We start from the raw sequence: 288,358 nt of genomic DNA, 5'->3' as shown, positions 1-288,358 counted from the left end.
ACAGTGGCAGCACTTCTGAGGTGTTTGCCATAGTTACGCTGTCAGGAGCGATGAGAACAGAAAAACTAATATATTGAGGTGAAAAATATGTATTGAAGTGACCGGAATTCCACTGGAATAGGGACCACATATCTAACATACAGGAACAGGAAAGGTAGTTAAAAAATAAGTCACTTTGCAGCCTAGTTCTAAAGGACTTGCTAGAGAAAGCATATGATAGGGGGAAGAAGTGTAGAGAAATGAGCCTCTTCTGTTAAACTATCACAACAGGAGAATTTTCAAAATCCAAAGGGGAAATATGGAAAACACGATACATTTAGTTTACTGAATATTGTATTCAATATCAGGCTACTGATATTGAAAGAATAACTGCTTTTGTATCAAACCCATGGTATCATGAATATTCAGGGACCAATGGCAGTGGGTTTTTTGGTTTTTAACTTCTCTTAGTTACCCCTAGCCACTTTGAACATCCACCCAACCTATTTCTGTAATGAACAATTTACCTCTTGGCTTGGTTTTGCAATAAGTATTTATTAACCTTGGTTAAGACCTGATTCTAATAGCATGGTATGGATATACTCCATGCCCAGCCCCCAAACTCTATTTGAAGCAATTGCCATCTGTTTGTAGAATATATCTTTCAAAACATGTTTTCAGTTTTAAACATGAACTAACCACATGCAAAAAACCAATACCTAAACTAAATGATAATTTTTCCATTGACAATTGTTTATATTGTATTCTTTGCAAAATATTCTTATTCAGTCTGGTGAGTTTTAGTTACAAACTAAGTATTTTGCTGTAAAAATGGACAAACAGACTGTGCACAAATAACTTATAAGTTAAGAGGAGAATTCCCTATTAAAATGTGCCAATTCCCTCTCATTCCCTGGCAAAAAAATTGCTGAGGCACAAAGCATATCCATTTGATTTTTAGTAGAACTCATACATATTGTGACATTGAGTAGCAAGAATCATGTTTGCAAACTCCATCGCTCATATGACACTTATCAAAAAGATTAACAAGGCTAAAAATGCAACATAAGCAAATTCTTCCCTTCACCTCAGTTTTGCCATTAACCTTCACCCTCAACACTACAAACCAGTAAGCTGCTGTGTCCAAACAGAAACACTAGAGGGCAAAGTATACACGTTCATTGAACTGCTATACACATAGCAGACAAAAGGAAAAGAAACTATGCCCTCACACCACCATATCCCTCCACACAGCAGTAAACCAGTTGCTCCCTTAGAAAAAGAAGTAAAATTCATCCCAAAACCGACAAGAGGAACATGTGAAAACAATTTTAAAAAAGAACAAAAGGGTAAAGAAAATGTGTCAATCTATCTGATCAATTTTTTTCCCCCAAGATGAGATCTCCCCTTCAGGGAGATAGGTAAGACTCGCTTAGAAAGAACTTGGTTCTTTACTATTTTTCCCTTTGACATACAGGAATACTCACCTGCGAAATGGTGGAAATCCACATAACAGTATGTATGTGATCACACCTGCAGCCCAGATATCCACCTTTAAGCCATATCTGAGAAAACAAGACTGCGTTACTTGTGCTGGATTAAAAAAAAGTCATTCCAATCAAATGATTACATTTACATGAATATATATTGTTACATGTATATATATTGAATATATATATATGTTCTAAGCTACTTGCTGATGATGTGGAAATGTATTTTATACCTAAGCATCATTTTACTTAGCATCCTTCACAGTCTTTAGGAAACCATGATAACATCATTTTTCATTGATTTCCACCCCCCCCTCCCCCCCCCCCCCGCATAAGCCTCAAGGCTCTCCAGGGTCTTCTGAATACAGATTCAATTCAGTATCAAGGTTTCCCAATCCAGAATCACTAATGATAAAAGACAAGGATGTGCTTTCTCAGTTCCCATATTGGAGTAACTATCTCTAAGGTTATCATATGTTGCTAAGCAACAAGAAAGATACCAATTCTCCAGTCTCTTGAGTGAGTAACAGAGGGAAAAAGAACTGCACTTTTCTTTTAAAGCACAGAAATTAAAACACTAGAGGTCAAAAAGAGGCCTTTCCCATTCTTTTCTATCCAGCAGATTCAGTTTGTCAAGACGTAAAACATGCAGATGAAGTGCCCTTTGATGTTTGAGCTCACTGCAGCTGTGAAATATTTCTCCATATGACAAATGCACTGAACAATGCTTGAAACAATACAACAAACCTCCCTCCATTATGAAGACCAAATTCAGAATGGTCACAGGTATGTCAAGAGTCAGCTAGCATGGAATGGATGTCTAATAGGTCTAAAAGGAAAGACGACTTGTGAAATTCTACCATTTTACCAAATTATTTTGTATTTATACAACCATGTGTTAAATTCAGGAAAATGGGGTTGTTTAATAAACCAACAGTTATCAAATAGCATGTGTCACCCAAACAGGATCACTTGAATCAACGTGATCTAATTAGACCTGCTCTGAGAACAGGTTTAGACTAGGTGACCTCTAGAGTCTCTTCCAATATAAATTATTCCGTTTCTAACAAACATGAACACTGTGTTTTGCTTGTCTGTTCTGCCCCAGGCAGCTGCCACAGCTGGTACAATGGGCACTGAATGGTGAGGTGAGGCAGGGAACATAAACCAAGAAACTCTACTGTGCCAGCGCTGATCCTAGGGAGATGGTAAGGAGACAAAGGTGAATTCTGGGAGTAGGGTGAGCAAGGAAGCTGGCCTCTTCAAGGAACTGAATGATGCCTGTTTTCTCATAGATGGTTTGGTTACAAAAATACGGCGGACCATCCTATTAGAGCATTCTAGTTCTTACAACAGTTAGGAGCTACCTGCCAAAAATAACTGGTTACAAGACTTATGTCTTAGTCATCCTCACCCTGTCTCTGCAATGATTTCTGGAGCCACATATGTGGGTGTACCACAGACGGTATATAAAGGTCCTTCAACCACAGTTGCCAGTCCAAAGTCTCCTAACTTCAAAGACTTGGTTCCATCTGGATATTCACATACCTAGAATCAGCAAAATAAAAACAGAATGAGGAGGAGAACATCTGCATTTTTTAGATGCTTTAATTTGTTTGGAAAATAATAATCATCGCACCAAGAAGATGGGAAAAAGAGGTAACTTCCACAGCCCTGTAGGGAAAGAAGAGAAAAATGGTATGACCATTGATTGCCACAGTGTGGCTGGAGCTAGTGTTCAACCGAGCTGTCTGGTAGCTATGTAGGTCAGACCATGATATAGCCTCAAGCAACTAGAGAGGGAAAAGAAAACCCAATCCTAGAATGCTGAGAAGTTTTAAATGTATTAAGAAAAATATAATACTATGCTTCCATTTGATGAGTTTAAAATGGGATTGGCAGCTACAGATTTGTTTAACATCTCTCACTAACTTAGCATAAATTTAGTCAGTTAGCGTATTGGATATTTCATTGGCAAATGTCTTCCCTAAGCTTAGTCTAGGCAAGTTCAGTACAAGAGTGAGAAATCTGACTGAGAAGTGTTTAGGTTTCTGTGCAGATCCAAGTGGATCTTACCAAAAGCCCCATAAAGAATCTAGCACATCTTGTTCTGAGTCATTTTGTTGATGAAAGAAGCTAAATTTTTAACAGAAACAAAAGTGTTATATGACAGTGATAGCAAGAGTAAATCAAACCAGACCAACACCAAAGGAAACATCCCTAATAAATTAATCTGTTTTGTTCTTAAAGTAAAATGTTTATGTCAACATGATTTCAATGGGATCTAGTTTCTAGAATGTAGGACTCCAGAATCTCCAAAATGGCTGAATTTATTTGGTTTCCTCAAACAACTGAATACTGCCAAGGCAGCAATATCTTCCTTCATTCCCATGTGTAATTCATATCATTAATGGAAACACTTGTTCTCCTTGATATAACACCTTCATATCTTCTATTACTCTTAGTGTTTGTATTTTTAAAAGCATGGCTAGTGAAGACAATGTAATTCAGACAGCTGGATGACCCTGTGCAAAAGAACTAACTACTTGCAATTATAGGTAGCAACTGACAGGAATTATTTGCATTCAATACCAGTATGTTATCTTAACATTCTGCCACTGTCAATCACAGTGAATAAGATTTGCATCGCTTTAGGCTTTCTAGGCAGAAAGGACATTTGTGCCTATTTATAATTGATTCAATCACTAATGAGAGCTTAAAATTTCTTTGGACTGGCTGTGTTTGAAGATGCACCTACTAGTAGTAAGTAAGACTTCCACCTTCATTTTCTTTCTCTTAAGTGCCATGTTGGTGTGACTACATTTTCCAGGAGAAGCCCCCCGCCCTGCTTCCTTTTGCTAAACAATCTCATTTATTTGAGGCCTTATTTAAATTGCTAAACACTGTCAGTAGAATTAGTTGGGAAAGAATTGACTATTAATTGGAAAATATTTTCAGCTTATAGCCCTATCCTTGTAATAGTTCAAAATCCGGCCTGGGATAAGCCATGACTCCTACTCTAGATGCAAGCTCATTAAACAGGATTGAGAAACGCCTACCAAGTGTTAATGAAAGCTACTAGCATTCCTGACTACAGTAGCTCAGGCAGGGGACATTATGGCCCTGTTTGTTCAGTGCACAACACGTAATATCTAATACCCAATATGTAATATGTAAGTATAACCTCTGTGTATAAGCAAGATAGCATGCTGTTCCCATTCTGTGAACTGTAGTCTAAGCAGTTCCCAAAGCAGACTTCATGGTAATTCTTGTCAACACAGCTATTTTATGTCTGTGCTGAAAACAAAAGTAGTCAGTCCCCTAGGACAAAATAAATGTATGTACAGAGTTAATTCATGGCTAGAATAGTGGTAAATCGTCAGAAAGATGCTCCTACTATGACAGTGAAAGAAAAAGAAAAAAAAATTGCTTGAGATAACCATATGATCATTCAAAGAAATGGCACTCAGCCCACCTTTTCTCCCACTTGCAAACTATAATAAATAATTCATCAACATAGCTTTAAAATTCATTGTTTTGTGAGACAATACTCCTGCTTATCCAAATGGCAGCCAATCAAAATGTAAATAAAGATAGGTCTAAGGACAGGTTTGAGCACAGCTCACTTGGGTTATGGTGATTGCTATCTCATGGCAGAAGATTTATTTCATACATACTTACTCTAAATTAATATTCCTGCTGTTCTCTGCTCAGCTCCTTGACATTTATATACAAGCATTTGCATTAATGAGAACAAAGTAAGATAAAATATTAGAAAATAAATGGAACATACCAGGAGATTTTCTGGCTTGATGTCTCTGTGCACAATGTTGAGACCATGAAGGTATTTCAGTGCACTGGCTAGATTGTAAACCATTGCACTCCCATCTCGCTCTGTGTATTTTGTAGAAGAAGTGATAGCATCGAATAGATCTCCTCCCTAAAGTAATGGAAAGATAATAGATCACTACATGAAAAATAATTAAGATGACTGTATTTATTTCATAAAAAAAACCGTGTAAAATCTTCCTGTACGAAAGGCATGCTCAAATGCTTATTAAACAGTAAAAAAATTATTTTGCTGAAAGATGATCTTGTCACGAAGATACCAGACTGGGACTTGGGTCATCTACATTAAATTTTCAACTGTACTCCAGGCTTCTGGTGTCTGAGTTTGGGCAAATACAGCTCTTCTCTGTCTTGATTTCATTCTGTTGATCTTCCTACCTTTGTTCACTCATTTATATTACCTACAGGTACAGGCATACAGTTTCCCTTTTCTTCATCTAATCAATATAATACCTTTACATAGCAAAAAACAGCCCTGATTTTGAGAAAAGCCTAAAGGAATGTGAATTAGCCTAATAATAAAAAGCTTAATGTAAAAAATATTCAGCAATTGTAATGAACTGCAAATTGGAATTTCTGTAGATATTGCAGAAATATCAAATAAATATAGCTGAAGAGGACAAACAACATAAGCATGATCTTTTCCAACCTAAATGATTTTATGATTCTATGACACACCTAGAGTGCAGAACCTACAGGTGATTTCTGAAGTGCCAGTTGTGCAGTCTGATTATAGACGCTCTATTCCTCTTAGAATACATAACAATATGTAAGTGTGTTACTGATGCAGCATTTCCAGTCATTGACACAAATTTTATGTGGGTGTCTCTATGATGGTTACCCTGGATACATCTGTAGGAGTGGGTGGCATTCCAAGCAAGGCAGCAATTCAGGAAATACAGGCCAAGATGGTGGTGTATTAAAATATAAAAAAAATAGTGTCTTAAAACCAAAAAAGCTTCTACTATATAAAAATAACTTCTAGCAAGGAAAAGACATGGATAGGCTACAGAAATTATGAATTCAACAACTACAGACTTTCTTCAGAGTTTCCCAGTCTGGCAACCATTCTAGAAGGGACTCTTGAATCTAGCAATGTTTCAGACAGAAATAAAAAGTCATGATGATGATATATATTATTTGTATCTGACATGCCAATCAAGCTCATGTACAGTGTTGCTGTGTATGTACAGAACACAGACAAGAGAGTGCATAACTAAAACTTGATGCAACTTGTGTTTTTGGCTCACAGGGTGACAGCAAAATGAAGATTTTTGTTTTCTCTATACATGTATGAAAGCAGCATCTATTTTCTGGTGCATTGGAAATAAGATGAGTGAATGTTTGATATAAGCAAAACACGTGAGATTTTTTGAGTTTTATTTTGCTGGACCATAAACACTTGAGTTTAAACTATTTGTTATATCTATTGTCTACTAAGATAAATTAATTAAAAAGAATTTGTTTCTTTAAAGCAAATTATTAAATAAAGATATTAGTGAAATAAATGCAGGTGTTCTGTCAGTAAATGCATATCGCTATTACCCCCACATATTGTAAACATGAGATAAAAACCATTATCCACTTCTCTCTAGACTGCACATATTGCAAAATTACCTCAGATCTGTGTAAGTAGTCTAATTACAACTGAAGAGATGTAAATTCCATTAATATAACTGAGGGACAAGAGTATTTGCATGATTAAAAATGCAGGTTGCCACTGAAATCTTATCTCAGTTATCACTGATTATGTCTCCCAAGATTTTAAAGTTCCTAGATACTTCTCAATTTCACACCAACACAGAGAATTTAAAAAAAAAAAAAAAAAAGTCTCCTTAGTCTTACCTTGACCAGTTCCATCACCAGGTAGAGTTCTGTTGGGGTGTCCATTTCCTCTATAAGCATAATGATATTTGGATGCTTCACTCGACGCAGAATAGACACTTCATTTTCAATCAGGTGTTCCTGTTCAGAAAAGAGGACGGAAGTTTATCTGAATAGACGTGAAATTGCCAATTCACTTTTCCTTTGATCAGCTGACCACTGATCACTTGATCAGTGATCACCCTTTTTGCTGTTTAATTTATATAGTAGAGGGTTGTTGTCAAATGCTGGTTTTTAACTTGCATTTTAGCCCAACTGTACATCATCATTGACCATGTTTAATTTAAAATTAAATTAAAATACCATATTTCATACACATAACCAATGAGATAGCTCTGAAAAAAGACCCCAGAACATGACAGCAAATCAGGAAGTGCAGATTATATTCTTATGTGGGTATTATGAGGTAAAATTAAGTTCAGAACCCCACCGCCCCGAGCTGGATCTTTGTAACCTCCCACCCCCAATCAATAGTTATCATGTTCTTGATCCTCTCCAGCCTTCACCTCTCATTTAGTGTAGGTTACTCAAGGACAGATTACCTAGGATTTATGTTCAAGGACTTTATTTTTTAAAAAAGTTGTGGATTATAGAGATGAAAAATATTATAACTGCTTTGGTTATGGATTTCAGTTCATTTTATAGGTATGTTCACATTTACAGTCTGCAAACTATGTAATAGCTCAGCTAAGTCTTTGTAGCTCCAACAGTTTAACAGCACACAGATTGAGTTTAATTTCCCCTTCCCCATACTTCTGAGGAAGTAATGGGTTTCAGGAACAAATTAGTTCCAGAATGTTTTGTTTTCTAGAACATCTTAGCATTTGGTTAACATGGAGAGCGAAGAAAATTACATGCCCCTTTCATGTGAAGAATGATTTGCATTTTCCTTTATAAATATTGGAATACAGATATTGTATTTAGCTTCACTGCAAAATAAGTAACAATGCTTGCATAAAATACTAGTTTCCTTACACTTTGGCAGATAACAAATCTTGTCACTGGACTTGGAACTTATTCATGTTTAATGCACTGATTAGTAGCATGCACTTCATGCATCTGTGAGCAGAGCACTAGAAGTAGCTGTGATCTGCTGTGCATAGGCAGTTTTGCCAAAGCTTTATGTGGCTATGTAACTCAGAAACCACATGCCATTTGTGCATCTCATTTCGTGAGAATATGGTGCGGCATATACGGGTTAAACAGTCACACCTTTGAAATTCAGTTTGAAAGAGCATCAATTGTCATTCTGAACAAACATATGTCTGATCCAAGCAAAGTGCTCTGGAGAAAAAAAACAAACAAACACGAAGCAATTTTGTTAAACACAATGCTGAATCTCATCAACAGACAAAAGTGAACAGCCACAGCATACTAAGACTTATGGATGGAAGCCTATAAATTCAAAACTAGCATTAAGAGTCCAAGCAAAAACTAGAATCTTATTATAGCTTTTTCCACCTAAATGACAGATAACATATTAAATTTATTATATCCATTAATTACAACTAAGGCACAATAGCTTTACCTGTGCTTTCTTTATTTCACTTGACTAAATTGTTAATTGATTTAAATAAAGCTCAGGTATAAGTAATGTTTATTTAAAATAAACAGTAATAATATTTTTTTAAAAAGGCTCCAAAATGTTGTTGAGCTACTGTTTTAATACCTGTCCTCAAAATGCTGACTAATATATATAGTTAGTTATTTTCAACCACCCCACTGTTTTTGCTATATTTTGTCATGTAAAAAAATAGTAATTCTCAAACTTGTTGTAATGTTCCCCTAGATAGTGAAATATAGATTTCAGTCTACATTAATATGATTTATTTACAGAGAAATTATTGTATAACTAACATTTAAGCTGCTTGTGGAAAATACACTAATCAATTGGATTCAAGTTTCAGGACATCCAAGATAAACGGCTAAAGAGCAGTGAGCAACATGGAAGTCACGCATATGGCTTGATGGGCCAGATGGGTGATTTTAAGGCAGGGCTTAAAAACATGTGAAACGGAGTAAGGAAGGAGTAAGCTGTAGCAAAATTTAATTATTTTCTTTGTTGGAATTCTTCCTGGACAGTTCTGCCACTGCCCTAACAGGTATAAACATCTTCATAACAACAGTCCTCTGCTTGTACATACACATACATCTGTAAGTAGCTATACAGACACAGGTCCTTTCAAAACTGACAAGTATGCATCCATGGGGTTGATTTTTTTTATTATTTGTTTGTTTTAAAGCAGTGAGAACGATAAATAGAAAATATGTTTAAACTCTGCTGTATAAAATGGATTGTCTATCTCTAGACCATTCTAATTTATGATACCTAAGCAGCTGACTTAGACAAGTAATAAAACACATCTAAAGTTGCAAGCTGTACACATCACCCAAAAGTTTCCTTTTGCAGTGAAACACACTGGGTCACCCTTTCCACAGCCAAAGAAATGGCAACATTTTAATCTCAAAAAGGTAATTCTAGCACTTTTTCTTGTGATTATACATTTTTAAGATTCCTTTCTAACTTTTCCCTTAAATAACATAGAGAATATGAGATAAAGTGATGGGGAGGTGGGAACACTCATCTCCCAGCACCTCATACACAGTTTAAACTCTACATAGATAAAACATTTCTGTTTGAGGACCTCTACTTAAAGCAAGTCATCACAGCAGGTAATGCATTAGTGTACAGTAATATACAGCTCCTCACCACACAAAGAATGTAGGAAAATGTAACAAATCTGTATGACAAGGTCACATTCAGCATTTGGAGCTCTGAATTACACTTCAGAGCAGTTACTTATTGTAATTGACAAAAAGGGTACCTTTGAATTAAAACCCTGACTTGGTTGCAAAGTCACCTCCAGAATCATTTCAGTGCAATCATTTACATAAAAAAATAAGGTGTTTGCATCAAAAAGTCCATCTTTTCGGTCATCCTTGAGAGAATGGCATATTTCCTACTCTCAAAGAGACTTTAATCCAGAGTTTGATTGCTAATTAATACTGTGCCCTCAGTGTTCTTTTAGCTAACATTAAACAATAATCCATTCGATTCATAAGTTCCTCAAGAGCTCTTTTTTTTTAAGGTATTGCAAGCAGTGAAAATAGAAGTATTTTATTTGTTGTTATCTGTTCCAATATTTAGTTTACATTCTTGGCTGTAGGTTGGAGGATTTTTCTTCCTTTTTTAAAATCTCTGTACTTGGGAGGAAGGTGAAGAAGAGGTCTGACACTTTCAGATACTTGCTTTGATTATGTAATGTAACATGAACATCCAGCTGGTCTGCTAGAGAGACAATTTTGGCCTTTTTTTTTTTAGCTTGAATTAAAAAGGCAGTTTAAGGAACCCTTTTGTTAAGAGCCTTTGTTATACAGGATGGTGAAACTACATAAACACAAAGAAATGGTTGAGAAAATTTTTTTCAAATCCATGTTCTGCATATAAAAGGAGCATGTACAGCCATGAAAAGATAAAAATAAGAGGCAGAGAGGGATGGGAATTACATAAATACACATATAGCTGCAAATTCCCTCTCATATTTTACAGATCAAAATCTTTCTAATATACTTTGGACACATATTGGCATTTTCGTTGTTAGTCTAATAAAACAGAAGACTGTTTTTTACTCTATTATCTAGTAGACTAACACTCACTACTTTTATTATTTGCTTCTTGCATACATTATCATCCTGTTAAACAGATATTCTGAAAATAGTCAGAAAACCCAAACACACCCACCATTTATGACTAATGAGCAGCTGCTAGTGCTGTTTCTGCTATTTTTCTTATACATGCAAATTGTTGTACGCTACCTTTCCACAGCATTTAGCCTTGTCTATGATCTTCAGTGCAAACTCCTTTCCTGTGGATCTAGCAAGAAAAATATGAGAACCATTAATTAGAAACTGGTCAACAAATTGTGGCATCATCTGTAAGAATACACATCATCATAACAGAAAGCCTTGACCCATGGAGGTTGCTGGCAGAAAATTCACGGAACCAACTTGATTTTGTTTTTTGTTTTCTCAGCGGCATTTGTACCTTCTGTTTCCCTGACTACCACAACCTAGCTCACTTTGTGTATTAATCCCAGGCTCCAGCTGCAGTTCATTCTTCTGTGACCTGGCACAATTCTCTGTCACTTCTCTAAGGCAACATGCAAAATTTGTCTTGAGCCTTCCGCTTAGTTTTGTTCAACTGGTAGGCTTTAAAGATAAAATCATACACATTTATGTGTAAGTGAGCAGAAGAAAGATTGATACCCTAGTGGAAAAATTCAGTAGGATTCAGCAGAGCTAAAAACCTATAGTTAATTATGGACTAGTCTAAAATCCCACAGAATATATTAGGCACTAATTTTAACCTTTTGTATTTCATTCATTCTTTACTTTTTTTTAGTATTCTATAGAATTCTATAACAGTCATCTAAAGTCCCATGACATTTAAGAGGGTGGTTATATACAAAGTAAAAAGGATTACTGTTTTCAGTAAATACTCTCACAGAAAGGAGCTCTTATTTGCCTTTTGTCTCCAAGAAGGGGAGAAAATGAGAGAAAAAAGCAACACAAATGAATTATCTTTTTTTTTTATCAAAGACAACATTACTACTTGTATTAATGATTAATTAAAAATCACAAGAAAATGCCATAAGACCCTGTTGCTACTATTTTGTGTTGTTTCAGTACCTACAGACTCCATGTGCATCAGAAGACCACTGGCATGTACGGTAAAAAACACTGGAGGCAGTTAAAAAAGCAAAAGTCAGGCATGTTTTTAAACTTCCAGGTTAATTTTCACTATACTTTTGGCATTAGATATAACTAGTCAAAATTAGTACCTTACAAAAAAAGGAACTGAATTAATGATGTCTCGCGTTCCATTTATCCATCAGTGAAAAAATGCAGTAGAGAATCTCTGCTCTGAAAGTGCAGCTGTATCCGCGAGGTTGTCATAGTTACAACCTGATCTGGTCTTTAGATAGAAGTGTTATCTAAATGGTATCTGTGAAATGCCATCCTCTTATATTATAGACCGGATGCAAAATCTACTACAAATACAGTGTGTACACTGATTCAGAATCACAGTTTATGCATTATACTAAATTAAGTGCATTATCTGAAAGCCTGCAACAACTGATCTGCAAAACCCACTTGGTAAACCTTTCGCACTTATGCTATGTAGAAAGAGGAGTTAACATTCACAAAGCCAATTCATCAACCAACTTCAAATCCCTCTTGCAAATGTCCCTTACTATAGCACCCTAGAAAAAACCCTGGATATCATCCACATAATTTGTGTGCTACTACCACTGCCTATCATACATGAGTATTGTCTGACAGGTTTCTGGTACTCTTCTGTCTAGCTGTCAGTGTCCATCTGTTGACTCATGTCTTCATATAAAGACATATAGGTACCCTTTACCCAAAGAGACCATCTTATTCTTTTTGTAGAACAGCTGGTATAATAGGATCCTGGCTCCACAACTAAGGCTTCTAAGCACAACATGATTAGAAATGAAGTATAATAATTAATAGGAATTAAAAGACAAGCATTTATAGTCGGCATCTCCTCTCTCGTTATTATTAGCAACTATTGTATATTTATTTTATATAAAATTCATTTAATAATACTTCACTAAACATAAAGATTGGATCACATACAAAACTAGATTTTTAAGTTTAATTTTGCTTTTTTTTTTTTTTAAATAATTGGAAGGTTGTTTTTCTAGTCCAGTTCCCTCGTTCCAAAAACCACAGATGACATTCTGAAACCCAAGTGACTTAGCAGCCCTTGTCCCATATTCAGTAGAACTTAAGTGATTTCCAAAATGCACGGTCGATATTCCTGAAAATAATAAATTATGTTATCTTATGCTTTCAACCTGTTATTTTTCATGAATGTTGTTCACTCTATAGATAACAAAGGATCTGTGGCCAGTTTCAGGACGCATGGCAAAACACTGAAGCATCATTCAATTTGGTGCCTGTGCCAAAACTTTGGGTTTTTAAACCATGGAAGAGCCTTTGAGAGACAAGGTATGCTGAGGCCTGATGGGATCCATCTGTCCTGATGGGGAAAACGCATCTCTGGGCAAAAGCTGGTGGGGCTGATCAAGAGAGCTTTAAACTAGAATTGATGGGGGAAGGAGATACCAACAGGATTGCAGTAGGTAAGCTAAAGGTTGGCATGGCATTGCCTGAGGATGGCAATGCTAGTGGGAACATTTACACTGCTCCTGGGAGCACAGAGAGCTCAGGAGCATATCTGAAATGCTTGAACACCAACGTACACAGTATGAGAAACAAAGAGGAAGTGTTGGTCAGCTCTCAGAGCTACAATATCATTGGTATTAGTAAGACTTGGTGGAATGAGTCCCACAGCTGCGTGCTGGGATGGAGGGCTACAGGCTGTCTAGGAGGGATAGGCAGGGCAGGTGAGGTGGAGGTGTTGTACTACATGTAAGGGAGAGGTTTGATTGTACAGCCCTTGCAGTTAGTGATGATGTAGCTGACAGCCTCTGGGTGAGGATTAGGGGGACATGTCAAAAAGGTGATTATCCTTCTGTATTCAGCATTGGTGCAGCCTCACCTTGAGTACTGTGTGCAGTTCTGGGCCCCACCATTTAAGAAGGATGTGAAGTTGCTTGAATGCTTCCAGAGGAAGGCAACAAAGCTGGTGGAAGGGCTGGAAGGCATGTCCTATGAAGAGCGACTAAGGACTCTGGGCTTGTCTAGTTTGGAGAAAAGGAGGCTGAGGGGTGACCTTATTGCTCTCTACAGCTTCCTGAGGAGGGGAAGTGGAGAGGGAGCTGCTGATCTCTTCTCCCTGGGATCCAGTGACAGGACACGTGGGAATGGTTCAAAGCTGCATCAGGGGAGGTTTAGACTGGACATGAGGAAACATTTCTTTACTGAGAGGGTGGTCAAACACTGGAACAGGCTTCCTAAAGAGGTGGTCAATGCCCAAAGCCTGTCAGTGTTTAAGAGGCATTTGTACAATGCCCTTAATAACATACTTTAACTTTTGGTCAGCCCTGAAGTGGTAAGGCAGTTGGACTAGATGATCATTGTAGGTCCCTTCCAACTGAAATATTCTATTCTATACAGTTTGACTCAAGCCTCTTATGTGTAGCTTCTTGCCAAATGAAATGGACAGAAATCCAGTTGCAACTCAGCTGGCTATATTGCCTTCTCACAGTTTTTGTAACAGACCTGCAGTCTTTAAAGCAGTAGGGACATGATTACACACTGATGTAATGCTTGTCAGGAACCAGAGTTTGTTGGCAGAAACTGTTCAAAAAGAAATAAAAAAAAATCAAGACCTTGGAGTCTAGATGTTAACACTGATGAGAAGCATTATCTTAAACCTGCACATGCAACAGGAACTTTTTTGGAGTAGTAATTGTAGCATCCTGAGATCACATTTAGCCATTTTTTTCTTTATCAGCAAGCACTGTACTCAGCTAATATCTCTAAGAGCTGCCACCTCAGTCTTTATTCCTTACTCTATAAACCTTGCATGCTTGTACATCACTTTCTCAAAAAAGTATTAAAAATAACAATTGTCATGTGCTGCTATAAACCAGAAGGGCATATTAGACATTGTGTTACATACCACTTGCCAATATTATTCTCAGTAATGGAGAGAAATAATGCAGATACAGTATGAAGAAACAATTCTCTTGAGAAAAAGCAGTAATGGCTGCAGAAAGTTATGGATTATAAGATCCATTCACCTATATTTCAGTAGAGGAGGCCCCAGGTTCAGCCTCAGTACCCAACCCTTTTGGCCCATTTGGATGACTCAGCAAAAGTATCTATGCATCTATGATGTGCTAAGACTGGAATGAGATGTTTCCATTCATAATTATCTTTCTTTTCATTTAAATAAAACCAGCAGATGAGGACCAAATAATAGAAACTGTTTCTGTAACCTTTATGGTTTTCACAGGCATTTGCTGTATTTGCGTACAAGTTGGAGATTCCTCATAATATTTAAGAAGCTGACATAACTCTGAGATTGATGAAGACAGCAGACGGTGGTTCTAAAAAATACACTAAGAAAGTGACAGTCAAATCATCTGTTATGTTTGCACTAGCAGCAAAGTGTGACACAAAGCTTGCAGAGGAAGGGCAGTAACACAGCACAGGTCTGTAAAGGTATCCTGTCTACCCCATGGGAAATCAGGCCCAAGAATATTTCAGAGTCTGGAATATTGAAAGGTTGATTTGAAAAGTCTCTGGCTGCTCACCACACTACCTCACAGAAGAAGCAAGCACTAGGGAGTCAGCAGCACAGGCTAGCAGCCACCAACTGCATGCCTTTAAGAATACTTTGCCCACAGTATACTGAAAGCTGTGAAAAATCATTTAAGCAGCAGGCAGTAGGGACACTACAGCAGCAGAATTGCTGAGGCAGAAGGGGGGGTGTCTCAAAGACTGTTGAGATGCCACATACAGTTTCCTGCCATCCACAACAGTCTGTTGTGTGAGTGGGTTTCTGAAGATCTGAGGGATTTCCTTAAGAGCCTCGATTAGAAGGTGATACCTCCTTTAGTTTTTGGGATAAGAAGACATGTTCCTCTGCTGGTCTCATATCTCTTTGCTGGAATAATACATAGGAAGCTCTGTGTGTTTTGCTATGCCTAGTTCTCCTGAAGTGCAGGCACATCTTTGCAACTGCTCTTTGCTTTCATCTCATCACATTTTCTATGAAATTATCCTAATGCACAGAGCTTTATCCAGTAAAATAAACAGCAGTACTGGACAGTTTACTTGCTCACCGTTCTACGCACTCCTTTACAACAGCAAAATTGCCATCACCAATCACCTTCCCCACTTTATACTTCTCAAGAATGGTAGATGACCCTGAGCACTTGTTTCCGTTCACACCTGCAAAAAAGGAAGGTCAATGATGCAAGCTGAAGAAAAGCGTCAGCAGGATGTAATAAATCCCCAATGGGTTCCACAGATACAGAACAGTCACAAATGCAAAACAAAACTTAAAAGTAAGCTGTTTTCTTCACAGCTTATTCCTTTGTTTTTATCTCAATCTAAGAAAGAACAAGCTAAGACTAATCAGAGTTGTTTGACCTTTTAACACACAAATCAAATATTACTATGTTTTTGTGCGGACATATTCTAGAAGTAATGAATGCAGTTAGAAGTCCTTAGCCTAAATATTTTGTGAACTCAAAATACTTTTTTTGAAGTATCTTTTTGCACACTCAAAGCAAAAATGCAAATAAGATTAATCTACAATGCATGTAAAAGAACCAATCTGCTGAATTCCTTCAAGTTCCCTTAGCTGTTGCTGAAACATCCAAAATGCAAATAAGTTTGATAGCTGCTTATTTCAGTATTTTTAAATTAAAAAATTGATTCTAAAATGAAATTTTAAAATAATAAAAAAACCAACATTGCTTTAAAGAGATAAGGAATGAAAGGTTAAGTTTAGCTAAGGTCAGTTGATGGGCTAGTGGTTCTACCTGAAGCACAATGTGCTGTTTTGAGGAGGGCTCCACTTTCAATCCAGCCACAAACACATTTCTGGTGATATTCTGCAGGTTGTGTTCAAAATCACTCAAATTCCTAATAGTGACTATTGAAGAGCAGGGTCCACTAATATGCTACCACTTGACAAAAAAAAAAAGAACAAAATTTATTTCCTAGCTTTACTGCCTTGATGTAGAAAACGCAATAACAATTTTTCCAAAATAAAGTTGTCGACAAGGTATCAAACATCTCGGAACAAAAAATGATTTGGAGTCATCAGAAACCACCTAAAGGTGCTAAACCAACTGTTACCTACAACAAAATTGTTGCAATGATTGTTAGCAATTATCGGTGTCCTACCTTCAGGACTCTGGCAATGGATTGATTCAGGTACACCATTCACATTGGAAGAAGATCCACCATGTGGAGGGATCTATGGAAGTACATAAGAACTTATTATTTCTGATGGTAAGTAATCACAAGAAGGAGCCAGACAAAAAAACCCACCCTAAAAACACCTATACAGAGTCAGTTTACTTTTCTACTCCCATCTTATTTTTATTCTTGCTTTCTTACAGTTCATCGTTGTAATACATCATTGACACTTGCACCAGTTTAAGATTCAGCCCTGATATTCCTATTTAGATAAGTAGTTGAACAGATTTCAGTAAACAGCAAAGCAAATTGCCTCCAGCTGCACCAAGTTCCATCTAAATACTGTAGAGCCAGTGTGTGTGGAGGCAACGTTCCCTCCTCGTTCTACACATGATCATTACAATACACTCTGCGTACATTTTCACATAAACCAGAGACAGCCATCTCCAGACAACTATTCAGTGGCCAGTGCAGCTAGCGCATGCTCTCATGCTGTAGTCTAACACATCTCCTCATAGCTGGCACTGTCTGAGGTTTCCCTAAGTGAACTCTGTCAATACATACTCTCTTTAGATTGGCACTGAAGCATGCTGGGAAAGTAATGTAGAAATGGTTGCATGGCCCTACTTGTTTTCATTTAAAGAAGAGACTTTTGGCATAGGTGGCCGGGTACATCTACAATAGTCGGATTTGCTAGGTAATCTAGAGGTCTATATTTTAGGTTATTATGGATGTGATGTTTTATGACATCTACAAGCATTTCAAGTTAGATGTCTGATACGCATCCAGACATAGATCCTGGTTTAGTAACTGTGACACTGTGTGAAAAACAAGTATCTAAATGATTATGAAGGATGAAGGATGACGAAAACTACTTTTGCTGCACTAACAACTTGTTACTCGATCTGAATCTTCACAATTCTACCTAAAGTCATCCTGTCATACTGCTCAGGGCCATACACAACAATCAATTATTCTTTTTTAAAGGGGTAGAAGCATAGGAATGAATGCCATAAATAGTAAAATGTACTGGATGTGTTCTATGCACACTGTTTTATAAGCTCTCCCATTACAGTTAAGTATAAGGATGCTCTATGAAATTAAAACATATTTTTGATCATTCCCCCTCCTCTACATAACATTTCTTGCTGTTCTGTGAAGTTCCATATCTTGTTTTCTTCATGGGCTATTATAGTAATTCTCACCACTCACCACAAAAAGGATTAAAATGCTTCTCTGCCTTAAGCTCAGTGTCTGTTGAAATGGCTTTGCATGACACCAGGAATGCAAATGCAGCATTTTCCGTTTTAGCTGACATTGTCTGGTTACACTGCTGAATATTTTAAATCATTAACACTATTGTCAGTGAAAGAACTGAACTGACAGATAGGGATATTGTCTAAAGGCTCATGAAATGCTAATGAATGCTTAAGTTTCTAGTGGCAGCTGAGCTGCCAAATCAGCTAAAGGTACAGTAACTAGAAGCTGTACAACTTAATTTTGCAGATCCTCTAAAACAATGATGTTTACTAGCATTTGGCATAGAAGTAGCGTCAAACAGCAACCAGTCAGCTACTACTCTGTTCCTTGCTAATAACTTAAAACCAGGCTATGTTAATGCTGCTGTCTTTCTGAGTTATCTATTTATTTAACAAGGATCAGGAACAAGGACATTTGGGTTAAATGACATTTGTGCAAAATCATGAGTCAGTCTCTTAACCAGTCAATCACATTTTCTTCAAGCATGGAGCATAGATAACAGAACAGATCACTGCAAAGCATTAGTCATCAGCCAAAAATATTAGTAATCTATTCGGGGTTTTCAGTGAGTGGCAATACATGGGAATATCTAGCCCACATTTCCAACTTCCTTCATCCTTGTAATCAGGTCAGAGCATGACTGGGCACATTCCTTCTTACCACAGTATTTACAAGAAGGAAGTGAACAGCAACACAAGAAAAAGCTAAAAGGAATAAAAGGAAAAAAAAAATCTAATGCTGCTGTTGTGGCTGAAATGCTAGATCAGAATCTGAAATGGCAGGTTTAACCTTAGCTCTGCCACTAATTTGCCTCACAGCTCTAGATATGAGGGCAAACTCACCCTACAACAAACATTGCCTTTAATTTGAATGCTGTAGGTCTGTGTCTCAGTTCGTCAGGAGCAAAATCAGTCTAGCCTTTCCCTACTGTGTCAGAGCACAGTAGAAATAAACTCTTAAGATATCTGCGAGGTGCTTGACTAGCCAGAAAAGGTGGGGAGGAGGTAGGAATTGACAATAAGAGACACAGAATAAAGTGATTTTTATTATTAAAGTAATTTTCTAATCATTTAACTACCCAGTAACATGTAATATTTAGAATATCTTGTACTGCTGGTATCCTAACAGCTTCAGGTATTTTGAAGGTGAAGTAAAGATTTTGGATGTGCAAGTAGACTTCACTGGTTCACTAGCCATTCCTGAAGTAGCAAGGAGAAAAGGATGCATGTTGCTTTGATACTACAGTAGTGAATATGGATGGCATCTACAATCACACTGCAGATTAGGTTTTGCAACAATTCCTCCTCCTGTATTCTAGTCCACACAGCACTACTGCCCTCTTCCAATACTGTTTCCCTTAGACATGATAAATTCAGAGTGTGCAGGTCTTAAATCCACCCTCTCACACACACACAGTCCTAGAAAACTCAGACCTGAGGCAGAATTTGATTCTTTGTTTTTAAAAGCTCACAGAGTAATTTAGAGCAGCAATGGCTATCCAGCCCTTCGAATAAAACAATCACCTCAGAATGTGGATGCTACTGGCCAAGAACAGCCTAGACCAACAGTTACTCCTGTTGTATTTAAACATTATGCAATACAGAATATAACAATTATTGCTTTTACTTCCCTCAAGTTGTCTCTCTGCAGGTAATTTGTGTTTTAACAGCTCATCCAGAGCCAAATGCACAATACAACATAGTTGTTAGAGATACTGAGAATATCTTGGTGAACACACAGTTCTCAAAACTGGCATATCATTTTACAGATTAATTAAAGATACTGTAAAAAGTTACAAAAGGTACTGAGCTGAAAAAAAACCTGCCCAACTGTTTTGTTTTCTTCACATGCTGAACTATTTTCTGTGGTAGAACCATTTTTCCAGGTTCACAAAAATATCTAAACACATTTATCTATATTTTATATTATTTTGTATTATTTTATAGAGACTGACTGTGACTTAAGTCACCAGGTTTATCAACATGACACGTGGTTTTGTGAGAAACACTCACATTAGATCTGTCATATCCATAAGCTTAACACACCTACTTTAGTACCCAACGTGCTTATTACACCTCAACATAATAACTAAATAACAGGTATTTAGCATTCTTACTTTCACCCCTACTAATATCCAACCCATTAAAAACTCCATTTTATACTTTGCACTGTAGGATTATTTTATTTTTTTTTCCTATCTGAAGTATCCAATGCACAATGTGCCAGACAGCTGCATCCTGCCAGATACTGTGTGTATCAGGTTTTCTACTTTTAAGTTAAAGATAAGAAATTGAAAGCACACCCCCCCCCCCCCAACAAACCAAACCCACCCACTAAACAAAAAAGATAAAAGCCTTTAAACCATCATAGAGTCCAAGAGCATGAACTGAAATGGGTATGCAAATGCAAGGTGATGTATAAGTGGCAGGGAGGGACTGGCCCAAGATTCCCTTAAAATCTGGATCAGAGCGTAAGTCAGTGATGTGGGAATGAAAAAGCAGCAGCTTGACAGTCATTTTAATCAAGCTACATCTACTGGTCCAGTAGCAAAGATTTTTAATAAATCTTTTGAGTCAAAATGCTACCATATACCTGAAAAAAATGTAAACATAGTGCTTGTATGTAAAATAGAAATGTGCAGGGATATAACAAAGTAATCCCAGATAACTACACACCTGGTAGGATTTTTTTTTTTTTTTGTCTCATGAGAGCGTGAGGAAGGATCCACAGATATAAACCCATATTCTCTTGAAGTGGAATGATACCTTAGTTGACAAACCTTTGCACTCAGGATTAGATTAATTGCCCATGACACAAATGTTTGTGGAAACATTTGGGGCTTTTTTTCATATTGAAGGAAATACCTAACTTCTTGGCAGCTATATGGGATGGTGCCTTCTAGAACATCTATCTAAAGGTTTCCTTTGTCTGTCCTTCTTGCCTGTCTGGATAGAAATGAAGGACCTTTGCCATCAGGTTGCTAGGCTTACAAAGGTCCTGCGTACACTGTCCTGTACACATATATGCAAGTGCTTCTTTGACTTCAGATCTCCTATGGTTGCTCAACGTCTTCATAGTATGTCTAAGACACACTAAATGTGTTGTCCTTGGTCTTCAGCACATTCATAATGTGCTCAAGAGACTCTGAACTGCATGGTACACATGTACATGTATGTACGCACACCCACACCCTTGTGGCTGGAAAATTCCAGACAGAAATATGGGACCCCTACACCAACATTATTGTTACTATTTTGAGCCTGTGATATGCTCAAACTGCATCTAGCCAAACTTAGAAAAAGTATGTCTAACATTGTTAACTTTTCCTTGAGTTCTGATCTGGCATTGCTGTGGTAATCTTTCATCTGAAGGCTAAGAAGAGAATGTAAACTCTCATACCTTTATAAAAACTCCATGAGATTCCCAAAGAAGCTTTCTCTGTCTTTATGAAAACATTCAAATTGGTGATGAATCTAACTGTAGACTGTGAATATTTTAGTGAAATTGTGAACTGTTTGCAGAAGTATTCTCTGAAATCTGGGGACACTTTTATAGTGTCACTGTAATTCATCCTGAAAGGCTGCAGTAAGAAAGGGCTAAAAGATACTCCAAACATAAATGAAATGTTATTTATATAATCAGTGTTTCCAGTGAGATGTTGTTAGTATTTATTATAATGCTTAATAGTAACATAATCTGTAAAACAGAAACACTGCTAGTAACCCAAATATACTGAGAAGCTACTTGTAACAATACAATAGCCAATTAGAATGTAGTGATTTTGCTACTGTTAATTTGAGCATACATGGTCATGCATTTTGTTGCACTGCTCTGGAAACACTGAAGAACCACATAAAGATTTACCCTTTTTCTAAAGAGAGTTTGAGTTGCATCACATTATGTAAAGCATTTAGCAAACTGATGACAATGGTGAATGGACTCAACACTTAAGTGCAATACCTCAGTTTCCCTACCAGCACAAATTAGCCAACACTTTATCCACTGTATGAGCAAGAAAGATGCTGAATTGTAAATTCAACAAAGGCAGCAGTTAAAGACTTTCTCTAAGAACTGCTATTGCACCTGTGTCACTAGGTTGGATAATTGCATGTAAATATTCATAACATTTAACTGCTAATAGAAGCACATGTACAAAACTGAAGAGATTAAAACCTTGATTAAGATAGGCACTAATCCTTCAAATCACTTAAGCACATGTTTAACTTTAAGTACATTATCATCTTCATTGAAGTAAAAGGGACTACTCAAAAGCTTAAAGTTAAGCAAGTACTTAAGTTATTTGTTGGATCACGTTTTAATGCCCTTTCACTTTGGTCAATCAATTGAAAAAGTAATACTGAGACAAATTCAAACACAATGCTATTTAGCATAATTGGGATTCTAAGAAAGGCCTCAGCAGTAAAGCTTCTTTATTTGTACAATTTTATTTTCTTTTTAAAAAGATGACAAGACTTTGTGGTACTTAATTTCAAGACGGGACAATAAAACACATCCAAGTAAGCATAAGGAAGTTATGACACCACTTTCCAAAATCTCATATTTAATCTAGACTCTGGATGATTTTTATGGTACAAAGTGAGCATAGTAACAGATGTACTGGAAGAGCTAAGAGTCAAAGTACCCCTAGCAGCATTGCATATCTGGGTGTCTATAAATGCACATTTAGAACCAAAGAAAAAGGTTAAACCTTTCAATTGCCACCTGCCTACAGAACAGCAAAAGGACTCCTCTCGTCAGTTGTCCTGTGCCACCTAATGCACTATTACCATTATTTCTTATTCCATGCACTAGTTTTAATCTCTATGGAAAAGTTAGTAGAAAAACAAGAAACACAGCACATTTGCTTAAAAAAGAATACCATACAGAGCAGTCATTTACTTCATGCCCATACTTGTTAACTTTTATATCTAAATCTTTACCTTGAAACAAACCCTCTGCAAAGTGAAATGCTTAGCTACGGGCTAAAATTGTGACGTTAAAAATAAACAACTTTAATAAGAATACAGACTAGCATGCAATTGGGTGCACGGTATCCATATTTGCCACTTACTGAAATAAAGGCATTTGTTTGGGGTTGTGGGAAAATTCTGTAGTGTTTACTATTATTAAGCCATAGCATAAACTCCTTACTTGAATATAATTTCAGGCTCCAGTACAGTTTTTTTAAAACGCTTCTGCAAGACTGGGATGTTGGACAGCAAACGGGCTTACTGTATGTACTGAACAATTAATAGCACAAGAGCACTCTGGTTGGAAGACCTAAAAAGGACGTATGGAAAGCCCTTCTCCTTAAAGATAAGCTGTTCACAAGAAGTGTTTCCTGCAAGGAGTTTTCTGTGCCTGAGCATACCACTTCTGCTTATAAAGTGTTGTAAAGCAGAAGGAATCCTTGGGGACTGAAGAGACTTCACTATAAAGGAAAAGTGGCATTCAGAGAATATGATGTAAGACTCAGTGTCTGACACTGAGGAAAAAATTGGTGTTGCAATCAGTATCTTTTGCAAGTTTACTGCCTTGATGACTAGCATTACCACTTAAGCTCTACGTTGATCATCAAACTTAGAAAAGCTTAGCCAGGTTCTAACCTGTAGTCAAATATTTTATTTTGCTCTGGCTTTCCAACCAACACAGTTTTTAAAGTACAGTTCATGTGCAGCTGCTCTGATGGTCTGCTCTTTACAGGAAATAGAAACATCAACCCTGACTTCTTCCCTTTTCCTGCTGCCCCAAGCTCATATAAAATCATTATTAAGTATTGCTGTTTTGTGCTCTACAAAAATAAACATATGATTTCCACACAACAAATCAGCCAAAATATTGCATTTCCAAAGCTAGAAAACTCAGAAATATACTTTATCCTTTCACTGTCTGCCATAGTATTTATATCTACATTTTCATTCAGCTGTAGTCATGGCACCTTCTTTATACAAGTGCAGGAAGCCAGACTGCTTGTCTGCTCAGCTATGCAGTCTTAGCAACAAGGAATTATTTAACAATAGGGGAAAACAGTAATCCTAGAATTGGTCCCTGCTTTCCCTCTGTTCTCCTCATCAGACTAGCCAAGATCAATCCTATAAAAATAATAACAGGTTTCTTAAAAGAATCTGGTTTAGCATAAAACCATGCCTCCCTGTTACTGGTTTTATGTTGATACTTCACCAAAACAGTCATTACTATTAGAACATAATCAAGAAAAAAGAGTCACTGCACAGTGTACTTTATCCTTTTGGACTTTATTCTGAGATTCACCAGATAACTTTCCCTATCTTTAGTCTCAGGAGCACAGCTGGGATCCTCCTACTGAACAGATGCATCCTAATAGGATAAAAAAAGAGGTACTCACTACTTCAGTAACACATCAGGTCTGAGATGATTAATTCGTTTTTGCTGTTTTCTTTGGTCATATAGGGATGAATTATCTGACACGAAAACCCATTAGTATCCAGCATCAATTAAATTCCCAAATGAAAAAGCACAACAGCCTACTTCAGTGCAATTGACAGTTAGGGGAAAGAGGACATGTCCACTTTACTGAAAATTGCTTGTTACTATCAGAATTATCTTTATCTTAATGGAGCTTTAATCAGCTAAAAGCAGACAGGACAGCATGGGAAAAAAAATGAACCAAATTATCTAGTTTCTAAACTTGTAATTTCATTAAAGACAGACAAAAGAGCATTTGTTAAATATAGTGCAGACCAGCTGAGAACCTCAAGTCCAATAATTTTGGTGTCCTCTACTGCAAGCTCTATAGCAGAGCTGTCCAGACAAATTTTAAGACACATAGTTCTAATTTTCAGTGTCAGAACTATTACTGCTCTTGCAAATGCTTTATAGGGGAAAGGCCAACCTATGTTGCTTTGGACAAAGAGAAGTTATGGGATGGTACAGCTCAACAACATAAAGGCAGAGATCAACACTAAATTGTCTCAATGAACCAAGCAACTAAAAACATATTAGAATTAAACAAATAAATCAACATCTTTTCTCGGAATTATCACAGAAGCCTGGCAGAAACCAGTGCCATACTCCTTGCAACACAGACAAAGACTTGGTAACAATTAGCACGTCAAAACCCAAATCTAAATACTATTCAAATCACGTCCTTTAGCCAGTCTCTTAATTGAGAAAACAGTTTTCTACACAATTATGCAGCCTCTTCACAACTGTTGTGTTCACCAATGGGAGCTGTTACTTGATCAGAATAATCAGTGCGAACCATCCAGTGTGCTTCCAGAAAGGCTGCAATTGATGATTTCATAAGAAAATTCTACTTGAAAGGTCAGCTGCAAAATGCAGCAGTAAGATGCTCAGCTGTGCTCCAGACTGTTCCTTTTATTTTACCAAGCAAAAGGCACAGAGCAGCTCTAAGAACTGTAAATGCTACCAATTTTTAAGTGGGAGAGGAAAAGAATTCTCTTGGTGCAACACAGAGAAAAATCTTTCAGAGATCAGGCTGCTCCCAAAGGAACCCCTCACAAGCTTTCAGGCAGGAGACTGCATTAAGGGGTGAAATTGTGTGCCATGGATGAAGAAGCGTGCTGCAGATGAAATTTTGGGCAATGCTACAAGACTATAATGTATCGAAAAGAGGATACTACGTTTATATAGGCTGAGGGAATATGAATTACTTGGGGGGGGTTCTGCAGTCCACAAAACAATGGAAAATTTGGAGGGCAAACTGGCATATTCAAGCCACCATCACCCTCCACCTTTCCTAAGCTGAGAGTTCCATCCTGCCAACCAAAGACAAAATACAAAATACCTCAGACAAATACAAAATACTTCAGATCTCTTCTCCACTTCAACTCAAAAATCCTACTAGCAAAGCTACTCTATAGAATTATAACTCTTTTTTTTTTCCTTTTTCTTTTTTTCTTCTTCAGCATCACTGTAATACATCAGTCAACAAATAAGGGAATTTAACGTTTTTGATGGTTCTTGCACTTACCTTGAGTCCACGAAAGCTGCCTGGGCTTGTTGGTGAAGAACTGGAGGACTTTGTAGATTTTGGGGTGGATAATTGACTGCTTGGGGTTCCATTAACTGGCCAAAGCAATAAAAGCAAACAAATGAAAGAAAAGATGAATAACAGTCAAAAACCCTAACTTGCTTTTAAACATAACATATCTCTCTGACAAGTTATCACTCAAGTTCGCATACAAAGACCAAAACAGATGCCTCAGCATTTAGGACTAAATTATACACTTGCATGCCACACAACTGCGCCCCCAAAACTCATGAGCCTGGATATGGGATCAAGAAGACACACAAATATTGCATTGTCATTCTAGAGATTAAAAAGGCCTATTCTGTCTTTGCCAGTGCAAGAGCTTTGGGCAAGTAATAGCCACAGCCTTTTAAAATTATATCATTTATTGTGATATCACACAATAAAATTTGGAGACAGAAAGTGTTCATAAAGACATTTGACCCTCCATCTCTCCTTTTTGGATCAACACCTAAGTTTCTAGGTAGAATGTTTCACAGAACACAAGTTGTTTTGTTTGGGGTTTTTTCCCAAGAAAAACAAACAAAGAAGAAGTATGAGCTGTTTGGGTGATAAAGAACTTACGCAGTAGTTCAGAAAAATACTGATTTAAGGGGAAAAAAAAAAAACCATCATGGGGTAAAAGCTAGTAGGTTATTTCTGAACTTCTGAGAAGTTCAAGTGTCTGCGAAAACATACAATATCCTCCCTCTTGACTTCAAGAGTTAATTCATTTTAAGTCCAGTTTTCCAGAGAGGCCTGATACAACATCTGTTATATCTCTGGTGACTTGACTATAACTTAGGTCAGTCCTTGTATTTTTCTGAAAAAAACCCTGATGAATTTCATTATGCAGACAGAATAGCATGCTGTTCATCATACACAAATATAATGCAACATTATATGATACGACATTATTTCCTCTCTAGCTGAACCTCATTTTTCCTGGGAGAGGAAAATACCAGGCAGAAATTTAAGAGCTAAAAAGGTTTCATAGCTGATTCATGGCAAAGAATTATTTTTTCAGAAAGAAAAAAGCAACCTTGGCAAATAGAAACTTAGCTTCAAAGTAAATAACAGTTACACCTGCACATACCCTTTACACATTCAGAGGTCTTTCATGGGTTATGCATCACTTAACCAGTGCTATTGGGTTTATTTTACAAGTGCCTATTAACCTATTACCCTAACATTCTGTGAGTGGTGAAGATGCCTTCCAAATACTATTTTTACAACCTGGGCAATCTATCTGCCAGTAGGCCAGGGTGACTGCACTGCAACTTCCACAAATCGCTGTTTTTCACAAAAACCTCTTTCTCTGATGTGTGATGTTAAGATATAACTAATTAGCATTTAGCTACAGAATAAGTCTATATTGAAGTCTGATAACTTGGATTTACAGTCCCAGATCTGTTACAGGACTAAGACCGTAGTCTTTTCTACTAAAAGCATTCAGTATGTTTAGGATATTTTTGTCTTGACTTTAACAAGGGTTACCTGTAAGAACAATAGGTGAATTATTTAAGTGGCTTTTTAAGAATCTAAAAGTATTTAGGCATATATGGCCCTCCTGCAGACTTCTTTTCATGACTTTGTTTTAGATAATCTTCTTGAAACCCGGCATATCAATGCATCCTTGGTTTATTGAGAATTTGCAAGTATGATGATGAAAAGGGCTAGTGGAATGCTATCTTACTGTTTTCTGCTTCTTGCATAAACAATTTGCTCTAGCCATTAGAAAAAATGCTGTAAAGTTCATGACCAAAAATGAGATACTTCAGTAGACTTTGCTTCCAAATGACCAACTATTGCTGCAGGAGGAAAAAAAATTTTGTTTATTCACAAATTCTTTTTATACAGGTCACAGAAAGGTCACTATTTCCTGAACATGACCACTGAGGCCTACACTATAACACACCCTTATCTGTCTCTAAGTCACTACCATCCTTTTACGCATCGACAGAACCACTAAACTGTACCAGTGAAATTGGCTGGTTAACATAATCTTCTTCCCTCTCATAACTAAGGAAGAACAGCCCAGCCTACGCTGACAGTAGTCTAGCTCTTTGCTATTATCTTACATATGCTTGGTGGACAAGGGTGGTGTTCTGAGCCAGGGGTGTGACTAGATGATGTCCAGAGGTCCCTTCCAACTTTTGTCCTTCCATGATTCTACAACACATGGTACGTTCTGCTGAGGATCTTATTTAAAAGAGCTGTCTGTAGCTATAGCTTTGCCAATGTCTTCTGAGATCCACTGCATGTGAGTTGGTACACAGCTGCAACAACAGTAAAAGCTGGAATTGGCCCTGTGTAGATATAAAAATTTTGCATCTACAGGGAATCAGCCAACTGCTTGTGCTGGTTTTGGCTGGGATAGAGTTAATTTTCTTCATAGCAGCTAGTATGGGGCTATGTTTTGGATTTGTGCTTGAAACAGTGTTGATAATACAGGAATGTTTTTGTTATTGCTGAGCAGTGCTTACACAGAGTCAAGACCTTTTCTGCTCCTCACACCAGCCCACCAGTGAGTAGGCTGGGGGTGCACAAAAAGTTGGGAGGAGACACAGCTGGGACAGCTGACCCCAACTGACCAAAGGGATATTCCAGACCATATGACGTCATGCTCAGCTTATAAAGCTGGGGGAAGGTTGGCAGGAGGGTCACTGCTCAGGGTCTGGCTGGGCATCAGTTGGTTGGTGGTGAGCAATTGTTTTCATTTGCATCACTTGTCTTTCTTGGGTTCTATTTCTCTCTCTTTGTTACTTTCCTTTTCATTACATTATTTTTATTATTTCAATTATTAAACTGTTTTTGTCTCAACCTACAAGTTTTCTCACTTTTACCCTTCCACTCCTCTTCCCCCATCCTGCTGTGGGGGGAGGGATTGAGCGAGTAGCTGTGTGGTGCTTAGTTGCCAGCTGGGGTTAAACCACAACACTGATATTTTAGACAGCAGTATTTTATCTTTTTTTTTTAACTCAAAAAACACACAAGCAATCTGTATTAATTTTTGCCACAAACTTGTCTGCTGCTATTGATTTGCTGGTTATTTCATGTATATGCAAAACTTACCTTGCTTATCTATTTTCTAAGTATAAGTGCTTTTAAGGTTTCTTTCGACATGTATAGCAGCCTGAATATACAGAAAAAAAAATTCTTCTCTGTTGTTCTTTAAGTAGTATGTATTAGGCTACAATTCTTTAGCATATTGGAATGTTGAAAACTGAAAAACCTATTAATACCTTTTAAATTGTTAACTTCTAGTATGGTCCAAAGTCTCAACTTATTTGCTAATCAAAATGCAATTTACTTGTTCTAGAGATACTTTCACTTTGAACTGAAGGTTCAAGGAGGTTTCTCATTGTTTTAGAACTTTGGTTGAAATAACACAAGAAAACAAAAGAAGGTAAGAAAGTACAAATAAAATTAAGAACTGACACGTGTTTTTCACTGCCTTTTTCACCAACTCTTAGCCCTGTCTTTTTGCACTGTCCGAAATTTTCTATTATAATATGCTTTAGAATACACATACAAATGTATTGCTCCTCAGAATGCTCCTCTCCTTGTAGTCAAATTACACCTTTACAAATTTAACTTTGACACCATTAGCAGATGTCCAACAACTATAAAGCATCATTTATATTATTTTACTCAAATGATCTACTTCAACAAAAAACCTACCCCCATTAAGTCTCTGGTTCACCAAATGCAAAACATGTGTTTCAAGCTTGAAAATATTCACAAATACAGCAAAAAGAATACAGGTAAATGGAGAGGGAGGAGACACACTAGTGATATACAGCCATAATAGTAATGGCTCACCTGGGGATTTTGCTGAAGAATAAGCACTGGAGTAGTGGCCACCCCTCTTTACTGTACTCATATATTTGACACAAAGGAAAAAGACATTAAGGAAAGAAGTTATTAAACAGCTCTGAACATGCATGAAAGGAAGAAGGCTAAATAAAGATAAAAAAAGACTACATGAGAAAAAATGGCAAGTAAATAGAAGGATAAATACCAGACAGTTTGGATAAACTTTTCACATTAACCTAACCGAAGGGGTGTCCAAGTAGAAATAAGTAAGGAAATGACAGCACTGATTTCTAAATACTTTGCATAAAATTCACTGTTGATAGATATCCCATGCGATCTCATTGAAGTTAACAGGATTGCATGAAATGTCAATCAGTTGTGAAACTTGCCCTTCATGCTACATTTTTCTTTGCCGTTACCATGATCCTTTCAAGCTTTTCAGTTAAATATTCAACTTTTATAAACAGATGATAAATATTCTACTTTGAAAGAACCCAAAGACATAAAATTACTTTAACCAGCATCAATTAAGCAAAACAAATATTGATATGAAAATGAGAATATGGAATACTTTGCAGTTTTGAATACACGCACAGGAGCTTACATGTATAGTTACATTCAGAACAGAGCATCGTATATTTACATATTCAGTGGTTTGATTTCAGGGCTACTTCTCCAGGTCTGAAGGAAAAAAATTAATTAAGTTTTATTGTATTTAGAAATTAAATGCAGAGGTAAAAAAAGGAACACATCAAGTTTCTCCCTTCTACTTATTTGCATAAAAGACTCAATGGTTGGAATATATGGTGTTCAGCCAGACTGCTGGCAAAAACACAATGTGAACCTTTCTTTGAAATTACAGGAAGTACAAGAAGAAAAAAAATTTCTCTGTTGATGGGCAATAACTTTCCAGAACATCTCCTAAAATTACTTGAAACAGCAAAATCCTGTATTTCCAACAATATTTGGCTTATATAGGAGAAACCTTTCAAATTCAAAACACTTAAGGGTATGCTCTAGTTCAATGAACATGAATTTAACCACATAAGCATCCTATAGCTAATAGTCTTCAAGAAAATCAAGTGCCATGCTGAAAACATATCCCAAGTGTACAATTAGCACAAATTATTCCAATGTTCATAAACTGAAACTTTTTGTGCCTGTTAATTAAAAAAATAGAAACCATATTTCTTCTCATGATTCAAAAATAAATGTAAATTTTATTATAAGTTAGTATTAAAGCTATGAGACAAACTGAAAAAACATTTTTTCCCCTCAGGGAACAAAGCATGGCACTTCTATCTGAGACAGAGCCAACAGTTTTTTCACCCCATGAAGCAAATTCTAACTTCATGTATTTAACATGTTCAGTTCTTTCCTAGAAGTAGTACCTGAGGCAGGTGATTTGCTTCGACGTGAAGGTCCTGGACTTTTGGACCCAGTATGCCTCATGCCAGATGATCGGGAATAAGAGGACTTCATAACACGGCATTCTACAAAGCAAGCAGATAGAGTTTTGACAACAGTTCGATGTACAGGCTTCCTCCGAACACTACTGTTGCTGTTTATTATCCAGAAAATGAACTTCAGTATTTTCTAAACATGCTTGCCCAACTGAATGAAACAAATTTAAAAGAGCATCTCAGAACTTTAACCTACATACCATAAAACCTATTTGAGCTACTCAAATGCCATATGTAACATTCTGCATGTAATATTTCTTTATGTCTTAAAGCTGGATTATTACTATAATTCAAGTTTGTATGTACGCACAGCTGAACAAGTAAAGAAGTCAGCTGATGCCAAGGTTCTGAAATTTAGTAAACCCTGCAAGCTGTAATGGCAGCTTCATATTGTACAACTGCACAGCATTTACCTTCTTTTGCGAGTAACTTATGTTGTGACCAATTTTTAAAGAGGTAAAAAATGTATTGTTTCCCAAAGGCTGAGGCAATAGATTACTGCCATTTACCATCAGCTATATATCATTAAATAAAAGACAACCTAAATGGGAAAAGAATCAATAGGCATACATGCATTGACATTTTGGAAGCAGTTTAATTCCTACAGTTAGCATCCACTGCAAATCACTCCATAAATTTCCCTCTCAATTTTGTCCCTGTTATTCAACACTACAATGTCAATGCAATCATTATGATGCTACATCACCATCAAAAATAGTAAGCAGAGCTGCATGCCCTGCCATTCAAGTCATGGTCCACCCTGTACCTAACCTGCTTTTCTCCATTAAGACCTCCAGAGTTATTAGAGGAAGGAGGGACCACCAAAGCTGAAGAGACAAAGGGAGAAAAAAAACCCCCTCCATCACTGGGTTCTCCAAAAGGGAATGAGCCCAATTAGTCTGTGCATGGTGTAATGGGAAGAGCAAACTTACAGCCTTTAAATCTGCAAGGGAAATTATAATTTTGCCCAGACTGGGATTTGCAGTGTGAGTTAATAGAACCATGCTCTTTTCCTGCATAAGAATAAAATCTTATCTTAGCTAGTCCAAAACTATGTTAAAAAAAATATCCTTCTTGTCACCTCCATACTAGCTGAATCAACATAATCAAGCAGTTCTGGAAAAGCAGCATGCTGGCAGTAACAATAGAATGGGAGCCAGCTGAATCCTCCATCCAAACATATGGAGCAGTGGTTGGATATATACCTATACTTCTTGAGGTAACTCAAGATTTTGTAATGAAATTATGGCATTTGTAAAAATTAGAAAAACAGCAGGTGCTTTTGTTTTCAGTTACCTGAGAGCAAGGCAACCCTCCCCCCGCCTCCCCTATTCACAACCTGAAGCTCTCTTCAAATAATCTGATGATTCTTGCCAGGGCAAGTTTTCTTTACCACAGATTAATTTTTTCATAACAGAAGATCAGGGTGATTCTACAGCTGAAACAATAGACAGAAAAAACATGTCTAGTAGGGCCTGTAGAGATAGGACAAGGGGTAATGGTTTTAAACTGAAAAAAAGGCTAGATTCAGACTAGATATAAGGAAGAAAATTTTTTATGATGTGGGTGGTGAAACACTGGAACATGTTGCCCAAAGAGGTTGTAGATGTCCCATCCCAGAAACATTCAAGGTCAGGTTGGACGGAGCACTGAGCAATGTGATCTAGTTGAGGATGTCCCTGCTCATTGCAGAAGGGTTGGACTAAATGACCTTTAATGGTCCCTTCCAACCCAAACCATTCTATCATTCTATGAACATGGAGAAAAAAACAACCTATATTTGATATGATATTCGAAGCCAATTCTAAAACTCCCTGGCTGAGGAGAGAGCCTTTTCCTTGAACTTACATTATAAATTTTCTCTTTAGAGATAAACAACTTCTGTAAACAAGTTAAATTCATGATCTGTCAATGCCAGACAGCATGGGCACAAAGTCCCAGTTTGTCTCATCTCCTTCCCCACCCAAATCCCTCCTATAACCTCACAACATAAACAGGCTCAACACTTCGTCTATAGCAGACAAGACTGGAATGTGTGAATTGTCCTGCAGGACAATTCAAGACCTGAAATGAGCGTGGTTACATATGTCATTTTTCAAAAATCTCATGAAGACAGCACTACGGAAATCTTACAGTCACAGATTTCAAAAGCAAACATTTTTAACAGATTTTAGATCCATTAGATCCATGACTGAACCTTTTAAAATTCCGTACTGTTTTTCATGTAACTTTAGGGACAGGGTCTGTTTTCCAAGAAAATAGGTCAGGTTTGTTAGTGCATTTTAATAGATTTACAGAATCCAGATGATGGTTTGGAAAAACTTTTTAATCCATAGAAAAATATATTCCCATGTATATTTTCCTAAATCACACAACTCTTGAGGACTGAATAGGGGGATGGTGTGGGGAGGGGGAAGAGTTCTTAATGAAATTGACTATTTCAGTGGGTTTAGGATGTACAGTCTTACCACTGTGATCCAACACGAAGTCATCCTGAGCATACCGGTATTTCTCAGGCCCACATGCAATGAAGACATCATCATCTCCAAAGAAGTCCTGCAAGCATGTCACCTTGACAGCAAAATAGACAAAACAAAATCAACAAATGCAGTACTTTCAAATACCAAATCTTCAGTTAGTCAGCAACAATTAGTAAGTTTGTGTTTTCCTTTTCATAGTGATACCATAATGTTCTTTTACAATGAGAAACACTCCAGTTCTCAAGTACTTCAGCTCTCCCAGTACCGCAGGAAACCTCAGAGTCAAGAATGTAAAATACGACTGCCCCTCACCTCCAAACACCTTCTCTTACATCTAACGCCTGTATTTTTGCCTAGAACTACACATACATGCTGATGACTTTGACAAGTAAACACTACCCAAATATCAAAGCTTCTTGTATTCTTACATTAATTGCTTATGGGAAAATCTGTCAAGTTAAAATGATTGCATCTACAAATTTATTTTTTTATGCTCTGAGGCATTTAATTTCCATGTTTTAATGTCCTGTTAAAAAAAAATAATTCCCCCTTTTATTAAAAGGTATTCCATATTCAAGAAAAAAGAAGTAGAGAGTCCCTTCCATGCCCTTTGCAGCTCTGTTTCTTCTTAATTCTCCCAGTAAGGATGTTACAATGTATTTCCAGAAGGATGGGGATATCAGAAAGAAAAATGTTTTAGACATTCTTTAAAAACACAAAACCCAAGACCTTGAAAAACCCTCACTTCTCAAAAGTCAATAAAAGTCAGCTTGTGCAGGAGCAAGTGTCTGCTTTAAAAACAATTAAAACCAAAAATGCCACAACAAGAAATCCCACCGAACTCATTCTAACTTGTAAGAAAAAAAGTGTTTGCAGGTAGCAAGCTATTTTTAAAATGTAAACGGATTAAAATTTTACCGTATAATTGTTTCCCTATTCTTTTTAACATTGCACACCCAAATGAGATCTGGGAATAAAAGCTATGTAGAGGCTAAGAAAGTTAGAACCATTTGGTAAACCCATGTAATTAAAGAGGTAAAACAAAAAACTGCTTTTAGGGAAACTAGCTTTTTTCTTTCCCAGATACCTGTCAACACCATTTGCATATTTTACCCACTGTGATAATAGTAAACATTGGCAGAACTACAGGAAGGGGTGTCTACTGCCTGCAGTATTCTGAGAAACACTCAGAATATCAATGACCCTGAGCTCTCTCCAAGCACACCCACACAGGGCATTCACCAGCAGCACAGTTGTCATGGCAGCTAACCCAGGAATAACAGCTGGTGCCCTTACAGCAAAATCCTCACTACAGTGCCACATGCAGTACCCAGCATTTGTGTCACTGTGTTACGCAGCCAAAGGACTCCAGCCATCACCAAAATTCTTTTATTGTTATCTTACCATTACAATGACAATCTGCTCTCATGGACGAGAGTCATTTTCAGCTGTACTTGAAACCGCTGCTTCTAGTTAACCGAAGAGGCAGTAATAAATAGATTCAAAAGGCCATACAAATTTAAGAGAAGTTTTGCTAACATAGGATTTATTCCTCTCTACTTAATAACTCCCTCTACTAATAAGAGGACTCATTATCATTTCCACAGCTTTCAGGAATCCAGCAACCAACCCAAACCCACCACTACAGGAAAAGCTGTGAGAAAGCTTTCACAACACTTATCCCAGTAGCACTGCTGGGCACAGGCAGAGATGTTCTGTGAGGCACAAGTTCACATGCAAAGCCCCCAAAACCGGGTGCCATTTCCACAAGCTCCACCTACCATCACTGCTCTACTCATGCCCCCAATGCCCTTGCAGTGCTGTTTTGAGCAGGTTAGAGTTAAATGCTGTGGTTTAGCAGAGCCTAAAATTAATCTTTCTGTTCTGATTCAAAGCCTCCCCCTCACCCCTTATCCTATCCAGTCTAACATCTGAGCTGAGTAAGAGAGAGAATGACAGGTCTTATGTCAGACTCTGAGAAATACACAGGGATACAACTGCATGCAGCATCATCCTTTTGTTGTCTGCAGAGCAATTCTACAAAGGAAGGGTCAGATCTGTGCACAAAAGATGACAGGAGTACCCTTAGCAATGCACCTTAAAATCTTTTGTAAATGGCTATTGGGGAGGGGAATAAAGAACTTTAAGAAAGGTATTAATTTCCATACGAGCTTTCCCACATGTTCATATCTATACAGTTTCCCCAGGCAAGAATACACAGGAGTAATCATGATCAAATAAACTGCTGGAGATAGAGCAATGGCACCTCCATCTTGGAGCTCAGGCTAATGCCAGCCTCTCTGTCTGCTTGCACACTGTATATCTGACCTGTGTGACTTCCACCTGTCAGTCACAAACCAAGACCCACTTTAGCTTACTGTAAAAGATACTAAACTACACTTATAACTGAAAGCCAGATAAATGCAAGTATGAGGAAGATTTACGTAGAAGCTCACTATATTCCTGCAGTGAATACTGAAGTCCTCCTTCTCCCTACAAATAGTCTGGACTGGCTACACATAAAATATACAAGAAGAAAAAAAATATTGAAAAACTGTATTCGACAAGGAATAAAGATCTGCTAGAACTTACCAATCCCAAATAACCACACATTAGGAGGTGAGTGAAGTATTTTTATAACCAAGTTCATGGAAATCTTCTGTTCTCCTACAAGTACAATCTAATGGTTATTTTTCTAGGCTTTTATCGTAATAAAGTCAAAGGAGCAGCTCCCAAGGTGCAAACAGATGCTAAATAAACAGTCTTCATTTCCTACAGAATTAAAATTAATGTATATGCTGCAATTAATGATAAAATGTTTTTGCTAACTTAGTGTGCAAAAACTATTAAGGGAAAGCTGAAATGAATAAATTGTTGGCATGGGATTTTGAATGCTGCACGTCCATGACGGTCTAACTTGCAAATTACACAATTCTGCTCCAAAGGATATCTCTACTTATATCATATAGCAATTTTTTATAGCTTTGAGCAGGATTCAATCAGTTTAGAAATTTCAAAACAAAAGTATTTTGAACACTTATTATTTTTTTTCAGAATTTCATTAGCAGTAGAACTTGTGCATATGAATAGCATGTCAGTCATTCCAGTAAGTTAGGGATCACAATTTGGTTTGTCAAACTAGTATATGACAAATGCTGATTCTCTTTCCACTAAGTGTCTATACTCTGTCTTAACCATTCTTTGTTTTGCTGCACTTGGTGATAAAAGAACTGTTCAGTTCTTCAAAATATTTCCTAAAATGCCTTTCAAAGGAAGATGGTTTTAGCAAAGCTGCATCTAAGTGTACCATAGCAAAACCAGACAAATATGTAGTCATTCATTCAAGTAACAACTCTCTTGCTAGTCCTGATGCTGTGAGTTTCCATGCATGAAGTTGAAAATGTGAAAAGCTTTAGACACCTTGAAGAGGTTAAGCACCAAAATGAGATCTGATTTTCAATAGTGTTGAGAGCTTTTTTAAAATTACAATAATTAGGTCATTTTTAAGATTCCGATCTGGCCACTTCCCAGTTTACATCCACAAAAGCTCTATAGAAGTACTTAGAATGCACGCTTTCCATCAGTAGCCTTGCAGAATGCTCAGTCAGAATCTATCTTTCCTGTCTGTGGCTTTAATTACCGCAGATAACACTCCTTTAAAAGAACAAAATGAACACGATTTGTTTGTCCATGGGGAAAAAAAAATTTTTTAAATGTTTGGATATATTTTTTTTTATGGAAGGCATATACAGAGGTGCATAAGGAAGTTTTTTAGGGTTTATCATTATAGCCAACACTACAAAGACTTACACCAAAGGAGTTTCAGGCTTCCTTGAATTCTCCGCCCCCCCCACCCCCCCCCCCCCCGAAAAGTGAAATATATTTTGGAAAACTGCTCTAGGAACACTTTAGAAAAATGTTATCTTGTTAACTCTGGAAATTGCATTGCTTTTGTTCAAAACATGTCACTATACACAGCAGAGTAGTGCATATTTGGATAGAACTGGATTGAAATTGTACTCAGTCCTTTAAAAATACTTCTAATGGCTTAGAATTACAAGCAGGAATACAAGGGAATAGGGAAAAGCAAAAATGTTATGCGAGAAGTCTCAGACTAAATATAACTGGAAGTCAATGTTACATTTTCTTTTTTAGTAGGGTCACCCACAGCATTATTGTGTGTCTGTTTCAACCGAATCCGTCCACTTGCATTCTCACCATAGCTTTCTGAGATGATGTGCAAATGACTCTGGGCATCGCTGCTTCCTGATGGGCTCAAAAAGGCTGTGCTCACCATTAGACTAAAGATCAGGGGACAACAGAATTCAAGTGGCAGCATCAGGAGAATTAAATTGTAACTGGCTTCAATTGCAAGAACCCCAAACAAGTAAGCAAGAGGCTCAATGATCCAAAACTTGAATTGCTTGTTACAAAAAAAGCAGTCTTTTCTCATAAAACTTCACCCCCCCGCCAAATGGAGGAAATCTTGGGACACTGAATGGATGAAGTTTTTTTGAAAAACACAAAGACCTTTCTAATAGAGGTACATATTACTAAATATGCATTAGGTTTCAGAAGTGGCATGACTAACAGTAGTTTGCAAGACCATTAATGGTAAAAGCACTTCAAAATCACACAGCTGAAAGCACAAAAACGTGGTTTACAAGCAGAAGAAAATGAAGCACAAACTCACAGGAATGGGCAACACCACAAGTCAAAATGTGAAAACGGGGTGTTGAAAGGGAAGGGAGTGAAACACATCTATTTGAAAAATCAATTTCCTGATCTCCTGCTGTCTACTAGTGCAGTGTTTTAATGTCACATACACCCATCACATTTACCTTTTAAAATAGGTTTGTATTTCTGACAAATATTTATTACCAAAGAAGTTTGCTCTTTCTAAAGAAATATTTCAGTCAGATCAAGCTACTGGACTAGAATATACAAACTGTGATCCACACAGAAATCCCTTTCCCATTACCATCACACAGGCCTAGAAATGTAATTTACATCAACCCCTACTCCCACCTTTGAATCTAACAAGCAGAAGATACATTCCCACCAGAAGAAACACGAATAACGATCGATCTTTTATAGACAGAATTCAAGAGGTGTTTAATAATTGTCCTTTATGATGAAGTTACAACAAAAAAACCTGAATTATATAGATGAACCTTCATCCACAAGATAGTTGTCCTCCAACCTCCAGAGGAAAAAAAAATTACTAAAAAAATTTTGCAATACTGACACCATGGAGATTTTATAAACACCTGAAAAATTATTAAATAATTCAATTCCTCTCAAATCTTTAGCACTTATGAGAGTTCTGTAACCATAGACTAACAACCTCCAGCCGAAGCTCACTGGATAAATTGTATTTATTCCAGCTCTACAAATATGCTTCATTCTCAATGTAGAAGGAAGAGCCGTAAAGACAAATTTTGGCTCAACTTAGTATGGCTGATTCAATTTAAGTAAGCAGCAACAGGACTGTACAGTTTGTCTGAAGAACCACACCCTGTGTCTGGGGAAAGCTTCTCTGGATAACAAATTCTTTACATCAGCTGAAAATGGAACTAAAACAAGGAAACTGGAAAAGATATGCAAGATTGTATGTATTTGTTTTAACAATGCAAGAAATATTTATATCTACTGACTTCAGGAAAACAGGATATGGTGTAAATATTTAAAAAAGGAAGCATGTAACATACTAGGCAAAACAAAAACTGGCATGCACAGTAACAGCTGGATTTGTGTGTGTGTTTTCAGCTCAGCAGCAGTGACAGGCATTTGAGGCTGAAATTATTAACGAAATGCAGCAGGGTTTTTTCCATGAATTGCTGAAAAAAAATGCGAATAATTTGTTAAATGTCAGCGTGACAAGTCTAGATACAACCTCCCTGCTACTGCCTTCAGTGTGAGGGGTCTCCACATTTCTGCTGTGAAATGCTACTCCCCTTTGACTGGGACAGATTGCAGCTATGCTGTCCTGATGGTTTTCCCCTTTGTCCCTTGCATCAATCTTTATTTCCGAGCAAGCAAAAGTCAAATATTTGTCTATTTTGCCAGTCAGGTCATATTTGTAATCATCATTTTTGTTTCCCCTTTCCAAATAATGTTAGCACTGCCACTTCCTCTTCACTGCCATACAGTGTCATTAGAATTCCTGCAGTGTTTTTGAAGCTGTCAGGCTTACAGTTCAAGGGTTTATGCATGTCCTAAATTGCAAAACGCAAGGAAAGCACTCCTGCAGAAACAGGCCAGTTGTCTGTTTTCTATTTCAGTTCCATCACCAATAGGGGCAGACTTAACTTTCAAAAGGAAGAGTTTCCTTTAGGCAGCCTCAGGAACTCAAAAAGGAAGGTGAAAAGGGCATTCCCACCCTTTCCTACTGAGTACTGTGATTTCAACACAGATTTTTCTTACCTTGGAACTTCCCCTTGGTCTCTGCACTTTCACAGAAAAACTTGACCAAGGGAAAGGGGGGGTATGTGTTTAACCAATATTCTTAACTACTCACTAAGCCATCAATATCCTTCATGACTGAAACCAAGACTGGCACAAAAGAGGTTCAGTACTAGCTTAAGGCAGCTATTTGCCTGGTTATACTGAGTCACATTTCCTGACATGTCTTCAGTAAACAGCGAGAGAATAGCCAGATGGTTAGCTAGAATACACCCAGGAAGTAGAAATACAGAGAAAAGTCAAACCAATGAGCCCATGACATGACCTTAAAAAAAATACTGTAATTGCCAGTATTCTTTTTTTAATTAACAACCTATTCATTTGGTAGAAATGACACTGTCGAAGGCAACTATAATAATTGATTTGGAAGCAGGCAAAAAAGAAACTGTTTAAGAGCCAGGCAAGTATGGAAGCCCCCAGCGTACACAACAATAGCAAAAAACCCCTTGCTATATCAGATACATAGTAAACCTGGAAAATCAGGTCAAGTGGTAAGATTCCTGCTGGTAGAGAGAAGCAGCACTTGACACTTGCAAAAACTTCTGTTCCTCACCAGCTTATGCTCTCTGTGACAGCTCTACTACAGAAAGTCTCTGGGAATTCCCAAATTAAACAAAATGACACAACACCAAAGGAAGGGTAAGCAAGCTACTAACTTCTGATGCAATGCTTGAAAGAGCTTAAACGCTACTAAGACTGGGCACGTGCTTCTGCCTAAAACAACTATGGGGTAGGCTGGGGAGTCCTAAAGCTTGAGGACATATAACCATGAGCTTGATAGACTCTAGACGACACCTCTCCTACTGACTGTAGCTATGAGGATTATGCAATGCATCATAGTAACTTCCCCAACAGCCGACTTCCATAAGGTCATTAGCAGACCAGGACAAAAAAACCCCCTCATTTGTTCTCTAAAAATATTTGGAATTAGGTCAAATACCTCTTAATTTCTGAGGCTCAAATGCACAGCCATTTTGTCTGCAACTAAAACGTGAAATACAGTAACAGAGATCAGATCATGCAGAAAGAATGCAAAAGTATCAACTGTGTTACAAAAGTTAAAAAATTCATTACCTGATCCCCTGTTATATGGCTCTGCATCTTGACCAGCAAATTTACTTCAGATTTTAAAGCTGTGATTTTCCTTTATATTGATCTCCTATATTTGTTGACAAAATAAACTTTTCAAAAGTGGGGGTTTTTTTGTTTGTTTGTTTGCAATTTACTCAGAGGCTCTAAGACCTTTCTAACAGTCTCAGTTAATCTGTTTGTGAAAACATGTTGATGGTCCTTTTTCTCAATAGCTAATTCAAGTAATTCACATGGTTTTTGGTCTCACTCTATAAAGTCCCATTTTAACCCATGCAGTTGGTTGGCTTTAGGCTTGAGAGCAGTTCTGCTGCAGTCAATGGAATTATTTACATTCATGAAGCCAGGCACAACCACAGCTTGTGAAAGGTCTGAGGGTCTCCCCAGCTCTGCTGGACACTGCAATAAAACTATATAAAAAATCTGATTTCTAGGTCAGAACTTCCACAAGACATTGTCTGATTTACCATTTAAGGTTTGGCATCTGGTACCCTTTAGTCTCTTCCTTTAAGTTTATTAAATTCAATAAACAGTGAGAGAAAAACTAAGTTTTCTGTTTTTAAAAATTTGTAAATGTTCAATTTGCCTGCCTTGGATAAAGGCAGCTTTTTAACCTAGTTAGGAAAACAGAAAAAAGAAAAAAACCCCACCAATATTGAAACAAAGGCCATAATGAGAGTAATTCTTCTAGGCCAGCTTCCTAAATGACTATTTAATCAATGGCTATATCACATTATTACAATCATCATTAAAAATGAACCTCCTTTCACTGATACTCCGTGATAAGGAACAGCAGTGAAAAAGGAGGAGACAACCCTTCTGTCCCACAGGGAATCTAAGGAGTAAGAAAGAAAACAGAAATGTTAAATCTTTGCCTGCTGCCTTGTAAACAGAAAAAGCCTGGCAGTAAGCCCAGGAAACGCCTAATACAGTATGACAATGCAGAAAGACCGCATAAACAGACTGGTCAGGTCACCACAACTCATACAGCCAAACAGCTATTGGGAACAGATGACCGAACAGAACACATATCACATTTTAGTTTTATTTCAATTTGAAACAGATTTTTGCATTTTTTTTTTAACATCTTGAAGTTTAATTCAGAAAATGAACACACGTGGAAATGGAAGATTGCATTTGAGTGTGATTCAAATAGATCATCCTCACTGCAATGGAAATGACAATAAGAAAAATAAGCTGTAGAAATATGCACAAGTTAAAGTGAGTTTCTACACGTACATATTTCTTAAAGCCTTCCAGTACTGTAGGGCTTTCTGGCAAGGTCCATTCACCACTTTTTCCAAAGGGCAAAACTGATCTCTTTCTGCAAAATCATATTTCAAGTATTGCACTGATTATGTGCAGCTATTTAGATATGGGATAATTACAGTTGAAAAGGATTAAAAATCTGGAAATTTTGAATCATTTTGAATCACACTGTACAACTCATCTATCTGTCTCTGTAACAAAAAACACCCCAGAACAACCCTTCCCGCAGTATTATCCACTACTTCAACAAGAGTCAATCATTTCAGTATATTAAACAGTGGAATTTAATGTCATGCTTCTCAATTTCAAGAGTTACACAAAGAAACAACAGCCTTACTAAACATGGAATAAGTAGAAATTGGAAACAGATAATTAACAAATGCAGCTCAGGATATGACCATAATCCAGTTTGTCTGAAGAGAAAAAAAAACCAAACCAGTATTTTCAGTTACAAGACAAGGATTATACCTTTGCCCACAGGTGCATAAATCACTGCAGCTCAAAAGTCAGCGTAACAGATTCTTTGCTTAAGTGGCATCACTGGGAAGCCTAATACAGAACCAAAAATAGCACCTGACTTCACACAGCTAACCTTCCATCTTACCACTGAGTAGCTAGTCTAAAAATAAAAGCTACTTGTATTATGAAAGAACATTAAAAGAAAAAGTGTACATATAAGGACAGATAGCTGGCTCATCCAATTCAGTAAAGTCTTACAGATTTAATGACACCCTGTTCCACAATACAAATGCAGTTAAAATATAAGTTATACCATTTTTTTTTCCGCATAAAATTACCCCTTTTGCACTGTTATAGAAATCACTGCCATTAGCTAATCACCCTAACTTGAAAAACATGGCATTCACATACCATGGAGAACTTAAAAAAATGAAATTGGATGGCCAAATATTCAATGTACTTTAATCTCTCCAATTCTTTAGATGAGAAGAGTTGCTATGGCATGTAGCAATAATCTACTGCAATCCAAGGTTTCCACTGTTCATGGGCAGACACTATTTCCTGGAGAGGTTGCAGAAGCAGCAGTTCTTTAAATGAGAACTATTTTTCCATAGACCAATAAGAAATTCAAACTCTGTTTGTGGCCAGTGCAGAAAGAATAAAAGAAAAGGTAAAAATCTGGAAAGGTCCTTTGATGAAGGATGTATTGGCTTTGTGTGGCAAGGTTTTGATAGCAGGGGGGGTTACAGGGGTGGCTTCTGTAAGAAGCTGCTGGAAGCTTCCCCTGTGTTCGAGAGAGCCCATACCAGCCAGCTCTAAGACGGACCTGCCGCCGGCCAAGGCTGAGCCAATCAGCGGTAGTGGTAACGCCTCTGTGATAACATTTTTAAGAAGGAAAAAAAAAGTTGGGACAGACAAAAACGGCAGCCGGAGAGAGGAGTGAGAACATGTAAGAGAAACAACCCTGCGGACACCAAGGTCAGTGAAGAAGGAGGGGGAGGAGATGCTCCAGGCACCAGAGCAGAGATTCCCCTGCAGCCCGTGGTGAAGACCATGGTGAGGCAGGCTGTCCCCCTGCAGTCCATGGAGGTCCACGGTGGAGCAGATATCCACCTGCAGCCCGTGGAGGACCCCACGCCGGAGCAGGTGGGTTCCCGAAGGAGGCTGTGACCCTGTGGGAACCCCGCGCTGGAGCAGGCTCCTGGCAGGACCTGCAGATCTGTGGAGAGAGGAGCCCACGGAGCAGGTTTTCTGGCAGGACTTGTGACCCCGTGGGGGACCCACGCTGGAGCAGTCTGTGCCTGAAGGACTGCACACCGTGAAAAGGACCCATGCTGGAGCAGTTCGTGAAGAACTGCAGCCCGTGGGAAGGACCCACGTTGGAGAAGTTCGTGGAGGACTGTCTCCTGTGGGTGGGACCCCACGCTGGAGCAGGGGAAGAGTGTGATGACTCCTCCCCCTGAGGAGGATGAAGCGGCAGAAAATAATGTGTGATGAACTGACCGTAAACCCCATCCCCATCCCCCTGTGCCGCTGGGGGGGTTGGTAGAGAATCCGGGAGTGAAGTTGTGCCCGGGAAGAAGGGAGGGGTGGAGGGAAGGTGTTCTAAGATTTGGTTTTATTTCTCATTACCCTACTCTGGTTGATTTGTAATAAATTGAGTTAATTTTCCCCAAACTGAGTCTGTTTTGCCCGTGACGGTAATTGGTGAGTGATCTCTCCTATCCTTATCTCGACCCACAAGCTCTTTGTTATATTTTCTCTCCCCTGTCCAGCTGAGAAGGAGGGGGAGTGATAGAACGGCTCCGGTGGGCACCTGGCGTCCAGCCAGGGTTAACCCATCACAAAGGGTACAAATAATTTTTCATGAATGTCTAAGCTTTAAATGGAAGTTTTACAGTTTTACACTGGAACAGGTTGCCCAGAGAGGTTGTAGATGCCCCATCCCTGGAAACAATTCAAGGTCAGGTTGGACAGGGCTCTGAGCAACCTGATCTAGTTGAAGATGTCCCTGCTCATTGCAGGAGGGTTGGACTAGATGACCTTTAAAGGTCTGTCATGGTTTAACCCCAGCCAGCAACTAAGCACCACGCAGCTGCTCACTCACTCCCCCCCCACACCCAGTGGGATGGGGGAGAAAATTGGGAAAAGAAGTAAAACTCATGGATTGAGATAAGAATGGTTTAATAGAACAGAAAAGAATAAACTAATAATGATAATGATAACACTAATAAAATGACAACAGCAATAATGAAAGGATTGGAATGTACAAATGATGTGCAGTGCAATTGCTCACCACCTGCCGATCGACACCCAGCTAGTCCCCAAGCGGCGATCCCCCGCCCCCACTCCCCCCAGTTTATATACTAGATGTGACGTCCCATGGTATGGAATACCCCGTTGGCCAGTTTGGGTCAGCTGCGCTGGCTGTGTCCTGTGCCAACTTCTTGTGCACCTCCAGCTTTCTCGCTGGCTGGGCATGAGAAGCTGAAAAATCCTTGACTTTAAACACTACTTAGCAACAACTGAAAACATCAGCTTTATCAACATTCTTCGCATACTGAACTCAAAACATAGTACCGTACCAGCTACTAGGAAGACAATTAACTCTATCCCAGCTGAAACCAGGACAAGGTCCCTTCCAACCCAAACCATTGTATGATTCTGTGGTTTTCCTATGGCATGAATTGTTCATGTAGTAGCTGCTAAAGTCAGGTTTCTGTTCCAATTCTACTAAAAAAAACAAATTAAGTAACTTTAAGATTCAAAATATTAGTCTAAACACATGACTCACTGCAATTTAATGTTGTTATGTAGAGATATAAAAATCTACTGTTTTCTGAAACCTGTCAGGGTTTCAATCTTGTATTCATTCAAATCTGTTTCTCAGACCACTGTAATAGGAGGAGAAAAAGTTTAGGTACCCCATAAATTCAGATCAATCTCTCTCAGTTCTGCCCCCTTCATAGATACCATTTCACATAACAAGAAGTCTTGCTAAAATTCATCGAGCTCCTTACAGACTAGAAGGATGCTTTTCACATGTATTTTAAGTTTTGGTCATTTGACATTTTTAACCCTTAAGTTGCTTCATCTAATCAGCATTCTATCTGTTTCAGTACAACAACAACTGCATTTCCAACTAACCTTGCAGTTCTATTTTTAAAATTCTAGCTTGTAAGTTTTGCAATGCTAATTGCTTGCCATACATTCAAACAGCAAGCACACCTTTCAAAGGCATTTGATTCTGGAAATTCTCCTCACTTAATTGCAAACTGGAAATACAGAAACAAAATTAAGCTTATGGGTGCTCTCTAGTCACCATTTCAAACAATGACAGTTCACAGATGAAATAACGGAAATTCAGTCTAAAAATACTACCATATATATTGTGAAGGTATTTGGTGCTCAGGAAATTAGCTTCCATGCTTACTCTGCTTTGCCTGTCATGACCTATTGAGGTCTGTAGAACTTGTATGCAACACCTGAACAGTTATGCTGGGCTAGAGGCATCAAGTAAAAACAATGAGGATATAACTGATTAACCAAAAGATTAGATGCTCAGAAATGTGAGAAAAATTACAGTAATACAGGAAACAGAAACTGTACTTTGTAACTGGCTTTCAGAGATCCAATTCAATTCCACCAGCTCCCAACTTCAACCAATATTATTTCTAAGTCTGTTGCTGCTGCTTCTGAATTGCTTTACTAAGCAGATAAACAGTTGTAAAACACATTTGAAGATGTAGAAACATCTTTGATTTCATGTTCAGACAACAAATGGATTACAAAGACAGCAGAAAAGTAACATTTTTAGGCACTGACAAATAGATGTATCAATACCATTATACCAGAAGTCCTGCCAGAAAAAACGGTGTCTCCATCAGTTTCTCCTTAAAACCAAAACCCAACAAAATCTCACACGTTTCTTCCTTCATGTTTGAAAATGTCAGTTCTTCCTTCAAACATCCACAAGTTTCAGAAAAAAACCAAAGTGGACACCTGCTCCAAAGCACAGAACAAAACCAAACCCACTCCCCAAAACTCTCCAGACCATGTAACAGTAAAGAAATGAATTGCTAAGACCCATTTCTCAGTCAGTTGAATTTTGTGGCATCTGCTATAAGGCTTGGGTGAAGTATTTTAGATATCCTATTTTAAAATCACATTATATTACATTTTTATTGCTGTATTGCTATTAGCAGCTTGGAACTTGACTTTGGTGAGCTAGGCTGAGGATTTAGGTGACTCAGTACTTTTTTTGGTTTAAAAGCTGACTGAATCTGTTGGGGTTTTTTTAGGTAACGTGTGAAAAAATTGGAAGGTGAGAAAGATGCATATAGGGTCATAATTCAGCAATAAACAACTAAATATTAAAAAACCCTGAAGAGGTTTGGATAACTGTTTCTGCTGAGCAGAGACACTGCTGAACATAAGAAGCGCTTGGTAACATCTTGGTTTGTGGACCTCTGTATCAATTATATGATAGGTGCTTTTGAAATGCATGGAAAGATCATCCTGTTTCAAATTAATTAGTTCAGAATTCATTACTGGTATCGGGAAATATATTTTCAGAGAGCAGGAACAATGCATCATAGATTGTTACTGAAGATCCATTTCCAAACCACAGACTTTAAAAACACATTCCAGGCCTCCTCCTACAAGATACTGAACTATGAAGTGTAAAATGGAGCAAGCACAACCTTCAAATCATAACATCAACCACAGTGAAACTCAGCACTGAAGGCCAGTCACTGAAGGCTCTGCTACCCTCGGAAAACCATGTCGGTACTTTAAAAGAATTTTTCACTTTCTTGCACTTATATTGGGCAATATTTGAATCAGTAATTTCTTCTGAACTCCTACCACTCATTGAAGTTCAAATAAAAGCCGTATTTATTCCTGTAATACAAACCTCTTCTGACTTTAGAATTACATAAAGCTAATTTACATAGTGGAAGGCCCAATGCAAAATTTAGATTTGTATAATCTTGAGATTTTGGTTGACCAAATCTTTTCAGTGGTTTGGCTTAATCTATTTTTCCAAAATTTTACTTGAGATAACTGCTGCTAAACTGACACTCTCCCAAGTTTGTGTTTTTCCCATAATAAGGTCAGAGTTCACTAAACACATTATTTTATCCAAGGGCTGTTTTTTCCAAATAACCCTTTTCCATCTATGTAAAAACTACTTAGAAGCATTAATACATTACTAAAAGCCATTTAAATACAATGAGAAATGTGAATTGGGATACATTTGTTAATTTCAAGTTGTTGGTTTTTTTTAAATCACCAGTTCATCAAGCATTTTATCATACTTTGCCTTCATGATGCTTAAGACCTCACATATCAGACCTCATTATTTTCACTGCATTGATCACATTTTTTCACATACAGAAAACCAGTAAGTGCAGCAGTAGAATCCCTTCATGTTCCTAGTCGTATTGTATACAAAGCTAGCCAGTCTGGAAATCACTAATCACCTATTTCTGGTTAAATAAACAAACACACAAACAACAAGCAAAACCCAGTCTGCTTCAAGCTAAAACTAAGCCCAGGCTATGGAACTGGAAGCAAGAGTTATATATGGAGATACCATCATTTTTTTCTCATTAATCGCATATCAGCAAGAGCAGTTATGAGATAGTTTTGTGTCTGCCAGTGCCACTGTGTATTATAAACAATACTGCTTCATCATTCTGTGGGGTTTTTTCCATTTAATTAGTTTTCTTTAGCATTTGTATACATTTATCATACCTGTTTTCAACTTTGATGAAAGAGGATTTTTTAAAAACATTACTTAAACTGCAAATATAGATAAAAATGTAAACTATGTTACGGTTTACAACAAAACTGGGAACAGATGAGGGTTCCCAGCTATAATACATACACAGCTAGTGACATGGAGATCACCTCCAACGACAGAGGATGCTCCCCGTGTTCCTGATCCCAAGCTACTCTGAGGCAGCTAAGAACAGCAAATGCAGCCCCAGCAGGTGAATTGCCACATTATTCTGCACAGAACTGGAAGCTACTGTAGCTGCAATGCCTCTCTGGCATCTCTCATGATGTTCCCATCACAGGTCCCAACAAGTGGAATTAATCAAGCTCAGTCTGGCTGAATCTAAGCTGCAGCACTGATGCCTTTGCCCTATGCTCCATATTCCAGTTTAAAGAGAATGGTATCAAGATGTTCAGTCGGGCTCAAAATGTACCTATTGTTGCAGCTGATGGAAATACCTATGCAAATAATTTGGGAATCTCTGGATTACAGTTTTTTTCCATCACCATTATCAGGATTAATTTGCAAAACAGAAAAAAACTTCCAAGTTCCCTCCTCTTCCTTTTCCTAAAAAACAAAGCAATGTCCTCACCAAGACTAAGCAGACATAAGATCATGGCATCAAGAGCTGAAAAGTGTATTTACAATAGGTTTTTAATTTATTCTGTAATAAGATAATAACAATGTTGAGGTTGGAGATGATAGTATCTGCATCTGCATACAAGTTCAAAACTCGACTCTGCCAATATGGAGTCCATCTCACACAGACAAACCCAGGGTAGCTTTAATCTAGCCATATTCAATACTAACAGTGGCAATGCTCCAGCATAAAACTTCGCAAAAGGCAGTCTGGCATCCTGGGTACCAATACCAGCAGCTGAGGCCTGGGCTGCTGCCACTGCACTGCTGTTTGTATCAGAGCCTACTTAAAGCCACGCTGCAGTTGCACCTATTCACTCTCAAGTGATCCTTCTGGAGCTGAAATGTATTATAAACTCACCCGTGCTCCATGCAGAAGGGAGGTTTGTAGTACAGACAGCTCCACAGCCTGAATCTGGGTACGTAACTGCACAGAAATGCACACTGTACACTAGAGTCTGCTTCCAATACAATAGAATAAAAGGACTATGGGCAGTCTCTTAATATCACAAACATACCTTTCAACTAGCAGCAGCACCAGGGAGTGCTATTTAGCAGCACATCAGGAACAGATACTGGATCTGCTCAGAACTGAAGGCTTTGAAGCAAACACTGCAGCAGGTTGTCATTGTCACATGCTTCTGATTACACATAGAACAACATGGCACCAATTCTGTTCCTCCAGTTTTCTGCAGTCAGGTCAAGACTTTATTTTTTCCGTCTCCAAAAAGTATACAATGTCTGGAGAAACGTCCTAATTTAAGAAGCACGGTGCAATTTGTCTTTTTTCTTCCTGCTAACTTCCATTACATGTACAGTTCAATATACAGTTAGTTGTCTGATCCTGAACAAGTAGATTTAAAAAAAAAAAAAAATCTCATTTGACTAATATTTTGTATGTACCTTGTGTCAGAAACAGAAACACCTGAATTTTTGTCATTCTCTTCCTCCTTAGACCACAAGAATCTTATACTCCCCAAGAGCAGAAAATGCTTCCTCAGGCATGATTTCTGACGGTCTCTTCAAATGCTGAAGTATCACCACAGGCTTGCGATAATACAGACCATAAAAGGGTAAAGCAGGCACTTAAACAAAAATGCATCAGGATATCATTATTGAATCTCACATATCAGTTATAGTAACAGATTCACTTTACACCTCCTGCTCTTGCAATTCCTCCCATTGAGAGAATTTCTGTCTATACTGGAGTCCTGGTTAGAATTTCAACCGCTCCTACACTTGTTTACAGCAGTATTAGCCTTAATCCATTTAGTCACTATTGCTAAAGCAGGAGTATAGTTCTGGTGACTACTCCTTCATTATGAGGTTATTGGTGTCCTTATTTCTACTCTCACAGTCTAAGGCTTTTGCAGATATTCCCCAGTGCTTAAAGAGCTTCCTAAGCAGCTTCTGGGAACATATGTTGTTTTTACTAGCTCTGGGTAGAGTTTCACTATGTGTGCCAAGCAGATCTCCGTGGGGCCCTGTTAGTGATCAACTGATTTAGTGTTCAAAATTAGAACCCAAGCCCAGCTACTTTTGGCAGATTCACTTCAAGAGTCTTAATTCTTATCTGCATTCAGCCTATCCAGTCATAGTTACCTGATTTTACTTACCCTGACATTTTCTCTACTTGCACATTAAAATGGACTGGCAGTACAGTGCACTCTGTACAGTGCATTAAAATGGGCTGGCAGATACCTGACTTGCAAAGCCTTCCCCAAACAAGAAGCTCTCTTAGAAGCTGCCGTAAAGAAAATGCCTAGAGATATGATTTGTGGCGATACAAACTGTCTATTCAACATTAACAATAGTCTTTTTTAATTCAGTTGCAAGTGGAAAGTCTGAGGGATAATAGGCAACATGGCTCATTTATTCCCCCAATAAGGTCGTAATGCTAAAAGGTTTTCTAGTAAGCATATACTGGATCAGTGGAATTGTTATTTTTCCTCCTTTTCTAAGCCTCCTCAGAAATATTTCTAGTGGAGATGCAGATCCCCAAGAAGGGAATTTAAAATTATCAGCTATTACTTTACTATTCCTAATTAGCTTTTAGAAACCATCTGTTTTCTATGAACACCATGTTGAAACTGCTGCTTAGAATACCATATGGAAAAGTTAACTGCAACTCCAGGAATCCATGGTTCACACTGCATCTGCTAAGTATTCTATAGATGTTTCCCTGACAGGCTTTTCTTCTGTGGAAAGGGGACTGTAGCAATATTTTTTGTTATAAAATTCTTTGCTTACTAGTCTAAAAAAAATCCTTTGAAATTGTTATACAAATATTTACATGCAATACATGGCAGTTACCTAATGGTGCCTTTAAAGGAGTGAGAACTATTAATAAACACGGAGGAACTCAGTCATCCTGAAATCTGTTTATGTGCAAGGATTGAACACAGCTTTCTGCAGAGCTGTATTAAAGTCTAAAATTTATTTTTATGATTCCGTTATGACATTTAAGACCCAGATCAAACAAACATGACAGCTCAGAGCCCGCAAGTGAGGAATGGTCAGATTCTTTGGACTTGTGCTGATTTTTCTCAACTCAGTAACCACCGGTACAGATATTCCTGAAAGTCTATCTGGAGAACGCTCTAAAAGATACAATATGAAGTCCCTGCAGAACAACAACCAAGTTCAGTGAAAGTTCTTAGTCCTTCTGGGAAGATTATTTTCTCTGATTTGGTTGACTTATTTGTAATACTTAGGATAACTTTAAAACCTGTAGGTTTAAAAAAAAACCCCCACACTTAAATCTGCAGAAGTGCAATCTCCCCCTACACACAGTTTCTCTTAATATGCTTCATGTTTAATTAAGTACTGTCAACCCAAATTTAAGTTTATAAACAGACCCCAGAAATGTTCAAGTATTGCCCTGTGCATCAGCAAGTTAACTCCTGTGAGAAGCATATGCAGGGAAGTAAAAAGCAGTGAGACTCAGCAAGAATACAAAAGCAGTAAAATTTAAGAATATAAGTTATGAAAATAACAGTATTTAAAACACGTACATGTTTCATCTCCCTCCAAGCTTATATTAGAGATGAGAATAGCAAAAGTTTAAAACATTTTTATAAAGAGATGAGGTATTTTATGGCTTTTTAGCAAGTATAGAAGTTAGAAAAGTAAATCATATTAATGTTAATGCCTCATAGGCTATATGCAAATGTATCTACTCTCAGTCTCTAACTGTGCTACCCTCTTGGCCATGCGCTTTAGAAGTTATTCCAGCCATTTGCCAACTCAGAGATTTCACGGTAAATATTGACTTTTTCTCTCAAAATTTGCAAATTTCACAGATATTTTTGCTTTTAACATGAAGTCTTTTAAAGTGAAGGGTTTTACTTCCATCTGCTTCAGTGAAGTAGATGGAAGTAAAAGCCATGCTTATTGTGTGTCATTGTAAACTCCTTATATCCAAGGCAAATCAATACAGAAATCCTCTACGTGGATTTATTGTCTGCCAGTATGACGTGGCAGATGCTGCATCAGCTTTTTCTAAAACTGTCAGGTAACTTTTTTTTTAAAGAAACACCACAAAAGTGCATTTCATTTACTTCATGATGGCCCCTCCAATCTCCACTTCACAATTCCTGGGAAACACAATTACTCATTTTTTACTAACATTAAGTTTGTGACAAATTCAGCCAAAGGAAAGTAAAATTTTAACCCACTGAATTGAGTTCAATTAAAAGAATAGTCTTCATTTGATAAAATTCCTAAAAAAATAGTCTTCATTTGGCAGAATTTTCTTCACACGTAGTGAGATCATATTTACCTAATTTGAGTGTTTCAAAGCATATTTCATCAATTAAAAACCAAGAAATAATTTTCATCAAGTTGCAAGATTCCTACTTCTTTCAATACAGTGTTTTAAATAACTTTTACAGCCAAAAATTCATAGTGGTTTTCTGATAGATTTGCCATTAAAAGATTTTATAATTACTCAATACTTTGTTATAACAACAACAGCAACAAAACCAAAACGAAACAAAAAACCAGCCTTATTGATATCACTAAATTACAATGTCCATTTTTTACTAAAATCCATTCCACATTAGAGGAAAGATTACAAAAGAGGGAGGAGAAAAAGCAAGTGAAAATTCACAGTCAAGTAATTTTGCTATTATTTATAAAAAGCCCATACTATCACTCTAAATACAGTCACAACACTCTATTATAACAGAGAGTCAGCATTTATGGTTACAGTGATGCAGTTTGAGAATTACTGAAATGTTATGCCTGTCTTTCAGTAGAAACTGTATATCATCACCAGCAACCAAACAAAGAACATTCCTAAAGTAAATAGTTTACACCAAATATACAAAAAAAAAAAATTAAAAGTAGTGGACACTCTCAATCCTTTTCAGTTAGAAAGATGGCAAAGAGAGTAAGCGTGTAAGCAGGTAAGTTTATCCCTCAACTTGTATGTACAAGTTTGTACAACTAACACCTTGCCCAAAGATGCATTCATTTACATACCTTCCCTAGCACATGCTAACATTACTGATGGGGGGGGGGGAAGTGTGCCATATTTAGACTGAAATCACTTGACAGATTTCCAAAGCTATCTTAATACAACACAACAGTAGAAGCAAAACAAGCAAAACAAATGTAAATCAAATCCCATCAGAGAGGTGATAGAAAAGGGTCACAGTCAATTAGAGGAAGGCAGACATCAAGTTTCTGCTAAAGAAGTGATGCAGAGCAAGTAATTTGCAACCAGCAATTTTATAATTACAGTTTTACAAATGAATAGCTTGTCAAGTGCTACATACTTCAGTCATATCTATGCACTAGTGAAAACATGCAGGTATTTTGGAAAATTAATTTCTCAGAACTCGGATATTGACCTCAGAACTTAATTTTTAAAATAGCTGGAAATGTGTTCATGAGTTTGGAGATTTGAAGTATAACCTAATATAGCAAATTCTAAGAACTGACAGCCAGATTTAACCATCAAAGAATCTAGTGTAGCTGAATATTAAAAGTGAACAATCTGTTTAAACTATACTTTCTATTAAAAAAAATCAGATTTGCTGTTGTTTTGAGGATACAAATTCTGAAAACAATTTTATTTCTGTATTTTACAAAATGCACAAACTCTATATATATAGTAAAGAACGCTACTGATAAAAGTCACTTTTCTCACTGAAACCTGGTAATACAATATTAGAGAGTTTCCTTGTTAATATTCCATTTCACAAACACCTGTACTTTCTATTACAGCAAATCACAATTAAAAGAGAACTTTTATAGAATAAGAAGTTATAACTTGGTCCCTGCCAACTGAGGACAGTTTACAGATAAGGTCCTCTCACAAACATCCAGGTGTCATACACAAAATATCTAGCCCTTAGCTAAAAATAAAATTTTTCAAGTATGCTAGTCAGACTAAAAATGACTCACACTATGAGGGAAGATGAATCATCTAAAACATTTTGAGATTAATTATATATGGATATATAAAACACTGAGAAAAAACTAAGGTCACAAAGAGCCTCTAACTTCAGACTCATCCCTAACAAAGTCAATTTACACAAGAGGTATTAATATTTATTTTTCATGTCACACATAGCTTTTTTAGTTCAGTCCCAAGTCAATTTTGAACTTCACAGAACCCTTTTTTTCCATCACACAAAAGAGGAAGTGTTGTAATTCTTACTAGTGTACTACAAAGGATTCATAGTTGGGTCTGCATGTGAAGATACTGGACCCTAACTCTCCCCTCTGTCCTTCCCCAATATTTACAGCAACAAAGATTTTTTGTTCAGAGCAGTGAGAATTTCAGCAATAGGTCCTGTTGCCAGGATCTGTATCAATTCCCACTGGCTTTGAAGAGAAGGAGAAAACACAGAGATTACAATTTGGGAAAAAATTTGGGAAAAGATTCCATTTAAAAGATAGATTCACTTCTAACTCTGAGGCAAACAAGCCAGAAGACAGGCATATTTTGCCTCTAATGCACATGTGATCTCAAGAGAATTTCCCCAATAAACTCAGCTACAGATGAAGGTAAAAAAATGAAACACAAACCACATGAAAAGATTTGGAAGTCACTTCACATATATGCTGCAAACTTGAGAGCAGTGAAACACTGGGGAGTCATATTTAGCAGAAACATGCAAAGTGCTATTCTCACAGTTTTTGCATTATCCAGAAAATATACCCCAATGTGTATTGAGCATTTGTGTCCAAACACTTGAGAACAGCCACAGCAGGTACACATCTCATTTTCCTTAGCTTACCTGTTTCTTTTTTTTTTTATTATTATTATTTATCTTTTGTAACTAGAAGAATAAGTAGAAAATGGCTTGTACATGACAGCAACGTTCTCCAGAGGATAGTACCATGGCCTATCCATGTTTCATCTCTTAATGGAGACTTTTGATAAACAAATGATGCCCTCCACTCCCAACTGTCAAGTGAAGACCCTGGTGACAGGGCTAATGCAATGAAAGCTGCTTTATTACTTAGTTAAGAATCCTTATTTAAGCAAGATGGATAAACTGAGGTTTTCAATTTCAGATAAGCATTTAGGCACCAGGCTTGCATCTACCTCCCAACAGATGAACAAAGAAGGTCTAGGATGTGACACAAGGATCTGCCCCACAGTGTAAGCATGGAGTAGAAATCTTGGAGGCCAAGCTATTACTAGGTTTGGAGTCCCTCTTCATTCTGCAAGCCTGCTCAGTTCCAAGTTGATAAAAATTCCTGTAGAGTTTTTTTGCCACTAATATGCAAGCAGTGGAGTAGTTTTGCACATCTTGACTTAGCAATACTTAGCCAAGGAGTGCATTAGACTAAGGAGGATTAAGGAGAACTAAAGCAAAGAAATGTAGCAGGACGGCCCTGTGCTCTGGCTGTTCCTTCTCTAATCAGAGGTAGCTCAGTAAAAGTCCAAATAGCTGTAAGTCCATCCTTTATTTCTGTAATGAGTATGGGAGTAACGAATGAAAACCCCACACTCTAACATGGATGTCCAACACAATTTCAGAACTCCCCCCCCCCCCCCCAAAAAATGGAGATACAACTGAACATTGAGTTTATAAAGTACCTTACTGTTCTACTTGTTCTCACTAGGAAACTACATTCATTAAATCAGGTTATCAGAGACTGAAGGGTTTAAGTATTGTGAACTGGCCTTATAGACTCTATTTGGCTAATCATATTTTAATAGCTTTAAAACTAGAGGTTCTTTTTTCTTAAACAGCAATCAGGCTGAATTTTCAGACAGACCCTCCCCCCATACTTGATAACTTATACTAGTGTTTACCTCCAAAAACTCCATATAATTGTTGTTTCTTACTAAGGACTGGGACAGAGACTTCTTGAAAGCCTCAGGTAAGACTAAGAAAGATGCTAAACTCCTAATCATTTTTAGACATACATAATGTCTTGGTGCTTCTGATAATTGTCTGTTCATGTCTTTTGATCTGTATTGGAACAAATAAAATATTTGTTAAATCTCTTATTTCCATTAATATATGTGTAGTGTCAATCATGCTTTGTTACATAGATCTTAAAAGAAGATGAAAAACTTATAAAGAAAGAGAGATAAAAATGTTCATCCACCTAATCTGCACTTCTCTTCATGCAGATTTTGGCAAAAAAACCCTGTTACACAATATTACTACCAGTGAACCCTCCTAATATTAGCATTTATTTTATATCTCCTATATATTAAGATACATATATATGGAAGATGGAGTTACTGCCACAGTAAATAAAGTTCCAAAATAGAAGTCCAAGGAATAGAAACTTTCCCCTCACACTGATTGTTGCCAAAATTCATGAGCAAGCCATGATAGTTACTTTGGAAATTCCAGCCAAGTGTCTGCAATTCATAAGAAGTAATATCAAACACCTTCATTCCCCCTCTTACTATAATACTGTTCTAAATTTCATACATTTAGTGACATATATATGGGAAGAAAAAGAAGTTGTTTAGATATAAGTATCATAAATACATTTTTTAAAGTCTAATATTTGAGAAGAAGAAGACAGGAAAAAAATAATGTGCAAAAGATGAAGTGCACTGAAAAAAATCAAAATGTGTTCATGTGTCAAAACCAAGCACATCTGTGTAATAATTACTAGTTCAAAGAGTATTTTAAGCCCTCTCAGATCCTAAAAACTTCTCAAAAAACACCTTTGCATCTTGGACTGCACCTTCTCTCATGAGCTTCTTGATAATGTGTGACAGAAGACAATGATGACGTTCTCACACATCCAATTACCTATGTCCATCCAAAAGCAAGAGCAAATCCCTTTCAGTAAAGAAGGATTAGTGATTGAACTAGAAGTGTGTTCTTAAGCAGGCATCAGACTTCAGGAACTGCAGGTAATAACAAATCCATTGTCTATACCAACAGCCACTCTGATACTAAAACTGCAGGAAATGTTATTGTTTGTGTATGAAAACAAAGAACAAAATACAGAGCTTTGTGATTCAGATTTAATCATTTGTTCATCATCTTCCTCTTAGACTTCACGAGCTTACAATATCAATTTTACTGTATGCTTTAAGTAAAAATAAAGTATTACCTATTATAAAAATTACAAGTATATATTAACATAAATATTACAACTATGCTCTAATACATAATTTTTTACACACTAATCTGCTGTACCGGAGTTTGCATGGGTACCTGCAGAAGACAGATTTCCCTGCTTAACCCCTTAGCTCCAGGGAAGTGCAGAGAATACTTTTCTCTTTCAGGCAAAAAAATCAGCCACAATGAGAACTGGCCAGAATACTTAAGTCTACCAGGGACCTTCACTGTGCCATGTTTCCTCCTATGCTCATATAAAGCCAAATGTGGTATATGGATTTTGTTTGCAGAGATGTCTTTTTGAGTCAGATGTCAAGTACACCAGTGTGTTCTCTTTGCTAAGAAAGCCAGAACACTGTCCAATTTCTAGAATTATTTTCAAATAGCCCATCTAAAATTACTTGGCAGTGTAGAGGCTGAGGTTATAAAGAACATTTTTCATCTCTCCCTTTCTTTCTCTGTAATACACAAACATCAAAGTCCTGAGGTTTCGTGGATTAGCAATCTTCAGTTTGATACAGGTCCTGGGGATGGATTCGTGACAAGCAGTGTATAGGAGAAGGACACAGTGGACATTCTTGTGAACTATTCTGGACATAAACCATACGAGATTGCCAATGCCAATTGGTAATTGGATATTCTCAGCCATGCTGTCCCTTCCAGTCCTACATCTCAACAGGCTGTTTACTTCTGCTACTCCTAAAGCAATTATATGAAGGATTCTAGCTAATAGTTTTAAATGTACCTTGGCTGGATTACTATTCCCAGTTTTAACATGATTGCAGGAAAGAACTTGTATCTAAATGCATCTGAAAACTGCCCCGTGTTCTAGGAAAGCCTAGTAACCAAATATGCAGAATACTTTCTGTTTATAGCACAGTATATGCTAGAAACATAATATATAGATTAGAAATATACAGAAATAGAATATTAGAAATATACTAGTACAGCTAATCCAGAAAAGTCAGTCATACAGCCATGATGTCTCATTTTCAATATGAATAGAACCCCCAACTGCTCCATCAAAAGCCCTTCATCAAAGTCACTCTTCATTTCTGCAGGAAAAGGAGAAACAAAAATCTGAAACTTGGTAATAAAGCAAATATGTCAGAGGAAAAAATACTAATTTTACAAGCTTTTTGTTACTGTCTGACACATTGGAAGGGGGGCCTATAAGAAAAGAAAGAATGGGAAAATCAATTGCTTCTCTACTACCCCCATGGAGGTGTGGTAAAACCAAACTATTACCAAGCACACTTATTATAGTCCGATTCTCTTTGCAATAGAAACAATACTTCCTACCTCAAAAAGCATTATATACTTGACTGGGTAAGAATACATCTACCCACCTGATAGCAACTAGATACAACATCAATCAGTCTGCAGTCTGATCAGACATAAGAACACCTCCAGGTCCGTAAGTTACAAGGATCAAAGCTAGCTGGTGTCAGATGTCTGTCTATACAACCACATAGGCATATTCTAAGTGTCTGTATTATTGGGTCCCTTGCAAAATATAGGTAGAATAAGGCAAATACTCTTTAACTAGGATTCAACTCCACATTTATCTATGCTTGAATATCTCTTATTCAATTTTATTCAGATTTGAATCAACCAGACCCTTGATTTCTTTAAAAGAAAAACTGAAAGTTTTCCACATGCAAGAAAATGACACCTTCAGAAAGCACTTACAAAGACGATTCTGGCTGTCTGGTACTCAACCATCTTCATTTCTCTTAACTAATTGGCCTATTTTCCAATAATTTTATCCAGACTGGAATTCCCTAACTAAACACTAGTTGAGTTGGAGGTTAGAGGTAAGAAGGGCAAAGCCAGAAATGCTGAACCTACTAGCCCAAAAAGATCTAACTTGCTATTTAGTTTATGAGTTATGTTCTATTTATTTTGCTTTCTTCTGAAATATTTTAGTTTCTTCAAAAAGCCTTCCATGATTGCAGAGATACCCTGTGCCATATATCAATAAATAAAACACCAAATAAATATGAACAAAATAAATATTTAAGAATATGGCATAGATTGCATATTTGCACAACAGAGGAAAATGATTGTTGACTATGTAAACAAGAGAAGTGCTACAATAACATTGACTTTCACTGCCTACAGTGAAAACACTGAGTATCCTTCCTTCCTATGCAAAGCTTACGAACTTCAAGCCACAAACAGGGTCACTGTTCCATTTAAGTGCTGGGAAGCTCTTTGCTTTTAAAAGTTGGCTTGTGTTGCTATTACTTCAAAATTACTTTCCCTTCAGAGTCTTCAGACTACTGTGTTTAAAGGTTCATGCAAATTAATCAGCTAGCAATATTTTAAACATTAAAGATGAATATTCCCTTTCGTCTCTCTGACAAACTGTTTCATGTTTCCTGGCATTAATTTATTATGGAAGAGAATGCCATTTTTCTTAATAACTGGTACAAATCTAGAAGAAAAGTTCATATTTTAAGATTTCCATATTTTTGCTTCAGTAGACTTAAGAGACGCTCACAATCTGATTACAACTAACCAAAAGCTACTGGAACAGATCCGTCAACCTGACAACCTGAAAGACAAATCTTAAAACTAGAAGGTCTGCTTATAGACTGTGTTATGAACAGGAATGGAGAAAATTCAACCTTGAAACCCTTTCATACGTGGTTGGTAAATAGCTTTACACTGTACGGTGTAACAGGCTTCCTAAAGAAAAGTTTGCATGTTTAAATGTGATAATGCAAGAACTGTTTACTGAAGTAACATAGGGTAATTTAATTACAGGAAAAAAATTTCCGAGATCTCAAAGTAATGAGGAACCTGTGACACAAATCCTAATCTGGCATATGACAGCTGCAGAATGAATTCAAAAGATTTTTTACCAGACTAATTATCTGTTAATGGCCAGACTCAGCGGGACACAACAAATTCCCAAGGTTTAGTTTCCAAGTCATGTGATTCAATCTTTAGCGTGGCAGATGGCAGACAATGACTGCATACCGCTCTTTTATTCCAAGAGCTACACACACCATTTCTGTAACCCAGCACTAAAATTATTGTAATCATACATCAACAAAGATACAATGTTATCACTGGTGACACTACTATTTTTGCAGTGATTGTTTCCCACACTGTGCAGCATGTCATTTTTATTAAGTGCTGTCAGCTCTTAGTGTGCACAGACAAAAACTGAAAACCCAGTAGGATTTATCCTCTCTATAGATCCACAAAGACTCCATGAAGTTGGATGTCACTTTCAACGGGACACACATGCTTGCTTTTAGCTAAAATATCAGCAATTTTTTTCAGTTGCCACGCTCTAATTTAAAAGTGCTGACTTTGCATCAGGCTCTGATTTTGTGTTCACTTTTAGAAATACTCTATTATTTTAACATCCCACTTCACCAACCTGTTAGTTCGACGGCAGTGGGTATTACTAATTACATATGTAAATGTTACCTCACTGAAAAAGACTAAATTCACACTCAGTGGACCACAGCCATTACATTCTCAGTAAAGTTACACCACGTCCCCAAAGCTAGAATTATGTAAACCTGTGGGGAGGAAAGAGATACAGGTTCTGTATTTTACCTGTGCTTATTTGTTTAAAAGTAGCAAAATTATGATGCTTAAGGCGCTACAGGAAAAGTATTAAGAAAGAAACAGAAAAAATAATACACAGAGGTTCCCCCCCGCCCCCGCAACAAATTCTAAAGACCTTTGTTCCAGGGAGCCGAGTTTTCCAGTGCTAGACTGTGGCTATTTCACATGGCATGACCTTTATTTTTTGCACCTGCAACAAAGCTGAAGAGCTTCCTCAGCATTATTGTTCATTTCCAGTTTAAGACACTCTTCTTGAGATGACTCACTAGATGTTCAAGGTTCTGTTTCTTTCTTAATACTTTTCCTGTAGCACCTTAAGCATCATAATTTTGTTACTTTTTGCATTTTCTTTTTTCCTCAAAATGGTAATTGGACTGGTAATATGATCCTCTGACAACTGTGATAAAAATTGTAAATACTTTCTAGGGTAAATCCTAAACCACACATTACCTGTCTGTGTCCTTTTCACCACTGCATGTAATGAAAATGCTTTAGAAAGTGTTCCATGACAAGATTTGTAGCTGGAAAAAGATGTCTGTATTTTCATATATAGGGTATTTTTCAGATCCCTGCATCTATGACAGGGCACAGTTAATTTCAGGTTAGTTTCAGATAACACTTCCTTCCATAAATAACTACAGATGGGAATATTTCTATGTCCATGGACAGAGGCCAAAATTATCTCCTCTGCTTGAGTACACTATTTCCTCCTTTCTTCCAGCAATAAATAACCACAGCTTCCAGTTCTGAGCATACCAATTGAAAGTCTGAACAAAAATATCATGTAGCAGTGCCCATGGTTGAATTTCCCGTTCTACAGACTTCAAGATTAGGGCCACTCTAATTCTTTTATTTTCCTTGGACTTGCAACATTTGTATCCCACACTGACTAAACAGACATCTCTCCACAGTTGTTCTCTGAAACAATTCTAGCCTCTAGTACAAGCCCAACTTCCCCTAAATCATGTTTCATATCAAATATTAGAAGACATTTGCTAGCATTAGGATAAAACTTACTCTAACTGTAAATCCTGCTGTATGAATTCTCTGTGGGATGCAGGTGTGTATGCACGCACATTTTAATGTTAACTGGCATTCAGGTTTTTGTTATTTTATCTCTAGCTCAACAGCTCTTCCAAAGTTGTAGATAGCCTTTAGTTACCAACAAAACTCAAAACCAAACAAGGTTTCAGAAACCTCAGAGACTGTTAGACACCATTTATCTGCTCCAACAAAAATCACCTCTTCATTAATCTTAATTTTACAGTGACTATTTACCACTGAGTCCCACTGGATCTGATTAACTTTAAGCCTATTATTTCTTTTCCTATACACGGGGAAGACACAGAAGTCATTTCCTTTTTCTTTGCTTCTAGGTTTTTTTTGTCCATCCCCCCCCCCAAAAACACTTGTTGATGATCTTTCTCTACTCTAAGCAATCCCATTTCCTTCAATCTTTCTTCATAGGACATGTTTTCTTAATTCATTTTACTCTTCTCTGGGTTTTCCATAATAAAGCTATCTCTTAATGCTATCATTGCATTAACTGAGCAGAGCAGAATGGCCACCGGACATGTACATCAGAAAAAAGATGATTGACTGTAACTTCTGTATGGATGTTGGCTTTCCTCTCTTATGCACAACCATTGACACCATTAATTAATCTTCAGCTGTGATCCTTTACCACTTCAAACAGAACTACTTGCCTTTTCCTACCTGCATTGTTAATAACCAGTGAGTCTAAGATTACTCAACCTGCTTTATCCTAAGCTATTTCTGCAGTTTGTCAAGATTATTCTAATTTTCTGTTGTCCAGGTAGCTTATCTGTTTAGTGTGTTCTTTATTAAGCATATCCTCCATTCCATCTTCCAGGTCATTTACAGTGACTAGTGTAAACACACATTCATTGACTCCTACTCAATACAAAATTCCAGTTTGGCAGTGAATCATCAGTAATCATTCAGAACCACAGTATTCCAACTGTGTATCCAATAAGTAGTGCATCTTTTCTAGACTGTGCTTCCCTAGCCGATGGATGTGAAAAGACAGTGTCAAAAAGCTTACTTCAGACACAAGGAAGTAGCCACTACTGTTTTCTTCCCCTTGTCTCTCTCCCCAGCCAAGTCATTGTTTCATAACTCTTCATTGTTAAAAACCCAACAACAACCACCCCCCCCCAAAACTCCCCAAACCCCACATCATACAGTGTGTTGAAGCATTTTGTGTCCTAAGCTGAACCCAAACCAGCAGGCTCCCTGAACAGACAGGTGCTATGTCAGAGCCCTTCTAGCCTATAACACAAAGGTGGCTGTACCAAATAATGTGGAACTTTTCAACTTCCAGGTAACAGAGATGTTCTACTGCTACATATTTACTCATAAAAGGGGAAAAGGATCCAGCCAAACATCAGCACGTGATTCACAGTATTGCCTCCTCAATTTTTTTCCCCATAAGTTTCAGAGTGAAGTTTATTTACCTCAACCTTAGGGACACTCATGTCATCCAATGAACATCAGCTGTAAGATGATTAGACTCTTCCAGGACTCCTCTATACTCTTTTTTAGGGTTTCCCTCTGTCTTGGAAAGTAACCTTTAGCTTTCCCACATTGGTTTTGTCTCATGTCCATCCAGTTTCCAGAGAAACATGGCTCTTGACAACATCTGGTATGAGTTTTTCTTTTCCTCCTCTGTACTGTAAGTGTGTATCTTTTCTGATTTAACTTCCCAGGCCACTTAGTTCCTATTCTTAGAAGGTTTCTCTCTTGGAAGTTATATTCTCTCTCTTTTTAAGGACAATCTAAATACTACTTCTGGTTGCATCTCCATCAATATATTTTACTGTTTCTCACACAATCTTAGTTTGTGGACTCATGTCAGCTAAAAAAACCCAAACCCCCAAACAAAAAACCCCAATATAGATGCCTCTTTCAAGTTGATATTCTGCAACTCTTATGTTGCAGCACTATCCACTGCTGCACCAAGAGGTCTCGGAGGTAATGGTCCTGTTCCCATTCTCTCATATGATGTTGCACACACTCTGCTGATATTTAAGTCTTATAAACCAATATAAAGACTGCAGTCATTTCCGCCCTCCCCTTCCCCGAGTAGACATAACTCTCATTTGTGTAATTTGCCACATACTAAGCAGATTAACGTGTTTTTTGCTTGTGAACATCAACCATGAATTTTGAAAATCCTTTCTATCCAACATATCTGCTCTTTCAGTAGTTATATTGTCAATCATATCCATAGTGTCAAATCACCAAGTTTGTTTGGCAAATTTTAAATTGCTTTCTAAAAGTTGACTCTACCTCTTCTAACCCTCAGCCTTTAAGATGAATGCTGGGACTATTGTTACTGTTCAAAGTCTTGAAGCTAGGTGAGGAAAGACTCCTTGCTCACAAATGCCAAACTTCTGTGGGATCTGCATTGCAGAGAATTACTCCCTTTGCAGCTGCCACTGACATTCCTCTATAACAATACATAAACCTTTTTAAGACTTGTGAAGAATGAAAGGGCTTAAGGATTTTTTCCCCTCATGCTTGCAGGTTAATGCAACATTTCAGCTCAAAGTGCTGTTTTAAATTTCAGCAGAACTAGAACTGCAAAAAAGTTGGAGCTTTCTATGTTCTTGCAAAATTGCCTGTAGCAGAAATTCAAATCTGTGCTATTTCCAATACATTTATGAAAGTGCCTATACTAGGTTAGAGCCTGAGACATAAGATAAAGACTTCTTTTGGCTTCAGTAGCTTTCAACTACACATAATGCCTGCTAACATGGAAGCAAGTTTCTATTACAGTTGTTTCTTGGCCTGCAATGAGATATCAAACAGTGATGTAACACTATAATTAAATGACACTTAAAAAAAAAAAAGTACACCTAAGTCTTAGGGCCTGGTTCCTTAAAAAAAAAAAAAAAGTGTACTGCTGATGAATAAGATACAGTTGAAAACCAAGTAGCCTTTCCACTGTCATTAGGTAGAAGAGAATTGAACTAAAGGTTAATATTTGCTAAAACTACTCAGTTAACTGCAGTAAAATTATTAAAAAAAACCCTCATCCAAGTATGACTTTGCATACAAAACTGGAAAACTGAGAAGGACAAAGTCCATATGTTCCAAAAGTTCTCAGTACTAAATAGTCAGCTCTCACTGAGGTAAGTACTATATTAATGAAGATTTTCAAATCTGAATGACAGAAGCCTACGTGCCAAAAGAACTGAAAAAAGAATATGGGGAATATCAGTTGTACTAATAAATGTCTCCTGCTCATCCCTTGTTTTTGTTTCTGCCCTCTATGGTGAGTACATTAACAGCTCCAGTTGGTCTCCTTAGTACTTCCACTACCAACCAAATACAAAATTCAGTATACAAAAGCTATCATGTCTACTAAGAATTTTCAAATCTGTCACTGGAAAATAAACAATTACTGAGAGGAGAGCATGATGAGTCTGTAATATCTGTTTTCTTCAGTTATCCATTCACTTTTAATGAGCACCTTATAAAAAACTTCATTAACAGAAAATTAGGGAGCTTTTGGTTTCAGAGATACCCACCAACATACCTGTGGCCCATCAAAAAAGACCTTTAAAATAAGGCTTATTTGTGGTACATTGTCACTATTTTGGGAATGAAGTATAGAAAAGGTGCTTCATCCACCTTTTCAATCCCATTATGGATATTAATCCATGAAACTGCAACACAATGCAAGCTTAAAAAGTTACTATCTTCCTGGAGTGAAGATTTAATTTTCTTTTGGGTCGAATAATACATGCTTCAGAGTTCTGTATGGCTTTTTGTGAGTTTCTCACAGGAAATTCCCCCCGCAACCCCTCTATACATTATATTCTTTTAAACAATTAGTGCAGGTAATTTACCATTAACTTGCTACCCTACACTTTGCAATGACTGAAGCTTGAAGCTTGTTCAGCAAGACAGAAGCCCTCCATTCTCTTCGAGATAACGAAGAGTTAACTTCCCAACTGGAGAAGTTTCAGTCTGACTGTCCTTGCTTCACAGTAGAATAGTGACAGATTCCAGGAAAAATGCAGCCAAGTAAGGAAAACACTTTGGTCAAGCAAATATATTAGGCAAACCTCAATGTCAGAAGCACAAAGACTGGAATAGCAGAAGCCTGCACTGCAAAGTTAAAGCCTAGTTATTTTTACAGGAATATTTTCTCTCACATAGAAACCATCACAAAAGTCTTGGGGAGGTAAAAAAAAGTTGGTTGCTCAACAACTTAAAAGTGAAAAAGTCAGCCTTGCATCAATGTAGTTAAGAAATTCTGTACTTGAGGGTACAAAGCACTAATATGCTGTTACAGCACCCATATTGAAACTGAAGATAAAAGGAAACCTAGTAAATGTTAGAAAATCTTACAGTTAAAAGCTAGATAATTGTCTGTCTTCATACACAATAATCAAGGAAAATATCTGACATGGATGTTATTCTCTGTGTTACCATTATCATCAAGATGTTGCTACAGTCAAGATTAATGAATTCAGAAGAGTAAAAAACTATTTTGAAGACATCCTTTCTGTTGTACTGCTCAAAATTAAGAAGATTTCTTCATAGATCACTGGTTTGATGATCATTTCTTACTACACGTGTTAAATTGTTCTATTGGAAAACAAAATCACCCCATAAATTAACAGAACAACACATTCCTTAATAAAAGGATACAAGTTTTATACATGCATGTTTTAAACACCTGAATTTCAGCATCAATTCCATATTAAACAGAAAATACAACCTAAACCTATTCACTCACAAAAACCACAAAAAACCTTGTATTTCCTCAGAGATAAAATTATGAAGGAACAGGGAAAAGAAAAAAACCAAAACCCTGAGAAACACAAGAGCTACATTTATAGGAACATAGCCATTTACAAAATGTCTTTTTTTTTTAATGGTTGCCTTTCAAGCTGTGCCAACACTACAATGAACATAAAAGATCTGCCTCCCTAGCAGATTTAGAAGAATAAGCAATTACTACATTAGAGAAAATGGGCTCAGAAATTTCCACCAATTGGTAATTGGCAGCAAAGCAACTCTTTATTTGCCAAACCCCACAAAGCCCTTGGGCACCAACCTCTACATATAGCAGCAATGAACAAACAAAGTAAAAAAAAAAATCCCTACTGCCTCAACACTGGGGTCAGCCCTTCACTTTGGGGAAAAAGAAACAAACAAACAAAAACCCCAGAAGTCTCTATCTTCCTAGATAAGCAGGAGGCAGCTTTTATTATCAGAGTGCTTAAAGCCACAGGTCTTCTATCTGAGGCACCATACCCCATGCCCACTTAAATCACGATTACACTATAATTGTGCAAGCAAAGGCTCCTTGCAAAGTCTATGGAAAAGCAAACTGCCTTTCTTCCAAATAGAAGGGAGGTCTCCACATTTATGCACTACTAATGCTGAAACAGTTTACACAGAGAGGCTATTGTTGTAAGGAGCAGCTATTTGCAGGCTGTTAGCACTGAGAACTAGGGATTTCTCAATCCTGCTTGAGAACACCTACATCTACATCTGCAGTCCAAGTTTGATTATTGCCTTTACCATAAAAGGGCAGGAGGAGGTACTGCAGCAATTAGAAATCTTATACTTATCTTGGAGCATTACCAATGATTGGTCATCCTCACTGTGGACTGAAGACAGCCATCATCCAAAATGGGTGACAATAACGTGCAAGCAATATATGTGAGATTTAATGTTAATTAATTTTATTGATCCCTGATGGACTACTGCATCTTCCACATCAATGCAGGCCTGTGAGTTTCTACTGTATTAATGATGCAGTAGAAGAGGTGAATCTGAACCAAGAATCCTAGTTTTTGCAGTTTCCTTTCTATCTACTTGCTTGAGAAGATTAAAATCATCTTATCTGAGACAGTAACAAAAGACTGCATGGACAGAAGAGACTAATTACGGTATAATAAGTATCCTCAAAGCTATTTTATTATGAATTTAAACATGACTAAATCACATTTCGGATGTTCCTAGAAAGGATTCTTTCTTAACAAATCATGTTAACAAATCTCATTAAAAATCAAACCTATTAGAAGAACTAAAGAGCACATTATAGTGCCACCAAATACCAAAGAATCAAGAGTTTGTGATGCATTTGCCCCGCTATATTTAATACCAAAGAACAGAACAAGTTCTTTTCAAGTACTTAATTATAAAGAGTGTATCCACAGCATGCACAACATAACCAGAGACAGACCTCATATCGAGACAAACTAAGTGTACTTGTTCTGCAATACATTGCTACCAACTTTCAACACAAAAAGGTGCTTTTTAAGTAGTCTATAGGATTACAACCATTATATAAAGCTTGACGATAAAAATTCCCACATCTGTTTGAACACAGTTGCAACTTTTACAAGTAGTTCATGCAAATATATAGGTATGCAGGTGTGCAAAAACACCTGTTGAATGAGCAAGGACCATAATATTTAGTCAACAATACAATAGTTCTGGTACCTGATACTAAACGTGATCTACTTTGCAACCTGTGTTGCTCTGTATTACTGAAGTCACAATGCTGTCAAAGTTCCACGTCAGTGTCAAATAAAAGTATCAAGTATCAAAGTCCTGTTCCCATAAAGGGCTGAGTCATTAACCTGACTGATCAACAGCAAATGTATTCCTGACACTTAAACCTGGTGCAGCAAAACATTCTGTGGGCCACTCCTTTGTATTTCTGAGTGAGAATAAAAGACCTACCACATCATTAATCCTGGCAGCATGTTTTTGCAGTGGTAAAACTAAAAGCAAAAGCAAGTTGCAAAGATATGACCACCCCCCCAATTATTCATTTCAGATAAAATTCTTGACCTTAGATCATGTCAGTTACTACCTCCAGAAAAACTTTTCAGTCCTTTTGCTACTTAAGTAGCAATCTGTGGAACTGAAATGGAAGGAGGCAGCAACATTTTTCTTATACCACTCAGCACTATGTAGTAGTCTGAAAACATGACTCTGCTTCTGAAAACACATATGTATTTTAACAAGTTTGCTTTCAAATGTTTCAAATAAACTGTATTACTTAATCAACAGGTACCTTTTTTTAGTAATGTAATAGAGTTAGTATACAAAAACCATATTTTAACATTTTTAAAAATTTTTTTTTGTACTTAGAATGTAAAGTGGTCAACTTCTTTTGCATTATATACAATTTTAATTTTTTGTAGATATTAATAAAAATTTTAAAGGCTGCCATTTATTAAACCGTCCTTATTCAGAAGCAGGTTAAAGCATATACAGTAACAAGAATTCAAATTATGAAAACAAAGAAGATTAGATTAACTTATCATTATTAGATGGTCACAGCAATTTATTCTCCTACCTGCTTTCCATCCAGTGTACAAAGCCTCTTGACTACACCCGAATCTAACTTAATGGCTTCTGTGATGTCAGTCAAGACCTGTTCGAAGGAGTGAGCAGTCTTCTTATTCAGCAGAATTCTCACAGCTTTCCGCGGTTTTACTCCACTCCTAATAACAGTCACTAATTTGGGTTTAATGAAATCTTTACTCTCCTTCACTTCACTCTTTGTGGATGTCAAAGATGTCAAGGATCGAGTGGACCCAGTCCTTATGTTCACACACCAGTTTGGATTGACATTCTTGGTGTAATCAACTTTGCGATATGGTTCATTGGATGCACATACATAACTTTCACCTGAAAAGAAGATGACATTTTCATAATTTAAGGGGGTTTGCAGCTTTTTTTGTCAATTTTTAAAAAAATGACAAGTTTTTCAGAGGAGTGATTTGCCTGTATTTCAACCGCAGGCCGTTTGAAATGGAGGACTATAAATTATCAGAGCTTTCTACCCAAACAATATTCTCACAGAATGGTTTCAACAGGTTTCAAAAGGCCTCTGGTTAATTAAAAAGAACCAAAAAAAACCCCCAAAACAGTAAAGGGTAATGAGGGAGCTGAAGATATTTCCCATTTCTTTTGGATTGTAAGTTCTGACTGCGGTCATTTTGCAAGTGCTTAAATTATTTGAGATCACAATACATGACATTAAGAGCATTCTCCTACAGCAAACATCCAGGTCCTTCCCTATATATTTCTCAGGTATATTCTTCAAGATGTGTACACATATACCTATGTTTAATAATGAATTATTTTAAAAGGAGGAAGTTTTAACAGAATAAAATTCAAGCATCTCAAGATCCTTGCCCTGAAGGACACATGAATTTACCAGGAGTTATTGCCTTTCTACCAAGGATACACTGTTGAAACGTATTCACTTCAACATCTTTTAGACCAACAAGCACCTTTTGAGGCCACAAATGAGACTTCGAGACTGCAGGAATATGAGAAGACATTGACGCTTCCCCATTTTAATTTCTTTCCTAATTCAAAGCCTGCACTGCTGATATCTCCTGAAGTCATGAAAGGGAGGTCAGAGGACAAAAAGTGTTATCACAGGCTAGTAATACATACCTTTACATCAAATTCTTTAAAGTGGCACTAGCCATGATGCAGACCTAAGGAATTTGTTACTTTTCTCCATTCCCTGACATAATGCAAGGCTGGAGACTAACTGGCTTTTTTTTTTAGAAGAGGACAGTTTTCTCTTCAAACTGCTGTTTGTTGTTCACCACAACTCTTAATGTCTGACAGCAATATTCAAGATGCAGATCATGACAAGGGACATCTTTAACTCTGGGTTATTTCTGTAACCCACATCCTTGGGGTCTCACAAGATGACATCCGAAGACTTTTTCTAAGAGGCAGAGTATTGCCAGAAGGATGAAAGGGAAGCATTCCAAACTGATGTTAACACATCATTCCTCCAGGCAGAAGAGCTACCTGTATCTTAAAAAGCTTAGCCTGTTCTAAGATTAAAGCTACACGCTCAAGGTCACTGGTGGAACTAACCAAACTCACCTCTTATATACACAGGAAGAGGAGTAAAGAGTACATGTACATCTATTGGACAGTATTGTAGAAGTTACAAAATGTATACATATGTTTAGATACACACTAGAAAACTTTTAAACAATACTTTTACTTTCTGAACTCTAGTTTGGAGAGCTGATTTAGCTTAGAAGTTGTATAGCTTATTCTAAAAGCAAGATAGTAAACTATTTTCAAACCCCTGAAGAATTACTGTGAGCTGAAAGACTTTTTCATGTTTCTTTCCCATACCAATTACACTGCTTTCTAATTTATCTTGTATTTAGACCTTGTTGAAAGTTTACTTGCTGTATTTGAAACAGAACAGATTATAGTTAAGTCAAAAATGATTTTGTTTGGGAAAGTTTGGCAGCCAGTTCTGCCTCCACAAACATCACTGGGACTGTACTCCACTGAGGTGCAAAGAAACGATTTGGTGTGAGGTTTTATGGATGCCACTGCCTTGCCTGTATTCTTTCTCTTCACTCATCCCCATCATTCCTCCTCATATTCATAGACCAAGTGGTGCACAAACCAGAAACCAATACAGACAAAACCAGACTCTTCCTCTTTCCCCGAAAAAAGAGCAAAGAAAAATGAGCTGGTTTCAGCCCATAAACTCCTTGAATGGGATTTGCACACAGCTGCATGCATACTAGCACTAATCTACAGGTAGGGGAAAAAAAAAAACCCACACAGTTTAGGAAGAACTGTGGTGGCCTAGATGCTTATGCTGCCCCAGAACTACATGCTAAGTTTCAGCAAGTCTCCAAGCAATCTGATTTAATCAGACCTGCTTCGAGCAAGGCATTGGATGAGATGATCTCAGAAGGTCTCTTCCTAACTAAATTATCCTATGATTCTAAATAGGCAGACAGTTCTCTTCCAACAGCTGTTTTCAGAAACCTTTCACTCATCTATCCTGTTATTGTGAAATAGCATGAGATATTCAAGTTTCATTACAGCAGCTCAGCTGCAACAGAAAGCAAAGGCTTCCCCCTCTACGTCCTCTAATACTAGATTCAAAGGACTATGCTTATTTTCTGAACAATTTCTAATAAGCCGTGAAGCTGTCTGTCTCTAAACACAGTGCTGCCAAATAAGAAGCATCTCAAAGAAACTGGTAGTTCTAATTCATACCAATAGATTTACTAACATTATAACTGCTGATATTTTGTTATTCTCCCCTCTACAACTAGTTTACTGTGTGACATAGAACCCTGGCATGGTTTAACCCAGCCGGCAACTAAGCACCACACAGCCGCTTGCTCACTCCGTCCTGGTGGGATGGGGAAGAGAAAATCAGAAGGACAAAAGCAAGAAAACTTGTGGGTTGAGATAAAGACAGTTTAATAGGTAAAGCAAAAGCTGTGCACACAAGCAAAGCAAAACAAGGGATTCATTCACCACTTCCCATCGGCAGGCAGGTGTTCAGCCATCTCCAGGAAAGCAGGGCTCCATCACACGTAATGATTACCTGGGAAGACAAACGCCATCATCCTGAATGTCCCCCCCCTTCCTTCTTCTTCTTCCCCAAGCTTTATATGCTGAGTATGATGTCATATGGTCTGGAATATCCCTTTGGTCAGTTGGGGTCAGCTGTCCCAGCTGTGTCCCCTCCCAACTTCTTGTGCACCCCCAGCCTACTTGCTGGTGGGGTGGTGCGAGAAGCAGAAAAGGCCTTGACTCTGTGTGAGCACTGCTCAGCAATAACCAAAACATCCCTGTGTTAACAACAGTGTTTTCAGCACAAATCCAAAAGACAGCTCCATACTAGCTACTATGAAGACAAGTAATTCTATCCCAGCCAAAATCAGCACACTTAGGACAATTTTTTCCATGATTACATGCTAAATTTTTTATGGATGCACCTAGCAAGTGACTTTGTTTTTTGTGTGTGCATGTTGGTTAAGAATGCTAATTATTATTTCCTCCTACAAAAAATGAACAGAAGGTAATTTAGTCATTATTCTGGGTGCATAATATTAGGCATTCAACTTTGGAAAGTCCTTGACCACTTGCTTTGAAGTTTACTGATCTGCATAAGACTTTGGTAATGTTCAATCATCCTCTGATAATAATTTATATATAAATAAACTTGACAGCATCCTGCACATGAGAATACATTTCTAAACACACTGAGTGCCCTAGCATCTCAAAGATTTTACATAAGCTTCAATACATGAAGTTACCTATCACTTCAGAGTAACCTCTTCAATGCAGCCTGTCCAGCTGCGTGCAAGAGTTAAATTCTAGCAATCAGCACTACAAGGTACCTCAAAACTCACCATCATTAAGCATCTTCAGAATTATCCTTTCAAAATCAAAAAGAATGCACTTCCTAGACCATTAAAAAAAACAACAAATGCACACAAGACAATTCAAAGTTACACCTTAGGGCCGAAGCTTAAATTAATAAAGTTAAAAAAAACCAAACAAACAACACAAAACCCCCTCAAAATTAAGACTATTTCAAAACAGACTCTCCAACTTGAAATAAATTAATTGCTTTATATAAAGAAGATAGAGAACAAAAGGTCCCTTTGCTACAGGATTTACCATAGAAGAATCTCAATATGGTATGCTAGCTTTGTCTTTTACAGACACATATCATAACAGACTATCTTCTTTATACTATCATGAAATGTGATATACTGTGAGAGCAGTACTACAACACCATTTAGGACAGCAGAAATTGTCCTGTTATAAAATTTTCAGTCAGTATTAATCCAAAAGGATCTTTATTTCTTTAAAATAGTAGTGTAAAACTCTTTGCCTTCTACTAGTTCCCTTGCTCGATTAATGAATAAAATAATTTCTTGATTATCTGAATAGGTTGCAATACCCGTTTACTACAGATTTCTTCTTATTATTTCTTTTCCTTTATGCAGAGGTCTTAGTTTTCTTTTTCTGATGAAAAAAATAGGAAGTGCTTTCAACTTAAAACAACATAATACCTGTAAAGAATGAATTTCAAATAACTTGTTTCAACTGCATGTAGCCAAGCCTTAAGTTGAAGCACAAACTATTTTAGCTTTAAAAAAAAAAAAGTATCTGGCAAAACTGATTGCAAAATTTCCTATAACTGGCAGATATAGGAATGACTAATTAATTTAAAACGGTAGTATATTACAGATTGTTTAGTAAGTGTTTTAAATTCCATGCCTGCTTTCTTATACCAGTCACATAAACTAAACTTAGTAACACAGGTTCTACACGGAAAACAGATTTTACAACTACACCTGCAAGGCAGGCACATATGGCAGGATTAGAGCAAGGACTGTAAGTGAGAAAACACACGCACCAAGTGATTTGCTTGGTTCATGACTTAAAAGTCAAAGGCCAAAGTTTTTACTCTATTGAAATTACTACTTCAACTGATGATGATTTCACCACAGCCAGGACTTCACCCACAGTTTCCAAGTTCTATTGAGAACCTTGCAAAATACCAAAAAAAATGCTAGAAACAAATATAATTAGGAAACCAATTGTTGCTTTCTGCATAAAGAATGATTTTCTAGGAATGAGTTAAACATTGATTTGTTTGGTTTAACAGAGATATAGGACTGATTATTCAACAGAAGAAAATATTTAAGAAAAAAAATGGCAGGGTAAGTTAAATCACACCTATAAAGTTCACTACAGGAAACTTTCCTACAGAATGGTGTAATGAAAAAGCATACCTAACCTTCATGAGCAGGCATTAATTTTTTAACACTGTGCTATTGTTTAATTTGTTACTTTAGCCATCCTCCTAAGTAGAAAATGCATTTGTGTATGTCTGTCTGGAAAAAACATCAAGTCATTTGTAAGAGTATTCTCTCTCTTTTATGTTACATTTTGTAGGTAAAAACCTGACAGTGTAATGTTATACATAATATTTGCTCACAGCTTTAACTTATGACCTGATTTTGAATCTGCTCAGGATTAATTAATGTATAAATACACACTTCTGATAATCTCCACACTCTCCCAGAAAACCAGTATTTGTGAAATGTAACATACAGCACTTCATTTTTGGGGGGTTTAAACCAGTCAAATTGATGTCAAACATTGTTAACAAAGTAACAGATAACTTTACAGTTAAAATTACATACATAAATAAGCCTGGCTGTTTCACTAAATGCCTTGAATGAGTGTCTAACCTAAATACATATCATCTCAATTACTAAGAAAATCTTTTCTGAGACTTCAGTGGCATTTTGATCAGGCTGTAGCTCAGGCTGTAGCTTTTTTTGTCATTTGTACATCTACCAGCCCTAGAAAGTTGACACAACTTCACAAACAGGCATAAACAATACTTCAAATATTTACATTGCTGAATTTGATATGGTCAATTTTACGGTTTGAAGGCCCGCTTTCCATTTATAGTCTTGAAAGATTTTAAAGCTAATGCATACTAGCCTTAACTGGCACATAGTCATAGCAGTTACATTACTGGAAAAAAAAGACCATGTTTTTAGCTTACATTAGCATTAACATGAATCAGCTCCCTAGTTTTTAGACCAGATCATGAAGTTAGTCACTAACATTACATTGAGATTTGTAGGTAAAGTAGTAAACTATAGACTAATGAAGTAGAAAAATCTATTAAGCAACACTTCCTTCTTTTTTTTTTTTAATGCAGAAAAAAAGCAAGAATTACAGACGTAGATTACAGCTGGGACTCTGAATGCAGCCAGACTATTCTACAGCAGAAAGTTTAACAAGGCTGCAGAGCGGTTTTGACAGAAGTATAAAACATCCTTATAAGTTGGCATTGTAATTTCAACAGAGCATATGTGTCATCCATCCGATGCTTCATGACAGTACCCAGAGCAATCTAAAAGTGTCAGTTCTTTCACAAAGAAAACCTGCTACCACCAAAAATTCCTCAAATGGGGCATATGCTCACTTCAAAGGAGTAACATCTGCTGATATTTTGGGTCACAACACAAACAAATGGAGTAAGTTTACTTCTGAAGTTCTATGTCTTATTAACATCAGAAAAACAACTAGAAGACATGAAACATTGCCTACTCACAAGAAAACATTACCTGCCTTTAAATAATTTACCTGTACTGCATTAATAACCAGATGCACTATCCATGAAGCAAGACCTGTGTGTGTGCTGTGCATATACAGTTTAAGCACACTATAGCATTCCAGTTTCATAGAGCTAACAGTCGAAACATGCATGATACTCGCCATTCCCTCACAACAGTAAAATACAGATGAACACAGAGAATGGATAAAAGAGAAAATAAGACTACATTGGTCAATTTGACTGATAAATAGCCATAGACCACCAGTAGTCTAAATGCTGGTTTGCTTACTTAAAAACTCATCTACAAAGGTTTTCTTTTGCCATCTGTTTCTTCAATGCTGTTATTCACAGGAAACATGTCTAGCTCACCTTTCAAGATATAAATGCAACGATAAAGAGAGTAGGGTGTATGTGAACTCTCAAAAATTCAGCCAATTTGAGGTACTGATAGGAAAAGAAGGATGTATCTTGTCCTTTTGTATCACAAGTGTACATCACTTGCAACTATGTGCAGTTTTGAGGAAACACAGCTGCCTGACAACTTGGGGTTCTTCACAGCACAAGTTTTGTGAGCTGAAGCCCACTGCTAGGCATTTAACCTAGAAACATTCAGACTTTTTGCCCTTAAAAACAGACTACTGAAGAAAGACTTGTAGATATTGCACTTTCCTTAGCATTAGGTTAAAAAACAACTGTGGATACGCCATGTAGTAGGTAATGCAAGGAAGCAATTAAGTGTACAACACTCAAAAATCCCAAGTTGGGATATTTGAAACAAAAGTCTTTGAACAAGGTTTTCTGGCTTGCTTTTTGCAAGTTGTTAACAAGCACTAACTACTATCTCCTAAGAATCACATAAAGCATCACGTTTTTAAATGACATGCTGCATAACAGAGAATGATATAGCTGACACAGGTAAAAACATCCCTACAGAAAGAAAACCGTTAGTCTCCATATTTTTTAAGCTTGTGCTCCCAGGAAGCACATAGGACAGGGCAGGTTTCTAGGTACATTTCATCTATCCATCTCATGTTCCTCAGCTTCTTTTGGTGGAACTCATTAGTTTCAAGGGTGCCAAAAGCTGCTTATTCAGCATAGCACAGTAGTTATTAGGGCTACTAACCTACTCACTTTAGGAATCACAGGAGAGTACCCTTTTTGTGTTCTGTAACACAAAGCCAAGCAGATTTCCAGAACAGTATATTTACAGCATGTATAAAAGGACTGATCTAAAAATAAAACAACCCCTTTTATGAAGGATTAGGTTATTTAGATCTCTCTTTCCTTCCTTTCATAGAACTTCCTTCCTCGTCAGTTTCTTATGATTCCTTCACTTTCACGTCACCTCCAATAACCCTGTATAAGTCACGATCTTCATCTACAGCATTTAAGTTCCCCATGCACTTTTTAAAACCTGGGATGACAACCAGGATTTTAGCAGAAGACTAATTGCTCCTAGTTTTCTTTTGACTTTATTTAGTCAGGAAGTTCAGGTGACAGCTTCCTACAAGCTTTCACAGAACAGTTGAGGTTGGAAAGGACCTCTGGAGGTCATCTGGTCCAACCACCTGCTCAGGCAGAGTAAAAGCTTTCTTTCAGAAGACAGTTAAGGCCACCCTGTATCAAACTCACCCAATGCCACATGCCTCCTCCACAGTAAGTAAGTAACTCTTTTTGGGTAAATTACATTTCTCCCATCCCTGAAACTAAGAGATGCACAGTGGTGGAACTATTTTATTTTGCTTGGATGGGAAGTTAACTAACAATTACATCCATATTTCACATCCACACCCCACTGCTCCAGGATTGTGTAACTATTTGAACATATATTTGTGATTTGAACATGTATTTGGAAGCATATGCTCTTAACGTTTTTTAATCCTTCTTTTATCCTTGCTTTTTACCCTTTGTTAAACCCGCTACATTTGCCTCTTTTTAAAGCATTACAGCTTTTGGCTTTAGCGCAGGAAGGTAATCATACCTTCTGGAAAAAGCAAAAATACAAACTGCCTACTTGGTGTTACCATCTGCTTGCCCTGACAAAAGATATTCTTGACCTAATATAACAGCGTGCATTGACTAGAATCACAGATACTTAAGCAGGATTAAAATGCAATATGCAGTAACAATAACAATGATCTAAGGCAGAAAATACTTGGATTGTTCAATACCTCATTTCAAAAACATTCTTTTACTCTGTATTAGTGCGGCAGAGCCCATTTCCTCAAAGCAGATGTTGTCCTGTGCTACATGTCTTAGCCATGCATAAGGACTGCCCTGCTCAGAACCTTCCCACCTCCTGCTCAAAGACTTCCCTACAGGTGCCTGTTGATTGTCTGCTCAACTGTGCAGACAGAACTACTGACATTTTATAAAGGACTGTATTAATTAAGCATTGTAGTTGAAAGAATGAAGACTCTTAGCAATGCTTCCTACCTAGGGAACTAGAGAAATTCCCTATCACATGCCAAATCAACATAACTTTTCTTGCCAGGAATAGTCTACGCTTGGTTTCCTCTCCCAAAATCCAACAGTATCTCCCAGCTCTGCAGGAGACCTTAACAATCAGGATCCTCCATGTCTTTGACTACCAAGACAATGAAAGCACAGAATAGCAAGACAGACCATGACTGACATCAATGTAAAACACAAACCTCAGCACTAAAGAACTGCATAGTTCTTACTATTACCATCATGCTATGCTTTAGGAAGCTTACATTTTTAAAGAAAACTGAAGGATTTAGACAAACACTTAATTAGTTAACTTTGGCAGAGAATAAAAATGAAACTATTATTCCATTATTGCTATTGAAGGGAAAATATAAAATTACACATGGAATCTCCTATTCAAAACTAAACAGTAGTGTAATGTCTGATAGTAAAGTTGAAAGAAAGAAAACTATAAGAAAGTCGTAATATTCCCAACCCCCATCTCCTCTCTGGATCTGTCTGCTCAAACAAGATCAGGAGTAGACAATGAAATTCTTCACTCCTCCCATTCCAAGAAAGCAATGAAAACTGTCAAACTCATAAGCCATCATGTTCCCTAATCTACAGGAGCTGGGAATATAAATGATATTTGCCTAAGGCTGGTCCAGCAGAGCATGCTTTTTTGACTGTCATATCCAGTTAAGAAAAGCAATATGCTTAAAATGCAGCTTGCCAATTTTTGACTAACAAATGTGATCTGGTCAAATTTTTAACTAACTCAACCTGTAACAGTAATACTTGAAATCTACAGTATGTTTGTGCATTAGCTATTTTCCTCTTAAAATGATAAACAGTAAAACAGATTGCCAAATACGGCCAAACCCCAAAAAGCATTCATCAGTGAGTCAATTCAGCTAGTTTGGACTATTATGATACAGAATTTGATATTGCCAGCTTTTACACCCCAGAAAGATATTAACCCAATAAATGGCAAACAGTCCTTAAAGAGCTTGCCTGCACTGGTGCATGTCAATGTCCAAGAGCTACGCACACAGGCTCGAGTTTAGGGAGGCTTAATGCAGATCTTGCTGGCTTGGCAAAGGTGGCTGAGCACTCACCTTCTGCTCGCTTCATAGAGCTGCTACTACTGAACCTGAACTGGTGCAATTCCATGTACCAGTTCAACAACACTGATGAGGAGATAGTTAGTGGCCTACTACACCATCTGGACACTCACAAATCTATGGGACCAGATGGGATCCATCCAAGAGTACTGAGGGAACTGGCGGAGGTGCTTGCCAAGCCACTCTCCATCATCTATCAGCAATCCTGGTCAACAGGGAGGTCCCAGAGGACTGGAGGCTTGCCAACGTGACGCCCATTTACAAGAAGGGTCAGAGGGAGGATCCGGGGAACTACAGGCCTGTCAGCCTGACCTCGGTACCGGGGAAGATTATGGAACGGTTTGTCTTGAGAGCACTCACATGGCAAGTCCAGGACAAGCAGGGGATCGGGCTCAGTCAGCATGGGTTTACGAAAGGCAGATCCTGCTTGACCAACCCGATCTCCTTCTATGACCAGGTGACCCGCCTAGTGGATGAGGGAAAGGCTGTGGATGTTATCCACCTTGACTTCAGCAAGGCCTTTGACACTGTCTCTCATGGCATACGCCTTGAGAAGCTGGCATCTCATGGCTTGGACAAGTGTACTCTTCGCTGGGTGAAAAACTGGATGGATGGATGAGCCCAGAGGGTTGTGGTGAATGGGGTTAAATCCAGTTGGCGGCGGGTCACAAGTGGTGTTCCCCAGGGCTCGGTGTTGGGCCCTGTTCTGTTTAATATCTTTATCAATGACCTGGACGAGGGGATTGAGTGCACCCTCAGCAAGTCTGCAGATGACACCAAGTTGGGAGGCAGGGTCGATCTGCTTGAGGGTAGGAAGGCTCTACAGAGAGACCTGGACAGGCTGGATCAATGGGCTGAGGCCAATCGTATGAGGTTCAACAAGGCCAAGTGCCGGGTCCTGCACTTGGGTCACAACAACACCATGCAGCGCTACAGGCTTGGGGAAGAGTGGCTGGAAACCTGCCCGGCAGAAAAAGACCTGGGGGTGCTGGTTGACAGACAGCTGAACATAAGCCAGCAGTGTGCCCAGCTGGCCAAGGCAGCCAATGGCATCCTGGCCTGTATCAGAAATAGTGTGGCCAGCAGGAGCAGGGAGCTGATTGTTCCCCTGTACTCAGCACTGGTGAGGCCACACCTCAAGTGCTGTGTTCGGTTTTGGGCCCCTCACTACAGGAAAGATATTGAGGTGCTGGAACATGTCCAGAGAAGGGCAACCAAGTTGGTGAGGGGCCTGGAGCGCAAGTCTCGTGAGGAGCAGCTGAGGAAGCTGGGGCTGTTTAGTCTGGAGGAGAGGAGGCTGAGGGGAGACCTTATCACTCTCTACAACTACCTGAAGGGGGTTGTAGTGAGGTGGGTGCTGGTCTCTTCTGCCAGGTGGCTGGAGATAGGATGAGAGGAAATGGCCTCAAGGTGTAGCAAGGGAGATTTAGGTTGGATATTAGGAAAAATTCTTTACTGAGAGGGTTGTCAGACATTGGAATAGGCTGCCCAGGGAAGTGCTGGAGTCACCATCCCTGGAGGTATTCAAAAAGTGCGTAGACAAGGTACTCCAGAACATGGTTTAGTGGACATGGATGATGGTTGGACTCAATGATCTTTAAGATCTTTTCCAACCTAAATGATTCTATGATGTGCAGACTAGTCAATTAGGTAATACATCAAATAGCCATGTTCGGTCTGGTGTTCAGCCTATAGCTGGCATACACAACAGCACTTTATTTTCCTTTCTGAAAACTAAAAAGCAATACAACAAAACACCATTCAAAACTAACTCTGGTGCTATTGCAGTTCAAACTTGAGAATATCACCAATGTTCAAGTATTTATTCTAGAGCAGAAATTCAACTTTGCTGTGCTGGAACTACAAGAAATAAAGAAAATAAAATCAAATCAGATCCTCTTCTAGCATCTCAAGAACAAAACAGCTGGCAAAAAGTTCAGATAATTTCAAGGAATGATGTAATTGCTACTTGTTTGCTTTCTTCCCGCCCCTGTATATGCTTTCCTTTCTCTGTATAGTGATTAGACTTACACTGGTAAAGTTTTTGGCATGCTAATTGGAGAACATACTAATTCAATTATGATGCTACAGCATTTTCTTAAGATTCCCAAGAGTTGTATTGGTCATGGATAGATGACCAAGTAATTGGGACTCTCTTTTTCCACTTTTATTTTACTGAGAAAGCAGGGAAGTGGCATTTCAGTGGTGACATTTGTTTTGCTTTATTCTTCCAGTAAAGAGCAATGACAAAGGTCATTCTTTGTATTTGACCAGACAGGAAGTAAGTTTTTATTTTAAAGTTAATAACTGAAAGCAGAGTTGTGAGAGTATACACTGCATTTATACTGTTGGCCAGCAAGTCATTTTGTCTTTGTTTTAAGCCATAAAAGCTTAAGATCATTCCTTCTGCAACATTTCAAAAGTCACCCCAAGTAATCATTAGTTTATCCAATTTTTGTTTTGTCTCCTTTCCCTACCATCCCCACTCCAGCATCTCTTTTTTTTTTTTTAGCTATCTCTAAATTAATCACCAAATCATATAAAAGTCTTTGGTTGATTTCCCATTTATTTTATTACCACAGAGTTGGCATTTGACTCTACAATCATTTCACATTTCCTCTGTTTTGACTATGGAACAGCCTTATTGTAGATCACATGATAGGGAAAGCCCTCAGACACTATGTTACTATTATGAAGTGCATTTTCATGCATACCTTTTTTAAGTGAGACCCCCTTGATACAACAAATGTTGTAGCCTCTCCCTTCCTCTTGCATGTTCTGGAGTGGCTGGTCCCTAACACCCAGTGCCTTTACTGGTGGATTATATAAAGGTCTTCAGGTTCCCTTTCTCATCAAGTTCTCCAGGTGTGATTCAGCATTGCTTTGAAAAGGCAAGTTTCCAAATCAAAGCTTAAAGGACTCACAGCTGAAAGCCTAAAAACGATGAGGCATTAGAAGACCTACAAATCCTACTACTTCATTAATGCAAATCAGCTACATGTGGCATATAGAGTAACTGGGTGGAGGACTGCTGTGGTTGATTTATTAGATAACTGAGAAGCATCAAGTGTAAATTGATTATGAACCTCACAGCATGCACAACATAACCAATACATTAGAAAGGCTGATTCGTGTAATGCTGAGTTTAAACTGCATTTTAAGACATCATGTGAGAACACAGGTGACTTCTGCTCCTTGTCCTGGTAATTATCATTCCCTACAAAAAAAGAGGCATATGTTTCATTCAGAAAAAAGTATATCTGGCCCCATTTTGAGATGTAGTCAAGCGCTGCTCTGCTCAGATTTGCAAGGTCTACATAACCTTAGCAGCTAAGTCCCATTATCAAAAGCTACTTAGGGACAATTCTGAAAAGCATTTGATTCTATAAAATGCTTTTGGAAGCCAGACAAGGTAGATAATTCCCTCTATGACTCTGATCATATTTGAAAATAGGACTTTACACCAATCTGTTTTAGTGGTAGGGTATAATATCCCTTTTCACAGCACAGGGGCTTTCTCTCTGAAAGCTTAAGCCACAGCAAGGCATCAATGACTGTTAGAGAACTAAATTACAGCATTTCCCTCTCTTACAAATGGAGATGACCGAAAGGTAGCCAAGAACTTTGCTATGGTTCTTGTAGGTGAAAAGAGTACCTGCTGCTTAACTACCATTAGAGTCAACCCCCACACATACAGACAGCACTTGTCTGGGTGATGGGAGAAGTGGATGGTCCACACTGGGAAAATGAGGCCTACTGCACCTCACAGCGGCAGGCAACCCCTGCCCACTTGACCTCAGGGGCTCCCATGGCTGCCAATTTTCAGCAAGGTGACCTCTCTCAGCTTTGAACAGGGCAGTGAGAGGAAAGCCCACCCCAGGGAGAGCCTGCAACCCACCATCAGGCCCCACGCCACCTCTTGCTGGACCTCGACATGCCAGGGCAGAGCTGCCCGCAGCCTGCGCCCTACTTGCCCCCGGCCCGGTAGAGCCCCCTCACCTTCCACCAGCTCATCCAGGCTGGTGAGCTTCTTGCTGCCATCGATGGTGTAGATGGTGCGGACACCCTGGGGCAGGTTCACGTTGTCCGAGAGGGACCGGGTGAGCTCAACGAGGAGGGCGTCGAAGGAGCGGAAGCGGTCGGTGGAGATGGCATACACTAAGCCCTTGAAGTACCTGTCCCCGTTGCGGTAGAAGCGGGCTTTCCGGGCTTTCTTCTCCGAGCTGAGCGCCTGCAGGGTCCGCGTCCGGTAGAGGCTGCAGTGGGCGCTGTGCGCCGGGCTGGGGATCAGCCCGTTGCCCCGCGGCGCCGCGCCGCCGCCGCTGCCGGAGCCGGTGCCGCCGCGGCGCGGCCCGGCGCGCTGCTGCCTCTTGTCCCGCTCCTCGAAGTGCTCCAGCTCGATGCTCCGGCTGCTCGCCATGGGGAGCTGCCTGCCCGCCCTCCCAGCTCCGCTGGGACCCAGGCCGGCTACGGGCTGCTGAGCCTGCCCCCACGCTTGCAAAGACTCCGGTCGCTTAATTCAGCATCGCGCCCGGCCTCTCTCGCCGGGAGGGCTGCGGGTGACCGCGGCGTCCGACCTGCCCCGCAATCGCGGCTCCGGCTGCCGCTAGCTCCGCCGTTACCCGCTGCTCCGCCCGCAGGCGAGCACAAAAGCATCCCTCATGCCTTAACTCGGCGCCTCGCGGCTACAGGCGATGCCGGGGAGGGTGCGAGCGCACGGCCGGGAAGCGGGAGGCTCGGGGAAGCCCCACGGCCGCGCCCCCGCGCCGTGCCCATGCAGGCTCGCACAATGCGGAGGACGCGGTGCGCGCAGGTCCCCTCCTCAGCCTCTTCTCTGCTGACTCCGCGGGAGAGAGGTGGTGGGGACGCAGTGCCTGTTCCGCCAGCTGCCGGCTGGCTCCGGATCTGGCTCTGGTCCCGGCGCGGGGGCACCAGGACCCCTGCGGCGCCGACGGCCGCCAGTCAGCGTGAGGAGCGGCGCAACCTCCCGGGTCCTCCGCGGGCAAGGGCGCTGCTAGCGCCCGCCTCAGAAAGAAAACAACCGCAGCGGATCCGGCGGGACGAGCGAGAGCTGCGGCCCGGCCGCTGGCGGTGAAGCGGCCGGCGGGCGGGGCTGCTGCCAGGCCCTAGAGCCGGGCGGGCGGCGCAGCCTTCGGCGGGGACGCGCGGCCGCTGTGAGGGCGGGCGCGAGGAGGGGCGGGCGGGGGCGGCGCCATCGCGGCTCCAGGCGGGCGCCGTGGCGCCGCTGTCCCCAACGGCGGCGGGGACGGGCGTTGAGCGGGGCGAGAGCCGCGTTGGTGACGCGGCCGGCTTCTCGGCGGGCCTCAGGTGATGAAGCGAGAGGGGAAGGGGGTCTTTCTAGGAAAGGAGAAGGATTCGGGGGAAGCAGCTTTCCCGCAGGGGCCGCGCTGTCCCTCTCGCGGCGGTTCTGACAGGACTTGTCCATCGAACCCCCGCCCCCTCAGGCGTACCAGTGGAGCTGTCTGCTAGCCCTCTCCTGGCCTTACTTTGACCCAGTTACTCGATTAAAATGCTAAAAATGCCTCTAGGGCTCCTTTCTATGTGGCCTTCTCCCTAAAATACATCTCCCAGAACAGAAAACTACGCATCCCTGTCATTTCCCTTTTTCATTTGTGAACGCCACTGCCACGGAGCTCCCCACCCTCTCTGAGGAACCAAATAAGCCCAACTCCCGTTCCCACAGTCTTAACCTCCTGAACGTGCTTTAGCCCACGGTTCACAGATTCCCCAGGTAGTTTCTCAATGCTCCCTAGGCCGCTCAAGTCAAAGTAACTTTTGGCAGATGCGTTGAAATAGATGCGATTTCAACTTTTTTTCAACTTATTTTCAACTACTACAGAATATATTTTCTTTTCTTGATGTAATGAGTACATTAAAAATGTAAAAGGCATTTACAACTAGGTACAGGTCTTCACTTTTTTTTTTTCAGGTCTCTTGCTTTGGGAGATTCCAGTTGTGTTACATCATTACAGGGAGTCACAGTTTCTGCTCTTTTGTGCTGGGCCCATAAGAACCTTTGCCCATCCTTCTCCACACCACTTACTCGGTGTCAGGAGGTGGCACTCAGGTTGATCCTCTGCATTGCAAGTGTAACTGTTGCAGGGGGAGCTTCTTTATATGAAAATCAAATTAGTAACTGAAAGACACATACAGGAGACGATAGGTTTGTGAAAGTCCTTTTCACACTTAGGACAGAACTCTGTTCACTAGAGATGTTCTACAAAGCTTAGGAGATATGTTTTCTGTCTATTTGTACATACTGGGAAAGGGAAGAGATTTGGCTAAGAAGTTTTATCTATGTTTGGTTTTATGTTTCAGCAGTTTTTGAAAATATTGTTTGCCACGCTTTCTATGGATTTATTATTTTTCACTTTTTGTGTTTCAAAATACCAATAAAGTCAAGCATTATCTTATCATTATTACTGGGTTTATTACAAAGTAGATTAAAAATCTAGCTACAATATTCCTAAAGACAATACATGGAAAACATCAGTGAATTTCACTCTTTCCTAAAGTGTCAACTTCTGTGATGCCTGGAAACCTCCACAAGCAAAAGGAAGTGATAAACCATGGAGCTGGATTATCTCCTCTGGTGGTAAAATCAATAGAAGGAACTGAACAAGGGAGTTTTGTTACAGCTGGGGCATGAATACACCTATTAAGACTAGACATGCAGGTCTTGCCTAGGAACTAGGACCTAGAAGCTACAAAACAGTAGGTAACAACTTTCTAGGCTGGTTTTGATGTGTAGTTTCTAGTCCTGTTTACAGGCAAAATTACACAGGTGAAGTTCAAACTCACCTGTGTAACTTTGCTCCAAAGTGGATTGGTCTCAGCTGTGAGGCTGTATTTTTCCCAAATGGTACCACATTGCATGGGCCTAGTCTTTGCAGAACAAGTCAAATTACTTAGTTTAAACAGCTGAAGATTATTTGGCCTAATCTTTTTCAATTTGCTCAGAAGCAGACCATAAAACCTCAGGGAAGTTTAGTCTTCCCCTCATACACACCTACCTCCTCCCAGCTGTTAACTATTGCCTACGATCCACAGTATAGTGTTCAACTATGCGTAGAGGACTCATGCAGATGAACGTGTAAAATATATATATGAATTTAATATATTAACTGTGTCTATGACTGAATTTAGGTTGGAGAATTCAGTGTCAGGGTAGACATTTTATTGGTTTCAAGTTGTTTTGTCGGGTGGTAGGATATGTCATGTGTAGGACTTGCTCTGACTTCTGAAGTCTCTAGCTAGAGATGGGATGGGGGGAAAGGAATTTTATACAACCCCTACAGTAAAGTGAAACTAAAAGGGAATTCTCACGCTTTTGACCAGGAAAATTCTCTCTCCGCTTCAAAGGGAATCCCCACTACAGAGAGTTTTTGAAGTCTGCACAGCCACAGTGTTTTACAGAGCATATAAACATGAAATTGACTTCTGGCCTGTAAAACTAAACTACTTCTATATTAAGAGGCTATTTACAGAGAGGTTGCAATTAGACCAGCATGTGTAACTGCCAAGCAAATTCCTAGTGACACCTCAAACATGTTCCCACAACTTGTGCTCTTCCTTTTTGCTTCTCTTCAGATGTTGTTTGTATTTTTAAAAAGCTCTGTAAGCACCCATTGGGAAGGGTTCACACTGCTTCTATCTGTACGTGTGCTTTGCCTTTTCCTTGCCACCTTATTTCCCCTAGCGAGTTACCTGTAGTCAAACAGAGATGTTTTGAAAGACTTTCAAAGATGAGGAATACAACCCCAAAACAAACCCCGTATGCAGTTGAACTACATTTGCTGCCACACATGAGAAAATTAGTGTGCTTGATATGCAGTTCTGTATGGAACTTAGCTATGCAATCCCATTATCTTCTTTCCACTTCATCTTTACAAATAGGGTTGATAAATTAGCATTTCGCTTAACAGCAAGCAATGTTACATGCGTAAATGATACTTTGCTTATTAACCTAAATCTCCTGATACCATGAAAATGTTATTATAATTCATTCTTGGGATATTCTTATTCTATAAATATACATTTCCTATTTCAAAAGAAAAGAACTTCCAGTTTTCATGTCCATCTAATTAATTCAGTTCTCCCTCCTGTCTTTGCTTTGTTTTTTTAAATCTGCTTTATTGTGGTAGGCATAATGAATTCTTGGTTTAAATCTCTTCCTGCATCTAGAAGACCTCCTATGTGTTTTGTTTTTTGATTTTGTTTTGGTCCATTGGTTTGGGGTTTTTTTGTAACAAGCAACCCTCCAAGAAAATTCTAAAAGGAAACCAAGAAAACTTTACCACCAGATACAATGTCTCTTCTTCTGTTACCTGAACTCCTTACCTTCCTGATTGGAATCAATGGAATTCAAGTCATTTAGCACATTTAAAGGGTTGATAGGCAAAATAAACCAAAGTTTAAGCAACTTGCTAGAGTAGCAGAGAAGTCAGACTGGAACCAACAACCTTCTCTTCAACCGTATTCTTTTCATCCACTCAGCAGTTTCTCCATGAATCCCATGTAGAATATAGTATTGCTTTTAAAATAGCAAATGTGAATGTAGATAACTATACAGAAACAAAACATACAAAGAAATACATCGGCATAGGTGTATGCCACATAGGTGGCATAGGAAAGATGCTTTAGCCTTCAGTCAGGCATAATCTCCTTATGCTGCATGTTCTTGTCACATTAACGCTTGCCGATTAGTGGGAATGTGAGTCTGAGGCTCATTGAATATTGAATTATCTTAGTACATCTTAATGTATCACAGTTAGAGAAAGGTCTGAATCCAGTATCTGTGATAAGCCATTGTAAATGTGTATTCAAAATACCTCAGAATTATTCACCTGTTTCAATAGACTAGATGAAAATGCCATACAGAGGTTCAGTTACTTGTTAAAAGACTTTGTACACTTCCCAAAGGATTCCTTTTTAGGAATTTAAGAGTTCTGAAGTAGTAAAAAACAGTAGGAATAAAAGCCTTATAAAGCCAATGTGGAATCTGAAACACAAAAATGTAGAGATGGAAAGATCCTCACAGTATGGTCTATTTCAATTTGCTGTACCAAGGAAGACTCAAATATACCAAAACCATTCCCAGCAAGGGCCTGGTTTTAAAGCCTCTTTGTGGGTGAGATTTCATATCAGCCAGTAGTTTGCTCAAAGGAATGGTTTTCTTAAGGTCCAGTTATTTTTTCTTCCAGATTAGCATCTTCCTGTAGAACTTCTCTAGCACATTGTTGTTATTCAACAGAATCACTTTTGTCCCATTTTGCTGTCCCTGATGTGGGAATGGATGAGAGGAGTGGGATGCTACCACCATCCAGAGCAGCATGAATGAAGTTGTAAAATATTCTGAAAAGAAGTAAATAATTCACATAAACCTAGCTTTTGTGATATAGTGAACATCTTGGAAGAGCTAGGATACCCTCCCAATAGGCTCCTCCTGAAGCCAACTGAGACCTCAGTCTTTTTTTGCACTCCAGTAAAAACCAGTTCCTAGTTATCACTGATTGCTCAATGACATGAGGTCATGGTCCTCCCCCATTCAAATTTGAACAGAGATTGCCACATTAAATAAATTGAATATGTGTGTCTGATATAAATAAATACCTAACTCCCAGTGCCTTTAGTGGTAGATTATGTAAAGGTCTTCAGGTTCCCTTTCTCATCAAGTTCTCCAGGTGTGATTCAGCATTGCTTTGAAAAGGCAAGTTTCCAAATCAAAGCTTAAAGGACTCACAGCTGAAAGCCTAAAAAGGAGGAGGCATTAGAAGACCTACAAATTATACTTCTTCATGAATGAATCTACATTGCAAGATATTTGTGAATTTTGTTTTTGCCAACTGTTTAAGATGGTTACATTAATTTGTATGACTCATTTAGGCTTTGCATATGGCAAACCCAAGAAGGTATATCAGAGGAATTCCAACTATCCAATACCACTGTAACTGGATAAAAATAGAAATAAATTATTATTCTTATAGAACAGTACAGCATTTGTTATCAGATTATATATTCTGTAACACCTGAGAAGTTTCATTTCTACTGGTAAATTGTTGTATTGCGCTTACCAATCTAACAATTCAGTTTCTATAATTCAAAAAAATATTAAAGGCATTTTGCATATGGGAGTCAACAAGACTGCTTGATATGTTTAATATGAATTAACCACATGTTTCCTATTCTACGATTAGGATGTCAGCATAATTTTATCTGTAAAAAACAACAAAATGGATAACCTGAAGAGGAAAAAGGCATGATTTACAGACAAAGAAATGCTTCTTTTACTCATCTTTTTTTTTTTTCTAGCCCATTTAGAAAGAAGTCATTGGGGTTTTTAAAACATGTCTATTACCTTTTTGCTGTTAACCCTATCATCATTTTTGTATAATCATTAATAATTTTAATTCCATCTGTTGCTGTTTCAATACAAGATATCAAAGTTCTGTATTTTCAGTAAAAATGGCAGTCTGGATAGTTGCTATGAGCCTGGTTGAACAATCCATGATCCAGGATTAAATGGATCATTTCATCTCTTGTCTTACTTAAAAGTATGATTAGTCACACAGTCTTAAAAATAGGAAGCATGTAGGATCTTGAAAAAAACCCTGAAGAATTATGTTATTTCAGAGGTTAAATAATTAATAAGAAGATTCAAATAAGTCTTTCAAAGATCATTGCCAACAGTTATTTGTTATAGTGAATTACCAATATACTTAAGAATGAAAAATTAATTGTGTTTTCTGAGATAGCTACTTCAGCAAAGAGGTCTAAAGTTCACTGACAACCCATACCTGATGAAATACGGAAAATAGAGATGAAAACAACAATGAAACAGTAAGTATTTTGAAACAAATGAACTGCTCAAGGAATTTTTTTAAAGTGTAATTTTATAATGTGGTAGTTACTGAAACCAAGCCAACTACATAGAATTCTCCCATCTACACTCTTGTTCCTAGAAGTTTTTTCCCACCCAGCTGGGCTTGCTGCCCTTGTTTGTGCTGGTAGAAATATCTTGGGAATGATCTTGGTTGAATATTAACCCTCACTTCCAAAAATGGAATAGGGAGAATGGTATGATAGCATATTTAGCTAGCTTTGAGAATAAAGCCATTATACAGCATAGCTATATGCCAAGAGCATCAACTTTGTAGGCCTATGAAGAAACAGGCAATAGAACAACTGCAGAGAATGAAATGAGTAGTAATTTTCCCAGTTGCTTTCTTCCAGTGTCATAATTGACTTCACTGGCTTCAGGGGTATTTTCATCCAAGGAATGATTTTTTGTAAAAAAAGGGAGAGTGTACAAGTGACATCTTTTGATAATACCACCAAGCTGCAAGAAAAGGTGAGGTAACACCTTGCATCAGAGCAGTTAATACAGCTGTTAGAAAAAGGACAAGCTTTTAAGCACACAAACCTCTTTCACATCCGAAAAGAACCAATATATTTAGTACCATTTAGAAACAATTTTGCTCTAAGCAAAATTAATTAAGTTATTAACTATGTTATTCAAATTTGAGATCGTAGTGGCATATTAGCAAGAGAAAAAGTAGCAAGTTTACTAGCCTTGTGATACAGAGAGTAAAATAGGTGATTATTGCCTGTGGGAGGTAGACCCATAACAAGGAACTGCCTATAAGAAAAACATTATGTGTAAAAAAACTCCCAACTTTCATTGAATCTATGAATTTTAATACCTAGTAGAAATAGGAATTTTACTTCTTAAGTTTACTTTCTGGAGGAATCTTGTAACCCTCTTGAGTATTTTGAAAACCATAATTAATGCAGCAGAGAATGACGATGCTTTACAGAAATACCTTGAACACTGGAGGAGTAGAATGAAATGTAGAAGTAAAAGTATAAAGTCATGTACTTAGGGATTAATTTCTACTCCAAGGTGGAGACTCACCACTTGGAAACAACAGAAGGAAAGAAAGAGGGGAATGAACTGTTTTCTCTAAGCTGCAAGAAAGGCAAATGTAGCCTTTCACCACCTTCTTCAACTGAACTATATCAGGTGCAGTATTTAATGAAAAAATGGTGCAGGGAGCCTCTTTCTGAATGAGCAATGGCTGAATGTAACCTATATTCTTATAAAGATGAATTAAATTTTAATTCTTTGCAGAGAGGAAGGAAGCTATCATTGCTGGTATGTGTTGCTATGTCTGGGGTGAGCATGGTCATGTCTGTGGGTGCATATCTTGCTTTGGAAGCCTGTGTATGGGCCTTACCCTTGTTGCTACTTGGCTGTGGAAGTCCTGGGTCATGGTGCTATTCACAGTAATAGACTTCATGAAGTGTCAGAGCCTTTTTTTTGTTTTGTACTGTACCAATACAGCAATGGACATGATCAAGAAGGGATGCACAAATTGCTGATGAGAATTTTATAGCATTATTTAAAGGTCTGTTACCCAGCCAGCTACTGAGGGGGACTGAGTTGTATCCCCTTAGAGTGATTTCACCCTTTTTGTGCTGATGTATGCTCTGCGCACATTACTGGAGACTGGTTTCAGTTTAGAGCTCTAGTAACTTTTGTTAGAGAATTCTTGCATCTAAAGATAAGTGTTCCTGTGGAACTGAGGGACCAAACCCAGTCCTGGCCTTCTAGGTTTTTGTGACTGCTCTAATAATTCTGGTGTGAATATTTTTGTGTATGTTGTCAGATTTACTAGAGAATGGCATCCTGCTGTTTTGTTCTTAATTACAAGCAAAGGTTTTAGTTAACTTTAGCAAAATTATTTCGTCTGTTCATAGGCACAATACAAAATTAAGTTCAGTCAATAGGGTCAGCTCCCGTACAGAAAAGAGAAAGCAGTCATTTGGCTTTCATGTGAGAAGAATCTTGCTTTAATTTTTAAAAGGAAATCAGATACAGGTTTGTGAAATATTCTTTAATCTTCCTATGTTTTGTCTGTATCAGTCATACTTTAGCTTGCATGTTTCAGTACTCCTTGTATCTTTGACAAGAAATCTATGCATTTGACTGCTTGCTGCCAGCAAAACCATTTACATTAGCAGCAGAACAATGTCTTTCAACTACTACAGCCAGCATGGTCAAAGCTTGTGCTGGAACATTGCCAAATTGAACTTTTGGCCTTAATAAAATAGTAAAGTGCTGCTTTGGGGCTTAATTACTGGCTGTAAAGTTGTGAATATCACATTTCTTCTCTACAGATGACTTAGATTGGGACTATTGCTACCTCATGACTTCTTATTTTACTGTTTCCTTTAGGATCACTCAACCTGACAGGTCTGGGAGGAGGAAAAGAATCTGATTTATCAATAAATAAAGAAATCATGAGAGGTAAGTGGAGGAAATCTGGTGAGTTTCTCAGGGCCTGGTATTGTGTATGGGCTAGAAAACGAACAATTTGCTGCAAAACCAGTCCTGTTTCTTCCAGAAGGCATAGTGGTCTGTGCTGTTTTGTAAAGAGCTGGAAATAATACAGAACTAAGGTATTTTCATAGAGATCATCAAGTGTAGCCAACTATTGTCCCTGAGAAGGCAAAACCTAAACCTAAATAATTTCAAGGTCAGTTGTGACTCAATTAGCAATAACTCTCAGTTATACTTCTAGCTGAGGGGCACAGGAGATCATGAAAAGCTAGCTGCTGACAAAAGAACAAGTATGGCTATAGGCACAAAGTAACCTTGGGCTGTTCCAGAGTCTTCAATATATTTGCTGAGGCCTGAGTTTGGAATGAAAGTAATAATTCTGATTCTTTTTTTCCTTGTAGAAAAGTCAGATGCTAGGGTTTAATTCTAAATCAAGCCTTCTCAGAGAACTCAAGGAGTCTGAATCTATTCTCATGATGAATTTCCTCAAATCTCAGAAATGGGAGATTTTAAATGCAATATAACCCTTTTGTCCTGTAGAAGTAAGGAGAAGGAAACTGTGCCTGAAATACTCAGTTTTATCCCTTCCTTATTTCTTTCCATAATGACAATGGGCTAAGCGCCATATGTACACTGAAAGGACTTAGTCCTAAACTCATAGAGGTTACAGTCCAAAGTTCTTATCTTGAAAGGGTGTGCATGCAAATGGTAAATCATTGACTTTAAAAACTGCTCCATGTGTTTGCAGAACAGGAACCGAAATATGAAAATTGTGACAGACACAAGAGTTGCAATAAAGTGTCCTGGGAAGGGTCTTCTCCTTACCATTAGATGTTTGGATTTTTGGTTGGGGTTTTTTTGTTTGTTTCTTTTTCCAGATTAGAGAGTTCTTTAGTCACTCCTATGTTCTTCTCCTGCCATATACAGAAAATATTAAATGACTCGAGTACAGCGAAAGCAAAAAAAATCCACTGCTACTCAGTTTTTTCAGTTACATACACACAGATGTTCTATGTCTCTTCTTTCCCTCAGTGGTCTAAAAGTCATTACGTTTAGGCTATTTTGTACAAGTCAGTGGTGAATTTTAAAGGTGAGAAAAATCTATGGAAGAAACCTTTCTAGGAACTTCTACTATCCTCTAGTAGAGAGTCTTACAGCTCTTACAGGTTTTTATAAAAAACTGAAAGTTTTATGGATATATATTTATATATATACACACTTACAGTTTCAGCATGTGTACTACTTTATAGGACAGAAAACTGTAACACCTGGAAACTAGTAGCTAGCCAGAGCAGATAACAGGGAATTAGGCTATTAATCTGCTTAACAAGGACATATGCCACAGTAGTTTAAATTGTGCTAGTTTGTAATTCTATTCTTATGTAAGAGGAATTCAAATTTAGCAAGACATGCAGGGGTAAAAAGAGTGTAAGCATAATAGTTCATTCAAAGTCCAAATCCAAGTGCAGTAACTGTCCTATTTCAGTGTTTCAGCCATTAATACACAGGCTTATGGTTCAATGCAAGCTCGGTTTACACCAGCTGGGATGGTATATACGTGATTGGTATATGCAAACCTACATATTTCAACAGGTATTCCATCTGGTTTTCTGTTCTGTTGTCTGATCCTTTACTGGCAAATTAGTCACGAGAGTCTGCTGTTATCATACTATGAAAATACTTCTAGTCTGAGTTTTTTATTATTTTTTTTTTAAATTGGACACTTGTGTTGCCCACTGCCATTTTTGTTTTGAATAGCAAGAAAACAACTGTGCTGTGAACATGGTAGAACTTTTGCCACTCTGCTGATTTTTACTGTAGAGCAGGAAATTCTCAGTGACTTAGTAACCTCTGCAATTGTAGTTCAATATTGTTTGGCCTTGGAACATCTATTGCAAGAAAATGCTTTGGATTAAACCAGGAGAATAAGGGATTAATATTTAGTTTGTAAAGTATTTCTTATGTGAAAACTTTTGCAGATAAAAGGTCATAATCTTGTTATTACTTGATTGATACTGGATTTATTTTAATTTTTTTTTTCCCCCCAAAGGAAGATTTTTAAATTGGGGAAAAAAAAATGGTGGCACCAACTTTTCATTAGATTGGAGATACGTAGGTAGGCAATGAAAGAAAGGCAGACTGGTGCTAGTTTCACGATAGCAGAAATAAGCTCCATGTCTTGCTCCTTTCTCGAAAACAATGATAGTTTCTTCCTTTTCAGGTAAAACATGATTTAATCTGGACATTGAAAATCTGTGCAGCTAAATGAAAATATAACTGTAGGCCATGCAGGTGTTCTGTATGAATTTAATCTTGTTTGCATGAGCAACAACAGCAAAATAGATGAAAACTAAGGGCGTGTGAGGAATTTATACTATAGTTGACAGTATATGCTGTTTTGTATTCACAATTATTGTTCACTGCAATAGCTATATCAAACTAGTACACACATGCACAATCATGCCTTTATTTTGCTGCACAGGAATACACAGGACGGTATTTGATTATTATGATTTGTCACCAGTCTGAACTAAGCTGTTGAGTGGGTCTTGGATAGCTAGCCAGCTGGCTGGAGGGGATAAACTGACCAATTTAGCAGCCCTTGCATTACCCTTTGTACTAGAGGTGAAGCCTATAATTATTATTATTTTTTTAGAAGATTCGGAGGCCCGTACATTCACAGAAGAATCAACCCTAAGCAACCTCCTCCAATCTGGCTGTCAGTTGTTACCCTGTAGAATTCATTATTATAGCACGTTAAATACTGCTCAGCCAGTTGCTGAATGGTGAGGGTTTTGTCTGCATATGAGTAAAATAACATCTTCTGACAGCTGTATGTGTAGTCAGGGAAAGATAGGTTGTCCTGATAATTGGTTTGGTCAGATTACTCTGTATGGTGGCAGCACTGCCATCTTGTGGATAATTCGAGGAGGTGGAGAATTTTTGCTTCTTTATTTTAGAAATAGAGGGTTTATATTTGTGTAGGTTAATATATGCAGGAAAAAAATTCTGGTATTGTTATAAGCAAGGAAAAAATGATAAAAGAACATAATTTCCAAATGCATATTGGTTCTTCAGCTAATCATGTGTTTGTATCCTATTACACAGCTTAGTTTTTTCTTCTGTTTTCATTGCTTTTCTTAAGGAATTTATTTGCTACCTATGGCATTTAACAGTAACAAAAAGGGAAACTTAAATCTCATTTTCTGGAGTACAATTCTTTGTCTATTAGAAAAAAACACACAAACAAAAACCTCAGAAAAAAACCAGAACAAACAAAAGAACCCCTATTGTCTTAAAGATTCCTTTTAGAACAGATTGCTTGACTGTTGTATCTTTGTGTCTCTGTCACTAGGAGTACTGTGTGACCTATTGCTGTCATGCTCGTCTTCAGTCCTGTTGTGGATTAGATTGGTTCACAACAAATTATTGGGCATTTCTTAACTGAGAGCTAGGAAGGGTTGCGAGAAGAGTTTATGCACGACTGTAGAAATCTCTAGCTCACAAATTTGATCTAGCTAGCCTTATCTCAGACTGTGTGCTGTTATGTACTGAAAATAAATAGGTGTTTTGTGTTGTGTATGTCTCTGGTCCAAAGAAAAAAAAGCATGGGGAAAGGCTATTTGGGGATATAGACATCAACATAACTTACTAAACTTGATTAATCTAGACCTATTTCTTTGTGCAAGTCTGAAAACTAACATTTGGAAGATGTCAGACGACTTCTTGTTGCCTTACTGCTATTGCACAAGTATGCTGGCTCTAGCTGAGAGTAATGAGCTGTAAGAGGCTCTCTCCAAACATATAGAGTCATAGAATAGTTTGGGTTGGAAGGGACCTTTAAAGGTCATCTAGTCCAAACCCCCCGCAATGAGTAGGGACATATTCAACTAAATCAGGTATGTACATATATATATATATATAATATATAATATATATATATATATAATGATGCATAGTACCCAAAGAGTTTACCTTTAGAGCAGGCCAGACAGAAGAAGGGAGGAAGAAAGGGCATCTTATCTTCCCTTTAGAAAAGGGAATGAGTACAGCAATAATGTGTGGTCAGACTCATAGAGCTAGAACTCATATCTCCTTTTTCCTTGACCCCTTTCATCTTCACAGTTTTACATATTGTGAGCTATTTACAATGGCAGCAGACCAACAGGAAAATAAAACAAGTGAGTTGATCCTTATTTAGAATTCATATCACATACAGCAAGTTAAGTGAACATCTGAATGGAAATAATAGTTAAGCATTGCTAGAAACTAAGTTAGCGATTCGCACCATTGAGGAGAGGGCTATGTGTCAAGATGAAGCTCTCTCTGAGAGGACTGAAAAGTGGTATGAAGTCATTAGAGTACAGCTATTTTACGGGTGAAGCTGAAGAATGTGTTGATGTTTTTACGGTATTTTGTGAATACTGTGTGCCAAAATATAACAACAACATATATTTTGAGACTGGATGGTACACTGTGAAGAATGGGGACCATAAACTTCGCACGTCTTAAGTACTAATACTTTGCTGTAGGTGTCAAGTCCCTCAGGGTGTTTCTGTTGAACATACCAGAAGGCTTAGTTGGAACCCAGACAGGAAAACAGAACAAAATGCTTGGGGTGATCTAAAGGATAGTCCTGAAAAGCAGAAAAGAATAAGGTAGAAATGGCATCAGAGTACATCCTATAGCCCCCAGAATTTGAAATACCTGGGATGAGATAAGGCTGTAAGTAAAAAAGATGAGCATAAATCTTTCATTTAATTGAAAACAGTTTTGCCTTGGTTATGATTTGTTCCTGCTGTTTCTATTTAAATGTGACTCTCTTTTGGGAAAAAAAAAAAACCCAAAACCAAACCAGAAACCAAAAAACCAAAACCTAACAAACAAACCCACAAAGCAAAACCGAAAAAACAGACACCCCCCCCCCCCCCCCCCAAAATCCCACATCAAAACCCAGCCTAATGTGAATCACTATGTTCAATTTTGGTCACAGTTCTCAAAGTGAAAACTTGCAGCCTAGCCCAGTCCAGTCAGTCAAGTCAGCCCAGTACTGAATGACTGCAGTAGATATTCTGGGTGTCCCATGTCTATTCCCTCTGTTCACGGAGCAACTAGTTCAGGGAAGGGTGCCCTCATTTGGCTGTGAGTATCCACAGAGAGAGATTTCATAGGTACTACAGACAACTTGTTTCCACAATACTTTTTCTGGTTAATTTACCCATGTGGATGAACCCTAAGAATAAAAGAATTGAAAGCTATTATTTGGAAGGGTAAAAAAGGAGCTCTGGAGTTCAGTTAAAATAAAAAAACCCCCAAACCTTGCTCTGACAGCTGAAGCTAGCAAACATGCAGACTGACCCTTGCAGGCTATTGCTCCTTGGACAGCTTTTTCTCTGGTGGAAAGCAGAGGGCAAATAAGTATTTAAAAAAAAAATGCACAAAGGATGTTTATAGTTTCTTTTGAGTGAGGCCCTAGAGGCAGTGGCACAAGGTAGCTGCTTCTGCGAAGGAGCCAGGGGTATGTTGCCGGAGAAACTTCCCTGTGTCCCTTGTTCCGCTTCTCAAAGGAAACAGAGCTTGCGTGTGTTTTTTAAAAACATACAAAGGCTCTGACAGGTTCTGTCAGTTTTACCTCTGGTGCTTTAAGCTGCTACTTCCTCATCTGTCTTTGTCTCTGAAGAAGGTTACTTTTCCTGTCAGCTCTTCAGCTCCCTCTGTTCCCTACCTAAGGTACTAGCTGTGGTATCGTGTTTGCTGGTGAATTAATCAGCTACAGCAGACTCTGAACTGTGACATTTGAGTAGTTTTACAGATTTGCTTTTCTTGATCGTTATGGGGGAATAGCTTGTCATAGAAGGGAAAACTGTAGGTGACGGTAACTGTTTAATCAAGTGCACCCAAGTTTGAAAGATCATTCGTTAAAAGGCATGATGACCTGTAACTGATTTTTAGCTGTAAATGGGGAAGTACTCCACAGATCCCAAACTTCTTTTTCCTCTTATCAAAAGTGGGTTTTGTGGTTTGGTTTTGTGGCTTAGTTTTGTGGTTAAATAGTTTGTTGAACCTCTAAGAGAAAATAAATTTGGAAGAAACAAGCAGTACTGAAATAGGCTAAAAAAGGTAAAGGACCAAAAGAATTAAAGAAATTACTATCTGGTTCTTAGGTAATTGTACTGTAGTTAGCATGCAAAAATGACAATTTACATTAACTTTTCTAAAAATGGATTTGGAAGAAGGTTAAAATTAAAATAATTAAAATAACTTTAAAAATGTAGCTGCAAGGATTTAAGAATCTCTTGCAAATGTTGCAGAGAAAGCAGCGACAAAACAAGAATGTTGATGCTAGAGCATGGTCAGCAAAACCCCTGGCATTAGACAAATAGAAGATTTGTTGTCCTTGCTAAAAGGCAAATGAGATAATTATGAAAACACAGCTACATCAACAAAAATCAGACGACTTGCAAGGTAACTGGTTGGAGTTGGTTTTAAAGAAAAAAAAGTCATAATTTTAAAGAGCTGCAATAAAAACCAGTTACTCAGAGCAATGTGATCTCAAAAAGGCATTGGTATCAGCCACCCTGTGTACTGATTTGCAAAGTATTAGTTGAATTAAAAGTAATTTTATTTTTGAATTTTTATAATGTTGCTGGTTGCCTAACAAGGTATTCAGCTCCTTTTTACAGCTCTTTCAGTCAAGCTACAAGGTCATCTGCCTCTTTGCTTTAAAATATATCCATTCTATCCTGCTTCTCAACTAATATTTTCTATGCTTTCAAATTGTTTTCCCAGAGGAGAGAAAACAAACCACTTTGACAGAATGCTGACAGACATCCAAACAAAACTGCAGCACAGGAGAGATCTCCCCCTTTCAGTACTAGTGGAGAAATCTAGAATTCTTTTATGAAACTGATATTTTAAAACTAGATTTGTGATCTTTTTTGCTGAACATGTCTTGTTCTTTACAAATAAGATACCCTTATTTACATTTAGTGAGGGGGTGCTTTCTTCTAGCTGAGAACAGCTGGGTGCTCTGTGCAGTGGAGGATGATGATGTGCTATGTGCTAGCACTTATTTTAAAACTTGTAATGATATTCAATTGTCATTCCACAGATACTATGAAGCTCAAATACTAAGGAGCAGATTTTGCTATTTAAAATTCTATGTCCTACTAGGTTCCTGATTAAGCACTGACTTTGCACAGAGCCTAGCAATATGTTGTATCTGGGGTCTGAAGTCTGCACAGTGATTTGTATGTTCAGGCTGGAAAGCTGAAAGGTACAAAGCAAACTAGAATCACAGAATACCACTAGATTGGAAGAGATGTCTGGAGGTCATTTTGTCCAACCTCCCATTCAAAGCAGGACCAGCTTCAAAGTTAGATCCAACTTTGTCAAGATCATGAAGCAGAGAATTACACAGCCAGAATTAGAGTTCTGACATTCCTTTGATGTAAAGCTGCTAAACAAGTCACCAGAATCTGTTTCACATACTCCATCTGTGAAGCAGAGATAATTCTTGCATAAATACCTGTAAAGTATTTTGCTCTCTCTGGGTAAAATAAAAGCTCTAGACAGGAGTGGTTCTCTTCAGTACTAGGGTAAAATGATTTTTTTTTTTCCCCTGTTCTTGAAGATGTGGAGGAAGTAAAAAAGAAATCTTACATTTCCTGTCAGTATCAATGAGGATTATAAGTACTACTAATACCCTTTTCACTGAGTAAATAGGTCAGATTTGCCTTTGCTAGCATTCTTGCTATTCAGAGGTTGAATTGCCCTTTTTGCTGTTTAGCCACTTAGGGGAGATGCTGTGTTTGTGACCAATAGTTCTGAAAGCTTCTATTTCTGTTCAGTTCATGAAACTATTCACATCAGGGAGAGCAGAAATACGATCTCATGACATTATTTATATGAACTGAGACAAAAAGGTCGTATTCTAACTGCGCTGATTTTAGTCTTCTCCCTGAACACTGATGAATAAATAAGGAGACTTGAATAGTGCATGTTAGTGACAATGGTTGAACAGACAGCTAAATCTAAACAAGAATCCCCATGCTGAAAGCAGAGTTGCATGTACTGACTGGGCAAAAGGCTACAGTTTTCTGGGTTTCTATAGGACTGCTAACACAAGGTTTAAGTCTTCTACATGTAGCAATTAATTCTCAAAACACTGTCTGAAAGCCCTTCTTGTTTTACTAGCCCTCAGTCCTGTTGCAAACGTGAGGAAATCCATAGAATGTAATTTGACTCAGATTATAATGTCAGTCAATGACAAGAATGGAGAAATATTGTTATACCCTCTGTCTTGTTCTAACTCACATTTCACCCTTCTAGAGTAGATTGGCAGAGCAAGGCCAGGGCAGGCATATCATCTGGCACAAAATATGGGGGCTAGGTATGAAACGTATGTAAGGGATTTTGAAAAGCAGAGTTAGGGCAAAGGATGCCTGAAGGATTGATGAGGGAACACCTTTAATATCTGCTACTCACCTCTTCAGTGTTCTCAGCAAAAATTTTGCCATGATTTGGCCATAACATATCAGAGTTCTGAAAGATAGTTTAAATTTCCTTTCAGGATTTTTCAGTTTCTTCCTCCTGCCCCTGAGCTATTTGTCTTCTGCCTTGCTATTTTGTTCTTTCTGGTATTTGCAATATTTCCTAATTTATTTTCTTCTGGAAATTTAATTGTTATGCTGTTTTACTTCCCTGCCAACTCATTAATGGCAAGACATGTAGAGTAAGTCACATTTGTCAGGAATAAGTCTGGTTTATGTTTCCTATAATTAGGAAAAAATTTAAGTGTAGATGTAATGCTTGCATTTCCTGATATACCTCCTCAGCTCAATAAACAGAAGTGTAATCAATATTCTTTATTTGCTTTCCAGTGATTGACTTTCAAAAGGTGAAACAGTTCAGGCAAATCCCTAATGAATGTGGCCATTAGTCTTTTTCTTTCCCTCATCTGGATTTTTGTTTTCTGGTGATTTAACACAATACTATCATGCACATGCAAATTGAAACCCCAGAAGATTCTATTAAATAATTTTCAAAAATTCTATTTCCTATTGCCCCCCCCCCCCCTTTTTTTTTCTTTTAAAGATATGTTTAAAATGATGATTGGGTACAGTTTATAACCCATGATGTTTCTAGATCACAGCTCACTTACCTCCTGCACAGGAAATGGTTTAGTTTCATTATTTGGCCAGTAACTGGAGCTGAATTTACTGACAATAATCACAAGATTTTTTTTTATTTGTTAAAATACCATATTTGCCTTTTTTTTTTTTTTTTCTCCTATAGCTTGGTATCTCTCAAGGCATGCATGCCTTGAAAAAGAAATACCTCTCTCCTGAGTTCAGAAGTTCTTAGGTACATATGGTCATGTTTAAAAGTCCTCTCTTACCTACAGTCAATACAATGCATTACATATCTCTACCACTTGATGACTTGCCAGTTCTGTTCTCAACTTGCCTCACAGAAGGCACGTTTTTATAAAGCAGTGCAATATCTCAACTGTTTGATGTGCCTCATTAATTTCAGCAGCCTCCTCATTTATTAAAAGTTCTTTGTTGTCTCCAGTTTTATTCTTTTCATGATTTGTTATAACCCATCCAATTTTCTCTTAAATGATTTGACTGCACTAATTCATTCTGCATTTTGGCTGCCCTTCTCTTTGCCGCAATAACACACTCTGTATATTTGTATTCTGTTGCTTCCATTACTCAATTTTCTTTTAGTCTTAGAGTCACAATTAGTCCCTGGTTGCTTCCTATTCCTTGTATTCTTTTCCAGAAATTTTTCTATACAGCTGATAATATGCCTGCTTGCAAAGGAGTGTTCACAAAACGTTCCATTTCATTTTTCTCAAACTTAAATGAGAAATTACAGAAATAACAATTTTTTGACAAGTCAATGGGAGTCAATAATTCCAAATGGCTAGCACTCTGATTAGAGGTTACTCTAGTTAGTCTAAATGGAGGTTACTAATGTCACTGTTTTTTGTTTAAAAATCAAATGAAATAGAAAGATACTGGTAATTGACTGTCTAGCTGTGGCATGGCTAGTCTATTATTATGAGACTGTATTGTGCTTTCCTTGAAATGCATTCCAGTGTATTTGCCATTTGTAATAATAGCTTGCTGCTTTTTGTACCAGGTGTTAAATTAGGTGAGCTTTACACTGCCTGGTACTGAATAGCTTTAATGTTGTATGCTGCTGAAACGTAGAGGGTGTTAACAGCAGATGGACAGCTACTCTGCTGCAAGTGCTCACCCCAGGAGAGGACAAAAGGTTAAGAATCTACTGCAATCCTTGCATGTGTTTTATAATTTAGGAGAGCTGTTTACACTCCACCTGGGCTTTAATAGGAGCTCTTCAGACCAAGACTCCCTGCCTATGGGAAGAATGAGTTTTTTCTTTGGATGAACTGTCTATGCTGTGCTAACTATTGGAGCTGGGAACAACTTGTCCCCAGCTGATCCTAAAACCTAACAGGAGTTGTGGGTTGACTTCTACTGAATTAACAGAGCAACTGTTTATCATCAGACACCTATTGCCAAACCTCTATCAGCTGAATGCTGTTGAATCTGCCTCTTCTATTCTATATTCAATTTCTTCCATATTTTCCTTCCTTCCTTCCTCCTCCATCTCCTTTCTCTCCTACAGGTAGTAGTGCTATGGTCAGGCAAGCAGGGATTATAAATTTCTTTAGCTGCAGGAAAAGCATAGCGACTGGCTGGAAGACCTGTTTGCTCATGCTGCTCAAGTTAGCTTTCAAACTGAGCAGATTAGACATTAGCGTTGTATCAGCCAGTGCTAAGGTAAGACAAGTCAGGACTGTGTGATGATAGGAGAGGTGTGATCATTATTACATATTACAATTTCAAATTTGTCATACCGGTGTTCTGGACAGGGTTATGTAAAACTTGGTGGGGAGGGACTAAACCATTGCAAAACTGCAGGGAGAGGGACTATCCCAAGGAAATGAGTCAACAATTCAGGAAAGCCTCTCATAGAAAGCTGGTATGCTTGGGGGAGTGCATTACAGAATGAGCACCATTAACAGAGCACTTTGTTGTAATACAGAGAATACCAAGATCCTCGTGAAGATCTTCTGCATAGCATTGATGTTTGCCCTGGTTAGGCACTTGGATTACATTGTGAACCACTCTGCTAGGTTTATTTTGACGTCTGTCTTCCTTTTTGCTTTCTGAGAGGATTGTGCTCAATGGAAAAGGTCTTGAATTTAGAGTTTAGGAAACTTTGTGATGACAAATAGCAACTTGAAAGGGTTGATACATTTTCTTTTCTCTTTTTTTTCTTTTTCCCCAAATAATGAACTGTTCGCATGTTTGAGGAGTGAAATAAATTCTATGCAAATTAGCAGAATAGATGAAAAATGAGTCTCTTTAGATTCTAGCCAAATAAACATTAAGCCTAAGTTTCCTTTTGTTTCATTTCACAAAACTTCCAATTAAATGGGACACTGTCAGCACCAATTTACTATTTTAAAGGTATGTGTTTTAGCATCTCTGCCCTGTAAACAGTTTACTTTTTCTTTATTGTGTCTGGAAATTTGCAGGCAAAAGGAGATAGCTAGCTGTAAGTAAATATCCCAGGAAAGGGGATTTGGTTGCATGTTACCTGCTGGATATTCAGAAGTCTGCACTGCATTGTTCAGCTATATATCAGAGGAACATGACAGATGGGACTCTGAGAGACTTTACCTTAGGGATTCCTTTCTAAACAGGTTCAATTTATGTTCCTAGCATTTCTACAGAAAAGGGCACAATACCTCAAAAATGACTTAATTCTGAAAAAGCTTGTGTCACTGTCTTCTCACACCATTGTGTGTTGATGAGTGGGAGGCTGGAAAGAGGTGGCTGGAGTATACAGCAGATTCAGCTCATTTAACCGGGGGCGTTCAAGTTAGGGAGATACCTGTCAAATCCTAAACTTCTAAGTTAGGCACCAAATTTGATACCAAAAAGTGTGAATAGTCTGCTTTGTGGAGTCCCCTTTGATGACTTACCTTCATTGTCATCCATGACTCATTAAAAAATCACTGAATATTGAATATTTGCCCTATACAAAAAGCCAATAGATTTGAATAAAGATGAAAGCAATGTGGTACTATAGTTATTCTAGTTCTTATACCATTTATAAGAACAGACTTTATATTGTTGTTTATAACTAAGATAAAATTTTCTATAATACTTTATACAATTATTCATTAAAATCCCTACAGGAGATTTCTTTGTATTATAATCTTATATAAATAGCCTGGGTTAATAAAACTGTTTTTTGAATCTGTGTGAACAATTTTATCATTTAAAGTGTGCTCATGCAGTTTTTAGACTCTCAGTCAAACTAGTTTAATTTAATCCAGTTACTAATTTATGTATTCTGTAAATCAGTCTTCTTCCCTGGGTATCTTTGCTCTGCAAGTGGAAGAGAAGACATCATCTTAGATATGCTTCTAAAATTGGCTTTAACTCCTGTACTACTCCGCATGAAAAGTCAGACTTCTTTAATACCATAATTTTACTGATTCTCTAAACGTCTCTGAACGTAGTTGCTGCACACAACACACATCATATTTTGGTGTCCAGGTACTTGGAAGCCAAAGTAAGAAGGTAGTTTGTAAATAAGATGCTCACAGTAAGGAAGGAAATGGCTTTCTTAGACTGGTGGAAGGAAAACTTTCCATCTTCCAGATGTAGTGCAATTCTCATCTCCTTTCACCAGAACACTGTTAAATTGTGATCTGTCACTGGTCTCGTATTGGGTTGCATCAGTTATATACCTTGGAGAACTAGATTTGGGAGGAAGCCTGCAGAGAGGGAAGTTGGAAACACTTCATTGGCAAGCTGTGTAGATCAGACTGTTAGAAGAAGACAGAGAAGAGATGGGTTAGTTACATAAGGGGGTAAAACATGCATAAGAATTCAATGAGCTACATGGATACCACCTTCATTTGTTTATAGCAAATGCCAAACTTACCATTTCACTAGGATACACAGCAGCTTATATCTCTACTTACTTTTTTTTTAAAACTGCTACGTTGTCTTTAAGATCATGTAAGAACAGTTTACTTCTGGCACATTTCCATTGTGCTGAGTCCTAAGTCTGCCGTAACAGAATGTCAACAGTGGAACTTCAATGTGAAACACCTCTTGTACCAATTTTCTTGTTGTACTGATTTTTTAATTTATTTCAATAATGAAGATTACTGAAAGGAGATGGGGTTTCAAGTGTACAAAACAAGCATTTGATGCCTAAACATCACTAAAATTTATACCACTGAAAATTTTCTATTCTCCTCCCTTAGATTTTCTTAACAAAACCTAAACAAAAATTAAAATCAGAAGGGACCTGCACTTTACAGCTGATCAGACCTGTAGTTCCTCAGAGTTATGTTTTTATCATTGCTGAATTACTTGCATGCAAATTCCCCTGCAGATGCACGTTGATCACTGTTTATGTGATGTTTATCACTGCAAATGCTGTTGTTTGGTGTTCAGCACCATCCTTTAGTTGAGGTCAAGATTTGAATGAACATTGAAAAGGTTGACATTTCTGTTTGTAATGCACCTGCTGTGTACAGGATAGAAACTTCCTCCCTCTTCATATAGGAGGTGGCCTTCTTCATGTAGGAATTCAAAGAATTTAAAAAAAATTTAAAAGTTTTTAATAAGAAATTATTGCTAATGTAGATTCTAGGCATTCCTTAGAGGATGGAAAGCAAAGGTTACTGTGCCATTCTGAAAAAGGTGATGTAAGCGTGAAATACAGATGAGAGTGAGTGAACAGTTGGAGGTTGTTGTTTAGGTAGTGCTGAACCATTACTTGTGTTATATAAACTACCACTTAGAAATGCTTCTGTAGCAGAGAAGGTGGCAAATGCATTGCCAGTTTTTAAAAGGACTTTGGACAAGATGTGGAAAATTCCTGACTGTTGAGTCTGATGTCTGTACAGAGCAGTGAAGCTGTATATAAATATAATGTATTCAGGAAGAGCTAGTGTAGCTTCTGCAGGGGACAGTCATGTCTCACAACTCTGCTGTAGTTCCCTGAAGGAATCATTGTTGTGTGCTTGACAAAGGTCATCTAACTAAGGTTGACTTCAGAAGCCTTCAGAAATGCCCCCCAAATACTTAAAGAAACCAAACTGCCATAGGATAAAAGGAAAGGTCTTCACATGCACTAGTAAGACTTGAAAAGATAGGAAACAGAAGGTAGAAACAAATGTTCAGTTTTTTCATTGTAGGATTTTCACTGGGCAAATTCCACTGAGATCTGCATTAAGGCCCATGTTATTAATGTAAAAAAATCTAGGAAAGAGAGTAAAGAGAGAGGTGACAACATTTGCTGATGGCATTAAGCTGTACAGAGCAGTGAAAAAGAAAACTTACCGCAGAGAAGAAAGGTCTTACGACACTGAGGGATAAAATGGCAGATTAAATTCACTGTAGAGAAAGGTAAAGCAACACATCATTTATGGGATGAAGAGTTCTGAATTAGCTGTTACAAGTCAAGAAAGAGATACTGTAGTTATGAGTATTTTTATGAAAATGTGAGCACAGTGCTCTGTGATGATTACAAAAAAGCAGATGGGTGTTAGGAATGACAAAGATGGAATAGACAACAAAACAAATACCATAACTTTTCTGATCCCAGAACTCAATAGGAGAAAGAGAAAAAAGGAAGACTGAAGTTACTGAATGACTTCCACATAAGAAGTGACTACAGACCTAATGATTCTACAGTCTGTGAAAGTCTGCTGATGAGGAATATAATAAGATCTATAAAACAATGAGTGACGTTGAGAGAACAGATAGGGTCCAAGTGATCATCGTCTTTTCTGGTCTGTGAAAGAAGGGCATCAAAAGGAACTATCAGGAGGTTCAAAACAAACGAAGAAAATGTGTTCACATAGTGTGCATCTGAACTGTGGAGTTTGCTGCTGAAGGATGTCACGCATGCCAAAAGGTTTGCACAGGTTCAAAGTCATGAAAGAAAACCCATCTAAATTTATTAAACACAATGATAAGACTTCTAGCTGATGAAGTTAATTCCCCAAGTCACAGATCACTGGAAGCTGGAGGAGTACTGGGGCACATCACTGCGTGTTTGCTCTGTTCTTATGTGCTCTTCCCTAAGCATCTACTATTATACCAGTACTGGAGAGAATAAATGGACTATTTTTATGTTCTCAGATATTGAAGATTGCAGAGTAATTTTTGTAAGCTGCTAATTTGTGTTTGTACAGTATATAACTAGCTAGAACCTAAGCAAGCCCTTCTCGGTAAACTAGCATTTGGTGACATTAAGATAGAGAAACACACAGATGCTATATTGTGGGACAGGGACAAACAAGAACATGACACAGTAAGATACAGAAGATGTATCAGAATGGTGAGGCTGTGACTTAAGTTTGAATTCTGCAGTATTCTCTGAGGTCTTATTCTCAGTTAAAGTATCTTACTTATATCATCAGGGAACTGCTTGAGCTAAAATTAAGTTCAGAGGCTTTAATGCAAGAAAGTAAGGGAGATTTTTGTCTCCTACCCTCTGGTAAACCTATCTAATCCTTTTGCCAGTACAGTTTTCTGTTTCAGGTGACAACATCTTTAAGCATTATGGTTGCTGAATGGGACAAGTGTGGGGATCTGCTGGTGATCAGAGCTGAGGAGCAGAAAATTAGTGAGAAGCACACTCCTGAGGAAAGTGTAGGCCGTGGAACAGCAGAACAGAAAATACACCTGCTCCCTGCTAGCACCTAGGTTGTCTAGAGGATGTGCAGGCTTTGTTGTTTCTGTGTGATATGAAGCTACAAATATGTTTTTCCAGAGGGGAAAGTAATTTCTTCTACAGAGAGGATGAATCTATTTGACCTTTTCGGAGGAGATCGTTTTCCTGTGGAGTTGATGTGGTATCAGTCATAATATTGACATTATTATATTATATTACTTTTAATGTTCTGGATGTGGAAATTTTCTTGGATAGTAGGTTTTTTTTAAAGACTACATGTAGGACGAAGGTGGATGAAGTTGCCCTAGGTGATAATGGAAGCAGCTGCTTTGACCTTTTGGATGACTAGAGGCCTTTCTAACGACTGAAGGTTTTTTTCTGCCAGTTTTCCTATTCTGGGCAGGTAGTGTGATAGAAAACTTGCCCTTTTAAAACTGTTTTTTCCTGGGAATCATAAAAGTAATTTTGAGAGGACTTGGATAGCTGTTTTTTCTTCCGTTACTTGAATGTTTGTTTGCCTTGGGAAATGTTCACTCCTTCCCTTAGGTGTCACTATTTATCGCTGCTAGACTTCCACAGGCTCCATATTTGGCTGAATGGCACAGTTTTGCTCTATACTTCAGGCATCTTGGCAAGTGCAGTGTGTATAGCCTGCTCTGCCAGTCTGTGCTGCCTCACATACTTGTCTCCCTCCTACATCAGAGAATAGCAGTGACAGCCTGTGTAAGGCTGTTACCAGAGTTCTATATTAGTGCAATGTTCTAAAAGATACCTTGCCAGTAATTTCTCAGTGTGGGTTATGTCTTAAAATGGGGTTAATAGTTGTATATAATTATTTTCTTAAAAAAGAGTGATATTGCTAGTAAGCATGAAATTTCTCAGAAAGCTAATTTGTGTGCCCTTTAATTTTTTTAATTTTTTTTTTTCTCTTTAGTTTTACTTCAGAAAGATTTAGTTTCTGATGAATTTTTCCCTTTCTAGGTCAACTTTTCTTTCGTATCATTATTTTTATTTAAAAAATAATAAATTCTTATGTATATTAGTGATGGAAAAAATATTGTTGTCAGCACTTACCGCTTACTTAAGAATTAGGTCTTATCTCAAACCATCTGTCTGATGGCTTGGGTCATAATACTGACTTCTAAGCAAGCCCGTTAATTTCTTCCTGCTTCATGCGACTGCTGTATACTCCGGCATACAACTTCAAAACTTGTAAAATTGCCAGAGAGTTATTTTACCTGCCATGATCCATCTATTCCTACAATGAATATCTAAACTGTCACACCAGGAACATTCGGTTATTTACAGTTACATTCACTGATCTCACTACGATAGAAGTGGGACTCCTCTGCGAAGTCCTTGCTCTGTGCGCAACAAAGGCGGCAAGCTGTGTCTACCACCACGTCCTCAGTAGCTTGCTTGCTTTGGTAGACAGGAGTTTGAAACAACTCTTAGGGCCTTGCTGGAAGATGTGGCTCCTGTGAGGTGCTGAATCCCTATCCGGTTGGTATGGCCCGGCCTCTTTGACAACCACCTTTACCCATTCTCGAGGGTGTTGCCAGCTCTCTACAGTTCACGAAGTGATGGGGAGGTTTCCTCTAGTTTCTTGCAGTTTCCGTAGCAGACATCTTGGTAGTAATTTAAGCTTGCAGAAACCTTAATTACTCTTATAGAAAGCACAAAAATCTAATAGTTGCAAAAGTTGAACTACCATACGTAAGAAGTTTACAATACTGAATATTTACAACATTACATAAAAATATAACTGGAAAAAAACTAATGAAAGAAAAAAGTAAATGAGTTGTCAAGGTCTAGGTGATTTTTTTGATTTTTGTTTATTTGTTTTACAATGTGAAGGTATTAAAGAAAATTTCAGTAAGGGTAGAGTCTTTTGTTTTTAATCCAAGTATGACCTAGAGTTGTGTGTGTGGGGAAAATAGACCAGACACTGGCTAGCGGATTACCCAGGGAAAACTCTGGTATTTTTAACCATGCAAATACCTAGTCATCTGTTTTGAAATAAAGAGGATTACTTTTGCTTGATAGTTCTGTGTTGTGGTTTTACTGTGCCCGGAGTATGAACCCTGCAGTTTCCAAATAAGGGAAAAATGGCCATAGATCACAACATAGCTTTAGCTCCAGGAAGAAAATGCTGTGGTCATTTATAATGTTTAATCTAGGTTTTGACAATTGTGTGCATGCTAGGTCATCGATGACGATATAAGCAAGAAGTGCAGCATGGATTTCTACATTTCTTACATGGGAGCTTTCATCTTCGGTAAATGGAAAATAAAGAACAAACTCCACTTTTCTGTCCACAGGCAGAATTTCTTTTTATTTCACCAATATCTAAATCAAAGAGCCATCTGCATCTACTGCGGGGTTCAGCTCTCTCAGCTAGTTTCTCCATGAGCTGGCAAGAATATACATATACAAGAAAAAGTACAGAAGCAGAATGGCTAGCACTGTTTCTTTTAAATTACAAAAGGAATTTTTTCCCTTGTTGCTAAGCTATGTTTCTTGTTATAACTCCCCTAACAATGCTGTTTTAGAAGACTTGTTGATTTGGCAAATTAATAATTCTAACAGTTACATATGGCAAAGAGGAAATTTTGCCCCTGCTTGAACAATCTGAAAGGCCTGCAAATATAAGCAGAAAACTATCTGCAAAGAGGCTGTCCTTCTGCATTTGCACAGTACTGGCCAACTTGCTCTTAGTATCAATAAAATGTTATTGATGTTTCAATGTTATTTTATGAGGAGATAGCTTAGTGGGAATAGCAGGAAGAATTTTTTGGTACGTCTACTTCAGCTGAGAGGAAGACAAAGCTCTGTCACTTCCAGTATGTGTATCTTAAAGTTCAGGAACAGTAGAGTAGTGTCATACTGAATTCAGGGGTTTGGGTCATGCTTAAACTCTATCTGATATGTTTCAAGAAGGGTGCTAATAATATAGTCTTGTTTTTGCAGAGCAAAGGACACTGGATAAAACATTTCTAATTGCAAATGGCAGTCAGGTCTATTAAAAGCAGAACAAATCATCTTGTATGGAATGTGAGTGTAACTAATACTTGATTAGTTGGTTTTTGGTTTTGTATTTTTAATACACAGTCACTGGCCACAGATACTTGCACAACTTTTTCTCCTTTTCCTGTGTTAGTGATCAATTTTGTCCTACATCTGAATACACATGACTTCGTACCTTTAATCTTGTGCATGTCTTTGGTATTCCACTGAAAATACATATTTTTCCAAGTACATATTACCAAGATAAAGAGGTAGAAAGTGCATTTTGAAAATTTTCTAACTGTTCTGTTGAGTGCACTTAATTAGAAAAGATGTCTGGCCAATTTTTCTCTTCTATGTTGTTTGGTTCCTGTTGAATCTTGATTTTGAAGGTATTCTGAGAAAAGCATGAAACAGGAGAATATTTGTGTATTGGCTATGGAAGTACAATGCTATAAAGAAGCAGTCTGAAGATAGCTGATGTCTCTTCTAAACATCTCCAGGAATTAACTAATTATAGATAGTATCATCTGCCACCAATTTTAAAGTATGCTTAGAAAAATGTTTCTTAAGAGAACTTTGAACAATGCACCATAAAAGGTGAATAACAAGAAACAACTCTCTGCCCTGTACACTCACTACCTACTTATGCAGTGTGGTGTTTGGGTTTTTTTTTAGTTCTGCTTCTATGAAGTCATTCCTATTACTTTAGAGAGTCCTGGTTTATGATATTTTTGAAAGCCTGAGTTTGACATTACTGCAATGACAGGAAAGGAAGGAATCATGGTGTGCGTGGGAGTGGAACAGCAGTTATGCCCTCACCCTTCCCTACCTATTTGGAAATTTCTATTTCAATGAATCTGACAAAACCATAAACATTTGTGTGATAGAAGCACTAAGAGCAGACTGGTCAGCATGAGAGCGACTACTTTCTGGTCTCAGACATGCATAGCAAACCAGACTCTAGTCTTGTGATAATGAGCTTGTTGGCTTGACCCAAAGATCCTGTTGTGAATTTAGTTGTTCACAATTACTCGCCTGCTTTAATTAAAATGATTGCAAGCTGTCTGCCTCAGTGACCTCTTTACCAAAAAATATTATCCAGAGGTAGAAGTCTTCAGGGATTCAACTGTGCTTTCTTTAAATATTCTTTGTCCTTGACCCGGGGCCTGTTCAGCCTCATGTGGCGCTGTACCCTCCTCCTTGGATCCAACTATTTTGTGTTTCCAAGAAGCTGTTATTGTTGCAGCTATAGGCTGTTTCTGTTGGCTGTCTAGACAGTCTGGTGAGAGAGGAAGGAGTACTGTTGCATTGGCAGAAGTGGGGATCTTCGCTTAGGAGTCAGATCATTTTGAAGATAGACTCTGGGCTTCTGTTACCCCTACTTCTACTGCACCACATGCTCAGCAAGGAAGAGTTATACCCCAGTATGGTGTGGCTGCTGGTCAAGAAAAGTTGAAATAACTTGAGAGAAACCAAGAGGAACTAGAGGAGCAATTCTCTTTGGGGGCTAGACTTTGAATAGCTCATTTGAGTGGCAGATCAGATCTCCAAATGAGGCTGTTGTTGACTGTACTTGACTGAATAGGATAGATAAGAGCAGGCTGTCAATCCAGCTTCTGACAGTTGTCATTTTGGAATAGCTACTGAACAGGGTGAAGTGAATCCAGTTCCCAAGTATGTTTGAACTCTTGCACAACAAAATGAGAATTCCTTTCTAAAAGACTTCTAATGCATCTAAGGAGAACCATGACTGGTATGAAAGCAAAGAGTTTAGAAAATGCTAGGTACTATCCTAAAGAATTCTCAGCAATACTAGCACCTGTGCATTACACTAACTTTTGTCAATTCCTATTACTTGTTCTCTCAACTTTGAGATCTTAGGATAAGGTTTGAACTTCTTGAATTCCTGCTCAAAATCTGTTTCTACTATCTAGAGAAAAAAGGCCCAGGAAAATTATCTTTATTTTAGGTCTCTCAAGCCCAGTGTAGTATGTGTTTTTGTTTGTACAGACAGAAAGGTCGGATGAAACAGACTTCCATTTGCTATGTTCAGCAGCTGGTTTGATAGTAGTATTCAGTCTTTCAATTCCTCAGTGTATCTCCTTCCAAACCAGATCTTCTCCTTGAGGTAATGCCATATCTATCAACACTTTAAGAACTTTAATATTCTCTCTGTGATTGTCTCTTCTAACAGTTTTCAAGAAAAAGATCATTTATTCAGTGATCCTACTGCCTTTGCTTGTCTCAGGAGAGTGTTTTAAGAGAATTTGCAGTCTTTTACTACCTTATGTAGCAAGGCAATTCCTTCTCTTCTGTCAATTTTTGTAGTGTCTCAGAAAGAAACATCCAATCTTTTTCTTTGTTCTTCACTGCCAAAGAAGAATAGAAGAATACAACGGTCTTGCTGCCCACAAATCACAGCAGGAAGTTAAAAGCTCTAGCAGTGGTATAGTTTTTAGAAACCTCCTTGAATGTTAATGGAGAAATAAAAAGGCAAGGAAAAAAAAAAAGAACCAGAAAGTGGTTCAAGAGTTCCACAAGCAGTGGGCAATTACAATAAACTTTATTCCTTCTCCTTCAACACCCTGTGGAAAATGTCATTTATCATCTAAAACCGATAAGCTTTATTGTTGATTCAATTTTACAAGTCCCTTCAGAGCTAGGACCATGGCTAATCAAGCTGTTCCTTGCAGTAGCTTTAGCCCTTGCAAGCTGCCCCACCAGATAACTGTTGCAACACCTTCATGTTAAGTCCCTTAATCCTTTTCCTTTCATCTCACCTACATACATCTGGAAATTATAATACAATTCCAGTATGGCTAATGTAGAAATTAACAATGAAGAATAACTTCCTCAACACTGGGGGAAGTCCTAGTGACATTAATTACTCTGCCTGTGATCCATCTGTCAAAGATTCTGTTATCACAGATCTTCCAGGATGATATTCCAATGTCTTGGGTCTGTCCCTCATAAGAGGAAGGAACTGGGCTCTGATCACTTCCAACACCTTCTCATTTTATGTGAGGGAAAGTGACAGTACTACTCTAAACACTGAATGAATAATGACTATGTCTAAACACTGGGATACACACCCAGAGACCTGATCACATGATTGCCCTACTTGAAGACTTGGCCACAGCATACTACAACCCTCTTCCACCCTTCATGCCTGTTTTTCTTCCCATGAGAAGCAAGGTATGGGGAAAAGTGTGGAGGGATCCAGAAAGTTTGTGAACACCTGTCTTGACATGGGATCAGGATGCAGACAGAGACTGCAGGTAGACCAAATGGCTGGGAAGGGCTCCCAGGTTCTGCAGTTTAGATATAGGAAATATTGAATATAAGAAAATATTAAATAAGTTGCTGCTAAAAGGAGCATGTACAAGGAATGTGACAGTCTGGAGTCCTTTTTAACAGATGCAAAAACTTAGGAAATTTTAGCAGAAATAGTAGAAGTCACTGGTTTAGCTTGTCCATGACTTACCATTTAAAATTATCTCAGTAATTTGAGGCTGTTTATGGGGTGCCTTCCTCAGATCCTCTCACTTAGTGCAGGGATTTAATAATGGATCCCTTATGGAAATCAGGATTTGACAGAAAATGACAGGGTGATTTAACAAAAGAAGGTCTAATGATGAGAAGTAGCAGTGCAAAGCTCGGAAGTAGCTGGTGAGAAGCAGCAAAGCTATAAAAAAAAAAAAAAAGAAAGAAACTTTTTCTTTGTAATAAAAGAAATCATAGCATAAGCTGGACTGATTTCCAAGCCACGCTATAACACAGCTTCCCTATATTCTCTGGGATGTTAAATAATTCATTTTAGTAAATACCTGGTTTTCCCAAATCTAGGTCATCTCAAACATGGAGCAGCATGAGATTCTTTGTTAATCACCTGTATCCTATTTCATCCTCTGTTCCACTACACTAACAATAAAGAGCAAGCCTTTAGCCCCAGATCAGCTTTTCCTGTTAGATGCAGTTCTTGTTAGATACTACACTTCTGTAGTAACCAGGCACAGAATTCAGAGGCAAAGCTACTGTGATTCCAGAGCTTTACTTCCAAAATCTGTCTAGCACTAAATTCTGTCCCGGCATGCGCATTTGGCCCTTTTCTAGGCCTGCCTGACTCTTCACTAAGAGTAACCAGGCATTTCAGAATAAATTACAACACTTGGAAGCTATAAAGAATCGCTTCTGCCCTTCTGCCTCATTCTTCCCTCCTTTGTTTCATGCTGTTCTTCTCCCTGATGCATGACCAGAGTAGATTCCTGAGCATCTCATGGTTATTCACCAGGCTGCTGCTGATAATCGCAATGAAATCTCTGTAGCTTTCAACTAGGGAAAGTGTTTTTTTTTTAGAAGGCATTTCTATTCCAAGTTATTGCATATGATATCTTAGGCCTTGATCTTATGAACATCATACTTGATGCCAGGAGTAGTCAGGCTGGTAAAGTCAAGCACATACATAAATGTTGGCAGGATTTGTTCTTTCCTAAGTGTAATAATTTAACAAAGTGTGTCATACATGTAAGGCGTGTTTATCAGGCCCACACAGAACAGCTGTTAGTAGTTTAGAACTGTAATCCATAAAATGTATCCATGTCAATATATGTCTTTAAGTGTGGAAGTATACCACAAGTGAAGGTTTTTGGAAGCACCCATCATGTGTTGTATTGTAAAATTAGCTGGAAAATGCTACTTGTGTGTTTGGGTGTGGTTAAAGTTTTGGGGTTGTAGGACTGCATCTTGTCACAGTTACAGAAATAATTCTTCCAGGTTCATTACAGTAAAAAAGAGCTCCTGTCTGCCACCTTGTGTAACACTGTCCAAAATACAGAATTGGATATTTGGAGGAAAACCAGTAGCAGTGGTTGTCAGATTTTAGAAATAAGTGCTATACCTTCATATCATTGAGGTATGGATTCCCTTGGAAAAAATACCCAACAGAGTGCTAGAAAACTTAGGGAGAGAAGGACCTGCACACATTTTGAATCCATAATGATTAGGAAAACCAGGCTAAAATATTTCTATGCAATAAAGCAATAAAGGAAGTACAGATACCTGTAGTGCTAACAGATCACAGCCCTGATTTGAAATGAGGGGAACTAGAAAACTACCATTGCCTTCAAAAGGGATGAAAATATCCTATCCTTTCTCTCTAAATTCCTTGGTAACCTTGGTTTATTATTTTCATAGTGGTGTGAACATACTGCTTTCTGGGCTATTTCTCTTAAGCCTGTCGTGAATAAAAGTTAGTAATGTTTTGCCTATCAGAAATGCTCCTTATTTTTGCCTGCGTAGCATAGGCTTTAATTTGTAATTTCTAAGTCCACAGTGAGCTTCTGCTGATCTGCTCTTTGTATCTTGCTTCCAAAGTGCTCTAGATGATACCAGCTGAGATCTTTTTTCTTGCCCCAAGATATGTTTCCCGCTTCCACTGTTGTAGTCCAAATGGACTCTGCACCTCTTTACTTAGCTGTTTCCCAAATGTTAGTCCTTAGAGCTACTGACAGCTTTTAATGGAGTTCATATCCATGCTGAGAAATGTGAGATGCTGAGCAACCTTGGCTGACACTGAAATCAGTAAGAGAAGAGCAGGCTCAGCTGAGGCCATTGAGGCCCAGGTGCATGAAGGTATTTAATTGTCCAGATTTAAACCTCTGATTCCCCATAGATTTCAATGATGAGTAAGCCATCTAATTAAGAGTCATGACGGACAACTTCTGCTCATTTTACTTGCATAAGTAATCTAGCAAAGGCAGTGGCACTGCTTGACTAAATAAGATGAAGTGTTTGGCTATAGACTGATAACATGTAATTAAACAAACGAACAAGTTGTTTAAATTACTTAGCTAAACTACCTTTGTTCGATATCTAAATGCCTTACCAATACTTACAAATGCAATTAAACAAATGTGAAATAAAAAACAAGATATACAAATCTAAAATTAGAAAACTAATTAGTGCTGTATTTCCTGGTTCTAAAAGGGAAAAATTTGCCACCAGATTGAGAAAACTATGAAAACTTTCTCATTCAATTAATAAATTATTCAAAGATAATCTTGAAAATTAATGTACTCACAGCTGGTCTTCAACGAGTTGATTCTTTATAATGGTGACATGAAAGTGCATCGGCATTTCTTATGTAATGTTATACAGATATTTGTACATGTATGTGGTGGTATGTACAAGGAAATTTCTAGGGTGGACTTCATGTCACAATCCAACTTTAAAAGTTTAACTCTCTAAAGTTAGACATTTACTCCAACCTGCTGATCTAGATTGCCTCATTAGTCAATGAAGAGAAATAAGGAACTCTAAAATGTCTTTCTTGCCATCTTATGAAAGATGGGATGAACCACAATTTGAAAGTTCTCCTCTTTCTACTGTCAGTGGAGGGGAGTCTGGTCAGCTTGCCTTCTACCTTTGATGTTTAACTTCTCAGCAGCTGATGTTTGAAAAGAGAAAAAATACCATTTTCTATGACATTAAATCACTGTTTTTACCAAAGAATTCATACCATTGGATTGAAACAGTAAGTTATTAAAACTCTAGGAAATCCCCACCATCACTTCAACACGAGACTTTGGGAAGTTCCATAGAAGATTTAAAGCGCTGTGGGAGTAGGGTGTTTTTTTGGGTGGGTTGTGATTTTGGAGGGCTTTTTTTTGGTCAAAGACTGGAAGATCTCTTTGTCAGTTTGTTCATCCTCTGACTGTAGGAGCTAGTATTCCTGCTTGGGTACAGAATCCTTACTGTGACTTCTGAGGAATGCTAGAAGATAGGAAAGTGGGGAAGAATATTTGCTCAAAAATGTTTGTGTGGCTACAAGATGAACAGCACCTTGCAGAATCAATCCCCATAACACCAACCAACTTAATGAGCATTATCCCTGAACCGATCTACTCGTTACTGCTGATCAAATCTTGTGCTTGCTGTATGTATACTGCCAGACATTCTCCTCCCCCAGAGTCGCCCCGTGCTAGCATCCTACACTGAAAGTTTACACTTCCTCGGTCTGCTCTAGTTTATATCAAATGGAGATTATTAAGTTATACACAGGGGAACAGGTGGGTGGAGCAGCTGGCATGAGAAGTGAGCAGCCTGACAACAGAAAAAAATCAGGGTAGATTGCAGTACAAAAATTTTCCTAGGAAATTGCAAATTTCACAATCTGTTCATGAGAACTGATGGTATAGCTCGTGTGCCAGGTAACAAGTCTGGGAGACTCTAGACTTCACTGGAAGCAGACTATTCAAGACCTTCAAAGATCCTGTTAGTTTTGGCTTCAATTTATTACACTATATCATACAATCCTACTCATTCTGGAAAGCAATTCTTTATGAATTTCATCAGTAGATTGAAAAGGTCACAGTGGTTTTTCAGTCTTAATTAACTGACTGACTGATTTACTGTATTTTTTATTACAGATGAAGCTTTAAAGATAGCTCTGTGAACTCTTAAAGTCATGCAGAATTTGAGGGGTGTTTCTTTGGTTTCATTCAGTGACATGAAGAAAACATCAGTTTGAACTGGTTCTGTGTCCTGGGTTTGGCTCGGATAGAGTTAATTTTCACAAGAAGCTGGGAGGGGACACAGCCAGGACAGCTGACCTGAACTAGCCAAGGGTATATTCATTACCATATGACATCATGCTCAGTATATAACTGGGGAAGCTGGCTGGGGGGAGGAGGGATCGCGGCTCGGGAACGGGCTGGGCATCGGGCTCTGGGTGGTGAGCAATTGCATTGTGCATCATTTGCTTCATATATTCTTTTATTAGTAATATTGTTATTATTACTTAGTCTCTCTTTTTGTTGTCCTATTATGCTGTTCTTACCTCAACCCACGAGGTTTTACCTTTTTCTTCCAATTCTCCTCCCCATCCCACCAGGTGGGTGGGGAGGAGTAAGTGAGTGGCCGCGTGGTGTTTAGTTGCTGTCTGTGCTTAAACCACAACATTTTGACAAACACTAGTTAAAGAAAGCTAGCCAACTAATTAAGCTCTCCCTAATTTGGGTGCAGTGTAGGGGGTGACCTGGTGGAATGAAATGTTACATATTCAGAAGTACTCAAAATTTAGATTATCATGAACTGGGATAGCCAAGGAGAATGCTGAAACAGTCAGGACAACCTGATAAGGCCAAAGTGGCAAACTTTCTACAATAAGTAAATGCATAGATGGCTATAAAGGAAGTAGGTGACAAGATCCGATGTGGCAGGAAAGACAAGCTGCCAGTTAATGTCCAATACCATGGCAGTTTATCCTGTATCATTTACTAGGGAACCCAGGCCGAAACAGCCTCTTGGTTAGGCCACTGTCTCAGGACACAGCAGAACAACGTCTTACCTCTGTGAGCTGAGTGTTGTCATGGTTTACCTCTGGTTATCTCCTGTTTTGACTTGGGAAGCTTTTCTCGCGAAAGTTTCATTAAAACACATACATTTCTGCAAAAAGTTGCACTTCTGACAAATCAGCATTTTTCGAATGAAAAGTGTTTAATCAAGAAGTTTCCAGCCAAGTCTAATTATAGCAACCTCTTTAAATGTTTCAGAGTTTCAGACAGCACTTCAAAAAGAAACACAATGAAACATTCGTTATTACTAAAGTCTTTCATATTACTCAAATTACAAGAAACAATTAAATATGTCATAAATGATATCTTGATAAGCATTTGACATGCCACTGAATAACATTTGGTGGCTTGAGTTTCTAATTTCTCTCCTTTAAACTCAAACTTCCTTCTAGTTCTTATCTGAATTACTGTTGAACATAAGCCAAAGTTCACTCGGACTTCCTTTCTACACAAATTCAATTAAGAAATGTAAACATTTGGAGTCTTTCTTGGGGGGGGGGGAGCGGAAATTGTCAGTGGAAAAGATGCATGTAGGCCAAAAGAAGAGAGTGCTATTTTTATGTGGAGAAAAGAGTCAGTAGTAGCTTTTGACATGGACAAAGTAATTTGTTACTAGAGGCAGCAGGTTTCTTGCTTATGACAGAAGACAGTCAGCCAGCTGTGAGTGAAAGCAAGGTGACTCATATTTGTACAGTCACAGGGAATAGCATGCTGTTAATGACAGGAACATGCTTAGCTTTTGGAAATATTTTGGCTATTGTGCAACATGCAGTGAGTGTTGGTTTGAAACCAGAATGTTAGAACGTTTTGTTGTTGTTGATATGCTGCTTCTCATAGGCTTTTGTTGAACAACTTGCAAACTCCTGGCATAATCTAAAAGACCATGGTAAATTTTACAAGAGCAAAGGTAAAGAGAGAAATATGGTGACAATAATAGAAGAGAGAATATAAGGCGAAAGGCTCAGTAGAAAGTACGGAAGCTCATCTGTGCATTATTTTAAGGCAACACTTAATCTCGAAGCATGGAAATTGTCAATGCAGGTTTGAGACCACGACACTGGCAAAAGCTGGATAATACATGCAAAGGCCAACACTTTTCTGACTCATTGTCTAGAGTCTGGTAAAGCAAGTGACAGCTGGTGGTGTTCTTAATTTCAGCACCAAATCCAAGGAAACCAGCTGAAGCATGTAGCTGAGAAAATTCATTACCCGTTTAAAAAGTTCAAAGGGTATGTTAGGGAAGTTAGAAAGACTTTGGCTTTTGAACACTCAGCTCTTTCACAGGATCTTCAGGAGTTATATAAACTTGTATAAGAATGCATGCGAGAATATTTTAGCTAAATGACTTTTAAAAGCTTGGCTTATACAAGGTATGAATTCCAAGCTAATTGACAAAATCCTTTAGCTGAGATAGACAAAGGAACTCCCCCCCCCCCCCAAACCCACTAACAGTTCAGCCCCCTGCCCCCCAAACTCCAGTACCAGTAAGTGCTTGAAATATCTATTTGCTTTTTTCGTATTGTTTAAACATATTGATTGAAAAGCATGTCTGGAAAGTTTCTGCAGCCCCTGGTCAGAGATAAGCATTTAAACCATGGGATCCCAACATCCTGGTTAGGGATAGAGATTGATCTGGGGTATACCATGGCAAAACAAATCTGCAATGCAGCCCTTTTCTGATCACACTTGAAAGAGGAGGCTTATTCCATCAAGGCCTAGGAAATAACCTCCCTCTCTTTTTTTTTTTTTTTTTCTTTAAATTATGTTGCTAGTGTTGCTCAGGAGTAGGCAAGGTCTAGAAAGGATCACCTGGGGGCTCTGAGAAATCTGTTCTTGGTGCCCAGCTGGAAGACTGTTGCAGACTCAACAGGTTGGTGTTGGGATAATCACAATTAAAGAGTCATTCTGGGCTGTTAAAAAAAGGTGTCTGTGCTGGAAGTGGCCAGGGAGCAGTACTTTACAGCATCTTGGTTTAAAAACAGAAGTGGTTTTTGAATGCTTACTGGGCAGCTATTCATAAAAGCAAGTTGGATATTATTACTCAAATGTCAGATGGATTTATAATGTGTTAGTAAAAAGTGCTTTTTATAATCTGCTTTAAAATACAACTTAACCAGAAAAAAATTAATCTGAGTCTAGATATGCATACTTTAGCACGTGTCTAACCTTAATAGAATTGTACAGAAACAGCTGGACCAAATCTTTGATAGAGGTTTATTCTTAGGTCTTGAAAAGGAAGTTATTGTAGAGTGCTCACATGGATCCAGAAGCAAACTGGCTTCTGACTGCTATACTGCTGCTCTACTATATGCTCTTTTACTACATCATCCTAGGCTTTCATACTTTTTTGTATGTAGGTATCAATTATTGCTGAGACAGACTCCATGAGAATTTGGACCTGTTAGGGACTTTATTCTGAGACCATGTGGAAAGCAGACACTTTTCAGAAAACCAGGATGATCTTTACAAACAAGGCAGCTTTTGTTTGTTTACTGGAACACAGCATTTCAAGGTGCTTAAATCAGAAGGAAAAGCAAAACTTATATGCACATCCATACTGGCAGCGTGGTAATTCCACACCATTACCAGCTCTTGATGGCTCTTTCATACCACATCATATCTATTTTCTACATGTTCCTGAGTAAGCTCCCTATTTCAGTACTAATTAAATCCTTCAGTGTCACCCTTCAGTGAAATTAGTCTTACCTGCTTTCACAGTGTAAATAAGGCTTCATTCTCAAGAGTCAGTTCTTCAGTAGAAACACTTCCATGAACTGAGCTTAAGCACATGCTGCTGATCTGTTTCCCTGGTAGCCCATTTCCATGCAGAATAAATATGAATCTTTTCCTGAATCATGGCCCTTCCTGTTGTTGGCGAGCATAACAGTTCAATTATTTTAGTGTCCTTTTTTTTCTTGTGCTTCCTTTGATCATCTGCTGTATTTTCCAGAAGAGGGTCCTCATTTATTGCAAATTGACCAAGCATTATCAAAGCATAGTTATATTTTTTTATGCTTTACACTTGAGAAACTGAAACATCAACAGAAGAAATGTCTGTGGTGACAAAAAAGTGGTTTTGGTCACCTACACAAATAGAAATCAGCCTTACATCTAGCCTGACATTATTATGTGCTTAAAAGGAAATGACACTGAGTTTTGCATGTTCTGTTTCCCTAGAAAAGGCAGGAGCCCTCTTGCTCTTTAACAACTCTGTTTTGAATGTGTGCAACTGTCCTTGATGATTAAAGCCCACAGATGCAGATTAATGTAGTCTTTGGTCTTTTTTTGGCCATGATATTGTGGCTGAATTTACTACCCTGTGCATCTTTTAGATATATATTTTGCTTTTTTAGGTTTTCAGTGTTGGAAACAGACATAGTATGGATGAAAATTGGCAGAAAAATGTGAAAAGCTTCAGGATTTTGAGTCAGGTGGCAGAACATTCGGGAAGCTTCTGGCACACCACAGATGGTCGGTATAAACTGTTGTGGCAGAGCAGCTCTGCCAGGAACCCCATGGAGTTTATTTCTAAAGTAAACTTTTAAAAATACACAGAATATTAAAGCAAGAAAAATTAATATAGTTTGAAGGCACTGTTAATATGTTAGTGTGTTGTTATGTGGTTCCATATACCCCCATCCTTTTTTTTTTTCCTAGTTATTTAAGATTAGTATCCTGATTTTCCTAATTCTATCTTCTCTGATCTTTGTACTCTTTCAAACAAATCATGTAGCTGATCTGGAGGACACAGGGTACTATTGAGCCATGAGCTGAACTGAACAACGGAATTATAGATACTTTTATATTTACAAAAGAACCATGAATAGGATTAAAGAGCAAAAGCATAGTTTTACATAATATATATTCCAGGCTTATGAATGAAACCAGAGCATTTAATAAGTATTAAATAATATTTATATTATTGATGTAGATAAATATTTTTTATTTATGTGTAAAATTGTATAAGAATACATTTATTCTTATATATACATATGTTTATATATAATAATCGGAATATTATATATTATGTAAGATAAAACATGTTTTATTAAATTTAATAATATTCTTACTTGAATTATGCTATAAAGTGTGAAAATTTTGGCAGAGGATTGGGAATAGGAGTGGATGAGAAGACCCGTTTGCCTAATACCAACACTCAACCGGATTTTTTTTTTTCCCCCTTGTTGTTTTTGGGGGGGTTTGCTTTTTTTTTTAACAAAGGAGAAAATGTTCTTAAGAGAAAAATAATTTTCAGCTGGAAAATTCCCCCCCCCCCAGAACAAATTGGAATAACACAAAATTTGGGAATTTGATTAAGTTTTTTCAAGAATATTGTCCATGTTTCAGAATTTCTTGGAACTGTGATCCATGGTGCTTGGCAAATCTTAGCTAACACCTGATATTTCAAGAAGAAACCTGTATCCATAAAGTTAGTGTTAGATTCTTAATCACTTCTTTTACTTCCCTTATTAGTTAGAGAAGTCAGCATTTAGAAATGTCAGTCAAAATGTGTATTTTTAAAGTGATAAAGGGATTCCAAGCTGTGACTCATCTCCTAACAATGATTCCATTTTACACGACCGGAAAAATGTAAATACTGTTTTAGCCAGTTTAGATACCAGCTAAAACTTTCTATCTCCAAACAGGTCTTATCAAGTTCAAAATAAATTAGTTGCCAAAATAAGAAGAGATTCACCTTTTGTACCAGTAAGATATATCCTCTAAGATAACACCATAGCCTCTCCCCCTTAAAGTCCCAAACGTTGAGTACATCTGTATTTTTTCTGAGAGATTTTGATGTGAAGTTTTACTCAAGATTTCATTAAACTAGGTCATAAAAGAGGGAAAACTGAGGTTATCTGGGCTAATTTGATTGTCTCTAAAAGCGATGCATCTGTTGAATTTTCAATGAGGTTTTTTTGCCCTCTGCACCTCAGCCTTTCAATCTGGTGAAAGAACTTACTATTTCTTTCAGGCAAAATCCCCATGAAGTTAGTAGCAAAATTCCATGGGCTGGAGGCTAGACTTTTTGGGTCAGTGTATATGGATCTGTACTGGGAATTAAATTATAGGCTGAATAGAATAGTTTGAGGTTGAAGTATGCCCAGTGGAGTTACTTCCTATTTTTAAAATTTTTTTTCTCCCCGCCATGTTTGAAAGGAAGCAAGTAAAACCCTTTCTAGGCTAAATCAGAGAGCATAACCTATAATTGCTGTAAGAATGGACACAAACAAGCCACGTGTAAAGCTTGGAAGCTGTTGAAGATGCATTACTGAGATAATATGAGGAGTTAAGTTTGAGGAAAAACTTGTCTGGTTACTGATAACATACATTCAGCAGTACTCTCATGTCTTTTACATGGGATATGAATGCTGTGTCACGCATACCTCACCATTTTTGTCTTGCAGAATGGAAGAGAGTTGGTAAAAAACACAAACACAGTTGTATAGCTACAGTAACCTATTCTCATTATATATTAGGCGTAATCATCCTGAGATTTACTATAATATGCCGTTTGTTGTGAATCTGTATGTGAAACCATATTTTTATGTTTCAGCCTCAAGACTGTTAGACTTGTGTGTTATTTTGTTGTGTACCTTTCCACTTCCATAGCAACAATTTAGCTATTCTCAGCTCATAGTAATTGTGAGAAAATCAAATTCCATCTGTTTTTGCCAAATGAAGTCTGAATAAACCTTCACTTGTTAAACATCACTTATTTCCACTCCTAGGCTGGCTAAGCAAAGCAGTGTCTGTTGGTGTTGCACAAAGTAAACTGCCTTGCTAGTGAGAAATATATGTGGTCACTCAGTGTCACAGCTAACTAATACTGCAAAACTGGGGTCAATGTAAGCATTGGAATAAGAGAGAGTTCTGAAAGCACACTTGAGGTCAGCACCACAGAATCAGGTTCTAACCCTCATGCTATACAGTAATAGTGCTGATCAGGAAATCTAGTTAAGTCTCAATTTGAATAATGTTTTAAGAATACATCAGACTAAGAGTTTCTTGTTACTGTAACTGGCAAAATGTAGTGCCAGCATCTTTCCCTATACTTTTCTGCATCTTCTCTCTGCTTGTTTATCTATGGCATGTTGTTATCAAATGCTTTTAGTTCCCACTGCTAAAACTTGAGGGAAGGTCTCAGGCATTTCCATTTGCTGTGAATTACTCAATCAAGATTACATGTTCTAAATCCTCTTGGCCTGGAGTAAAGACCTAGGCTATTCTGTAATATAACTCTTCCTTCAGAAATTCTTCAGGACGCCTGATGCTGTGAGCATTTCTTTGCTTCTTTGTGGGCAATTTCTTCAGTGACTTTTCAGTGCCTTATTGCCTTGGTACTGTTATGAGATGCCGTTAGACTTTTCACTAGACTTTCTACTATCTGCAGCATGAGGAAGCAAAACTATAAATTCTCTTAGAATCATAGAATGGTTTGGGTTGGAAGGGACCTTAAAGATCATCTAGTTTCAACGCACCTGCCATGGGCAGGGACACCTTCCACTAGACCAGGTTGCTCAAAGCCCCACCCAACCTGGCCTTGAACACTGCCAGGGATGGGGCATCCACAACCTCTCTGGGCAACCTGTTCCTGTGCCTCACTACCCTCACAGCAAAGAATTTCTTCCTTATATCTACTCTAAATCTACCCTCTTTCAGTTTAAGTCATTACCCCTTGTTCTATCACTACATGCACTTGTAAGAAGTCCCGCTCCAGCTTTCTTGTAGGCCCCCTTTAGGTACTGGAAGGCTGCTATAAGGTCTCCCTGGAGCCTTCCCTTCTCCAGGCTGAACAACCGCAACTCTCTCTGCCTGTCTTCATAGGAGAGGTGCTCCAGCCCCCGATCATCATCTTCCTCTCATGTCTTTAGTAATCTACCATAGAATTCAATGAGAGCTCTGAAAACAGTGTCCATCTCCAAGACCTTGACAAAGCAAGGATTTCAGACATGACCTGTAAAACACAGGGAGATGTCCAGGCTCCTTGTTTCACAGGAAACTGAAAATTAGGATGGTTCTGTTCATCTGTATTCTGCTGACTGTACTCTATCTCTCTCCTCTCTGCCAATGGCAAGAATGGAAAATCAAGACTCAACAACCACTTACTCCATGGCCATTTCAGCAGGCCCATCAGAATTTCTGCAGCTGCTCTCTGCTCAGGGCTCATCAAACACCTCTCCCTTCACAGTTTCTCAAACGCCTCCACCTCAGCATTTCAAGTAACTCAAGCTGCTTCCTTTCTTGCTTGCTCTCCTGCTTGCCTGCCAAAACCAGAAAGCCTTTATTAAGGGCTTCCCTATCAATCATCCTGAAGGCCTCTTTGGAGGTCTGATTAGTATTTGCAGCCTATGTTCAGGAACAGGTTGAATCTATCTGGTGCAATTTATACAAAGGGGTATGAAGGAAGGGAATGATTTAACTGAAGTGTGAAGTCTTGTTTCTATGGTGCAAGATATGTTACCATCTCTGTGAGCAGTAAGATATTTTCAGATTGTAAAGAGTTTTGCAAGTGTTGCAGGGAATACAATCCCTTCATCTTTCTAAGCCCGTACAGACTGGATAAAGCGTTTTAGAGGAAAGTAGAAGTTTTCTGTGACTCGTGCTCTGGATCCCATGTCTTATGATTTCACAAGAATATTAAACATTGAATTCTGTTCACCCAGAAGAATGGAGAATGAGCTGAATTTCACTTTCACAGGCAGTGCTGGAGGCTGGAGAACTTCTGGGGCTAGGCTGGCTGTGCACAAGGCGTGGGTAGACCCACCATGAACTCCCCACCTAGGTAGACTGCAGCCTGTCCAGCCTTATCTGCTAGGCTCCATGGAACAGGAAGTGAACAAGGCACCTGGCTTTAATTAAAAAAAAAAACAAAAAAACCCCGAATGATTTATTTGTGTTGCCCAAAGCAATCAGCTTGCATGCTGAAGAATGAGATTTTATTTAGATATACTACTTTATTCATGCAATCCTGGTTAACCTAATAACTTTACTAAAACTACACTTAAGTAAAGTGCTTTTTCTGGCCTGTTGCTGCTGTAAATTTTGCTTAGAAATCTGGCTGCAGAAAGTTGATATTACGTGATTTAATTATAAAACATCTGTCAGAGCAAAGTAAAGAGACCAACTGCTGCCTGCCAGCTTCAGGTGCTGTTGAATGAACTCCACGGAGCTGGAGTAGCAGTGGCAGCAGGACTGCACCTCGCCACAACCATGTGTAGCAGAAACTGGCTGTTGCCTGGTAACAGGGACCATTGCTTTTCTTTTTCCAGAGGTTTAGCAAGCAAACAGCTAAAGCAACCGATTTGGGGAGCAGCATAAGGTTTGAAAAGAACAAATAGTTGTTGAGGAAAAAACAGTTAAGGGTGAGATAAGAGATTGTTACTTGGATACAGCAAAAGCCAACACAACAGAAGGGTTGGGAAGAGAGGCAAAGGCGAAATAACAGTAGACTCATTTAAGGGCTGGAAAGATTTTTTTTTTTTTTTTTTTTTTTTTTGTTCTTGTACACCTAGTGGCAATGAAGTTTTTCTACACTTGCTGATCCAGAAGCATTTTCAGAAAATTGTTTGTACAAATCTGCTCTTCCTCACCTTCCAGTCACTAACTCTTGCTCAGATCTTCATGTTTATCTTCCACTATATTTTGTACTCTCTATTTGCTGTTCAGAAGGAGTTTCTTCTGTTATACCTCATACGAAGTGGGGGCGGTACTAGTTTCAATAAATGGCAATTCTGTTGAGAGAACAGGGGCACTTCATACATCTGGGTTACTACTGCTGATTCTGTGTGCCTCGGGTCTTCCTACCTGCAGTTTTAGGTAGAAGACAATACATCATCTTGCGCATCTGAAAGATTTTTCTTCATAATCACAAAGGTTACAGAAATAGCCTGAAAGGTTCCCTCGTCTGAGCACAAGGGAACCTTCACAGGTCCATTCGCGATCAGAGAACACAGAAACAAGGGTAATATTTTGCAGACTGCTTCCTGTAGAAGTGCTAATTTGAGTTCTGTTTTACAGGTGAGGGAGGTGCAGTCAGACTGCTCAGCTCAAATTTTCCATGTGGTTCCACAGGCAAATGTACATTGCTAAATTCTTCCGGTAGATCAGGTCACAGAAACAAATGGTCATGTGAATGAATGTAAAGCAGACAGGCTTATTTGTGATGGCTTTACCACAGATAGTTCAGGTAAATACACAAGTTCACAGGTATGAGTTACCCTAGAGAAGATAGCCTTGCTCTTGGTGTGTACTCTGGTTGCTAGTGGTACCTATATTTTATAGATTAGAATTACCTCAAATATTTTTACCTTTGTTGTATTTACATTTTCACTTACGTGTGCAGACTTATCTTACAACTCAGCAACAGGTTGTGCAACTTCATCTTTGGTTCCATACAGCATTTCTAATGGAGATCTCCTAAAATATATTGCTGGAAGAGAAATGGAGCATAAGGAGCTGGGTATGAATACATTTCCCAGTACAGCAGGCTTTTCAGGCTAACTTCTTTTTAGTGCTGCCTTGTGATTGCCTTGCAGCAATGAGCAGTTATTCACACAGATACTCCGGTGGGTTTCCTTTCTGTGAGATGCTACTGACCAGTATGAGGGAGAGCTCATAATCTGCACTCAAGATTTGATATCACCCTTGCACTGATACAATATGGATTTTCACTCCTTGCCTTCTCTGTTTACGTTAGTTTCCTCCTTCTTCAGTTTTCTGAATTGCTCACCATTTTTTTTCACATATAAAATCCCATTTCTGCACAATCCTTTTCCTCTCTACGTATGATTAGGTATGAACAGATAAATCAAATGTCTAAGGCTTGGAAAACCCTAACCCCTTTTCTAAGGCAACAGTATTTAGGTTCACTGCCTAGCTGTCAAATTTATTCATCACTCTCCTAAAGCTATTTCAGTCAACTGTAATTCTTATGAAGATATTTTGGAAATTACTATCTTTACTTGAAGCAGAAGAAATGTGAAGAAATATGTCCTCCAAAAAAATTTTTAGAGGACACAAAATAATAACGATATATTTTAAATACTATTAAAGAAGTAAATACATGTATTTTCCAGTGGGTTTGTGCAACCTTATATAGTATTACAACTCACTATTTTACTGCATTACTGTACGCTTCAACTATAGTTATTATATTTGATAATTAAAAGCATGTATCTTCAAAGAATAATGCAAATGAAAGTGTCAAAAATACTGACATAACATTAAAAATCTTTTGTTAAGGAAATTCAAGGAGATTGTTCTCAAGAATGAGAGTTGCAGCTTTTGGCTTTCCTTCACTTGACATATTTTAGACCTAATTCAGTAGTCATTGACATCTGTGGATCAGGCTTTTTTTTTTTTTATATGCCGTGGCATTCAATGAACATACTGTACATGCCTCTCTTCTTTTTTTTTTTTTTTTTTTTTTTTTTAACACACTACTGGCCCCATGAGAAGATAAGTTTGCTTTTCTTCTTCCTTTGGGTCTGGAACTATTCTATTCTGTAACTATTATTCAAGAGACAGAATACCTTTATTTGGGAGTATTCCAGCTTATTTCTCTGAACCTATTTAAAGGGAAAGGCTTTACTCAAGAGTGGAATCTGTCCTTTGTAAATAACTTTAAAATGAGTGGAAGAAAGAATCTGGGCAGTAATTTAAGTCCCCAGAGTTAAATTATGCTATTGGCTGTTATGCAGACAGTTCAAAAAACTTCTGTGGAAACTTCTCTTTAAAAACAGTATTACTGCTAATTTCTAAAAGGAATATTACTAATCTTGGAAATTTATTACAGTATAAACTTTTCTAGCAGCTGACTCTGCACCTGCATTCTCTATCAGAGAAATTTTGGTAATGCAGCAAACAGAGGTTTGTACTCAGACTGTGTCTTAAAATGACCTAAAAATCTATAGATGTTTTATTTTTCATTTCTCAATGTGATGAGCCAGCTGGCACTACTGATAGGCCGTTCATGTGGAGTTGTGGCTCTTCCAGAAGATTTCCTGTAAAAATAATCAGTGAGTATTGAGATGTACTCAACTAAGATTATTTCTGTGTCACAAACCACTTTCAGTATTTGGTATTAAAAGCTTATCTGGTATTTTCAACTTGCTAAACTTTGAGATTTTTTTTTAATGACATACAACCTAGCATTTTTGGCTCTGGTGAATGATCAGCTGTGAGAGTAACCTCTTTTCCTAGAAATGTTGTAAAGCACTTAAAAGCCAACGGAGTGCACTGTTCTATTGGGTTGTTAAAATAATTCATCAGAGTAGCAGATGTTCAACAAGTTACAGGCTATCATATTGTTGTGCATTATAGCTGCATATACAAGCCTAAAGACATGTGGACAATATTATACTGCTAAGCCCCTTGTGAACATATTCTCAACAATAAAATGAAAAACATTGAAAGAACTAAATGAAAAGGAATTCCTTTCAGCAGTCTTTCCTTTGGTGCAGTGCCATCGGCAAGAGCTATGCTGCTTCTGGATCTGCAAATGGCATGTAAAAGCCCTCTCTATATTGCACCGTCATGTGTTATAGACCTGTTAGTTTTGCTACTGTTAAGTTTGGCACCTTAGTCCAAAATCTAGGTACAAGAAGAAGCTGGCTAATCCCAGGACTGCCTAGATTTCTGTCAATAAAGTCCACTTATCACATATATTTTTACTTCTGGCTATGCCTAGAAATGTCAAATTCTGACAAGACTGGGCATTTTGTTACTTGAATCTTGCCACCATTCATAAAGTGAGAGTTCCTCTGCCTTTTTCACTTGGAGGCCAACACTCATTGATGCCTACCCTCAACACAGGGAAGCACGTGGGCACCCTGTTTACCAACCGTTTAGTGATCAGGCTACTTGCCTGGGGTATGAGGCTGCAGTTTAAAATATCTGTCTGCTCTGGAGTCAGATCAGAGTGGTTCCACTTTGCATTAAATATTCATTAGGCCCCTGAGTGAAAAAGAAATGGAAAACTATGTTATGGCACAGAAACAGTAAATAGGGGCTAAAACTCACAAACCCAAGGACTTTCCATGGTAAGTGTTCCAGGAGAGAGGGCAAAAAGACAGAAAGCGTAGTTTCCAGCAACTTCCAAAAGTTCTCAGTGGCTTCAGTGACATGGGAATGCGGACAGTTCAGAACCAGACTGATGAACAAATGTCAACCCTGGCATCTTTCAGATTTGGTCTCATAAACATTTGCTGTGTTACAAATTTATATCCTGCAAATCCTCTCCTCTGTCCCTATATAAAAATCCCACTGAAGTAGATGGGACTGGGGAGGGGAGAGAAGGTTCCTGAGTCTGAAGGCCACAGAGACTGCTATTGCGGAGTTGTCCACCGTGCTGTAACCTAAAAACTGGACTTGAGATGCTCGGTGAAACTTCTGACTATCAGAAGATGGCAGCATTGACGAAGAAAACAAGTGGAGAAGACGTATTAAAGTAAATATTGATTTACATTCTGGCTTTTTACTTTGAATAAAGTAGTATTGTAGCAAGATAATGGCAATACAATAACTGAATGCAAAAGAAACCTTAACATGTCTGTCTTGATGAACAAATCACTGAGTTTAACAGTGTATTATTGTAAGTGGGCCAGGATTTTCTGAGGTGGCCATCTAAATACCATATGCATGTAGCATTTGCATGAAGTTCAAAGTTTATTCCTAGTGAATACAGTTATTAAAGTCACATGTCTATGGTAAACAGACTTTTTGCCCTTTTTTTTCTTCTTTTTTTTTTTGATTAAAGTTAACATCTCCCAAATGTAGGCTATGTTTAGACCTACTAGTCCAATAGGAGGCTTAATTAGATGTGATTTTGTTCAAATAATTGGCGCTCAGACTCACTGTAGGCAAGAAGCTCTGTGTTTGATGTTACTGACGCTGGCCTAGATTTTGATATGTTTGGCCTTATTGACGCGTGACTTGTCAATAATAAATGTGTGCTGAGACTATGGAAAGGTCCCCTTGCAGATTTGCTCCGTAGTTCAGCCTAAACCTACTTGACATAGATTTGTATGTGAACAACATGTAAGTAAACGGAGCTTACGCTCTGCTGGGGGAGCGCAGTATATATCTAATTCTCACTGCAGCATCTTGAAACAGCAAAGCCTTAACATTTATGACAGAGGTAGATGGTTGGTGAGTGTGGGCTTAAGGGCATATGTATGTAGGGCATAACTTTTCTCTCAAAGAAACAAACAGTAATTTAACTTTTACTGTTCTGAAAGAGTCTTCCTAATTGGGAGCCAGCTGTAACAGGCAATACATTCAATTCCAAAATTTACAGACAGGTAACTATGGCATTTTACTATTGTGTTATTCCTTTTAAGCTCTTCACTTAGTGACATGAAAGTACATGGGTTCAAAAGACTGCTTGCTTGCGTCAATGGAATCAAGCATGCGGCAGATTCATTAAAAAAATTACAGTATCCATACATTTATGGCAATTTACAAGAAATGCATATAGAAACCAAGCAGCACAATTATAATGTCTTCACCATTTTGCAGAGCCATATACACTAAAGTTTATGGGTGCAGCATACTCCCTCTGTCTGCAAAGCTACAAAATAATTTGCTGTTCTGATGAGCTGGTGTAGTGGTTTCTGTCCTGTGCTCTTCCTGCTTCTTTTTTTTTAGTGCCAGCATAAGCTGGGAAAAGAAATACTCATTTACCTATGAGCCATGGCTCTTTATCCTTATGTACAACAGATATAGTATGGAGAAAGTTCCTTACTTTCTCATTGCATCACCACTCTATTTTCCTATTTTCAAGGTTCAAGCCATGCATTTTGTGATGTGACTTTTTACAAAGTTTCAATGAAGGAAGGATATGAATGAAAACTTCTCTGCAAAAGTTCACCTAAAAATTCACTATTTTGTGGACTTCTAGGATTTGTCACTTGGAAAAGAGAAACCAAAGAGTTTAAATGCAAGAAATTACAAAATGAATACATACAGCTTTTTAATACTTTCATCAATATTTTTGATCTGCCTGCTTTATTTGGTGTCCTGGGATGGTATAGAAATATGTGGTACTGTCTTATCTTCCCTTTCTCTGGATTGTGACTTCTTCAGTAAAATGGCTCTAACACCTGAGGTGAACAGTCCCATCTTTTCTGTTATTCACAGTATCTCTTGGAGAAAAGAATTTTTCCATCCTTTTTTTTCTTTTCTTTTTTTTTTTTTTTCATTTTGCATTCCTCCTTACTGTTGAAAGAAAAATAAGCAGAGTTCCTCTTTTCTTTTCACCTTTGTCCTGCTTTCCATTCTCTCTGCAGAATTTCAGTCTTGGGTATCACAGGCTACAGGATACATTCTCTACCAGTTTCATTCTTGCAACATCACAGGTTCACAATAGTGTAGTTAAAAGGAGAATTAGACTTCATGTCTGTGTGACAGCTAGTTCTTCAGCTTCTTACCTACTTTTTGATAGCTCTGATGGCTTTATTTTGACTCTTCATATTGCTTGAGTAATATACCCAAATTTCCTATTGCTAGGATCTCATTAAAATATCTTAATTATATTTTACATATACAGTTGTGTGATAATAAGTGATAATAGGGTGATAGGCAAGAGGAAGAGAACATAATATGACAGAGGGACTCCTATGTTTTAAATAAAGCCTGTTTGGTAAAAAAAAAAAAAAAAAAAAATTCTTCATTCTTTTGTCTTTCTGCAAATCTTCAGAGTACTGTGACAGGAATGAAGTCAGATTTTGTTTGCACTTGTAGCATGTCCATTGCTTGTTCCTGTCTTGGTTGTTCCTGGTTTTAATAGTCTTCCTAAAAAATTATTCTTAAAATTTAAGAGCACCATGGCAAGATTTTGTACATATAATCCATCAATTTCATTGAATCTTTTTCCGTGTTTGAAACCTTCTTCAGCACTACACTCTCGAGTTATCAGCCTTTGCAGAGAACTTAACTTCACCTTTTCTCTTGCTGTTTCCATTTTCTGCTGAAATTGTGGCATTCTCTTGAGACTTACAGGTCTTTGCATTTTTTTATCATCAGGATATATATAAATATATGTATATATCCTGGTTTTATATGTATATATATAAAAAGGTGTATATATATATCTCTCAGAGGTCTTGATGTTTACCATAGAGAACAAAGAATTGGATTTCTTTCACTTCTGTTCTGTTGAGATTTTAGCGCTCAGTCATCTTGTCAATGAAAATCTTGTCACTAACTTTAATAGGTTTGACTCCATAGCATTTGAGGTTAAAAACTTAACAAACCTACCTGTTGGCAAGGTGAGTATTTGTTTTCCTTCGTATGTGCTATCCTCTTGTTGTTGTTGATGGGAAGGGGGAGAGTATCCAAATAAATGTTTCATATCATCCCTATACTACCTTAGGTGACAATGTTCTCTTTCTCCAGTTTACTCCTGTAGCAGCTGAACAGATTAAGACATATAAGGATGGCCTGCCTGTTTAAAAGTTTATTTAATGATCTCTGTTCTGCATTACTCTTAACTTGTCATCCAGACACTTTACCATTACTCATGTGAGGTCATGGTAGTGATAGAGAAGTGAAACTCCTGTATCGTGCTACTAGCAGTTAGAAAAATTTATGCGTCAGGTCCTTCATGTTAATATGGGGCCAAGTAGGTGACTGTGGCAATCTGGATAGAGCATTTGCGTTTTGTGGTTATGTCAGCATGAGTGATGAGTTCATTCTGTTATTCCTTTTGCAGTTTGGATTGTGCGCTGCTTTTTGTGCTTCCCTGTTCCCAACTTTTCAAAGGTGGTAGTTGAAAAGCCTCTTGCAGACTGGCTTATAGCAGTTCATTACAGGTAACTTTCAATCACTAAGCTCTTAAACATCTGATCTCCCTATTTCTGCTAACCTGAGCTGGGTTTGTATTAAACATCTGTATTAAATTAAAAGCAATACTAAAAGCATGTTGGCCTCGGAGGTCTATTCTAATCAGCATGTAGTAGTAAAATTTTAAAATTAAATTCCTGTAGGAATTAAGTCCACCAGTAGTGTTATATGTTTAAAATTAATTATAATTTCAAACCTTCAGTTCAAATGCCTCAGCTAGCTTTTCATGCTGTAACTTTTGTGTGCATAATTAGATTTTTATGGATTTTCTTCTGATACTGTGTTCATAATCTTATCAGAGCAATATATTGTGTCATTGTAAGTACTTATTATGTACTATAAGCCATGAACAACACCTCCTTGTAATAGACCACTTGTCTGGTAGTCAATGTGTATTGAATTTTATGCTGTATACAGCAAAAGGATTCATTTTTTAGGTTATAAAATTAGCATTTTTGAAAGATGTATTGCAGAATATGAAGAACTTCTTGAAGATTCCTGGAACATCAAATTATTTTTGAATGAACATTTTGTTGTAGATTAATCTGTTCATGATGCATGTAATTTTGAAAATGTTACTATGGTAGGCAAATAGGAATGGGCATTTCATAGTGACAGTCTTACAATTTTCAGATTTTCAGTATATGTTCACCAGTGGAAGCTAAACATACAAGACTTGGCTGTTAGGAGAGTCAATTGTCATGGTGCTAAATATGCCCATCTCCAGATAGTGCCAGCAGTACAATACATGCTGCAATAGTCTTAGAGCAACAGTGATGATATCTCTTTGTAAAGTAGGGGTTGTAGTTACTCAAGTGTAATAAATAACCTTGGTTCTATCATGGCATAGAAATAAAGTGGTTTTTATATGGTACAACCTGGGTATTTTTCTTCTGTAGAACTGGCATGTGATCACAAAAAATATCTTTGGGAATACTTAGATGGCTTACAGTTCAGTATTAACGCTGAGCTGCTTTGCGATTTCAGTTCTTTTTCTGAGTTAAAAGGTGAAGAGGAAGGTATGTTTGTGGCTTTTCTGGTCAAGTAAATTACATGTACAATATTTAGGTTTTATATTATGAGACTGTCTGGCTGAGATGGAGTTAATTCTCCCCATAGCAGCCCTTGTAGTGCTGTGCTCTGCACTGGTAGTTAGAAAGGTGTTGATAACACACCAGTGTTTTGGCTACTGCTGAGCAGCGCTGGCACAGCATCAAGGCTGTCTCTCTGACATTTTTGCCCCCTTAACGACAGGCTGGAGCTGGGCAAGATCTTGTGAGGGGACATAACCAGGACAGCTGACCTAAACTAACCAAACAGATATTCCATACCATATGACGTCAGCTCAGATATAAAAGCTAAGTAAAGGGAGACAGAAGGGGGGCATTTTTGTCTTCCGGAGCAACCACTACGCGTACTGAAGCCCTGCTTCCCAGGAAGTGGCTAGACATCGCCTGCTGATGGGAAGTAGAGAATAACATCATTTGTTTTTCTTTGCTTTCACGTGTGACTTTTGCTTTCACTTTATTAAACTGTCCTTATCTTGACCCACGAGCCTTTTGTTCTATTTTCTCCCCCCGTCCAGCTGAGGAGGGGGAGTGATAGAGTGGCTTTGGTGGGCACCTGGCACCCAGCCAGGGTCAACCCACCACAGGCATCCTTGCCCATCTTTGTCTCTTACCACATGTTTTTACTTTGGAGCAGTGAATCATAGCTCTCGTCATGTTGGTTTAACAGCAACTCTCCTATTTTCTTCATTCTTTTCAACATGATATGGGAAATTCTTGTTTTCTTGTGAAATTTTTTTATCCCACTGGTGCATATTAGCTGTCCCCTTTAAAGTGGGATGGGTCCATTTTCTCTGGCTGTTGTCTCCCATATGATGCTGTGGAGCTAGGGATCAAATAAATTTGTAGAGTCCTAGGATCTCAGTCTAGAAATGGCTTAGATCTTGTAATAGTCAAGGAATTGATCAGCCTCTTGTAGAGGCTGTTATAAGGGAGTATGTTTAAGTGTGTTTCATTGTTCCCATGTGTTGACTTACAAGCATCCTTGTATTCACATACTCCATTTCAACCTGCCAGGTCAACAGGTGCTCTCTGTGTATTTCTCTGCTCCAGATGTTGATTTGGGTTCCCCTTCTGTAGTGTTGCCTCTCTACTTCCCCTTTGCTTTAACTAATATTATTTCTCTTCTTTCTTTTCTGGATGATTAGTCTATCAGGATGTCATGATATTAAACCATTGGGAGAACATCTAATGATGAAATTGTCAGCAGGTGCCATCACCCAGTTCCTTGCTGAATAGCTTGACTATACACCTGCTTGGTGACGATGGCTCTGCTAGCCAGGTGTCTGATTCTGTGTGTCTCCCATTTTCCTATTCCATTTTTCTGGTTTGGGGGGTTTTTTTTGCAAAATCAGTAGGGTTCTGTTGAGTAAAATTTTGGGGTTGAATGTGTGGAATATTTGGGTAACAGTACAACAAGCAAACAAGCAGTCTTATGCCACTGAAATGAGCATAGTGACTCATTTTGCTGAGGGGTTTATGATGATTGTGGGCCAGAGGCTCAGTGGTAGCAAGCTTGCCCAATCAGGGCAGCTCTGGTTGGAAGTGAAGTACCTCTAAGTGCACTTTCATCTTGATCCATGTGAGTTCTGATCTTGGGGCCAGCTGGAGCAAAAATGATGCTAAGCATTTTAAAATAGTCACCAACCTTTTCTACAATTTGATGTCAGAAGCAGCAGTAACTGTTATGTTACCAAGAGCTAAATGGTGAGCTTTTCCTAACACTGGTCCTCAATACTGGGAATCTGGGTAGCATTCAGTTAATATCCTGGACTCCTAGATCTCCAAGAGTTATTATATAGTTATTCTGTCAGACTTTGCCAGATCCAGATATAAATATTATTAGAAGCAATTATTAGGGTTATGGTTTTCCTGGTTTGTTTTGGGGCTTTTGCAGCTTTTTATTTCCTTTCTTGCATTTCTCCCTTTGTCCCACACTGGCTGTTTTAGCTGTTCCTACTGCTAGCTGCCAGCTGCTTTTGTTTTACTAACACTTCACTCTCTCATAGAAGAAGTGGGAGGGTTGCAATGCCCAGACTGGTGCATTTCTCCTCTTTTAGAATGGGAGCTGACTGAAGTTGAACAGGTTAGCATAATGGCCAGATCTTGACATTTTATAAGCCTTTAAATGTTTTGTGCTTTTATTAGAGTGACTAAATTCAAGACTTATGTTTGTATTTTATTTATTTACCGAAAGTTACATTTCAAGATTTTCTGGGTTTGTAGAGAAAAGCCTGAAAATACTACTTAAGTCTTGATGACCAGAAGGCAAATAAGAGGATCCCTCAGATTGTTCTCTAAAGCTCAGGACATTGGACTGTGACTCATGATTTTGAGACATTCTGGCATGAATCACTAAGCTTTTCCTAGTAGAGGAAGGTCTGCAGACAGTGAACAGCAAACCTGAAAAGAGTAGTGGAACACTAATTGGTACAGTCAGGTTTTCAAGGGGAGTTCATGACATACTGATACTTTGCCAAACTGTATTGCTATGACCATAAGTTGCAGTGACTTGTGGTAAATGCACTCCATTTTTGCCTCTGATTTCCCCTTTTCTGCCTTCAAATTCTACTCAGAAAGTACTTTGCTTTTTCTTAGGACACTTAGCAGTAGTAAACCCAGAGCAAAATCAGTAATTCTCCTTTTGCTTAAATAAAATAAAGCTTTTATTTGGCATAGAAATGGCGAATAAATGAAAATAAAGCTGTATCATAAAGCTTCTCATTGAATTTCATTCTACAAGGTTGTCTGCAAAGGCTTCTTTTTAAACATAACACTCAAGGGGAAAACTGTACTGATTTTGGCAATCTAGTTTGTGGGCTCCATCTTTGTGCATTCAGATCATGCTAGTAGAAAGGGTGGCATGTTATTCAAAGTCTGAGCATCCAAACCAAAGCAAAATAGTGGAATTATGTGCAAAACTGGAAACAGAGAACATTCAAACCTGGATGCTAAAAACTAATGTATGAATTCTTGGTTAGGCATGTAACTGTGAAGTCTAATATTGTGCTGCACATAGCTGATTAATTCTAGCCAAATTTGTCTAAAAGTTCTTGTTAGCAGTTCTAACTCCTACCAAGGCAGGCACTTGGCAAGGAGACTTCAAGTTTACTTAACCTTATTTTATATATATATATATATATAAAAGCAAAACCTTATATTTATGTAACTCCACACCTGAATTTGAAAACTGCTAACAATTGCTCTGTAGAGCAATAACTGAGGTTGCTTGTGGCTGTATGTTTTTATTAGCACTAAGCAAATTATTTTGGAAGGGGAAGTGAAGTTTACTGAAAACTGGGAGTTTCATTACTTTGCTGTTCCCCAGCCTTGCTTTATTCATGTCAGTGAATGAGTATCTTATTGACAAAATAGTTCAAGTTTCTTCATATCAAATAATTAAAAACACTTTTAAATTTGCTGCAGTTTTGTTTTCATCATTTTAGCTGAATGGGTGAGACAACACCCCATATTTTATCATACCCCTTCAATAATACTGTTATTGTGGTGGTAGGTGGCAACTTGTTAACAGTACAAGGGCACAACTCAGTTTCTGGGATGTAGCTCCTTGAAGATACAGTATATTTTGTCTTACAAAGAGGAATGGAGCCTTCCTTAGTAACTTATTTTATATACGTGGTCTATACATGCCTTTCAGAGTAATTTTAAATTGGGACCATTATATTCTTTAGTATTTACTATGTATTACTATTATTATGCATTACTATTATTTACTATGTATTACTCTGTATTTAGTATTTATGCATTTATTAATCTACTTTTGCCTAGACTTTCTGTTTCAATCTAATCCACTTTGGTTCATATCAATGGCATATAAAGATGGGATTATTTCCATGGAACTAGTTAGAGGATAAAGAAGAGAAGAAGAAAGAAAGAAAGAAAAAAAAAGCTTGTGTACTTTTTTCTGGTGTATTTCACAGAAAGCACAGACTGTAAAAAAAGGTCATCTATAATCTATCAGAGGCATAAAACCAATGCCTTGGAGACTGTACAGAATCTGCTCACTGCTCATTTTTTGGCCACAAGCATTACCAGATATAACAATTAGGGACAAATTTAACAGCTATCATGTTTTCCCCCTCTTCCCCCCACCATTATCTCTCTGAGCAAGTTACAAAGAAGTTACTTAATACTGCTGTTCATGTCAGGCCTCTGGATAGGTTCCTGTCAAGATTATTTTATGAGAAAAATGTTTTTATAAAATACTTTAAATTTGCCTTGGCTGTATATCACTTCTTTTGATCAGGGAGTACCTCCTGTACAAGCTGACATCTACACACCTTTCTCATTGCAAAGGAAAAAGAAATCGTTGATCTCCTTTTGATGATTTGTTGCTTCCCAGACCTGTCATTCCATCTTGTGCATCCTCCTCTGCAGGCAGGAGCTGAATTAAGGCTCAATTGCTCTGGGTTTTGCCTTGAAAAACGCAAAACTTCCTGCCATATCTTATTGCTAGTAAATGCTTCATGGACATCTGGATGCAGAACTGAATCTGAAAAGATATAAAAAAATGAAAAGGATTAGAATACTGATAAGAAGGAGAGAGAAAATATAGATTAACCTCAGTCTTTAAAAAAAAAAAAAAGAAAAAAAAAAAGAAAAGACTGAGACTTATGGAGGAACCTGTGAAAACACAGGGAGATGAGAAAATGTTTTGAGAATAACAAATATCAAGAAGAACTTCTTAAAGATGACTTAATATCTTAAAAGCAATATTTACTTACAGATATATATAAAAGGAATGAGAATGGAACAGACAAGAGCAAAGACAAAAGATGTAAATTTGGATATCTAAAATAATTTCTCTGGTTGAATGTTTTTTAAAATTTGGAAAATATGAACATGTTATTTACAGACTGAAAAAAACCCTCACAGATTCCCCAGTTTGAATACTTTTGTTTACTGTGCCTCACAGATTAGTGGATGGATAACTGAAACACATGTGACAAAAGCTCAGAGAGTCTAATAAAAACTGTCTTTCAGGAGAACTCAATGAAATCAGTAAGTCAGAAGAAGAATTACTTGGTCACTCTGTTTCACCAAGAGCTTTGCTAAAAACCTTTCCAGTAGCTAGCTTATTCCTTCCCAGTGCCAGTAAAGCCTTAGTTTTCATGCTTCATTGTCCTAAAAATAGAACCCTCATTAGTTTTTTGAGATTTATTGAGCTAGAGTATAGTCTTGTGCCCACAGCTAGGAAGACTCCCTCTAGCATCTTGAGAACCAAGAAAGAAATATTAACTAAAAAAGTGATACACTGGTAAGTTATTGAAATGTCTTTGTATTTTGTATTTGTCATTTATGTCTCTGTCCCTGTCATGGAAGCTGCTGTTGAAATCTTTCAACATCAACACTCTGCCATTTAAAACTTACCCTGCCAGCATGCCATCTGTTTTGATCAGGGAACCACTTTCTACGTGAGCTGACTCCTACACACATTGCACTTTGCAAGAGAAAAATGTATTTGCTGAAAAGTAAAAAATCTAACCCTCTCTTGAAAAGCAATGCTCCTTGACTCAGTTTAAAAAAAAAAAAAAAAAAAAATCTTAAAATGAGATAAGTACACTTTCTTCCCTCTCTCCCATTGTTTTAGAATTCTAGACAATGGAAAAAAAATCATACTAAAGTGAGTCAAGCCTTCTTTGTAATCACGTTATGTACCCTGAAAGCTGGTTGCACATGTTGATATATTTCCAGTCAGGGCAGAGATACTGGCCTTTGAGTTTTTTTCTATAGTATGTTAACTTTGTAAGTTTAAAAACAAAAGAAAACTATTTCTTCCATGCATGGCTTCTTCAAAGAGCAATGCAAATACATTTCTCAACATTTTTCTAGATTTGTGAAAGCAACTGTAATCAATATGATTTACTAATGGTTATATGTTATTTTTAATAACAGATACCATTAGAGTAGGTACATCTGGAGGACATACTGGTCTTGAAATCTAACCCCATTCTTCCTTGACAGGCTTTTTTGTTAACAGTTTATTAATGTCTTTCACAGTCGTAACAGTGCTCAGTGCTTTGTGGGTGAAGGGAGACAAGAGAGGGAGATGAGATGTACATCCACAGTCTACGCTGAGGCAACATTAGCAATCCCATAGCTGGCTTTCAGCATCTTGCTCTATACCCACAATTCCAAAGCCTGAACTTGTGGCTCAAGTCCCTAAAGCGATGTGGTGGGCAATATTGATTACTTGATGGTTTTTCTTTTGGGTCATTTTGTGGTGCTGAATGCAGATTCTAGGAACAGTTCTGTGACAGGCTTCCTCACTAAAAATATCTCTTCGCAACACAGGATCATGGGGAAGACAAGAAAGCACAGAGCAAATGGTGGTGGCAGTGATAGCTGCTACTTTGTGTTGTGGAAAGCCTGACTGCGCATGTTTTAAACTTACTTACCAAAAAGGAGAACAGTCACCAGGGGATAAAATACTTATATTAGTAAAGACAAAGGAGTCCTTCTTTACAGCCTATTAGGGTTAAATAGCATGCAAAGGAATGGCATTATTCCCTTATCCCCTCTTTGAAGCTCACATTAGAAAAAATGTGAGGACCTCCAGATTCTCTTCTGGAACTGCATCATGTAATCCTTTCCACAAAGTTATCAAATTCCATCTTCTAACTGCTTAGGTTCCTTGTCAAGACCTATACTCTTCTGTTTCTAGTTTTGAGCCTTAATTTTTTCATGGCCAGTTTATAACCAACTGTACTTGTGCTGACACCATCCGCATGCTTAAATAGTTCTTCTTCCTGTCTGTAATTTACCCTATAAAGTAATAATAAAGGGCATATCCCATCATTTTACCAATCTAAAATAATACACATTCTTTTGGTCTCCCCTATTGAAGTAACTTCTTCCAAGTTGGTCCCAGCATGATTTACTAAGGGTCCAATACTGGCAAGGCGCTTCTTCCTTACAAGCTCAGCAGCAATCCTAATCATTACCTGTTTTAGGGAGTAACAAATCAGTAAGGGAAATCCAGCTTTGGTTGGCTTAGAGTCACGTGAAATGCTGTGAAGGGCATCAGATCAGTCTTCCAAAAGAAAAAGAAAAAAAGAACCAAACACAACAAAACCCCCTAGTGTTCCTCTGACCCCTATCCTGCAAATTCCCCTGGGCAGTTTCATAGAATATTATCCTGAAATTTATTATTTTCTATAATTTATCTTAATACTGCACTAAAATCCCTAATAGAGTGGTGATGACACAGATGAAACTCTCCATCCACAGAAATATAAACACTTTTTAGATAGCCTGTGAAGAGTGGCTCAATGTTAGGAAAATTGTGAGGCAAGCTGTTAGTGAATTATTGTCAAGGTCAGAGAATGCACATTTATTTTTCTGGTAGTTGTATCATTATCAGGCCCTTATGATATATCCACTTGTACGGAAAATGTAGCTAACTTACCTTGGTGAATTTGATTTATTAGCATTGCAACTGACAAGGTTGCCCGTTTGTTAGTGCTTATTTTATATTTGAATAGCTTTCAGCACATAAATTTGAGGAATTGCTTGAATACTTTAGCTGTTCTGTATTTCATGGAGAAAGCTAGACCAGAAGAGTGCTGCTGTTGATATTTCTATTTTGATACTGTCCGCTTTTTTTATAAATTAAAGTGATGCCTGCGTTTGTACTTAGGTGTGCCTTGTGACCAGAATTTATTGCAAACAATAAATGTGAAAACTCATTAGCTTTATCCTGAATAAACTGTGACATAACCTTGCAATACAGTTTATTTTACATTCAGAGCTTATCATAAATGGGTTTTTTTAAACAAACAAAAAGACATGGAATTCAAAAGAAATTAACTAATTACATGAGTTCCTCAGATTAATCTTAAATTAGAGAATGGGTGGAGAAGGAATATGTGAGTAAGTATATGGTGCAGAATGGAAGAAGCAGCTCTCAAATGGGTCCAGAAATGAGGCCTTTAAGTTTCTTATTGACTTCAGTGGCGTTACATCAGGCAGAGGAGCACAGCTTAATTACAGCCAATATTAGCTCATCCTCTTCCCAGAATGATGTACTTTTAAGTAAACACAATTGTATAAAGAGCCAAATAAAGAAAAAGCAAAACTAATTACTTGCCCCTAACATCTTGTAAAGTTTCTTTAACACGTCTCTATTCTTTCAGGTCTCCTTCTTTGCTGTGAGGAAGAAATGCTTCATTTAACTCACTTTACTCCCCTGTATCACTGTGGGCCACCACCTACATACCTCCAATTCTATAGATCTCAGGTTGTCCTGATTTTCTAGGGATCAGGAGGGAAGCCAATCAGAAGCACAACTTACATAAACTCACAGTGTAACAGGAAGAAGGGGTAGATTTCTTTAGGGCCCCATGTCATCATGTTGACACTCAGGACTTCTCAACTTCCAGAATGTCTTCTCAGCTAGTTCTTCTCCCACAGTGACTGCATTTTTAATAATAGTGCAGAAGGAAAACAGGAAGACTCATCTCCCATCCTCCACTTTAATGAATGTATCTTTCCTTCACAGAAGGTGAATGTGCTAGTTTAATGTCAACAACGGCAGTGAGACTGACAGTCACAACTCTAAGAATGGTTGTCCAACCATGCAATGGCTTGGCTGTGATCAGGATGAGAAGCCTCTGGTTGAAGATAATCATGGAAATTCTGAGTTGATGTTGTTCGGTTATTCCAAGAAATTGCCAGTTTATAACATCATTTACTGCTGAAGTAATTTTCAGATTATTAACACCACCACTGATATCTGGACTCCTCATTCCTTCCAGCCACTCAATACTAACAATTGGAAAAATGCCTTTTTTTGCAGGGGGTGGGGAGGAACCAGAAGTCGTCTTCTGTTGGATTTTAGTAGTATGATCTAAGCAGATGTTACCTGCAGGCTTTATTGTAAACTTCTGTGTATCTACAGTAGAAATCAAATGATATGCATATAAAATGCTAAACTGAGTTGAGTATGAAAGTTCAGTGCTTTTTCTCAGCAATGAAGTCCACCAAGAATATTTCAACTCATTGCTCTTTTCTCTTAATCCACTGGGTCAAATTCAGGCATAGGGTTTTCGTAATTTCAGGCCTCTGCTATATTAATTTACATTAACTGAAAAGCTGCCTTTCTGCATAGCTTTCACCTCATGTAAGAGCTATATTCCAGTGGGACAACAGAATACCCAACATCAGTAGAGAAGCTTATGTGTGTAGGATGTAACCCCCAAAAGGTCAGAAAGCAAAGCAGAGATTCCCAAGTGAAATGCTGGGCATCATACACACGTGGTTGCCTCAATATTTCTTGCTGGGAAAAGACATGAAAAAATATTTTGTTTCTGAACCCATTAGTAGTGTTAGGATTGGTGGTTGTTGAATTGGTCTATGTACAGAACTTTATGAAAATTAGGACTAAGTTATTTTAATTACAAAATACCGACTGTATAATTAGCACCACTTAATAAAAAATGTGTTCAGTATATTTTATATGTAATTGAAATTCTGTAAAATTAAACTGTAATAATATAAATAATTTTTTTCAGGATAAAAAGTAGGTTAAGATAAGCAAATTTCATGCTTTAAACATTAAGATAAATATTCCCTAGTGTATTAAAATATTGTGGTTTAGACTGTTAATCTTTTCATTGAATAATAAATATGAGCTTCCCTTTTATGTAATTAATGCAACCCATATTTTTCAGTAGAGAAATGAAATGTTGAATCATACATAAAAAGTAGCTATGAGTATTTCATTACCAAACTTAATTCAGTCATTTCCACAGTCTTATGGAAAACGTTACTCACCTCTTGGGGAAAACTTTTGGCAGTGAAATGTAGTTTTGCTTGGCATATATTTCGAATTGCTTGAATCTCTGGTTAGTTAGTTCTGGGGGGGGCTATTATACAGACTGGTTCAGAACAATAGTTAGGTTTTAGCAGTATTTTATGTTTTCAAAGTCTTATTACTAACATAAGGCATCCTTGATCACCATTTCTGAAAGGATATTGAGAGGTTAACCTGTATTTTCTAGTATTTTAGTTTTCACTCGGTTATAAAATATGCAGTCTAATGTCATTGTGTGAAATCTGTATACAAGAATGACAATTTCCAAAGCATTTCAGAGGACCATGAGTTTTATTTCTCAGGCTGTTACTACATTTTCATGCAGCCATTTCTGTGGTGTAAAATAAGGACATCATGTGAAGTATGATTATGCTCTGAATGCCCAGTGAAGCTTTTAAAATGATACCTGACAACGAGTTGCATAGCTATAGATAGACTTTTTTTTTTAATTCACTTTTTACAAAGACAGTCCGATAGAATCTGAGAGAAATGGAGGAAAACAAACATTACTTCCCTCTCTTAACATTCACTGTAGCTAAGAAAAACTGTTACCAAAGATAATTCAGTTACACTTCCCCAGTTCTGATTTGGCTTTTGTAAGTAAAGCCCTAAGGATTAGTTGGACATAGTCTTTTTATTAAAATACTTTTGTTTATTAATACTATGGGAACTGATATCTGGCATCCTTAGGCAGTCTGGAAAACTAGAGGCTTAGAATTATTACTATAGCATATAATTATCAGAGTAATATAGAGTTACACTGCAGTTTTAAATGGTCTAGGCTGGTTTCTGCTAGCCGAGTAGCTTCAGTGACAGAATGCCGTGTGGACTACAAAAATGTGCTTGAGGAGACCTGTAAATCCTTAAGATGGTAGCCTTTTCTGAGCTTTGCTCTGTTACTGCTACCCAGTACTCAAGCTAGTTTGTGTAAAGCTAGTTCAGATACATCAATGCTAGCAGCGGCTGTGCCTGGTGTACAAGTATTCCAAGGGAATCTGATGTGTGTGTTCTCCAGAGAGAAGATGTTACAAGATCAGACCCTAATTATTTTGTAATTGTGCAAGGCTTTAATTATAAGACCTTAACGACTGGCTTAGTTTAAAACACTTTAGGGACATTGACTGAAATAAAATGCTGCTGTTGAGTTATATTCTTTCCCAGCAGTCTGAGCACTTTTTATTTCTCTCTCTCTCTCAGGAATCTGCTGTGCCTAACAAACAGAGGAATAATCCATGTAATTAAGAGATTCTGGGTGCAGTTCCCTGTTTATCCTTAAAAAAGCTGAACTAGTAGGCACTGGGCACCCAATTTTCAAGGCATGCACAGTATGTTCCACTTTTCATCCTAACAGAGCTCAAATATTCCCTGTTCTTTGCTGTTACATAAATACAGCAAAAAGAGTTGAAATGGCCTTTGCAATCAGTTGCTTCCAAACTGGGGAGAGAGAGGGGAGGGAATACTAGCGAAATTTTGGCCAAGGTCACCGGTCAAGGATAATTGGTATCAGAACTCAATAAATCTGCATGCAAAGCACAGAGAATCTTCTTTTGTACAGATGTCATCAGAAACAAAAGCTCTTGATGTTGCCTTTTTTTTCTTTTTTTTTAATGTGTCCTGTACTTGGGTAAGTATTGCCTCTTCCTACCTGAAGTGTGCACTGAGAGTACTGAGGAATGAAAACGATGTAAATGAAATGTCATAAACTTCTGCAAAACATTAACAATGTTGGCTAGGGATAGATTATGAGCCATTGTAGATACTTTGCTTGGCCCTTACTGTTTTGAGGTTAAACTCCAACTTAAAATGCAAAACAGCTTGATAAATCTGCTTTGAGGAAAAACCTGATCTTGATAAACTGAGGTCTTTGTCAGTAGGTGTGCAAGTAGAGATGATGAAAAGTAAAATGGCATTAATACAGTTCCTAGTACTTCCGTCCTGGAGTCTCTAAAGATATGTAGTTGTGATGGTAACATTTAATTATAGGAAACAATATTTAGCTATTTTTAAGCTGGTCAAAACTCAGAATTTCTGTTCCATTCATCCTGAATCAAAATAAAAAACTGAAAGGCTTAATAAAAAGATTCCTGAAACTTTCATTCTGGGGATACTGAAAAGATGTTCTGGAAACATTTTATTTCAGTAAGACTGAAAGCCTTTGAAGCATATTTATATAAACTTTGATAAAATATTTTTGAATTCATGTAGTAATCATGCTCCATAGAGTAAGCGGTGGGGGAGTGGGGGGGGAGTGGCAGGGAAGGAATCTGAAAAAAGAATAGTGTAGTTTTTAGTTGGGCAGGTTGTAAAATACTATGCTTTTAAAGAGTGTGTTTCTTTTTCTCTCTGGGAAAGACAAATGATAACTTTCTCCAGGTGGAAACCTTCCTTTGGGCACTTGGAGTCTTAATGCTTGTCAGTTTAAGTGTCTAAGCTGGCTGTGGGCTGTGTGTCCTCCTGCTTCTCTGCTGTTCCATGTAAGTAATACTTGAGATACAAGTGGCAAATAGAAGATTTAGGTAAAATTCTGGGTTGTCTAGTAGAGAATCACATATTTTTATGAAAAAAAAATGGAATCCACTATTGTAAATGTGCTTAAGCTCATTAAAATTATATCAATATAATTAAATTTTGGGGTAATGACCAGTGTTATTGAATGATATGAATACACTCAAGAAATTGTATTTCAAGAACTACTGTTCTTTATGTTGTGCTAACATAAAGAATAAAGCAAAACAATTATCAAATCAAACAGCAAATTGGATTCAATATCTCATAGAAATGGAACAGTCAGTCATCACAATATTACCTGAAATTCCAACACCATTTGGTTATGGATCCCAAACTTCTAGTCATTGATATGAATGTTTATATAGCTGTATAGATAGGAACTAGATTTTTAATTTGTATCTGAAATGCTGTCTTTCTTAGTTCTTGTTCCTGTTTCAAGTATAACTCTCTGCCAAAAGGGGTTTATAATGCTGATCTTAACAGAACACCCTTTACAAGTGAAAGTTTGATAACTCTTGTGTATTAGGAGTTATCAAATGTACTAAAAGCAAGGAGAAAAGTCTTTCATATCCCCAGAAACTATCTTCATCTCAGTCCTTAGAGCAGCAGCTGTTTTCAAGCACTGAGAATTGCACAGCTTCTGAATCCAAGCTTGAAAATTGTTGTTGTGTATGTGATATGTGAATTTATCAGCTTGGACATCTTTGTATCTTTTCCGTGTATGACATAGAATGCCCTTTGGATGCCTTTCATCTGTGTTTTCCTTACATATTCACTAAGCCATCCTTGGAAGTTAGCAGCTTTGCAAATAAGACAGGAATGATTCACTTAAGTTTTTACGATGCTGCAAATATAAGTCATCTTGTTGCAGAACTTACTGAAATTAGTATAGATTGCAGGATGAGCTTTTCATCTGTGCTCCAGATAGGGGGAGATTAGTGGGTCAAGATCATCTTTTGCTTTTGTGGAAACACAGAAAGGGAATCAGACTTTACTGTATTACTTTCAATGCATTTCATTCTCAGGCTGTTAGAACACAACTGATATCATACTGTTCTTTCTTACAAAAAACAGTGTGGAAAGGGTCTTTAGATAGAATCCTAAACATCATGTTTCTTGGAGATGGGGTCTTCTGCCACATGTAAGAAGAAAAGTCTCTTGTGTGTACTCCTGGCATAGTTGCAGTCTACATGTGCTCAGTCAGACCTCTAGACTGTGTAGGCTTTCCTCTACAGGGAGCTGATTGTCTTCTTTCACTTTCTATCTCTTTATCTTCCGTATTCCTCTGTCATATGGTTTGGCTGAAGTGGGCTCCTTATGACTTTGGAGATACATATCCTGGTTTTATAATTTTTATAAAATTGCAAGGCACAGAACTTTCTCCAGTTATTTTTGCAAATCATTTTGTTGAAGCAGGTCCTTCTATTCAGCTGTGAGCCTTTTAAACAATTAGAAATTGTTTATTTCTAATTTTATGGTTCGTTTGTTTTTTTTGTTTGGTTTTTTTTTTGCATGCTTTTCCCTTTCCTGTTATGACGAGAAGCTGGTGGTATTAAGCAGTATTTCTTAGATGCCACTTTGCTTGTTTACTGAAGATGTAACTGTTTCCTCAAGCACAAAAGGAATGAAAGAGATGGCAGTTTATTTTCTGTTTCATTCCGATTTCCAAATAGCACAGACTGTCTGATAGTCAGATGGTAAGTATTTCTCTTGCTGTTCCCCTGGCTTTTCTGGCTGTTTGGCTGCCTCTGTTCACACATCTGTAGATCTTTATCAAGTAATAATCAGGTCTTTATCTTCAGTCCACAGTAAAAGCCTCCTCAAACGTAGAGTCTTACTACTGGGCAGATTTGTGCGAATGCTGTGTTTTAGGGAGAAAGTCTTACAGCTTCAGTTATTATTAAGCTTTTAAAAAGAGCTTAACTGCATTTTAAATATACTCCGGAAAAAGGGTGTTACTGTGCTACACAGTTTCAATGAAACTTCACCCACCCCCCCTTTTAGCAATTGCTTCTAAAAAGACATCTTTATTTGAGAGATAAAATGAAGGGGAATCCTCATTGTCTTTATCAGGAAAATAGTGATTAACCCAATAAGTGATTGAATAATTAATGATTAGAGTAATCTAATTGTAAAGATTTATCATACTGCTATAAACTGTGCCATATTTTTCTTCCGTACCTCATGTAAAAAAAACCATGAAGGAATCTGTGATGCAAACTCTGTGCTTTTGCCAACATCAGCCTCTTATCAGGAGACTCATCTCTTCAGAAGAGGAATTGATTCTTGTTTCTGGTATCAAAACATGACGAAGAAGCTATGTAAACTGGATTTTTGTTAGAGCCAAACCATTTCTTTTCTGTGAGATCAAAACCTGTGGCATGAGGGTATGGAAGAAAGATTCCAGATAGGAAATGCTCAGGCTTTCATAAATGTTTACTTTAGAGTAAGTAAACTTGGGATTTAAGGAGCCAGTAAGATGAAGTGGCCACTGTATTTAAAAATCTCTGTTTTCAGTTTAATTCTGGTTTTTTAGCAAATTGTTTTTTGTATTCTAGTTTCTCATGTTTTGGCTTAGTATAGAGACAGATCTCTCTGTGTATGTGTCTGTGTGGGGGTGTATGTATATGTGTATGTACGTGTCTGTATGTGTATATTTAAGACTTGAAAAATGCTAAGCCCGAATCCAAAAATCATTCATGTTAATATCTTTTGGCTTTATATCCATCATTATTTGGAATGTGATTAAATCTCATTTACTTCACTGGGCCCAAAGCATGTGTTTAAAGTCAAGCATGTGCTTAAGTGTTTTCCTGAATAAGGATGCTTTCCTGAATGAGAATTTAAAATGAATGCACTCCATGTGAACAGTGAAAATCTTTTTCCATGTAATTGTTCAGTGTCATACCAAAGTCTGAGCTTCTGTTAATATATTTTCTTTCTAGTTAATGTGGAAAGAAATATTAGATCACATGGATTGAATTCCTTTTTTAACTGCATATTTTTTCTGTAGTTACAGCACATTATATTACTGTTAGAGCAAACCTCTAATTCAGGGCTGCAAAGGAATAGAGAAATATTCTTTAAAATGGACTAGCATCTGTAGTGGGTTGACCCTGGCTGGATGCCAGGTGCCCACCAAAGCCGCTCTATCACTCCCCCTTCTCAGCTGGACAGGGGGGAGAAAATATAACATCATTGGTCTATGAATTTATTAACTTACATGAATATTAGAGATTTGGTTCAGAGGGCTTATTGTCTACCTTTGGTTATTTTCTGCAGAAGCCTCTTTCATTTGTGACCTGTGCGGTCATTTATAAAACATTAAAGGTAATATATAGCAAAGTCAGTGAAGTAGTGTTGGTTTTGATTTTTGGGGTTTTTTTTAAATGCATTTTTAAAGGTAATATGTTTGTACTGTATTGCTACTTAGATAAATGGCTGTTTAGGATTAACTTGTTGTTTGTCTCTGATTAACAATGGCTGTCATTTTTTAAAAATGAAAACAAATATTTGTGGCATGAAATATGATGTATTTACGGCTGAAGCCCAGCAGCCAGTTTTAACTTGCTAATATTTTTGTGGTTGTGATCCAAAAATATTGACAATGTATTGACTCCCTGTTATAGTAATGCAATTTGCGATGTTAAAAAAATCTAAGATCAGTTATAAAAATTTAGAAGGTATTTACGAATACACATTGTTTCTAGGAGTCTCTCTGTGATAATTTTTTAAAAATTGTATGTAATTTTTTTATCGTGAACATTTATTTTCCCAAAAATGCATTTGAGATCATAAGTTACTTGCACCAATAGAATATTTCCCCTCATTAAAAAAAAAAAAAAAAGTCGTCTGTGAGTCTGTCGTATTTCTCTTCAAAAATCCTAGTGTATCCTTTGCAAAATTCAGGTATCTTAAAGTCTACAATGAAATTCTAATATTGTACTCTTGAAAACTATTGAAAAGCACACTGATTGGAGCCAGACTCTGCAAAATAGTAGTTCAGTGAATCTCAGTCTGTGTTTATATAAGGAATTCTAGTTTGTACCTCATTTAGAAAAGAAACAAACAAAATGATTGAGAAGTGATTGCAGTTTAGATCTATACATTAGATTGAGGTTTAGGATTTCAAGTTGTCTTGAATTTGTCTTACTTTTATTTTAGAATTTGTCTTGTTAGTTTTCAGCATGATTACTTCTGTAATCTAATTCATTCCCCCACAGTCATTTTCTGGAATGATGATAGAGTCTTTCATGATACAAAGCAATCTTAGTTACCTTGGAGGTACCAGGTTCCCAGTGCAGCAGAATGGTATGATATTCTGAAGAGTGCAAGTTGCCTTTCAGGAGTTAAAAAATTATGATGCTCCTTTTAAGAGTGTCCATATGCTTTCAAATCCAGTTCAAAAGCCTATTATAAATTTTGAGCGCAATGAGAACTGCAATGCTTTCATTTTTACGTTTTTCTTTTAGGTTTGGCATTTCCCCAATTTGCCTGATAGCTGGCGTTCTGACATATATGTGTGTTCAAGTGCTTTCAAATCCAATTAATGCACAGAGTGCAAAATGTAACTCCTGTACCTTTCAGCAATTGTGGGAGTTACTTATGGCATCAGAATAACAAAAAAACCCAACAAGTTTAAGGAGATACTGTGGGGTTTTTTCGTGTCTTTATAGAGCATCCACCATAATTCTCTCTGAAATTTTTGGGAACTACTGTAACAGATGTTGTAAAAATAGATAAAATTAAAAATAATATTTTTGGTAATGTAAAAAGATTTAATTTAAAATTTAAGAACCTTAAAATAGACTATGCTGCTGATTACATTGTTTAGTGGCCCACCAAACTAGCTGAGTAGCTCTGTCAGTATCTTGACAAAAGTTAGAGGTTGTTACATAAAAGTAGATGTTATCTATTCACTCAGCTAGAAAAACTGAGTTCTGTGTAACTGCTTTTGCAAATTCCAGGTTTTTACCCCATGGCAGCTAATCTTCTCAGGCTGTCTTTACTGTGGGTGGAGTAGATGGGCTCCTTGAGAAGGAAGTTGGAAGAGTCCTCTCTCAATCTCCCTCTGGAGGACCTGACATCTCTTTACTAGAGAGGAAACTTAGGAGATTTGCCTCCTTAGGTGAACCTTAGCCCTTTGGAACCCCTTTCAAGAATGACAAACATCTGCGTGATAGATTGCATTTTTTGCCATGATGTGCAAGGTTTTGGCAGCCATTAATTCCATTACTACTTCTGCTGGTTATTTTCCACTGCAATTGCTTATTGCTGTTTTCTATTTATATTCTGCTCATTTCGCTGGAGTGCAAGGTTATACCCAGAACATTCAGCATCTCTGCAAGTCTATTCTTTGTGGAGATACTAGGGACAGCATTTGATGTTAATCGGAAATGTGCAGAGGGCTTGTTCCAGAGTCTACTGAGTCAGGAGAAAGATTTTAGTGGAGTTCTATGTATTTTGGATCAGGCTGATGGTTCTGAAATTTCACCCTGAAAAATACTGGTCATATATTTCATTATCTTTGAACATAAAAACTTAAGGTAATTGAGAGTTTTAAAAATAGGACTTAGTGTTGCTGTATATATGAAATGTATTAACTCTAATTTTTTATAGTTGTTTGCTATTATATGAATGTAATTTATTGTGCCTGCAGCAACCTGAGGACATGCTGGAAAATTAGATGATTCATTTCAAGTGTTTTATCCTAGTGAGCAAAATTTTAATCAGTCAGTTTTCTAATCCCAGCTCTGTTATTGGCACACTCTGTAAACTTGGCAAGGTCACAGAAGGACTCCATTGTAGACACAGTGTTGCATCTCAGCTAAATCATTACTGCATATGTTTTCATTTATCTGCGTTATAGAATTTTTAAAGAAATAGAACTGTAGAAAGGTGGTCCTCTGATGAGCTATGCTAAAGATAATATAATAACATAAATTATGAGGAATATAAGATTTATCTTGAGCTATGGTTGCTATTTCCTATGCAAAATTTTTACAACTTCACCTTAAACCCCCCCCCAACCTAGTAGAAAAGAAAGTAAAAAACCTCATAACACACGGACTACTGTCTTGTCACTCTTACAAGTTTATCACTACATTGTTCATTGAGCATCGTGAATTGCACCACGCAGTGAACAGGAACTGTATTATCAGTTTGCTGTACCTCAAAGCTTGCTGTTAGCTTTTATCAAGAAGATGCCACTGTTGACGATGTGGATGTCAATTCAGAAATATAAAGTAGTTCAGTATCCAAAAATTAGTTGAGTATGTAAAAAAAAATGCTGGTGATCGTGTAGAAGATATTCTAATTGCTTTAATTATCAGGCAGTAAATATAACAAGAATGGTCACATTGGAGTAAAATTTTCAAAGGTATCCAATGTCCTAACTTTAAAGGAAATAAAGAAGCCTAACGTCCATTGAAAGCAAATAGAATTAGGCTCCAAAACTCATAATTGACATCTGAAAATGTGACATAGACTCCTAAGGAATGTTAAAAAGTTTTACCCACAGATGACCATGAAAAACACAAGCTCTTCGGAATGATAGACTGACACATCCCAACATTATATTGAGAGTGGGATCATGAAACATGTTATATGCTGCATTTTTTGAAGTAAGGGTTAAATTTCTTTACCAGGCAAATATGAATTTTTCCTTGGCTGTCAGAAAGTGGAAGGCATTTCAGATTAACTGCCACATAAAACAAAAACAAAACAACCCAAACCAGTGGATATTATTAGCAAATTATAGAAGAAGAGAGTAGGAGCCATGAAACAAAAGAGGTATAAAAGGAATGTCATTTTACAAAGACTCAGAAATGTTTAGTAGGTCATTAAATTAGGTAAATGTGTAAGCATGTTTTTACAGAATTTGAATGAGAAAGGCACAGGTAAGTTAATTCTAAGCAGGGAGGGAGATAAGGATTACATATATTGTAATACATATATGTATTTTATATACATATGAGTATATGAATGTATGGCTATTATAACCATAAAAATCAGACTAGGGTTAAAAAAAATTACTGAAGTCATACATCTTGCAGGTCTTTCCGAATAGCAGTTTGTATTAAAGCAATTCAATTGATCGGTAAGTTGAAACATCTTCAGCTTTGAATATTGTCTAATGGTATGTTGTTTTTCTATTCTCTAATTTTCAAAAGTTTTAAACAATACTGCTCTCAAGCCCCTCTTTTGCTTTTGTACTGCTCACATATACTGCCATTGCAGTCTGTTGTGTTCAGTTGATCTACATTCATTTAAAACAAGGTGGCAAACTCTGATTGCTGGCTGTCCCATGCTGGCGATACCACTTTACTTCTGTAGAAATGATGAAACCTGGCAAATAGGCAACAGCCATTAAGAAAACTGTGGAATGTATCACAGTTAAGATGCCAGCAATACTGACCCCTTCTCATGCGATTATTTATTCAAGCAGTAATTTTTGAAGGACAGATACTGATGACTAACTATAATTATGCTGGCCTAAGTGTTCCCATTTTCTCATTTTGCTGTTGCGATACACACCCATTTAGAGATTATCATCTTGCTATTATTTTGTGAGTTAGTTTGAACAATAGACTTGTGGGAAAAGGTATAAACTACAGCTGAGAGTAATTTCAAAATAACTACCTTTTATGATACATGTTAGCTTCTTAAATCCCATGCTGGACTTCAAGAGCTGCAAAACAAAACAAAAATCTCTTAGGGCATCTGAACCACAAAAAATGCTCAGAGATCGGGAAAACTAATGAGAATCCAGCAGCATGAGAATGAATGTTTTCTGATAGAAATGGCTTCATTCTAAGAAATAACACAGAAATTGTGAAAAATGGGGAAGATAAATTCAAAAACGTATGGAAGCCACAAATTCATGTTGGCAGCTGGGTGGAATAACTGGCCTTATCTCTTCTCTTTCAGTGCTCTTTCACAGTATTCTTGGTGCTTTAGTTTAGAGAAAATTAAATACCAGATTTTGCAGATGTTGAAACCATTGAGCTAGTTCTTGTTCTGCCTTATCACCTATTTATAATGCTATAATCTATAGGAGTCTGCTCACACATTTCAGTAGTGGAAATCTTTGTACAGACATATATGAGAACCCAGAATGGAAGATTAAATCAGTTTAGTGTAGCCAGGCTCTCTAGCACATCCCAATGTGAATATGGGCATATGAATATTCCCTTTGGCTTTCCATACAGACAATATGCAAAGTTAATTAGCATACATTTACTAGCCATTGCTTTCAAATTCAGGTGCCTAAAGGCATACTCTGGTATGCCCTGACAGGTCAGTTGAGAAGCCAGCCATTGTGATTTTTTTGAGCATAAAACAACCTTGATGCAAATAACCCTTTTATACAACTGACCTGTTAGTTTTCCCTCTTCACTTACATCTGGCAACATCACAGTGACTAGGTTTTTATTGTCTTTGTTAGCAGCATGGGACTGAATAGTCAGGTTCCCACCCTGGGCATGGGGAGGGCCTTGGTGTTAGCTCTGGTGATCTGTTTTGAGTGGTGGCATGCAAATATGTTTTCTTTATAGCAGCTCCAGAACCGTCTGGCCTTACCTGCCTGGGCTTTCTGCAGCATAAGAGATTTGCTCTGTCCCACGCTGAGCAAAAAACTCATCCATCCACTGCAGCACTCTCACAGCTTGCGCCTTAACCAAGCGTGCTGAGACTTTGCTGACCTTAGTCTCATGCTTGGCAAAGTTGCCTGCTGTACCAGGCCATGCATGTCTCCTTGCCAGGCTATTTACTCCTGTTCCCAAGTGTGGTGTGCTTTTTCGTTTGGTTTGGTTTGGTTTGGTTTGGTCTTTTTATTAAAATATTTCTTCTTTCCTACTAACATAAGCATTCATCCCAGCAGCCTTGGGGGACAGCCCTTGCTGGTTGTGGCTGCCGGTGGGCTGGGCTTGGCCATGGGACAGGGTTGGGCAGCTCCCAATTGCGCCAGTGCTCTTCCAGGGAGTCTGGTTGCTTCAGTGAGTTGTAACACTTCCTGCAGGCAGGTGAAGCCTCACGGAACAGCGCTGGAGGACTCTGAGGGGGTTAAGGGAGCCAGATCTGATGTGGCCTAATCTCTTTTGCAAGTAAAGATGAAATTGGGTGTGTATCGTACTCGGTTTCCTCTGACAAGTGAGGCTGGTTGCACCAATACATCAGCTGAGTGGAAGATGGGTAGACAAAGACGTGACTGCAAAGTTAGAAATACTGCAACATGACAGTAAAGGTACACTATGCTATTTTATATAATAAGGGAAGCTTTGTGTAGAGAAAGCATATATATACTCAGTGATTCTTCCATTTTTAAATACTTCTTGTTAGAGTTGTGAAAAATCTCAGTAAAATTAACTATGCCTAGTTATTTACAGGATACTGGAAATGTAGGCGGTTACAAGAGAGGAAAAGAGGCAAGCCTTTTTAGAGACCCCAGACTTCTGTTGTGGTTGGCTAAGATATGACTACCAAGTGGGATTACTCTGAGAAAGTGTTCAGCAGAGCAAGTAAGGATCCCTTGTGCATGACAGGAGGGCTAATTGGCCGACTTCAATATGTAGCTGCGCGCTTATGTCCTTTTTTAATTCAGCAAGGGAGTTAGGTCTTTGTGGAAAAATAGACCCTATCCCTGATCATCAGCCAGACCAGGCAAAATTGTTTCTGTTTCTTGTACAGCCAGATTAAAGTTGGGAGATAGGTTATGTAAGGAAAAAGGACATCTTCAGATCTTCAGGAACTTATTTTCCACTTAAGGGCAAAAGCAGAAAAGACTGACTCCCGGGCTTGTCTCTAATGCACTTGATGCACCAGCCCTATATCAGCCTGTATTTAAAAACATAATCTGGCCTCCAAATACACAGAAAATAGTGCTGGTGTGTTATCTATATAAATATTTTTGAATGTTTTCTTTTTAATGGCTAAGATAAACCATCAGAAATATAATGCCTGGCAATATTTTACTGGGTTTTATCATGTTGCTGTCTTTCATTTCAACCATAAACATCTATTTGCCTGTCCTCTTAATTAAAAAGGTTGAAAAATATAGCAGGTGTGTAAATTGGAAGGAATTCATGGAACGTTTATTCTGGCAGATAGTTCAGTAATACTTGAATCCTCACAAAGGTGGAAACGGAGTGATGCTAAGGAAACTACCATCCCAGTGTAATCACAGATTTCAGTTTTCCCAGGAAAATAGTGGATGTTAAAAAGAATATCTACCTGGGGTTCTGCTGAGCTCTAAGGAACTTCAAGTATGTCGTATGACCTGGCCCAAAGTGTTTTCACATTTCTTACTAGTGACAATTCTGCAGCTAGTCATGGCCACTTGTTCCATTATCTAACTGGGCTTTTAAAATTCTCTAAATATTGAACTTGCATTTATCTTGTTCATGCCAATCTCATGGATGTTTTCCTTGCTTTTCTTAGATCATGAAGGAATTTGATCTATGTCCTATTTGTAACCTTGTTTTATATTTAAAAAAATCAGGAGTGCTTTGCTGCTTTGGTCTGGCGGAGATCTCCTCATCATTAGTGAACAACGTGAAGGACATGAGTTCTCAGATCTCTCCTAGAACTTCCAGAACAAATATTCTGGAAGTAGAGTGGCTATAGAGCTTTTGAGATAGGCAGTTTTAGTTAGAATTCAATTTAAGAATTTCTGGAGTATTTTAAGTAATGCTCATTACCTTGTTGAACACAGTGTCTAAATAATATTAAAATTAATTAAGTGTCTAATAATATTAAAAAATGCATGTGTAAGGTTATATTACCATGTCTTATTCTTACTTTCTTGAGTTAATGTATCTACTTTACTAAGCCTTTCATTAAGGGTTTTTTTTCCAAATATTTAGTAATTTTTTTGGTTTGTTGCCTTTCCTTTTTCCTTTTTTTACCTGTTAAATGTAAAATCCCAAATAAATGCCTAGGTCCAACTAATAGTGGAATAGCTGCATTTCTTTGAAAGCCCTGTGAAACCAGCTCCCCAGCAAAACAAAAGCATACACTATCATCACCCAGTGATTGGCCTTTTCTAGTCTATTTTTACCTGTGTCTTTTGTCGTTCTAAAAAATCTCTGTGATTTTAAAGAATTCTTCAAAAGTTGATATATTTTCTGGAAACTGAAATGAATCAGTGATCCATTTGAATAAATACTGTATTGTCACACATTTGCTATGTAATTTATCCAGTGATTCATCAGTTTAGCTTTCAATATACATAATACTGATAAGATTTAGTAGATCATATATTTGCTTCAAAAGATGTATTAGATTTGGTAGGTCCTGACTTCAATTCAACATAAGACGACTTTCTCTGTCTTATGAGGATATATGTGATTTCCAAGAGCAATGTATCTGTTTTTGAAAAATCCTCCAGTGAAAAGGGAAAAAACTAGTTTATTGTAAGGAATGAAACATTCATTTTAGGAATCTGAAGATAGAAATTACCCACATTTATATTAAAATTTCATAGCAAAGCAGTATACTGTGCATGTCTTCACGTTTCATATACTGAAAGTAATATTTTGATCATGATAACTTCACTGCAAGTATTGCTGAGTTCTGAACTGAAAAGCAGTTTGCTCTGTAGAATAGAAAAATCAATTTAGCATAAGGTGATCTCATTATACTCTATTTATCCAAGATTACAACAATTTAGAAGAAGATTGAGAGTGAAAGTAATTGTTCTTTTATTAATCCAAGTAGCTTTTAAAAAGAAATCTACTGATTAGGAAGCTCTGCTTGACTTCTAACTTGAATCTCCCAGGACTTATTCCAGGAGGTTCTGATTTCAGTGATGTGTTCTGATGATATCATAAGCAACTATGGCCATACCTTGCTGAAGTCACAGAAACAAGATGGAGTAACAGGTTAACATGATCTGTTAGTATATTCAGTATTAATTTGCCGTATAAATGTTAAAATTTTTAAATGTTCTGCATATATATGCTCTCTTGCCAACTGGTGATTTAAAAGCTGAAACTTTAGGCAATCCTTTCACTTTTTAGTGATGTAGGTTTCTGCTTTTAGTTTGAAAAATTAGTACAGTGCTTTGAAGATACAGTGCAATCCTCTGTGCACCAAGATTCTATTGCTGACCCTTATGGATGCTAAGTCTCTGCCTCCTATTCTTTTGCATGTAAGGGTGTAATATTTCCTGCCAAATGCAAGGAGAAAAGAGAGAAAGGACACCTACTGCCAGGAGGTCCAGACTTTCACGTTACATCTCCAACATCAATGTCCCTGAAAATGTCTTTGGACTTGAATGAGAGTTTTCTCCCTTTTTTTTTCTCCTCCTGCTCCCCACAATTTGAAATCCGTGATTTTGGTTTGAATCTTTCCTTAGTTACCGTATTGGTAAAAGTGACAGGTTACAATATACTGGACACTTAACACTTAAAATATTCATAAAATTCAGCTGAAGAAGTGATGATTATGTTTTCAACTTGCAACTACAAATTTTAGCTCACCGTGTCCGTAAACATCAGTTGCATCTGACAATTTTTAGCTCAGCTCCAGTGAATCAAATAATATAGTTGCTGAAGCAGGGTCATGCAGTCTCTGTAGGCTTGTATTCATTACACTTTTTTATCTGATAAGAACCCCTCAAAATTCTTTGTAGACTCTCATACAAAATTCAGCCATTTAAGTAAAGAAAGTCAAAGAAAGCAGAAGTCCTTATGCAGTAATTAAACTAAACACTTCCTTACATTGTGGGGATGAATGGTGGACAGAGGGTCTAATAATAACAGGAAGATGCTGGTTTATGGGTGTAAGCCAAAAATATGCAAGGATCTCTGTAACTGAGCAAGCCCATGGTTTGTGTGTCCCAGATCCCACTCCACTTTGGATTGTGACCATCCCTGCACTCTGCCTCTTTGCAGGCCCAGCTCTGTTCTGCTGTATCCCAGTCTGGAAGTACACAACCTTTTAGGAAGCAGAACAACTTGCATATTTAGTGAAGTCAGGTGCTCTAGTTACTTTGATCTTTCTCATGCATTTTGCTTTTGATGTTGGCAGAGAATATTTGTGGCAAACTAAGTTCTTGTATTACACCATCTAGGTATCCACCTAGTTGGTGGTTTAATAAGTGAGATGTAGAATAAATGGAGAGAAGACTTAAAAGGACTGGTAAAACGGAGTATTAGTTTAGAGTATCTTTTTGTTTATTAGGAGATCTCAGACTGAAAAATGTGCAGCTGCCTTGCAAATAGATGTATAATATCTATATATAATAATACCTATAATATATTATATCAAAATAGAGATAATATAAAATATATAATATATATAGTATATGGTGTATAATATACAATATAATATATAACTTCTAATAATATATAATAATAGATATATAATATACAACAACAGATATATAATAATATCTATTATATCTATATATAATAATAATAATAGATGCCCCATCCCTGGAAATGTTCAAGGCCAGGTTGGCTGGGGCTTTGAGCAACCTGGTCTAGTGGAAAGTGTCCCTGCCCATGGCAGGGGGGGTTGGAACTAGATGATCTTTAAGGTCCCTTCCAACCCAAACCATTCTATGATTCTATAATTTTTTACATAAGACACCAGTGCTAGAAAAGTTTCTTTTTGGTATATAAGGCCATGTCACTGTTTTATAAGGCCGTACAGAAGATCAGTGACTATGACTGATATAGCTATTGTGCTTTTTAATGTAGTACTTTAGTGCTATTTTAGATCAAGGATGAAATTCCAGTGGTGGTAGTCATTTGGACAGTGAATCCACTCCTCAGGCGTAGCACAGAACCTGCAAAGAGGCTCTAAGGAAAGAAATCTTCCTATATTTCAATTAATTTTTGGTTTTTCAAATTTTCATCACATTTGGCTTTGAGACGTTAAGTGGAAAGATCTTAAGTGAAATTGTTTCTGAATAATCCTAAATGAAAAGTTCAGAATGGTTAAAACTAGAACAGATGAGTAGGAAAATAAATATTTTTAATCCTTTCTCTCTCTCCTCTCCAGAACTAGCCAGAGGTCTTTGTCCTGCTTCAGTATTCCATTTTCACAGAAATGATCTCAAAAGAGGTAACCTTTCTGATGTCCTAATCATCTTTTGTTGCACTTACTGTTTTTATTTTTTAATTTTTTTTTGGTACAAGGTGTGGAGAAAAATGAACGGTTGAGCTAAATTTGCAGAAGAGGGAAGTTTATGGGCTTTACTTGATTTGGTACTTGGGAGTATGCCTCAGAACAATGATGTCTTTAAATGGTGTTGTGCTAAAGAGTGAGCTGAACAAACAATGCAGGTTTCTTCAGAATGAGTCAATAGCTATTGTGACTTCATAGAGACATTTTGATTTCCAGAGAATTGATAATAAAAGGAAATGTGATGTTCCACGCTGTGTGGTAGGACAGATTCTGCAGTGTGTGGTAGAATGGTTACCGAAGGCACCTGGTTGACCAAAAAGAGCTAGACTGGCAGAGTGTCCTTTACACATTGTTTGACAATTAGATTTTAAGATATCTACATGTCCCTGGCTGTGCTAACAAGCTGTTTATTGTTAACGATTTCTACTTCCTTAAACAAAATGCTTAGTAAGTCTCCTGCTTGGAGATTTAAAGTAGCTAATTGACTGTCATTGTGGGGGATTTCTCTATTGATAAGATATGCTATCATAACTTCTGATACCATTCACAGAGTGGTGAAAGTAATATTACTTCAAATACTTGTTGAACTGATCTGTAATCTCAAGTTCACACTTCTTAAAATTTAATTTGTTAGAGTATTTAGATAAACAGAGGCATTGACTTAAAATGGAGCAAAAGTGCAGTATCTCAACATTGGGGTTCTGAAAGGAAGATTATTCTGCACCTCTGAATATTGAAAGTCCCAGTGTAATAAAGTTCTGAGTGTGCATATTGTTTCTGAAAAACTTAAATTTAGGTCTTTTATGTTACGTCTTGAACATGGTGTTTCTTTATGAAGGACTACTCTGCATATCCTTATGGCATAGAGATAAACCATCTATACACTGTCAAATGGAAACAACTGTATACATCTCTGAATAGTGATGATTTTCATCATCTCAAACCACCCTTACAAAAGTTTCAAAAGTTCTGTTTTGAAAAGTTAAACTACAGGTGCTCAGAGCTGCTGCTAAAATCTCTCAAGGCTTTATTTTTTCTTCAGAGTACCTTTGCTTTGCCTTTTCCTCCCTTTGTCAGCCATATCTATTATATTTGATATTGTATTTCTCCCATGCTGGACTTACTTTTTCTCATTGTGTGCCTTGTTGCTAACACTATTCTATCTCAGATGTATTTGTGGTGTGGTACCTATTCTCTTGTGATGTTTTCCTGCAGTACTGCTTGTTATCTTATATTTCCTTTTCCATAGATACATATATCTTTAGACTGACACCCCCCCACCCCCCCCAATATGATGTTTACAGCCTGGCACTTGTTTTGAACAGTGGTTTATGGTAGGGAGAGTTGGGGACCGATGACTGTAGATGTCTGCACCTCATCACTTGGAAGATAAACAGAAAAGTAGAGTGGATTCATTCCACTGTTGAGATAACAGGGGAGACACCGAGATTCCTAAGTCCCCAGATACAGCCAAAGAAAAAGTGACATAGGATTTTGGAGGCCTAGAGCTCCCCCAAACATAAATCATCAGAGAGCAGAAAAAGGATACTATCCTATGGCATGTTCCTTCAACTGACAATTCAGTGCTCAAATCTGTGTTACTACCTATGTTATCAATGCTATACACAGAAGGAGAGAGTTTCAGTTATTCCTTTGGCAGTTATAGCTCTTTCTAGATGTAAATGTATTTCTTCACTTCTTGCTAGTCATATCCCATAAATGAGGAAAGGCAGACAGGTTTTTGGCAATGAAAGAGAAACTTCTCTTACCTGTTAATTTTTATTTTTGGAAAGGAGCCACTTGATCCAGCTGACCTACACAGTATTTAATATTCACCAGCAATGTTTTTGACATGCAGTATTTTCATGCTGCTTTTCTTTCTCCAGCAGGTTTAGATATTTGCAGCTGACCCTATAGTTTCCTCTTTTTTCTTAGCCTTTAACATTTGCAGTTATGAGTCAACCTGATACTTTTATTTCCCAAGTGACTGCTAGAGCTAATACCATTTTGGAATTGATCTGCAACTTTGCAGAAGGTAGAATTACCATGATGTCATTGCTGCATTTTTCTGCAACGGCCACTGAGTATTCTTATCTCTGCTCCCCTGTTAAAAACAAACAAACAAAAACCCCCAAACAAACCAAAAAGCTGAGCACAGGTGTCTTGGAAGAGCAACTAAGAGAAACTTCTTCACTAAAAATATTGGTTGTTTAAATATACCAGATTAGCAAAGCCTTTTGTAAATGGTAATAAGTTGATTTTATATATATCAGGAAAAGCAAGAAAAAGCCAGTGCAGACCCAGCAGAAGTCAGGAGGGCTGTGGGTGATATTCAGGACTATTGTTAACATTATAACAGCTATAGAATGCTTTGCAACAGCTCCAGGGGTTGTGGTGGTGTCTGTAGCACCATTCATGTACAGATGATGAAAACAAGATAGAGTACTTCAGTCATAAAGCTTAAGTATCGAGCTTGTCTGCCCTGTGAATAGTCAGGGACTCCCCCTGCCCCAATCTTCTTTTCAGGGGGTTGAGCAAATTCCAGGCCCTTCACCATTGAGCTCCACCTGAGTCAATCACCCAAAGAACTTCTTCAAGGGAAGAAGGGTTCAATTTGCAAGATGCTCAGCCCACCTTCTACCGCTGACTCATGCTGGTCTTCTTGCAGGAGCTGCTTTTGTCCTATTTGTGCCTTTCATCTTTAACTTGTGAGAGAAACACTTGTCACATTTGGGTGTATTTCTTTGCACCTCTGATTGTTTCTGTACTACTAAATAAAATGAAGGCCAGGATCTATTCTCTGGTCCTTGAGGTCAAATGGAACAGACAGGCCACATCCACAATCCTGGGCACTTGGCTGTAGTCTCCCCTGAGCTCATGTTTATCCATACTGTCAAATAAAAGAGCAACAGTCCAGTTCAAACACTGGACTCCTTCTGGCTATGGTTTGTACTACTCCAGAAAGCTTTCTCTAAGAGAAGACATTATCTCCTGGCCTCAAAGGTGAGGCTTGGTCCTGGACCACCATTTACTTACTTATATGTAGACATAGAGGCTTTTATAGACATTCCCCTGGCTTCAAAGTGAGTGTTGAGGACCCACCTGAAAACAGTGCCAGAGCTGGGACAGGAACTCCAGAAAGGCTTCCTGGTAGTCCTGTGTTAAGACAGATCTTTTCAGTCTCATACCACCTATCTGTAACAGAATTTTATCTTAACAAGGAGTAGTAATGGCAAGTGAGATTTTGCCTTCCAAGAGTTTCAGGTCATATTGTTTCCAAGCAGTCTTTTAAAAAATTATTTTATTTAATTTTATTTTTAAATAAAGCCATAGAAAAATACAGCTGAAAGGACCCTCAGGAGGACTTTTGGTGCAGTATTATTCAACCTCCAAGCACCTGATCTGTGGTAGTTCATAAAGCTTCTTAAGGTAATCTACAAAAAGACTCCCAAATCTGAAAACCCTGCACGTATACTCATGAGCTGCTGAAATGCAAGCTCAAGTATCATCATTAAAAAAGATCAGAATGTTCCATTAAAGAACATTTTACAAAGGAGTTAGTTTATTTACCTAAAAACTAAATATTTTTTTTTTTAATTTTTCTGGAATGTGCCAGGTAAATCAGATACAAGATGACCCTCTTTTTCTCAGATCCATCATCTGCTCATTATTACAAAGATAGTTATATATATCTAAGTATCCATCCAAAAGCAGGGTCAGCTGTAGCTATACCATCCAGTAGATGCTTGCCAAACCCCTAACAATGGTGCTCAGCAGATTCCCATAACAATCCATTCCAGTGTCTCCTATCTATTACGTTGTTATTCCTCATAATTAACCTATATCTACCCTACTGCCAATTTAGTGGTTTATTTCTTGTCTTGTCAGTTGTGCATAGAGCATACCCTTTACAGACAACTATGTACAAAAGCTTTTTGTTTTTCCCATTCAATCATTTTATTAACTGTCCTTGTGAAGTTAAGGCATCTTTGCGTGTATGTATGAATTAAAGCGATTTTCTGTGAACAGGAATGGAGGGAGAAAGGGGAATTAAATGAGAGTCTCCCCAAAAGTCTGCTTTTGCTTTACCTGTTGTGTACCTTCCCACTACCTAACTTCCAAACATATTGTGAGAAGCAATATGTTTAATGACAGCACTCCAAAGTTATTCCTTGCTATTTAATAACTGGTAGGAATGCAGTAAGGAGCACAGTTAGAGTGAGTCTAATCTTGGTTAAACTAATAGTTTGGAGTTAAAACAGTGTGGTGAATTTATAAAGAATTGCAGATTCATTTCTCAGAGACATCCCAGAAAAATAAGGCCCTGCTTACTGCATCTGCTCATAGTAACATCCTCCTTTGACTAAACACTGCTACTTCATCATTGTCATTTTCAAGAATCAGATCAGGAACTCCAGGGTCATTTTGATGAAGAAGAAATCTTTTCAATGATTAGAATTAAGAGGTTTCTCACAGAGTCTCCTGCTGCTCGACTAGTCATTGTTTCAATAACAAGAAGTTACCCTGCAGTGATGGTATCAAACTTTTCTGCTTCCTATGGTGCATTCAGAGGTCAGCTGCAATGAGAATATAGAAGTGTGTTTGACAGAATAAAAGGAAAACTGAAACCTTATAAAAATCATCACGAAAGAGGTAAAAATTGATGTCCTAAGAAAATAGGATTATTTTTTGTTCAGATAAGAGGATAAGGGAACAGGTTATGTTTCTGGATATCTTTGGGAAAAGAGAGAAGTAAAGGATCTGCAGAATTCAGAGTTACATAAAGTAATGTTGGTTTTGGCTGGAATTGCCACAATGTGAAGGTTGAAGGTGAACTTTCTTTCTGCATTCCCCTTCACATTTTGAATAATTATTTTCACCTGTGCTGTACTTCTAAGATGATTTTTGAGAAAAATAACCCATGAAGCTTTAAATTCAGAGACAGGGATGTTGATCAAAGCCTTATTTTCAAATATGGTAGTCCATATTCGGGAAGAAAATGGTTGTGTTGTACATCTAAATAACTTAATAATTTTTCTTTTAACTCCTTTGCTTCCCTCCAATTTGCCTCCTACTGGCTATTTATCATGGAACCTACTGTCATGAAAATATTACATTTTATTTTTTACATAATTATATATTTCTTCTCTGTATATTTTTTCTTTCCCTGCAGAAATTATCTACATTGTTGTTATTATTATTTATTGCAATAAACAATAACATGTATTTGACAAAATAAAATCAGCATAATATCAAATACATTACTGCAGCTTAATATTTCACACTGTTCTCTGTAACAGAGAATCTTTTAAAGATAGAAAATAAATTTATTTGGAAACATCACACAGAATACTTCAAGCCTGTAATAAACAATATTTAAACCTTCAAAAATGAAGCTGATGCCAAAAGCCTAACAAATTAAAAGTATTTCTAGGTGATTAGTCAATGTGTGTACAGTACTTTGAAAATGAAATGCTATGTCCTTGCTTAATTATGAGTGTCCTTGGAATTACTAGATGCAGTCTGAAGAAATATGAAAACATATGGATGTTCATTTTCATTTCTGATGCCCCTCTTACCCTTTGAGTCTTCCTTCCCCCCATTTCTCTTATAAAACATATTTTCAAGAAAGCCAGAAAATGCTGGATCACCTACCCCTTTCCAGCAGAAGAGGATTCATTTAGTATATGTTCTGTCTGTATAGGCTGCCATTTCTCTCTGGTGCAATTTATCTTTTATGTTGCAGTGGGATTTAGGAATCCCTCTATTCTTCACAGTTTCAATGAATTCACAGCTGGAAAAATAATCTAGACTGGCTTCCTGCATAATATTGCTGAGGAATTCTTACATGTTGCCACAACTTTTGAAATAAATCTTTTAGATTAACATCCAATCTTGACTTAAAGATTTCAGATTATGGAAAATCTAACACCACTCATCTTGCAACAGGTACCTTTAGCGTAAACAAGTGCACTTAATTTTAATTCTACATGTTGGGTTTTTCTACACCTCTCTGATTAAAAAGCCAGTTACTATTTGAAATCTTTCCATGTAGGCACATACAGACTACAGTTTGTTGCACAAACCTTCTGTTATTACAGAAGACTTTCTCCCTCACTGTAAATGGGAAATGAGGAGCTGATAGTTGACACACAAGGTTTACTGCATCTTTGTTTATTAGAAGTAACACAGTAAGTGTTCTTGGTTTGCAAGCAAAGAAGCAATTCAATTTTTATTGATTCATTTAGAGATATTGTCTGTATTTGGTGAGGCGGTTCTAAAGGAATTGTCCTTTCAACTTTCTCTGAGTTTTTCTTTATTTCCAATGCTATGGTTGTTTAAAAAAACCCCAAAAACAAAACCTCCAAAACCCAAACCAAAACACCCCCCCCCCCACCTCTGAACCCCATTTAATGTCTCCATATATTGTTCCATCCTCTTTTCAGATATGAATTTGTCTTAATCCTTCTTTGACTGGCTAATCCAGATTCCTTTGTCCATTCTTTTTGAAGGAGCGGTGAAAGAAAATATATTCCTCATAGTGTTTTCAGCTGGTGACTAAACTTGTTTATTTTCTGCCTGGTCTGAACATGAGTGGTGATAAGGCAACATCTCTTCCTTAACTCTGGTGGTTGTTTTCCTGATTTCTTGGAAAGTAACACTGCCAATTTCTCATTTTAAGAGCAATGATACCCTTTATATTGAGCAGTATTAACAGAAAGCAAGGGAAAACACCTTCTGCAGGTACATAATCAAACTATTTAACAGCTTTTAGTTGCCATCTATCTGTACGAATTCTGTATACATAACATACGCATGTTCCTCCAAACAGCTGACTTTAAGCTTATTGCCTTCCACACTTTCTGCTGATTTACTCTAGCTTCTCTCAACATGAGCAAATAATTTTCTAGCATTCTCTTGATTAAACTAAGAATATTGACCTTCTCTGGACTTAAGGTAGATTTTTCAGGTGTCAAAATATGCTTTAATTGACTTCTGAATATGTTCCATTTTTAAATATGGTTTTAAAAATGGAAATGTCAGACTAAACGTAGTGTTCCAGCATTAGTAACATCAGTTTTTGAGTATGGAAATAATGAAAAACATCTACTTCTTTTCAATATTCCTTTACTTTTTCAAGGATTGAATTAGTTCATTTAGCAACAGCTTTGCACTGGGAGTTCACAGATTCTTACCCACCTACAGTTTCAGAATCATTTTTTTCAGCATCCCATCCTATAAATATGACCCACATTCCCTCTGCCTAAATTTAAGACTTTGCATTTGTCCTTATCAAAATTTATCTTGTTCAAATGAAGCCACCTAACAAATCGAGACAGATCATTCTATAGAACATTTGCCTTATTACTTGCCACTCCACCAATTTTTGCGTGCTCTTCAAGTTTTACCAGCAATTGCTTTGTATTTTCTTCCAGATCATCGAAAATTATACTTAGGACTTAAGATTTAGATACTGGTTAGCCCATATTAGAAATACTGTGATTACACAGGCATTCCTTTTTTATAGCTGAAGAGGAATGTAGAATATATTTATAGCAGCTATAGCTAATAACTAATTAATCATTAAAAAATAAACTTTAATCATTTAAATATCATTTAAGTTATTGTATTTAATACTATCCACCCCTCACTCCAAGAAATCAGCAAGAATGTGGTAACTCAGAATATGGAAATAAGTCAAATGCTTTACAGTCATGTAAGTAAAGTATATTAACCAATTTTCTTCTCTCAAGAAAAGCTCTAAAGGTTGCAGACAGAGTGCTCAAGGTACAATCTTCCATTTCCATAAAATCAATTAAACTTTTGGGGGAGATAAGAAAGCCACATTTCACAATCCTTTTTTCTAATAGTAGGATATAAGCTCCAAAATGTTATTTAAATTTTAAAACAGCAGTTCATTCTAAGCTTGCAGAAGATTACTGCATTATGATGTCCCTGCTGGACCATGAAGAATGAAATCTGAAGCTAGGAAATGGTGTCAGGTGTTTTGGTTTTGGGGATGGTGGCACCTCTGTCTCCTTGTTGGTCTGTTCCTATCAAAGGAGCTCCAAAACAGAGTAAGCTGATCTAAGTCAGAGCTGCTCTAGTCCTTTTCCCCTCCCGCTGCACAGAGCTGCATGTTTTGTGGCAATATTAGTGTTCACCTGGATCTGTGGTAAGCAGGCTTTGGGAGTTAAACTGGCTCAAAACTATGAGGATGGTGATGATGATGATGATGCAGGAACCTGGCCAGCTCAGCTGTGCAGTAGGCGTGTGAGAACATGGTCTGAGCTGAGGAAGGTCAGCATCAGTGTAAATTTGATTTAGCAGCCTGTGCAATTTTTTTTAGGTCTGTTGTGCCTCTCTGTTTTGTTAACTGGAGTCCCATGATTTTCAAATTCGTAGACTGGCAGGATCTTAAAAAATACTTGGGTTTGTCTAGCTCTGTTTTCTGCTGGAGTCAATGGGACTTACCTTCCTGCTAATGATGGACTGGGAGAGGAAGGAGTTATTTACTCAACTGCAACATTTCCTTATGGAGCTAGTGCTCACAAAATAGTTCGAATGTATAAGCAGCTGTAAGGAGAATAGATAAACCATTCTTTATCATATTGCACATTAATTTTTTTCATGCAGGCACCATCTTGGTGATAATTAATTTTTTATTTGTAATGAACAAATCTGTGCTATGTGAGTAAATGTAGAAATTACGCAGAGTAGTGTGATGGAGTGGGCATTTACAAGGTGAAGTGACGTACATTCACAGATAATTTTTTCTACAGGTAAATGATTCGAAATTAAATACGTGATGTTGTTTTCCATAGAAACATATACTATAAAAAGAGTGGTTCAATTTGATTAAACAGCTTATAGATGTGGTGGGCCACATAATTATCTATCTATACACCATACCTCATGCTGTAACATGCAGGCAAGTCTCCCTTCCGTAATTTCCACTGCTCCATCTCTTTAGAAATATAAATTCATTGGCTCTGCAAACAGAATTATTTACTTCATTCCTGTAACTACACCTCGAGTCACTTCTAGTCAGCTTTCTCTCTCAACACTTTCCTGAAACTCCTCTCAACTAGCCAAATCTTGGAATTACTTGGAATGTCTTCCACTCTTTTCTCTCCTTTATTTTCTTTATACCACTAACTTTCAATTCAATCTTTCCCTTGAAAATGGTATCTTTTGCAGGGTTTGGTGAAACATTCTTCTAATTTTCTGCCCACCTCTCTGCTTAATTCTACAGCATCTCATCTTTCAGTATGTTGTTTTTCATACTGTGAGAATGCCAGGCTTTCTATCTGTTCCCTCTGCACTGCATCCGCTACCATTTTTATATTGGTGACTTCTTTCCGACCCATCTCCTGCAACTATCTATCTTGGTTCTCATTACCCATTTTGGTAGTCCTCCTGTCTCCAGCTTTACTATTCCCAGACCGTGTATCTCTCCAGATCATCTATATTGCCCATCATACCCTTTCAATCCTTTTAATGTCTCTTGCCTTCTTGCTAAATTACATTGTTTCTATTCATTATCTTCAAGTTTCTTCCACAGCTTTACTTTTGTCCCATGTACTTTTACCTCTACTACATCATCAGTACTCTCTAAGCCTCTCTAATGAAAACAAATTTGATGAGTGCTATATTTGTGCCTCTTCTATGCCTGACAAGATCATAACCTTCTTGAGACAAGCTATATAGGAAACTGCTCCCTTTTGCACATCCCTTCTAAAGCTGGTGTCAAATTAAATGTCTCATGAAAATAATTAATTCATAATGTTCGGAGATAAGGCAGTTGAGGATAGCTGCATTTTCTTCCTTTTCCCTCTCATTTAACGTTGCTTGTCTTTGATTGTAAGTGCTTTGAATTTGGCATTGAATCGGTACACAAGTTTGGAAAGTGACTAGCCCAGAATGCAGAAAATAGTTTTTAGGAAAGATTCTCTTGACTTAGAAAGAACAAAACCATCATCATCATAAAATATTTAAAATATTACTACTTGCTGTGTTTAGCACATACAGCCAAAAACTGTTAGCTGCCTTCTCCAAACAGTGCATTGTTATGGTGGTTTTTGTTAAAATACTTGAAAACTCACGATTCTCCTGATTTGGAATCCAAATAGGCACCATTAAGCCAACAAGCTCTTGAAGTGTAAATATCACCCAGCACCTCTAAGTTACCAAGCAGAAGACAACATTGTTTCTGACCATTGAAAATGTTTTCATCTGGGCAACAAAGAAGGGTTAAAGGAAGGAATGTGGCCCCTTCAAAAGGATAAAGTCAACAGGAGAATGAAGTCTCTCTTATTACATCTTGAACAGAGGGTTGGTGGGGGAGGAAGTCACAAGCTTCAAGGAGCCTACAACAAATTCAGATTAAGGATAAACCTCTTGAGGAAGGTCTCAGATGATAGAAGTTGTCATAGAACTGGTTAAAAGTTACCTCCCTTGCTTACTTTACCTTCCATCACCAGTGACTATCAAATAATTATTAACATATATGCAAATGGAGAGGGGGAGTCCAGGCATAGCTTGAGCACATTAGTCTACTGTATTTGTGCCGTGGAAAGCTGTGGTCAACTTGCTTGTAGCAGCTTGGAGAAGCATGTGCCACTACACAGAGCAGCACAAATGTGGCCTTTGTTGGGGTGCAGTGCAGGCCAGCAGCTCCTAAAGGAGAGGAGCCAGGAGCTCGCCATGGGACCACCAGCAGGTCCCATCCCTCCACCCCGGTTTGGGGAGCAGGGCAGCGCGCAGCTGCCATCACCAGGCAGGGACACAGGGATGGGTTACACTCAAGGCATGGCCGGGAAGGGTGTCCTTCCCCAGGATTGTGCTTGGGGTACTCATTTGTGAGGTGGTGTGGCCATAGCAGGAGCTTATGTGTTATTCACTGGGTCCTTGGACGGGGCCCAGGATGTCACTGCAGGGCTATCTCAGAATGTACGTTGGGGAGAACTTCAGATGAATGACTGAGATGTTGGGCACGTTTTATCAAGGACACTTTATTTTCAGGGGAGTGAGAGAAAAGGGAGAATTTAAGTGTCATTTAACACCAAAGTGGGAACTTGTTTGTGTCCTTAACTGAAGCTAGAAATTCTGGGACACTGAATGCGTTGATACACATGACCCATTTCTTTTTGTATCTGTCTAACAAAACCTTTCTCTCTTTGTTTTTTTTTTCTGCTCAGCTGCTACCCTTCTCAAGTCTGGTCTGAGCTGTTTGTTCCAGCACAGAGACTGGTTCTTTCTACAGCCCCTTCCTACTGGTTCCAGTAGGAACTGGCTTAGTTATAAAAGACCTTTAGAATATTTTCACCTGCTGACAAGAGTAGTTGAGGCCTTGTGAATCCTTTTGAGTGCACGCCTCTTTTGTGGTATTACGGCCTGTGGCAAAACCAGGCTCAGAATTTAGATGGAAGAAGGACTCTCTAAAATACTGTGTAATTACTGCAGTAATTCACCTCTGTTGAACTACCTATAGATATGTGTGTAAAATGATTGTCAATTAAACTTTTCTTCATAAAAGCTCTAGTAATTTTACCTACGTGAGTGTTACAAAATGCACCAATATAGTGATCCTTGTTAGAACAGGGACCTACACTGTATGTTCTCTAGATAAGACAGGGATCTCTATACTTCTTATCTGGGAGCTACCAACCATGCTGTGGGTGTGATAGAATACTAAATAGCAGTAACATATTTAAAATATAATTACAAGTATTTGACTACATTCATCCATGGCATAATGGGGCAGCTGTATTATTAGGCTGTCCTTAGGAAATTGAATTACTCTAATAAATGGAAATGACTGTTATTTAAATGGAAGACTATTTGCATAAAATAGGCCAATGCTAAGTGACCAGCTGTTAAATAGGTGCAAAATCTAATCTCAAAGTTCTGGGTCAAGGATGGATGGGTTCTTGCCAAAGACTTTCATATTTGGGCACTTAGCCTATATATAAAAATTCCGCAGTCAGAAGAAGCTTCAAGATCTGAAAACTGCAGCTCAATTTATTAATTTTCCTTTTCATATTTTTTATTTAAGAACAAGCTAGTGAATGTCATTCAACAAAATCAACAATTTCTGTTAAATGGAAATAAAGAATAAAAAGTCAAATGATGCAGCTTCATTTCATAAGGGAAATGAAGGGAAATGCCGCTGTTGTACTTGTGGCATTTCTGAGATAACTGTTTACTTCACTGTTATCTTATTTGATATCATCAGCTTGGAGATAATTCAGTGCAAAAGAAACAATTAAAAACTATCATCATCTTAATAACATATATATTCTCTTTATCAACAGAAATGCAATGTGTCCATATCTTCCCAGCAACTTTCCGTACCTTACTGTAGCTGGGGCGCAGCTCAGACTCCTGTGAGTGCTCCTTCTATTTTGGAAGAATGCCAGCTTTTATGACAGCAAAGCTTTTGGAAAGGCAAGCTGGAAAAGAGTTTTTCAGCAAGATTCTTGGTTCAAAAAAAGGTTGTACAAGTTAGTTACCTGAAAGACCACTTTCTGTAACGTTCAGCCCTACATTCCCTGAGAAGCCTGTCAAGAGTTATAAGGCTCACATCTACCTATCTCCACAGTACGCTGTGGAGCAAGAAGGTGAGAAACTTTTCCTTTCATGTGTAATTTTTTAAACAGGAGGAAATTCAGTATTTTGCTGTTTGCCCACTGCTGCCTTTTTTGTCATGAGGCCACGTTCTCATGTGACTTGACATTGGTACTTTTCCATGTCCATTAATAGATTTATGCAGCTGATGGGCTACATTATAATCTTCTTGGTCTGTAAGCATGGTGTAGCTTGGTTTATGAATAACAAGCACTAGCAAAACTGCACAGTGAAAAAAATCTTGAACAGAGCACAATCTTGGAAAGGGTTTTTTTTTTTGTTTTGTTTTCTGTTTCTCACAAGTAAGTTTTTCTGCTGAAAGCAGATAATTTGAATATAAAATATTAATTTGCCAAAAGCTCCAGTTTCCATCAAAATGTTATCTTTTCAGCCAACAGTTTTTTATTTATTTTTCTGACAATGACTCTCTGAGTTGCTCTGATGTGGAAGAAAATGAAGCAAGATAGCATGTGAATCCTGTGACTGTTCTGTGGCATTCATGTGATGTCATGTGATTGGTCCTGGTTTGGGCTTAATTTATTTATTCCATGGTGTGGAATGGAACTTCACTTTTTGTGAAGTTAAAGAATTTTTTTCACTGAAGACCCTGATCTCCGTATGTCAGAAGGGGACACATTCTCCACACATCTTTGTGGTGATTTTGCTTCGAAGACTGGAATTTAATACCCTTTTAAACATGAATGTCCTGGCTTTGTATGTTCCCCTGCCATCTGCTAAAAAAGAAAACTACTGTAATAATAGACATCATAGAAATACTTCCAGCATTTTCAGACCTAGCCAGCTGATAAGTTTAACAACTTTCACTAGCTCTACTTGAGGTAAAACAAAACTTACGTAGGGTTATAAAGGGCTGCTGGATGCATATCTCTAAGGAAAATATCTGTAAGTCTGATTTTTCCTTTTCTGTAGAGCAAATGTTCAAGCCATTCAACATTGAGAAAACTACATTTTGGGGAAAATGCCTTCAAGCTTTACTCCTTTGGCCCTGTCAAGTATTTATTTAGAGATAAAAGGAATGAAGCCACTAAATACTGCAAGATATAAACCAAATCCAGCTTCCTGTCGTCTTTAACCTATAGACTTTTGTCTGTATTCTGTACAGGTGGCCCAAGTCCCACAGTACTATGAAATTTGGCAAGTTCTGAGGGAAAAAAAAAGATCTTTGCAATTTAATAAGAATGTTGAGAAAGTCTACCTGGCAATTCTGAAGCCCCAAAGATCCACTTTTACATTTACGTTTGTTATTTACTTTTTTTTTTCCCCATAAAGAAAGAGTGTACCTGCCATTGGTGGACTGCACTTCATTTCAAATACTCTGATTCAAACCACCTTCTCCATAAGTATCCATCTAGATATTTAGATAGATAGCTAAAGCTAAATATATTTATCTAAATTTAGATATCTAAATATCTAGAGTTGAACAACAGCAAACAGGAATAGGTAGAGGAGACTGATACTGATATGTAGGTGAATATGTGACCACTTTGTAAAAGGTGACATGGAACTTGCACTGGTTCATTTCATTAGCTAAGTTTGGGCCCAAAGTTTGTTGACTGACACCTGATATCTTATTGACATATGTGTTGTTAAGTAGTTATCTCTAGGCATGAGAGAAAATGAGAGCATTTCTGGAGAGAAAGTGTCTAGGGCAAAGTTGTTTCCACAAAGAGAATCCCTAAACAAAAGAGAAAAGTGAAGAAATTAATCTCTCAACAACAACAAAAAAGGGGGAAAAAAATTCTGAAATTTCTTCCAGTTTTGGTACTCTATTCATTGAGTTAGTAACATAGCGATAGCTTAAATTATTTCTTTTTCTGTGCATCTTTAATCTTGTACTGGTAAAAGTGCAAAATGGAGAATAGTAGCTCTTCTCTGCCTCAGTTAAAATTCCAGTTCTCTAGTGGATAATGGGCCAAGACAGCTCTCAGAGATTTTACTTTCTTCCCTAATGAAAGCTTTCTGAAACCTTGAATTATACTTCCCAAAGTGAACAGAGTTAGCGCGTTGCATCTCTTAATATTTTCTTAATTTGGGAGCCCTTTCTTTTGGAATACAAGGATAAGATAGCTACAGAATGGATAGAATGGATAGAACATAACTATATTAGCACACTGTGGTAAATTTTTATGCTCAGCATGAAATCCCTGTTTCCACATGTTGGAGTAGGCTTGAGCTGCTACTAAAGTGAACTCAGAAAAGGTTCAGGGATTTCTACAAAAATAAGACCTCCTGAGTGTGTTTGCTCACCTAAGTATTTCAGTAGACTCAACACAATTATTAATCAGAGCAGGACTGGAACAGGATGTGTAAGTAGTCCCACTCTCTTTGCTCTGTTTATAAAACTGCCCAAATTCCACTAAATAAACTTGTCCCTAAAATAATCAGTTTCATAACTTCCTGTAACCTTCAGCACTAACCTTTTTTAGATAGTTGTGAAAAGAAAAGTGTAATGCATTAGCATTGTATTTGTTTAACTACATAAATACAGGCAAGCAGATTTATTCATTTTAGCCCTTGGTAATGGCAGTCTTTCAGTGCACTCTCCTCCCCGTTAAGTTTTTCTAAAGACACTGTTGTTTTTTTTCTAAATGTAAGTGGCAAAGAAAAGCGTCCCAGGCATGTAATTTTAGTAGTATCTTCTTCCCTTATGACTCATTACTGCTGAAATCAACACAACTTGGGATGTGCTCAGAACTTCAGTACCTCTTTAATGTTTTCAAATAGTAACATCTGTGCATGTTTATGACTTCATGCTCTGCCTTAGCACTAGTCTTGGCCAATGTTTCTGGCTGTTAAATGGTTGTACTTCTAGAGAGTAGGGTCCCTGCACATTGCAAGAAGCAAGAGAATTACCATTATTGAATATTTCATTGAGCAGAACAGCAGCAATGTTGCAGAAACAGACCTACTTTTATCAGAACCATACAGGTTTGTTTAGAACTTGTACCATGTATTCAAAGGTAACTGATAAATGTTCCCCCCCCAGCCTCCAAGTCATGACCAAACCCTTCCTTTCACTTTCTACCTTCATTTAGAGACAATAATGCTTCCGGATTTGAACACCTCTGGATCTTCTTGCAGACCCACTTATTTCGGCTTGCCATATACTGTGATGGCTGGCTGAGGGGAGAAGAGACAGAAGTGAGGAAAAGGCCGGCTTGAAGATAGATAGTGAGAAAAGGAGAGAGCAGATCTCAGGGGACAGTAGTGACGTAAAACACCCCTCCTTTAGGAGATGGCTGAAAAGTAATCTAGTAGTGGAAGCCTACAACCATTCTTGCTTGTACTTACGCAAATGTGTATTTGTATAGAGGCTATATAAGAGAAATATCTTAAAGAACAATTACACATAGTCTTGATGGAACTTTTGTCATCACCTGACGCTATATCTTGTGTATTAATATCAGAATGGCTGACCTTTGAACAAATAATACAATCTGCAAATTGTCAGACATGAATCTGCAGCCTGGCAGGACTGCTGGTTTTGCTACTCTAGACAAAGGGCAATTATACTAGATTGATTTCTGGAATGCTTTCAGGATGATTATCTGTGTCTGACTGTACTCCATCACTATCTTGGTCTACATCTTTATACAGTGAATTCAAAGTTTTGTGGCATCTAGATATAGCAAAAAAATGAGCTATCTTTTAAAGCTCAAAGTGCTAATAAAACTGTGAAGTATGAAATGAAAGTGCCAAAGTGTGAGAGAGATGTTGCAAACTTGCGTGCAAAGAGGAAAGACAATATCAGCTGGAAAAGGCATGGGATCAATGCAAATATTAAGTCTTCTCATAAAAGATGTGTACCTGGCATTCGGAATGGTAGTGTACTGCATGCTGGGGAAGTTACAGATGTCCTGTAAAGCTTTTCCATGTACTTGATGACACATAAAGAAATCTTGAAAGGTTTGTGCCAGAGACAGAATTTTTCTGCTTGGTTTCTACATTTAAAATTCAAATTCTCCAAGGAAAATTCTCTGTTGATTGAGGACTAATGACATGTTAATAATCACAAGAACAAAGAGACTGAAAGTTGTACAGCTCGGAGGAGAATGGGTTTAGGGTCATTCTGTTTAAAACAGAGTTTGCAAAAATGCATGAATGTGTTGAACACAAAACTGAGGAAATATCCAAAATAAAGAGATGGCCAAAAATATGCAGCCTGCCTAACTCCCCCTGTGGAATATGTGAATTCACTTATGGCACTGAAACAACTTTTACCTGTGTTAAATCAACATGTACACATTTTAAATGCAAAAGAGGAATGATCTTCGATTTCAATGTGATATATTGTGAAGTACAATATAAATCAGGGAGAACTTTATACTCCTAAGCAGGTACAAATCAAGATATCAGCACTGCTACTCTGGGTTTGGCATTCCATCTGCTAGAGATACATGCTTTGGTGATTTTTTTTTCTGTCTGATACTTGACTGTGGTAAGACTAATCGGGTGTATTACCAGGCTAATGGGAGTGAGCTATTACTGGCTGAAAGTTGCATGCACTGCATTGCATCTGCTGCAGCGAGGTGAGAGGAGTTCACAGGATGAGTTGGAATTGACTGATTTCTGAATCCCCCTATATTCTTTACTTTCAAATTACAGTTCACACTTGTATTCCACTTTGTTTTACTGAATTTAAGGGAGTTCATTTGTTTTCTTCCCAGTGTTTTGCTTCTCTCTAAAAAGTATGAATGTTTTCAAGAGAGAGACTTAAATAATTATGTTTGCCAGTGTGCTGAACTGGTATGGTAGGGCTTGGAGGAATGAGCATCTTCAGTTCTACCTTGCCTATAGTGTACTGTGGTATGATTATGTGGGTACTAAAAGAAAAAAAAGATTCCAAATTCATCTATCTGTGTGTGTGAACACAGTACAAAATGTAAAACAGTTTTAAAAATTAGAATATGTTAATTTGGGGAAGTAAATACAGAGGCAATTTTTTTATTGTTTAAGGAAATCTTCTGAAGGGAGTGAGGGGAAAGGAACAGTACTTACAGTGTACGTATTTGAAGGCCGTTGAATGTTTTTGCTATCTTTGGTAGTTCTAAAACAATTGCTGTATGTGTACATTCCTAACAAGATCTTTTCTAACACAATTTTGAGGCTTAAAAGTGGTTTAGTTTTCTCCATGCTTGTGAATATAAAACAGAGCTATGTGGAGTGTGTGGTCCACTTGCATAATGGTTTGGAGCGCAAAATTAAATGCAGAGTGACATTGGAGAAGATGTCTGTTTGCAGTATGTGCATGTGTTTGTAGTTTTCCTGAGAAGTTTCTCATACTCTTGTAGAAAAACATGATGACTTGGTGTCTCTCTTGAGCTGGCTGTGCTTGTATGTATAGAAAGAAATATGTGTTAAATTTTTGTTATATCACTTGCCTTTTTCATAGAGAGAATAAGTTTAACTGAGTTGTTGTCTGGGATTGACTCTGTGAGTAGAGCTTTGGAGAATGAGAAAAAGGAGAACAACTCACCTCTCAGGTAAGACCTGGGATAATTGACTAGACTATTAATTGTTTTTCCTCTCAAAGCCAAATAAGTAGTTGACTCTGCCTTTTTACAGGTTATATGTTATATTTACTGTAAATTTCTAACTGTAAATTCTTTGAGAAATTATAAAGTTCTACAAAATCTAGGAATAAAAGTTCTGTTTGATTGCTTGTTTACATTTATTTTTATGAAGTTCACTATTGCCTCTTCAATATGTAGATTATTCCCAAGATCTCACTGAAAAATGCAGGATGAGCTATCTTTCCAATGATATACTTTAACAACTTTAGTTCTTATAGTAAGATGAACTGAACCTTCCTTTTTATACACATAAACTTACTAGTTTAAACTCCTGATTTTTTTTCCCATTGATCTTAGTGGTCAAATTCATATTTACATCCTGTGATCTCTGGTCAGACCCTATACTGAAACTAAAACACTACTGAAATGTAGTAAAACACTACTGAAATGTAAATTAAAAAAAAAAAAAAAAAGCACTTATATCATTTTTAGAGCACCTACTTTACCTTTTTGAAACATCAATGCAATAACCTACCATATCTACAAAAACCCCAAGATCTTTGGTTGCCTTGACCTAAACAAGGTGGTGATCATTTACAGCAGCTGAAGATCTGACCCAGTTCTGCTCCCAAAAATCAGCTTTTCCCTTTGTTCTGTTCTGATCAGCATGGCATAATCATTCTGTGGCACATATCTCCCTTGTGGTAGCACCACTTCTTGTGAATCTGCATAGACCTTGGCTGCACAGCTCTTAACTGTTTGGCAAGTATTTACTCATGGCTGCAGCCCATGTGCTCTTATGAGACTATGTGCATGAACACATGCCCACCCACCATCATGAGTAATGGAGCACACTCTAACCCATTATGGACATTTATTTCCAACCTTGGCTGGTTCTTTGTGAGCTGAATCTTCCCCAAAGTTGCTTTATTCTTTTGATAATTTTAAAGATTTCTCAAACATCCTTCTTACTGTTTCAGACACCCCTCTAAGAATGCCTCAAAACTGTTGACAATACCTTCCTTTTATCATCTGAATTCTAGCACTTTAAGGAACATTCTTAGTGGAACATTTTCAATTTCAATTTGAGATTAAAATATTGGTAGGAGAACATAGAGATCTAAGTGTGTAGTTTTAGAGGCTTATAATTTTATCTGTTTAGCAGGGTAATTATATTTGCCTTGCATGAGAACAATGAAATGGCTGCTCACGGAAAATGGTTTAGCTGTATCAGTGAGCTTTAGTTGCTTCTTTCCCCATATCCTCAAAGGAAGACAAAATTCTAGCTTATGAAATACCTTTCATTTGCTCCTGCTTCCGTCCAAAAAGCACAAACGTTAATATATTTGCTAAAATGTTTATTTGATGATTTTACAGGGTTTCCACTGTTTAGTATCCCCTCTCCATCCTCCTCTTCTTGTGTGCACCTAGATAGAAAAGAAAAGTGGAATCATAATGAGGGAAGGAAGTCGGGAGTAACAAACAAGAAAGAACACTCTAAAGCAGACAAAGCAAGGGCGAAGGATGGCTATGTGCAAATGGATTTTGCATTGAGGTCTATAATCCTGAATTTTTGGGCTTCTTTTTTTATCACTTGGGTTTACCTGCACTTTTGTGACAACATTTTGTAGACACAACCCCAGTTACTGGAAATCCTGGTGTGTGCCTGTTACGATCTCCCACACCTGTGGTCGCATTTGCACCTTCTTACATGTTTTCTAAGTGAAGGTAGTAACATGAACACATTGCCTAGTTACTTTAAGGGCACATGCACATCCACTGCAATTGCATGTATCTATCCAAGTGTAGAGACCTGGCTGAAAATAAAATTGATAGTGGCCCACCATCATCAGTAGTACATGAACCCTAAACTCAAAATCAATGTAAAATCCTATTCAGAATTTCTTTTTTGCCTTCTTTTACATCAGACTCTTAAGATTCTTCAAGAATTCCAGGAAAGCCCATTTAGTCTCCCCAAATCCTTGTGAATTTATGTAAGGTTCCAGTGGTGATATTTCCAAGGAAAAATAAACTATAGCTATAGCTGTGATTTTATCTTGTGTTGCTTTCAGTGTAACCTCTTTTCAGCCTGAGTATCTCACGTAACCTTTCCTTCACACCTGGAATTCACAAACAACTTAAGATCAGCCCCCTGATCACTCCTGGAGTACATTATAAAAGAATCTGAGTGATTTAAAACTAAGGCATATAATCTGGATTTTATTTTTGGAAAATGTAACATATCTCAGTAATAAAGCAGAATTGGGCACTATGCTTCTGGATGATAACTGTCCTCGGTGGGTATCTCAACATAGTGGGGTAAGCAAAAGGTTGAATACCTTTAACACTGATGAAATCTGATAAGCCTGTAGTAACTTTCTGTACATACTGTATCCTAGATCTTCACGAACATGAATTTGGCTATTAAATAAATAAAATAGGAAAAAAAATTAATTCTTTACAAGATAGCATACTTAAATACCAAACTCAATTACATACATAAGTTGTGACAGTGATTTCCTTTCCATGAATTTCCTGTTGATCTTTTGATAATATCTGGATCCTTGTGACCGTGGTTGCACAGTAGGTGTGGAAAAAGTGCTCAAGTTTTAGAAGCACTTTGTGTTACTGTTGACTATGGCAATTCTTAATAACCTTATTTCCAAGCCAGAGCTGAAACTGAGCTGTGCTTATCCCATAGAGTTATTTCACAGCAGTTCTAGAAACTGGCCATGGGAACAAACTTGTTCCCTGGGATGAGTATGTTTTATGCATCTGGCATTATGCAAAATTAAGCATAGTTAAGCAGCTAGGTTAAAACATGTTAGATAAACTTATTTATGGTAATATAATGTATTTATATATTTAATGGAGCCCAAAAGCACAATCTCCACGACTGAATTAAAATTCAGCAACTGTGTGACTGGTACTCGTGAACAGTGAGTAGTTTTCAGTAACTGATTTTTCAAAGAGAATATACTTTTTTATTTCTGAAAACTACCCACCATGACAGCTACACACCACATTGTTTTAATGGTAAAATAAATGAAACATCTGGAACTGACAGAATTATTCCACAGAGTAGCCTGTGAACAGATGAGCAGACAGATTGGCATGACTATGAAGAAGCAAAAGCCAGACCAGCCAGCTCCCACCCATCCAAAAAAGAATGAAGCTTCACAGAAGTCATTCTTCCTGTCTCACTGACACCTATTATTCACATAACAGCTACAGCATACCTGTAGGCAATGCCACTTGCCCAGTCTTCTTTACCAATATGGACAAATCTGTGTTTTGCAGTGCTACCATAGGAAATATTTGTTTACTTTCATTCTTTGACTTCCATACCCACAATACCAACATGAGTGGCAGCTGATTACAGTCACAAGGACAGAAGTCAGTCTGTGAAGAACTAGAATGAAGCCATCAATTTATTTCATATTATCACAAAGCAGTTTTTAGATTGTAATGACTTCAAGCACATCTAATAAGAACAGCTAATTTAGAAATTAAAGTCTCTAGTATTAAAAAGTCCCCAACCCAAAAGCTAGTGTTTATTCAAATGGTTAATTTTGACTTTTAAGTGTTTAAAAACATATTTTGAAGTGATATTTTACACAGTATGAGACTTTAGCTTACAGTGTAAGCTTGTAGAGATAGAGAAAAGATAAAATTTTGCTTTGTTTTTATTTTTTTAAAGCAGATCCTTGGATTTCTTGGATCCCTGTGCTTCTCCTAGACCATATGGTATTCCTGGGTTTCAGATCACACACAAAGGTAAAGAGAAGTAAATTCTGTTCTGGTGCAGAGAGTAGATATAGTCTGATTAACCTATACTGAGTATTAGAAAAGAAAAATTATTTTGACTTTTTGGAGGGAGAGGTATTTTTAAAAAATTCCTCATGTTGAGTGTATTCTTTCTAAGGTTCTGCAAAACTTCAAAAGGTTTACAACATTGATGCTAGACGAATTTAGATTATCTTTTTTTTTTTTTTTTAATTTCAGATGTTTTTGTAAATCCATGTATCTCAGGGACAACACTCCATATTTATCTCCTAATCCCTTCCTACTGAATAGGCTTTGCTGGCTTGCTTGAAAAACTTTATGCTCTGTCCTTCAAACCCAAAGTGAAATGTATCTGTTTTCTTGTGAGCGATTACACATATTTCTTTGCATACATGAACATGTACCAAGAACTTGGCTGATTGACAGTACTACTGTCAAGTCTCATTGTGCCCCCTCCTGTCTTGAGCAATTCTAGCATGCATCGAACCCCTTCCAAACCTTACTTGGATACTTGGGCACCTAATCACTGTCAATCCAAACAACAGTTAAATAGCCGGGCCACAGTCTGTTCCCCAGTTTTGCGGTTTAAGCCCAGCCGGCAGTGAAGCACCATGAAGCTGCTTGCTCACTCCTCCCCTCCCCCGGCCCTGGTGGCATGAGGAGGAGAAAATATAAAGACAAGCTTGTGGGTCGAGACAAGGACAAGGAGGGATCACTCACCACTTATGGTCATGGGCAAAAACCAGGCTCAACTTGGGGAAAAAACAAAATCAATCTAATTTACTACAAATCAAATCAAAACAAGGATAATGAGAAGTAAACCCAAACCTTAGAACACCTTCCCCCCACCCTTCCCTCCTTCCCTCCTCAACTCCACTCTCAGCTTTCTCTACCTCCTCCCCCCAAGTGGCGCAGGGGGACGGGGTTTGGGGTCAGTTCATCATGCGTTATCTCTGCCGCTCCTTCCTCCTCAGGGGGAGGACTTCTCACCCTTTCCCTGCTCCACCGTGGGGTCCCTCCCAAGGGCTGCAGTCCTTCACAAACTTCTCCAATGTGAGTCCTTCCCATGGGCTGCAGTCCTTCAGGCACAGGCTGCTCCAGTGCGGGCTTTCCCATGGAGTCACGGCCACCTTTGGGGGCATCCACCTGCTCTGGCATGGGGTCCTCCACAGGCTGCAGGTGGGCATCTGCTCCCCTGCTCCCCTCCATGGGCTGCAGGGGGACAGCCTACCATCTCACCACAGGCTGCAGGGGCATCCCCTCCTCTGGCGCACCTCCTCCCCCTCCTTCTTCACTGACCTCGGTATCGGCAGAGGTGTTTCTCTCACATTGCTCTCCCCTCCCCGCTGTAGGTCTTCCTTCTTAAATCTGTTATCCCAGAGGTGCTACCACTGTCATTGATTGTGTCGGTCTTGGCCAGAGGCAGGTCCGACTTGGAGCCGGAGAAGCTTCTAGCAGTTTCTCACAGGAGCCACCCCTGTAGCCCCCTCCCCCACTGCCAAAACCCCACCACACAAACCCAAAACAGCCAGGGATTTAGATACTGGCTTGAAAGCTTGGCTGATGGTTTTCCCATCAGTCAGGTTTCCCCATCAGGCACTTGGGTGTAGAACTGGTCTGTGGTCCTGAGACCTAACACCTGTTTCTATCTGCTCCAGCCTTGGTTCTTGATCCTGACTCACAGATATGTATCCGTCTGTCCTGCCTCCTGTCCCAGTCTGTTCCTGTTGCCAAACAGCCAGCCTAATTCTGCTCCAGCCTTCTTTGTTTGACACCTCCAGCTTGCAGGATGGATCTCGTAACCCTCAGCTGAGTCTTCCCTTTGCCAGCATTGACTGCTTGTATTAGCTTTTCACTAAACTTTAGCTGGTATGAGCTTTTCACTGGCCTAAGCTGCTGTACTATAAGCCCAGCTGAGAGCCTGAACTCCTATTCCTCTGTGGAAACTCATTAAAAATAAAGTGACTGAAAAGAAATCTGCATTAAAAGCTCCTGATGCAAAATTGGAGACTTAATGCTTTTGGGACCTAAGGAACTTACTCAGTTCCATCTCTTTCAGTCAAAGGGCACTGAGAAATAGATACAAAGATCTGACTCTAGTGAAAATAAGACACTTATCTGACACAAGGTTTCCTTGATAAACAGAAACAATAACAAAAATGTGTTTGCCATAAATGCTTCTTGGGCCTTCCACAGACTTAACTGGGCTCTGCGTCATGATAGTCACTGAATATTTTGTTAATCTACTGCACTTAAAAGTCCCCAGGTAGGCTGTTGCTATCAGCAAAATGATCTGTCTGCTTTGATCTTCCCTTTTTCTCTGCACTCTATAATCTTGGTATAAGGAAACGTAAGACTATGAAAAGCCAATGGATTCTGAAACAACCAGGTATTGAGAATGAGTTAGCATTCATTCTGTCTTCCAATGCCTTCTGTTTAGGTCTTTTACACATTTCAAAATCTAAATTTTCATGCAAGCAGACAAAAAAGAACTGATTTAAGCTACTATCAATAGGATACTGCTGTCTCAATGAACGAGAATGTTTAGACTACATCCACAATGTGTTTTTGCAAATATTGTTTAAAAAGGCAAAGAAAGGCTCTGAAAACCTTTATTTGATTGTTCTTCAGGATTATATTGCAGCATGACAACTTGCCTTAAACTGACTCAGTGGCAGCCTAGAATTGTCCACCCCCAGATCAGATCAGGCAGTGAGCTAGCTCTCAATTACAGTTTGTGCTTTGGTCCTCCATTCATTACAAGGAGGAAGCAATCTGTTACAGTCTATTCAGCACAGGATTACTTTTCCTTCCTAGCTAGTCCAGATCTGCTGGCCAACAAGACTGGATATCCTGCTCCCAGCACTCATGCTGTGCACATCGCTGTGAGCGATGAAGAGTAGAAACCTCTGTGGAGTCACTGAGAGAGCTGTGATGCTATTCAGTGGAACAGAAAAATGTGAGACAAACATGCAAGAAATTGTAACTGTCCTTTTTAAAGGATATAGGTGGTTTTACTTTATGATAGTCTACTATTTGGGTCTATTAGTCAAAAATATGTACTCTGGTTCTTTGAGCTGATACATGTGAGCAAGCCCTAGATGTGAGCAAATTTCCCTATGTGAATGATGGCAGATTAGATTACAGTGCTGGGTTCATGAATGAAAAGAGAGAGGAACATAATTTGACAGGATATTTTCAACCAAAATAACTGATCATTTTGTTGGTACTACCTGTACATTTGTACTATAGGTAGAGAAAGTTGAAACTGAGCATCAGCTCAGCTATGAGATGATGTTTGTTACATATCTTTATAAAAAAGCCTCATAATCATATCCTTACAATATCTGCAAAAATGTTGATTTCAAAGAAAAAGTTTTTTTAAAATCTGCTATTTAATGCTTTTAAACCTTTTAAGTCCATGCATTTGTAAAAATGTTTTATTTTTTTTACAATATACTAAAAGAACAGAAACTGCAGGTTATCCTTCTTTTTGAGGTAAAAGTATTCTTTCCTTAGGCTGAATAGATTTTATCATTAAGAGCTAAGAACTGATAAATAGTAGTGAAAATGGCTAGGAATATGCAAGAAAAATATGTTTTCTAATAATTCATTTAATGATTAGTGCCAATATTCCTCAAACCATATTCAAGCAACTGTCAAACTAGCTGAATACCTAAGTCTTCAGTAAAAAATAGTAAATTATTTGATAAAAAATATCAGGATTAATTCTAAAATGTTTTTAGCAAATGACATTAGTCCAGCTGTCTTGTAAAGTAAGAGGACCAGAACTTTTCCCATACCTTCTGGGAACAAACCCTGACTAATTCTGTTTGTACAGATTTGGTTGTATTCCTTTCAGTCTAAACTGCATATTAAATTATGAATATTGTCAAACCTTTTGTAGGAAAGGCTTGATACACTCTTTAAAAAGCTAAATAATTCATTCAACTAAAAATATGAGGCAAGAGCTTTAAGGCTGTAGGCAAACATGAGTTCTTGTATGTTAACATCAGTGTTTGTGTGTATATCACTAGGCATACATAAAAATACATATGAACTCCTAAGATCTACTGATCCACTTTGCTTACAGATACAGCAAAGTGGATACAGATAGTTTGTTGATAGTACAGAATGGATATGTTCTGTTTATTTGTTAATGCCAAATAATTAGCAACCTGCCTTTTTTTAAACATTAATAACAAGAAGAATAACTCTCACTAATGTTCTGTGAGGCTATTAACATAGCTCCTTACAGTATTTACATGACCCTCTTAAGGTTCATACTACCATCTTGCATGATGGAGAGGCAACACATATTTTTGTCAGCGTTTCTGGCTGGCAGTCTTCCTCTAGGACCCTGGAGAGACATTCCACAAGAGCAGAAGCGTGCAAGTGAGGAGAGACTGAGGGAAGAGAAGTAGATGTGCTTCTTTTGCTGTCTTCTACCAACCTTTGTTGAATAAAGTTCACGTGAGTAATAGGATGCAGAAGAACTGGATGGGTCTGAGGTAGTGTAAACTGTGGAGAAGCCCTGATTCTTTTCTTCTGGTAGTCCATTGTGGCCTGCAAGAGCCCAGGGGGCTTGCAGGTTGACCTGGAGCCTGTTTTTCATTCCTCCTCCTCTCAGCAAAAGTGTGAAATCTTTTGAACACAACTTTGAGGCTGTTTTTTTCTCTTTGTTTTCTGCTATAAGTTATTGTCGTGGTTTAACCCCAGCCAGCAACTAAACACCACGCAGCCGCTCACTCACTCCCCCCCACCCAGTGGGATGGGGGAGAAAATCGGGAGAAGAAGCAAAACCCGTGGGTTGAGATAAGAACGGTTTAATAGAACAGAAAAGAAGAAACTAATAATGATAATGATAACACTAATAAAATGACAACAGCAATAATGAAAGGATTGGAATGTACAAATGATACGCAGTGCAATTGCTCACCACCCGCCGACCGACACCCAGCCAGTCCCCCGAGCGGCGAATCCCTGCCCCCCACTTCCCCGTTTCTGTACTGGATGGGACGTCACATGGTATGGAATACACCGTTGGCCAGTTTGGGTCAGGTGCCCTGGCTGTGTCCTGTGCCAACTTCTTGTGCCCCTCCAGCTTTCTCACTGGCTGGGCATGAGAAGCTGAAAAATCCTTGACATTAGTCTAAACACTACTGAGCAACAACTGAAAACATCAGTGTTATCAACATTCTTCGCTCTGAACTCAAAACATAGCACTGTACCAGCTACTAGGAAGACAGTTAACTCTATCCCAGCTGAAACCAGGACAGTTATTCCTCCTATAAAGGTGATAGAATGCAGAATATTTCTCTTTCAATGAGCTAGATAGCTAAAGATGTCAGTTAAATCAAGGGTCTAGCTTATCTCTATCAGCCAAAAACAATCCAAGCCAAAGGAGCTGATGACAAATATGTGAGAAATCAAACATATTTGATGATAAGGAAATAATGCCAGAAACCTTGCATTGACTTCGTTCATCCGTATTCATGAACAGAGATGAGTCACAATCAGGCACTGGTTTGAACTTAGTTCAGCTTTTTCATTCTGTTGCCCACCTCTATTTCTGTCATATGGAATAATGATTTTCTAGCAGTATACAAGGAGGCAAGTTGGAATTCAGTATTTGCCTAGTAGGCTGGTTTGGGTTTTGATGGTTTTGTGTGGTTTTTTTTGTGGTTTTTGTTTGTTTGTTTAAAGGTGCATATGCTCAGCAAAGAATAAACTTCAGCTTCAATAGTTGACATTCCTCTATGTAGCTGAAAACAGAGCATTGTAATGGAAAAGCATTGACCAATTTTGATGGGAAAGGCTGGTAACAACGCTCTTGTTGCCCATTCATGCAGAAGCATTGTTGAAGAAAGACTCACTGAACATGTTAGCAACGCTCTCAACATTGAGTGAGGTGCTTCACATAAGCAATCTGATATATACTTTGAAAAAATAATGCAATGATTGAAACACTTGCAAGACCACCCATCTTTAATGGTTGGACTTACTCAAGGCTCTGACAGATCTGGTACTGGAAAGAAAATAGAATCTCAGAAGCCATATATCTATAAATATTTTTCAAACCTATGTTTTCTACAGATAGGTCCTATATGAAAAAATACATTAATACTAGCACTTCTGAATGCCCTGCTGAAAATTAACTTTTACAATGGAAGTCAGTTTTCCTCCCCTGGCTTAACAGATAATGCTAATAAGAAATCTTTCATATTTTGAATGAAAGACTTGGTGCAATAGAGGCCAGAAACTGAAAGGCCAGGTTTTGGATGGTACTGCTTTATCTATGACAGCTGAACAGTTTTGAAAATCTGATCTTTAGAGCTGAAGGACTGCCAAATCTGGAGGCCTTACTATGTTGCTTGGGCTCACTACTAAATAGGGGTTGCAGAATCACACTCTCTCTTGAGTTCACCCAGTGTGAAAACATCTGCACCCCCTTTTTCCTCTGTAAAGGAACATTGGCCAGTTGCTGAGCTTCAGCAGAAGAATAAGTCTAGCTCTAATTCTCTTTTGTGTCACCATTTTAGGTGATCTGTAGTCAGTCACACCTGCGTAGAATAAAAAAAAATCAAGGCTGGGATTCAATTTAAGTCCTCAATATAAATGGGTTTTTAAGAAACAATCAAATTATTCCTGTCTGCTTCAGGCACATTTACCTAATTTTTTCTTATTGTGTAAGGGAAATGGCCAATTTTTCTGCCAAAAAGAAAAAAACAGTTTCAGATGAGGAGGTGTTATCCTTTTTAGATTCCAATGTAACCAGTTTTAAATTATGTGCTCCTAAAATGGTGGGGCTATTGGTAATTAACACTATTACAAGTATAATTTCAAACCACCTAGCACAATTTGTGGGGGCTATGTTTTACGGTGGCTCACTTCCATCTTACAACAGGAAACTCTGGAACCAATTATTTTTCTTGCTTTATTCATCACAGTTCATGGTCATATATCTATCAGAAAAAAATACACTTGTTTAATAACATGAAGGTACACAACTGATGGGGCTTTTTCATGGGAAAGCTTGTAAAACATTTCATTTCATAAAGGACAGTGTTAGCTGGAAATAAGATTTGCAGGAAGGAAAGAAGAAAGCTATAGCACTGCAAATAAACAGTACATTTTCAAATGCAGCTTGAATCATAAAATAAAAAAGGTGAGGAGATTTCACTTTCTAAGACAGGAAAACAATTTGACCTTTACAGAAGATATTCACACTACGTATTGCTCAGGCCTTTTGATGCTTTGTTGATAAAATCAAAAGCTGTTTAGAGCAAATTAGAGTTAGCTTGATTTTGAAGCAACTGAAAAAATGAGAACAGTTTACAGCAGTGATAAAACGGAATTTTGCTCTCCCAACCAAGGCCATAGTTGTTTGAACTACAGTCTTTATTCTTTCCTCTGTTTCTTCTGACTTAGTATTATTTCTGCTTCGTCTTGTATTTTTGCATTACAGTTTAACAGAAAAGCTTCACTGAACGGAACAGGGTTTAGTTTGGGACTACAGCTTTGTATGTATTTCTAAAGGGATTTGTAGGCAATCTTTATGAGTACTGCTATATTTTTAGTAGTCCTCTCACTTGCCTATTAAATACAGGGCTTAACAATAGTAATTACTGCACAAATACCAGGGTCCCAAAGTAGTACCATTTACTTCAATGAAGAGCTGCTGTGAAAGCACATTTGAAAAATAACCCATGGTGACAAGAGATGGGGAAGAAGGGAAAGAAACTGCAGTTGAAAGGGCTTTTTCTGAGGGAGCATAATTCATTCATGTGTATACAAGATTCTTTTCCCCGTTGTTTGCATTTTCACTACAATAAAATAAGTCCATGGAAGTGCCTTGTGGGCAGAAAGTGAGTTCTGTAATGGAAAGGTTTATATGACTGAAGTAAAGAAAGGCTGTGAAATAGGGTACTGCTGAGAGGCTGGAAATGAGCTGGATCAGCTAGGAAGGGACCAGCTGTATAAGGGGTAGAAGGGAAAAGATTAGCTGTGGGATCAGACTTAAGAGAGTAGCAGGGTACAACAAATGACCTACAAGGTGTAGCAGGAGAGAAGCCAAGGAGTGTCAGTGAAGACGTAGTATCTTTTCTGAACTGGAAACTTTAGGGCCATCTTCCATCAATGTCCCTGTGCCAGTGCAATGACAATGAGGGACTCCCAAGGTATTCAGGTGTGTGCTGGTTTAAGTTCTATTTTGTTTGTAAATCCAATATTGCTTTGGTGGAGGTGAGCTGTTGTAGCGGCATATTTTCATTATTTGCAAGAACTAGTTGTACACTGCAATGGAAAACTCTATATTAATTTATTTTTTTCACGTTATGTTTCTGCTCTTTCAAGACTGCCACAGACTAAGAACTGTTGACTTTATTAAGCTTTTCCCTTTTTTAGAAATGAAAGTTTTCTTGAAAAAGTATCAGTCTTTTAAGGATTTATTTTGTTCTTGCCAAAAAATATATTTTTCTTATCTCTTTAAGTATTTTCTATGTTTATGGAGCTCACAATATTTTTCTTTTAGGTTATAAAAGGAATTAGTGAAGGAAGTAAGGAAAGAGAAAAAGGCATATGTTTCCTTTTGTCCCAAAATCTTAAGAATAGAGAAGACAGGACATTGACATGTTTTTCACTCATTCTAGCATTTCACATTTTGTCTTTCTTTCATACATTATGTACTCCAGATCTCAAACAAACTTTTGTGTACATGCTAATACATGCTAATACTGCCTTGAGACAGGTCCACTGCTTGGTTCAGTAGACCTTGTCATCACTGAACTCTGGCATTAGGGGAAAAAAAAAGGGTCAGTGGCTTTGCTCACATTTCCTTTTAAAGAGGATAGCTTTGTAGAGCCGCCTCACTCCATGTTTAACCAGTGAAGTAAAATTCATCACCACCCATCCACCAAAAAAACCCCAAACCACCTCCCCCAAACCCCAGGCTTATAAAAAATGCTGTCTCCAAATGCTATATGGGAACACTATTTCTAACTAGATTTCTGCCATTCAGGTTGAAGACTCCATTTTTTTCCTCGGTGAGGTGTGGCTGTGCTAACCAAGCAGCTGAACTGGATGAATGATACTCTGATCTTACAGGCACTTGGAAGAGATTTCAAGATTTCTAATGCACAAAAATAAAGCTGATGAGACTGTCATGACACAAACACAATATTCTTCATAACACAAACAGGAAAAGAGACCCAATTTTAGATGTTACTGTGGTTTTCTAAGTGCCCTTGAAATGCATTGCATGTAAACAAACCTATCCTCTGGGTTGGATAACTGGACTAACACATGCTGTCTTGATTCTTCAAAACGATTGCTTTACTTGCCAATATCAAATTCAATTCTAAAGCCTAGGAAAAGTTTAAGGATATGTAATTTCAACATATCTTCTGCTTTTTTTTGACCAAAATGTAAAACGCAGTCTGAGTTTTTTATGATTTGAAACATGCTTAGAAAAAACCATGGGGAAAAAGAAAGGTAAATTTATTATAACTCTAGTATGGGCCCCCTCTGTTGCAGTATATACCAGCTTTACCAAAGGACATTTTATCAGAGTTTGTGCTAAGCACAGAGGACCATAATAGAAAGTTCAGTTTACAGAAAGCATGTTTATTTCAAGTATTTCATGCATGTAGATGTTTTCAATATGAGCTGGCAAAAACACTTTACATAAAATGTGCAACAATGCAACTACCTTTTCTAAACAAAACAAGGTTGTTCTGTTTGCTTGTTAAGTCAGCTTTAGCAGTTCTTAGAAATGTCATTTATTAAATGTCAAGCTAATTACTTGTAATATCAACCCTGAAAAGCAAACCTTTGTGGGTGCACTTTCAGAAGCTTTATTCTTTTCTGTTCACAGTCTGTCTCGTACATTTCTAGTAAACAAATTGACGTTTGTCCAAAGGTATTAAACTATTTGCTAAATATGTATCTTTGTTTAGAATATAGGACGATGTTTCATAATACTTTAATGAAAGGAAATGCAGAATATATCTTTATTTTAAATAATCAGGTTTTTAAAACGTGGCTGTGGTACACAACAGATGAATTCTAGAAAATATTTCATGTCTGGCAGGGACCACTTCCACATCTGTGGGGTAGCGGGGATTGGTTTTGTTCTTGTTACTGAACCCGACACCAAAAGTACAATTAGTGCTGACTCAATAGCTATTTCTATACCATGAATCATTACACCTTACACTGCCTGCTTGGCACTGGAAGTGTGCTACCAGCAGTAACTGCACTATTAGGAAGAGTAACAGACCTCCTTTTGTTGAGAAAAGAGGTCAGTAGAAAGAAAACATATTTCAGTGTTATAAGTGCTTGGCCTGCAATGACATGTAAATCAGTAAAAATGAAATGAAAGTTGTGAATCAGTAGAAATAAAAGGACTGAGAATTTCCATAATGTTTACACTACAAAAATGGAATTATTGCATTTGAAAACTCTTAACAAGCTCTGAAGTAGCCTAAATATATATCTGCAAGGGAAAATGAAAACGAGCACTGTCATGGTGTGTTAGTTAAATCTAGTTTACATAGGTAACCCTAAAGTAAAATTGCAACAGTCCAAAGGATCTGGCATAGGGTGAAAGTTCAGAGTAGAAATGACAAAGGTTGAAGCTTCGAGATGAAAGAGCTTGGGAACAGAAACAGTAATTTTTGCAGTGGTAGCTGCTGTGGGCACAGGTAGTTCCCATTCTAGAAAGTTTGCATTCTGCGTATCAAAAAAGGCAAGTGCTGACCCAGTAGGAAGCAGATGTCAACTCCACTTCTGGGAACTGAAACTACTAGTTCAATAGCTTCAGTACAAATAAATAACGTGAAGTAATTTGGATAAATAACATGTTTTTCAAAACCACACCTATCTTCCCAACAGGCAAAGTATACCATGACTGGAGAGGTGTGATTGCGCCAAATCCTGTGAAGGAGTACAGCCAGGCAAGGCAAAAAATCGTGAAGGGCAAGGAGGTATGTAAAACGACCAAGTATTGGTCAGGAAGGATCAGCTCTGTGTACATTAGAAATTCTTGCATTTTAGTAATGAACTTTGCTTTCTACATCAGTGATCTATAATATAAACAATGTTGTTATCAAAACGGGGGAACAAAGTTTATAGTTGGGGCAGTAGCCAAGATTTTAGGTCCAGAAAATTCTCAGCTTACCGGACATCCTTACATTATTATGAGTACTGTGAGTCCATTACTATGGACAAAGCAGTGCTTCAACATTGGTGCACTACCATGAGCAGGACTTCATGAACGTAAGTCTGTTGCATTATGTACATGCATATGACATATTACATACAGACTGTCATATAAAGAACAGATCCCTGTTTTAAACTAAACCAAACAGTGTATCTAGATTTGTGGAATACATAGGCTTTTAAATGCTGATAGTCACTATGGGTTTGATAACACAGGCTAATCTCAAAATTGAAACAAGTTTATCTAGATATACTTTTTCTTTAAGAAGAGGGACAGGTTGACTGATATTTGATTTGCATCTTTATGTCATGGCGCTCTCATTGTTTCATCAACTTGATTTTTACAACATGCTATCCAGAAATGTAAGCTTTTTTCCCTAAAAAAGCTGAAATTATTTGACATAGCCTCATGTAATGTAAGGCAGAAACTGGGTAATTTAAATTACCATACTTTTATACCAATTTTAACAAATATTTTATGAAAAATCCCGAACACTGCAAAGATTACAGATTCTCATATTAATATAGTTAAAATGAGGGAAAGCTCAGAAAGCAATAAATACATTTAACAAAACTTTACACATTCTATATACAAGATTTAGAAACTATATGGTTTTGAGGTACAAAGATTAAATGTTAAAAGTAATTTAAGGTAGCAAGCAGCTGTTGGAGGTAACTTCCCTACTTAAAGTTTTCTGTTTGACCTTAGAAGTGAATAGATCCTACTATTTAATAAAATTATTTTAAACATATTTTAGCCTGTTGGAAAACGCTCATGAAGACTGAAAGGCTTGCAAGAAACAAAAGTAGAAGTTTTCTTTTTTCTTTAAATATTTCTTCTGGTCTTAAAAAGTAGCATCTATCTGTGAATAAAGCAGAATATAAAAGAAGACAGAAGGTTTGATACCTTAAATTGAGTTGGACAGGATTCTGGATAGTGACAGTTGAAATTCTAGCACCTCTTCAACTGAGAGATATTATCCCTAAAAGCATCTTATAATGATAGTTACTTTCAAATGAGTGTTGTGGTTTAGGCCCAGCTGGCAACTAAGCACCATGCTGCCACTCGCTCACTCCTTCCCCTCCCCGGTGGGATGGGGAGGAGAATCAAGAAAAAGGTAAAAACTTGTGGGTTGAGATAAAGGCAGTTTAACACAAGAAGAGAAGAAATAGCAATAATAATAATTAAAAAAAGAAAATGTGAAGCAAGTGATGCACAATGCAATTGCTGACCACCTGGAACCCCATGCCCAGCCCATTCCCGAGCCATGATCCCTCCTCCCCCCTGGCCAAGTCCTCCAGCTTATATACTCAGCATGATGTCATATGGTATAGAATATCCCCTTGGCTTCCAGCTTCTTGTGAAAATTAACTCTATCCCAGCCAAAACCAGGACAATGAGTCATCCTCAGATAGATACAGTCAGATAATTGTTCTCTGTATTCTTTGGAAAACACTATGAACCTTGCCTTTGTATAAACAAGAACTTTTCTTTCTGTACTGTAACTCAGTTCTCTTTGTAAATTCTTCTAACAGTCAGTTAATTCACAGAGTGACTCTGGACTGATAAGGGTATTTTCACCTAATGAATCCAGGACCTTGCTGTAGGCAACTGTGTCATTTAGATATTTATTAAGCACTAGTTTTCAATTAGTTAAATTTTTTTTTGCTCCTACTACTTCCATGGAAAAACAGCTCTTGTCTCCTTTGGTGGTCAGAAACCTTCAGTTTTCATCCTAAATTTAGGCAAGGCCAGTTTGTATTTACTCTATTTTGTCAACATTGCCATTTGTCTTTACAGGTCTTCTCCCTCTTTGACTTTTTACACTCACTCCTGCCTGAATCAGTTGTGCCCACTGTCAGCCTTTGCCTTCCTGGGCTGAAAAAGGTGAAACTACTTTTTTTTTCCTCTCATATGAGACACTCTTCATTGCCCTAATTGTCCTAACAGCCACTTCTCTGCACTTTAACCAACCGGAATTCACCTTGCTGGAATGCTGAGTGACCACAGTGATACAGAATATAACAATTCACAGAGTAGCATTAAGCTTTACCTTGTCAGACATTTCTAGGATCAAATTTACTTCTACTCAGCTATGGCTTATTGTCATGCTGGAAATTGGTTAGACATCCAGGTCTTCCTCCTCTGCCATTATCTCTAACTAAAAAACTTGCATAGAATTTCTTCTCATTAATCAGTTTATAAACTTGCGCTTTCACTGTTCGCTCTGTTTCTATAACTACAGCCTGCAATATTATCCAGTTCTTCTTTTCCTATATGACGCTTTGATCTTCCAGGTTTATTGGTGCTGTACTCCAACTATGTATCACTTCACTGGTACACTCTTATTCTATGCTGAATACTAATAGAAGTATTATTATGTTCACTAGTGACACAGATTTTGGAGGAAATCCACCAGTAACCTCCTGGTATCCCATAGTTTCTTGTTTAGATCAGTGCACCACTGGCTCTCCTTTACTCAGCTCCTTATCCACCTTACAAATAATGAGAAACCACAGCTAGGAACTAAATCAGAGTTAGAATTAGTTGAATGTAAAAAATTGCACAGCTAAGAAATGAATTTTTTACTGTATTTGAAAAAGATAGGTTTGAAAGTGTAACTAACTGTGCACCTATGCATACTAAACGACTTATGGTTGTATTTTGAGATTTACTTGTTCTCCATCTTAAACTTTGTATTTTACAAGTGGCCTCAGAAATTATCTGCAAATTGGTGACTCAGATTGTTTCTGGTTTGAAAACTGTACTAGAAAGTGTGATTGTCTATATTAATGGCATGCCCAAAGATGTCATATTTAGTATCTGCTACAAACTTAGGCTGATGGTGACTAAAAGCAAAATGTAATATTCAGCCTTAAGAGTATTCTAACAATTGGAATGTCTTAGGAATTTATGTTAAGATATTCAAGCTGCAATAAAGGTGTTAACTGAAGAATCCTGTAGATGTATGCAATGACAGTGAAGTAACCCTTGCTAGCTGATGATGTGCAAACCTTTCTGAGGAAGCCTTCCAGAGGAAGAGTGAAAAGTCCACAGACTACACTCACATTTAAAAGATAGTATGGAAAAAAAATAGAAAAAAGAGAAATAAAGATCAGATGGGATGGGATGGAGTTAGTGTCCTTGTCCAGCTTTAGATCAAAAATAATGTTCAGATGAAGAAGTATTGCTGAATGCAGTAAATTTTCACCTTTGACAGCATGTAAGAGTCTTGGGGAGTCTAGATAAAACAGGTTACCTCTTGCCTAGAGAGGCATCTGATCATTAAGTCTAAATTAAAATTGCATTTTATATTTATTTGTAGTGTGTCATTTCTAATCTTGCATCAAAATGCCTGACCTTATTTAATAAAGAGTTTCTTGATTATTAAGTTTGCTTGATGTTGAGATAAGCATGGAATGCTACTTCCATGGAAGAGTAAAAGGAAGGACTAAGTGTCATGAGCAGATGTTGCTGAGAAGCTATGTCCCAGGGTGAGTTTATGGAATTTAGGGAGCCAGAGTATCTCCTGCTACACTGCAAACACTTGTATTAGGAACAGGGGCTGAGTTTACTGTGTAGCACTTATTCAAAAGTGTTTTTTTCAGCAAGGATAAGCCAGCATTTCCTCTACAAGGAGCAAATGACTGAGAAATATACCCTGACTTTAGGCAAATCCTGAAGCTCTACAGCTGAAATGTTTCCCCCACCCCGAAATTAGTTTCAATGGCATTTTTGTCAGAATTTCTCAGGCCTAGAATATCTGCTGTGGGGAAGAAAGGAGAAAAACAGAAATTCTAACCCTCTCATGAAACCAAGCATGCAGACGGGATTTTGGGTAGGCTATGAAAAAGTAAAGTCAAACTAACTTTGCTGATTCATTCAGGGCATTTTATTCAATATAAGTTTCCGGCATCACAAGTGAATGCCTTAGCCACTGTGTAGAATCTCTTGATTTTGTTCTGCAACAAAACAAAACTGAACTTCAAAATCTTAAAATGTCATGTGAAGTTATGAGTGAGCCTGTAATGAACACATTATGCAAAGACAGGACAGTACTCTTCATTTGTATACGTAAACATAGCTAAACTACCTTCTCGAAAGAGGCTTCGATGGTAGGCCTGTATTGCCAATGCAGTTACATTTTGTTTTCACAACTGAATCTGGGGCACATCCTTTCAATTATTTTCAACATCAGTTCAGCTTTCTATATGCAATACCCATGTTCCTGGTAGGTAAGTTACCATGTAAACCTATGTGCTTGCTTCATGGCATCTTTATTTGATTAAAGCCAGCTACAATGTCTAATCTACCAAGAAGAAAAGCTAACCTGGATTAAAATACAGACAAGAAGTGGTGAAGAAGAAGTAGAAAGCATGTCATGCACGAAGACGTCTTTGTTACTGAACGTTTCATGTGAACGAGAATCACCTTGCAGAGTATTTCCATGTCTGATTGCATTTTCTTTAATGAGAAAAGGCAACAGAGTTCACTGTAGTTTATGAATCTGGATAAAACAGTGAGTGCGCTCAGAAAGTGCCTGTAGCTTTGCTTACATCTACACACAAGGGGTATTGTTGTTTCAGAACGGCTTTCATGTACTCTTTGAAAAATTAACAGAAACAAAAAAGTGAGAGTGGTTCATTAAACTTTAAAATATGCTTAATACAATCTTTCCCCAAAAGACACATGAGGAAGAATAGGTTATAGACAAGGTGTTACGTTACCAGAATGCCATTACTTTGAATTATTGATTTATTTTCTTTGGGAGGAGATAGAACATAGCTGTGGTGTTTCAAGAGCTGAGATAGCTTGGTTTGCTTGCAGTTTGCACTTTAGTAGGATTTTGCACTTGACCTAAAATAGGAGACAGTTATTTAAATGAAAAGCTCTTCCAAAGCTAGCTGTGAATTACCCATTTCTGTATTATGATTCAAGGCTGATAAAGAGTTCTACTGTTTATCATGCAAAGTGGTTTCATGGTTCAAATTCACCAGTTTAGACAGAATATCATAATAATCTGAATTGAACAAAATATGAAACATCCTTTTCCACTCTATCTGATTCACAATAGAATGATCAGCTTCTATTCTTCCCATTGATGAATGGTGCCAGTTTCAGTGTTCCAGCGTGCAACTGCAGGTGTTTTTCCTGTGCTACCTTGTGGGCTTGGCAGAAACTCTTTGTAGATGGTCCAAAACAACCTCTTTAACGCACTTTATGTTCATTCTTAAGATTAACCTTTACTGCACTGTCTGTTCTAAAGTAACAACCATTAAGCTCCTGATGTACTGTGACAACTCTGTGTCGTGACAACTCTGTGTCATGCCAACCAAAATCACTTCATTGTTTCCTTGTGTTACTTCATCTGTCTGTATTCCTCTGTTGTCTCTTAATTTTTATTGCAATTGTGAATTATCTGAGATAGTAATTGTTCTATACTTCTTGTATTTAAGCAGTGTCCAGCACCATGGGGCACTGGAACAAGACTAAGGTCTTGAGTTTCTGTGGTGTGGTACCACTAACTATAATAGATGAATTTTTTCTCTGGTTGAAACCTAGTCACCTCTTCCAGTCTTTCATATGACACCCTTAGTCCAGTTTCTTCTGGGCTGCAGTGATCTGTGGTCTTACTGCAAAAGTGTTTTTTTTTTTTTAAAACTTTGGGACAGAAGTCTTAACAGTCTTTTGAGTTATCAGGGTCCTGCTTTTCAGCTTCGTCCCAGTTTCAGAAATTGCTGGAAATTTCAAAATGATATCTTGAGTAATTTTCCTTGTTGTAGATTAATGTAATTATTATATCCATATATATCCTGTCCTAGTAAGAAAATTTAAGGTATTCACAAATAGATCTTAGGCCCTGTACAAAAGAGGTGGAAGACTAGCAGAGCTAGAATGGAATAAATTAGTTTGCTGCCCCTGATTCTGGAGTAGGTTTCCATGCAGACATTATTCTTAAATAGAAGTTACTTTTATTCCAGAATAATTATTCTGCTCACAAAGCAGCTTCGGCTCTGAGACAAAGCTGAGACTTCTAACACTTTGTAAGTTTATCTCTGAATTCCTGCTGTGCAGATGGCACAGTGGGCTGGGGAGCAGCAGGACTGGGAAGCAATAGAGGAGTTGGCAGGTTGGTGAAGAAGCTAACAGGTGGCTTGTGAAGTGGAAGCAAGGTCTTCATTGCAGGCCACCCTTGCCTCGGGCAGAATAAAATTTTGAATTCAAAGGGGGGAGGTAGCCTCACATGAAAGCATATGCAACCTACTGGACCACATGCTGGAGACTTGAAAGGTAGTTTGGGAAGTAAAGGAAAAGAATTGTGAACTTTTGGATGACCCTAGGTAAAAATTGGAAATCTAGAGGGAGGAATGGCTGTTCGAAGGGTAGCTACACACTGAGATGGTGAATCAGTGCAAATAGAGGGCTGTTGAAGAAAAATACTCTATGAGGTCTTCAGATGAGGTAGTTTGTTTTGTTTTATTTTTTTTTCTCTCAGCAACCTTATCAGAGTACAGATCACTGTAACAGCCAATTGAATTCCTTTTGCAAGTGGGAAGCAGGAGAATGAACTCAATTGGCAAGTGGCTCATCAGAGTGTGAAGTGGGAACAGCTCATTCGGAGTCAAACACATGCTTTACTGCACTGTTTTATATGGAAGATTCTGAGAAGATAAAGCCATTTGACTCCTTTGTTATAGCAGTGTATCAAATAGCCTGGCGAGTGCAAATTGGAAAGAACCTTTGCGTGTGTTTCTCACCTCCCACTTTTCAGGGGTTGATGATATGATTTTCCTTACTGTTAAGAGAGAACATACTTCAAGCTATGTGGTCAACTTACTTTAAGGAAGTAAGGTAAAATATACCTTACTTAAGAAAGAATACTTAATACTTAAGAAAGTAAGGTGAAAAATAGTTTTCACTCAGCTGTATTAAGCCTTATGGGTAGCATTCTGCTGATCAAGGGTTTATCTTCTCAAAATGTTCATTTTTAAAATGAACAATACTTGTAAGTGTTTGAAACTTGATTGATGGATATCAGAGATATTCAGAGGTCTGGTCCTGGCACATAATGATCACATGCATAGTAGGATTTTAGTTTCTTTCGTCAGCTCATAATCAGAATCACATACTGATAAGCACAGCTGGAGGACCTGAGAGTCCCTTGGACAATGTCTTGAGTATTTCCACGGGGAAATTTTGTGTGAATTACTAAGATACATTGGAAGTAACTTAGAAAGTTATCGAGTATCTATCTTGCTCTCAATTCATACATTTATACCCAGACATGTGCAAAGTCACTTACTGTAGTGTTGGATCTGTGCCCAGAAATTCATTTTTGGAGAATGACTCTTGAGGTTTTATGCAGATAGTATGCTTATTGCACCTCTATGTCCACTCTTTTCTCATGTTTTCTCTCAGACAGCTGGTGTTAACATCCAGACTGCATTAAAATAACTAGTCACATCTTGATTGCACAAGAAGTGTAATTTAATCTTCATATTAAATCATAAATGGTCACTTTATTAGGCATTGGCTTGGCTTTAGACCACATGAACTAAAACGTAGATTGCCTTTCAGCATATACCTTACATGCCTGACAGGGTTTCCAAATGGATGAATGGGATTAATAAGATGATAGGCTTTAGCCACTCTCGTTCTGGGAGGAGCAACTTCAGGACTCACATCCGTACATCAAAACCAGAAGCAAAGACCAAAATATAGCAAGCTAGTATAAAAGCCAACCAAACTGGACAAGACTACTCGATGGTGACACAGAACTTAATAAATAAATTACCAAATAACTATGCATGTATGTTATGGGTTTGTGTGGTGGGTTTTTTTGGTAGCGGGGGAGGGGCCGCAGGGGTGGCTCCTGTGAGAAGCTGCTAGAAGCTTCCCCAGCTCCAAGTCGGACCCACCTCTGACCAAGGCCGAGCCCATCAGCGACGGTGGTAGCACCTCTGGGATAACGCATTTAAGAAGGGGAACCTGCAGGGAGTAGGGGGATTGGAATGTGAGAGGAACACCTCTGCAGATACTGAGGTCAGTGAAGAAGGAGGGGAGGAGGTGTGCCAGAGGAGGGGATGCCCCTGCAGCTGGTGGTGAGACGGCAGGCTGTCCCCCCCCAGCCCGTGGAGGGGAGCGAGGGAGCAGATGCCCACCTGCAGCCTGTGGAGGACCCCATGCCAGAGCAGGTGGATGCCCCTGAAGGTGGCCATGACTCCATGGGAAAGGCCCTGCTGGAGCAGCCTGTGAGTGAAGATTGGCCCGCAGAAAGGACTTTACGTTGAAGAAGTTCGTGAAGGACTGTCTCCCGTGGGAGGGACCCCACGGTGGAGCAGGGGAAGATTGAGGAGTCCTCCCGCTGATGAGGAAGGAGCGGCAGAGACAAGGTGTGGGGAGCTGACTCCAACCCCCACCCCCTGTTCCCCTGCGCCGCTGGCAGGAGGAGGTAGAGAGAACCGGGAGTGGAGTTGAGCTGGGAAGGAGGGAGGGGTGGGGGAAGGTGTTCTAAGGTTTGGTTTTTACTTTCTAATATCCTTGTTTTGATTTGATTGGTAGTAAATTAAATTGAGTTTTGTTTTTCCCCAAGTTGAGTCTGTTTTTTGCCCGTGACCATAAGTGGTGAGTGATCCCTCCCAGTCTTTGTGTCGACCCACGAGCCTTTCTTTATATTTTCTCCTCATCCCACTGTGGCCGGGGGGGAGGAGTGAGCGTGTGGCTCCATAGTGCTTTGTTACTGGCTAGGTTTAAACCACAACAACCTATAAAATGAGGTACTAAGACTATTCCTGAGCATGTGCATGCATTTTAGCTCTGCCACTAGATAACAGTTAATTGCACTGGTGGCTGATGTTCCTAAAATATACAAGGGTATGCAGAGCCAGGTCTTCTATTTGCAATAGCGATTGCCTAAAGTGCATTAGCAGCCTCCTAAGAGGAATGTTTTTCTCTAACAGTTGGGTAACTCATACCTCACTGCTTGAAATCTGCAATACAAGTCAGCACACTGACTTACAGCTTTTAAAAACTGCATTCTTTGATTAAAAAATGATAATCAGCGTCTAGCATTCAGGCTCTCTGGGTAGACTTGCTAAATAAAATGCTTGAAAGAGTGGTTTAGTTGTACTTAATGCATTGCTGACATTAATCTGGCATGTACCACAGCTGATTTGTCAAACAAAGTCATGTTTTGTTATTTGTTCATCAAAACATTCTGGTAATTGAAAAAGTAATGAAAAAGTTTGATGGAGGGAATTGCTCTATAACGTACACCTGAATGAGCTCTGAATTTGGCATTTTCACACAGGCAGGAACTTGGGACCATTGTGGTTAGTTGTCTGAAACTGCTAACCAAAGGGAGTACAAAACACAGTAGGAAGTTGGGTATGGAAAGGAAAAGAACTTAGGGCTTAACAGAAAATGTCACAATGTCTGTGTACCTCGAGGCAGGTAGCAGTGTGGAGAGACGCTACAGTCAGGAGTTACTGACAGAAGCCAAGCACATCAGGTCAAAAGAAGAATCAGTGGAAGAGTTGGGAGAATAGCATGGCTGGGAGCTGGGCTGAAGTATCAGGAAGTCCATTGAACACAATAGGGTCTAACGTAGTAGATAATAAGCAAGGCTAGCGTGCAGTTGAATACGAGACTCTGGTTTGAGTAAATGAGACTGGGGAGCAGGATCTGAAGCATAAGGTAGCCAAAAATATGTGGAAACATGCAACCAATAGGACTCACTTTTTCATGAAGTGGATAAGAGCAAATCACCTGTCAGGCATGCAGTCTTTGCTTCAGCTGATTGAATGTGTCAGGTCCTTAACTGACAGGAAGACTCCTGAGACTAGCTGTAGTACTGATAATCTAATTGGAATTTACTAAGAATATCAAAATACCAGTGTAGCTGGCTGTTGATCAAGATAGAGTTCTTACTACATCCATGTCTTAAATACTACATGCCAGTCATACTGTCCTAAAAAAGAAAAGGAATGTAGAAGGTAGTGTATGGGATTGCCAGAGGTGTGAAATAGTTTCTGTCATAAAACAGACAAAATAAACTGGGGATTGCCAGGTGGGAAAATGTTTCATGCTGTATTTACTGATAATGGATATCATATACCATTTTACCATCCGTTGATTCAGTATCATAAAATCTAGGCGATAGGTAACGGATCAGGAATAAAATCTTGACAGTAGAGGAAAGGCTAATAAAGAATAGTATATATTTATTTCCTACCTCAAGAACTAGAGGGGCCTGATGAAATCATCAGGTACCAAATTTAGAGCAAAAATACAAAAATCTTTTTCATATAATGCATAATTGAATTGTGGATCTGGCAGCCACAGGTGTTGCAAAGTCTGAAAATAGAAAAGGGATCAAAAGGGGGGATTAGACAATTTGATGTCTGATTGGTTATTCAGTGGCTATTAAACATAACGGTATATATGCTGCCTTTAGCTCAGTCACTAAACTGCTGATAATCAGAAGTCTAGAGTGGCAACTAATCACCCTTTAAAGTGTCATGTTTCTTATGTCTGCCTATACTGTTTTATTGGCCATTGTTAGGAAGAGCATATTGGGATGGGTGGAATTTTGGTGTGATGTCAGATATCCATTCTTTAAGATGCTTTGTTTATCGCTGCATTTCAGGAACGCAGGAATTAAAATGACAAGGACATCTGAGGGAGTTACAGTTACCTGCTTCAGTTATATACTGGGTTATTCTTTTTTTTTAGTTCTTTTATCCAAGTCTTTTACAGATGATGTATCCTTTTTAAGAGCTAGGCAGATCAGAAATGCATCACAACAAAAGCCAAACACCATGATCTATACAAGTTATAGCAAATGTTTGTGGGTTTTGTGTTTTCATAATTCATTAGATGAAAACACTGTTAGAATTATAAGGTAGCAGGACAGAGAGTAGTCATTGAAGAGATGGAAAGGAGAAAGCAATTATTTCCCCTTTATGAACCTGTACATCTGGGCTTAAAGCAAAGTATTGCTAGGTTCATCCCTAACATTTGCTGTTACTAATTAGGTTGGGTTTATTTCTTTAAACTTTTTAGTTTTGCTCAGTAAAGCTGTAAGTCCTGTCTAAACTTAGAACCTTTTAAAGTGTATGTACAGTTCTTGACATGTATGGTAGTTATGAGCTGTCTTAGATTTTACCTATCTAATTCACTAGGTCTTTCTTCTGTCTTTCCAGATTACAGTAGACTTCCAAGCCAAGAAAAAGAAAAGCATCAAGTGCTAAGTCAGAAAGGAGGAATATAAGTTGCTTTTTTCTGATTAATCTTTTGTAAAAATGACAACAGATTAAACCAATGTACTTATTTTCAAACTTATTTTTCAAAGTTTTTCATTTGGAAATTAATATTGAAAACTGACAAAGGCATTAGAAAGCATGAATAGGTCTTAGTCATATATTTACACTATTTCCAAGTAGAATCCATAGATTCTCAATGTCATTAAGTTCCAAAACCTCAGAATGGTGATTCTGGGTTCTTCTGTGTGATGAACAAGATCTGTTTGTTTGATGTGTATATTAATCTCCCATTAACATCACTGCAGCCTCAGGAAACTAGGAAAATTTTAGCATCAGGCCCTGTGACCAACTAAATTGGGCCCACTGAGGTTGAAAACAGTGTCTTCAACTGAAAGTGAAAGCTTTGTTGTGCCTGTCCTTACGGCTTGTCTCTATGCCTCCATATTGTTTTACTGTCATATTTTATCTTCTGTGTACATCCTGAGTGAATAATTTGGGATGTATTTTTGAGTTTAAACAGTGTTTCATCACCTTAATTCATGTCTGCATGAATTGTAAGACGCTGGTCATCAAAATTCTACTCAGCCATACATTGATTATATATATGCATATCTTCAGATTTTATTTGTAAAGTGATAATTTCTGGATTGAGAACATACTGACACTTATGAGTAATCACTGGGCTCCAGTTCAGCACTCCATCTGTATTCAGCAAAACACTTAAGCTTAATTTTAACTTTAGCTCAGGTAAGCATGCAATTGCCTCCATCCAAATTCAGAATAGCGTTTTAAGTATGTGCCTAACTTTAGGCATATCCTTAAATCCTACTAAAGCTAAAATCAAACACATCCTTAAGTGTCTTCATGAATATGGATAACTACTGAATGTGGTTTGATGAAATGAACTCTGTTGGCCATTAAATAACAAGAAATGCCTGGCCATGATTTCATTAATGTCCTACAGGCAGCGAAAATATAGCACAGAAATAAAACAATCTATTTGTGTCTTGAAATTCTAAAAGCTAAGCTGTGTACTGCTGAAGAGAAAGTATTTTATAAACTGCGGGGGGGGGTCTTTCTATCCCTTAAAGAAGACTGTATCAGTAGGAAATCAAGACTTCATTCTCAGTGTTTCATTAAGTTCAGAATGTTCAATAAAATTCTGTTTCATTCTTTAAACAAAACATTTCAGATAATGTATCTAAACCTGTTTAAAATTACGAATGATAACGAGAGTGCAACTGGTCACAGAAACTTATAAAGAAAATGAGTAAACTGTATACAGGTGGTAAGGATGTTACAGCTTATTGCACATTTTCTATGATTTTGTTTTATTTTCAATGCTAAAGTGTTTGATTCACATAACCATTCTTTGTTCCAGTCCATTTTCACTTTTGCTGCTTCAATCTCTACAATCTTTCTGTACTATTTATGTGAAAAGCTCTTTGCATTTTTTATTTCAGATCCTCTCCTATTGCAGTTCATGAAGTCTTTCAACAGTAGGCTGTTAATCCTTTGCAGATTAATATGATTTCAGTGATAATCCTTTCATTTGTTGAATTTTTAAGACATATAATCATTAAAGAAAGTGCTTGACAGATTTTCCATTAAAGTAGTACAAAGCAGGTGGTATGTCTTTAATGTGTGTTGGTAGCACTTTATGTTGTTCATTTATAAAATTAAATTTGCAGATGAAGCAAATAAGTCTAGGGTTAGTTATTGGTCTTTTTCTTTGGTATTATAGTTCAAATCCAGTCAAGGAAAAAAAAAATATTCAAGGGTTTGCAGACAAACCAGGGTTAGAATATCTGTTTGAATACTCTTTTCGCAACTCTATTGCTACTTTTCATCTGGAGTAAGGGTCAGTTTGGGTTCTGTCCTGATACTGTAAAGCATCAAGTTAAGCATGTGGAGAAAAAGCAGGGTATAATTTAATACATGAAATTTGCCTTCAGGTAGGCCATAGGATGTAAATGCTATACAGGAGTTATTCCAGCTCTCTGTACAAGGCTAATTCTTGTCTTCATTGAAGTTAAACATGTGACTGAAATACTCTTCCCCAGATGAAACTGAAGTCTATAATTATCTCGCAATAATGGCACAGATAAATCTCTTGCCATTAGGGTTTTTGGTTTGCTGTTGATTCCCAGCTCACTGCCCATGACTGTCCTTTTCATCCAAATTCTTTACCCTCTTTTCTATCTTCTTTTTCCTCTGATATTTCCCATATTAAATTATTTCTCATTTTCCTGTTCTTTTATGCACACTGATGAAACAGTAGACAGGAAAAGAAGGCACAGGTATTAAAATACAGTGATACTTAGTATTCTTGTAAGCCACATTATAGTTAAGATCTCAGAAGCAATGCTTCAAAGTTAATATACAGACAGCAGAATTGCTTTTTAGCTAGAGATCTGAAAAACATTCAAAGTTTATTAACTCTGTTTAAACAAATAGGTAGTAAGTGTGGCCTATCATAGTAGGCTGAATTTTTGCTTTTTTATACCGAAAACTCATAGATACTTTAGGCAGAAGGGAAAGGGAGCAGACACCACAACTCTTTAAGAAAATCAGGTCCTGAACTTGGCAAACCTTTAGCTGGTTTTGTCACATATTTGCAGCTTTAAAATGATTTGGCCTTTGCAACAGCCAAAATAAGTGTCCTTTAATCACTTCCAACCTATTAACAGATGGGCAAACAGCTTTTATAAATGGGGTATACAAAATACTCCAGTATCAGCCAAAACTAATTAGTAGCATTATCTGAACTGAAATTTGTAAGTGATGGAATATATATTAATGCAGATAAACTGTTTGATAGAAATTCCTTTTCAAACATCATGCTTGGTATTTGTTCTGCTCTAGTATGTTCTAAACACTTATTAAAAAAAAACAACACTCTTTTTTCCTGTTTAGCTATTTTCTTCTATTAAAATAACAAATTTGCCTGTAAAGGTTATCATTAGACGTAGTGTAACTGAAAGTACATTAAGCAAGAGGTAGTTTAGTATGCATTTTTTGTGGCATATAAGAGAAAGAGCAGTATAACTTGAACACAACCTTAAAATAAATTAATCTTTAAGAACAGCACAAAATACTGATATAAGACATTATTTATACAGCAGTTCCAGCATATTAAGTATTTCTTTACACAACACTATTAATCAGAATATGTAAATTGCATAAAATTAAATTGTGAGATTATGAAAAAATTACCCCATGTATAATTCAGTAGGAAGAGCCATTCAATGCATTGCCATCAGATCTGCAGCTTGAATTTGATTTTACAAAGACATCTGTAGTGCAGGCAGCTGCTGTACCTAAGTGAGGATTTGATTGTTCACTTGATCTTTCAAACATCCACTTGTCCATATCTATCATATAATTTTTATTATCATGGATCTAAAAAAGAGTGTAATGGTTACAAAATCAGAATTGTTCTGAAATATGTTTTCATCTAAAAAAAATTTAAAATTTGTTGGTTTTAGGAAGACTTTCTCTCCTTCCATCCAAGTGCCCTGCTTTCCCAACATAACCTGCCTCTACCTCAACTTACATTGTGATTTGAGGATCTTGCTTGAAAAGACATACTATATCTAGAATTTGAAATAAATCTGAAAACAATGTTAAGAAAACATTTCAAAATTTTTTCCTGTAAGATAGCACAATGGGACCTGCCCTCCCAACATAGATAATTGTCTCTGATAAACTGTTTCTCAAAATTTGGAAAATGATCTATAGAAATACTGTGTATGTTCCATATACCCATGTATCTAATAAGTCAGGTAGTTCCCTTCCTGTCCATCTGACATAATGTTGTTCCTTGGTCTTTGAAGACAGTAGATTTGATCAGTCCAGAGATGTGGCCCTTGGATATCTTCATGCTTGGCACATTCTCATATTTCAGAGTAGATAGGCATCACCTGCAAACTGGCTAGACCTGTCTAGAAACACTTGTGGTGATGAGTCCACTCAGGGTATTCCCTGTGCAACCTATGAAAGTGCAATTTCTTTGAAACCCTACAAGCAAATTAAAAAGCTGTTGTTCTCTGATAGAATCTTTGGGGTAAGTAATAAATGCACAGCCTCTGCTGGTATGGAGCTGAATTAAGCTGGCAGAGGGTTCAAGTCTTTGTTCAGTGGAAAAGGTTAGAGGATGTATCAGATTATGAGTGAGCAGTGAAATTGTGGTCCCATACTGTGAGGTTATATGAAATACCTGGAAGATTTTTTAGCCAGTAGAGAGATCAAGATTGATGAAACAGATTTGTCTTTGTGGCATAGAGTGGAATGATGAATAAGTGCAAATGATATTTTTTAATTATAAGAAGATGGTCTGATGAGAAATCCTGCAGACTCTTGGCTAGAGGGAGAAAGTGCTACAGAATACCAGAAAATAACCAGTTTGAAATTCATCATCTAAGTTATTTTGTTTACCCCCCCCCATATATTATAACCTCAAACCCCCAAACCAACCAACCAAAAAAACCCCAGTAAAAGACAAGATTTTGAGAAATAGTCAGATCTCAATTTCTCAGGCATTTTATCTGACTAGCACCTTGCTTAATTAAGATCAGGCATCAAAAAACATTTTCCTCTCAATTCAATGATATTTCAAGCAGATTGGTTTAGTCTCGGCACAATCTGGATGTGGTAAATAAAATTACAACTGACTTTACAGCACACAGCTACTTATGACCTTAACTATAAAATGACTATTTCTATTCACAATTGTACCTTCAGAAAAGAAGAAAGCTCTAAATGTGGTCGATGAAAAATCCTCAGCTATGTTTTGGTTTACATTTCTGCCAGTTATACTGATTGAAATGCAAAATCTAGCATTTTGATTATTCATCATATATATTTTGATCATTTTCTCAGTTGGGACACAGTCAAGTGATCACACAGGAGGACTGTAGAGATGGAACTTTGGAGAGTTCCTTTCTACTCATTCCGTATTAAGACAAAGTTGAGAGCTTTCAGGGTTTTAAAATTGCTTTTAGTAATTTTACTGTAGCAAATACACGTACAATTCAGGTTATTGAGTATCTTGGCTTTTCTGGTGTTTCTGCTATCTTGTTTTGACAGGAAAATATCCAATACAGCATTTCATGGTGTATTCTTATGAAAAGGACTGGTTTCAATAAATTTCTATGTTCTTTTAAAATCTTCTTTTTTTGGGTGGGGGAAATTTCCTGGCAACTTTAATGAATACACATTAATGAAATCCATGGACGTTAGCATTCAGATGGAAGAGACACTTAAAGGTTTCAATGTGTCTATCTGCTACAGTTTGTATTATCAATTCAATTGTAAGAGCTGGTAGGTAGGTTATATTTTTAGTTTTATTCAAATTAATTTTTTTGAAATAGTGTATTTTCACACAACAAGTGACTTTTTGTGTTCTCCATCTTGTAAAAACTGTACAGTTGAATAGGAATTCAAAATGTTAACAATGTTGAAAATAGTAACTTAATCCTTATAGTTTACAAAGCCATCGGCATTGTGCAAATCTACGCAGCTGCAGCAGAACAGTTGGCAAGCAGATTTGGATGCTAATTCTGTAATTGTAGATGGTAAATGACCAACAGTTTCTTTTCAATCTTTTCAAGCTATTCATGTAAATAAAGGGATTCTACATGATTCTATAATTTTTTAGGTCCACATTACAATTTGTTTTCTAGAATTTTGATTCATATTTCAAGCATTTGTCCACCGAACTAAAAAACAAATCTTCTGTACTTTAATTTCTAGTGACGAATGCCTTGACCTTCAAACTCAGAAGAAAAATGTAACTCACCTGGAAGTCTTTGAAGCTTCTCGTGGTAGTAGAAAGAATCCTAGCAGTAGAGAAGTACTTAAAGCAATCATTTGCATTCAAAGATATGTGAGAGGGTAGCTTGAACACAGGGCATTCAAGAGAGTAAAGATTAAGATGATGTCTCGATTGTTTAATCCATGTACCGCATATTCTAGTAGTGTAAGAATTCTTGATTGTTACTATTTTGCTATGAAAAAAACCCCATGCTCAGCTAGTTTGTCTGTCATGGCTGTTCTGCACCTTCAAGGTTAAGGAGAATTCAGTGATAGTGAATGCTCTGCTGGGACCCATTTCCATCACTTGATCTCAAGAAGGGTCTCTATTAGTTTTTAGAAGAGCCTGCGTGACATTTGATCCCTCTGCCTTCAGATAGTCTTGGTGTACATGCATACTGCACTGTTAATTCTGGGGCCTGCAGTATTTCAGGTAGCAAAACAGGCTGTAACTAACAGACTGTTTATTGCACTCTTCTTCTCCCACTCTGTTTTAAGCTTCAATTACTGGAAAAAAAAATCATGGATGCTATAGTATAATTACTGTTTTTCATGTTTGTCATCTAGTATTGCTAAATGAAATGCCAGTGCCTGAAAAATGACATACTAGAATGCTGTAATATGCACTTTCGCCTTCTATCTCAGAGTTTATACCAAGTTAAAAGAGTTTATGCACGTTGCAGGTTGAGTGCTAATGGAGGCTGCATAACTTCAGTTAAAAGATATCGTTTTTCTGGCTATGTCTAAGCCTCCTGTCTAAGAAGTATACCATAAGAAAACTTGTACCTAATTCAAATAAGTGGGTCAAGTAGGAACTAAGTCATCCATTAAATAATCTATTTTATTAGTTTTCCAGAATCTTAAAATAGGATAATAAAAATCAGGTCATATTATTTGGTAATCATCAACCTTTAAAAATATTCCTTCACTTTATATACTGGAGGAGAGGGAGTTTTTGCTGCTGATATAATTAATGATGAGGTGAGATAGCATTTTTTTGATATCTACTCCTGGGCTGTAGAAAACAAATATGTATTTTTCCTCCCATGACATACTTTTAATCAAAAAAATGAGTGTTGAAAACAGAGTTTCTCACCTTGCCAAGTTTCACTGTTCCACATTTCCTCTGCTGAGATACAGAACCTTGTCTTTCCCCCAAGATTCTGATTATGTGCAGATAGTATTTCACATAGTTTCTGATCCACTTCTGTAATTTGGGATAAAATGTGTTTATCCCAAAATAGTTTTATCCAATCACCTTTGGAAAAGATAATCCCTTATCAGCAATATGAAGTAATTGTTTTTACATATCTGTCCATATGAGTTTACAGTAATGGAATTTGTTTTTGCTTTCTTTTAAGATTTTCTTATATGCTGCACACCTCTTAGTTCCACCTCCTCATCTGTTTCTTTAGTCACCCTTCCCTTTTTTTCTTACAGTATTGACAGTGAAACATATCTGTAATTAGAGTCTACAAGTCATGGACCATCCCTACCAGCAGTTGTAAGGTACTACTGTAAAATGATAGCCAGCATTAAATGTCAAGCTGGTGTTTTGGATTTCTCTACACCACTTCGATATTTTGAATTAGAGGAGTGGATGGACAAGAAAAAATGTAAGTAATCCCATTTTTAAATAAAATTATCTTTTATTTTAATTTCAGTGGTCTGTCTATTCTTAGGTAATATTCCATGTCTGCAACACAATTACTTTAAAGTGATTTTTGGTGCAAGGAAGATTTCATGTCTCCATATGCACAGCTGCATTTCTAAGATGTCATTCTGGCACTACAGAACTGTAGGATTTAGCTTGAATAAAGAGATTGTCCTGGTCACTTGATGAGGAGATTAATTATTAACTATTATCATTAACTATTTTATCTCTTGCATGCTGCACTTTGTGATTGTGTCATTGTGTTGCAGTTCTTAGACTGTAACTTTGTTAACTGTTAAATGATGGGCGGTGTCACAAACTGTCAGGAGGAAGGATTTGTAATGAGATAGTAGGTGAGAAAGTGCAAAACTGAGTATCATCACAATTTTATTAACACTTTATCCTTTGCATTCATTCTTGCCAAGATTTTTTTCCCCCTAATATTATTGCCCTATTGTATTTTGGGGGGATTGTGTGGAAAATGAATAGCACTTAAACATCTCCCATAATGAAATTAATAACTTGTAAATTTAGAGAGCCTCTTTAAAGAAGATCTCTCTGCAGATTTTTTTGAGCAATGTATTATATATTTTATTCATGGAACTACTTTTTATACCTGCCTTTGTTTCCCCTGTTTCTTCATGAGTTTGATTCCTCATGAGTTTGATGGCTCACTGTACAGTCAAGCAAGTGTGGTGGAGAAGATAGATGTTGCTGTTCAGCTGTATGGTAGAAAATTCATGGACACACACAATAGAATAAACAGCAATGGTCAGGATAAGCATAAATGACGATAGCTTGAAGGCATAATCAAGAAGACACAGACACAAGGGCTGTTTCTCCTGATACAGAAGCAGAGAAGTGTTGAAAGAAGAAGAAACAGTTGACTAATACCAAAATTGCCTGTTCCTTAGCTCCAGATGCGCTACTCACTGCCTGCTGCATTCTTCTGAATGTTCTTATTTGTGTAGTTCTTAGCACCCCAAGGATTATATGAAGATATTAAGGAAAATAAAAAGCAGTTTAGACTGCAAAATTTAATCTAAACTTCCTTTTTGTCTCACCCATTGCTCTTCAAATTCCTTTTCCAGAGTAAGAGGTGGCTGTCTCATCACAGAGGATATTTAAGATTAGATGAGTGCGTACACTAGAAAATAGCTTTCCTGATGGGAAAAAGCTGAGAAAAAGAGAATTAGTATGAGTTTTCAACCATGCATCAAAACGCAATACTGCAAGTTGGACTTAGGTGACCATTTTCATACCTAAGGGTTAGAAATGTACTGCTTTTTTTCCCCCCTCTCCTTTAAATAAGCATTAACATTCCAGAGAAGTAAAAATGTACCACCTGTTTAAATACTGGAATTAGGTTCTAATTTATTTTTACACCTTTTCAGCTTGATATATATTAATTGTTTATATCTTGATTCCCATTTCCACTCAGTCCTTTAATTCTGCATTCATAAAGCTTTATAATTCATTATAAAGTAGGAGGATTGTAATACTGAATTTGAACATATTCAGTGGGTAGGCTTTGAGTTCCCTCCACATGCCTTACTGATGCAAAACATGTAATCTGAAGATTCACAGCATAGTTTCAGTTTTGACTTCTAAACTCCATAACCAGGTCTTATATTCCTAACATCACATAGGAAAAAAAAAAAAAAAGAAATGTATACATATGTATGTTGTGGTTTAAGCCCAGCTGGCAACAAATCACCATGAGGCTGCTTGCTTACTCCTCCCCCCCCAGTGGGATGATGAGGAGAAAATATAAAGAAAAACTCATGGGTCAACACAAGGACAGGGAGGGATCACTCACCACTTATGGTCATGGGCAAAAAACAGACTCAACTTGGGGAAAAACAAAACTCAATTTAATTTACTACCAATCAAATCAAAACAAGGATATTAGAAAGTAAAAACCAAACCTTAGAACACCTTCCCCCCACCCCTCCCTCCTTCCTGGCTCAACTCCACTCCCGGTTCTCTCTACCTCCTCCCGCCTGCAGTGCAGGGGAACAGGGCATGGGGGTTGGGGTCAGTCTGTCATACCTTGTCGCTGCCGCTCCTTCCTCATCAGCGGGAGGACTCCTCACTCTTCCCCTGCTCCAGCATGGGGTCCCTCCCACAGGAGACTGTACCCCATGAACTTCTCCCACGAGTCCTTCCCATGGGCTGCAGTTCTTCATGAACTTCTCTGGCATGGGTCCCTTTCTGTGGGCCACAGTCCTTCAGGCACAAACTGCTCCAGCACGGCCTTTCCCATGGAGTCATGGCCACCTTCAGGGGCATCCACCTGCTCCGGTGTGGGCTCCTCGCCGGGCTGCAGGTGGGCATCTGCTCCCCCGCTCCCCTCCACGGGCTGGGGGGGACAGCCTGCCGTCTCACCACTGGCTGCAGGGGCATCCCCTCCTCTGGCGGACCTCCTCCCCTCCTTCTGCACTGACCTCGGTATCTGCAGAGGTGTTCCTCTCACATTCCAATCCCCCTACTCCCTGCAGGTTCCCCTTCTTAAATGCGTTATCCCACAGGCACTACCACCGTCGCTGATGGGCTCGGCCTTGGTCAGAGGTGGGTCCGACTTGGAGCCGGGGAACCTTCTAGCAGCTTCTCACAGGAGCCACCCCTGCAGCCCCTCCTCCACTACCAAAACCCCACCACACAAACCCAAAACAATATATAATTTGATTTTCCCCATATGTTACAAAAAGAAAATATAAATCAATAAAACTAATTCCTAAAAAGGTACATGCTTATCCTAAGCTGCATAACTCATAACATACTGTCTAATGCTGGCTGATGGAAAAGTTTGTACTACTCTTCATATTGTAATGAAATGCTGGTTGATGGTTGTGTCACTGATGCTTTAACAGGAAGTCTTATATTTATACCTTCAACGCTTCTTTGATTGTAGATGTGATAAGATGTTGCATCCCAATGTATTCTCTTTTTTTTGTTGTTTTGTCTTTATGGTCTTCAAAGGTTAGAATGCAATCTCTGCCTTAAAAGGCAGATGCTGTTTTTCTGAAATGTTAAATTGACATTAATTTGCTCTGCATTGAAGACAGAAAGAGACATGTTATAGACCTTCATGCATAACATAGAGTGTAATATGATCTATTGCTGTTAACCCTTACAGGAAAACTGGTGGTTTTGTTAATTAGTAGTAAATCAACTAGACTAGTATCCTCTGTCTCTCAGGGAGAAAGATTTGCAGAATTGTTCCAATTCTGCAAAAATCTGTGAGCTAGGTATATCAGCTGAAATGTTCTGTGGACATGAAAGTATTGGAGACTGTAAAGTTCTTTATTTTTATTCTGTACTTTTCCTTCCCTGAGCAGTACAAAATAAATCTAACAAGAGAGTTAGTCTCTTTGACTGAAGCTATATTATTTAATACATTAAATTTATCAAGAAAATAATTGACTGTTAGCCTACTAGTATAAGTCCTCTTTGTTCTTTTTTTTAAGTAGGTGTGGCAAGGCATCTATGGGCATTTCCATTATGATAATGCTGGGGACAATGTCTTACACTGTGAGTTTTCCCCTTGCCTTTTACCCTAGGGGGAGCAGTTTAATATACTGCTTTAGATAGGTTGAATGTATCTGCCAAGTAAAAAAGAGTGTTAACCACTGTAATTATCTACTTACCTTGACCTCTTTCTACCACCCTTTGGCTCTGCAGAGTCCATCAACTTTCCATATTGAGAAATTCTAATATGGGCAAGAGATGTTTTTCAGCCTGACTATTCTCCTTTGCATTCAGTAAGGATGTGTGAGTTTCACTTTAGTGCAAGAGTAAATCAGCAGCAAACTACCCCATCATATGACCTCTGCATAGGCCTAAGTTTTCATCCAAAGTTTATCATCAAGCATATTAACTTGAATCTGAAGAAAATATTTCTAAAAAAAAATCAGTGCCTAATAACTTACTGTAAATATATATCTGATGGGAGCTTCTTTTCTTCAGTTTATGAAACAATGTTTTCCAAGAGAGAATTTGACAAAAAGATGGACAGAAGTGATCTGCCTGAATTTTTGAGAGACTGGATATTCAATACCTGCTAGTGGAATACAGCATGTCTTCCAGTTGTTCTGTCCAGGCAAGTGGTTTCTTAAAAATGCTTTGCAATGGTACAAAATTTCAACCGCAGATGCTACAGGCTTTGGGTTTTTTGCTTTTTTCTTTTCTTACTTGCATGAGTAAAGAAGCTACTATTCTTAAAAGCATAGTTAGGACAAACCCTACCTGATGTTGATGGTCTTTTTCAAAATGGAGCATTTTATCATTATACTTGAAATAAAGTACATTTTCTAGAATTCCACTGTGTATAACGATGCTGGAATATAATCCCATACTATCTTGAAGTATACTTAAGAGGGTGTAGAGTGATTTTGTGACAGGTCTGCACTTGCAAATGTCTCCAGGCAAAACATTTGCCCCCTTTGTAAAGTCAGAGGTGCTTGCCTTCCAACATCCTTAAACAGCTCAGCCCAACAAACTTTTACAAACATTTATAGGTGAATGTTTGTAAATAAAATAAGATGTCACAAGGCAAGAATCAAGATATCCTGTACTGTAAATAGGAGGGAGATCATTACCCTTTAAAAATAGACATAAAATTGTAACCGATTAAGCCCTTCAAATCAATCTAGAGTCTCACCTTTCTTCTGGCTTTTCTTTTTCCCGGGGCAGTCAGTGGAGGAGCCTGCAATGCTCTGCTCTTAGTGTGGAGCAGCAGCAGCAGTTCCTGGGTGAGACCTATAGAGACAGACTTTTTGGGGCACCTCACAAGTTGAGGTGGGAGATGCCACTTGCAATTTCTCCTCTAGCACACTTTTGGTTTGTACTGACATATGTAGGTGCTGTAAACCAAAGCTGGTCTAAACATGAATTTATATTACCTCTGTGTCTTCCTAAGTTTGACAGTCATCACAACTGTGAGATTCTTGCAGACAGTGATCTTCTTTGGAGATTACAGTTAATTTTATGTATCATCAATTCCAAAGAATGCTTTTAAAGTATGACTTTATTTAGTGAGAGAAACCCATGTTTAATTGGTGCTTTTGATTTGTTAATGACCTACATGTGGTTTCTTTTTCGTATGCTTTCTTCCAGCCAGTTATCTGTTAAAGCTGCATCTTTGAGAAGGTGGTCTCTCTGAGTGTCTGACCACACATCATACTCACACATTATCTGCTTCTCAGTGTTGGCTCCTAATAAATGCAATTAATTTCTCATGGAAAATCATGTATTACATGTCATTTAGGTCACATTCCTAAGACAGTGTGAATAAGACCAGGTATTTTTAGTCGTTTGCTCAGTCCCCATCACTATGGTAACAGAAGATTTTGTGACTGTGAGACAGATTTCTGTCTTATATCCTAGATTTGAGAGACTATTGCTACTTTTCACTGTGTTCACAGACAGACTAGGAAAGGTTCATGCTTCCCTACTCATTATTTAATTTATTTAGAATCTCTTAGCTATGAATTGTTATCAAGGCTTGTTCGGCTATTTGAGGCAGTGTGTAGGCTTCTTATTCATTTTGAGTTCAAAACTCTCCCAAATTATGAACGTGTAAATGATGAATAATTGCTGAAACGTGGAGATGTGCCTGTGTCTAAAGGGCACCTATAAAATGATTTCTAACATGGAAGCTTTTTGAATAAATGGCACTTATCTGTAAAGTGCCCTCTCTTTCTCAATTTTATAATACAAATATCATTATTTCTGAAGATAAGTTATTAACAGAGTATAACCTTGCTAAATTGCCTGGGAGAGACACTGCAACCGGTTGAGTGTTTTGAATTGCTGAATACAGATTTGATGTAACTGTCTTCTGTGCCAATGCAGAACATTCCATACCATCAGACTGCCTATTCAGGAATGGAAAGATAAGGCGCAGTGGGGGTGTATATGTCTGGGCAGAATGGTGGAGAGATCTACTAATAATTACTGGACTGAGATTTTTTGGGTGAACATTGCATCCTGTATGGCCATGTGACCAATCCATGGAAAGTTAAAACAAGAAAAAGGACCCTGGCCTTGTGGCTATTTAGTCTGACCACAGGGATAAAAAAAGGTTCAGATTTTATCTTGAAAATTTTTCCATCTCATTTTACTCTTACTTTTGGGTTTTTTTTTTTTTGATGAATCTAAAGATTGCTGAAAAAACAAGGCCTGTGAAAATAAGTGCCCAGATGTTAAATGTCCTGTCACTTGTCCGTTTCCAGTAATGAAATGGTGAGTACTGTCTTTGGCTAACAATAATTTAGGCAGGAAAAGCTTGAAGACTTTTTAATTTACATGTTCTCTTGAGAGTTTTAATTACATCAGTCATACAAACTACAAATCTGATTTGTATGGGATCTGCTTATTTGATTAAGGTTAGACACTGAAGATAAGGTAGTAAAATTATCAGAATAAAACAAGAATATTTGTAGCAAAATGCTAATATTCATCAGTATATAACAAAGAGCTTGTTGTCAAAATAAGAAAGAAGACTATCTCTTATAAAATACCTGTGAAATGTGAATTAGAAATACTAGGTGGAATAGAAAAAAATATGGAAGATATGTAAGGCTACTAGACATACTGTTTTGAGTGTCTGTGTTTATACAAGCTAAGCTAATACAATATTTTGACCAAATGAGACTATATTAATGACACTCTCAGGAACTAAAGAAGACATTGGTACCTGGAGTGGACTTGTGAGTGCTGAATGGAGGCTTATACAGAAAAACATGTTTGCGATTTCCTTTTAAAATCTGCTTTTTAACTCCTGGGGAACAAAGGAAGCTTCCTTTAGGTCAAATAAATTTAACCACAGATGATTCTCTAGATGTATCCATACATATCTTGTTCCTCACAGTGTCAGGAAAAATGACTGCATTACTAGCTAACACATTGCTCACTGAGGAGTTAGGAACTGACTAGAAATAATTGAATGCTTTTCTATCGGTGGTGAGGTTTAGCTGCTGGTTTCAAGAAAAAAACAATTAAAATTAAGGTCATAGTGCAGTGATTTTTAGATTTCATACACAAATAATGGTGCTATTTCATCATATTTCAAACCAATTTGTGCTGCTACTTCATTCTGCTATTGAAAAGCAGAATGCCATGCACTATGCAGTCAGGAGAAAACCTCAGTGCAACACTGCTGTGCTTCGTTTGAATAAAATAGGAAAAATAGAGGTAATGAACCAATCAATTTTGGCCATGTGATTTGAAGTATCCATTGAAACTATACCTAACTATTATGAAAAATATGTCTTTAAATACTTTGCAGAAAGCAGTATTGTAGCCTATGTTTAAATACACCTTTTTTCTCTGATTGATTCCAAGTGCTACCTGTTCTATTCAGGTAAACATTTCTATTGAGTTCAGAGCAACAATGCATACATGTAGGTTAGATACTGGGACTGCTAGTTATTTTGCTTCTAGATTGCTGTCCAGCAGTAATATCTTGTTATTTAACGTATTCTGCAGTCACTGGAATTACTAGTATCAATGCTGGTTGAGATTGGTTTAGGTAAATAGTTATGAGCTGATCCTGGTATCTGTTGTTAAGGCAAACTGTTCACAGTTGCAGCATCCTGATAATGGGAGTATTTTCAAATAAAATAAAATGTAAACACAGTAAGGATTTTCTCTGCAATTAGCCCCTCTGACCTGCCTCCACTAAAACCCATTTTTTTCCATCTCTGTATTTTGTGAGCTTGATAACTAGTCTTGTATTTATACAAAATATCCAGTGTTTAAGCTAAAAATATGAAATATCACATATTCTACTTGAATTTGAATCGTTGCCTATAAGCCATCTCAATTTATATCAGCCTTGCCTCATTGCTGATTGTTCTACATTTGCGGGGAGGTGGTGAACCATCTCTTCATTTTAGTACAGAAGTGTCCATAATTTTCATATATTAGTGGAAGGTAAGGTTTTTAACAGGAGCTTTTAGGTTGCAGACTGGTCTGGCTTGATTTGAAGCAGCAAACGGTAGTGCAAAACAATGAACTCTAACAGGCGTGTCAAAGCAATGTGTCTTCATTAAAGTCAGTGCCAATTCCCTTTTAAGCTGCAGACAGGGAGGGGAGATGCAGAAGGTTCCTGGGATATGCTTCCTTGCATGAAGCTAATAGTGGGTAGTAGAGCAGTCCCACAATGCCCTTGTCACAACCCGTGGTTCAGAGCTTGACTCATGCTGAACCTTCATCATTTTTCAGTCCCACTGGGCTGTTCCCTGATAACCTGTACCTGCTACTGGGGCTTTTGGAAAGCTCTCATGGTTTTTGGATGTTCAGCTCAGAAATGGCACTGTCTGACTGAAGCTTTCCGCGATGCACCCTGCAGTTATTGTCTCTCTCAATTCTTCCTTACTGTGGTTCATATTTGTGACACCTTATGCATAAATTGTTAATTATAAACAACACTTAATAGCAATTTCAGTTGCAGTCATGCCAGAAAAGCCTTATTTATAGAGCAGGACCCTTCTGTATTGAGTACCCTGCACTTTCTGAAGAAAAATATGCTTCCTGCATCACTGATGGGCAATTGCCTCCTAAAACTGTTTATTTTTCATTAAATGAAATCTTACAGGACAAGCAACAGGAAGCCATGAATGCTGTAATAGGAACAAAGGTGTAATAGCTCTCATGCATCTGGCAGAACACAATACTGGGGAGTTTCTTTCATTGTACTGTTGCTTAATAATGTTCTCCACACATATGTGGTAATGAGCCCTGAGGCAGATGTAGGCTATCATTATGACCATTTAAGCCAACTATAACATCAAGAAATTTAAATTCCACCATGGAAGAACTCTACAAGTGAGTTAGTAATAATGAATAGATGCATTAATAAAATGTCTTAATAGAGCTATTGCAAAGCATTGCATTTCCTATATAATGGTTGCTGGATCAAGGCTAAATGCAAATCTGATCTAATGATCCCTTCAGGTCTTAAAGACTGTGGGTCATTCACTATCGACTGCAGCAAAAGGAAATAAAATATGTATAGTATACCCCTCTCCTTGCTGATTCTCTCCCAAAAGAATTACAGATTAATATGAGTTTAAAAGGTTAAAGAACTCCCACGACATCTGAAATGTTTGTCAACAAGCATGCAAGGATCCCTGCTGGATCCAAAAGCTGTCTAATCAATGTTTGTCCACAAGCATCCTTTCTAACCTACCACATATATATAAACATAAGCCTATGTTTCTCTTTTTGTTTTTTCCTTTTAAAGAAAGGTAAATTTCATGCTTAAGAACTTAATTTGCTTGAGTGTTTTGCTGTTAGCATATCATCAGTATGCTCCTCCTGGGGCTGGCAAATCTGAACAGGAAATTCCATTTAGGTTACCCATGCAGCCTAGAGTACCCTAGGCCAGCCACCAACCTTGTTTTAACATGGTTAAAATGTTATTTCTTTCTGACAGTAATAATAGTCCAAAACATCATTATGGATTTATTAAGATGTTTTGATAATAAAGTTGAGACCTAAACAAAACAAATGTCCTACTTAGTTGATGAAGAGAGTTTTTGCAAGTCTGTTCACATTTTGCATCACATTTAGAATTATTCTAAAAACCTACTTTGGAACAATGATGCAATTATCTGAGAAGTAAATTTTCTCCTTAAAATTCTCCTTTGCTACGATGTCTACAGAATAGTTGACAGCAGTTGAACTAGTAGTGTGCTGACACTGCTGCCTGTCATCCAGACTGATGCTGCCTTATTTATATTCTCCTGTATTGTTTCTTCCTCTTCTACCTAAGCTATAAAATCTTGGACTGGCTTTTTGTTCCATCTGTGTTAGAATCTGGCTCTGAGGGTCTTGTTCTGTGCCTAGGGCTCCTGAGCACTATACTAATACTAATAGATTGTACAAATAATGATGCATTGTCAAATCTGCTTTAAAGAAAGTTGGGAAATTTTTAAATTTAGGTGGTGGAACTTCTCTACACCCATATAGGCAGAGTATAAGTCCTTACATTTGACTAGTTTTCTATGCCAGGTGCATCTCTCTACCCCCAAATATAGGAAGGATGATGCCTATCACAGTGAATCCAGTGGCAGGTTATGCATGGGAAGCATGACAGGATTGCAGTACTTATCCATCAGTGTATGGCCAGTGGTGGAACACAGAGCAATGTTTATGCTGGTCTGACTGCTTCTGTGACCATCTGGCTGAAGAGTAGGGAGAAAGGACCTTCCCTGGGCCAGTGTTGTTCATTACAAGTGCTTATCACAAATTTGTGGGGTGTAACCTCTTCACTGAAGCTTAGGATGTTTTTTCCCTGCTCTCTCTAATGACATCATTTCGGATCACTGCAATAGAGTGGCTTGATCAAGTTGCCCGTTTTCTCTCTTAGCATTTTGGCCTGTCTCAGGCCCAGAAGGACAATTTCATCAGATGACATCCCTTTCCACCTGGCAGTTTGTGTTTTCATTAGTGTCACTACAGGGAATTTGTATTTTTCTATAAATATTAGTGGCTCAGTTTGCTAATACATTTCATGCAATAATATCAAGTGCAATTCATTCCCTTGATACAATAGCACACACATTTAAAACCTTTTTAGAGGTGTAAGTAAATTATCATGTGTGCCACACTAAAATTGTTAACAAAAAAACATAATGCTGCTTTGTCTATTTTGCATTTGTGGGATCTTTATCTAGGAGATTTTCCAAATCACCAACTGGTACATGTAGGCAGTCCCTGTTTCATTATTATGGACAAACATGAAAGTATTGTAGCAGTGTGCACCCACTGATTTGTCTCCAGCTCATCCTCATCTGTCTCTCGCCTCAAGTTTTCTCTTTGCTGTGGCTAAATCCTATTCACCTGTTGAAATCTCTGACTGTTGGTGTGTTAGTATCCACATGAAGTAAAAAAATGAAGTGCCATCCATTAAGAGAACTTATCAAGTTCACTTGTGTCTTAATAGAATTAGCTTTTAAAACTTTTTTTCATGTAGAATTTGACTTTAGTTCCTTAATTGAATGAACTGCCCTTGAAGGCCCACCAATACTGACGGTGCAAGTTCATCGCTTCTTATGCCTGAATGGCAGCTTATCTGTTAAAACATCTCAGGATGACATTTGCTTTTTTTGAAATTCTATTTTTTTATTGCCATTCTGTTTGTTGCCCTCTATAGCACAACCCTTTACTGCTGCCGAGACAGTTTCCACCATTTCTGAGCATTTGATTATTTCTTTCCAAGTTTACTACTTTGCACTTGTCTTTATTGAATTTTATCTTATTGACTTTGGGCCATTTCTCCAATTTAGCAAGATAATTTTGAGCTTGCTCTCCCGTAAAGTGCTTGTAACTGCTTCCAGCATGGTGTCACCTACAAGCTTTATAAGTGTCCGCTCTATTCCATTATCTTAGTAGTCATTAATGACAATATTGAATAGAACCGGACTCAGGACAGACCTCTCTGAGACCTCACTTTATACTTCATCTCAGTTTTGACAAGAAAGTATTTATCCACCCTTTGAGTAGGATATTTTGATCCCTAATAAGAAAAAATGAGTCAGTGGAAAATATGAGCTTAAAGATTAGGTAGCTATTAAGAGATTCACAAATTCTAGCGTAGAATAGCAGTATGTGGGAGAGAAATTAAATGTTCAGCATTTATTGCTACAAATATGTCTTTTACATGATTTAAGAAGGTTTATTCTCCAATAATACATGAAAAGATTTATCATTGCGGTATTCTTGGTCAGAAAGATATATATTAGTTTTTAAAAGTTTGAAGAACTTGCTGTCTGTGAGGAGATGGACCATATAAACTGACTTAACTATCACCCCTACTAAAATATATATTATAATATTTATAATATATTTTAGTATATGCACAGTACAATGCGTCTATACAGATATGTGGATATGTATGTATAGTACATATAGAATATATAAAAATAAAATTGAAGACTTGCATAATATATCTTGAAATAAAAAAGATCTATATCCAGAGAACAGAAATCACTTGTTAAACAGGAGGAAATGTGAATAATCGCTGCACCCATACCCCAAGGTCTCTTGACAGGGCAATGAGTGTAAAGAGATTAAACACCCTATTTGATAACTATGAAGGGAGAATCATTCTAATATCCAGTTATGTATTAGTTTATGAATTATGTTATTTTCATCTTTTTTTTGCGATTTTTATCCATACTTTAAAAGCACAATAAGCTTTCCAGTGCTGCTGTGTTGTAGATAAGTAAATATTATTCTCATTTCTTAGATGGACAAGTAAAGAAAAGAGTTTAAATTATTTGTCTCTGACCATATACTGAATTGGTGTTAGAAATTTGGCCTGAATTGTTTAAAATTGGCTTAGAAGTGGTTCTTATGCCCATGCTCATCAAATAGGTGATTTCTAAGGAGCAGCTTATTTTTTTGTCTGTCTTGCATATGTGTATGCACATACACACCCATATTTAGTCCTCTCCCCCAGGCACGTACCTAACACACATGTACTCAACTTCAGCTAGTTCTTGTTGCCTGTTGAGACAGGTACTACTCATGAAAAAATGGTCCTTGAATTCTTTCTGTCAGTAGTGAATGTGTGCGGGAGACTAAGTAAGATACAAAGGGTTTTAAACAAAAACTAGAACTTGCTTTTTCTCATGAAAAATAGTTGTCAAAGTAGAGAAACTGCCCAATTTGTTTAATAGAACCCTAAAACCTTAACTTTGTTTTTTTTCCTGCTATGGTTTCATAACTTGACACATTTTAGGCAAATTCCAATCTATCAGTATAACAACATTTGGCTTTTTGTCATGATTACAAAAATAGGAGCATAGGGGCTTTGCCCCATTAAAATTACTTTGCTGATTAACTCTATGTCATTATACAGGATCCTTTTCCAGTTGAAAGCAGTGACAATAAAAAGCTTGTAAAATGGAAGAAATAAGATCTACAGCAAAATGGTTTTAACGGTAAAATTGGTCTATACAACTTTATATTAAAATAACAGGATTGTTCTATGCTGTCACCTGCTCGACACTTCATTTGTAGTATTTTCTTAAATTTTTCCTTACTTCAGCAAAGCTAGTCTTTGCTTTCTGCTGCTACGTAAATTATTTGAGTAACAACATTTTGTTATTTAAAATGTCTTGTCACATGTTCTTGTAATCCATTTTTGCATTTAAGGTGCTCTCAGGTTAGATGACATAAACTTAATCAATCATTTGAGTGACATAGATATGCTTCTTTTTTTGAAGAATAGCCCTCTATAAAACAACTCATCCACCCTTCAAACCTAAACAAAAAAGAATTCTATAGCAAAATTATATTGTCCAATATCATCATATCAACCATTTGTGATATCAACAACTGGTGTTGATAATAACCATTTCTGTTAAGTTCCTGTCCAGACAAATATCTTGAGCTTTTTGGTTAAGATTCTGCCCCTTTCACACCTGGTTTAAAAATGACACAACTACAAAAAATGTAATTAAAGTCTCGATAGTTATGTGAATTCTACCATTTAGGCATTCTGTGTATCAAAACTTACCAAGACCTTTGTTTCCTTTCGGATTATGATCTTTTTGCATTCTGTTGTAGTAACTCTATAGGAAGTAGTATTTCTCGTTCTAGTGAGTAATTATTTTTTTTTTCTTCTAAATTATCTTTTGCATTCTGTTCAGTAGAAGGATTAAATACTCGTCTGGCTATCAACTGTTATATCTGCTCTATCAAAACCAACACAAAACATCCTCTTTAACCATATAACTCTCCTAAAGAACTACCGGTCCTTCTACCAGCATGTAATTTGGCTAACAATGTTTGTGTTTCTCCTAAAGAATAGAGACTTGGTTGTTGGTTTTGATCACGAGTAACTTTTTGGTTTTCTGTTATTCGGCTTGCTGGGATTACATTAGTCTCAGTTCTGCTATTCTATCTGAAATTGAGTTTTAGTGTAGTATCATCGCTAATATTGTCTGTCACCCAGCGAGAAGCTGTTTTTGCACTGGGGACATCTATCATTGTTGGAGTTTTCCCCTCTGGTTCATGAATTACTATTGTAATTCCTTTAAGTTTTGCTGAAAGCTGCATATTTGTGGTAATTTCTTTTTAATTCATTGGTTGAAACTGCAGCCCTTGTGTTGGATGTCTTTTATATAATGTTGTGATAACCATCCAACTTCTTGAAACAAAGTCTTTAGAACATGTGTGGAGGGTAACATCCAAGATGTTTCTCTGCTGTAGTTCAAGACGGTGTCTAATAAATCTCTGTGTGGTAGATGACTAAATACTTTAGGATACCCATCAAGAGACTGCATTTTCTTAAAAGGAAGTCATCAACACTGTCAGCTTAAAACTGCACTTAATATATTTTTGCCACTTTGCAAACTATAAAAAATGATGGGATTATGCATTTCTATATTAATAAATGTTTTCTTTTAAATGGAAAGTAATAATAAAAAATAATAATACTTATATGTAGATTTCCTAGTTTCTTATTCAAGAACATGCAATCATGGTATATGTAGTTTAATACAATGATGGATAAAATATCTGTAACTCTTTTCTTAGAAAGCATTCCAGACTAAATGATTAAGTCTCAAATAGCTATTTCAAAGTGTATTGTCTTCTAAATATACAGACAGACCCTCACTTGTAGGGTTTAATCCAGAGGCCAATGACATCAATAGAAAAACTGATTCAAATTAAGCTCATCACTCCAAATAATTGGTCTTGGCTGTAGGTTCAGAGACATGGGCAACTCTCATTTAAGTATTGGCATAATACTGTCACACTGAGTTAAATATTTGTGTGAAAGTAATTAAATAATGACTTAAGTCACTTATATCCCTTTTTTGAAACAGTTCATGATATCAGATTAAATCTCTGTAAAACTTAAGTTGAAAGTTTATGCTAGTATAATGAATACAGTTAGTAAAGCTGCCTTTGCTACTTTGTTTTTCCAGTACTGAAAGGGTATTTGAATGTAGGGACTAGGCAAAAAACTAAGAATTAAAACCTAAGATTTTTATTCCTGTCTTTATTCTGGGAAAAAGGGGAGCATGTGTGTTACACAGCTTTGCAGCAAAGTCCCTGGAAAATGCTGATATTTTATGAAGATTTATCAATTTCATCAATATTTCCAGGTCAAGGGGAAAATTGGCAATCTATTACGAGAAAGTATTTTGACAATATTCTGGTTTATTGACAGTTTCAGGACTGCTTTTTCTCCAGAACTTTCTTCCAATGAGGAGTCAGAAAAGAATCTCACTGTAGAGGAATTAGTGGGAACCACCCTGTTTTTGTTGTATGGATTTAACAGGGTTGATGGTATGTTTTGTGTTAAAGGCACATGTAAACATTTGAAATTGCATGATCTGGAATAGAAATTGCATTTTTATAAATTTTGCTGTCTGTCATGGCATAAAGTCTTTGCCATTTTAAAATAAAATTGCAACTGGGTAACAAAAGTTATTTAGACTTTCATAGCTTGATCCTATGCTTCCTGCAGTTGAAACCAAATCTTCTGCTGACAATAATGATACAGCAAAAGAAATTTTTTACTTTCAGAAATGACCAGGAAGCCATTGCTATGTGTAAACTTGTATTTCTTAAATATAAGCCACTGCTTTTATATTGCCAAGTTCATATGCAAGTCTGTCCATGGAAGAAGTGGGATTTTCAAAAGCTTGTAGACCTGTGTTTAGACTGTGTGACAGATTGTGGTTTGGCACTCTTCAGAACTGTGGACCCTTGATCAACTAGGCCAGAATTAGGCCTTTTGTCAAAACACTAGGAAAAAAAGTGCTTACTACACTGGTTCTTTCTTTTCCTTAAATATGGAGTAGTTCAAGCAATACCTCATGCAGAAGAAGTCTGCATGTACATTTTCTGTTATTAAATACGTTGTCAGTGATACCTTAATATAACATCTCGTGAAATGTACTGGTCACAGATGTAATTATAGAAAAGACAGGGAAAGGGAAGAATGTAGAAAATGGATATAACTACCCAAAATTGTCTGAATATGAATCCTAATAGGTAAATCGACTTTTTGGTACAAAAAGTACAAAAGTTCAATTTGGAACAATATGAAATTCTTTTTTATTCTTCTGAGTTCAGCTCATACATAATTCAAATTTCACAAGAACTATCACCTGTATGAAATTTCAGCCAAATAGTGAAAAATTTGGCATTGTAGCTTGTCTTCTGCCACCTTGAAAGGTAGAAGTTTCATTAAGTTTTAGAGCATCACTGTTTATAACCTTGGCTCTGTCAAATGCAAACATGTTCATAATTTATCTTCAGACTTCATCCATGGCCTAAACAAATTTGAAGACATATAGTTATCTCTTCACACCAAGACTGCTGATAGTGTTTGTTTGTATACCCCAGTTAGGAGGTAGTAAAGCATACAGAATTTTTATACTTTTTTTCTAGCTGGTGTAACTCCTCCATCCCTTTAAATGAACATAAAATTGAGGTAGATCTTTTCTTAAATGTTCACAAGAAGTAACAGGCCATGGTGCTTTGTGGAAAACCTGAGATGGAATAACATGTGTAATAGCTGTTTCCCTGACACAGCCTTTGTCTGTTGCCTTAGGAGATGTAGCTCATATGTTTTCCATTTACCCCTTCTCTGAAGCATTATATCTCCTAGAAAGAGTAAATTTCAGCTTGCGCAGTTTTGAAAATACTATATACTGTATGAAATATAAATATGTAGAACTGGCTTAATTACTGAAAGCTGTTTAACCTTCCAGGCTATCAAAGTGCCCTTTGTAGAATATGGTGAGATTTGGATGCTTTTACAGAACATTAAATACAAAATCATATTTTAAGATATCACCCAGGGCCAGCATTAGGACTTGCTCTTTTCAAAACCAGTGGCAAAGTTCTCATTAATTGTAACGGTGAATGATTAGGGGATAACATAGGAGACTCAGAGTTAACTCCCATATGCCATCTACATGTTCTCTACCACCCTGCTGTCCTGTTAATTTTTATCAACATGGGAGATGAGGTTAATTTATATGAAGTAACAGCTGAAACTTTGAAATTCTGGTGTCTTTTGTTGGTTTGTGTCACAACCTGAGTGTTATTTAAAAATCTATTTTTTCATATTTAATACTGGATAATACTCTAGAGGCCTCTTTAAAACAGCTAATGTTCCCTTTGGCACTGAAATCCACTTACCTTAACTGACTTCTGTTATACTTCAACCTGATTCTCAGAGTCACAATGGTAATATTCATTTTAATGTCCCAATAGGCTCTTAGTATTCATCAAATATTTGATTTACATTTCTAATAAGGCTTATTGAATGCAGAAACATGAAACCCATACTCTGCCATGATTCTAACTACTGTCTCTTTCATTAACACTGTGAATTATTTCTCCAAAATAATTAAAATCTGTAATTGAATATACTAGAATAATTTTGGAAAATTAGTTTAATTATTCCAGTGCTTCTATTTGGAAAGATCAGCTAATTTATAATAACAGAATAGGCAAATATGAATTTACTTTCCCAGAGTCCTTTTGTTTATAGTTACCTTTTAAGAAAACATATATACTTGAAACGCATATGCTTGTTAAGCAACACAGATAGATACAATGTAGATGTTTGGTACTCCAGAATTCTACTGGAAAAAAAAAAAAATCTCAGAATTATTTCAACAATTAATAAGTATGTTCTCCCATTTAGGAATTAATTTTTCTATATGCATACTGTAATATAAGACTATTCTTTACCTGAGCTAACTTGTATATTTAGCCACAGTAAAAGTGAATATGCAAATGAAGCATGTATACTGTATGAAGAATTACTTATACACCAGAAATCACTACACTATGTATACAGAAACAAAAGTGCAACTGAAATAACTGGGAGATTAATTGAAAGGGTATACTGGCAAATCCACAGTTTTGGAAGTATACTGCTGCTGTGTAGGCAACTGCAAAGTCTTACTAGGGTTCATCAGTGGCTTCCTGTGCAAGCAACTAAGGAGGTTTGTGATTCATCAGAGGCATGACCAGGAGGTCTGAAAACTGGCCATAAATGTCTGAACAGCATTTTCCAGCTGCTACTGCAACATATTAAGTTGTAGGTCTGACTGTCATTTTGACCATTATAAACATAGCCGGGAAGTGTATTGAAGAGAGCAGAAAAGCTAGGCTAAGAGAAAACCTGAACTGGAAAATTTGTAGGAAAGAGAACTGGAGTGAAAGAACAGAATGGAAGATCAGCACACTAATAAAATGATGGATATCTTAGTAACTTCAAAAAATTTTCAAAAAATCTTCAAATTGTGGGGCTCCAACTGCCTCAGGGATCCCGGTTGGTTCTTTGACATGATGCCAAATGGTACCCGCTAGGCACCTGCTCCCAGCAATGGTTATATCTAAATTCTCTGAGTTATTGGACTGATTTGGTGTGGATAAGCATAGGGCATGCACAGCTATACCAGTGCATTGCTCACATGTCTAATTCTAGTTAATGCAGAGGGCTTGCGGGTGAATGGCTTCCAGGCTGGCAATACTGCCATGCCTAGAAACAAATGCCTCATAAGCTACTGATTTCTGTTGTGGTAATCCCTGTATGGCACATTTCTCTTGTGATGCACCCAGCACTTCTCATTCACAACCTGTACTGATTCCTGTATTTTTTTCAGTACGGTTTGTAGTGTCAGTTTGAACTTGTACAATCTTAAATGTCTGGTGTGTATGTTACTTCAGGGGTTGCTTTTACTGCATGATGGAATATAGTTTATAGCCCTGCAGGGTTAGCTCTTGAACCAGGACAATACCACCATGTCAGCACACGTGCGGAACCTGGACTAATTAGCCTTGATGAGAGACATGGCTAATTAGTCCAGACTTGACACAAATCTCACCGTGCTTCTGTGAGCTGAGCTGGTATTGCTGCATGGTGATATGTCTGCCTGCTAATTCATTCAGAGCTCTCTGCGGGATCTCTGAGTGGACTGGGTCATCAGCTACACCCTCAGAGAGCTCCCTTTTTGGGAGACCTTATGGCATGGAAGCTCTTAGGCTCTCATCAGGTTTAACCTCAAAGCACCGACAAAGGTGTCCATGTCCAAGATGGTTTCCTTATTCTAAATTCTGTTTCCATATTCGGTCTGCCAACATCTTCTGTTCTTCAGTTCATATCAGAGGCCCGTTTGCTCATCCAGGCTCCTGAGCTTTCCATTCTTCTCTGTCTTGCTGGCTCTGGCAGGTGGATCTTCAGTGGCAGAGTCCCCTTTCCAGTCCTGACAAGGCCACAGGCTCTGTGCAGGGTGCAGGGGACATTATTCATTACTGTTCCCAGCTTTCATGTTTTGGCTTGGTCGTTGTGAAGCAGCTGAGTGCTGAGACAGTGAGCACTGCAGAGGGTCAACTGCTGGATCAGGCACCTACCATGGGTGTCCTTTACTATATCCTTCCCAAACCCAGTACCAGGAAAAGTGGGATCAGATTTTTTTGTCTAAAGACAATTATTTTCTGTAGTAGTGATATGACAGGAAAAGGATAGAATCTGTTTGATTCTACCTCATTTCAGTCTGTTTCAAATCACTGGCTGGTAATTTGTCACCTAACCTTGCTTGGTTTTCTATTTGGCTCCTGCAAACTGTATGAAAATGTTGCAGACTGCAGCATAGGAAGGACAAATAAAAGCCATGTGAGGGGAAGACAGGGTGTGTAGTAGGAGAGGAATAGTAGGCTATTTCCCTGTGTTCTTCCCTCCAGGCAAACAATGTTAAGTGGTTGAATTGCTTAGTGAATATTACTCTTTTCATCTGGTCTTATTCCATACATTTTACCAAACTGAACAGTGATTATTAGTAATAAGTGAGATTTTTAATAGGTCTTATAAAAATACTGTTCCATGTAAAGATTGCTGATTTAGCCCAAAAAGTGCTATTATAACAGCTGTGTATAATCACTTTTTTTCTGAAAGAAATACTAGAGTTTGGACAGCTGGGGCTGCGTGTGTGCACTGGGGGCAGAAATAGCTTTTATTGTTGTCCTATTATTTCAAGAAAGGAGATTATTGAGTAACCTAAGAATTCTTGGAGCTGTTTAGCACTTTCCCTATTCATGCCAGAGAGAATCACACATTTACTGCTAATGAGCAGAATGCAGCTTTATGACTTTGTCTGAATATTTTCCCTGAGATGACTTCCTTTACTACTAAAATCATTGGCAGAACCCCTCCTGTTGGTTTTAATGAGGAAGGATTGGACCTTTAATAAGCATCACAGTCACGTAAGCTTGGGGTTTGGTTTTTTAGCATCGTGCTTTTTAAGTGTTTTTAGTTACTGCCTGCAGTGTATACAGCTGTGAACTTGGATAATAAATAAGGATTATTTCTATGAAGAAACCTTTGGCAGCAATTTTTGCTTTGCTGAGGTAAGCTGTTAGTCATCTGCCACCAAAGGGTAATCAGCTAGATTTTAAATATTGCTGTGTCTTTCTACTTTTACTGTATTTTTGATTAGTCAATAAATACACGTTCAGTCTATTTCCAAAGCCCAGCAATCAGTATAGATGCAAGATACATTGCTGAAAAGAAACAAAACAACAACAGCTAATTGTAAAGCTTTTGGTTGTTCTCAGAAAAGGTTGGGCTCACTTGGAAATTAGTGGAAGGTGGTAAAGCTTCATTATAAAAACATCACAACCAAAAAATTGTGTTGACAGGTGGTAAAGTACATTCTCAAGACTGAATAAACTTATTCACTGATAGTAAAAGTTAAGCCAGAGAAACTGCACTACCTGATACTAAGGGTGAATTTGAGCTAGAGTACCCTGAAGGCAAACACAATTCAGATTCGAGAGCCTACATTTAGGCTTCTAAATCCATATTTAGGAACCTGCCTGATTTTCAGAAGTGCTTAGTACCGAGTAAAGGAGAGTGTCTCGTGTAATAAAGTAAATATAGAGATAAAAGAGGAATCATAGTTTTCTATTCTTGCTTGTTATGAAATCAGAGCCAAAAATCCTTACCATCCTAACTCTCCATCCTGAATCCCCAAACAAAAAGTGCTGAAAAAGTCTAAGAAAAAGATGTAACAAAATGTACTGTGTAAATGGCATTGTTTGGCATATTGAGTAAATAAAAATGGCAATGGTCTGACATGGTTAAAAACCAATAGATATATCCTGGCTTACAGGTAGAGAGTAAGGAAATTAGCTGTTTGGGTTCGTTCTTACCCAGCCAAAAAGAAACAGAGTTATTAGTTGCATTACAGGCAAACTGGGCATGTGCTATATTCAGTCATTGGATATACTGCAACAATACACCGAATAAAAAGTAATGGTTTAGCCATATCTAAAGAAACTCTTCTGATAAATAAGGAACATGGTGTATCATAAGGTATTTTTCTGCACCTCTGCTGTTTTTTGTCCATGATATGGATGCAGAGAAGGACACGTGCACTGTGCAGATGACACTTGGTTCAAATATGGTTTGAATAAACCTCTGCTTGGTATTTTAACTTGTAAAACCTTTAGCTGATAGCAAAAGATTGGGATGCATAATATTGCTTCACCTCAATAAAGCAGTCCTTGCTTAAAAAGACTTCTTTGCTTGGAATAATCAAGATCATATCTGTTATCATGCGTCAAAGTCTTTCTCTTTTCCATCCAGAGGGATTTTCATTTAAAAAAAAGGAAATGGACAAAATAAAAATTGCCGTTGCACAAAATAGTCAGATTTGATTATACACTTGTAACAGATATGAAACTGGGAGCACTTTAAGGCCCATGGATAAAACTGTCAAGAGAAACTGCTTAAATATTCCACTTCCAAGATGTCTGTCAAGTTTGTAATGTGGGTATGGATGCTTGCAGATGTTCAGCTATTGATTTTCCACGGCTCTATCTTCAACAGTGCATCAGCATGTATGTCATATGACATACCAAAGGATAGAATTCAAGGTTTCAATTAGATGACAACTTTTACTTTATGCTACTTTTTTTCAGACTATGCCAGTTTTTAGGAGAAAGCTGTCCTTCAGCTCTTTGGGCTATATTCAGTCATTGGCTATATTTCAACAATACATCAAATGAGTTGTGCAATCTGAGCATAGAAGATGAATTTATCAAAAGAGTGTGCACCACATTGTTCATTTTGCATATCACTGTTTGTTCTTAATCTTTGGAATGTAGTAGTGCCTTAGAGGACATCGTTAGATAATGGTAGGCCAAACTGTGAACTTGAAAACTTACAGTTTTGCAGAAGAAGAAAGTAAAAGAACCATCCTAAAATTAAGAAGCAGTGTAGAGAATCCAGTAACATGAGTAATTCTGACACACAGCAATAGTCTGAGGAAAATTGAAGCACCTACAAAGCTGGAAAATGTATTGCAGCCAGCCAGCGCTTAGCTGCCATGGATGGCAGAAGAACATACAAAAGGATTAGTTTACAGTCAGGTCTGGGAAGCAGGGCACAAAAACAGAACTGCAGAAGCTTAGGAATTATGCCCAGTTCTGCTGCAGTCTTACTGGGCAACCTGAAGAGTTGTTTCATATTTTTGTTTCTTCCCTATGCTCAGTTTTGACTGTTCCCGACCTGATGTTACAACACGGATGTTGATGGGAAATTAAGGTTTGGACTGTAAATTCCCCTGGGCAGAGCACCATCCTGTGTTCTTGTACAATGCCTGGCACAATAAAGCTGGTATCTCTGTGGGGGACTGAAGGCATTACTGTAATATAAGTATCAATATTTTAATCATCTGCTTTATTTCATCTGTTATCTCACAATTATTTAGAGTAATTTGGACATTTGTTTCCTTTGCACATTTAAAATGGTCCCAGGGAGACTTCAGTGGATTGAGGTTCAGGGTTTATGTGGACCTGATTATTCAAATTCCTTGCACCTGCGGGGGTTTCTTTTGATATTGCATGTTTCAAACTGAATGTTCGCTAAATACAATGAATTTAAAATATGGAAAAAATGAATTAAATGAAAACATTAGAACTGCATCTAAGTTTATAATCAGCATGATGTGGGGGATGGAAATGAATGTGGAACCCAGCTGAACAGTGTTGGCATAAGAACTCTTGACTTACAGCTGTTCCTTTGTTCTTTTTTGTTAGTTTTACAGCATTTTTTTCTAGAAAACCTTACTTTGCATGAAAGACAAATTCATACGAGAAGATTGTTTAGCTTTGTGCATCGTAATTTAAACAGAGTGAATCAAAATCTGTTAAAGTTGCACAGCATTCTGATGGAGTGGGCAGTTTAACCTAATAGGTAATTTCTGTCCAAAATTAAAAACTAGTCTTTTCTGAAATGTAAAAATCAGCTTAGACAGAAATATTCTTACTGTCTAGTAAGGCTAACATATCTTTAATACCAGAATTACTGAGATAAAAGAAGAAAATAAAAATCCATTACAAGAACTATATGTGGAAATTGCCTGTAAGCAGCTTCTCTAGGTGTTGTGAAAGAATGAGACAGATGGGTTAAGAGTGAAGGACTCTGTCTAGTAAGCATTCCTAGTCTACTGCAGGTAGTTCTGAGATCCTCACAAGGCATGGTTTCAACTGTTGCTTTTTCCACAGAGTAACTGGTGAGGAAGGCCACCACCCCACTCTTCCTGTGAAAGCATAGAATAAGGTTGGAGAGAACCTCAGGAGGTCTCTGGTTCCACCTCCTGCTGAAAGAAGGCTTAATGGTGAGGTCACACCAGGTTGCTCAGCATTTAAGCCAGTGTGATCTTGAAAGCCTGCAGAAATAGAAACTGTACAACCTTCCTGCGCAGGCTGTTCCCCTCCTTGACTGCCCTCATGGTCAATAAGTTTTTCCTTTTATCAAGTCAATATACTTTGGGGTTTTTTGCCTGGGACATGGTTTTTTAAGTTCCAATGCTTTACCTAACCTGAAAAAAATTGAATCTGTGCTTCCATCCTCTTGGATTAATCTCACAATCATTGTGATACAGGCTGGTTGGGTGGGTTGGACTGTATTACCTGTTGAAATCATTCTGCTGGGCAGAAAGGACTCCATGGATTTCTAGACTAGAGGAACAGATCTAGGGGCAGCAGGAGTCTAGTCTTGCAGCTAGGGGAAAAAGGGACTAGGAAGAAGAGGCATTTGGTTTCTGATCCATACTGTAATAACTGTTAGCATTTCATGTTAAACAGTCATTGGATAAAGTACATGAACAGAAACATAACCCAGGTTTCTTGCCACCCACAGAAGTATCCTGTTTACTGCATTAAAAAGTAATGCCATAGTCCTGGGATTTTTTTTTTCCACAGTTTCATCTAATGAAACTTGAATATTTTTTGCTGAGGTTGTCCAGCTTAAACAGGAAAGTTATCATATCCTGTATAGCCAGGTGGTGAGAGATCTATTCAAACAGATGGACCTTGAGCCCCCTAAGGTGGTTTAGCCAACGCTTTAGCATCAGTGCTCTGATGGCTTGCCTGTTACAGAACAGAAAGCACTTTCACTAACCCCTGTCCTGGACATCTTGGTGAAAGTGCCATATTCATAGCTACACAGCCCATGCTCACAGAACAGCCACTGACTGGCTCCATCATGAGGCAGGTTTATTCCCTGCCAGGTTTGTGAATTTGGTTCAGGTTTAGGTTTTTAAGTCAGCCTTCATTATTTTTAATGGCAACGGTGTTAGATGAAGAGTAAAAGTGTCTTTCCCGCTAACATCTGCCTCCAGGTTCTCCAATTTGCAAGGAAATTAGAAAACACAACAACAAAAATATCTCAAATTTCTCAGGTTATTATTATTTTTCTTTCTTCCTTCCTTCCCACCCTTTTTTGATTGCCTGTTCATTTGTTGCAGAAATTGTAGTGTGCAAGGTGCAGAACTGCTAGGCTGGAAGGGTTGGTCTCCTGGTTCAGGTGATCAAGTGCCACTGCAGGGGACTGGGTTCCTCTCCTACCTTCACCAGCACGTTGCAATGGGATCATCAGCAGATTTCTTCAGTCAGAGTTTTCACAGATTTTTTACAGACATTTTCTGTTTATGGACACACTAAAAGCTCATGTGTAAAGTACAAGTTAATAGGGGCTGTATTTTAAATGTGTGCACTGCTACATAAATTGCAACTTCTTCCCCCCCCACCCCGAATACTTAGTTGTATCAAAGCAGGCACCCAAATTAGTGCATATTTAGCAAAGTGGCCTTCATCTCTCTGTGCTTCATTATATGATTTCTTAGAGGTGTTGGGAGGATAGATTAATTATAGTGAGAGCTGAGAGCACCACAAAAAAGCTGAGAAAACCACAAAAAAGCCTATGAAGAAATTGGTAATTTTGTATTCAGTGCAGGGTTTTGATGATGTGTGCTAAATAAGGTCTGGAATCAAACATAGAAGGATGAAGATAAAAAGAAAAACTGAATAGCTCCCCATTCAGTTAGTGTCCATATTATACACTGAATAAGTCCTGTAAGGGGGGAAAATGCAACATTAGTTCTCATATTTTATAACTTTTGAGTTCTTGAATCTGTAAATTTAATATTTGTGTAGCATGAGATTAGAGAAAATGCACAGCAGAAATGGCACAAAAGAGTGTTCTTCCATGAGGACATCTCACAGATTTCATTTAAGCAAGATACAAGAGTTTGTGCAAATTTTTATGTACAAAGAGCTTTTGTTATTGTTGTTAGTGCAGGAAATGAAGCTGCTTGTTATCAGTAAACTTCTCAGCAGCTGCCTAGCCAACAGGCTGCCACATTTCCTTGTCCAGCTACATGGTGTTGTGTACGGCAAGTACGTCTGGGGGTAGTAAATAAACTTGGAAGAGATCTAATATTCCTGAGCTGACATGATGTGCCTGCCTTTTTGTGAAAAGGAATTGAAGTGTGGGATTCAGATACATGGGAGGTTAATTTTTAAGCTTTATGATTAGAGGTACAGTCTTTACTGCCCTCACCTGTACTCTAACTATTTAAGTCTCCTGTGTGAATCGCAGTCCTCTCTGGAATCAAAAGGCAAAGGAAGCCCCGGTTTTTAATTTCTGCCTGTCAGTCACTCGAGCAGAATTGATGACCCATTCACAGGGATTACTAAAGCTACACAGGCAGGAACCCATTTGACAGGTAAAGGAAAACTCCCTTTTTGTTTGGTACCTTCGTGGCTGTAATTAACATTTCTGTTTTGTTCTAATTATAGTTTTTGTATCTTAGCCATTATGCTAATGGTGTTGTTCAGTAGTATGTGAGATTGCATTCATTATCACTGCTGAATTAAACCTTTATTAAAGAAAAATTCCCCCAGGCCTCATTCTGAAGTTAAGTAATTCATTTGGTTTTATCCTGGCAATTAGCTTATATACTGTAGCACTCATGATTGAGTTTCTATACCTCCCCAGATGAGATTAACCCACCATGGTAAATAAATGCCTAACAGCTCCCAACATGTTGTTTTAAGCACATTATTATATAGCAAAAAAAAGACTCATCATTCAGTAAAACAGCTTTCCAGTTCCTAGCAGACAATACAGTCAGAAGGAGATTGTGCTGGACATTTGGGGCTCTGTGGAGCAACAGTAATAACAAATGAGTTTATGAAGCCCTCCATCAGAGCAGTTAATTCTTTCTTCAACTGCAATGACTTCCTTGTTCAATATGCTTCATAACTGAGATAGGCACTATACTCAGCCACACTTACATTGTAAATCAAACCTTCTGAGAGCTTCCAGACATAAATAAATTTCCTGGATGATGTAGCCTAGCTCTCAGTCATGAGAGGGGAAAGAAGTGTCGAGGAAAATCTTATTCACCCACCCCTACATATTAATAGTTTGTGAATGCCTCAAAAGCACTATTGAATTCAACAATACTTTCCCGAAGAAAAACGAGTTTTTATGCCTAGCTTACCACCAGAACATGGAGGCATGGAGGAATTAAGGATTTACCAACAGTCACACAAGTAATCATCAATAGAAACAGATTCTCCTGTGGCCTAATCAGATGTTTTACTTGTGTTAACAGTTTTCTCTCTCATATCTGTTTTTAGCACACATTGAGTTTAGAAATCTCTTACAAAATGTGAGTCGAATGCATTTGAAGTCTCTTTTTACTGATCCAATTCATCTTTTGCTGGTCTATGGGGAGAGGCAACCATTGTCCTGCCTTTAATTACAGCTACAGTTTTTAGAAGTATTTTTAAATGGAAACACCTTAACGGCAGTAAATGAATCAGTCAAGCATCCTTGATTCCATACAAGACTTCATTGATGGTTCATATATAATCATTGTATAAGGTGAAACCTAACATGCTACCACAGCCAAAACATTAATCAACTACCTGAGAGTTTTGCTGCAAGAAGTAATTTAGGATTTGACCTTGAATTTGGTTAGCTAGTATATATGAAATGCAGGCATTACCTCCACTGTGTTGTGAACCCAGAAAATTTGCACAGGTAGGAAAAATTAGTATACATTGATTTTTGATAAGCATCATTTAATCTCTTGTATATTCTGGCAATATCTACCATATATCCACAGGATGTAGGAACTACCTTAAACATCTCCACTTTCAATTCCAAATGCAAGCTGCATGTCATTAACCTTGCCTCAATATCAAACATGTGAAGCACAGCAGACATAAAATAAATAAATGAAAAATAATATTGAAAACCGCTTCATAATTTTCCCATTGGGAAAAAAACAGAGAAAAAGAAAAAGGGAAACACAATGCTGTTCCTGTCCTTTAATGGATGTCATGAAAGTATTTCACTTCAGATTCTCAGAGGTTATCTGCCTCACCTGCGCTACTATCAATGGAAGTTGCATGCCTAAATATACTTGAGTTTCTGGACTTCAGCTCCATGCAGCTGAAGGAAGGATGAGAATCTGAATAGAATTCAAGGTCTTAAGTAAATTTTATTAAATTATGTATTATATGTGGAGTTACAGATCACATAACACAATATTGATTACAGTAGGTGTTATCCCACCTTTTGGGATAATAAAGAGGTTGCTTGGTTAATACTCATAAGGTGTTTTAAAATGGTGAAGTGATATATAAGTGAAAAATATTATTGTACTGTACTATAGCTCATTATGCTAGTAGGGTTGAATTGTGTACTGTAAGACTTCCACACAGAAGTCATTCTCCTCCAAATGTGCTTTACAGACCACTGCATCCATGGAGGGCTCAGTGGCAGTATGGTACAATCATCAGGGAGGTTCAACTTCCAGGCTTTGCTCTTAGCCACTTTATGGAGTAGTAATTACATCACTATGGAAAAAAACCTCTCATCAATAAAAAGGAAATTGCAGATATGACCTGTTGATCAGTCCAAAATAAGCGCTAACTGCTATTGAAGAGGAAAGAGAGGAGTAAACTTGGGTTTCAGCTGAAAAATCATCCTGTCAAATTGCATTAAGAAGGCTTCCATGTTTAATCGTGTGTCAGTTATTTTGCAGCAAACCTTTTCTGCTTGTCGGTAAATCTATATTTTTGATTTCCACAACAGCAAAGGAAATCAGGCTTGGTTTTTATCCCTCCTGCATTATTAGAAATCATCATTTCATGGTAATGAAAATCCTGAAGACCAAATTCTTTTTTCACTGGTATCTATTCAAGTGAAATGCTGCTTGTGCCCTGACCATCTGGTGTTGGGATGCCAGTAGATAATGCCATGCCTCAGGACATCCACTGCAGTTGTGCAAAACAGAAGTAAGTTTCCTCCATGTATAAATTATCCACAACATGATAGTCCTTTCAATCACAGCCCCTCAAAGTTCTCCAAAGAAGAAAGTGGAAGACAAGACAGAAAGAAATCTAAACCTGCAGATTTTTACACTGCTGAAATTGTCTTCTGTTGACTCTTAGTGTGGATTTTTGTCCCTGCAAGAATGGGAGACCTAAACCTGCATTCTTAATTGAAGAGAGAAATGTTAAAAAAAAAAAAAAAAAAATGATATTCACCTAGCCTTTGATGATGGGACATTAGGCCAGCTGAGGTAGGCAGTGAAATGTTAGGTAGAACCTGCAAATGCGTTGATTCTGTTTCTAGACACTTTTGCCTCTACCAAGAAGTCCATAAGCTGCCGTGCATGCGTCCACTACAGCAGATTAAGTCTTACAAGCTTATTTATTTAGCAAGACTGATTATTTTTTCTCTTTTGTGTTGGGAAAAAAGCACTCCTGTTTATTCTTTTGAAAATTACTTTCTCATTGAAATGCTGAATTTCCATTAATTTTGTCATAACTGTAGTCAGCGTAAACAGGAAACATTTGCACTTTGAATCAGGCTATCATATAAAAGTAGAAGACATTTCAGTAGGAGAATTTTGGACATGTCTGTTTGAATGCTCTGCTGTTTTGTGATGGTACTATGGAGAAGACACTAGGAGTTTGTGACAGGAGTGAAGAGGGTTTGGTCTGAGCAGTTTATTGCCTCTGGCAGACACTCCAACAGCAAAACTTGTGCAAGATATTTGAAATTGTTATTATCATTGAAGAACTGTAAAAACCATATCCAACTGGAGAGAAAAGGACATGTAAAGATGTTCAAAGCTAGCTGATTTAATTGGTTGGTGAGTAGCTTATTTCTCTCAGAGGGCTTTGTCTGTTAAAGTATTTAAATATATCAGCCTTGCGTTAGAGCAGTGTCTAATGAAGTTGGAAAACAGTACAACTCTAGCTTGCTTGTTGCTTTGCATCACTGTCTTCAGTGGTGATCATAACAACATACACAATCATAGCAACACTCCTTAATTTTAAATTAGTAGAAAAAATTTCTTGCTAAAAGGAGATATTGTTGATTTTCTGTTATGCTCCAAGTCCTTGAAGTGGCAGACTGTGAAATGATGACTATAGAGGTTGATTAGGAAGACAGGCCTTGCTTTGTAGGGACAGGTCCCCAGTGCTGTTGCCTTAATGAAATCTGGTAATCTCGAGGAAAGCTTCCAGATATTCCAGTAAAAAGGTGCTAAAAATATATATTTATTAATGGCCTTTAGAAAAATGTTAGCTTCACGTTTTATGTGCCATTGCCTCATTCACATCTGAATCACACCAATTTTCTGAAGTGTCCAGAAAATAAATGTTAGTCCATTAGTTATTTTCATAATTCCTTACATTTACTAGATATGGAATTCCTGAAATTTTAAGTTCCTCATTCAGGCTGCTCTTCAGCTGGAATAGATAGCACTTTGAAAAAGATAAATTAGAAAAACTACCCATTTTAAAAGAGTGTTCCAGAATTTACCTACAACAGGGAAGTCTGGGACTCCAATTTCTTTTAATTTTTAGAATCCTTTCAGGAAGGTGGTCCTTAACTATGGTAATCTTGAAAATACTGGTGGCCACTTGAAGTCAGGGATCTTAATTCTGTAGGATACCAAACCTGCTATCTACAGTTAGGGTATAGATGATATTAGCCAAATTTCCTCTGAAATTTCCTTTGTAAATAGAGTGAAAGTTGGGATATACTCCGATTCTGCTATCATAATTCCTAACAGATGTTGGCTTGAGTAGTCACCATTATAATGTGCTTTTGAAAACCTGCAAGTTTGTTTCACCTCCATCTGGCTCTGTCTCTTAAGTTTCTAGGTATACATCCATGCATTTACTCCCACTGCAAATGTGAATAGAGTATTAGGAAAGTTTTAGTAAATTATCAACACTACTTTTTATAAAATTTGAAAGTTGCTTCAGATTTCTGCTGGCAGATGACAAGAGCTAATCTACACGTAAAGAGATCACAACATGCTGTGCATATGAGCAGAAGGGCATGTTTTTATACCTGGCTGATACCTGTTCTTTTCCAGATTCCCTTAAAAGGAACTGGGCAGAAATGATACCATTCTTGAGTCTTACAGAAGCATATTTGAGTTCCATTGTAATGATAACCAAATTAAGCTTCTCTATATTAAGGCTGGGAATGGATTTCCTGAAGAAACAGATAAAAATAGTTTCAAATCAGGACAAGCTTTTGCTTACTCTTTCCACAGTCAGGTGAAATAAGACCTTAGAAGGTTCAGAACCAGGAATGGAAAACCTGCAAATGACTTTGCCATGGGCAAATGTTTAGTAATGTTAAAGTATTTTTTAAAAGTTGTTTGTTATATTATTTTAGGAGGTTGCAGGGTCAAAAATAGAATTTTCAGCAGGTCGAAATATCAAAGCATATTTTTTAAATCATTTAGACATACTAGTGTTTTTATTGCACATAGCACAGTAATGGCTTGCTGCCAGTCAGACACATTCTGTTTGCTTTATTTACACATTGAGGTCAATGAGATTCCAAAGCAGGATTACTCATTTGTCCCTAACAAATTTAGATTTGCCAGTGAAATGACCTATGTAGTCAGCATGATTGTCTTAAACCAAAGATCCTGAGTCCATCCTACATGAGTTAAAGGGGTCACTAGTATAATGGTGATAACAATATCTTTGGTAGATCTACACTCTTCAGTTTGTTTAAGGAGTACCAGTTATTATGACAATATGATATTATAACAGTAATATTGCTAACAGCATGTATGTTGTTGTTGGCATTTTAATGACCTCCTTTCCACTTCTGGAACCCTGACTCATGGTTATGAATGGTCAAGCATCTCGCATTGCCTGACTGTGTTGCCAAAGCTCAGAGTGACTTTGAATCCTTTGGTGACTCTTGTTTGTTTGTCTTTTCTACATGGGTAACCTTTGTTCCAAGAGTAGTCAACACACAATAGGAAATACGAATTTTAGATCACTTTTGTAATTCCCAGTCCTGGGTTTTGTAATTCCCTAACACCTGGGTTAGGTGTTAGGACCACAAGAACTTGCATTTATGCAGTTTCTGTCTGCATATCATAAATGTTATGTTTTTAAATGTTTTCTTTCTACTATTTACCCATGGAAGGTATATTGCTTCCTTTTCAGTGCTGGGTTAATAAAAAATATATATTAGCCTGAAAAAGTTAAATCACTTAATGTAATTTTGTAGCTACAGTCTTTGTCATACTTACAGGCTTGTTATTTACCCAACCAATTGTATAACCAATTGTTCCCATAATCCTCAGCATTTAAGAATAAGGTTTCCATGGTAATCTTAGATTTTGTAAATGCTTAGCATTTCTCTAAACGGATAGCTTAAATAAATAAGTGATCAGCTATCTTGTAGCCAGAATATACTTTATTGGTATAAAAAGCAGAAATATACCTCTGTTATAAAAATAGACTAGTTTGTTCAGCCATAATAAGTTCACAATCTGCAGAATCATGACCCTACTGATAGTGTTAACAAAAGCTTGCTCCTTAATTATCTGCATTGCATTCAGCTGCTGTTTCCCTCCTAAACTCAATTATAATTCTAATAGCAGCTGTGCTGCCATTGTTTGTTGCAATTAATTTTAAAGAAGTTTGATTGGATGTCATTGGTCTTTTTGACTAAATGTGCAAGGTTCAAAGTATCCACTGCCACTAATAGCCCTCATCTCATCTCAAGATTATACTAATTATTTACATAATTATATATTATACATTATAGAGCTATTATGTATTATTCCTAAATGATAGTTCTCCATCAGAGATGTTGAACAAAAGAATATATATAGTTTTATTGTCCTTACACATATTTCAGTGTTGGTGAAGATATGCTTATGATTACTCTCTGTTTCTGTGTTAGCCAACAATTGAAGTATCCTTCCAATACACTGGAAAATTATTAGAGCATTCAGGAGTCTCTATTGCTTTCAATTATGACTCTTCATTTATTATTTCTTCTGTACATCTATGTCTGCAATGGATGTGATAAGCAAATACTTTTACAAGAACAAAAATGTCCTCTAATGTCCTTCAAGTTTTGTTGTCCTATTATATGACAGATCTTAGTTTGACAATTTAATGTAATAATTACAACACTTCATGATTACCACTTACATAATTCTAAAAAGCCAGCTCATCTCTAGTGTAATATAAGAATTTATAGGATGGAATATTTCAGGTCATTTATACAAGAGAGGACAAAAATAAATGAAGAAATTGCTGCAGGTCTTGGATTTTCGATTGGATTCCATGTGTGGAGCTAGTTCTATTGACTTTATATCACTACTACAAATATAACTTTATTTCAGGATAACTTATATATGTCAAAGAAAATAAAGCAATAAAAAAAAATCTTTGGTTATCTTAAGAAAAGGCTATCTGTTTAGTCACAGAACTGGATTTCTATGATGTTTATAGGTGAAATGAAGTGACTTGAAGTGGCAGTTTTATACCGAGGACTGTGGAAGCCTGAAGTTTCATTTGGGCACACCTAACACAAAAGCAAGGCTATGAATTCTGCCTTCTTATCATGGAAATGATGATAATGGTCACCTGTGTGTATGTGGGCATCAAAAGGCTCGGCGCCTGTTAAAAACTCTGGAGTGTCAGTGCATTAAATCATGAGGGCAGTCTTGCACTTTTTTTCTGTTTGTTATTTCTAATATCTTAAATGTTACCAAAAAAACCCCCAACAACTCCACAAAGCATTAAAAGAACCCTGCTGGAGTTGCAAAGTCAAGTGATTTATAGTTTGCACATCAGCTGCACTGCACATGCAGATTAGCCTCTACGTATATACATAGTGTAATGTTCTTCAGTTGCACAATCACATACATATTTGTGAGAAATTGCTGTCCCATTCTGTACAAGAGATTCAGAGTTTATGGTGAGAGATTGCAGCCAAGACTCCTCCATTTTTTGCAGAAGCTAGAAGGTATGTAGCAAATGATGATGAGAATTGCAGGGAAAGAATGGTTACATACAGTATTTGAAAATTGCCCACAGCAGCTCCACAGAGTTTTTTTGCTGATAGTTCATTTATGTAAAAGTGTTTGCAGAGGTGTTCAGTATTTTTGGATGCCTGACTTGGGATCCTGATGACTGATACACAGAAATGCTGAGGCTTCAGAGCTACAACTGACGTTTAGATTTCTGCTGCAGCTTGAAGCTTGTGTTTAAAGCATATAAAATGTTAGGAGAATGCCAAACACTCTGAAGATGAGATCCAAAATGGCTGAGAGTGGCAACCCGCAATTCATGGATAACCTCATCCTTAATTTGTTTTAGTCAGATTTTAAAATGTATTTGCATGGCTAGTGATGGGCATAGTCTCACAGAAGAAATTTCAAAGGCACCTGTGTGCTGGAAATGAAGAGTTTTAGCACTTTTGGGAAAACTATTACGCTCTTTCATGCATTTTTGGGTACCTATTTAACTGTGAAAAACCTGATCCTGTGTGCCTTAGCTCTTACGCAGTGAAGAAGAAAATGTGGAAAATGGCCATAATAAAACCTACTCCTCTCTCAGGGTGTTGCAAAGGTAAATTTGTTAATGTCTCTGAACATCTGATACTCTTGTGATGAGTCCCATGAAGAAGCTCATGAGGAAATTACTAATTCCATCTTCAGCTCAGAGCATAAGTACTGTGTGGTAATCGAGTCCTGGAACAACACACTGAAAAAGGAGGAAACAAAATACCAAATAGCTGCTCATAAAGTGAACACCGTCAGCTTGGTGCAGTGAAGGAGACAGGGCTCATGTGGATCGTGAAATTAAGGACCTTATCATAATGCACATGCAAAAGGGATTCTAATGCTGGAGTAATATTTGACTTTGCAACCTTAGTAATGATATCAGAACACAGTTCTTTTATATGTAATATTCTATAAAGTTTTGGTTGACAGTCGTTTGGGAAAATACATATATCTAACTTATAGCTCTGCCACCTGTTATTAATAGAGTCTTCCTAAACTGGAGGCAATACAAGCTTTATTGCACCTCAGGCTGTCATATATCTATATTAGGGGAGTGATGAATGCACTTTTTCTTTTTTCAGAGTTGGCTACCAAATACTTACAACTGAAATCCTCTGGAAAACAAATATGAATCTGGATAATGAGACAAGTCTGCCATGTTGATGAAAATAAATGTAAAGTTTATTCTAACAGAGCTTCAGAAGCACAATCCATTTAGAGGAGTATTGTATATCTGTTCCAACTATCTCATTGTATGGAATATGAAAATATATTTTAGAGTTATGCATGGCATTTCACACAGAATCCAAACTTTAATCATGGTTTAAGATTTAAAGGGTAATTTCATAAGAAAAAAATAAGATCCACAATTTTAGTGTGAAATCCCCCCCCCCCCCCCCCTTTCTTTTTTTACTATATTCTTGGTATCTCTGCATATCTGGAGCTCTGGTCTGGACTTGGCAAATTCTGTGGGTTTCCTTAGATTTCTGTTCCAATACTATCAGGCAATTATTTTTTGGAGGCCTTCATCCTGTGAATGTATATCTAAATACTTAGAGAAGGCAACCAATGTGTGGGATTCATGGTCATTTTAGTGTTTTTTCTGCTGCTTCTTTTTTGCGCAGTGGACAAAGAAGAGCTAGCAGTTATACCATGTTATTCCACTTTGAAGCAAAAGCTTTTAAAGGTCTTATTTTGGTTCCGTAGATGAACAATTTAAAATAATGTAAAAATAACTGAAGATTCTGTTTGGTTCCACAGGTTGTTTACATTTTGAATTGAAAAACTGAAGGAAAAGCACTGGAGGGGAGCAAAATAAAATCCCAGGATACACCATCAAGAGATTGCACTTTCGAGATTCCAGCCTAACCTGCATCTGTTTTTCTTGTATGTTACTCTATTTAGCTTGGATCTCTCTTACATGCCTGTTTATGTTTCTTTTTAGTAGATCTTCCTGATTCCACATTTTTTTCACCTATTTACAAATTAAATGCAAAGTGGCATGCAGTGTGAGGTACCAGATGTGGATTGCTTTCTTACCTCTGAAGCAAATAACACATAGAATAACTACAAGTATTAGGGAAAAATGGTAATACCTTGTATTTGATTGGAATCATAGTTCAGAAAATACAGATGAATATTCAGAAGTAAACCTGTGTTTTCTAATAACAAAGGCATATTTTAAGAAAAAATTAAAATCTAGGATGAGAATAATTATAAAATTTTAAAAAGCAAGCAACAATGGATACATTTTTACAAATACATCACTGTACAGTTTTCAAAAGAGATGCAGCACTAATGGTAAGCAAGCCAAGCAGGCGTTCTTATGTTTATTGTATTATTGGTCATTCTAATCAGCTCTAACCATTCTAGCTTATTATTTTCTCTTACATTAAAAATAATAATAATTATTATTTTGTATTAAAATAAGTGATAAGCGTACATATCTCTGCACTTTTTAGATATTTGCATTTAATACAGGATAGCTAACAGAATTAAAGTCTTCAAAATGAATTATAACAACTAGAGAATTTCTGAAAAGCAGTGAGAAATAATGCAGGTAAAAGATGCTGCTGTGACTTTTATGGTCAGGTGATACAGACCTGATTCCAGTAGTAGAAAGTATTTATATTTTATAGAATTATAGAGCAATTGCTCTAGTCCTTGGAGGGACACCACTCACTCACTCACTGCTTCTGGAATGGGGTAAAAGATGTTAAGTTAGCAGCAACGTAAGTCTGCCTAGTTGAATTTGCACTTCTTAATAGCTTAGTAAGGTATCTGTGTTCCTTTTGTTTTGTGACCTTGCTTATGCCTGGGATTATCTGCCTCACTTGCTTTTAAGACACGCAAGAATTTTTTTTCCTCGGTCAGTTTGCAAAAGGAACTCCCTATATGCTTTTTTCCATTATATATATTAGAACAGCAAGAGTTAGGATGTGAGTCCCTAGTCCAGACTGAGTGCCTACATATAGAATTTACTTCTGGAATATACAGGAAGCTATGATATGCCAGAAAACAGGCTATTGGTAATGAAGAAGCAAAAGTAAAATGGTTTGTCTCATTGTTCATAAAAAGGCATGTATGTTCATGTAAAGAAGCTTTAAAAATGAAGACAGTTCAAGTGATGGATTTTTTGAAAGACGTATATATATACATGTTTGTTAAAATGGAGAAAATGATTTATTTTCTAGAACTTTGTGATGTATTCTGGAAAAGATGAACTCATCATTTATCCAAGTACTTTAAGGCTAAATTGAACAGGGAATCATTTTTTGTGTGTTTCCTGATAAACCTGGCTGTTCTAAGTGTTTCTGTGTTTGCTGGTTTCTAGTTCCCATGTCCTGTGGGAACAAAGAGGAATCTATTTTTATTGTTTGATTTTCAACATGAGAAGCTTTTTGTAACTGGCAGGGAAATGACCTTCCTAAAACACTGCAAATCAAAACCTGGCAATTGGTTCCTAAACTGTTTTTGTAACTGATGAGATTGTGGACCTTATCCTATATAGGAATACTCCCATACGAGCGTGATAGATCTATGTTCCATCTTCTGTTATATAAGTCTTTTTAGTGTAATCAGCATGCAATTTAAAGCCTAGTATTTGACAAATGCAACGTGGTCTAATGTTGTAAAATGTTTGAATGGTATAAAGGGACATTACCAAAATAAAGTTTTTCTGCCAAAGTGCTGGGAAGCAATAAGGAACTAGACCAGTAGATTGTTCCTCCTGAAGTCTGATAAAAGGTGACTATTGTACTTGCTGGCACATGTGAAAGTGTCTTAAGGCAGCCTGATTGTACTAAGGGGTTGAGTAGTAGCAATAGCACTGAGCAGGAGGCCAATAATATTTATATCATAGACATGCTTTGTCTTTGCCAATTCTTATTTCTATTGCTTATCACCCAGCTTTCAGCATGCCTTTGTAGCAGGTTGCAAACTAACTGCTTTGCTAGCTAACTTGGCAATTTGAATTTGAATTCTCTGTTTTGTAATTCCTCTGGTAGGTTGGCTGTTTTTTATTTTTTCTCTTCAAAATACGTAATATGGTTTGTCATTTCCCAGCTCTGGGACCTTGGCTGTTCTCCATTAGTTCTGAAGAATAATAGCCAGTGGCTCCAACACTATTTCTGCAAGTTCCATTAGCTCGCTGGGATGAATTCCATCTGATTTCTGTGAATTTTCTTTTGTTGCAATAAATGTATTGTATATGAAAAGATCAGTTATTGCATTACTTAAGAGAGCCTGGGCAAATCTGTTCTACCAGATTTTTTAGGAAGAAGGCTAGGAATGTGTGTATTAGTGTCTGGATGGCAAGTGAGAGCTGAATTTACAAAGGAAAACTGAACTGCTGCAGTGATTCTAGAGGACAGAAATGTAACGTATCACGATACCAGCAGATGAAGTGGCAAATGGTACATTTGGAGATGTTGCACACAAATGAATTGTCTTTATAAATAGCTATTAACCATTACTCTTATTTAAAATTGGAATAGTGACAAATATCTATTTTTAAAATTATTTTTATTAAAATGAAAGCGCTTCTTGTTTATAAACCTGACTCTTCCCTAGTACATCTGCTTGATTAGTCCTGCATCTTAGGTTCCAAGTCAAGTTTAAATGAACTTTGTTGTCCTTTCTCCTTGTCATGTGTTTTGTACATTTAATTATGATATCGGAGATCAATGATCCTTACATTTATTTTCCTAGACTGTATCACTCGATGACATGATTCTGAAACACTTTTTTAACAGTTTTGCCCTTCAGCTGTAAATTGTGATTCTGTACTTCTTCATTAATGATCTTGGAGTGCTTACATAACTACTTAAGAGAAAATATTAAATGTAAGATGGTTCCATTAATTTAAGAGCAGGGACATTCTATTTAGACTCCCCTTTCCTTGCTCAAGGAGTACAGCATTTTTCATTTTGATAAATGATTTGCCTTGTTATAACTTTTTTAACTAATGGGTATAGAAAAAAACCTGTTAAATAAAAATGGTATGACAAAAAGGTGTGACATTCACTTTATTTTATACAGAAACGAATGTAACACAAAGTGGTTTTATTGAACTGTAACAACAAAACATTGGAAGTTCAGAGCTGAATTGACCTTAGATTCTTTCATCTCCAGGTGTAGGTTCAGATATAGCCCAAGTGGTTAAAGACCAAGACTGCTAGCAATGCAGTGCTATGAGGCATTTGGCTCATTTCCCTTTTCTAAAGGATGCAACAGGTGTTCTTACCCTGAGCGTCAGTATCAGCATCCTGGACACAGGTTGCAGCTGGATGTTAATCAGAAGGGAAAACTGCTCCCACCCCATCCCCATCCCCGACATGCTTCTGGAGAGGTTATTCTGATTGTTGCTACAGAAAGGTCATATCCAGAAATTTACATTGTTTTAACAGTTCCTGCAGTCAGGAACAAGGCTATAGCTTCCAAGGAAGTGAGCCCTCCATATGTGAGTGCCAAAGCTCCTTGGTCTCATGAGGACTCGTGCTTCCTGAGTGCAGGAGAAGTACGTGCATGAGGTACACTTACAGGATCAGACTCCTTTATGGACTCCTTTTTCATGTCAGAGTTGTTCCATTTTTAAAAATAAGTTACGATCAGCTGCTGTTGAAGATCAGTGTATAAAGCGTGGTGAGAACAGTTTCTTACTTGAAATTTTAGCTCCTTCTGTTTTTTAATAGGGTACTGTTAACAAATATTTCATTTAACCATTTAATTTAATGGTCTAACTTCAGGTGTGCTACAGTTTGTGATCAATAAACGGTAAGAATCAAGCTTGAGATTTTCAGAGGGGCTGGAGAATAATTACATGTTCATCCCCCATTAAGTTCTGAACGCCTTTGAAAATTTTAGTCATGCCTATCGCTGGACTCTACTCGGAAAAGATTGAAACGTATTATTTAGTGAGTGTCATTATAGAACACATCTGCATATTGAACTAGCTGAAGTATTAGAACAGTAATCAATTAAATCTTTCCAAACTGGAAACCCTTGTCCTGTTTTTTAATCACATCCAGCAGCTCCACAGCTTATAAGCCTACATACATCTCAACCTTTTAACTTGCAGAAGTTCACAGTTCCATTCTAATGTGTTTCAGTTAAGTAATAAAAGGAAATCTATCTGTACAGCTTATTACTGTGAATGACAATTGCATTTTTATATATATCAGAGGAAAGATATTGGTCATTATATATTTTTTCCTCTTCTTCAGGTTCCACTGCTGCTGTAAGAAGCATCAAAAAGCATCAAACAATTGAAATGGCTTTCACATTATTTCCTCCTCTTGGTGCAAAAGTGAAGAACCTAATTACAGTGCCACTACCATGGGTGCACACTCTCATGGATCGAAAAGATGGATCCAAGAAATTAGGTAAAAATTTCAACCTCACAGAAGGATATTAATTTAACGAAGGGCACAAAGGTGTCGCACCTTCCACATCATCTATTAGAACCTGTATATGTGATATATACATCTCCACAAACAAATTTACCACCACGACCACCCCTGCCACTGAAGAACTGATGTATACTTTCCAAAATTGAGTTAGTTTGCCTATTGGTTTTCCATAGGATGAGATAAAATCCTTAGTTATGCTAATTCAGCAACTGAGCATCACACTTAACTGGTAACGTTTTTTCTATGTGTGTTAATATTAAGAAGGGCCTTTTCAGTTGTCGTCTCTTTGAAGGTTCAAATCCAGGGGCAGAGCTGTTTTTCTGCCACTTTTGCCTCAGAATCGTAGGCAGAGGAACTCCACATTTACATGCAAATGAATTTGGATGTGCACAAAGAATCCTCAGTGTGTGTGCTGAAGAGAGGAAGTGAAAAGGATAGAGGAGAGAAGGCTGCCTCTCTGGGTTGTGCTAGCATTGAGGGTATAGTGCTGCTACAAAGTCTAAGCTGATACATTTGGCATGTGTCAGGGCATGATTCCACTGAGAAAGGGACAATTACTGCAGTCAGGGATTGTGTGAGCAGGAGAGAGGTGAAAATAAAAGGAAAAAATAAATTAAAAACCTCCACAAAACTATGAGGTGTGTAGCAGGCTGGGTTTTTGGTTCCTTAATGTCAGAATTAAGAGCTTTCCTTGTAACAAGCTTGGAGTCAAGTGTCAGACTAAAGTCTGTATGGGAAATGGTCCACGATTTACACTTGTTATACCCTTTCCCCTTTGACATGTAATGGCCAAGCTGTATGTTAGAAACTCAAGGCCAAAATCTTGTCGGTTCACACCTTCATGGGAATTTCCTGCAGTTCATTTAGGCTCTAAACCTGTTTCTAGGATGCTGGCCTAAAGACAGCACTCTGTAGGTTGCACAAAACTGTGGAATTTAAGGACAATGAAAGACAAACGTCCATCTCTGCAAGCATAGATTATTTTTCAAATGTGTATATAAATCAGAAGATTGGTGGAAAGAAGGAATAAGTGGCAGAGGAGAGTGGGAGCCATCCCTTGTCTGGAGAACATTTAGTGTTCTTGTGCTGCATTCAGATGAAAAGAGCACTGGATTGAAGTTAAGACAGTTGTGCTCATCCTTGATGTGTTAACAAGATAGTCTCCTTCTCCTGTCATTTTTCACAAGTGTCCTCGTGACAGCTGCTGTGCTGAAGAAATTATTATGAAAAAATAACTTTCTATCTCACTCGAACTTTAAGTTGCAGGATCTGTTTTTAAACTAATTTTTCATGACTATATTTTCATAAGTAATAATTCATGATTCTAACAGCTGTAAGCCTCTGATTGAAAATGAAATGTAAAAGGATTTTTTTTTTTACCTGCAGACATAAAAGGCACTTTTAAGGCAAACATACAAAAGCTTTTCCCTGTTTTTGATGTGCCATTATACTGTCTTTAACTGTGCTTGAACTGGTACTATGATATGCTGAATTATACTTTCTTTGGGCCAGATCCCTGTCTGCTGGAAATAGTCATAAATTCATTGATTTTAATGCAGCAAGGCTGGTATACAACACGTGAAGACAGGTGCCATTTTTGTGAGATTACTGAAGTCTGCCAAGACTTGAAGTATTTAAATGCTCTCATGCTAGTCAATATTCTAGGTAATGGCTTTTCATTTAAAATGCTTATTCCGATCTTTGATAGCGTATCGGTCTGTCAGATTTTGATCGTAATATACACAAGAACAGTGGAGGAGACAAAAATAGATTTTCAAATGAGATTATGATGTATATGGTAAGATCTACCTCTGGAGGGCTTTCAAACTTTTTTGCTCAGTGACCAGAGTATTGCATCTTCTTGAGTTACAGCAGTTATTAAACTGGTTGACAAGAGAGATGCAGTAGTTGCCTTGAAAAGACATTAGTCTATTGAAGGAGGACTTTCTGTAGCTCAGAGACTCCTCTTCCAATAAGCACTTTAGCTCTGGATAGCCCTGGAAATTTATTTTGTGTTTCACCATTAATACTCATAAATATTACAAGATTCATACACCCCCTTTTTGCTTACTGTGTCTGTTTCTGTGGCTTCTGAGATGCATTGAGCTTTCAGTGGGTAACTGTGAAGCAGTGAACACCCACTTACCAACTCATCTGTAGGCAGGGCTTATACTATTTGGTAAAGATCTAAGCCAAGATAAATAATCCTTCAACAGTGATTGTATTTAATTCAGAAGTGGAAGTTCCCATAGCATATATTAATACCATATAGGTAAATTACGGATTCTGGTGCAGTGTACCATTAACTTCTAATCTAAGTATAAAAATTGTACATGTGCTTAAATAAGCAGGAATTAAGCTTTGAAACTTTCTGAAATACAATAGTTTTTTTTCATATCATTGATATACGAGGCATGTTTTCATAACACTTCTGCACTTATATCAACTATTATTGCTCCTAGATTAGCAGTAACTAGTGTGCTAACACCTCTTTTAGGGATGAGTAATCTTCACTGTATTTTTTAACTAGAAAATGGAAGATAATATTCATTTCCCCTTGGAAAAATGTCTATATGAAAATGCATCTTCCTACTCAATTTATTTGCCAGCTCTTGTATTCATATTGCTTTACTGGTTAAAGAGTCAGGATATCAACGTTTAATTCACATTGAATTTTGTCACTGTGGTAAGTTTTGCAAGCATTTCAACTTTCCATATATCCCAGTGTCAATATTTGAAAATGGGACAGTATTTAGAATTCGCTTTTCTGAAGTGCTTTTAGGTGAAAGAAAGCATGGTTTCCTTATTTAAATACAGGCATGGGTGATTGATCAATCCTTTTATTTTGCTGTGTGAGCACTTTGAAATAAATACTAAGCTGTATTACTTATTACAGTAATATTACTTATATTATCATTATCATTATATTATTACTTATATTATCATTATCAATGATAACATAGAGTCAGCTTTTCTCTGCTAGGCTTGTGGTACAATATTTCCTTTTGATAGTTAAAGGAAGGACACAGTTTTTTATGTTATCTTTTACAAAAGTCTTGCTCCTCTATGGAACCACGACATGGTCTGGGTTTTTTTGCTGTAAAATAAGACTTTTTTCAATGTTTTACTGCAACAAAGAAGCAATACCACAAAAACTTAATGTTGTTGTGCTTGCTGGAGATATATATATATACCTTGAAATTATCAATATTGGTAATACAGCAATGGGCTTAGTGTGGTTAATTCAAATGGAGAAGTAAGGTTGCAAAAGGTTTTTGAAGAGAAGACTTTCCTTGAGAAACTAATTTAGAAACCCACTGTTTACTACCAGAGCCTCTAGAAGTCAATGGAAGTGTTCAGTGGTGATGTAGATCAGTCCCTTATCATATGCTGGTGGATGTCCACAGCAGTCTGTTTACTCATCACTAGCTATCTCACAGGTGTAAAGAATCTCTGCCAGGGATGGTTTCCTGGTGATATTCAGAAGAGACGCAATTCCATCAACATTTCCTTTCGCTGCTAGACTAAACTGTGATAAGAAGGCCCTGAATATACCATGTACCGTGATTAGGAGAATTGTAATATTGTTCAGTCTTATCATGTATGTGAGAAGAAGCTTTGTAAACATGGACTCAGCAATTCCTTGGGGAAAGAAAGAAGCAGAGAGGAAGCAATAGAAGGGTCGGAGGGAGGATCCGGGGAACTACAGGCCTGTCAGCCTGACCTCGGTACTGGGAAAGATTATGGAACGGTTTGTCTTGAGAGCACTCACACGGCAGCTCCAGGATAAGAGGGGGATCAGGCCCAGTCAGCATGGGTTTACGAAAGGCAGGTCCTGTTTGACCAACCTGATCTCCTTCTATGACCAGGTGACCCACCTAGTGGATGAGGGAAAGGCTGTCGATGTTATTTTCCTAGACTTCAGCAAGGCCTTTGACACTGTCTCTCATGGCATACTCCTTGAGAAGCTGGCGTCTTGTGGCCTGGATAAGTGCACTATTCACTGGGTGAAAAACTGGCTGGATGGCCGAGCCCAGAGGGTAGTGGTGAATGGGGTGAAATCCAGTTGGCAGCGGGTCACGAGTGGTGTTCCCCAGGGCTCGGTGTTGGGCCCTGTTCTGTTTAATATCTTTATCAATGACCTGGACGAGGGGATTGAGTGCACCCTCAGCAAGTCTGCAGATGACACCAAGTTGGGAGGCAGGGTCGATCTGCTTGAGGGTAGGGAGGCTCTACAAAGAGATCTGGACAGGCTGGATCGATGGGCTGAGGCCAATTGTAACACGGCCAAGTGCCGGGTCCTGCACTTCGGTCACAACAACCCCATGCAGCGCTACAGGCTTGGGGAAGAGTGGCTGGAAAGCTGCCCGGCAGAGAAAGACCTGGGCATGCTGGTTGACAGCCAGCTGAATATGAGCCAGCAGTGTGCCCAGGTGGCCAAGAAGGCCAATAGCATCCTGGCCTGTATCAGAAATAGTGTGGCCAGCAGGAGCAGGGAGGTGGTTGTTCCCCTGTACTCGGCACTGGTGAGGCTGCACCTCGAGTGCTGTGTTCAGTTTTGGGCCCCTCACTACAGGAAAGACATTGAGCTGCTTGAGCGTGTCCAGAGAAGGGCAACCAAGTCGCTGAGGGGCCTTGAGCACAAGTCTTATGAGGAGCGGCTGAGGGATTTGGGGTTGTTCAGTCTAGAAAAGAGGAGGCTGAGGGGAGACCTTATCGCTCTCTACAACTACCTGAAAGGGGGCTGTAGTGAGGTGGGTGTTGGTCTCTTCTGTCAGGTGTCTGGAGACAGGACAAGAGGAAATGGCCTCAAGGTGTAGCAAGGGAGATTTAGGTTAGATATTAGGAAAAATTTTTTTACTGAGAGGGTTGTCAAACATTGGAATGGGCTGCCCAGGGAAGTGGTTGAGTCACCATCCCTGGAGGTATTCAAAAAGCGAGTGGACAGGGTACTCCAGGGCATGGTTTAGGGGGCATGGTTAATGGTTGGACTTGATGATCTTGAAGGTCTTTTCCAACCGAAATGATTCTATGATTCTATTCTATGATTCTATGTAAAATGGAAGGCTGAAGCACTCATACTTCAAGGGGTAGAGGGATTATTCTACTACCTGAGCAAGAGAGGATATGGCAGGTGTTTAAATGTCTGTATGTGGTGCATATTAGCTCTTTCTTTTAGCTTTGATGTGATTTTCCCAGTTTAATTTACATGGTGTAGCTTCAAAAATAAAGAGAAGATATTGAAGAGCTATCATGGCAAGCTTTTCATATGGTGTCAGTTTGGGATAAAGGAACAAAAAGTTCTAATAATATCTTTCAAGCATTAATCTCTGCAAGATGTCGTGAAGACCAGAATTAGAGCAATATGTGGTCTTTGCCATCTTTCACTGTTGTGACTCAAAGACACTTTTGATCACTTAAAAAGAAAATTCAACACTTAAAAACACAGAAACCAGTAGAATTTCCACAACAATCCAATTCCCCATTTACATCCCAACAGGGTCAATTTTCAATGCATTTCACATAAGAAAAAATATACTGTTCTCACGATTGTTTGGTGTGTAGTTCTCCATACCCCATGCTGTAAATATACCCCACAGTGTCAGATCCATGCTGTGACCAACAATATATGCCCAGTGGGCTAGGATAGCTATATTGACTGTATGTTTACATTTTTTCCTTTGCATTTTTGCAAGGCTACTTCTCCCTCTGTCTTAGTCTGGCAGTATGGCTTGCTATAGTTCGGGGGACTGTAAAGCTGTCTCATATTGGAATGCAGCATTTGGACTCACAAATGAAAGCTCAAGCTCTCTACTGTGAGGCCTTTATCTTCTAAATGTTTGCAGGGTATGCGGCAGGACAGAAAAGCTGCACATCAACACGAGTGTTTGTAGAAGTTGTAGATAATGCAGTGACATCCTAGTGCCTCACTTAAGGTGAGAATTGTGTTTTTTTTACTATGGGGCATTTCACATTAGAGCACACCTTAGCTTCCTGAGCTGTGTTGGATATCAAAGGAATCTGAAGTAAAATTCAGCCTACAATTCCTTTTAAAACTTTGAAAATGACAGCTTGACTGCTCAGAAAGGAAGAATTTTATTTCATAAAAAGTGAAAAACAGTATTTGAAATCTCTTTAGAACAAGGCAAAAAGGAGATGTCACATCTCTTCTAGTCCTATTTTCATGATTCTGTGAATGTGGCACTTGAGTTGGTAATAATTTGGCAATTAAATATATCCCATAATTTGAGAAAAGTCAACCCTTGTCTCACTTTGTGTTTAAGAGGTTCTTGGAGTGGCTGCAGTTTTCTAAAATTTCATCCATCACATTGCAAAGTCGGAGTTTGAAATCTGACCTGTATGCATGTTTGTGACTAGTCAATTAAATCTCACAGTTTTATTTCTGTTTCCTGATTTGATTAACTGAGCTCACTGAAACACAAGTAATGGAGCATGAAGACTTCATATTGACTTTCAAATAGGCTATGCATTACTCAAGCCTGTTCATCTGAAAGTTTGCTCAAAAGATGCAGAGACATGCCCAAGGTAAAATTATGGAAAAATACCACTAAGTCCTCAAATTATTCGAGGTGTGTATTAACAGTATGAAGCCTGAACCATTTTGAAGTGTTCTAGGATTATCTAGAACCCTAGAAATGCAGATTTAGGATAATTTCTAAACTGTTCTACATCTACCAGACTAAACTGATATTTCTTAAATGTAAAACATAACTCATTGCAACTTGCAAGGGCTAGTATTAGTGTAGCATTTCTTTTTCAATTTTTGAAAAAAACACGTAATGCATCTGCTAAGAACAAACTTTCCAAAAGACTTTAATAATGAGAAATAAAGAATTGTATATCTATGTACGTACATACATGCATTTATGTATAAATATATAACACATGAACATTATACATATCTAATTATTATTTATTTTATCACATCAAATTGTTTAAGGAGAGTGCAGCTACTGATTTTTAAAATATTTTTATGTTTGACTGAAGTAGTTGGCATCCTTTTTTCGGCATCGTCTGAGTGAAAGATGTCAGTATTCTTCAGTGATACTTTTTTGTTTAAAAATCTCTTACAATGTATTTGAAATACAAATTTCAAACCCTTCAATATAAAATAGGAAATTTTTAATCAAGCTGTCACTTTTTTAAAGTACTGCTTAACTGAAGTATCATTATTTCATTGTGAACCAAGACAAATTTTAAAAATATCAAAGATAACAGCCAAAAATATTTGTATGTTCTTTTCTTAACTGCCGTTTATTACTGGATTGTCATTTGCTGCTTATCATGAAGCAAGATATAATCCTTTCTAAGGAATGATAATCAAATAATATCATAAAGAGGTTTTTTTTAATTATTTGCAATTACATGATTAAATGGAGTTACTTATCAACCTAGTGGGCCAGGAACATGAATCCTAACTGAAATCCAGAGTCAAGTCAGCCTTTGTTAGAGAGTTTATAAAATCAAGGTATCTTAAAGGTCTGTAAGGATCTTACAAAGAGGTCTCTATTCTCAATAGAGAATTCCAGTATGAATATAGCTGGAATTTTGCCCTTGAATTAGGGATTTAAAGTTCTGAGAAATATTGTTGATGAATTCATGGTAGAACAAGAAATATTTGTCCTACTCTGCAAATACTCTGGAGGTAATTTGTGTCCCAACTGTTACATGCAGAAATCTGTGCTATGAAGAAAAGGAGTGAAAATCATTTTTGCTTGCAAATTAACTAGAATGCTGGAAAGTTAATTTAATCTAAAAAATTCTGCCTTTAGTTACAAGAATATTGAATTAAATTCATCTCATGAACAGGAAATATAATGAAATTGTCACATTTACTAACAACACTACTAGTCCGTTCATTAGACATACAAGCAAAATATGTGGGTTTTGTTATAGTTATTGCCTACCTTTTGAGAGGTCCCTTGAATAAGGATTTCATAAAATAGTAAAATGCATGCAGTTCTTTATGAAGAACTGTAGAGTAAGAACACCTTTAGTCACTATATTAAAACATTATATACAAAAGGAAAATTTAAATTTCAGCTTTTGTGGTTACTGGCATAGATATGCAATCAGTAAATCAACTGATTTGCTAACATTTTTCTCAGTTCAGGGTAGATAGCAGAAGAAAATTCTGAGCAAATTCTAAAAGGCATTCAGGTTTGACTTTAGCGGTTGCAACAAAGCCTTGATTTCAGAGGACCGTAATTACCTCAATGAAATTGCTGCACTGTATTACATCTACAGCAAATATACAAAGACATACAGTTTTAGTAACTTAAAAACTTTGGAATTCCACAGAAAGAAGAGCTGTGTTTCAAAATTCTATTGGGAATGATACAAGTGTGACCCTGAAATCAGATCCCTTAGAAACCAAAATTGCAATTTTACAAAGAACAGGTTACTCAGAACGGTGAAGCTGTAAGCAAGATAGGGTTTCAAATTAACAATTGTTTTTTAATATCACAATTGCCACCAGATAGATATCTGGAGATAGCTTAGTATCTTCCTGATAATTTTAAGAAAAACAAGGCTTGGGGGGAGGGAAGGTAATTGTACTAGAGAGGCCTTTTGTTTTAAAAATTCTTTTTCAATTAACCAAACACAAATGCAGCTTCATGTGTACGGTCCAGAACTTTGGTACTGTCCAATCTGTGATTCATGTTTGCAGTCTTTAGAATGTGAAATCCACATCAATCCATAGATTGATTTCTAAAACCCTAAAAGTAAGTTATATTTTATGAAAATAGAAATTCTTTAAATCCTACTTTCTTGGCTCTTGAAACATATTTACTGCTTATTACCACACACCTATTTATATTCTTTTTGCCTGCTCCAACTATTTAATGTACTAGTTTTCATACATGCGTTTATGTTGTTTTTCTGTAATGTTTAAAAATTAAATTGTTTAAAAATATTCAAAATATTTAGTGAATAAATTGCCTGTCTTTGAAATCAATATACACTACATGCTTTGTAATCCTGCTAAAATGCCTGCTTGCATTTGCTTTGGGTACTATAGGCAAAACATTGCTTACAGCTATTTCCCTTGATGCCAACGGAAATTTTGAATATAACAGGAATCAAATTGCTGAATATCTTCGATGGCCCAGGCATTCCACTTCCTCGTATTTATAACTGCTCTCAGGGTTTCAATCACAAGAAGAAATGCTGAATCTGTTGCTTAGCAAACTCCTTCCTTCATTAGCAGGAAAGACATTTCAGAAGATATAATTCAAATTAAGAAATTTGAACCAATGGTTTTAGTGATCTGATTGTTTGAGTTCCTGATTACATCTTAATACTGGTTGGTGAGTATGAGAAATTATCCACAGAGACATAAGAAGCTGCATACCTGCAGTTATTTTTCATTGCTACATCCCATAAAACCAGGCTCTGGGATTAATAGACTCATAGGTCAATAAAAAATTGGCCACGATATAAGAAAGTGCTAGGCACCAATGAGAAGACAGTTTCTAGTCAAAGTACTAGGAAAATGGGAATCCATTTATTTCAGGGCATTTTTCCCCCCAGAGTCATTGTTACTGGCCTTATTCCTGTATCTGATTTGTTCTCTTGAATAGTCTCCAGCAGGTGCCATATTTAATACAAATGCTTCCAGTCCCGAGTAACGTACTGGAGTTTTAATATTCGCTAATCTGTTTTCAGTTGGTTATCCTGAAAATAATGTCTGCTTGCCCTATTGGCAGCTCCAAAGACTATAGTGAACAGGTGGGGCGTTTTCTTTCCAGGAAATGTCAGTTTGATGTCTGGAAGCAGATGTAGTTTTCCCCGACTCAGTGCGGGTCTATCTTCTAACTTAATAGGAGCTCTAAATAGCTGACAGGTGATAATACATCTAGTCAGCTCAAAGCATATTCTGACTATACTGCCAGCTAGTAAATGGGAAACTTTCACTTCTGCAATGGTGATCTTAAACTGATCACCTTTTAGAGCAAGAAATCATGTTTAAAAAACTTCCTGATTAGAAAATCAAGTCAGCCACCTTCATAGATATATGTAATTGATACAGCTATGTCTATAGAAACATTATTTTGTAAAACAGCTGATATATTGGTTATCTGATATTAAAAATAATTTTCAGGGAAGAAGAGATTATTTAAATCTCCGTTATACGCACCTCTTACATGAAGGAGGATACAGAAGTCTGTGTCTAGTCTGACCTCTGATGTCAGCTCCAGAGCAAGGATCCAAGGCTAAACCAGTAAGTAATTCTTTTCTTCCTGAAACCCATTTTTACTTACTGAGCATTTTGGGTGGATCAGGTGTGGCTCCCTGAGTGCAGTTCTCATGGGCTGAAAGCTTTCTCTCTGGACTCTGGTACTCTTTTGGTGACTTCTGCAGTCATACTAGTTATTCCAAACTAGCATTAGTCAGTTCTCCTGAGAGAAGAGGGGGAGGAGAGGAAGACGAGGGAAGGAGAGTTCAGACATTAGGTTTCTTCCACTTGCTCTGAATCCTACTGTCTCCCTTCAGTCTTCCCTGGCCTGAGAGAGAACCATCTGTTCCTCTTAGCTCCCAGTTTCTCCCAGCAATTGGTCCAGCATTTAGAAAGCAATATTTTCTTCTAGATATAATAATTTGTTCTCTGAGAAGCACTGCTGAGGATGCTCAGTTAATATGCGACTTGCATTCCTGCTCCAGCTAGTTCTTGGTGTATGTTATTGCAAACTGTGTAAGCCAAAGTGAATATTTGATATCATGCTGAGATAGCATCTAACTCCAGGTTATGGTCAATTCCTGATTTGGATCACAGCCCACTTAGAAAGTAGAAAATCCATTTTAGGGTTACATGGAAACAAAGGAGATTTAAATCTGTTCCAACACCATTAATATGTAGGAGCAACAGTGTAGTGATCAGTTTAATGAAACAGAAAAGTTCGTCACATTCTAACCACATGCAAGGCAGATGAGCTGTTTGGGTTAGCTAAAGAAAATCCTGTGGGAACGTAGGATGTAGAAGGTGTGAGAGCTGAGCTGTATTGTAGATGTGCTGACATTCTTCAAGGATGGCGATCAGGCATCCACAATCACAGAAGATCCCCTGTCTCTGAGGCCAAAGCAGTTCTAATATGAAAAGAAGAAGGTGGAATATTTATGTCTATGAAGATGGTGCACAGACCTTGTGGACATGGTGCATCAAAGCCTCAGTCTTCTGGGGCCGCCTGCAAGACCATCTTCAAAAGGAATTGAGTAATGGCCAAGATGATCTCTGAGAAATGATACTGCACAGTTTAGGGATCTGCTGATCCTACATTTCCTCTGGAAATGCAGTGGCTTTTACTCTTTTTTTCACTTAGCAAAAAAGATGGGACCTGTATTCCCTTTGCCTTCCTTGATGTAACCTGGTAATCTGAATTATGAGGATTTGGGCCTTTGTACATTTGCAGTTGTACAAAATGTAAACTTGATTTTCATGAACTTGCTCTGGTATGTAATCATCTCCAATACAGAATATGCTCCTGAATGTGGTAAAATTGCTTTATATATTATAAGATATTAAAGCAAAAGAAAAAATGTCCGCTCAGTTTTTGATACCTTGTTATATACCCATTCTGGGTGAGAAAGATCTTTGAGATTTAGTACAAGCAAAGAACCACAAGCAATAAGAAGCAAATATTTAAACCTCGGTCCTGTGAATATTCCTTTTTGTCATCAGGAAATCCAAATTAATTTGACTGTATGGTGGGTAAATCATTTGCCAAACCCCACTTTTTAGAACAACAGTGATTTTGAGCTATATAAAGTGATATTCCAAATAACACACCAAACTGATGATTCTGTCAGTCAGCGTTGTGTACTGCAGGAATGTAGATTATATGTGTAGATAATAGAGAGATGGACAGACAGACAGACTGACCAACCGACTGACCAACTTTATTTGCTAAGCCTGAGATTCAAGGAAGAAAAATTGCCAGCAAGTTAAAAACTCCTGAAAAACAATATTTAAAATAGAAAGGAAAGGATGACACAATTCTAACAATAGCATTGTGAATGGCGACATTGTCATTCTGAATGGAGATCTGCTTGAGTCAAATTGAATAACAATGCTCTTTTTCTTCATTAAGGCCATTAAAATCTGTAAGGCTATGGGACCTGGATAGACATAAAGGTTTTAAAAAGCAATGAGGAGAGACTAATGCTCATTGCTGCATACTTACTTGAAGAGCCCAATTAAGTAAAAGTTTGTGCTAGTTTGTGCTAATTTGTGCTCTCTGAAAAATCTAAGCAGAAAAGCCTCATTTTTGCTGTTGCATTGGTTCAGAAAAAAAACTACAATTTTTTTTCTGTATCACCTTATAAATATTACAAATTCTGTTTGGAGTGCAAAATGATTTTAACTATTGTAACTGGAGATAAATGTTATTTGTGCATAACATCAAAATATAAGAATTCACCAAAAATTCTGTGCCTCACTATGCTGTTTCAATGGAGCGTCTCTGGGAATATTGCAGTTTTCTATTGTTTTTTGGAAGTGCTAATATTAGCATGAAATGTGATAAGAATTATTTAAGAACCTAATTACATGCTCTCTATTTGGCATTTGAATTTTGCATCTTTGGAATTCGTCTTTTCAGAGTGCTTTATTTAGTTTCTATTAATACTCTGTAATTTTATAATTGTAGTGGGAGGCTAAGGAGAATATGGAACAAGGAAAGATTTACATATTTCTTTGATACAGTAGTTTGTGTTGGGCTCTGACCTTTTTTTTTAGACTGATCTTAAAAAGCAGTTTTGCTAAGGCTGGCGTGAACACCACAGAGCATGGAGAGACCAGATAGGGAGACTATTCATGCTTTATTCGATTCATTTGTCATATGACTAAGGGAAGGCTGAATCAATCAATCAAAGCTCTGCAAAGCAGTATTAAGCAATGTAATTCTTGATTAAATCTTGCTTTCAATGTAGATATCAGCCTGAAGAAAAGATCTTTTAAGCTAAATCTTACCATGAAAGCTGAAAAAAACCATTGCTTTTTCTGTTGCCCTAAGACTGTGCTGAAAAGCACATCTGAAAAAAATTGTAGCTGTGACTTCATGTTTGAGTTTTTGCCTGTTAAAACATATTACTACAGGCCTCTTTTTTTTGCACTTGTAACCCAAGTAAGAAAATGGCATGCAAGAAAGAAATCTTCTGGAAAGATTGGCTAATGGCTATGTAAACAGCAAATGCCTGCCACATATGGGCATTAGGAGTTTTTATTGCAAAGACTCAGTGACTACTGTGAACAGGGTAGAGCTCTGAAATGTGGTAGCAAGGCAGATCTTTGAGGTGATGCTTGGAAGTAGTTTGGCAATGTCCCTACCAGAGGCTTTGGGACTTTTTACTCAGGGCCTATGTTAAAAAAGGACTACAGCAGCTAAATGAAAAGGCTGTACTGTGCTGTTTGGGTCTTCTGCAAGGGCCTGGAGTGATGTAAATGAAGGGAACACATAATCAACAAAACAGGGCTTAAGCAGAATCACCTCAAGGATTTGCATGTAAGCAAGGAAGTGCTTGCAAGGCACAATTATGGGGAACCCCCTCCCCGACCCTTTCTGGGAAATTCACATGCCGGGGTGCCTCTCTGAAGTGCCCGTACACTAACACATGCAGTAGGGGGAATGAGCACAATGAATTAGAGGTCTGTATGGAGGTGCAGGGCTGTGATCTTGATGGGATGATGGTGATGGAGACATGGTGGGATGGCTCACGTAACTGGAGTGCTGCAATGGAGTGATACAGGCTCTTTAGGAAGGACAGGCTGGGAAGATAAGAAGGAGTTGCTCTTTGTGAGAAAGTAGCTGGAGTGCATGGTGCTCTGCCTGGGAATGGGTGATGGGCCAGCTGAAAGCTTATGGGGATGGAAGACATTGTAGTGGGTGTCTGCTATAGGCTGTCTCATCAGGAAGAACAGGTAGATGAGGCCTTCTACTGAAAGCTAGAAGTAGCCTTGCATTCACAGACCCGGTCCTCATGGGGGATTTTAACCACTCCAATATCTGTTGGAGGGACAACATGGCAGGGCAAAGGGAGATTCTAGGAGACCATTGATGACAACTTCTTGACAAAAGTGATAGAGGAACCAATGAAGGGAGGTGGTCTGCTGGACCTCATACTTACAAACAAGGAAGGGCTTTCTGGGGATGTGAAGGTCAAAGGCAGCCTCGGCAGCCTGCAGTGACTAAGAAATGGTGGAGTTTAGGAAATGGAGTAGAGGGAGCAGAGCAAAAAAACAAGATCACAGCTCTGGACTTCAGAAGAGCAGACTTCAGCCCCTTCAGGGAACTGCTTAAAAGAGTCCTATGGGATAGGGTGATATAGGAAAGGGGAGTCCAAGAAAGCTGGTTGATATTCAAAAATCACCTCCTCCAAGCTCAAGAGCAGTCCATCCCAAAGAACAGAAAGTCAAGGAAAAATGCCAGGAGGCCTGCATGGATGAGCAAGGAGCTCCTGGCCAAACTCAAACACAAAAAGGAAGTAGAGAGAAGGTGGAAGTAGGGACAGATAACCTGGGAGGAAAATAGACACTGAGTACGCAAGGACACAGTGAGGAAAGTCAAAGGCCACCTGGAGCTGGATCTGGTGAGGGATGTCAAAGGCAACATGAAGGGTTTCTACAAGTACATAAGTAGTGAAAGGAAGACTAGGGAAAACATGGTCCCACTGCTGAATGGGGCAGACCTGGTGACACAGGACATGGAAAAGGTTGAGGTACTGAATGCCCTGTTTGTCTCAGTCTTTACTAGCAAGAACGGCTTTCAGACGTGCCAGGCCCTGGTGTTCAAGGGGAAAGTCTGGAGCAAGGAAGACATACCCTTGGTGGAAGAGGATCAGGTATGGGAATATTTAAGCAAACTGGGCATACATCAGTCCATGGGCCCTGATGGGATGCACCCACAAGTGTTGATGTCATTACAAGGTCACTTTCAATTATCTTTGAACAATCATGGCATTTGGAAGAGGTTCCTGAGGGCTGGAGGAAAGCAAATGTGACTCATGTTTCCAAAAAGGGCAAAAAGGAAGACCCAGGGAACTACAGGCTGGCCAGCCTTATCTTGATTCCTGGGAAGGTAATAGAATAAGAGGCAATGGGCACAAACTGAAACACAGCAGGTTCTATGTGAACATCAGAAACACTTCATTGTGTGACTGAGCACTGGCACAGGCTTCTCTGAGAGGTTGTGGATTCTGCATCCTTGGAGATACTCAAATGTCATCTGGACATGGTCCTGGGCAACCTGCTCTAGGTGGCCCTGCTTGAGCAGGAGGGTTGGACAAGATGACCTGCAGAGGTCCTTTCCAAACTCAACCACTCTGTGATTCTGTGAGCTGACAAGCAAATTGAAAAAGAAAGGCTTCAAAATATTGTGATTGTCTGAAAGAAGTGGGCTCCCTGCTGCGCCTTTGGCAAGGATGAAGTAAAATTTTCAGGAGGCTTCCTAAATAACAATGAATGGAAAAACTCAGTTTCTACTCTCAGTCTACTTTTTGAGGATTGGAGAATGTGCCCAGGATACAGCAAATATCGGGGCATGACAGAAGGGAAAAATATACTTGCTCACGGAAGTGGGCATCTGAGCAACTGTCCAATTTGCATTTCCAGTGACTGTCCCCTTTCCTCAAATAACATTACCTTCTGTTTTTCCTGTTAACAGGGAAAGATCCTAGATTTCTCTACAGATTTTGTATAGAAATTATTTTAACTATCCTATTTATAGGGCTAAATATAGACCATAAATGGAACGGTATTTGAGGTCAGCTCAAATAAACAGAGTGCATCAAGAGGAGAGAGTTACTGTGATTTAACAAGGAAACCCAATCTAATATACTTTTAGTTGGCTGGATTACATCCATGCATGGCTTATAACCATCAAAGTAATTCTGAAGACAACTTTCCATCAACTAGTAATAATAGTCCCCCCCCCAAAAGGAGGCTTTGTACTGTGCTGCCATTTCTTTGCTTGCTCTGGAACGATCAGGAAAGATAGAAGTAATTGCCACAAGTGTCTGCAGTTTGCACAGAACATAATTAATCTAAATAAATTTTTGTATCTATGAGAGCTGAAAACACAGAGAACAATAAAATTTAGAAGCCCCAACAGCATAAAATATTTTTATCTATAGTTATTAATATAGGTCAGTTAATTCTGACAGAAGACTTGAGTGTTGTTTTCCCAAGATTCACCCATTGATAAAATAGTAAATCCTTATAGGACAAAAGATGTGTTCATTGCTACCTATGTACCGGCTTTCAACTGATGAGGAGTTCTTTGCTCCCAGGTATAAAAATTATTGAAAAATACTTCTTGGCAAAATGGAAGAAAATGCAAAGGGATTTAATTGAGTAGTATGCATTATCTCTTAAATTCTTGGTTTAGCATTTTTATTTCAGCATTTCTATTTCATCACCTGACTCCCTGGCCACTTTCTCTGAAAGAAAATGTTGACTTTTCAGGAAATTATGAGCTTTGTTGAATGGTTGGAATTTGACTAAAGGCTGAGTAAGGATTACTTACATGAGAGAGATTTTATAGCAACAGCTTCCAAGATGTGGGGCTATGTTTGTATGTTTCAGGAGCGTTGCATGAGGACATAATCTAATATTCTGTTATGAATCCTAATTTTCTCAGTTTCTCAGAGTTCAAAGAATTCTTGCTTCAAATGCAGCAGTAGAAATAATACTGTTCTTTAGCAAACAGTCTGGGACAGATTGCAGAAATCTGTTAAATATTAATTCCATTAAGGCTGAATATTCAACTAAAATTAATTGCAATGCTATGTAAAAATAATTTCATGAATTTATTTAAAAAGGGATGCAATGAAATGTATAGAAACTTGTAAGTAGTATTTTAAATAATGCAGTGAAGCTTATAATAATTTAATTTTATATTTGAGGGTAATATAGGTACAAACTTTGGAAGAAAAGATCACATATATATACTCACATATATATATGTGTGGATGTGTGGAAGTTACACACACACACATACATATGTATATATAAACATGACCGGTGAACCAGGAAATAAAGCAGAAAATAAACTGGCCTTGGACAGCTAGTCTATAGATGTCCTATCTGTGCTTGTCCAGATTATTGGTCTTCTGAATTCCTGCATCCATGTGCATGAACCTGTTAGCACCTCCATTTCCTGGTATGTGGGTTTTAGCATGAAGTTATGACTGGATATGTGTTGATCCAGACTGATGCCTGATCTGGACATTTGGGAAAGGTGGTTACTGGAGCATGGTATAGCCTGAAAAATTAGCAAGGAAGTACAGATGCAGTGGCTGTGTCCTCACTGAATATGATTTGAGATGGTAAAGAATTTAGAATATTAGGAAAGAATTACGGTATCTGTTCTCCATTTGCTGCACAGTTTTTTAAGGGAAATAAACCTTTTCAATTTATTTTTTTCTTGCTCAATATTTCTCTCTATCCCTTCTCATGTGGCCCATCAGCCATGTGGATATTTTGCAGAAAGAATAAAGACAGATATATGAGTAGGAAGGGAGAGGGAACTCAGTAAAACTACTTTTTCCTTTCATATATGTCTTTTCTTGTGGCATATTTCCCCTCAAGAACATTCACAGGGTGAAAACAACATAAGGGCTACTGAAAATATGTAGCAATGTACTGCATGCTTCTTATCCTCATTAATTCAAGATAGATAGCATTTGAATGTAAAATATCTCTCAATATCACTACAAAAAATGGAAATACAAGATGAGCAATGCAGTATTTGTTTCAATGAACTTAGCGTGGAGTTCAGTGCACTGCAAGGGACTATGGAATAAATATTCAGAGGTATTCAGTTTTCTCACCCTGCATGCTGGAGGGTTCAAGAGAAAGCTCTGTGGGAGGGCTAATTTGTTTTTCCAAACCCGACAGGTATGTAGACATTCTTTCTAACCCCTGGTTGGAGAGTGCAGCCACTGTGGGGAACTACTTGCTGTTCATATCCAACATGGGACTAGGTATTAAACTCAGTATTAAAGGAGTTTGGTGGGAAACTGAATGTTCCTCTGCGAGAGCAGCAAGTAAATGGAGACCTCGCCGACCACCCAGGCACTTCGCTCGCCCATCCAATCTAGGCCATCAACAAATGAGTTTATGCTCTGATGAGAAGCTGGCATGCTCTGCATTGGCAGCCAGTACCAAAACTAGTGGGTTCATGCCTAGTCCTGCCTCTTTGTTGGAGTCTGTAGCTAGTGCGCTTGTGCGCTGCAGTGCTGAAAGGCTCCAAGGCCCCACTGGTCTGACAGGCTGCTGCTTACAGATACAAGCCTTGATCCTATGGTTTTGGATGTCATGGAAAGGTTCCATTAAGTTTGGTGGGCTTATGAAAAGAATCTGTTCTATTTCATGCTGTATCGAGTGTTTTTTTCGAATGAAGATTAGGATACCTGACTGTCCAGTCTCAGACATTTTATGAAAATATTGGCTCAGGACTCTCTTCCTGTGCTTCCTGTTCTTTTTTCTAGGAAGACCAGTTGCTATGACCAAAATCAATCACCATTTCAAGATTCCTGGCACACATATGTAAAGATGAATCACTTTCTGTCATGCTTCTATTATTGCAGTTATATGGTGAAAAGGAGAATGCAATCCAAAATACAGAAGCCCCAAATCTTCAAATGCAAATGCCCTTGCAAATGAACCCTCTACCCATATGGAGAGAAAAGATCCAAGCTTAGATTCATGGTATGTAGCCTGGCTCTGATTCTATGTGTGAGAAAGTTTGCTGTAAGACCAAAATCAAATTATCTCTGTGTTCACAAGATAGTTACCATTAAATTAATCTCTGCACCATCTAATTTCATTTTCAGATTTTTGCATAGTTTATCTTAGCTAATGAAGAATGTTGACACAGCAAATCATGTTGTGCAGAGAGGAACTCAACTTTACTGGCTTCAAAATGGTTGTCTTCGAAACACTTCTGGGCAGAATGACATAAACGCAATAACAACCCAGACTTGTAGCTGCAAATCTGTATTAGAAAGCTTTATATTAGTGTTAGGGTATCAGGGGTGCATTGTCAAAGAGGGGCAAAGAAGGTAAGAGCCTGAGAAAGGCTTTATTTTGTGAGTATTTAATTCCTAATGAAAGAAAAGTAGCATAAGAAAGGAAGTGATCCTTTTTCATCATTTCAGACTGCATGTTAATGTCAGTATATCCAAGTGCATTTACAATGTGGTTTATTCTAAAAGTACCAATTTATTTGTACTACAGCATTTTTTCTGTAGTTTTGTTTCAGGCTGCTATTTTAATGTCAGGGAATCCAAATTTGGAACCTTGTGAAATCTGAGATGTTTCTAGTAATTTACACAAGATTTTCTTTTTCTAATTCCTTCATGATTGTTCCAAGGGTTTTTATTTGATTTTATTCTGCAGAAGATTAGACCTTAATATTACAAATGTTTTCATTGGGACTGGTATATGAGGCTGCTAGGGCAAGATACCATCTGGGTAACATTGCTTGCATTGAGTGAAATGTATTCCTAGGACAAAGTGCCAGGACAAATAATTCAACCTTGATATCACAGGAGTATGCAAAATGTATTTGCTGTAGCACTTTGAAACCCATGAAACCACTTCAAAGACAACTTCTTAACTGTGGCCATCCTCAGAAGAGTTAACTGCTTGCTACTGTCTCCTGTGTGTCATCCCACAAAGCTTGAAAGTCCAGGGAGTCCTACGGTTGTACCTGCACGAGCCAAAATGGTCTCCAGCTTCTGCTGTCACTCCTGCAGCAGGGTCTGCTCCAAAAGCCATTCATCCCTGTCACAGATGAGGCATGAAACAATAGAGATGAATATTCTCTTGAGAAAAATCTGAGGAGTTTTACTTTAGTTTGGTTGTGAGAAATGGCTGGTACAGGGAGAATATGGATTTGTATTCATTATATTACATGTATACTATATTACAGGGAACGTATTCCAACAGCAGTGTTATTGTACAGCATTATACAGTAGAAAATGTGAGCAATAGCACTTTCAGGACCTGTAAGAAAACCGAAGATAATGCCTCTTCATCCTTCTACCAATGTTTATTAGTCCCACACCCTTAAGACCACCCTTTATTGGCAAATGCAGTTATCTCGCTTGGCATCTGAGAAGCTTAAATACTAACCAGTCTGTGGCTTTTTCTTCTCCCCTTAATACACAGAGGATTACCCTTGTGAAGGACTACATAAATAGAAAATGTGATGACTTTGCTTTAACTACAGTAAGCCTGTCTTTTTTTTCCTGGCAACAGTTTTAAGCATCGGTGTTGCATCCATATTAAGTGTGAATTCCCTCGTGTAAATCCCATTAAGGTTAATAGAATTTTAGTTTTACTGCTTAATAAATTTCAAAGTGGATTAACTTTTGAGAAATATATAATCAACCATAATGCACAGAACACAATCCCATATCAGCATACATATACTATAGAGAAGATATGGGAAGTGTTAATGGAGACATGAGGAAGCAGCTTTGTATTATATGTAAAGAAAATAGAATAGAATATTTTCAAGTTTGTAACACAGCTAATATTTCAGTATCATTTGTCTTTTATTGTATGTTGTTGTATTGGTTTTGTGTGGCAAGGTTTTGGTAGCGGGGGGGGTTACAGGGGTGGCTTCTGTAAGAAGCTGCTGGAAGCTTCCCCTGTGTTCGAGAGAGCCCATACCAGCCAGCTCTAAGACGGACCCGCCGCCGGCCAACGCCGAGCCAAGCAGCGATAGTGGTAACGCCTCTGTGACAACATTTTTAAGAAGGAAAAAAAGTTGGGACGGAGGTATTCGGCAGCCAGAGAGAGGAGTGAGAACATGTAAGAGAAACAACCCTGCGGACACCAAGGTCAGTAAAGAAGGAGGGGGAGGAGGTGCTCCAGGCGCCGGAGCAGAGATTCCCCTGCAGCCCGTGGTGAAGACCATGGTGAGGCAGGCTGTCCCCCTGCAGTCCATGGAGGTCCACGGTGGAGCAGATATCCACCTGCAGCCCGTGGAGGACCCCACGCCGGAGCAGGTGGGTTCCCGAAGGAGGCTGTGACCCCGTGGGAACCCTGCGCTGGAGCAGGCTCCTGGCAGGACCTGCGGATCTGTGGAGAGAGGAGCCCACGGAGCAGGTTTTCTGGCAGGACTTGTGACCCCGTGGGGGACCCACGCTGGAGCAGTCAGTGCCTGAAGGACTGCACACCGTGGAAAGGACCCATGCTGGAGCAGTTCGTGAAGAACTGCAGCCCGTGGGAAGGACCCACGTTGGAGAAGTTCATGGAGGACTGTCTCCCGTGGGTGGGACCCCATGCTGGAGCAGGGGAAGAGTGTGATGAGTCCTCCCCCTGAGGAGGATGAAGTGGCAGAAAATAACGTGTGATGAACTGACCGTAAACCCCACCCCCGTCCCCCTGTGCCGCTGGGGGGTTGGTAGAGAATCCGGGAGTGAAGTTGTGCCCGGGAAGAAGGGAGGGGTGGAGGGAAGGTGTTCTGAGATTTGCTTTTATTTCTCATTACCCTACTCTGGTTGATTTGTAATAAATCGAGTTAATTTTCCCCAAACTGAGTCTGTTTTGCCCATGACGGTAATTGGTGAGTGATCTCTCCTATCCTTATCTCGACCCACAAGCTCTTTGTTCTATTTTCTCTCCCCTGTCCAGCTGAGAAGGAGGGGGAGTGATAGAACGGCTCTGGTGGGCACCTGGCGTCCAGCCAGGGTTAACCCATCACAGTTGTTTTCTTTTGTCACTTCTACTCATTTTGAAATTACATTCTTCCAGCTTTTGTGCTTCTGGATTTAAAATAATAATGAATGATTTGAGACACCAGCTTTTCCAAGCTGTTAGATCATAATGCAATCTTATATACGTAGTAATCATTGGACCCACTGGGGGAACTGGACAGTGGGAGAGCCGATACTCAACTCCATGTATTTCAAGAGGATCATAGAATCATAGAATCATATTTTAAGAGGATCCCATGACTTTGTCACATACATAACACTGTATGTATTCAAACTTTGAGAATTTGAAATTGGCTTATAGTATTAAGTATAGGCTTCCTCTAAAATTACCATATTTGTCTCTCACGAGCTTTCAGAGACTCAGATCTCTCCAGTTGCCTGTCTTCAAGTGCTGTTACATTGGATTTGCCAACTTTAAAAGACATGCTTAAGGTAGAGGAAGCTTTTTTCCATGGAGGCAGGCAACACTCCTGAACTTTTGGTCATTGGTGCTCTCTGAAGTCAAGGTGAGGGTGTGTCTTCATGTGCTGGCAGCCTTTCCCCTGACCCTCAGTGGGGCAATGCCATTCCTCATAGGTGAGGGCCAGCCCTCTCAGCCCCAAATTTAGCTAACAAATGTAGACAAAAGGTCTAAGCTTTCTAACGCTCACCCATCTCTGCATTTCTGCTAGAATTCTTAGCTTTTTCCCATTGTTCACATCCCTCTCTACATCTCAACATCTCACTTTTTATTTGTGTTGCCGGTGTGGTGAGTTGGGAAATCTGCCTATGTGTAACTGTAAACTGCAGCCAAGGTTATGAAACAGCAGACTATCTGATTATTAGTTATATTCAGGAGGCTGACCAAAAATGTCATTACAGGTTTCCATATTTATTATCTCAGAGAATTCCATACCCAATAAGAATATGATTTTTTTTCTTTACATGCCAGCCCTGTAACTCTGCCTGTGATCTGAAAGTCAAGCTGTCATCTTTGCTTTTAATGAATTTTTTGCCACAAAAACTGACGTTACAATATTGCTGCTAACTTGAGCCAGCATAGGACTGAGGCTGTTTTTATAGCTCCATTGCTTCTGCAAAGAGCTGAAGTGAAAAAGGAAAGAAGTAAAAAATAAAAAAAACCCCAAGAAATTATTTTTGTTATAAAAATAAATAGTTATGATCCTAAGAAGTAACAGGAACACCAGTAGTTTAAAAATAAAATGACATGTCTTCATAGTCCTTTTTAATGAGTATAACTGTACTTTTAATCTCTAATGGCAGTAAACATGCAATAGCATCCATTTAAAAAAGCAAGGTGACTTATGCTTCACTAAAGCACATAATATCTTGAAATTGAAACTTAAATATGATTCATTCGTGCTAAGAAGAATTAGCTAGGAAGCTCAAGAGCGGTATCACTCAAGATTTCAGCCTATAACTTCATTCTCCTGGAAACTGACCCTGTTTGCTTTACCTTCCAGTGTTCTAGGTTGTGCTTGATTTTATTTTCAATTTCAGCAGTTTTCAGTGGCCAGCTATCCAAAATCTGAATACCTGTATTTGTGATGCTACCTAAAAATGCTTTCCCTTAAGAATCATTTGTAGTTCTTTGTCTTTCTTCTGTGTCTAGAACTTGCAGTTAGATTTGCAGCCAACCATGTGACAAAGAAGTTGTACACTTCTGCCTTTATTCAGTTTGGGGTAACTTTGTCCAGGGTGAGTTAGGCTGCTGTAGTGCTGATGCTGACTAATGTAACATGTATATTTGCTGCTGCACATTTAACACCAAGTGATACATAATTTTTCTGTAGCTGTAAAAAAAAAATAGTAGATAATCAATGGTTGCAAAAAGGTTCAGCATTATGCTAACTTTCAAGATGAGGAAACTGAGGCAGATGACTGAGGCAATCTGTTACCGTGCACTACCACAGTCACAAAGTGTGTTTGAGGCACTTATCAAAAGCAATGAACAGTTGCAGAAATGGACATGTCAAAACCAATTCACTTAAATGATCTGGTTTAGAGTTTCCTAATTTTTTTTCCCCCAGGAAAAATATTCAGTATCAGTATCTCATTGCAATGTGTCATTAAGAAGTTGTAAAGTGGCTGCCTCTGCTGTGCAGTATACTTGTAAGGCTTCAGCTGTGAACACTACAAGTTAATTTTTAGGTAGCATGGATTTATCTTGGAGAGGTGGCTTTTTGTTTATCTATCTGCTCTATAAGTATCTTGAGGACTAATCGTGAAGGATACTTTGTGTGGTCAGTTTTTTGTTGGTTTAACAACATTCTGGTTCTTGGGGGGTTTTTAATGAAATTCTTCTGGCATTGTTTCTGTACTTCCCACTACCCAGTCCCACTTCTGACATATCTCAGTCCTGATGAGACTTTGAGAAGCCACAAGTACTCTATCCAGCATGGAGAGTTTTGGTGAGACAGTCTCCATGTGCAAAACCTGAAGAGACCAAGTGCACCATGAAGAGGAAGAAATCAATTTCACTTGATCCTTCTTATTTGGACTGTTCTCTGAACTATCAACGGTCCATTTTTTTTCTTTACTTGAGCAGAATAGGTAATAGCAAACTTTAAATATGTGTATTATTTAAATCTTTATTTGGTAATGGATTATTTTATACAGTTAAACTTTATGGATATGGGTCTATTTTCCACCGATCCTGCCAAGAGAGTTTCCATTCTGGGGCTTCCTGCTTATTTGTTCCAGCTGCTTTTCTTTCTTATCCCTTCTGTTGTTATTCTCCTCCTGTCTCCTTGTTTTCACTACCGATGGAGGAGAGGCTTGGTTAGACTTTGAAATCATAATATAAATGTTCTTGGCAGTTGTTTCTTTCTATACTCTTTATAATTATTCTCTAGTGATTCCAGTTGTATTTTCCAGTTGGAGACCATCACTGAGGACTGCATTTCTCAGCCAGAATGTTAAAGGTGCAAATAATTTTTTAAGAGAATTCATAAGGAACATGTTCGACATCGAGACACAGCAGGAGTAACACAGTGGCCATAATGGTGTTGGCTGCGTTGACCAGAGTGATGCAGGGAAGAAGACTCTTTAAACAGCTCTTCATTTCCTGCCTAGTTCCTAACCTACCCCACAAAGTCTGTCTGCAACACAAAGCCTCCTACCAATCTCACCCTGCAAGTTCACCAACAGCAATAACGGAATTTGTGGGACTTGTTGACCCAAACTTCTTCAATGGTGTGCTACTGGTTAAGTGCATGAAATAGGGGTGTGCGTGCATGTGTCTGTGTGCATCATTTGAATCCTCTGTTGTATTAATGAAAGTTTTAAAGGAAAAAGGAAAAAGTTGGTTTACATCTGTGGAAGTCATTTGAATACCTGTTACTCTGATGGCATTAATTCTAGTCTTGTCACAAGTGAATTGGTCCTCCTTCCTGCAAAAATAACAACTGGCATGGAGGCAGCGAAGTGCTGTTTTCTCACATGTGAAAGGATTTGCAGAACTAAGTCCTTTGTTTGTTTGTTTGTTTGCCTCTGTGTGTGTGTGTTTGTTTTCTATGCTTTTGGAACATATTAGAAAGCATCCTGCTCTTGTTATTTCTTTTGAATAGTCTATTTTCTGTAGAAAGTAATATCCACATGGTAAACTCCTATTCATTAAAACTGTGCCAAATATGTGCCATTTTAAAGCTAAATATATGTTATTTTATTTTACTTTAAAGCAAGCCAAAATACATACCAAGAACATAGCTCTGGATGGTGTTGGTCGTATTTTCAAATGAGTATTTACTGTGTGAGGCACTTCAGTGCAACAAGCTGAGTTGGTAAGGGGCTGCTTTATGAATGCAGTACAGAAAGCAGTATTTCTTCCTCCTCTTACTGCGAACTTACCTTTTAATTGTAAAAATACCTATTTTTCTATTCTTGGCAAACCATTTGAAACATGACCTTGTGCGCCTAATGCAGTCATACCTGGCTCCCTAGTACTCCGCTTTCACTTGCGTTTTGGGAGTGTTTCTCCAGGGGACATAAAGTTTATGAAAAAGTGTTTGGTTTGGGGGAAGTAAAGTGTTAGCACTTCGGAGCTTCTGTGTCAACTCTTACATCCTTCTGTAGGTATGACTGGCTGATGTACAGGTGTGTATTTTTGGTCCCATTTTTCTTCCCTTTGGTTGGGTGCTAATAAGTCTTTCCTCTTGCCATGTGCTGGTGATATTTTTCCTCCTTGGTTTGGTCAGGATGAAAGAAATTTCTTAAACAAGCTCTCCCATTCCTCTACTATACATCAAAACAAGGCCCCACTTCAGGCCAGAATAAATACAATAGGGAGATTCCTGGACGACATGTTAAATATCTTCCTTTTCCATTATTTTGCTTTATAAAATGTTAAAAATTGCTCTTTCTCTTTTTGAAAGGATTGCATTTTACATATCTGGCTCAACTTTTCCTTTTCTAAAAAATAAAAAATGTTACTGAGCAACTGTGTTAGCAAATGCTGAAACTAAACCCCTGCATGTTACAGCATGGCCAAATTAAGGATGTGTTATGAGGTTTATAAGTTAAAAAGGAAAAGTTTTATAAAGAACTGAGTTATCCAAAGTAGTGGTAACTTGTCTTTGATCACATGGTAAATAGTTCCACATGGCCTGCAAACTTACTGACTTAGGGGAATCCAATAACTGAAACTAGGAGTAACTTGGCAATTTCACATCTTGGACACCTGAACTGACCTTTGCTTGCAAATACAACATGGTTCTGTAAACAGAGGCAGGTCAAGTCTCTCTGGCTAATAATTTGTTTATTTAGAATATGAGCTTGGTTTCCTTGAAACAGTCTGAAAATTCATCCTAGGTTTTCTGAATAATCTCAGCTGGGAAAAGACATCAGTCTTCTCCCAAGAATGTAGAATTTGAGGGTTTTGGTGCTGAAATGTTATTGGCCTTTGTTGTCAAACTTCTGATTATTAAACTTCTTATATACTTCTAAATAATAAATGTTTATTTTTTTATTGCAGCATTTTACCATCAAAAGTCAAAGAAAGCTGGTTTTCAAGTGTCAGCTGCATTAGCAACTTCTTCATTGAGAGAGTGGAAAAGAAAATCACCTCTCTGATCAGGATTTCCTGTGCCACTGCATCAAAAGTAGCTGGTGAAGTCTTTAGAAATCAAGTTCCAGTGTAGAGACACTTTTGTAGGGAAAGAATATTACATCTGAGAATAAGCAGGACACAGGGCTCCTTCATGTTGAAGACCTCCTTAAGGAGGACATAAAAATAAATGTGAAATACCAGCAGGTTACATAACTTTAGACCTTTTTTAAAAATATATGTATCAATTTACATATCATAGGGTGAATCAGTGTGCAATGTACATAATGGATTGTTGTGGTTTAACCCCAGCCAGCAACTAAGCACCACGCAGCCACTCACTCACTTCCCCCCCTCACTGGGATGGGGGAGAAAATCAGGAAAACTCGTGGGTTGAGATAAGAACGGTTTAATAGAACAGAAAAGAAGAAACTAATAATAATGATAACACTAATAAAATGGCAACAGTAATAATAAAAGGATTGGAATATACAAGTGATGCACAATGCAATTGCTCACCACCCACTGATCGACGCCCAGTTAGTTCCTGAAAGGCGATCCCCCCACGCCCACTCCCCCCAGTTTATATACTAGATGTGACGTCCCATGGTATGGAATACCCCTTTGGCCAGTTTGGGTCAGCTGTCCTGGCTGTGTCCCCTCCCAACTTCTTGTGCCCCTCCAGCCTTCTTGCTGGCTGGACATCAGAAGCTGAAAAATCCTTGACTTTAGACTAAACACTACTTAGCAACAACTGAAAACATCAGTGTTATCAACATTCTTCTCATACCTAACTCAAAAACATAGCACTATACCAGCTACTAGGAAGAAAATTAACTCTATCCCAGCTGAAACCAGGACGTGGATTCAAACATCAAAACACCATGACATAGTACATTGATAAGAAAACTGTAAAATTGTACCAATCAGTAACCTCCCTATGGCAACACATAAGTCAGTAGGTTTCTCTTTTTAGGTCTTTTTTCTTTAACCTGTATAAGGGACAAATCTTTATTCTGACAGTCTTCCTATAAATGGAGACGCAACATCCTTCTGTAAAAATTCAGTAAATATTTCAGAATTTGGGACCGAGAAGAGTAAATGGCACCTCTAATTTTTCTCAATGGGTGCAGTGGCACCTCTGTCCCTGGAACTGGAATAAATCTGTTGTGCAGCATGGAGGCAAGTATTGAGGACTGCAAGCAGGGCTTGTTTCTTTTGTCCTGTAAGCACAGCTGACAACTGAGGCGAGAAAATTGTTAAGGGATATTATTCTCACAGAGTTTTCTTCCCCATTGCTGCACAAGCACACCAGCAGCTGGTTCAGCACTCAGCCCACCTGGAGGTGAAAGGCAATGGGGACCCCCTAAAATAGATGTGCTGCTTTAGGGAGAAGTGTCTATCCATTGCCAGCTGATGCCCTTTAGGAGTTGCCAACTGTCCATCCCCAGCTGTTCATGCCCCTTCTGCCAAAACAAGGTGCTTAAGCATCTGGCAGAAGGAAGTCAATCGGTTATCATTTCTGAGATGAAAAATGACCTACCAGGTTATCAGTTACCCACCCTCCTGCTGATTGGTTTGAAGACATAAGCATGTTGCATATGAATAACTGATGTAGCTTTGAGGGTAACTTGGCTGCAGAGGAAAATTTGGAGAAGAGCTGAAGTGTTTGCTGCTGCTGCTGCTGCTGCATGGATTCTGCCTGCTTTCTTTCAGTGGAAATAGTGGGGTAATTGGAAGGCTTCTTCTCTGCTTTCCTTCATCCTTTTTAACACAAATGTAAAAAGTTATCTGAATAGATGCTGCTGTGGGACATGTACGCTAGCTCTGTCCAGCTACTAGAAGGAGGGTACCCGTGTTCCTCTTTGCCTGTTTCAGTCTTTTTCAATATTTTAATTATTACTATTTTCTATTATTTCTTTTTCTTATTTTTTTATTATTAACTAAATTTTTCTATTATTATATTTCTATTATTTTCTAAAAATTCTTCTCCCATGCTCTAGACCTTGTAAACAATGCCTTCTAACAGCGAACACCCTAAGTAAAGAAACTAACGTTAACCTGAGTGGTTTACTCCCTCATCCTCTCCAGACAGCGGGTGCATATCTGCCATCAGTTATCACTGCCAGACCTTTGGGTATGGTTCACCACTGGTTCCTCTGCTCCACTACTCACCGTAGCACCCTAGTGCAAACCTGTATCAAGGACTGAACCCTGTTTTTCATTTGCCCAAGCCAGCTGCAGCCCACAGCAGGCTGGTTGTCTCCCTCTGCCTTGTCAAGCTGTATTTGTTCCAGCTGTGAATGCATTAGCATCCACTAGTAGGAGTGGCATCCAGGTTACCCTTGTGTCCTGGTTTCAGCTGGGATAGAGTTAATTGTCTTCCTAGTAGCTGGTATAGTGCTATGTTTTGGGTTCAGTATGAGAAGAATATTGATAACACACTGATGTTTTCAGTTGTTGCTAAGTAATCTTTATCCTTTAGGTCAAGGGGTTTTCAGCTTCTGATGCCCAGCCAGCAGGAAGGCTGGAGGGGCACAAGAAGTTGGGAGGGGACACAGCCAGGACAGCTGACCCAAACTGGCCAAAGGGGTATTCCATACCATGTGATGTCCTGCCCGGTATATAAAATGGGGAGGAAATGGCCTGGGAGGGAGGGGGATTGGTGCTTGAGAACTAACTGGGTGGTGGTTGGTGAGCAGTTGCATTTTGCATCACTTGTATATTCCAATCCTTCTATTATCATTATTGTAATTTTATTATTGTTACTATTATCATTATTAGGTTCTTCCTTTCTGTTCTATTAAACTGTTCTTATCTCAATCCATGAGTTTTACTTTTTTTTCCCAATCCTCTCCCCCATCCCGCTGGGTGGGGGGGAGTGAGTGAGCAGCTGCATGGTGCTTAGTTGCTAGCTGGGGTTAAACCATGACACCTCGGCAGGCAGCTGCCCTCTCTCCCCGCTCCTTCAAGCCCCAGGGGAGAGTGTGGCTGTTCACCCAGCTGTGCTCAAGGGAGCAGCAGCCCCCACACCTCCGCCTTGCCTGGCTCAGGTGCTGTGGCACTGCAGGGGCCAGCCTCCACCCCCAAATCCAAACCTTGCTGGCTGCTTTACAGTAAAAGTGGTGGCTTGCGCTAGCAATGAATATGGCCAGGGCATTTTTCTATGCAACTTATAGTTGTTTTGATGTTTATTGATACCAGCTTGCTCTACATGCCTCTTTGGAGGAATAAACGTGCATTTAGTGGAATGACAATATGTCATTCCAGATCTGCAAAAGGCAGTGTAAGGTCAGTGAAGAAAAGCCTTCACTTTCCAATAGTCGGTTTTGATGTATAAATTGGCACTTGATGCTCATCAAAGAACAAGAAATATTGGATGTGCTCTAAATGTCCATTGTATTTTTGAGCCAACTACCTGATGGAAGTCATCACTTATATGTAAATGAACTGTCAATGCCTTGCCTCCGTTGGCAGTCGCTGGACTGTGAAGGGTATGTCTTAATAAGAACCAAAGCTCTTCACAGACTTTGATTTACTGGAAATAAAATAGAAAAGTCCTCTGAGACTACAAAGGACACTTGTTTCAGATAAAATGTCTAGACAGTAGCAATATATTTGGGGCTTTTATTATAGCAAAACTGCAAATTAGAATAGAGTGCTGAGAAAGTTCTTATGACCCAGCTGAGTTCAAAAACACTGTTTCAGAATGATCTTTGAAACACACTCAAATTAAGTTCATGAGCATTCAAAAAGTGAAAGAAAAGATGTGCCAGGTCAACGTTCAGGTTTGCTAGAACTCTAGAGCTGCCCAGACTTTACATTCTCTCTGACAAGGAGGGATTTGCAATTCAGCTGTGATTTAAATCAATGAAAGAGAACACAAATCACGCATTGTGTTTCACTGCATTAGATAACAGTATGCTTTATAGTCCATTCCTGTATAATGGCTTTTTTCTTTGATTATTGAAAAGAAAACACAACAGAGAGATTGATTCTGTGAAATGTTACATTTTGGGGAAGAAACAATCAAAATGAAACCGAAGCATGCTTTGGCTAAGACATGTCTATCTCTTGTTTTAAGGAAGGCAAATCATACAGCATTTCTAATAAAGATATGGAATTTTCAGAACATCCAGCTTACCTGAGAACTACTATTGTTACCAAAATTATTATTTTATTGTCATCATCATTGTCAGTTTTTTACCACTCAGAAGTTTTGGAAGATTTACTGAATTTAAAAAAAAAATTATTGGGGTGAACCTATGCCTTTTATCACAGTCTATGTAACTTGAGCTCAGTATTTTTGCCCAAGAGAATTTACATGCCAAATATAAATACTGTATGTGAGAGCTTGGGTACTTAAAGTAGAACCTTGGTCACCTGTATGGCTAACGGAGAATCCAGAAGGCAATGCAGTGAGGCATCAATTTCCAGCACCAGAGTGCTCTGAATCATCTTCTGTGTGATTTATCACAGCTTTCCAGGAATCATACGGCACTCCTTTGATCACCTCCTTTTCCATCTGTACAGAGATCAAATGGAAACACATGGTGGTGCACCCTATCAACATTTCTTACCAGTTGCCATCTTTGGTATTGGAAACTCTGTCTTTGGAAGAAACACATTAGTCACTAATTTTCTGAGAATTAATGCATTCACAGTCGTGTTTCCACATACCTGGAACAACAGCTCTGGGAAGTATGAACTGCCTGGGAATCTATGTGACACATTGCATCAGATAATTAAAAAAATTTAATTTTTTTAGCTGTCAGTTTTTTTCACAGTTCAGGTTTATGATGCTTGGTGGAGTGTAACTCATCTGTGACGTGGGTCTCAAAGCAGAGATTTGTACGGTGCTCTCAGTCTTCGAGTGCTAGTTTTGAAGTGGAAGGTCAAGGTGGGATTCAGACAGAAGGCTGAATAATTCTTGCTGACCTGAATGAGATAATCCATTTGCCATTGCCATCCAAATATAAAACCAGAAATAGTTTAAGAGGATCAGGCTGAGTCTGCAAGCAATCTGAAATCTTATCTTTAAGAGGTACGAAAGGCCCCTTCCAATTCAATAAGCTGCTAACCCTGAAAGCTCAACAGTAGCAGTTTGGTGTCCCTTTGAGTGCATAGAAATCTAGATTCAGCTCAATGCTTGTCTACCTAGGTAGTCTATTAAATGATCGTGGTCTATAGTTTTAGTTCCACTGTAAAATTAATA

General features: G+C 37.8%; 3 protein-coding genes across 6 annotated transcripts in view; 2 read left to right on the top strand and 1 right to left on the bottom strand.

The window, feature by feature from the left end:
* Positions 1-85,600, bottom strand: part of DCLK2 (doublecortin like kinase 2) — a 94,784-nt gene extending 9,184 nt beyond the window's left edge. For 2 of the 4 annotated variants that reach the window (XR_008232763.1, XM_052772203.1), the window contains exons 1-13: positions 84,464-85,599; positions 70,317-70,651; positions 34,097-34,199; positions 31,557-31,658; positions 30,172-30,222; positions 26,308-26,402; positions 17,061-17,133; positions 15,989-16,097; positions 11,019-11,076; positions 7,164-7,283; positions 5,263-5,409; positions 2,884-3,017; positions 1,467-1,544 (exon numbers count right to left, since the gene is read on the bottom strand). Coding sequence is in view for 2 of the 4 variants with exons in the window: in XM_052772203.1 (XP_052628163.1) it covers positions 1,467-1,544; positions 2,884-3,017; positions 5,263-5,409; positions 7,164-7,283; positions 11,019-11,076; positions 15,989-16,097; positions 17,061-17,133; positions 26,308-26,402; positions 30,172-30,222; positions 31,557-31,658; positions 34,097-34,199; positions 70,317-70,651; positions 84,464-84,884 (1,826 nt within the window). In the remaining 2 variants the exon portion in view is untranslated. Of the gene's footprint in view, positions 1-1,466; positions 1,545-2,883; positions 3,018-5,262; positions 5,410-7,163; positions 7,284-11,018; positions 11,077-15,988; positions 16,098-17,060; positions 17,134-26,307; positions 26,403-30,171; positions 30,223-31,556; positions 31,659-34,096; positions 34,200-70,316; positions 70,652-84,463 lie in introns of all 4 variants that reach the window. The other 2 variants (XR_008232765.1, XM_052772213.1) reach the window with 2 other exon arrangements.
* Positions 85,601-151,191: 65,591 nt separating this feature from the next.
* LOC128134469 (uncharacterized) lies at positions 151,192-209,183 on the top strand. Its single transcript, XM_052772179.1, is given in 9 exon segments — positions 151,192-151,337; positions 164,204-164,266; positions 176,647-176,741; positions 176,743-176,839; positions 176,841-176,952; positions 182,373-182,463; positions 186,194-186,270; positions 197,173-197,264; positions 208,705-209,183. Coding segments are annotated over 8 exon segments (627 nt in total). The 5' UTR covers positions 151,192-151,337; positions 164,204-164,251; the 3' UTR covers positions 208,753-209,183.
* Positions 209,184-213,994: 4,811 nt separating this feature from the next.
* IQCM (IQ motif containing M) lies at positions 213,995-256,357 on the top strand. Its single transcript, XM_052815460.1, is given in 7 exon segments — positions 213,995-214,076; positions 214,470-214,713; positions 216,058-216,194; positions 220,202-220,277; positions 220,279-220,323; positions 235,943-235,953; positions 256,167-256,357. Coding segments are annotated over 7 exon segments (786 nt in total).
* The last annotated feature ends 32,001 nt before the right edge of the window (positions 256,358-288,358 follow it).

The sequence above is a fragment of the Harpia harpyja genome, chromosome 2, assembly GCF_026419915.1.
Source record: "Harpia harpyja isolate bHarHar1 chromosome 2, bHarHar1 primary haplotype, whole genome shotgun sequence".
Classification (NCBI taxonomy): domain Eukaryota; kingdom Metazoa; phylum Chordata; class Aves; order Accipitriformes; family Accipitridae; genus Harpia; species Harpia harpyja.
This window is presented reverse-complemented; position numbering and strand designations above follow the sequence as displayed.